Below are 273,164 nucleotides of genomic sequence, written 5' to 3'. Positions count from 1 at the left end.
TTCTCCCACCATCCCCACCTCTTTCAGGCGATGCTCCTTCTCCGTCACAATGTGCTGGATCATCATGGCCACTGAGTAGACCCAGGAGATCACCATGCACAGGGGCATCATGTGCTCAATGACGAAGAGGAAGCTGGTGGGGTAGAGGAAGAAAGGGGAGAGCTGGATGGTGGCACCATTGCAGAGACCCAGGCAGACCCTGGGGCACAGGGCAGTGGAGGCACTCTCCCACTGGCTGCGGACAACCAGCCCTCTGGTCCAGCAGCTCCTTAGTGCCCTGAAACAGCTTCTCCAATGAGCCCATAGGACAACATAGTGTCCTGGCAGGCAGGGAGGCAGCAGCTGTGGGCTTGGCCTGGTGCCCTGCCTACCCTGGTATGGCCAGGGCTCTATCCACCCTCCTGTCCTGGAGGGCTAGTGGCTCTGGGACTTCTGCAGGTACTTTCTCCAGTCCACTGTGTTCAATAACCACCAACAGACCAACGTGCCATCCATTTACCACACTCCTCTTGTTCTCCCCAAGTCTTTCAGCCTCCAAGACACCCCCACAGCTATGAGCTCCTCACTTCAGCTGCGAACTGGGCACAAAATCCTTCCCCTGCTTGCCTAGCCTGGTGGTCCAAGGAACAGGGCTTAACTGGTTGCTCACCACTCCCAAAGTCACCAACCTCTCTCAGACTCCCAAACTTATCCTCCTCTTAGCTCAAGTGTCCTGGCCTGGAAAGGGGAAGAGGAAAGGTCCTTCCCCTGCCCACTCTGTCCACCTGGGTTTTACTCACTCGTCCCTGGTATAACACGGGTACGGGAACATCTGCACATAGTTGCCAGGCTCCACCACGTCATGGCCAACAAACGTGTTAATGAGGGCGCGCTCCATCATGTCTGAGGAGGAGAGACAAAGCTGAGCGGGCAGTGTGGGCAGGGGCCAGGGATGTGGGCAGCTGTAGCAGGGAGCTGGCACTCACCCTGGATCCAGACAAAGCCGTAGAGGAAGTAGAAGCGGCCGCCAGTGTTGGGGCCGGGCCGCCAGTACGCCCGTCGGATCTCGTTGGTCTTCTCTGTGAAGCTGGAGTTCTGCCGGATCTTGTACATGACATGGGGGGGCAGTGAGCCATCTCTGTTGGTCTGGAAGATGACGCCTGCGGGCAGTGGGAGAGGCAGGGAGCCTGCTGGCACCACAGGAGATGGCCACACCAGCTGGCCCACAGTGACAGGCAGGGACATGGAGGTGTTCAGCATGTCCCAGCCAAGGGCACCACAAGGGCTGCCATGGATGAGGAGCGTGAGCATGGCCCTGGCACGGGATGCAAGGGCACGTGGACAGCAGGCGGCAGCAGTTGGAAAGCCAGGACAGCGGTGTGGCAGAGCTCGGCCAGGGGCAAAGGATGGGTACTGTGAGATGCTCGGTCCACTCATACACCCAAAGCATGCAATAAGGGATCCACATCCCAAAGCCAGCGATCCCAGCCCAGGGCACAGCTGGAGAAGGACATGGCTTCAGGGATCCCTGTGAAGGGGCTGACTCCCAGGGACATACTGGCAAAGACTGTGACATTGTCCTGGTAGGCCTGGTTAAGCGTGTAGTTGACGATGCTCTCCTCATCTGGGAAGCCTTTGAAGATGTCCACACTGACCTAGTGGGAGGGGAAGGTCGGTGAGACCTCACTTCCCCAGTGAGTCTAGCACGTGGGCCCTACACACAGTGCAGCATGTGACACCCACAGCCACCCCGCGAGCCACCAAACCCAACAGTGGATGAGCATCTCCACCACTGACATCTACCCCCAAGCTCCTGACACTGCAGAAGCCACTATCTCCCCCAGGGGTCCCATCCCGTGGCCTTAAGGAGGTCTGAGCGTGCCTGACCCCTCTTCAACCCCACAGAGCCCGCTGTGGGTGGTGGGTGCTGATCCAGCACCCATGTTCCCACAGGCAGGCACAACCTCACCTTGGCCATGAAGTGGACCCAGCCGCAGGCAGCATTGTCAATGGTGTCCAGCTGCTGGAGCAGGATGCTGGCATTGGGCAGGGAGAAGTTGCCATTGAGGAAATTGTGGAGAACATCGCTGTCAGAGACATTGAGGATCTCTGGGTGCTTGTGGAGGTCAGCGGTGAACTAGGGCAGAGAAGGAGACATGGGAGGGAGAAGTTGGGGTATGCCCTGCCTCTCATCCTCCTGTCCTCCCTAAGGACACAGACAGGACCCAACGTTCCTTCTGGGGACAGAGGGACAGCGTCCACCCTCCATCGGGAACCAGCCCGGTCATTGCAAGAGCAGGATGGGCACCCAGGAGCTTCACACAAAGAAGCTACAAGGTGCCTGGGGACAGGACACCCCCTCCACACCCCCGGGGCAGTAAAGCCCAGGCAGGCTTGGTCCCCTCCTTCCTATCCTACCTGCTGAAGCCAGCGGATGCGCCTCTGCAGCCTGCCCTCCTCCAGGTAGGCACGGATCTCGGGGGAGATGTTCAGCCACGCCTTGGCGTAGTGGGTGACGTTGCCCACAAAGGCAAAGGTCTCATTGGCCTGGAGGGGAGGAAGGTCTCAGTGGGAAGAGGCAGGGGTCCCCCTGCTGTCTGGGATGGCTAACAGCCATGGCAGTATCTGCCCACATCCCAGCAAGCATCCCTATCCCAGCAAGGGCCAGCGCAGCTGTCTGCTTCTGGCAGTGCTGGCTGGCAGCTGGCCCCTTCCTCCCCACTCAGCTCTGGCCCTGCCAAGCCCATCTGAGCAAGGAGATCACCGCAGAGTGGTCCTGGTGGGAGAGGAAAGACAAGAATCCTGACCTCTGCACACTCACCTTCAGAATGACCTTGTCCACTTCAGTGCCCACAGGGGCATACAGGATTTTGGGGTTGCTGGTCATCAGATGCACGAGGAGGCCGAGGTTTCGCTGCTCCTTGCTGGTGAAACCCAGTGAGCTCATGTTACCCTGCTTCAGCGCCTCGGGCTCGATTGTCCTGCAAAGGGGGCTCAGGCTGCCACCTCTGCTCCAGCCACAGCACTCCTCACTGCAGGCAGCCCACCCCTGCCCATGAGGGGATTTCACACCACCTCCCATGCCAGCGTGGTGCTGCCCAGCATGGGGAGCTTCCCCTGGATGTGGCACAAGGCTGCTGTGGTGCAGCATCCATTTCCCGCACGCTCATCAAGGGATAACCGGGGCCCTTGACCACTGGCAGAGGCAAGGTGGGTTCTCCTGCACCCCTGTCCCAACCAGAGAGCAGCTGGATCTGGCCCCCTCTATCGCCCAGGGCTCCTACCGGTTGTTGCCGCAGAGGATGGGCTGCAGCCCAGCCCAGAGCTGCACAAATGCCGAGAACTGCCCCTGGGGGTCGTCGCTGCCGGCCGGGCCCCTGCCGGTGCCCTCCTCCTCCGCCGTGGTGTTGCCAGCCGTGCCATTGGCACTGACCCAGCCAGTGCTGTTGGCAGTGGGTGGTGGGGCCTTGCTGGCGCAGGCTCCCCTGGGCAGCAGCTTGGCCAGTGCTGAGAGGATGTTCACATCACGGAGAACCTTCTCCATCTCCACCAGGTCCTCTAGGAAGGCGCGGAGGCGGTGCTGGGTGGCTGTGCTGTTCACCTCATCCAGCTTCAGCTGTGAGGAGGACCAGGCAAGAGGTTACACATGGCTGGGGCAACAGAGCCCTGCTCGCCACCAGGAGGGGACCAAGGGCGACCCCCAGCAGTGGCATGTCCACTTCATGGGTTAAAAGGTTGGAGCTGTGCCCAGCTGGGGCCCTAGATTCATTGATGTGCATCCCTGGCTATCAGGCAGTGGGAGTGCAAATACAGGCAGGGTCTTGCTGGGGCACACGAGGTGTCCCTCAGGCAGGAAGGTTGGTCCTCTGTGACCACAAGGGACACATCAGATGAGGAGGGGGACCTCAGAGCCAGCCTTGAGGAGCTGTGCCACCAGGGACATTGCCAGTCCTGGGGAGAGGAGCCTGTTGGGGACACCCAGCCCCATCCAATGGGAAGCGTCCGAGCAGGTGCCAGGAAGACGAATTATGTGGGGTCCCACCATAGGGCTGGGTGGGGGGTGCCCTTGTGGGATAAAGGGGTGATCAGGAGGGGCCGCACCATGTAACAGAGCCCCATCCCCACACATCCCTGGTAAGTAGGGAAACCCCACCCAGGACATGTCCCTGCCCCACAGCCCACCCCACAGCCAGTGGGAGGCACGTCCCGCAGCCCCGCATTCACCCTGCTGACAATCTTGCGGGTATCCAGCTGCTCCCGGAGCTCAGCGGCCAGCTGGGCGAAGTGCTCCCGGCGGGCAGCCTGGCTGCCATTGCAGGCCAGCACCCGGTATGCATGCAGCAGCGGCTGCTGCCCAGGGGCTACGTGCAGGAGGCGACGCAGCCCCCCTGGGCTCTGCTCACACGTCAGCTGCTCCAGCATCGGCGCAGTGAAGAGGATACCCTAGGGCAGGGAGCCGTGGGGGTGCAGCCCTGGGCACAGGGGCACTGTGATGGTGCCCACCCTGGCAGAGCTGCTGCCCACACACCCCAGTTCACCCTGCGAGGTGCTCACCTCCATCTCGGTGACGAAGGCTTGGGGGCTGTCTGAGGTGGTGGGTGCTGGGGCAGTACTGGCAAGGCCCAGGGCCTGGGAGAGCAGGCGGAGCAGCGCTGGCTGGCGCAGAGCTGCCACGGGGTCCCGAAGCGCCCTGTGGACCAGCCCTTCCTGCAGGCTCCTCCAGCCGCTGGGGAGGCTCTTCTGCAAGAGGACCAACGGGGGTGGCTGGTGGTGCAGGGGCTGCCCAGGGTCCCCCTTCGTGTGTCCCCCCAGGCACACATGAACGGCCCACACAGCACCCACATCCATGGTCTCCATGGGGAGGGGAAGAAAAGGGGATGTGCAGGTGGGAGGCACCATGGGTCCCCTGCACCCCAGCCACAGGAGGGAACTCCTCTGCTCCCTCCTCAGCCACCATCCAGGTGGTGTCAGCACCCGTGGCAATGGGAAACCAAGGCACAGGCATTGGTGTGCCTCAAAGCACTGGAGGAACTGGTGGCACCACTGGGACAGGACCCAGCTATCCCTGCTGCGGCTCTGGCCACCTGACAGCATCCTGTCACATCCCTCTGCTGGGACAGACACCCCCAGATCGCCCTGTGGTGGGACACGGAGGGGATGCAGAGGACGAGCTCTGCCCCACCATGTCCCCAGCATGCGGCACTGCTCCTCACCTCCAGCTGCATCATCTTCTCACCAGGGCCAAACCTATCCCACAGGTCACGCTCATGGGTCTCATCGGGTACCAAAGGAAAGGAACCAAAAAAAATGCGGTACACCTGCACCAGGGATGGGAGTGGGGCTGCTGAGCATGCCAGGCCCGGAGGGACCTGTTTGCCCAGCAATGCCCCAGCATGAGGGGGCAGGGCAGGATGTATCGCGGCCTGGTGCCTGCTGACTCCCACCCTGTGGGTCTAGCAGTCAGGGCTCAGTCTGGGTCAGTCGGACCCCTGCAAAGCCAGGCTCTGCAGCACTGTGTGGTCACCCACCTCCCGCAGGTCAACGCTGGAGCCCAGGAGCAGCTCAGCCGTGCTGTTGGGGAGGGACATGTTCTGTGTCAGGAAGCGGTACAGCTCGCCCCAGTCCTTGGCTGCCCACGCCAGCGTGAAGCCAGATCCTGGCAAGGAGCAAGGCAGGGGTGTCAGAGCAGCCCGCCAGTGCCAGGGACATTGCACAGCCCCACACGGGGACGTATCACAGCTGGCCCTGCCTGGAATGCAGCAATGTGGGACACTGGCAGGGCACTGCCACACACCATCGCATCGCTGGGTGCCTGGCAGATGGGCATCTGCACCCCTGCCTGCGCAGGCAGCAGCGCAGGCCCGCAGGGCACAGCCTACCTGCTCGATTGCTGAAGTGGGTCTCCATGGAGCTGGGTTCGCTGCTGCTGAGCGCCTCCAGGCGCCGGCGCAGCGACTCCAACTCCTCCTCCAGCCCTGGGTGCTGTGGGTCGAAGAGGCTGCTCTGCTCCACCACTTCACTGAGGTGCTCCAGGAGCTGCGTCACCCTGTGAGAGCCCAGCACCACCGTGGCTTCAGGGACAGGGACGGAGGGATAGGGACACCCTCCACAGAGCCCTGCAGGGGACGAGCCCCTCGTGTGCACGGGGCAGCAGCAATGCCTGCCATGGGGCACCACTGCCCCCAGAGCTGCCCTTGCCTGCACACCAAATCCACCATGCCAGGGGTGCAGAGGAGAGCCCCAGTGCCTCAATGTGTCCCCAAGGGCCACCTCTGTCCTCCTCCCAGCACTGGGCACCTGACAGCCCATGAAGGAACGGACTGAGATGTCCCCTGCACCCTAGGGAGACGGTGCTCTGCACCCAAGCACTTTGGGGGACAGGGGCTTGTGCTTGTTGCCAGGAGGGCAGTGCTTGCAGGAGAAGGGGCAGGCCATGAGCAGGAGTGTGCAGGAGCACGTGGGGTGGGAGAAGGAAGCGTGTGGTGAGGGCATGACTCACGTGGAGTTGGAGTACTGCAGAAAGCCAAACTCATCGCGCTGGCCATCAGGGCACAGGGACTGCATGACGGGCAGGATCCCAGCCGAGGTGAGTGGGGCCGCCGTGTAGAAAGCTGGAGCCAGCAAGAGAGCGCAGAAGAGGCCGCAGAAGGTGTGGGCAGGGAGGGAGGACAGGTGGGAGAAGGCAGGGGGGAGGCAGAGGGCCACCGGAGAGACACTCAGTTCAGAGAAGCACGTGCCGGGCCCTGCGAGCTCCGCGGGAGGTTGGCGGCCAAGGTCAGAAGTGTGCAGCTTTCCCACCACGGCTGTGCTGAGCTGGTGGTCACTTGGGGCTGTGGGCAACTCCTGCCACCCTGGCTCCTGCCCTCTTGCCCATGCCTGCTTCCCCCTGGGTGACAGGTCCCTTCTGCCCCAGTACAATACCAACTTTTACCACTTTCCCCCAGAATGGCTGCCAACCTCCCCCAGCCTCTTGGCCCCTCTTGTTAGTAACCTCAGAGGCACTGCCAGATCTCCAAAGGAAGAGGAGGAGAAGGAAGAATACGACAGGGAAACTAAAGTTGTCACCCACAGCTCCCCGAGCCCCTGGCCTCCCCCCTGCCCTGACGTGCGGCTGCTGGAGGTGGGTGGAAATGGAAACACAGTGTGGGGGAGACGGAAGAAATGAGCAGCAAGGGGACAGCAAACCTCCCCCCTTCCACTGGTACTGCGCCATCGTCCCTGCTGGGGTCCTTCCATGTCCTTCCCCAAGCCTGGAAGGGTCCTGCCCAAAGGGGACCGGAGGTTGTCACTCGGCAGTGCCAGGCAGGGACCCTGCACTTGCCACCCTGTCCAGGGGCCCCATGGTTAGAGGCAGGTCAGTGCTGTTAGCATGGCCACAACGGGCAGAGGCTGGTGAAGATGGGCTTCTGGCAGGGGCAAGGGGCAGCCAAGGGCAGGGTCAGGCCCTGCAGAGGACAGGCTAGCAGCCTGCTGGGGTGGTGGGACAAACCGTGCTGACCATGCCACGCTTTGGTGACAAAGCTATCGCATGGGTGTCACCTTGCTCATCTCCAGGCTCCTAGTACTGCCACATCCCAGCTTGTCCCAGCTGCAAGGGGCCAGGACAGGGACCCAGTGGTGGTGCAGGGGTGAGAGCATCTCCAGCCCCTTGGGGACCAACTGGGGGAGCACAGGCAAGAACGCAGGCCAGCACCCAGCCCCATCTGCCCCAGGAGGGAGGCAAGAAGGGGCAGGACAAGCCTCCCCCTGGCCTGGAGAGCCCTCTGCAGCCCAGGGGGCCGGGGACATCATCACCAGTGGCCCCAGCACCTGGGGAACCCGGCACCACTAACCCAGTGGGGACACCACCAGGAGCCAGTCCTGGCTGGGCAGCCCACCAGGGAGAAGCAGGCAGGGGCCACACTGTGCTGCCCAAGCTCATCTTCACCAGCTGCAGAGGAAGGCAACAGGGTTACAGAGGTGTGGATTAGGCCAGAGTGAGTTGATCCAAACCAGGCTCTTTCTCCCCAAAACATGTAGCTGGCATAGGTGGGGGAAGGGGGGGAGGCACCCACCCACCCCACCAACTTACAGACTGGCACATGCAGTAGAGGCATGGAGGGCAGGCGGACAAGGGAGATGGTGGGAAAGAAAAAGAAAACATGAGCAAAAAGAAAGAAAAATCAAACCAAAAAAACCACACAACACAGAGCGCACGTCAGCTCTGGGGTAGGAACCAGGGCAATGCCTGCAGGTGGACCCACACTCGTAGCTGGGCTCTCCCTTGCCCGGACATGCTGAAACACAGGCTTGGACAAGTTATGCCAGGTCGCTGCTGCCGCCAGCTCCCAGCATCTCCCCCTGGCCCCACTGTGCCACCCGTGCAAGGGCACCCGCCAGGGTGGGCATCCCACAGGGTGTACAGGTGCCACACAGAGCCCTGGCAAGCTGGCAAGTCTGCTCTGCCGCCTCCTCCCAGCAGCACAGCTTGCAGGCACTGGCGCCTGCAGCCCCGGCCAGAGCTCCGGCTGCACATCTCCAGGAGCCCCTAGCTCCAGTCCCATCAATTTGTCACCTTGCCAGGGCCCCAGAGCCCCACCATAGCCAGTCACGGGTCTCCATGCAGTGCATTTCCCCCCTCCAGCAGCACTTCAGCTGCTCCTTGACCACTCAGGGGGACTGTGGCTGTCCCAGCACCATCCAGCTCCATCTCCCCCTTCCTACCACAAAATGTCCTTGCTGATGGCAGCCACAGGCTGGCTGGCACTGTCACCCCCAGGGCAGGCCCCACTGGCTGGGACTGATTCTGGCTCTCCAACCCCACTGTGCCTGCCCTGCCAGCCCTCAGCTGCAGCCCCTGCCAAGTGCTATGCCCCCCAAAAGGTCCCTCTAGATCCCCACCAGCTGTCGCGGGGGGCCCCCCAGGCAGTCCCTAGCATGCTGGAGCAGCTCCCCAGAGCCTTGGGGTGGCCCCAAGTACCACCTCTCTGGCACTCACCTTCCTTCACAGGGATGGTTGGCTTCTTCTGCCGCAGCCCCAGGAGGATGAAGAAGAGCACTAAGGGGATGAAGATCTCAAAGGCCAGCACCCACTGAGGATGACACAAAGCAGAGGGATTGTGACGCTTGGGGACAGGACCTGGCTACCAAGGACAAGCATGGGCAGGGGTCCCTGGAGCACCAGTGCGGTGCAGCACTGTGCCCACATCTTGTGGGTGGTGACGTGACACCATTGCAGCTCAGCCAGAAGCAAACGGGTCCCTGAGCACCCGAGGATCTCCTGCTCGTCCCTGCCTGCACCCTGCCTACTCATCTTGCCTGGGGCACCTCAGGACAGGAGAGGGTACCACAGAGGGGATGGACCACTACTCCAGCAATGCAAACAGGGTGCTGGTGCTTTGAGCCCAGCCCTGATGGGCCACTGCAGCTGCAGCTGCCCAGGGGAGATGACCCCAAGTCCTTATGGCCAGCAAAGAGCCACAGGCCCCCATCCTGGCAATGCCCTCACAGCCGGCAGCCACCCGCACCACTGCTGGGTCCCACTCACGGGACCATGCAGGGGACAGACCCCAACACCATCGAGGCAAGGTTCGGTTCAGCCAGGCCCTGCCACCAGATCCAGGTGCAACTGGGCAGCAGCATGGGGGATCCTCGCACTGCCTCCATACCTTCCCAGGAAAGCCATGGCTGCACAGGATTTCCACCAGAGGCATGCAGTAAATCACAGCAAATCCCTAGGAATCCCTGACCCCAATTGCACAAGGCAGCCCAGGCTGGGCTCTGTGCCCAGAGGTCCTGGGGACAGGCATCAGCACCTTCAGCCACCAGCAGGAGTGGGCACCCGGCAGGCTGCCAGCACAGCTGCTGCCAGTTTGCTCTGGGAGTACCCAGGCCACATCATGGCCTCATTGCCCTTGCTGCCAAGTGAAGGGGAACTACTGTGGGTGGGGAAATTAAGGCATGGGGTGAGGTGAGCCAACCTGAGCTTGCTTCAGGGCCAGATCAGACCCTAGGCTGGCACTGAGACCCCAGAACCTGCTGCCACCTTGGGCAGGGCAGGCCCCAGCTCCGCTGCCGGGAAGGTGCTCGCTGCAGCACCGGCACCTCCTGCCACACTCCCGCACCAGCCCAGTCAACTGCAGTGACCAGGCACCAGAGGAGCACACCAGAAGCAGGGGAAGAGAAGGCTTCAACATGACAGGGCCTGCCTGGAAGGACACAGCTGGCAGCAGGTGACAGAGTCAGACCCTGTTCCCAACAGCGTCGCCTCCAAACTGGCCTCACCCAGGGGCTGCAAACCCTCTGCCAAAAAGTCACAGCAGCCCAGTGAACCGCAGTCAGCAGAGGGACTTCCACCTGTTGTGGCACTCCTGCAGGCGTCAGGGTCAGTAGGGCTGTAGGACAGGCATAGCTGGACACACGGGTGCCCCTCACTGCTGCCCTCCCCACACCCAGAGCTGCCGATTTTGGGGGAGGCAGAGACTGGAGGAAGAAGGGCTAAAGGGGAGGGTGGACACCCCAGGAATGGTGCCATGGCTAGGGGATCCCCATCTTGCCAGCACCACCAGTCCCAGGCATGGCCCTTGGCGTCACCATCCCTGTACGGGGGGGGGTGGGGGGATGGCAAGGGAGACCCTGACCCACTCTGCCCTCCCCGTGGCTCCTGCCCTGCTGCTCACTGCCTGCACCCACCCCCGCCTGTTTATCAGACACACAATCGGGCCTTTGTGCCCAGGCGCCTGTGGGACCATCCCCCCACACCCACACCAGGCTGTACCAGGCTCCCTTGGTGACTGTTGGGTCCTTGGTGGCAATGGGAGGGACCTGCCTGTTATTATTTTATGTTTTTTTAAAGTGGGTCATTGACCTTTTGCTCATCTCCTTCCCCAGATGTCCTCTGTTCCCAACCCCTCCTGCACCGCTGCATATGCCAGTGCCAGGACAGGCTGTTCCCCACCACTGGCACTTGGGGTAGCATGATGATGGGCAGACATGGTTGCAGAGCAGGGCTCACCAGCCAACACCTCTGGAACTGATCCTTCCCCTTTGGCATGTCCCCACAGGGGCTTCCCAGGCACAGAGGAGAGCCAGGGCTGCCCCACACCCATAGTGGGGCAGAGGCACTGGCAAGCAGGGGGAGGAATGCTGTCCCAAGGGAGCATCATGACCCCCGGTGGGAGACCCAGCAGGGGTACCCAATGTTAGCACAGCCTCGAGACAGCGGGGTTCCTGCCTGCAGGTGCAGGACACAGGGGGACACTTTGGGATTGTGTGAGGAAGCAAGGCCTGGATCTGGACAGCTGGGAAGGAAATGCTGGGAGAAGATAAGGGACAAGGAGAAAAGGACCAGTGACTGCTGGCAGCAGGTCTGGCCATGCCCTGCACAGTCTGTCCTGTCCTCTCACCCTTCCTCACTCCTTCCTCAGTGAGGGCTCTCACACGTACATCTGTGGGAGGGTGCTGGTGAGCACCCAGGGTGGGAACCTGGGTCCCAGGGGCCTTTGTGCCCAGGTGACAGTGGCTGAGGGCACTGGGGACAGCATGCCAGAGGGATCCACCACATACACATGTGTACATCCCCCTGCACATGCTCACCTTGACCTTCTGGAGAGGTGAGCAGGATGAGGCTATAGGCACTGTTTGGGCTAGCATGAGCACTGGATGTGTCTGCCCGCATCATCATGAGTGATGGGATCCCACGTTGAGCCCTGCCACCAGCTGGATGCAGGGACAGCCAGATCCTGCCTGACTCCCGCAGCAAGGGAGGCAGAGGTTGGCAGGTGCTGCCAGCAGGGCGCTGGCCCCAGGCAGGCAGTTCCCTGGCAGGGAAACACTCAGCTCCCCAGAGCACCAGGCCAGCAGCTTGACACTTGCTCCTGCCCTCTGCCACACAGCAGATGGGAATAGGGGGTGGCAAGGAGGATGAGGGCCAGGCACGGCCTAGCCTGCGCATGAGGCAGCAGCAGCACCAGCCAGGGACACGCAGCTCCCATGCTGCCAGGCCAAAAGCACCAACAAGCCCCACGGGACACAGCAAGAGCAAACAGCCTGGCCTGGCGCAGTCCCACCGTGCCCACCCTCTGGCCAGCACTGGGGGCAGCTGGGAGATGTGCTGAAGCCAGGGTTAGCACAGCCACAGGCACTGGGCCATGGACTTTGGCAGGACAACTCTGCTGGCATCCCCGGGTCACAGCAGTGTGCATGCTCTGATGGCCCAAGCTGTGCACTCCCTGCGGGGGCAGCCAGGCCAGGCGGAGGCAGCTCTCTACATCCATCACCACCACCCAAGAGCCTGGTCCATCCCTCCCTGTCTGCTCCCAGAAATGCCCTGAAGCCTGCAGCCATCACCTTCAGCCAGCATGGCCCTGCAGAGGGCCATGCGGGAGCTGGGAGCCCTGGCCCAGAGACACCCAAGCTGGCAACCCCAGTGATGCCCCCACAGCCCAAACCTGCCATGTCAGCTCCCCTCTCCCTGTGGCCTGGCACATGTGAGGGGATTTACCAGCCCTGAAGCCGCACTCTGTAGAGCTTGGGGAAAAAGCCCAGCTGCCAAACTCTCACCCTGCACCCACCAGAGGACAGGGCATGGTCTACCTGAGCTCCTCCCCGGGGAGGAAGGTGAGCTGCTGCCTGCTCCCTGTCAGCCTCTCCCGTCGGTCCCAGCACTGCCCACAGAACCGGCAGCAGCAGTGTCAGCCCACAGGAGCCCCAATGGATAGAGCTCAGCTCCTGGAGAATTAACACCCCAACTCTTCCAACGGTATTTTAAGGCTGGCAAAAATATCTTAAACTTTTTGATGTCTCCAGACTTTAATCATCATTAAATATCCACTTACTTGCCCACAGCTGGGAAGCACAAGCAGGTGAAGCCACAGTCACTGGGAAAGACGACCACTAGAGCTGGCAGATGAACAAGGCCCCATGGCCAGGCAGACCCATGAGGCCAAACCAAGCACCCACCACAGGCCAGTCCTGCCCCTCCCACCCCTCCCCACCACCACCCCAGACAGCCACTGATGGTCACCATCCAGCAGGGCACCGCCAGGGCTCCCCCGAGGTCACCTGCCTGTGCCCTCACCCATGGGCCAAAGGTGGGCCCAGGGGCTGCCGACTCCCCTGCCAATGCCTGGCTGTCACCACCCTTGTCTCTGGTCACACTTTTGCTCAGCGCAAGTTGTGCCCATCACTATCACTGCCCCCAGCAAGGGCACATCCCCACCCCTCACACGCTGCCCTGTAGCCCTGGCATGGCAGCCTGGGGACAAGCCTCAGGGACGCTGGAGTAGGAGGAATCTGCACTGGGGTTGGCCAATACCTCTCCTGAGCCCGGTCCTGCCATGCCAGAACTGGGAGTCCAGGGAGAGACAAGCATGGTTCTCCCCCATGCCAACCCCGCCGTGCTATGTCAGCTGGGCACCAGCGTGCCATGGCAAGGGGAATGCAGCAGCAGCCCCCTGTCGCCAGGGCCATGCAGCAGCGCTTCGCACCAGCACATGGCACTAGGAAGTGGCCAACCTCCTGCTGGCAAAAGGTGTCAAGCCTGACAGCAGGTGGGATTGCGCCAGCAGCCACGGTGTCGAGGAAGGCACTGGCTGCCCTGCAGCCTCTCCCTGCAGACAGGGAGTGAGGCAGAGTCCTGCAGGCTCAGTGGCTCATGGGCACCTGCCCTCTGGGCCACTGTGGCCACCAATCGCTTTGCAACAGGTGCCCCCATGGCCACCCTGCAAGCAGGGATTCACAGGGGTGCTGCCTGGCACTGCTAAACCAGCACCACCCTGCCAAGCCTGCACATCGTGTCATGTCCCACACCACCACCTCCCCCACACCAACTGCAAACAGCGAGGGGGCAAAGAGCACCCTGAGCCAGGGCAGTGCCAGCCCAATCAGTTCCTGCTGCAGGATCTGGCACCAGCCCCTACCCAGCACTGGCAGCAGGACCTGGCAGTGCCTCCGCAGGCATTGGGTGCTCTGTCCCCCAGGGACACTGCTCTCTGGCACAGGTGCTGCTGCAGCAGGGCCAGCCAGGTGAGCTCCCCCAACACCCCAAGATTTCAGCCTTATGTATTTTGGAGGCATCAAGATCCCCACAGCTCCACCCCCACCAGCCAGGGAGGAAGAGGCAGACCCACCAGGACAACTTCTTTGGGCAGTGGGAGCTTCCCAGCTCTTGGACAAGGAACTAAAGGCACAAACCCTGCACAGGGTAAAGCAGCCACACTGCTGCTGGCTCTCCCCTGACCCATGTGCATTATCCCCAACCCCAGGGCCCCACTGACATGCTATGACACTGAAGCAGCACCCAGAGCCTCAACTCCTGCTCCCTATTGCTCCAAAGAGCAGCTCTTCCCCATGGCCAAACAGAACCCAGCAGTGTGCTTCCATCACCAGCACTCCAGAGCAGGGAACTCCAGCTGCAGTCACCTTCCTGTCCCAAACATGTGGGCACATTTAGCCACAGGGAAGGTGGATGAAAACCTGAACCATGCCTGTGGTAACTTTTGAGAGATCACCTGTTAATTTTACATCCAACATGGGTTTAACCAGCTACCAAACCTCGTCGGGGAACTCACCCCTTACGATATACATAGATGAGCTCAGCTCTTGTCCCAGCAGAGCCAAGACAACGGTAGACAATGGCACAGCCTGTACTGCCCAGGGCTGCCATCAGCACCCCAGGGGACTGTCCATCCTCAGGCACCCACAGCCCTGGCTCCCTCCAGCAAAAGCCAGTGATGGCACCACAGTACAGTGCCCAGCCATCACCCTCACCAGGCTGCAGGTGAGCTCCTCTGGTGACAAAAGGGCATTACAGAAGTGGGTGACATGTGGCACTGTGGGTCAGGAGTACACTTCTCTTGAAGACCACCTGGTCACGCAGCCTTGCTGTACCCAGAACTGCTGCATCCTCAAGAGGACCAGCCAAGCCCTCACCAAGTGCCTGTGGACAAAGTCTGTCCCAAAAGCACTGCTGAACCTTGCTGCAATGCTGCTCCCCAAAGACACCCTGGTGCCATGGATCATGGGGACCCTGCCAGAACCAGCGGCATTCAGGGGCAGTGCAAGGCACTGGCCCCAGCTCTCAAGTCCCAGCCCAGCACCCTCAGCCAAGCACAAGGCGTCTGCTCCCCATCCCATCCCATAGCACCAGGGCCACTGCTCTGCATGTTGCTGGGAGGAAAGAGCACTGTAGTGAGGCACCCACCTCAGGGCAGCACCTCACGACATGAGGCTGTACCAGTGGGAGGCTGCTGGCAGGGCAAGGGCAGGGCATGCACCATGCTCCCTCTGTGAGGCTGGGAGAATCCCCGCAATCCCCAACTCTGATCCCGCCAGGGTGAAGCCTGAGCAGGGGAGGGGTCTCATGCTTACTCCCAGTCCCCTCAGCCTCACTTGGTGAAACATCCAGCTCTGAATGTGGCCAGGGTGTACCTGTCACAGAGAGCAAGGCATGGGCCAATGAGGCTGGGCTCCGGCACGGGGCCTGATTCTGCCCTGGCCAGCCAGCACCAGCAGCTCTGCTCCTGGGCTGCTGGGAAAGGGCAGCGTTCCCCCAGGATCGGGCAGGATAATGACCTCTGCACAAAAGTGGAGTACAAGGTGACCATGGCACTTACACACAGAATGAGAAAGTAGGTGACACATACAGGCCACACAGATCCTCAGGGCATGACTACCCCAAGGGCTGCACCAGATCTATCCACGACTACCTGCTCCACTGGGGACAGCTCTTGCCCCCAGCGCATGGCTAGTCCTCCACACACAGCGCTGCTGGGTGGGCAAGGAGGAGCTGGTCCTTCCCCTGCCACCCTGCCTGCAGCAAGCAGGCACTCCAGTGCCAGTCCCTGCCTGTGGGGGTGGCCAGGCCCAGGGCTCCTTGTCCTCCTCGTACAGCTGCAGCTTCCTGCACTGCAACCCCACACTGACCATCGGGCTGGGAAGGGTCAAGGAGAAACGGGTCCCCAGAAGATGTGTGCATCCTCAGTCTGTAACCCCACCAGCCATAGCAGCCAGGTCAGGGTCAGTGGATGCCAGGGCACAGCTATGCCAGCTGGCTTGCCCTCACAGGCAGGGGTCCATGGCACAGCAGCACCAGGCAGCCCCTTGCCGTGGCCATGCAGCTCTGCTCAGGGTAAGAAGCAGAGATGACTCAGCCGAAGAAGAGCATCCTCATCCCCCTCGCCCATCCCAGGGGCACAGGGGCTGCTGGCCTGCAACGCGGCCCTTGGCAGGGGAGGGCCTGGTGAGGGCTGGCCCTGCACCTGTCCCAGGCAGTCCCTGGTGTTATGGCCACCGGCACAGAGGCAGGGTCTGATGCTTGCAGGCTGCTGGCGAGGGAAAGCAGGCAGGATATTTGGGAGGGGGAATAGGAGAGAGCATTGCCAGCTCAGGAGCAGCAGTTCGCTACCCTCCCCCACCCTCTAAAAATAACCGTCTTCCTCGGTGCCCAACGCACCCATCCCCCTGCCTGCACCGCCGGGGATCCCTCCGGGCCGGGGTCCCTCCCCGGGGCTCCCTCCTGGACAACCTGCACAGGAGTAGTCAGGCATGAGAAGCCGGGGCAGGGTCACACCAGATTTGCGACCCCAGCAGGGAAGGTGCCATCCTGCCTCCTCTGCCACCCCCGGGAGGGGAGCAGCCCCCCAGGAACCCCGTTCCTCATCCTCACGCCCAGAAAGCGATAGCAGCTCCTCTCCAGCCCACGGAGGGGAAGCGGCTCTGACCCACATAAGATTGGGAAACCTATTTATAGCCTGCGGATACCGAGGGCTTGGGGAAAGCTCTCCCACCCCGCAGGGGGACAGGAGAGGGCTGGCGAGTACCCGGGGCACTTGGGAGACGAGAATATGCAGTGGAGGGGAGGGAGATGCTACACGGGGCAGAGGGTTGGGTGGAAGACAGCGCCCAGCCCACAGCCCCGGGTTCCTCCCGCGGCCACAGGGTGGGAGCGGGGCAGGAGAGACCCAGCTGTTGCTGCCCCACGAAGGGAACGGCAGGGCTGGACCCACGCCGGGGCAGGGGGCGACGCGCCGGCAGCCGGGGCCGGCGGGGCGTTCCTCGGCCGCTCCGTGAGTCCGTGCACAGCCGGCACCCACGCTCCGCGCCCCCTGCGGCTCCCAGCACCATCGGGCCTGCACCCGCCCCTCCACGCATCGCCCGTCCCCACGGCCCGACCGGCGGGCAGGGGGCAGTGGTGGGGAGGGCGGGGACCCGGGGAGACCCCGGCCCGTGGGGAGGGAGGGGGCTGGCTCCGCATCCCCCCCCCCCCCCCGCGGGCTCCCCTCCGGCCCACGCAGCCGCCCCGCGGAGCCTCCCCCGCTCGGGGGCCTCGCCCAGGGCCGCCGGGAAGCCGCAACCCCCCCGCCGGGCCCGCGCCCGCGCTCACCGGGCTGCGCCGCTTCAGCGTCACGTTCTTCCAGAGCAGGAGATGGAGCTGGTGCAGGAACCCCATGGCCGGGCCCAGCCTCGCCGCCGCAGCTCCCCGCACTCGGCTCCGCGGATCACCCGCCACCCACCGCCATAGCCCGCCGGGCCGCCGCCGCCTTCGTCCCCAGCAGCCTCGGAGGCCGCGGAGCAGGCCGGGCTCGGGCTCCGGCCCTAGCCCCGGCCCCGGCCCAGCCCGGCCCAGCTTTACTCAGCGCCGCCCCCAGCCTGGGGCCGCCTGCCCGCCCACCGCCCCTTAAAGGCCCCGCAGGGCCGCGGCCCCGCCCGTCCAGCCCGGCCCAGCCCGGGGCAGGGCCTCGGGGTGCCCCCGCAGCCCAGCCCGCCCCGCGGTCCAGGGCGGCCCGGAGTCCCGCCGCCTGGCCCCGGAGGGCACCGTTGTCCCGCGGGGGCCCCCGGGGACTTGCTGCCAGACGGGCACCTGCTGGTGGGTCCTGCTCCTCCCAGGGAAACCGCGGCACGGAGCCCCCGGGGCACGGCGCGGGGCGGCCGCTTCGGCACCCTCATCTCCCTGGGTGTGGCTGGTCCAGGAGCGGGGCTCCTGCTTCAGGAATGTGCCCAGTCACAGAACCCCTCAGTCCCCAGGAGCTACCCCAGGAGCTGCCCCTGCACCTCTCGAAGCCAGAGACACGGAGGGGTCACCCCCACCGAGCCTCTCCTCTGCCGTTGCCCCTCCAGGACAAACTTGCCTCAGGGGAGCCTGTTGCTGTGGAGGTCTGCATGCGATGGTGGCATTGCTGTCCTCGCATGCTGGCTGCTGCCTGCCCTGCTTAGGCCTGGCTGCCTGCAGCTGCTCTCCAACTGATCCCACAGACAGGTGGTGTCCATGTGTGTTCTTGGAAGGGTCCGACCTGCCTGCAACAAGCTGTCGCCCCAGCCCAGTTGTGACTGCAAGGCTGGGAAGGATGCCCTTGTGGGGCTGAGCTGCCTACTGGGGTTAGACCACAACAATCTACTTCTGACCTCTGGTTCTTCATACCCTCAACAGCAGTAAGCACTGAATCAGGCCAGCTCTCATCCTTCCATTCATCCTTCCTTCTATCCTTGCTTTCATCCATCCATACACCCATCCTTCTCTCCCTCCCTCCCTCCCTCTTCCCATTCCTCTGGTTCTTTTCATTTCATAACCCGTCCCTCCCTCATCCCCAGCTGTCTACAGCCACCTCTCTCCTTCGCCCTCTTTCCTCTCCTGCAGCTACATTTAACCACCTAGTCGCCATGCTGCTTTCAAAGCCAAGTGCAGCCAGGAGCTGTGAATAACTGGTTTGATTGCCCCAGCCCCAAGTGGGGTTGCTAAGGGTGACTGGTTTCAGGCAGGCTCTGCGACAGCTGCTGGGGCACTAACAAAAGCTCCCCTTGTCCTGCCACAAAGCACCGTTATTCAAAAAACTTCTGGGTGAAACATTGTGCCGAGGGATACCCAGGGAGACGTGGTGGAGAGGCAATGTCTTGCCCCAGCTCTGTGTCCTGGAGAGGGTGGCTGTTTTGAAAGGGCTACAGGGTGTGCGGGCAGACGTGCAGGTGGTGGAGCAGCCTGGCGTTTGAGAGGAGCTGGGCAGGGGGTGGCCAGGTCTGGCTCAGAACCTTTCCACCTACACCCCACTGGCACAAGTAACCTGGGGGCAGCTGCACCGGGATGACCCCGAGGTTTGCTGGCATTTCTGCAGCTTTGAAATACCAGAGAGATCTGGTGTCAAGGTAAGCCAGGCTGTGGGCATTCAGCCAACAGGCTGTCCAGCCCAGGACCTTGCTCCAGCCGTGTCTTTTACTTGGTCCCTGGGGAAGGAGGGATGCATGCACCCTTGGCTCCTCCCAAGGGATTACACATGGGTTGTCCCACGCTGACACTAGAAACACCTCAGAAAACCCTGCCCTGCAGCAGAGTGGGTCCCCAGCTGGGAGGGGTGCACCAGAGAGGGTCACGGGTGGGGCCATGGGTGACATGGGCTCAAAGGCCTTGGTGAGCTTCGCAGCTCCTCTTCCACTTGGTGTGACCATGAAACCCCATGAGGGGCCAGCAGCAGACTCAGCAGCATGCCATGGGGCAGCACAGCCCCGAGGACCTGGGGGCCCATCTCCTCCATGGACCTGTGATCCTCAAGCCCCAGGGACCCAGCGACCCATCTCCTCCATGGACCTGAGGCCCTGAGCACCTTTCAGGGGACTTCCTTGCTGGGTGGCCAAGCTTCTCTGTCTGTGTGGGGTCATCTGCAGAGGGCAGCACCCACCCACACAAAGCTTGCTGCCATGTGCTGGTGCTGTCTGGCATTACCGGCTGGACCCATGGCCTGGCCCCTGGCATTGGGGGCTTCTGCCCAGCGCACCCAGGCAGAGCTGACCCTGGCTCCCAGCCCAGCTTTGAGCCTCCAGCACTGCTCTGCCACATCCCTGGGCCGTGGGGGTCAGGGTGCCTGGGCCCATCGGTTGCAAGTATCCCCTGGGGCACCATTCCCTGTTGGCAGGGTGTCCTAGGGCAGGACCCTGGGGTGATGGCTACAAGTGCTGGTGAAAAGTGCCCTTCTGCTCCACCATCCATCCTGCACCCCAGTGGAAACATGACGGCTGCTGCCATCCCCGCTGTCCTCCATGGAGGGGAATGGCCCCATGTTCGTGGCCCCAGTCCCCAGGGCTGTGCACGGGGATGGGGACAGCAGCGGAGATGATGCTGGCAGCTCCAGCTAGCCAGGGAGTGCTGCCTGCAGCCAGCGGGTTTGGGGCAAGCCAGGCTGGGAATGGTACCCTGTGGGCTGTGCAGCGTCTGGTATCTGGGCTCTTATTCACACAGGGGAAGAAATGCAGAAAGGGGGTGAGAAAAGATAACAGGAAACAGGGGACATGGCTGGGGAGGAAAAAACACCCAGCCCCAGAGCAGCAGTTGGCCTCTGCAGTTGGCCTCCGAGGGCTCCCAGGGCGGCACTGTAACCACAGAGCTCTGCTACACCCTGGCATGGTGGCATGGTGCTGTGCCCAGCCGCTGCCAGCTCCTCACCTCTCTGCCAGCACTGGAGCCATCCTTGCTCCCAGGATCCTGGCAGCCAGTGGGAGCAAGGGTGCAGTGGGGAGTGCAGACCCCAGGGGTGCTTGAGCTATTTGAGGGCTCCCAGGGAGTGGTTTGGGGCCCCACTCCCAGCTCTGTGTGTGCCCCTGCCAGCTCCAGGGACAGTGGTGCATGCCTCAGGGCTACCCTCCCTACATCTGTCTCAGTTTCCCCATCTCATCCCCTGCCAGGGCTTTGGGCGATACTTGGTGCCCAGACAGCAATGCCAGTAAGAAAAGAACAAGGTTCAAGGGCAGGTCTGCAACCTGGGCACGAGAGGCAGCCCGCTGTGCAGATGCCACCGAGACACACAGATGCCTACTTCCCCTTTTGGCATCCTGGCCAGGGCAGGTGCCTGGGGTTTGGCAGCACCAAGGAGCTGCTGGTGCCACTGTAGCTGACGGTTTCAAGATGAGTCAGTGGGAGCCAAAGTCAGGCTGGCATCCTGTTTTCAACCAGGCTGCGGGTGGCAGATGGGAGGCACCTTGGCAAGGCTGACAGCAGGGCCCTGCCTGCATGCGTCCCAGCGCAGACAGGCATTCAAACCCCTGGCACATCAGCTGGGCAAGGCACTGGCTCCTTCCTAGCATCCGCCATGAGGGAGTCACCTGTGGCCCTGGGTAGCAGTGGCAGGCTGAGGCTCTGGGGCTGGTGCCCCACTCCATCCCCACCAGCTCTGCCATGGGTCTGGGTGATTTCAGAGGGAGTTGCATGAGCCAGGGACATGCAGCCGGACCCCACAATCCTGCTTTAGAGAATACTACTACTACTACTATTGCGACTACTACTACTAATGATAATAGTAATAATAATGTATTAGTGGTCTCAGCAAAAGATTGTGAGTTGTGGTTTGGCACAAAGCTGCCAGCTAGCAGAGCTGCCCCATGGGCTCAGCTTTACCCCCTGCACAGCTATGGCTCCGGCAGGCAAACTGGGCACAGGTACCTTGGAAAAGTGCAGCCCAGCCAGGGCATCAAGGCTCTGACTGGCAGCTGGGACAGGAAAGGCACTTGGCAGAAAGGAGCCATGATTTGGTCTTGGTTTCAAACCTGGCACCTGGGGAACTGAAGTCCCACATGGGGCCACACACACCTTCTCCAAGGAGCTGCAGACTGTCCGGAGGGTGGTGGGAGAAGCACAGGGGGACAGGACAGGGTGCACAGACAGAGCTGTGAGCAGCACCTGCACCTCCCCGGTGCACCATTCCCAGGGGTGCAGGGAACTGCCATGGGGCAGCACCTGCCATGGAGCGTGCACTGGGCAACAGTGTCCCACCCTGGCATGGGGCACACACCCAGCCATGTGCAGCACCCAGCCGTGGGGCAGTCACAGGGCATGCACAAGCCACGGGCACCTACCCAGCCATGAGGCACCCACACATCTATGGGGCACATACTCAACCATGTAGCACCCACCCAGCCATGGGACACTCACACAGCCATGGGACATCCACTCAGCCACAGGGCACCCACCTTGCTATGGGGCATGCACCTCGCGGTAGGGCACCCTCTCAGATGTGGGACATGCACAAGCCACAAGGCACCCACCCAGCCATCGGGTGCCCACTTAGCCAGAGGACACCCACCCAGCTGTGGAGCACCCATCTGGCCAAGGGCATGCACTGGCCCCGAGGCACGCACCCAGCCGTGGGTCATGTCGCTGCCCACACAGCACAGGGGAAGTGCTGGGAGCAGGCTGTGCCAGCCACTGCGTGCGGCAGGAAGGACCCGCTGTGGGGCCAGAACGAGGCAAAACCACAGAAAAGAGGAAGTCCTCAAGTGCCCCAGCCCAGCGCCAGCAGCTGCCCAGGCAGACACTCGCAGGCACCTCGCACGCTGTCACACCAGCTCTTCCCCGGTAAGTCTGAGCTCAGCACAGCTGGCTGCCACGGGGAGAGGGGCTGAGAAACGGGTAGGCTCCTGGCACTGCCAGAGCAGGGTGTCCCCTCCCAAAGCATCCTCAGAATGGGGGTAGCATCCCCACTGCAGGGGACTGGCGAGCAGAGGGACCTGAAGCACTGGTCTGTGGTGCAGAGAGCTGGGGAATCTTTCCCAACACTCCCCGCTTTGGATGCCAGGTTTTTCTGGAGCCTAAGCTTAGCTCATGTATTTTAGCAGGACAGATAGAGCATGCCAAGGTAGGGAAGGGATTTTTCACAGCAAAGCTGCAGCAGCTGGGGTTGGAAAGCAGGGCACTGCTTTCCAGGAGGCTCTAAAATTGTGGAGGAAGCGGCACAGCCCTGGCCAGCAGTGGGGCTCGGGCAGCCAAGGTGTTTTCAGAGGTTACCTCGAAAGGGAAACTGCCTTTGGTGCTGAACGCTCTGGGCAGCCTGCAGGTCTTGAGCCCTGCCCCTGGGTCTGGCAGCCTCCGGTGAGCTTGAGCTGGCAGCCGGTTCCCAGCCCAGCCGAGCATCCCCCTCGCCGCCCCTGCTACAGCTCTCCCTTCCCATCAGTGCCACTGGTTAAGGCACAGCACTGCCAGCGGAGGCCTGAAGCAGGCGGATGGGCACCGTGGTGGGGTGAGCATCTTGCAGCCAGGGTTCCCGTGCACCTGCGGACTCAGTTGCACCAGCAGCAGGCCGAAATGGCCCCCTGCGTGCACCGCCCTCCCTGCCCTGCCTGTGGGGCACTGGCAGTCTGTGACGCCCTAAAAATGAAATACGAGTGTTTGGGGCACCAAGGCTGCAAGCTCCTGGACTTCTGGGGCTCCGTCTGCCTTTGATGGCCGGGGAAGCACCCCAAGCCTGGGGAAAGCCCTGCCATTGCTACAGGAGGCTGCTGGGGTGAGGGGCATTTCTCAGGCAGGACACTCCAGTCTGTCCCTGAGCAGGATTTCAGACTTCCCAGTCACTCCCAGAGACACCCCAGTTCACAGCTGGGGCCTCACTGTGGGGTTATTCAGGCAGGACCCGGGGTATCCCCCTCGCCCTGTGGTGCATGGCCCCATCCTGCAAACCCCAGGCACCTTCCTCCCAAGCCTGGCTGTGGCAAGGCTGGCTGCATTTCAGGCTCAACCCGGCCAGGGGAAAGCAAGAAGGGTGGAGTGGAACCGTGGCTGTTTGTCAGGTGGGGAAACTGAAGCACGGAGCAAGTACCAAAGACCACATCCCTTGTGCATGTAATGGGGAGCGGTGTCAGGAAATTGGGGTGGGCGGGACAGGCGGCTGCTGCCCATCAGCTCTGTGCCCCCCTTTGGCAGCATCCCTGCTTGTCCTGGAGATGGGGCCACCAGGGACTGTGGGAGGGTGACACAAAAGCCACTGCAGGGTGACACCAGGTGCATGGGGGGCCCCGAGGGTGAGCTGGGGGCCAGCAGAGGGACCAGGGATGACACTGGAGCCCAGGTTTCATGGAGAAGCCCTTGCTCCATCCCCTCCAGCCCCAGCACCTCTCTACCACTCCTCACTCTTGGCAAGCCAAGCTGATGGTCCTTGGTGGCCTCTCCTCTCTCCCAGGTGTTGGCTCTGTCACCCAAGAAGGTGACAGCCAGCCCAGCAGCATGCTCCGGGCATTACTGCCGCCACGGCTGCTGTGGGGCATGAAGGCTGTGGTCACCACTGGGTTGTTTGTAACCACCCTCTGGAACCTGAGGTGCTTCCTCAATCCTCCTGAGCTCTCCGGAGAAGCCCCGAAGCACACTGAGCCACTAGTGGTCCTGGTGTGGGAATGGCCCTCAAAGCAGGTCCCCAACATCAGTGGGGACGTTTGCCATGAGCTGTACAGCATTGCAGGCTGCTGGCTCACCATGGATCGGCGGCTCCTGGGCCAGGCAGATGTGGTGGTGTTCCCCCACTCCAGGCTCCAGCCTGGCAGGGACCGGCTCCCCAAGGAGAGGCCACCAGGGCAGAACTGGGTGTGGGTCTCCCTGGAGTCCCCCTCCAACACTAAAGCTCTAGCAGCATGGAACCAGACCTTCAACTGGGTGATGACTTACAGACGGGACTCAGACATCTTCATCCCTTACGGCAAGCTTGTGCCCAACCAGTCGGCCACCGTGAACATCCCCACAAAGACCAACTTGGTCTCCTGGGTTATCAGCAACTACCACAGGACTCAGAAAAGAGCTGAAATCTACAAAAACCTCTCCAGGTACCTCCATGTGAACATATATGGGAAAGCAAACAAAAAGCCACTTTGCAAGGACTGCCTCTTGCCAACAACATCCAAGTCCAAGTTCTACCTGGCCTTTGAGAACTCCATCCACCGGGACTATATCACTGAGAAGCTCTGGAGGAACTCGCTGATGGCCGGCACCGTGCCTGTGGTTCTGGGGCCTCCCCGGGCCAACTATGAGCAGTTTGTTCCTGCAGACTCCTTCATTCATGTCGATGACTTTGGTTCCCTGAAAGAGCTGGCCACATTCCTGAAGACAATGAACTCCAGCCGCTACCGGCAGTTCTTCGCCTGGCAGAAGAGGTACAGTGTGAAGCTCTACACCGACTGGAGGGAGCGCATCTGCACCATATGCACTGCCTACCCCAGCCTGCCCCACGGCCGTGTCTATCCCAACCTGGAGAGCTGGTTCGACATCTAGTGCGGAGCTGTTGTCTGCTGGGACCATCGGAGAAGCACCTGGGCAGACAATACTGGGGTGGAGGGAGTGTGGGGCACCCTCCTACAGACAAGGACATGGGGCAGGGAGAGATGCAGGAGCCCTGAACTCTCCTCCCAGCCTGGCTGTTGCCACACTGGGACCTTGAGCAACTCCATGTGACTTCATTTCTTGCAAACTAGGACTAATTCCTCCCGCCCCAAACCCGACACTGATCTACCTCACCAGGGTGCTGGCAGGACAAGAGCGTGCACTGGAAATAAACGACGAAGTGCTGCAGCGGCTCTGCCTATGGCATGGGGGTGGGCAGGGCAGGGTGCTGATGGGGGCCTCAGAGGTCCCCAACCTTCCCCTGCAGTCATTCTGTGACCCCCCAGCACCTTCTGCTGAGTGGTGAAGCCCTGGTGGCAGAGGCCCCATGGTGACATTTCCGGCTGCTGTGGAGGAGGTGAGCCTGGGGCAGCCCGGAGGGGCCCAGCACACTGCAGCAGGGACAGAGAGCACAGCCTCTGCTTCACCACTTCCCAGCACAGCCCTGCAGCACCCATTTCCCCCGCCCCGCCACTCTCGAGTTGTGGGTGTCACTGTGCTGGTGACGACTGGCAGGACACTGCTCTCAAGAGCAATCTCAGCCTGCTCAGTGCGAGGCCGAGTCAGAGAGGGATGCTGTGGTTTCTCGTTCCCCTGCCGGCACGCCTGCCCTGCTGCAGGAGGAAGCCAGTGACGTGGTGGCATCCAGAGCCTCGTAGCGAGCCCAGAGCAAAGCCGGTCCAGTGGGCACCCTGCAGTACCATCAGCCTGCTCCGTGTGCCCTTGGCACTGCCAAGCCCCTGGGCACCCTGCACTGCACACGCACCATGCGCCCCAGGCCCCCGCACCCTGCAGTGCCACACACAGGCTGCGCTGTAGGCACCCTGCACACACCCTGCACCCCGCACCCTGGGGACCTTGCATGGAGAGCACCCACCCTGCTCCGTGGCCACCCTGCACCCTGGGCACAGGCAATGCCCAGGCACCCTGAGGAATCGGTGGCAGCTGCCGGGACCAGGGGGTGGGACACAACTGCTCCATCTGTGCCTTCCTCTGTGCCCCTCGGCTTGGTGCCATCAATGCCTGATACAAACACATTTTGTCACAGGTTTTCCCTGATTTCCCTCATTGCAGCCCCAAAGTAGCCCAACCCCACCCTTGCCAACCCACAAGCTGCTGGCTGCCCTCCGGGACCTGCTCCCTGTGTCCCAGGGTGCAGTGGGGCTCAGGCATGCGGTGACACCCTCAGCATAGGGGACATTCCTGCCTTGGGCTGGTGCATCACTGCGTCCCCAGCCGGTGGCCTCATCCAGCCTGGCCCAGCCTTGCCCAGGTTGCAGTTTGATGACAACACTGTGCTCTTCTGATTTCTGCAGCTTCTGTCTTCTGGGTCAACTGAAAACAGAGCGGGAGGGGCTCTGGGTGCCCATGGGGAGGGCACTGGGGCAGGATTTGGGGACCTCATGGGGTGGGTAGACTCCTGCTTGCCTGGCCTTTTACTAGAGCAGAAAATCGCATGGTGGAAATGTGGAGAGAAGCAAACCTCAGGGAGGTGACATCCTTCCCAGGCCTTCTGCTACCAACGCTGCTCTTCACCAGCCTCCAGCACCCTCACCTCACCTACCCCCAAAGTACCCGGCAGCCAAGGGCAGCAGTGGCAGAGGGGCAGTTTCCAGAGCATGCTGTGCCCCAACCCTGCGGGCGGGCAGGGACATGACCCTGCGTACCCAGACACTGGGGAGCAAGTGGCAACACAGGGCGAGCCAAGGGGATCCCACCCCGTGAGGCTGGCACACAGCCCAGTGCGCGCCCCAGCCCTCTGCAGGGTCCCGAGGAACCCCACGAGCAGCAGCCTGCAGTGACCCTGCTCCTGCCAGAAGCAAGGCTGTGGGCCAGCAAGCGCATTGCATACTGGCAGACGAGCTGAAAAAGGGGCTTTTCAGAAGTTTCCCTACAGGCTTGGTCATTCATTGCTTCTGCTCAGAGGGAAAGTCCCTCAGGAGGTGCAGGCTGGTGGCAAACCAAGCTGCCCATGGCAGTGAATGTGAAGTGTCATCTCCCAGACTCATTTCTCCTGGCTGGGCTGGCACCCCTGAGCCACACCAGCTCATCCCCTGGTGCCCACCTGGACCTGCTTGGATGGGGTGGTACCACCCAGTAGAGCCAGTACAGCCACCACCCAAGGCTGTCTTGGCTGGACCACACACACAGGAGCACCCCTCACCTGCTGGTGCCATGCTGGCAGCCCCACAGTGAGGACACCCCAGGCTTCCCATACCTCTCTGCTGCCCAACCCGAGGCTGGGAGCTCTGCAGCTCCTGCTATGTCCCTACCCAGTCCTTCCCTGTCCACAGCATCTGCTAGAGCAGCCTGCAAGTGAGATCCTGCTTCACTTCCACTCTTCCCACAAGCAGCTATGGAAAAACAGCAGCCCAAACCTAGTGGAAGGTGACTTCTGCTGCACGCCTGACCACCTCGGCTTTGGAGGGGGCACAGCATGGACAAGTGATGTCCCTCGAGGGCCAAGCTGCCACCAGTGCTGGTGGTGGGCCAGGCTGCAGGCAGCCAAGAGCTGGATGTTGCTGGCACAATGGGGACATGTCCATCCTATTTGAGTGCGCTGGTCCAGCTCCACTGTGCCCCCGCATGCTGCCAAACCCATGCCGCTGGGCTGCCGGGCACCATGCAGGAGCAGGGATGCAAAGGGAGGCAAGGAAAGGGTTAACTCACTCTCATGCCCCAAAGAACTGAGATTTATTTCATTGCCAGAGGGAATATGATTAAGAAAAAAATAAATCATCATCAACTACAGCAGGCTCAAAGGCACGGGGGTGGCTAGCAGCATGGACAGGACAGTGTCGGCTCCCCTGGGCTGGGACCCCCGGGGAAAGATGGTCCTTGGGCAGCTGGGCTGGGGCAGAGGGACAAGGGCTGGGGCAGAGAGTGGAGAGGGTGTGGGGGACATGGGGTGATGCTGGGCACAAGGGCCAGTGACAACCCGACCCCCCCCCTCCAAAACAAGCCCTGCCAGATTGCCCACAGATGGGTGAAGCTCTCCTGTGCCATGGGGCATGGGGCTGGAGGGTTCACCTCCTGCTCCACACTCCAGTCTTCAGCTTGCCCTGGCTGCCTGGTAGGGTGGGCAGAGCAGCCAGGGACCCCAGCCCTTGGCCCAGTGCCCCAGCCCTGCTCTACAGGACAGGGAGGGGGCACCTGGGAAACTAGTAATCACTACAAAGATTTTTGCTTTTCAAAAACTACAACCAAAAACCATTTAAAAAAATAAAACCACCCCCCTCCCCCCCCCCAAAAAAAAAAAAACAATCTAAAAAATACTTTTTTTCTGGGTCTTGCAGGAGAATGGCTCAGCTGGACTGGAGCTGAGTGCAGGCAGCTCCACTCAGTGCCCCGGGCATGCATGGCTTCTGTGGGGTGCAGTGGGGCAGGAGCAGCTGCCCCCCAGGAGAGGTCAGAGGGTGGTCGACGCTGCTGGGACCAGTAAACTCACATAACTGGGAAGGGCTGGGAGCAACCGCCTGCCCCTTCTGCCCCAAAAGCCCTAAGGCAGCCCAGCGAGTGCCGAGGCAGGGCCTGAGAGCAGGAGCAGGGCCATACCCGTGCCTTCTTAGGGTGAAGGGGGGGGAAGCTGCCCCCAGAGAGCCAACCCGGCCGCGGTGTTGGGGCGGCACCATCGCCAGCCCCCGCAGCTCCCGGTTCAGTGGCTGCTGTTGCTCATGGAAAGCCCAGGTTGCAGCGCTTGAGGGAACATCTCGGCTTTGTGGAAGGGCGGCATGTAGACAGGAGGGGAGGGGGCCAGGCTGTAGCCCTGGGATGTCACCGGGATGGGCAGGCTGGTGGGCACCAGGGACTGGTTCATGTCGTACATCACCCCCTCCGCCTCATTGCCAAAGGGCAGCAGCAGCCGTTTGCCTTTCTGACGCCGGTTGCAGAACCAGACACGGACCACCTGCGAGGGAGCATAGATAGGGAAGGGTGAGGGTGGTGAGCCCAGGCACTGTGTGGCTGACAAGGACTCAGTTCTGCTGGTGGCATCTCCACAGCACCCCAACCTGCCAGCACAGCACCCTCCTGCCACAGCTCCTCTTGGAGCTGGACCCAAACGGGCTGATGGTGGCTACCAGCCCCGGCCACTCTCCCACAGCTTCTAGTATTGAACTGGCCTGATGTGGGTACTCGGGAACTGCAGCTGTTTGAGCACCCACCCTGCAAACCCTTCCAACCTACATCTTTGTCCAGGTTGAGGTCCTCAGCGATCTGGGAGATCTCCTGGGGACTGGGCTTCACGCATTTGCGGAAGAAGCTCTCCAGCGTCCCCTTTACGTTGGTCTCGATGCTGGTCCTGCGTTTTCTCTTCCGGGCTTGGGCCAACACTTGCTCTGCATTGCACATCTGAAAATGAAAGTGAGGCTGCATGCTTGGTCACAGGGCTAGCAATGTCCCAACCAGGCTCTGGACACGTGTGCAGCTGGCTGCAGAGGTCTGGGAGGGATGGGGACAGGCATTGTCCCCGTGACTGTCCACTGAGTGTCACCCCACTGCAACTGGCACCATTTGCAGTGTTCCAGCACCACCTGTAGCTGGTGCAGGGGGAATAGACACATCTTCCTACTTCCCTCCAGGCTCCGCAGGGAGCAGCAAGCTGCACCTCCAGCCTATCCTAGATTCCAGCAGAAACCGACTGCTCTGAAACGGGAGCTACCAGTTGTCACAAGGTGCCTGTGGGGGGATTTGAGCTCACCCAGCCTGGCAGAAGGCGATACCCCGTGGTTCCCCCCACAGCCAGGCTGAAGTCACTGTAGTGAGGTGCTGCTATCGCATGGGATGCCTGCTGCTCCCCTCCTCTCTCCAACATGTATAAAAGGGAGGAGGCGCTGCAGCTTGGGGGCATGTTGGTGTGCGATACCCCCAGCTCCCAGCCCTGTACCTCTTGCATGTTGTCCGTGTTCTCCGCCTCATTGAGCCAACGCTGCAGCAGTGGCTTCAGCTTGCACATGTTCTTGAAGCTGAGCTGGAGCGCTTCAAAGCGGCAGATGGTTGTCTGGCTGAACATCTTCCCTGCATGGGCAGGCAGGGAGTCATGCACCGCTCCTGCCCCCATGCCGGCAGGTCTCCCTCCCTCCAGCAGCTGTCCCGAATCCCCTGTCCCTGGGGATGGGGTATCAGGAAAGGCATTCTCCCTGCTGCTTCAGCAGGGCTTTAAAGCACTGAAAGCACTTCAGTAAGCAGCTGTAGTTTTTTCAAACCAGTTCCTTGTTATCAAACTCTTCCAGCTTGAGGGAGTACTTAACCAGGTCTAGGGAACCCCAGGAGCCCTGAGGCTGGTGCTCACCACCTCCTTTGCAGGTTGATAAGGAGCAGAAACCTCCATTGCCCAGGTGCTCCATGCCCCTCCCAGGCCTCTCCCTTCCCTCCCCCCCGCCCCGGCGAGGACGATGGAGACAAGGACCTTTTACCAGACCCTTACCGTAGAGGGTGCCCAGAGCCAGCCCCACGTCAGCCTGGGTGAAACCCAGCATGATGCGCTTGTGCTTGAGGTCCTTGGCGAATTGCTCCAGCTCTTCTGAGGTCGGCGCATCCTGGCAGGGGCAGAGATAAACTGAGAGGGAACAACTCCTGCCCAAGGGGTGCTGAGAGCAGGGTCTGTCGGTGTGTCGGGGTCAGTGTGGGACAGGGATGGGGACAGGAGAGGGCTTGGCTGTGCCCTTGGCAGCGCCGACACCCACAAGCCGCTGCCACATCTGGGCGATGGGGTCCCTTGGGGCAATAGGGTGGGTTGCAGAAGGGTTTTCCAACCCCTGAACAAGGGGCTTTGCTCAGGGACATCAAAGTGCCTCCACCCCACCCTGCCCCAAGCAGGACCCCCCTGGCCACCCCCTGTCCACGGCGCACCACCCAGCTCACCACGCTGGCGTGGCAGAGGCCCAGGGTAGCACAAGGACCCAGGGACAGAAAGCAGGTCCCGGGACCACCCAGAGCTCCCGCTCTGCCCCAACGTGTCCTGGGAATGTCCCCTCTGTCCCCAGGCTCAGTCCCTCGTGGCCCGACCACAGGCAACACTGACGGGCACATTCGCTGATGGCCCCATTATTGCCCCACTCCATCCCACAACACGTCCCCACAGGTTCAGCTATCCCGGGGCGTGGGCACCCACCTCCCCACGGCCCTCGGGCATGGGGCAGCCCCTCGCTAGCCCCTCTCCCACCTGCGCCCCGGGCAGGTGAAACGGCTCAGGTGAAGCGAACTATGAAAGCGCCCGTGACTCGAGTGGGATTCAAACACCTCTTTGCTACAACCAGGCTCTTCCCTTCTGGAAAGCTGCTTACCCGGGTCCTTCCCTTCCTCCCTGCAGCGCAGCCCTCCACGCCTGCGAGGGCATTTTGCTGTCTTTTACCCGATTTCCACATCTGCTGCGCAATTTTGGATTTCACAGACGTTCCTCCTGTCACCAGGTCTCGGCATTTAATTCCCGGCGCGCATCGGCAGCCAGAAGTCCGGAACATCCCCACATCCCCGCCACGGGGCGATCCTCACCCTCCCACAGCCGGCGAAAACCATTCCTCGTCACCCCCCCAAGCGCGGCAGACTGCGCCCCGGGGGACACGCAACCCTCCACGCCCACTTCGTGGCGTGCGTGGGACGTCCCGCACCGTCGCAGCACGTACTCGGCAGCAGCTCCGCACAAACCCGACCAACACACCCGCAACAGCTCGTAGGAGCCTTGCAACAAACCCGGGCATCATCTGCCGCTGCTATACCCGGGGCGGCCCTGCCTGGGAGGGATGGGCTTATATTACTCCCGAGATTTAAAAAGTATGATAACCAAACCCAAAATACAGCTGTTAGTCATACTGGTAGCTAGGCTGCCGCCCCCCGACGGCCCCCCACCGCCCTGGCTCTGCCCGTGCCCCGGCAGCCGTCGGTGCCCGCGGAGGCCCGGGAGGAGCAGCCGGGGAAGCAGCCGCCGTGGGCTGTCAGGAGCCGGGCGGCGGAGGGGCAGAGCCCGTGGGGGGGCCGCGCTGCGCTGCCCCGTGTATCCCGCCTGAGCCGGGCTTCACCGTCGTGTGCTAGCACGTCCGTGTAGCGCCGCGGAGAAGGGGCGGTCAGCACGAGTGAAAGCTCCCCACTCCAAGTCCCCAAAACCACCTTTCTCCCCCTTAAAGCGGCCTCCCCGAGGCACTCCCCCCGCAGAGCGGCTGACCCAGCCGGGACGAGCCCAGCGTTGGGACACGTCGGGCCGTTTCAGGGCTTCTCCGGGGGGCACCCGGCGATGGGGACAGGCAAGACGGCGCCGGCGGCGGGCTTCCCGCTCGCCCTTGCCCAGGCCGGGCCGGCCATGCCCGGGCAGGTCCCCGCCTCACCACCCCCGAGGGGCGCCGGCGCACCCCGGTTGCCGGGCGGAGGGCAGCGGGGCAGGGCTCCCCCTCCAAGTCCCGTCGGGTCTCACCTCGTCGCCGCTGTCGCTGGAGTGTCCGCCCTCGCTGGCGGCGCCGCTGGAGCTGCCGCTGCTGCCCAGCCCCGACGGGCCACCGGCGCCCGGCTGCAGCGCGGCGGGGCAGAGCGGGGGGCCGGGGAAAGAGGCGGCGGGGCCGGGGAAGGGCGGGCCGGGCAGGGCGGCGTTGGCGGCGCCGGGGGGCGCAGGCCCGGCCCAGGGCGGGGCGGGCCAGGCCGGCCCGCAGCAGGCCGCGGCGCGGGGCTCGGGCGAGGGCTGGCGGCAGGGCCGGCCCGGGCGCGCCTCCGCCTTGGCGGGCGGCCCGGCGGGCGGGGGCAGCCAGGCGCGGGCCGGCGGCGGGTCGCGGGCAGCCTCGGGCTCGGCGGCGAAGGGGAAGAAGAGCGGCTGGGCGGCCGCCCCGTCGAAGCCGCCGCGGGGGAAGGGCGGGCCGGCGTCGGGGAGGAGGCCGAAGGGGGCGGCCGGCAGCCCCCCGTCCGGGCTGAACATGCTGCCCGCCGCCCTAGGGCTCCATGCGGGGGCTGCGGGGCTCGGCCCGGCCGCCCGCCGGCCGCTGCCTCCCTGCTGCGGCGCCGCCGGGGCCTCTGAGGGCGGCGGGGCCGGGCCGGGCCGGGCCGGGCCGGGCCGTATGGAAATGGGCCCCGGCCCTATTGGCCCCGCACCGGTGGGTCGGGCGTGAACTTGATCCCCCCGTGGCGGGCGAAGGCGGGGGTGGGGGCGCCCGGGGGGAAGGTGCGAGGAAAGGTGGGCTGCGGCCTGCCTGCACCCTTCCCCTCGGGTCTCGGGGAGGAGAGGGCCGGGGCCGGCCCAGGCGGGCGAGGGACCCCGCCGCGGTTCCTCCGGTGCCGTCCGGCCCGTGGGCGGTGAAGGGCAGAGCCCCCCGCACGGCTCGGGGGCTGCGCGGTGAGGCCCACGCCTCCAAATGTTGGGACAGGTTCAGCCCCAGGGTCCCTCCACCTGGGAAGTCCCCAGCGCCGTGGGGTCTGGGTGCAGGCAGGGAGCCAGGACTGCTTTGGGGAACGGGCAGCCGCCACGGCTGGGGGTGCAGGCGGGAATGGCAGCCTGCCTGTGGCCGCAGCAGCCCTTTTGGCTGTGGGTCGAGCCCCGGGAATGCTGGCACCATCGTGCAGCGGGAGGGTTGTAAGGGGCTTGGCCATCCCCTCTTGCCCAGAGCCTCGTGGCCCCGGGGGTTCCCTGTGGAGTGCTTCATGAATGAAGCTGCGGCTGCCTCATACTTCCACTGGCCCTCTCCTCTTCCTCACCCCACAGAGAAAGGCCTTGGGTTGGAAGGAGCGTGTCCTTCCTGGAGGCCTGTGCTGGCAGGGGCCCTGGTGCTCTGGGTGTGCCACTGGGGAGCTAATTGCAGCCCTGGCTATCAGGCCCATCTGCTCCACAATGGAGCGCACTTGATTTTTCTCTATCTGCCCTCTCACGCTGCCCTTCACAATGGCACTATCAGGGCCAGCTCCAGTCATTTCCCCCTTCCCTCCCTCCTGCCTTGGCACCAGGAGCTTTCCCCATCCTGACACTGCTGCCAGGTCAGGCTCTGCTGGGATCAGCCTGCCCAAAGCTGGCTCCTGGTTACGGGCAGCCACTGGCAGTGCGGGATCCCCCTGACCCCAGCCAGAGCAGGGTGAGGGGCGATGCTGCTGCTAGTCCTGCTCCCTGTTTATTAACCTGGATTACCGGGAGCCTGTGGCTATCGTCTCGCACTGGAGATATGCTGCAGAGATAGGCTGGAGAAGCCTCCCCTGCGGCAGTGGGATGGGGATGGGGCTGCTGGTGGGACTGGTAGAAGGTGCTTGATGCTGGTTATCAAGCACTTGCTTTGGCTCCCGAGAGGGCTGGCATCCAAGGACTGGCTTCCAGGGATTGGTGCTCAGCAGCTGGCACCCAGTGGCTGGTACCCAGGGACGGGTACCTGCAGCGCCAGCAGCAGCCCCTGGCCCAGCACATGGCACTGCCAAATGTGGGGAGTGGAACAGCCTCCCCTTCCTTGTAATGATACTGCCATAAGGAAAAAAAAAAGGTGACCAAGAGGATGAGCTGGAATTAAAGCCCCTTCCTGACCCCTGGCTGGGCATGTGCCGGGCTGCCCATCTCAGCTGCGTCAGGCGGCTCTGGGGAGTGAGGCAGCCCCAGGAAAATGACCCAAGGATGCAAAAAGCCCATCATCAGGGATGTGGGCAACCCCAAATGAGCCCCACAGCTGCAGGACCTGCCTGGAGGGGAACCACTGCCCAGACCTGGGGAGGCACCTTTCCCTGCAGGTGCTGGTTTCAACCATGCCGAGGGGAGAGCTGGGCGCTGGGCCATGCTGCCAGGGGTGCCGGCACCCAGGCGCCATGCAGGCAGGCCTGCCCCTCTGCCTCCCCTCTGCCAGCCGGCAGAGGAAGTCTCGCTGCGGGACTCCAATCGCAGCCATCAGCCCTGCTCCTCCCGGGCTCCTGCTGCGGCCCAGGGTTTCAGAAGATCCTTGGCCGGGCAGTAACTCCCCTTCCCTTTGATTTATTGTTCCTGGGCCGGACCCCCTCCTCCTGCCAACCTGCTCTTTCTCTCCATCCCCCCAGGAAGCCCCCCAGCCCCCCTAGCCCGCCAAGGCCTCAAACGCATTCCTGCTCTCTTTCATATACAGGCAGAGGGGAAGGGAGACGTTGACTTTGAACCGGCCCCTTTGTAGGAGCAGGGCCCATTGTGGCAGTGATGGTTTTAGCTGGGGGATGTGGAGGGAGTCAGTGGGGTTTCTCAGTGTGTGCCCCCTCCCTCTACATTTCAATGGGGTGATTTTGGGGGAGCAGTGTGAGGTGCCCAGTTATTGCGCGGGGTCATTGTGTGCTGATGGCCAGGGCTTGGCTGTCCATCTCCATTGGGGCAAATCCTCCTGCCTGCTCTGGGAGGAGGAAGGATGCATCCCTCCATCACCACTGTGGCTGGAGCCTGCTCATGCTCCAGACTTGGGCCCAGCTCTGTGGTCTGCAACCCAGTCAGGGATGGATGGGATCCTGCTAGGAAAAGATGTGCTGAAAGAAACGCTTCTGTCCTCCCCATCTCACTGAGACAGCAGCAGGCTGTGGGGAACAGAGATGCACATTTGCTTGTCCTCCCTTTGCTGAGTGTGCTGGTTTGGCATTGGTTTGGCTTGGAGGCAAGATTTTAAGAGAGTGTATGACCACAGATGATGGTCTATTCACTGTCAGCCGACCCTTTCTCCTGGGGCAGATGATGGAGAAGCTGTCAGGGCTGTGCTGGATCCCCATGAGTTTCATGCCTGAGGCAGTCACCTTGGTGGGCTGCAGCCCTGCACAAGGTGGGTCGGGACCCCATGATCAGGAGCTGGCCACAGTCTTCACTCCAGGTCTGTCTGAGGAGGGCTGGGCAGTGGGTTCAGCTTCAAAAGCCTCGTCCCTGGGAGGAACACCAAAGCTACTTCATGGCACAATATGCTTGGCTGCTGGCCTGGGTGGATGGAATAGAGGGTTGGTGCTTCCAAATGTGGCTGCGATGAGTGTCTGTCCTGGAGGATGGTTTGGTCCAGATCTGTCCCCTCATTAAAAAGGCCTCTGCGTTTCAGAGCCCAGGGTGTAATTTGGGTATTGCCCACATCACCGCAGTGCCTGAACACACCAGCCAGTCCTCCCTGCTGGGGAAACTGAAGCAGGGACAGGCTGGAGCTGAGCACAGACGCTGCACCCAGCCCTGGGCTGTGCTGGGATGTCTGCAGCACAGACCTGGTGTCCCAGGACAAATGACTCTCCAGTGCCCGGACATGCGGTGGGGACACAGCTTCCTAGGGGGGCCCTGACTGACGGAGTCTTCCCGGGAGGAGCAGCCGGGTTTTACTCAAAGCTAGAGCTTCCCAAAAAGCCTGCGTGTGCTCTGAGCGGGGCTGAGCAAAGCATCCCCGATGATGCCCAGGCGCTTTGGCGGTGAGTCAGCACCCACCCTCCAGGCTGCCGAAACCAGGAGGAGACGAGATTTTATCAGCCTGATGGGGGGGCTGGAGTGATCAAAGGGCCGGGAGAGGAGCTCAGGCTCCACACAATGGGGGAACATGATAGCCCTTATCTGTCGGCCCCGCCGAGGTGCGAAGGGCCCCGGCCCTGGGGGCAAGGGGTGATGGGGGCGGGTGGGCGCTGGGCGCTGCAGGGCTGGGTGCGGGCAGACACAGCCAGGGGCTCCCACCCAACCCATCGCTGGGGAAACCTCTCCTGGCAAACACTAAGAAGCAAGAAAATAAACCCTACGTTCTTGCGGGGTCTCAGAAAACCCGTGGGAAGGGTTTGGAGGCTACTCCAGTTGCAAGAACAGGACGGCTGCTCTCGCTATTCCCTGGGGAAGGTTTGGGGATGGTGGACCCGCAGCATCCTCCCTCCCTATCCCTCCCCATCCCGTCCCACCCTGCTCCTAAGAGGAGCACTCTGAGACGAGGGCCCCGCAGTGGGTAGCCTGGCCCCATACCACACACTCGCATGGGTCTCAAACATGGTCGTTTAATAAAATCTCATTTTAAAAGAACTACATACAACAACGAAGGGCACGGAGAGAAGGGCAGCAGCCCATGGGAAAGGGAGCAGGGTGCGGGGAAAGGATCTGTGCAGTGACAGTCTCTGCCAGCAGCCCCGCTGGGGATGTTCCCACACCACCACCGCTCAACAGCACAGGGCACTGCCGCTGCTGCCTGCCCTGCCCGTGCCTGCCTGCACGTGCAACGGCTTCTGAGCGTGCAACGGCTCCTGTGCATGCAACAGCTCCTGTGCATGCAGGAGGCCACCCATGTGCAAGAAGTCACCCCCATGGCTAGACACCACCTGCATGCAACAGGTTACCTGTGGCTGTGACAGTCCACGGCAGGGTCTGGACATGAAGCCACATCTGTGAAAAGCAACCCAAAACTTGTCCTGGGCCTTATGCAGGAGGGGTCACAGCCAATGCACCAGGGAGGCTTTGGGGAAGAGTGCTGGGCTCCGAGCAAGGACTTGTCGGTGGGGGCTGGTGAGCCCGGATGCAGATACGGGCAGTAGAGGGGTGCAGGGGGTCTCTGCAGCCCAGGGGATGCCTGGGATGGAGAGGCAGAGACTGTCCCCTGCCACAGAGGGATGCCTGGGGAGAGCGCCGGGCCAGGCTCCACAGGGATGCTGCAAAGGGCATGGACTCCATGGGGCAGAGAAGCAGCACAGCAAAGCCACCGTGCCTCGGCTACTCCACCCAGGCATCTGAGACCCCACTAGTCTTGCTCCTTCCTCCCCCTTGGCCACACAGGCTTAAGACCAAAACACTGAGCCTCTTCTGAGCATTCACCCCATGGAGGCCTGGGGTGAGAGCCCAGCCAGCACCCAGGGCTGCCACAAGGAAATCCTCTGCCTGCATAGTCCGGCATGGTGTCAGAGGCCACGGCTGCACCAGGACTGTCTGCGCCCCAGGGCCTCAGAGGACCAGCACCCTTAGAAGGGGATGGAGCCAGTGCAGGGGCCAGGGCAGAGCCTCTGGTTCCGGCTGGGCATGGCACAGAGCAGCATCTGAAGATGTATCCTGGGAGCGATGCCAGTGCCTGCCCAAGCCTGCTCCTGCTCTTGGTTCCTGGAGCAGGACCCTACTACCAGGGGCTGCCCAGGCTGGGGACGAGGGGACAGACCAGGCACCAGAGCCTTTAGCAATGCCACCCACTCTGTGTGAAGTCTCCATCCCTGGCAAAGGGGCTCTGGGCAGCCCTGATGCCTTTCCCTGCAGACATGAGCATGCTCGGACGCCCTGGCCCCTCTCCTGCTCTGCAACCCCCTCTTCAGTCCTTTCCCAGCTGCTGTTGCATCAGCCCAGCTACAGCCACGGCAGCAGCCCTCTTCTCAAAGCCAAATGCAAAGAGGCAGCGCTGCATTCCCCCCCTCCCCCAGCCCCGTTTCTGTGCCAAGGCAGTGGCCACCCGCCCCACAGGACTGCTGTGTCCCCGAGAGCAGTGAGCGAAGGGCAAGGCAGGGACGCGATCAGAGCAGCAAAGAGGACAAGAATGCTGGAAATGGGGCGATTCCCCCCTCCCGTAGCTGTTAGTGGGTGTTTATTGGGCAGGCATCAAACAGTCTGGCAGAGTGGGGTCCGCGCCCCTTTGCCCGGCTGCGGGTGCCCCTCCGGTGTGGCCACCCCGCCGGGTTTTGGCGTTGGGCATACAGTCCGTAGCGAGCTTGGGCAGAGGAGAGGAGGGGTGTTACTGGTGCGACTTGGGGTTCGAGGGGTGTAAGGAGGAGTCGTCAAACAGCGGGTTCCTCACTTCCATTTCTCCGGTCTGCAGTAGTGGAGGGAGCAGGATGGGGGGAAGGAAAAGGCAGGAGGTCAAAAACCGGCTGGGGGTTGAGCTGCCCTGAACCCCAGCACAGCAAGGAGGGTAGAGGATGGGGGACCTCGTGGGCTGGGCTGGGGTGACACACACCAGGTCTCCGCTGTCACCCCTAGAAAGGTGCTGCCTCCCCACCAGGAGCAGCCAGGGATGCTGGGAGGGGATGATGGCATATAAAACCCATGGTCCCAGATGGGATGGGACCCCACAGCCTGGCTGGGGACCCCAGGAGAGGACCCTCAGCCTGGCTGGCAGGAATGGGGTTCCTTGCCCAGACTGCCCGCCTGCCATGAAGTGCCCTTTAATGGGCCTGTAAAGACCTAATGATGACCCTTAATCTAGGCCCTGATGGTCAGGCTCCGCAACCATTACCATGTGAAAAGCTCTTTTTGGGTCTCTTTGTGCTCTTTGTACCCAGGACTGTTAGGAGCTGCCCTTCCCCAGGGTCCCCTGACAGCCAAGAAAGTGTCGTGTTGTGTGTCGTCCCCCCCGTCCCCGCCCCCCCCGGGTTTGAGGGGCCACAGGTCCCTGGCCCAGGTGCTGGGGAGGTACCAGGATGAGTTCCCCTGTCCTGGTGCCCAAAAGCCTAAGGTGGCCGTGTCCTTGGCACCACAGCGGTGGCCGGTTGGGTCTGCCAAGGGCCACTCCAGCTCTCCACTCCTGGGGCCATGGGGCAGTGCTCCCCAGCGAATGGCCCCATGCTGCAGCACCCATACCAGGGCACCCACTCCTGCGCAATGGACGGCTCCAGTGGGACCTGGCCAAGGCACATGGCGGTGGTCCAACCAAGCAGAGGGGTTGGCCTATCTCAGGGTTTGATGAAGGACGTGTTTAAAAGGCTCCTTGTGAGGAACTGCATATCCCAAGCATGTGTTGGATCCTACCCCGCACGCACAGGTTCCCTCCCAGATGCCCTGCACCCGCCGTACCGGAGCCAGCCCAGGGCACTCGTACACGGTGAAGTCTCCATCCTCGTTCTCCTCGTCAGATGACGCTGAGTCCGGCAGCTTGGGCTCCTCTTTATGCCTGGGGGGAGAGGATGCAGAGAGGGGATGAAGCCCAAAGGGATGACTAACAGCACCCCGGTTAATAGCAGGGCATCGATCAGAGACCAGGTCTGCTTACTTCTCCATGGAGAGCATCTGCTGCTTTTGGTGCTGGTAGTGGTACATCTGGGCACTCTGAGCCAGTGTCTTGTCCCCAGGCTGTGGAGAGAGCAAGGACAGGCATGGAGGCCGGGCTCCAGAGAGCACCCAGCCTGGCTGGTGGGTGTCCCCTACCATGTCAGAAGCCCCTCAAGCACAGCACCAGCACGACCCCTGCACCAAAAACCCTGCAAGGAGGGTTGAGGGCACCTTACCGAGATCTTGTCATAGGGTAAGGGGCTGGCTGCTCGCTGTGCCGCGTAGTCTGCTTTCTGTGCCAGCCTGACCTCCTTCTGCAGCCTGCCAGGGAAGAGAGCAGTCAGCAGGGGACACTGGACTGGATGACTCCATACGGGAGCCAGCGAACCCAGGGGAGCTCAGTGCTCCCACCCACATCCCTGTTCCCTGTGATGGCACCCGCGACGAGTGCCACCCCCACGTGCAGCCACCTCCATCCCATGAGGCCTGGGCATGAGGCACCGACATGCTGCGGCTGACAACACCCAGCACCACAGCAATGCCCAAACCAGGTGCCACCAGCTCTCAGGAGCCTGTGCCTGGCATGGGGATGTCCCACCACTGTCCTCCAGCCCTGACTGGCAGACACTACCTGCAGGTGGACTGGCAAGAACAGCTATTGCCTCTCCTCCAAACCCCCCACACGCCCAGGAAGCACAGGAACAAGCTCCTGTGGGCATGAGGACACTGAGGGGCTGGCTGGCCCCAGCAGCCCCCGTCTCACCTGCACCAGCAGACTGCAGCCACGATCAGTGCCGAGATCCCAGCCACTGTGCACACCACAATCAGCCCTGCAGAAGTGGAGCAGGACACAGAGGGACAGTGGGTGAGCGTGGCAGCATGGTGCCACCAGCTCACGCTTCCCCAGCAAGGACATGAAACCCCTTCCCGTGAGCTGCCTGTCCCCAGGGTCTCACCAAGCACCACATCGTCATTTGAAGGGATGGGGGATGCCTCCACCGGGTACTTCTGGACCGTGGAGGTAGTGGAGGTGGGGAGGGTGGCAGCTGCCTTGCTGCTGGCGGGACCCCGCTGCAGAAGCCCCTCTCTCAGCCCACTGGCCATGCGCTGTCTGCCACTGCCAGGGACCAGGGTGGCTGCGGGAGAAGGCATAGCCGTGAGCTGAGCTGCACCCGGGCAGCTCTGGAGGGCAAACCAGCCTGGGGTGCAGGGTCTGGCTGCCGCAGGGTCTGCAGCACTGCTGCAGAGAGTGGTGGAAGTGAGGGACAGACACTTACTCCTGGGCTTGCCATCCCGCAGCTGGTGGGGGTGAGGAGCCTCTTGCCTGGCCAGCACGTCTGCCAGAAAATCAATTTCTTCCTCCAAGCTGGGAACGGACGTCCGCCCTGCGCCGAGAGAGAGTGTGAGACAGGCACCTTGGGATGTGGCTGCATGCCCAGCCCCAGGGACGGACCCAGCATCCCCCTGAGAAGGGGCTCACGTCCCAGCACAAGCAAATGCGGGTGGTTTGGAGTCCAAGCCCACTTGGATGCAGCCTTCTGGCACACCGGTGGTCCCAAAGCTGAGACCTGGGATCCGCACCTGTCCTTGCTGCTTTTGGGATGTTTCTCACCCTGCAGATGTTGAAGGCTGCAGGAGCAGCAGTGGCTGCAGCTGCTCGCATGCCAGAACCAGTGGGTCCTGCAGAGCCCTGTAGGAGCAGGCAGGCTGCCAGCACCCGCTGCTCAGGACCTGCCCTGTGTCCCTGCACCCAGGGCCATACAATGGCCCTGAGCGAGGAGGGACACGAGCTGGACTAGGAGAGACACCCCACAGCTGCCCTGGTGCTGCGGGGTGTGAGGGGCAGCTCTGGCAGGGCAAATCACAGATCTGCTGCAGGCAGTGGGTCCATTTCAAGAGCAGGCAGGGGACACCTGAACACTGGTTTTTTCACCCCAAATTGCCCTGTATGCCCCAGGGGCTGGAGCCATCCCAGAGCAGGGCTCATCTGGGACTGTCCAGGAGTTGGTGGGAAACCTCGCTCCAGCTGAGGGGCCAGTTTCTGCCCAGCACTCGGCAGGATGTGGCCCCTTTGGGGAGGGGGTTGGAGTGCTCCATGCAGGGAGGACTATCATATATCCTCAAGGGCATTTCATGGCTGGCTGCCCCAGCCCATGTCCTCGTATGGTGTATGTCGGGGACCCACAAAAGACCATCTACCCTGTGATGTGGGGCACAAGCAGGACCCCCACCCCGGGCTTGGGGTACCCACCCAAGGGGTGAGAGTACAGAGCAGGAGTCGAGTTGCTGTCCTCAGGCTCACTGAGCAGAGTCAAGCTCTGATGCTTACCACTCTGCTTTTAACAGGATTAAACTCAACTTCAAAGGCAGGAGATGTCCCTGTCCCCATCCCTGCTCCCTCTGCCCCATCTCTGTCGTATTCAGGCTGTTCCCAGCAGGAAGCCCTGGAGGGTAAATCAAGACATACAAAGGCGAGGTGGTACCAGCAGCTTGGTTCCTGGATAATTCAAGTTTATAACAATTACAGCTCCTCTGGAATCTGTCCTCACTCCCAGTATTTGGAAATAAACCCCAGTTCCCTCCAGAGCTGGGCACAGAGGCCATTCAGCCGCTCTATGACTCAGAGCCACATGAGCCAAAAAACAGTTTAAAAGGGGGACACTCTTGCTTTAGGCAAGTGCATGAAGGGCCACTGCCCCCTGTGTCCCCTGGCTCCCCAAAGCACCCCTCAGCCTCTCATCCCTGGCAGGAGCCAGAGCTCCTTTGCACCCTGTTATTCCCATGCCCAAAGTGATTTGCAAAGCAGTGCTGTGGCCATGCAGTGCCAGGTTTGGGGCTGTGCCATCAGCCGTGGTGCCAAGGAGCCGTCATGGGTACAGGCTCTCCCAATGGGCAGGGGAGCTGGCATGGGACCAAGCATGACAGCCCTGTGCCCTGTGGGGACAGCCCTGTGGCCAGGAGGTGACAGCCTGGTGCCTCACGGGGACAGTCCTGTGCCTGGGATCGGGACAGCCTGGCTCTTGCTCCCCACTGCACTCAGGGAAAGGCTTGTCCCCATTCCCGGGGGACCTAGGGGACAATCCTGCCCATGGCCACGTGTGTCACCATCAGGCCTGGGGAAAATGGGCTGCATTGGTGCTGCCACCATTGGGGTGGCATGGTCCAGCCCTGCCCTGACGGTCCTTGGCCTTGCGTAGACACAGCTCCAACAGCTGACACTTCAGCAGTATGAACATGGCATGACTGGGGGAAAAAAAAAGCTGGAAAACCAGCAAAAGCAGTTCCCAGGTCACTCTGAGCCTCCTGCTGTGCGAAGCGGCACACGCAAAACCTAGGCAGCTGTGCCATTTGTGGTTTCTGGCATTGCCAGCTGTGCCTGGATCATGCCGCTCACCTGCATGAACCAGCTTTATCACCGCGTTCCCTTTTGGCAGCTCAAAATCCCCACACCCGTTTTGTTCGGCAGCTGAGATTTCCCTTGCCACCCCACAATGTTTGCAGGGCAGAAGCAGCCTGTCACTGGCGGGTGGTTCCTGCCAGGCACTGCAGGTGGGTGAGACGCTGCGGTGAAATGCTGGCCCAGGGCTGCTCCCCAGGGAACAGGGGGCCGGGGCTGACCCTGATTCCTGCCCAGCTGCCCAGGGGCTGCTTTTGCTGCAAGAGGAGGAGGGATGAGGGCCTTCCAGGGGCCTCCCCAGCCCTGCTGCAGCGAGTTAGGCATGCTGGGCAGGCACAGGGCGTACACAGGACGCGGAGGGTGCGCACAGGGTATGCACATGGCACGGAGGGTGAATGCAGGGTACGACCAGGGCACACGGGATGCACAGGCGGCGTGCAGGGCAACGCAAAGGACACACAGGGAGTACGCAGGGAGCACGGCGTGCTTGCGGAGGGAACGGGTGCCCTCTCATGGTAGGTGCCACCATCTGCCTGCAGCAGGAAGGGCACGGCCAGGCTGGCACACAGCATCCCACCCAGCTGCTCTCCCCGCCCTGCCCCTCCTTGGGACTTTTCTCTCCCCAGGGTCTCCAGGGCTCAACCGTGGAACACATACAGCGGTCTCACCAGTTACCATGAGGGGTTTGGGGACAGCAGGGATCAAGAAGGAACATGTGTGGCTTCTTCCCGGCCAGAAGAGATGTTGACAGTCTCCACAGGAGGGCACACAATTACTACAAATCCATTTATTTCTATAGTCCTGCATCAGGATGGCTGATACTTTCCTGGCTGCGGGCAGCAGAGCAAATGGGGAGGGGGAAACGCCCAGGTCCACAAACTGGGATCCCCTTTTCCCCATCTTCCCAAAGCGGGGCTCAGCCCCAGGTCTGTGCCAGTGGAGTTGAGCAGGGATGGGATCCACCAGCCCAAACCACATCATGCAAACTCATCACAGCACATTCAAATGGCATATAGTATGTGGTGCTGGCAGCATTTTGGGGGCTCGGACCCCTGTGCAGGCAGCACCAGTGACATACAGGCAGCTGGCTGCCCACCTGACTGAAGTAACTGCAGGATGCACTGCATCATGAGGTCCCACGCATCCCATCTCACCTCTGTGCTGGTGCTGTGTTGGGTATGCCAAGACATCCATGTACACCGTCACCAATGGCAGGAATATGCCACTCACGTGCATCACCCTCCCGAGACCCCAGAAAGCTGCTCTTGGTGCCTGCCTGTCTGCATGGGTACGCTGGAGGAGAGGAGCCCCAGCTGCTGCCCACGATTCTGCCAGGACCTGCAACCAACCATGGGGATGGCATGGTGGCGAATGCGGGGGCAGCTGGGATCCCGGGATCAGCTTCACCAGCAGTCACAAGCAGCTCAAGGATGCCTAACCCTTTAAAGGGGCTACCAAGCATCCTTGAGCCGTGGCAGTCCCCCCATTTGCACTGCATTCCCCCCCAGAATGCAGCTATCACACCTCCTCTGCATTCTCGCAGGCTCCCCCAGTTGCACTGGGCAGCTGGGTACTGTTGCCAGACCAAGGTACAGGCAGGATGCAAAAGCACCCATGGAAAAATATCAGGGCCTCTCTGACAAAAGGAGCTGGGCATCCTCAGGATGCTACTGCTCCCCTGCATGCTGAAATAGAGGATTTGGGAGGGGATCCCCCTTTTTCTTTTTTCCCCTGTACCCACACTTTTGCTGCCAGAAGGCTTGCTTGAGACAAGAGGACAGGGCTGGGAGAGACCCTGGCATGCTCTCCATTCTCCCAGCATCCTCCCAGAGGATGCTACAGAAGTTCCGCATCTCCCCGACAAAGCTGCGAGAGGACACTACCACAGTCCCAGAGAAGCCAGCAGAGGATGCTACAGCGGTCCCACACCTCTCTGCTGAAGCCAGGCAAGGATGCTACCGTGCCTGGGTCTCCCTGCAGAAGTCTGCAAGGAGCGGGGTTGCCATGGAGATGCCAGTGCATGTGCAGCCCTTCTGAAAGGGGAATTTACTCCCAAGACTTCACAGTAAAAAATAAACCACCAATAACTGTTAAAGCTGTTCAGTACCCATGGATGTGGTGCCTGTGGCAGGGGTCATCTGCACATTGGACCCCTGCTTGCTGCCAAGCACCAAGCCTGGACCCAATCCTGTGCCATCCCTGCTCTCGTCCCCCTCAGCCATCGCTCCCATTTCAGTGCAGCCTGGCCCCTCTGCCCGAGAGCCAAAGGCTTGCACAGATCCCGGGCCCTGCTTTGGGGATCTCTCCTCTGATTTAAGGGGTGATCCTCCTGCCAGGAGGCTGATGGCATGAAGGGCACGATGGGCTCTGCCATCCCCCATGTGCCCACCTGCTGCAAGTCGTGGGCTGACCCACAGAGAAAGGGCACTCCTGCGGCACCCCGGCAGGACCTCTGGTGTGCTCAAGACACAGGAATCAGAACGCAAAGCAAACCCCTCAAAAACCCAGAGGACCCCTCCATGCAGGCAGCAGCTTGGGTGCAGGGGGGAGCTGTCTCTCTGGGTCCTGCCACGGTCTAGTGAACTTGTCCTCCTGGCCCAGACCGCCCAGCGTGGGACGAGCCACTCTGCGTGTTTTCCAGAGCTCCCCAGGCCTTGGGGTGGGGGCAAAGGGCTGTGCCGGCGGGGGTGCTGCCTGGCGAGCACCAGCTCAGCCCCACACCAGGGCCAGGCAATGCTGCGGAGTGCCCACCGCAGGCAGGAGCTGGGCTCCAGGAGGGACCATGGGCTTTGCCCGCTGGAAAAAAACCAACCCCCCCTTTAGCAAGAGGATTTTGGGGGCAGTGGAAGTGAAAAGCAGGCAGAGAAGGGCAGGCTGGAGGAAGATGCTGGTTGATGGTCTTTGCAGCAGGCATGAAGGAGGTTCAGAGGTGCTTGGGAGCCCCCACCCAAGCAGTCCCCAGCGAAACCCACACGGGGGCAGTGTGTGAGGTCATGGCTGGGTCCCGGCTCCTTCCACACACAGAGACCACTCCACTTCAGTTAAAGGAAAAATAATTGGGTGGAGCCAAATTTTAGTCTTAATTCTTCTGCTCATTGAATCTGGAAGAAAAACCACAAGGTGGGGGGCACAGAAACAGCTCTGCCTGCAGCTTTCCAAGCTGCATGAAGAGTTGAGGGTCACCCTAAAAAATGCGCGTGCCCAGCTCCCAGAACCGTCTGTGTGGTCAAGCCAGGGTGCAGGTGCTGTGGCTGCACCTGGAGCACCCTCCATGCACTGCAGCAGTGGATGGGAGAGCCCTGTGCAGGCGTGGGTGACCATGGGCTGCTGCTCCCCAGGGATGCTCTGCCCATCTCTCTGTCCACTGGCACAGTGCAGCCACCCAGGCTGCCACAGCCCCACAGCTCCCTTGAGAAAGGAGTGAGGGAATAACACGCGGTGCAGCCCTTGGTGCCCTCATGCACAGCCAGGCAGGGGTCCTACTCGGCGCTGCTGAGTCCAGCCCTCCTGGCATGGATGCTGGCCATCACCAGAGGAGGAGATGGCAGCACCAAACCACAGCCCAACGTCTCAAACTAATGGGAACCAGGTATTGAAATCCCAAGTACTGGCATGGCTTAGCCCTGGGACAGGTGAGGCCACGGGCTCCCATTTGCCTCAGCCACGGGTCTGCCCAAGTCACAACCTGTGAAAGCAACTACCCTGCTCCTGCAAAGCCTGGGGCTCTGTGCAGCCACATCCCCTACTCCGGAAAGCCCCCACCCCAGAGCAGCCAGGCAGACCCTGGAGTGCCCTTGCAGCCATCCGGGCTGCCTTCTGCCCCTGGGCTCCTGGGTACCCCTGTGTGCTGGCAGGGCCCAGCGGCACACGTGGTCACTGGCACAGCTGCAGGAGGATGCACAAGGAAGAGGGGTTGGGTCAACATGCTCCCCACCAGCCCCGAAGCCGTGCCACAACTGCATCGAGACAGGGCGTGGGGAGAGAGGGAGCAGAGCTGCTGTCCTCAAAGGCATATGGCTGCCACAGAGAGAAGAAGCTAGAGGATGGGGAGCAGGGGTGCTGCTGGGGTGGGGGGCTGCCCTGAAGCATGGGTACCTCCTGGAGCTGCAGAAGTGCAGGGCAGGTTTGCAGGCAGGGCAGGGCAGGGGGTTGCAGAAGGGGCTGCTGCAGAGTGGGTGCACCTACCACTGGGTGAGAGCTGCTTCTGGATACATCGCCCACGGTCGTCCTCCTGGAAGGTGCGTAGGCAAGGGCCACAGGCGCCTGACCCTGGTGGGCAGAACTCCCGACGCTGCAGGGCACAGTCAAGGCTCCGGGGACAGGACGCTGCTGTGGGGATGGGAGAAAATAGGTCAGGAGAAGGAGACAGGTCCATGGCTGCTTGGCGTGGGATAAAGCCACCCTGGGCAGCTCCCCTGCAGCTCATGGGTACGGATGTGCTTCACTGGAGCCGCCCCTCAGCCCTTCTTTGCCTTCATAAAGTCATTATTGACTGCAAATGAGTATGGGTTCTAATGACCTGGAAGTTGGACTTGATGATCTTTATATGACCTTTCCAGCTCAAGATATTCTACAATTTTATGACCTGCACAAGGCTGTTTGCTGCCTGCAGGAAAAAGCAGGCAGTGCCCGTCCTCTCGCACAGGACCACAAGCCCCAGGGTACCACTGTTCCATGGGATGCCTATGTCCCAGGGTGCTGCAGGACACCCTGAGTCCTGCGGAGCTGGAGGCGATGAGGGTCTCCAGCGCCTGCATGCACCACACAGGCAGTGGCCGAGCAGGCTGGCAGCTGAAATCCAACCAAAACAAACTGATGCTCATGCGGTCAAACAAACAAAACCCCAAACCAATCCTCCCGTAAAGCCTCAGCACAGCTGCAACAGGCCATCAGAGGCAGCAGCAGCTTTGGTTTCCATCCCTTTGGTATTGTGACAGGGAGATACAGTGGCACCCAGCCCTCCCCTGGTGATGTACCATGCCCAAACCTCCCTTGTGGCTTTACGGGGCATCTCGTTTCCATGTCAGATCCAGGGACCTCTCTGGTACCTGGGAACAGGCACGAGCCCCCCACGCTCTGACCTCATCCAGGCCCAACACACTTGTGACATCATGGCAGCCTGCACGACCAGGAGCAGCCTTCCCCAGCCTGCCTCAAACCAGCGGGACCTCCTGGGCAGACACAAAGTCCCTGGGTCCTACACAAAGCCAAATCCTGAGACCGGGTGATGGTGGCAAACCACGTGTGGAGAGGGAGAGAGGAACAGCGACCAGCCGGACAGTGACACACAGGGCCAGCGCACAGGTCTCACTTTGCGGCGTGGAGCTGTTGGGACACTCTGGGGTCCTGGCTTTCAGTGACAGCAGGAGGAGATGCTGCCAAGGATGGTGACACTGCTGGCACTGCCATGGCATGAGCACAGATGTCCCTCCCTTAGGAGCTGGTGGCAGTGCAGAGCCTGGTACTGCTCAATGCGCCCACGTCCTGGGGTGGGCACAGCCAGATGGGGAGGGTGCACAGCTGAATGGGGGGCATGCACAGCTGGGTGGGGGTGCACACAGCTGCCCCAGCCCTGCTCTTCCCCTTGCCATGCGTGGCCATGCCCACACCTTTCCTGCAGGCAGCAGCACACGGGAGAGCACCACCACAGGTCTCTCACCGGGCGCAGAGCCAGGCCTGGCTGCCCCCAGCCTGGCGATGAGTCACAGCAGGCGCCAGCTCCCAGCACCATCCCACACTCCCACGCTGACACTGTGGGCAAAGTGCCTGTCATCTGCCCATCCCCACGCCCCGGGGGATGGCAGCACCGGGGACAGTCCCAGCACAGCATGGCACCAAGCACCCCATGAGAAGGGTACCCCAACTTTGGAGGCTTTCCCAAGCATCCCCAACCCTGCAGCACACCAGGAGTGAGGGGGGCAGTGCTGCCGTGCCTAAGCACAGCACAGGGGAGTGTCCCAGTGCAGGATGGAGCCACCAGGACATGAAGCTCCAGGGCCACTGTGGCAGCTCTGCTCCTCCAGCCAGGGCGCAGATGCCGAGCTGGATGTCACCCCAAAGCAACACATGTGGGATGCCACCCACAACAAATCCCCCTTTGCACAGCTCTATTTCACCATTAAAGTGCTCACCGGAGGGTGGAACCGCTACTAATGGCCCCCAGACTGCACCCAGACCTCTCCCCACTGCATCCCATGGGGCATCACATTCATCACCCTCCAGTTGACTGTGCCAAAGGGGAGAGCTGCCTTTCCTGCAGAGGTTTCTCTTGCCAGCGGGGTTTCCTCAGCAGCTGCAATTAGGGTTGGTGAACCCCACGCTGTGTACAACAGCCTGAAAGGGATTCACTTGGGGTGGAGGGCAGAGGGTTTGTTCCCTGGGGACAGTACAGGGCTCAGCCAGGTGGCTGGGGGACAGTTAATGCTTAATGGGAAACTAACTGGCCATTTAAGCACAGAAATTGGACTCGGCTGCCTGCTTCACCTGCCCTGGGCTGGCTCTCAAGGCCGCTTCTGTTTAAAATTCACAAAACAGCCAAAACACACAGCTGCTCAAGGGCAGGAGGAGGTTTTGGCACTGTGCAGCCCCAGGGGTGAGGACATGCCACATCCCTGTGGGGCACTGGGGGTCTCCAGACCCCCCACCTGTGCCATGGACCCAGGCAAACACATCTCCCCAAAACAGGTGCTGCCAGAAGCTCTTCGCTGGCAGGAGGAAGCCACCTCAGCGTAGGTCACCTGGCACTTGGAGCCGCCCAGCACCATGAGAATCCAGCGGGACCCTCGGAGCCACCATGGGGCAGTGAAAGGGGTGAGGTGGGGGCCAGCCCCGAGCCAGTGCCAAGCAACTGGTTAAATAAACCCCAGCCTGGAATATATAAAAGGTTGTTATCTCTGTTTGAGGAACGAGCTGTGCTTGCCCAGCTGTCACAGGCTATGAGTAGGAGTGAGACAGGCAGGCACTGATCTAATTAAGCTCCCCATGTGTAATCAATTGGTGGTTAGCGAGCAGATATCACTGCATGGGCACCCTGCAGAGTGAGGGGTTCTGTAGAGGCTTTGCTGCTCTCTGGTTGGGCTGATGAGAGCAGGTGCCTCCACATCAGGTGCCAGGGACTGGGTGCTCCCTGTGCCAGCACTCAGGAGCCATGGGGACATCTCCCACCAAGAGGACCACCCACCCGCCCTTGCTGGCCCTCCCTGCCCCAACCCTAAACACCTGCACATGTCCAGAGTGGCTGGTGCCACCCTGCCTAGTGTTCCAGCAGGCAGCCAGTAGGGTCCAGCTGCCATTTTGGGATGTACCTGACCCTCCCCATCACCCCTTGGCTTCCCCAGCCCTGGCACAGCAGCCTGGTCATGTGCCCCCTCCCAAGTACCCACACCAAGGTGAGTGCTGGTGCTGGCACAGCATGTGGGCCCTGTTCCCACCCATGGCCGTGCCGTGGCCATACTGCCCACCTGCACCAGTTCCAGCTTGCAGGCTGCAGCCCCCCAGTCTTGCCTCTGCTCTTGTGGAGCTGCTGTTGAGTCTGGGAGAATTTGGGATTCCCCCCGACCCCAACCATGCCCCCTACTTGGCATCAGTGCATGCCAGCATGGCCAGCCCCACTGGCTGCTGGGGAAGGAGGGATGGTCTGGCCGTGGGTAGGATGGGGAGGCTGGTCCCTGGGAACAGGGGCATGGCGGGGCAGCACAGACCTGCCTGTAAGGTGAAGCAAAAGGAGCATGCAATAACATGGAGTCTGAAGCCACTGCTGCCCAGATGTGCCATGGGTATGTGGAGGGGGTGGAATGCTCCATCCAACTGCTGTCACTGCAGCTCCCATGGCACAACCCTCCCATGCAGGTGGGCAGCAAGCCCAGCCCAGCACAACCAGGGGTATCCCATTAAACCAGGCTTTGGGCTGGGACAAGCTGCTTGTGCTGGAGGAGGCTCCCTGCGGGCAGAAATGCAGACAGGAGCTGAGCCCAAGGCCAGTGGGCGAGTGGCACCGTGCAGACAGCACACAAAGACAAATGGTGAGCATGAGCCTGGGATGTGCAGGAGCAGGAACAGCTGGCATGCAAGCTCTGAGGTGTGCACACACATGCACGTGCCCCAAGGCAGGTCATCCAGGGGTGGAAGCTCAGCACAACACCCCTGGCCCCAAGGACCCACCCTGGGGAGAACCATGCCAGGCACTCAGGGTGGGCCCCCAGGCGAGCAGAATGCCCGCAACAGGGGGTGCCTGCTGCACCCCTCCAAATGCCATAGGGTCTGTCAGCATCTTGCCATGGTAGGACATGGAGCTGCTGACAGTCATGGCCCTGGGTGAAGCGGTTCTTTTGACACTCGTGCTGAAACACACAGGTGAAAAGAACCCCAACAATAACACCAGGGAGGATTTCTGAGTAGTCAGGAAGGCAGGAACTGCCCCCGCTGTGTCACTGCCACAGATACGGAGATAAAAGTTAATGTAAGAGGATAATTAATTAGTGCTGAGCACTGGTCCAAGTGCTTATGCTCTGTGCGCCGGCACCACCAACGCCTGCCCTCCTGGCTGATGGAGCCCTGGTGCCAGTAGCATGAGCTGGCAGAGCCTGCTGGGCATCAGCCGCAGCGGATGAGCGGGCTCGGAGCTCGCGCCTGCCTGCTGGGAGCAGCCTGTCCCGGGGCTGCCGGTGTCTGGCTCTGCACAGCAGTAAAGGCACGGGGCCACACCAGGCATGGGGGGGTATCTGGGTGCCCAGGAAACAGGGGTGCAGGTCTCCGCTCCCATGTCGAGCCTCTGTAGGCTGGCACATGGCTGCAGCTGGAGGGGCGACTATAGCCGAAGGCATGGCAGTTTGCCAGCAGCGGCGGCATTCCAGGCCCCACAGCAGCGGGTGTGTGCCAGCTCCACTTCAAGGTCACTCCTCCTCCACCTCCTCCTCCGGCCAAGTGACGTGGGACCTGCTGTGGGACCTGCCTGCAAGCTGCCTGCCCTCCCAGTGCTTCCGCTGTGAGCTGGCACCATCTGGGGCTTTCCTCCTGGCTCTGCAAATTGCTCCTGGTTCTGAAGGGCTGGAGCCAGCCCTGGGTGGGCAGGCCGGCAGGCAGGCATGCTGCCCCGCACCACACCCCAGCCCTCACCCTCGCTTCCCTCAAGCCCGCAGCCATCCCCAGGGCAGGGGCAGATGCTTCTGCCCAGCAGCAGGCTGGAGGATGGGGGTGCTGACGCCCCCGAAAGCCCCAGCACCACTCCACATATGCCCAGGGACACTGGCCCCTGAGTCAGCTGGGTGGCCACAGCCTTGTCTGCCAGCAGCCACAATAATAGGGCAAGAGCCAGGCTGGATGCTTGGGGTTGCCCGGGCTGGTGCCCCAGCCCTGGCACTGCTCCCACTGCACACACTGACCATGGGTGACACACACTGACACCAGCACTGATGCCGTGCTGGCAGCCTTGAGTCCTGCCAGGCTCCCCAACCCGGCTGCATCACCCCTGCCCTGCAGCTTCTTGCACCTGAAAGCAGGGAGCCACGCTTCAGGCATGGCCGCACGCCCAGGAGTGATCCCCCCTCCCCGGGCACAGCTGCTGGCACCACGGCCCTGGCCATCCCAGCTCTGCCAGCGCGGCTCTGCCACCGCTCCAGCAGCCCCCGCGGGAGCCCTGCCATTGCCTGCAGCTGCTCACGTCACCGCCGTGCTCCTGCCCCCGAAAATGCAGCAGACGGAGACCCCTCCCGTGCTGGGGAGGCAGCAGAGAGGGGCTCTCTGCAAACACTGATCCCAGCAAACTGGGGGCAGGGGGGTGCTGGCCATGTCGTGCTGCTCCGGGGGACAGAGAACACGGCACATCCACGCAGCCGGGCCCCCCGCCACACCCTCCTGCGGCGGCACTGGCGTGTGTGTGCCAGCCCACCAGAGAGCACTCTGTGGCTCAAAGTGCTTGTTTGCTTTTTCCTTCGGCATGTTTGTCCAGGCAAAGGCCATGTGCCACCAGGCTTCCTGTCCCTGAGGCCACCTGGGACTCATGTCCCAGCTTCCAGATTTTCTGGTTCAGCCAGGCAGCCACCAAGTTCTGGCCCAGCTGATAAAGCATGCCAGCAGAGATGGTCCCAACACAGCTTACGTCATGGCCAAGGGACAGTGCCAGCAGCCCTGTGCCATAGGCTGGGTGACAGGCGTATCCCCTCAAGCTGGGGTCAGGGTGTCCCTGCAGGGACTCCCTGGCAGCATCCCCCCTGCCTGCCCTGCCTGTGCAGCAAATACCTCAGCTGCACCGCGTTCCCACTGAGGGGATGGTCTTGTTGGCTGCATCCCCACCCAGGAACGACGGAAAATGCCACCACAAGCAGTCACCCAGCTGGAATGCCACTGCTAGCTGCTTCTGAGCCACCAGCCCCTGCAGGCGCTGCGGGGAGGGCTGCCTGCACTGGACCCCAGTGTACAGGCGGTGCAGGAGCACAGTGTGCACCCAGTGCTGGGGAAGAGACAGAGGAAGCGCGGGGTGGGCAGGGGCCTGTGGAGGCAGTGGGGCTGCGTGGCAGAGTGGACGGGAGCCACGCGGAGGGCAGCTGACTGCTGCAGCCCTGAGGCCATCATGATGGGCTCCCAGACCCTTGTCCCCCTGCAGGTTCGATGCCAAGGGGGAAAGAGAGGGCCAGGAGGGGCTGAGCCAGGCTTCCCCAGAGGTATGGGGATACCAAACCCTTGGCAACCCCAAACACTTCACTCCCCCGCCCCATAACCACTGGGGGGTTACCACAGAGCCTGTCCCTGCTCTAAAGCAGACCTCATCTACAAGCACCCCAAAACCTCAAGCTGCTCCTCAACTCAGGGCTGGGGAAAGGGGAAGCCCCTGGCAGCCTCCCTCTGCCAGGCCGATGGAGCAGAATTTTGTGTCATTGCTACTCACACCCGTTAACTGGCCAGAAAAATCCCTGTTCCCCACCCTGGCAACCTGCGCGGCATGCCAGGGTAAGAGTTGCTGGAGCGATGGGTGGTGCGGGAAGGGGAAATGGCACCTGGATGGTTGGAAACGGCTCTGACAAACCACAGCTCCAGACTCCAACAGGGACCAGGCAGAGCCAGGAGGCAGCAGAGGATGCAGCCCCTTTGCCTGTGGAAGGTGAGGGGGGCACCAAGCCGAGCAAGACTCCCCCAGTTCCCCAGCCCAGCCATCCCTGGGTGCTGGCAGCTCTGGCCTCAGCACGCTGCCCCCTTCCACCTGCTCAGGGCAGCTCCAGCCCCACAGAGGCTGTGTTGCCTCTGGCAGGGTGATATGCTGCATCCCCCACTGTGCCAGGGTGATCCTGCAGCACCAGGGCTGTCTCCAGCCCCAAGTGCTTTGCCTCAGATATTCAGAAGAGAAGAATTAAAAAAAAAAAAAAAAAAAGAAAAAAGAAAAACCAGATCCCATATGCCATTTTCCTGGTTCTGCCTGCTCAGGACTGCTGCTGGCTCTGCATTGCTGGCCCTGGCTCGGTTGTGTGTGCGCCCACCCATACCAGGGACCCCAGGCTGCCCCCAGTGCCACCCTATGCCAAAAAGCACCTTGCTGTTCTTTGCAGCTTGAACCACCCACTTGCAGTCCTGTTTATCTGGTTTTGCCCAAGCAAATATCAGCTGGCTTTGTACCTGTCCACGGCTTGCCAGGACAGGTTTTTTTAAATTCCTCTTTTACTGGCTAGGCTCTGAGGTTTAGCACAATGTGACAGGTGAAATAGCCAGTGGTCAGGGCCAAGGCGTAGGGTGCCGTTGCAAGGGTGCTAGCGGGGCCGGCCCCATGCGAGCACGGTGTGCTAATGCCAGATGTGCAGCACAGTGGCCTCACCGGTGAGGGGGACCCCTCCTTGCTTCCCCATGGTGCTCTGGGATGCTCTGATGGGCAGCACAGCACAGTGCTGGACCCTTGCTGTGCTGGCATTGCAGGGGATGGGCAGCCCTGGCACCACCACCGTGCCTGCACCGGAGCAGGCTGTGCCCTGCAGGGCAGGGGGTTTTACAGCTCTGCTCCAAGCACGGACCCACCTGACGCCCTGAGCAGCCTCGAGGGAAGGTCTCGGGTCTAGCTCTCTCTTCCTGGCACTGGATGGGCACCAACCGATCAGCAGAGCAGCAGCCACAGAGCCCAGTCTGCCAGGGCATGCACCTGCCCAGTGAGCTGCTGCAGAGCCACAGCCATGGGCAAGCTCTCTCTGCAGACCCATCACTGCTGGCTGGGAGGTGAAAGACACGAGCTCACCTCTCCCAGCTGAGCACCCAAAGAGCTGCCAGGCCACGGGCCAGCATGGCTGTGCTGTCACAACTCAGTCATCTACGAGCAGCCGCACGCTCCCATTGCCGGGCTGGAAATAAAACCCCGGAGCAGCAGCTCTCCGATGAAGCACTGCTGCACCCACCAGGGCCAGCTGCTCTTTGGCAAAGCCAAAGCCCTCCCACACCTCACTGCCGTGAGACATTTTGCAGCCTTTGGTAAAGACGCGCTAGGATGATTTTGCTGATTAAACACCCTCGGGCAGCTCGGAGGCAGCGGCAGCAGCACAGGCAGCTTTGCTTGGGGTAGGGAGTCTGTCTGTCCTACCCTCACCATCTGACCTGTGCCCAACACTGGCCTCAGCGTTCCCACCAGCTGGTCGCCCTGAGATGGGGGGTTTGGGGACACAGTCACTAATCAGCAGGTCCCAGGGGCTATAAGGACTGACTCCTACAGCTTCCCAACAGCTTGTGAGTGGGGACCCCCAGGCGGGCAGTCTGCAGCCCGGTGGACATGCAAAGTGAGAGATAGGCAGAAAAGCAGGGGCCACATCACCCCACCCTCCCCAGCCTGCGCCCACACTGACTCAGACACCATCAGTGATAAAGACGTGCAGGACCTTGTGTCCTGCTGGGGCAGAGAGAGCCCGTTTTCTGTGCGCCCATGGGATGCACAGCTGCATCTCAGGAACACTTGTGAATGCAGCATCCCAGGGCTCCTGGAAAAGGGCTGCAGACAGTGCCAAAACAGCTGGACCTGGAGATTTATTTTGGGTTTTATCCCCTGTGGCTTGGGGAAACCCTTTCCTTTCCAGTCAGAAAGCCAAGAATTACAACTGCAGGATGGGTCATGTTACCGGCAGCTTACCGGGGCCACCCTCTCTCCTGGTTTAGCAGGCAGCTGGGAAATAATCCCCGACAGACGTGAGATGATGAGCTCCCGGAGGCAGAGCTGCTCCTCCCACATGCAAGAGCCACAGGCTCCCGAGGAATGTTCCTCTGCTGACCCCCAACTCAACCCAGGCAGCACCCATGGGTGCTACAGGTGCACATCGAGAGCAGCACCTTCCCCACCTTTTGCTCTCTACCTCTATCGCCACCTCCTTTGTATAGGAAGGGAACAGGGGCCAGGAACCTGGGGGACCCCTGTGCCACGACAAGCCAGGGTCCACATGAGCATGCCAGCTGACATGTCACCTCTCATGTCACCCACCTGAAGCAATGGGTCCCCCACACCACAGAGCAAGCCTCCCTCCCGCAAAGGCTTTGCCCCTATCTGTCTGTGCAGCAGAGACCTCAGCAACACACCACTGGGTGCACTGGTCAGGGCGGGCAGCTGCCAGACCATGGTCCTGCAGTGCTCTGGGACAGGAAGAGGCAGAGACGGGGACCTGCTCCGGCTGCTCTTCCTTCCTCCAATTCAAAGTGCTCTCCAGGCACTTAATGGCCAGTTTCTTCCCGTTGCAATTATTGTTAGCTCATGAAGCAGCTAATTACAGGCCTGCTACCGCCATTCGGTGCTCTGCTCACCCCTATGACAGCGGTGGTCGGTAAAACCCAGACATGGGAGGGAGATGCCCTGGCACTATAAGCAGTGCTGGGGCTGTGCCCTGGGGCTCTGGGGGGCAGCCTGCAAGGGGGACCCAGGAGACCAGGCTCAGAGCACCCTGTGGGGACAAAGCATGAGGGCATCATGTTTATGGGATTAACGCAGGGATGGGACTGATGGCAGCTCCTGTCCCCAGTGCCCAGGGACCCACTGCCTTGTGACTGGGGAGAGGCCACCCCTCCTGCCCCTGGCACCCCCATCACCCCATAACCCCTCCTACCCACAATATCCCCATCACCCCTTTTGTTGCCAGCACCTCCCATCACCCCTCCTGTCCCCAGCACACTGGCTACCCTGTGACCCCTCCTATCCCCATCACCCCTGACACACCGTTACCCCTCCTATCCCCAACATCCCCATTACCCCTCTAGTCCCCAGCATCGTCAAGCTCCCTGTCCCCTGTGCCCCTATCACACTGTCACCCCTCCTGTCCCCAGCATCCACATAACCCCTTCCGCCCCCAATGCCCCCCCGTATCGCACGCAGCAGAGCTAAACCGATTACCTCCCTTAATACCCCCGTGGCCCAGAAGAGCCTTTTCAGGCAAATGTCCTGGATTCATCTTCCCCTTCGTGCTGCAGGAAGGGCCCAGGCACCCCTGGGGAGCGAGAGGTCCCTAGGGAGGGGGGTGGCTCTGCGGGGCCATGGCAGCCCCAGGGAGCCCTCTCTAGGCAGCAGAGTCCCGGGGTTAGTCCAGGGTTCCACTCCAGACGCTCAAGACTGCCTGCGGAGCCCAAGTCTGCACCTGGGGCTGCCAGGGAAATTGTGGATCTCCCAGGCTCCAGGACCGTGATCTCCCCACCCTGAGCGCCAGGTCTCCGTGCACTGGCACCCACGGGGTGGGCACACATGGGTTTGTGGGTCCCCAAGCTGCAGTGAAAGGAGAGAAGGGACATTTACCATGTCTCTTCCATAAACCGTAAACTCTTCCTTGACAGTGACCACATTGGGAACTGGGATCACGGAGATCAGGGGCCTCTTTCCATCCATTACCCCTCCCCATGCCTGTGGAAGGAGCCCTGCCCAGGTCCCTGGCACAGGTACCAACACGCGGAGCCCCATGAGATGCCCATGCACCACATCCCCAGCTTCCTCCACTCCTCACCTACCCACGAGGGCTCATTTCTCATGGTGGGAGCCAGCTGAGCAAATGTAACCCCAGAGAACGTGGGGGGAACATTATCTCCAAGAATAAAGTCACACAAAAAATTAAACTTGGAAGCAATGTGCAGCTCCTGGGGGAGCAGCACCCCAGCTGCTACGTGGGAAACAGTCTGCACCGGCGTGGCAGAGGACATCCCGATGTGCAGCTGCGGGCAGGCTCGAAGGGATGTTCGAAGGGGGTTCGGCATGTCCCTGAGCGGGACCATTGCCCACCGCTACCATGGGGACACAGATGACCTTCTCTGCATCTCGAGCAAAAGCTGGGGCTGGAAATATCTGCTTTCTGCAGACTGACCTGTGCAATGTTGGGGGGCTCAGAGACCACCCCCTGCTTACCCACCGGGCAGAGCCCTGGGAGTCTTGGTAGGGCAGTCGGTCCCTTGCCAGTGCCACAGGCACAGCACCAGGCACTGCTGCGATGCTCCCAAGGGGGGCTTGGAGCTGCCCCAGCTTCAGCATTCAGGATGACATTCCTGGGGGGACACCCCCTGTGCCCCAACACCGCCATGGCTTCTACCCCAGCATGGTGATTGCAAAGCAGGCAAATTAAAATCCAAGAGATGGATAATCCCACCACAGGCTGAGCATGAGGACTTCATAGGGGATGGCTCCTGCCTTGCCGTCCCCAGCTCTGGACCTTGAGAAGTCCCTGTGCCACCACAAAGCTGGGGCAACCCCTATCAGCACTGCTGTGCTCTCACCCGCATCCCTGAGTGGCACGAGGAGCCAGCAGTTCACACGTGGCCAAATGGGTCACTTGAACTAGAAAAGGACCACTAGTTTTTTGCTGAACAGCTTCTCCAGGTGTTTCTGATGCAAAGCACACTGGCTGCAGCAGCAGGGCCAGGTTTTTCAGGGTTATTAAAAAAAGAGGTTCTTGCTTGTCATCCCATTTGGAAAATCTTTTTTTTTTGTTTATAATAATAGTAATAATAATAGATTAAATTTGGCAACTAATTACTCAAGAAGGGGTGAGAAGTCTGACTCTCACTAATGCTCCAGGAAATGCAGTTCAGTAAACAGGTGACGAAGAGTTTCTGCCTGAAACTGGGTGCACTGGATAGAGACACATGCGGAAAAAACTAAGGAGCACCAACCAAAACTAAAACACAGGCTGCACCCCCCTCCAAAGCCAGGGGCTGCCCTTCCTCCAGCTCGGATCTGTCCCTTGGCAGGGTAAGAATGTCACCGTGCCATGTGCCCCTGCATCCCAGAAGATGGCCATCTATTGCAGGGGCCTCTGTGTTGCAGCACTGGCAGATGAAGGCGGGGAGGAGGAGATGCCACTCCCTGTTTTACAAAGTTTTGCTGAAGCTGCAGAGGCAGGAGGACGTGGGTATGGAAGTCTGGGAACTTCTATCCCAACTCTCTCCTTGCCAGGAGCCAGCTTCACCAGCACACCCCGGAGCGGGAGCTGTCTCTGGCCCTGCTGCCTTCACTGTGCAGCTGTCCCCAGAGAAAGCCAAGCTCTGCCCCTTCTGCCCAGGAAGTGAAATTATAAAACAGAAAGAAACAGCCAACATTTCCCTTGCCCCGCCATGCTCAGGGAGGAAGGCTGTGAGGACAGGACAGCAACTCCTTTCCCTGCCCAGCCATCCTGTGGATGCTCCTCCAGGCACCCCAGCTATCCCAGCCATACCCAGGAGAAACCAACCCAGAGCTCCCCACTGCCACAGTCTTTTCGCTGCACAAACCCGACCTCCCGGCAGTGGGATGCTGCTGTCGGCATTTTCAGGCAGTACGACAACGTGATTGGAAGCATTGCAAAGAAACCTTCTCTTGGGGGGAAAGAGGTTGAGCCATCCATCCCGACCCCACTTGTGCTGAGAGTGCAATAACCCAGCTGCTGGGGTGGGCTGCTGCTGGTGAAGCAAGGCCCCTCGCACTTGCTCCATCTCTGGCAGCCCCCCAGGGCTGAGAAGGGAGGGGAAGGGAAGGGGAAACTCTGCTATCTCCCCCCCATGACAGCCCACAGACACAGCCACCCTGAGCAGCCCCTCGAGGGGTCCCTCCCTCCCTGGCCACTGCCAGGCCAGCTTATCCCACCCCAACCCCTTAAATCTGTAGGCAGCAGAGATTATGTTAGATCACTGGCGGCTGCATCAGAGCCACCTGGATCTCCTTCCTCCCACCACAGCTTGTGTCACCAGCACCCCTAGACGGGCCACCCTGGCCTCGACACAAGAGAAGAGGGAGAGCACAGGAGCATCCCCACCTCTGCATTCAGCCCCCCAGCATGGAAAGACCTGGATATTTTGAACTGCTGGGAGATTAAAAAAACCCTTCACCTCCTTGCCCTCCCATAGAGCAGGCAGGAGCATGGTGAGGCCGCACTGTCATAGAATCATAAAGGTTGGAAAGGACCTCTAGGATCAGCTGATGGCAGGTTGCCTGCCTGGTGTCCGCCCCTCTGGCGAGCCAGAGCAGGGAGAACAATATCAGATCCGCAAACAATGCTGGGATCAAGGAGGCACTCCCCAGCTCCTGCGGCCAGCGAGGCGGAAAGCACCTGCCCAGAGACATATCGTCCTGCAGGCAGGGACACTGCACCTCCCTGCAGGTAGGACCAACCGACGTGGGCAAAGGTGGGCAGCCCCCGGGTTTTGCTGCAGGCAACAACACTTGAGGCTGGTTGGGGTTTTTGGCAGGGTGGTGTTTATGCCCATTGCAGCCCCACACACCCCAGCAGTGGGCACAGAGCGAGTGAACACAGTGCACAACCAGGGCCAGACCTGCTGGGAAGGGAAATGCACTCACCTAGACCCCAAAACTAAAAAAAAAAACCCCAAACCAACCAAAACCAAACCCTAAACAACCCTTAAGAAAACAAAAAGAAGGCCAAAGGCAGTGCTGCTGGGAGGGAAATGAAAGCCATGCACTTTTTCTGCCCCGGGAGAGAGAAATGCACCTCCGTCATTGATTCAGCCCCTTGGCACACTGCTGCTGCTGCTCCCCTCGAGGGAGCAACTCTGGGCAGGTGAGCAAACGGGGTGCTCTGGGCCTGGCCCAGCCTCCCAGCAGCTCTGTAAGATGGCTCGGTCACCACAGCAGTCTTATTCGGGTTTTTTTTTTTGTTTGATTTGGATCTTGTTAGTTTGTGTGTTTGTTTTTGGTTTGGTTTTTGTTCTGTTTGGGTTTTTATTCAATTTATTATTTTATTTTATTCCCCCAATAAAGGCGCTTCATGAGGGCCACAGTGTAGGGCCGCTCCCACAAGTCCATGCTCTCTCCTCTCTCCCTGTCCAGCATCAGCCCCCGTATCTGTGGGTACCTGCTGCCACCCCAAGCCGCTGCCGGGGACCAGCCCTGCGCCCCGGGAGCGCCGCGGGCCTGGCTGGGAGCCGGCTGGGGTGGGGGAAACCCTGTGGGGCTGCGCTGGGGGAGCCCACGGGCCGTTTCCCACCTTGCTTTCAGGCCGCGGGGATGTGCGGACCGCGCTGCCCGCGGAAGGATGCTGCGCGGCCCCTAACCCACGGCAGCTCCCCGCACCCCCCCCAGACGCTGCGGGGGAGGGTGGCCGCGGGAGCCGCGGTGCGGGGAGGGACCCGCTGCCCTCTCCCAGGGGGCTGGGAGACTGAACACCCACGGATGCTGAGCCCTCGTGGGGGTGGGGATGGGTGCCAACCGCACCGGGTTCGCCGTGGGAGGGGCCACGCGGGTCCCTCGGGAAGGGGACGCGAGCATCCGCCTTGCTCCGTGGCGGAAGGAGGACACACAGACACGGGGGGATACACGGAGACGCACTCACCGGCACGGGCGAGGCGCGGGCGGCAGACCCCGAGGGCAGCGAGCAGCAGCAGCAGCGCTCCGCGGCGGGCGGCAGCGCCCCGGGCCGCCACCATCCTCCACCGACGCGGGCGGGCGTGGGGGCCGCGGCGGCTGCGGGCGGTGGCGGGAGCGCCGGGGCGGGGCCGGGGCGAGGGGTGGGGTCCGATGGCCCCGCCCCTCCGCCCCGCCCCGCCGAGCCCCGCCCCTCCTGCAGCATCCCTCAAACGGTCCCCCCATCATCTCAGCCCACCTCCCCACGCACGCCCCAGTGGGCTTGGCGGGGGGGGAAATCCCTTAGAAGGCACTGGTGGGTGATGTCCACGTCCCTGCTGAGGCCAGATTGCGGGGTGGGGGGCTGTGGTGCTGGGGCGCCGTGTCTCTTGGCAAGCATCAAGGCCAGCAGTAAGGCCACCTAAACCGGGCTTATCCTGCCCCCACAAGCCACCCTCCTTTAAGCGCGAGTGTTTTCCAAAACGTGAACATGGGATAGCCGCTCTGGGATTCATTCGCTTGGCAGTATCACTGTCTTGTGTGGTGATGTGTCTGCATGGCCAGGTGGGACAGATAACATTAATCTGGTAACCAGAAATGCAACCTGCATGTACAGAGGCGAGAAGCATGGGGCAGCAGAGATGCTGTTTCTGCCCAGCTCCAGGAAGAGAGGTCAGTGGAAGCTGGTGGATGTTGGGACCCGGTTGCTGCTCTAGTCTGCCTGGAGTGGCATGATCTGGGGACAAGGGGCTGGGAAATCCTGCATGGGGGTCAGGTTGCTGCTGGGGCGATGCTCAGGCTGATGGCAGGAGGTGTCAGGTCCCTGTCTGCCAGGCAGCTGTGGCACCGGACTGTGAGCGATGTGTTTGCCAGACCTCAGCTGCAGCCACCAGCCTTGGACAGAGCCACGCGCAGCCAAAGCACCCCCTCCCTTCCCAGTCACAGCTACATCCCCCAGGCCCAGCCGGGTGAGCTCCCTTCCGAACCCTCTTCACATACCCTGGGTTAGGCTCATGTCCGTAGGGTTTGTTTTCCAACCCTTGGGTCCTCCTCAAAGCACAGATGTCCCAGCTGGCTGCAGGACAGTGGGTGCTCGGTGGAGACATGCCTCCACACCCAGCTGTCCTGGGAATGCCCCAGGACACCCCAGTCATGCCAACTGCCGCATCTGGCAGGGGTCCCACGTTATTGTCCGCGGTGCCCCTGTGTGCTGCAGAGATGCTCAGGGTTGCATGAGGGTTTCCCCCACAGGTGCTGAGACAGGCAGCTTTGCAAAATCCAGGTATCTGATCTCAAGCCCAATGCTCTGGGCACAGACCCGAGACCTTGGCATGGACAAGAGGATGTGATGCTCCATGGGACCCACTGCTCGGGATCCTGCTGGCCAACGTGTGGTGCCATTTCTATCCCTAATTCTCAGTGGAAGGATTCCCACGGCCGGTGCCTCGCCACGTGGCTGGGCTCGGCCCCAGCCAACGGTGCTCATGGCAGGAGCCCTGTTAGAGCGTCAGCAGTGCCCTGGCAGGCTGTCAGCCTGCTCTGTGACTTTCCAAGATTTGCGAGCGGCTGGGGATGTGGCATGCTGGGGACACTGGGCTGGGGTTTGGCAGGGGCTGCTACCTGCCCATGCTTTCACTGTCACCAAGGCTGGGCAGGAAAGTGTAGGCAGAGGTAGGTGACAGCACGGTGTGGGGCTTGCCATGGGGACAATGTTCGTTGCAGCCTTGTTATCTGCCTCCAGCAGAATAGATATCTCTTACAGTTTTCTTTCTTCATTGATTTCCTTGGCCTTTTGCTCCTGCCAGCTGTACAGGCAAATCCAGGATTTTGCTTCCAGAGGAAAGACTCTGCATTTCCTTTGCTCTTGAATTTGCTGGAGCTCTGTACTCATTAACTGCTTCTCAGTTTTAACATGCACCTTTGGGACCAGCAAGCGTACTGGGAGAACTGAGGCAAGTGCCCATGCCTGGGCCAGTAACCACATCTTTAATCTGATGCTTTTTGACCTGCAGGAAGGTGGGGTTAGAGGGTTGCTGGGGCAGATACTGGGCCAAACCAAAGGGTTAGTGGGACAGACATCCCATTTATGCTGACAGGAATCCCTAATAAACTCAGTGATTTCAATACGCTCTGAAAAAGCTGAGCTCCTCTGTGTTGTCCCTGTCACAAGTGACAGAGAGACCAACCTCTTTGCCCACCAGCTGAGTGGGGGCTGCAGAGCGGGGAGCTGAGCTGGATCCTGCAGCACTGACCCATCGGGGGTGAGTGGGGCTGGTGGTGAGGTGCGACCTGCTCTCCTGGGGAAGGCAGAGAAGGACCTGCTGAAACCATGCCATTTCCACCCTTGTGGTTTACAAGACTCTGCTGGATGAGAGCCTGAGTAACCTGGGCCTTGCTGTGGCAAGGGGTTGGACTACAGACCTCCGAAAGGTCCCTTCCAGCCTGAGTTATCCTGGGATGCCCTGATAGCATTTCCCCCTCTCTGGAGGGAGCTTGCTGCTTGCCACAAGCCCAGACCCAGCTCCAAGGGTCTGGCCTGTTGCAGATGACTGCTGGTTCCCAGTCTCCCAAAATGCAGGCTGAGGCCACATCTGTTGCTAATGCTGAGTTTCAGATCTTACAATTTACTTTGAAGAAAATAAAAAAAGAAAAAAGTGGCTTTTCTGGACTTTATCTGGTGCTCAACCTCTCCCCAGAATGACACTTCAGGCTGGGGGTCACTTTTGGGCTGCTTTTGGGAAGTTGTACCAGGAGTCCCTGTGCCCAAGGCTCCAACTGGGATGGTGGGAAAATGCTGGGGGCTTGTCCCAGCCCCAGGATGGGAGAAACAGAGTTCTGGCTCACCTACTCCGAAGGCAGGGCACTCCTCTGCAAACACAATGAGGCATGAGGCTCACTTCCTGCACCAGAGAGGAGACCAATAAGTAAGGGGGCACTGGAGAAAGCTGCTCAGTGCCCACTCAGATGGATGGGCCAGCTAAAATCCCCCATGGAGCCCATTGGTAGCAGTGTTTCTGCCTCACACCCCATGCACTGCCTGCAAGGGCTGAGCCTGCCCCAGCTCAGTGCATCCCAGGGAACCTCCAGCCCAGATGTTGAGCCGTGCTCCCTGTCGTTCTCAGTGCAGCAGCCACAGGAAGGTGCCAAAATCACCCTCTACCTCTCACCACCTCTGCGCTCCATGAAAAAGCTGAGCACGGAGGACCTGGGGATGGGGGCTGCCAGTCGCTCTTATTGGCTTTGGGCAGCACAGTCATCTCCTCCTTGGGAAGTCCCATCTGGCTCATGATGTCTCTGAATTTCTCCAACACCTGTGGTTTCACTTCAGTGTCCCTACTTGCAGGGACAGAGATGTGGCTGCAGCCTGGCTGAATGTCCCCAGATCTCCTCCTCCTCCCAAGGGAGGAGCACCAGGAGCACTTTGGGGGTCCCATGAAGCCCTGCCAGCACCCCCAAAGCAGAGGACAACAAAGCTGGTGAAGGGTCTGGAGAGCAGGTCTTATGAGGAGAGGCTGAGGGAACTGGGGTTGTTTATTCCGGAGAAGAGGAGTCTGAGGAGAGACCGTATCACTCTCTACAACTACCTGAAAGGAGGTTGTAGTGAAGGGGGTGTTGGTCTCTTCTCCCAAGTCACTGGTGATAGGACAAGAGGAAATGGCCTCAAGCTACAGCAGAGAAAGTTTAGATTGGATATTAGGGAAAATTTCTTCACTGAAAGAGTGGTCAGGCCCTGGCACAGGCTGCCCAGAGAGGTGGTGGAGTCACCATCCCCGGGGGTGTTCAAAAACAGTGTAGATGTGGCACTTGGGGACATGGTTTAGGAGGCACAGTGGTCTTGGGGTGACGGTTGGACTTGATGATCCTAGAGGTCTTTTCCAACCTTAATGATCCTATGATTCTATGAGAAACTGTCCAGCAGCTCCCGTCTCACTAGCAAGGGCTTGCTGGAGGGTCAGCCCCCAACACCCCTCATCTCCCTGGGCTTTACTGCTCCTTTTTATGTTTCCTCTGACACTTACTGTACAGAAACAGCACTGAGATTGTCAGCCCCTGGTATTGCCAGTTGCCGAGGAGGATGGTGTAGCTGGCATAGTCTGTACTGACCAGGCCACTGCTGGTGAGATCTTTCCCTGCAGGAGAAAGTGGTGGGACATTTTACTTGTCATTTGTGGAGGGGATGAGCTCAGGGCATTACCTCCTGCCGGGATGCAGGCTGAGCCTCCCAGTTCCCGGAGCTCCTGGGGCTCCAGCAGCTCCTGGAGCAGCTGTGCACATCTTCTCACACATGTCCTGCCTGCCTGAGCCTTAGCCTGTACCCCTGCTCTGCAACCTCTACGTCTGAAGCCCTCTACCCTACACACTCTGCACCTCTCCTTTACAACCCCCACACCCAGCATCCCTGCCCTGCACACAACATCCCCTACACCCTTCCTCTACACCCCACATACACAGCACCCCTCCATGGCAACCCTTGCACACCCCTTACCCCTCTTCATCTCCCACTGTCCACCCTGCACCTCCTGTGCACCCAACTGAGTCCCTGAAGTCCCTCTCTCTGCCTACCCACTGGCCTCCAGATGGTGGCATCCCACCCATCCCCACCGCCTTCACCTTGGCATAGTGTGGGACCTCCTTGCATGCCAGCCTTGTTCCCAGGACCATCCGTGCCTCTCCCCCAGCTGTGGGACATGGTCACTTCCAGCCCTGGCTGGGATGTCTCCTTCTCAGGGTGATCCCATGGATCTGGGACCACCTGGGGCTACAGCCCTCTAAAAGCCATAGGTTCTTACCATTCCTGTGAGAAGCATCACTGCTTTCCTCCAACCATCATTAGGGCTCCTAAACCCTGAAGAGCCTAAAGAATGCCGTTTATTTAGTCTTGGGAACAAAGCATGCTATTAACAGCCCAAATCTACAAGCTTTATGATCTTACCCCTCCACAGGGGACTTGCTGGGACTCAATTGCACTAAGAGAGAGGTAGGGGTCTCCCAGCACTGCTTCACATGCTGGAGGCTGGGGGTCTTACTGAGGATGCTTCTGGACAACTTCTCCCTGAATAAACCCAGTAGTGACCAGCACTGATGACTGGTGTCGCCCCGTTGTGCCTCACAGCAAAGGGACCTTTCTGCCCCAGGTGGCATCACCCCCAAATCCCAACTCCAGCATGCTCCACAGAGAGAGCCGGAGAGTTGGGAGGGGGCGTGGGGCTGGGCTCTTGGACAGGCCTCCCTATGCCCAGGTGGAGACGTTAACGGGGCAGCACTGTTATCTGAAGGGTTTGGTATGGGGAGCCCAGGGAGCATGGCATGGAAATCCCTAGCTCCCCATGATACATTTTGTGGTAGTACATGAAACTCCCACCTACACAGTGGGGAATAGCTCACATGGTTCTGGTGCCATGGTTCTGGTGGGGGCTTAAGTTCTGTTGCTGGGTCAGGTCCCATCTCCTCCCTCATGCTCCCCTGGTACTTATGGGAGTTTGTGTATAGATCAGATTAATCAGGTTTTTTTAGGACCATCATCCTCTGCTCACATTCTGCAGTTCTGGAGAGCAAATAAAGACCACTGGACTCCAGCTGATGGTATGCAAAGCATTCCCAGTGGGCTTCCTCAAAAAGCAGCTCGAGAAGTCATTTTGTTGTTCCAGCCTAAGCAGCTTCTGGAGAGGTGTGAAGCTGCATCTGAGGCTTGAGCTCAGACAATTCCAATTAGAGACAAGGCATAATTAACAATGTCAGGGGAATGTTAAGATGTCCATCTCTCACCATCCTCTAACCAAGACTGGACACCTTTCTAGGAGAAACAGGGTTGTCACCAAATTAATTGGGATGAATGCAGAGGTAGGATCCTCTAGCCAGTGCTAGACAAAAGAAGAATCTAATTTTCAGATCAGGTCTTTAAAGCATGTGAAGCCACATCAGACATCTCTGCTGAGAAGAAGCTTGGTTGATTTTGGCCTCTCTTCTCAGATATGCTCCCAGAATGAGGACTGAAGACAATCCTGCACTGGTAAGGACAGTTTAAATACAAAGATGTAATTTCTGTGATTTAGTGATGCTTCTCTAGTCCCTGACACTGCCCACTCGAAGGTGCTTTACAAATACCTGGTAATGAAGTAATTCTCTGACTCAGCCTGGAACCTGAAGGAACAACCTCCCTCATGGGCTGGAGGCCTTCCTGGCATAGCCCCTTGCTCCAGTTTTGCCAAACTAGGCTGTACCTCAAGTCCGAACTGGAAGCAGGAGCAGCAGCTGGACATCTCCTGCCTGGGCGCAGAGCTCTGGCACAGCAGTCCCTCTGGTCTCACCTCCTGAAGTCTCCAGCCACATGGCAGGTGCTCCCAAGTCCACCGTATTTTTCTACAGCTGGTAGATCTTCATTCCAGGTTGGAGGCGAGAGACCAGCTCCTGACAACTGTGCTCTGTGCACACAATCAGCACACATGTGTCACCAGGATGGGAAGTAACAATGCCCCGGGACCCATGTAGTTCTTTCTACGTCTTACAAAGAACTCAAGAACCAACCGAGGTGAAGAGCAAGAAGGAGAGGAGACCTGGGTGATACCATAGTGAATGAGTAGATTTGCACTCACACTTACCCAGGAATTAAACGTTTGATGATCATTTCACCATCACTGTGAAATCTGGTGCTCACAGACATCTTCCTGTTTTTCTTGAGGTTTTTGATCGAGCTGGAGTGGGAAGCTATGGTGATGGTCCACCACTTCCCAGCAAGATAGAGAGAATTGCTCTGCACTGATTAATACAGAAAGCAATGAGAGATTCAGGGGTAGAGAAGGAACCCACCACTCCCTCCTCTGCCCAGGCTGTTGAGGGGGTGGACAGGCATCTCCTCCGCCAGGTACAACAGCGGTAAGCCGTAAAGAGCTAACGCAATGCAAGATCTGCTTGGCCAAACCCAGGTACTCTGTGACCCTGACCCTGACACTGGCTGCCCCACTAAGGCATTCAAGCACCCACATGTCATGTTGTTGAATGCTAGGAAACCTGAGGGGCTTTGATTTCCAGCAGGAACTGGGGTCCTTGCAAAAACAGGCAGGTGGGTTTTGTTTGATCTCTGCTCCCTTGGGGAGACCATGTCCAAGCAAGGCGTCTTCCCCATCCTCCACCATGGGAAAACTCCCTCCAGCAGCACTACCTTCTCTCCATCAAAATATTCTTTCAGAGGGATTTTTGCCTGGGCCTGAAGCATTGACAGAAGTATCAACTCCAGGAGCACAAAAATGACCTTCATCTTCAGCACAACTGTGAGAAAGACAAGCTGCGCAGGCAGCTCAGAGCACAGATCTCAGGGTCAAGGGATGCAGATCCCTGCTCAGCGCAGTAGGCGAATCCTCTCCCGGCTGACTTCGCCCCGCCAGGTGCCCTTACACAATAGTTACGAGGCTCTGGAACCTGAGGGCCAGGAGGATGAAGGTACAGTGATCCACCCAAGGGGTTGACTAGAGGGAACCAGTCAGCCCCACGCATTACAACGGTGTGCTGGTTTTGGCTGAGAAGGGGTCAATGCCCTTTCATGCACCAGCCTCTGGAAAAATCCAGCGGTACGATGGACTGTTAAAAACTACGCTGAGAGCAATGGGGGGGGTGGGACATTCAAGCTCTGGGATACACATTTAGCAAAGGCCACCTGGTTAGTCAACAGGAGGGGATCTGCCAGGTGAGCTGGCCCTGCCCAGTCAGAAATCCTACATACTGTGGAAGGGGACAGAGTCCCTGTAGTGCATGCAAAAAGTACGCTGGGCAACACAGTCTGGGTCCTTCCTGCCTCAGGCAAAGGCAAACCCATTCATGGGGTTGCTTTTGTTCGAGGACCTGGGTGCACTTGGTGGGTGATGCGGGAGGATGGAGAAATCTGATGTGTGCCTCAAGGGGGTTTGATTTTGGGCGAAAACAGCCAATGAACTGAATGGCACAATGCGAACTGCTATATAATATTGTGTGTCACCTCTGTGTTGTATCAATGATATCAGAGTACGAGCCTCCCAACCCATGGAAGATAAACTGTGAAACAAGTGAAGCGCAGCAGTGACGGAGCGATGACTGACTCGGTGCGCAGCAGCCCAACGCCACACACCCCACCTCTCCCACCCTGAGAGACTGATACGGCAGATGGAGCCCAGAGTCATGGACTGGGTGAACTCAATGGACATTTTACATGGAAGGTCCATGAACTAAGGGAATGACCCCGACTGGCCAGTGGCATGTTCATCCCATACCATGTGACGCCATGACCAGTATATTAAGGGGGGGCAGTTGCGGCCTGGGGAGGTGCGGTGTCGGGTCGGCGGGCGGTGAGCGGCTGCCTCGTGTGCGGTTTGTTTTGGCGGTTCACTCCCCCCCACCCCCGGGTTTCGCGCCTCTCATTGTTCTCCTTTCCACTGCATTTTTGTTGGTTTTTAAAATTTTAATTATTAAACTGTTCTTATCCCAACCCACGAGCATTACCCTTCTGATTCTCTCCCCCATCTACCAGTGGGGGAGTGAGCAAGCGGCTGCGTGGGGCTGAGCTGCCGGCTAAACCATGACAAATGGCCACTGGTAAGACAAAAAGAAGGGTAATTGTCGTAAGCGACTCCCTTCTGAGGGGAACAGAGGGTCTGATATGCTGACCAGACCCATCCCATAGGGAAGTCTGCTGCCTCCCTGGGGCAAGGGTAAGAGACATTACCAGAAAGCTCCCTAGGCTGGTAAAAGCATCCGATTATTATCTGCTAGTGGTTGTTCAGGTTGGCAGTGATGAGTTAGCTGAGAGGTGCAAAGACAATCAAAAGGGACTTTAGAGAATTGGGGTGATTACTTGAAGGATCAGGAGCGCAGGTAGTGTTTTCCTCCATCCCGTCGGTAGCCAGGAGGCATACGGAGAGGAGCAGGAAGTCCCACCTCAGTAACACGTGGCTCAGAGGCTGGTGCCAGCGGTGGAATTTTGGTTTTATTGATCATGGGGCAGTTTACATGGCCCCAGGCCTGCTGGAGACAGATGGGGTTCACCTGTCGCAGAGGGGGAAAGGGTGCTGGCTCAGGAGTTAGCAGGCCTCGTTGAGAGGGCTTTAAACTAGATGCAAAGGGGGAAGGGGATAAAACCAGGCTTGCTAGGAATGAGCCTAGGGGTGGCATGCCTGTGTTGGAGAAGACATCAATAGATCAACTGAAGTGCATTTACAGCAATGCACGCACCATGGGCAATAAATAGGAGGAGCTGGAAGCCATTGTGCGCCAGGGAAACTATGATGTGGTCGCCATCACGGAAACATGGTGGGATGTCTCGCACAACTGGAGCACTGCAGTGGATGGCTACAAGCTCTTCAGAAGGGACAGGCAAGGAAGGAGAGGTGGAGCGGTAGCCTTGTATGTTAGAGAGTGTTTTGACTGTCTAGGACTCAGTGACGGTAATGATAAGGTTGAGTGCTTATGGGTAAGGGTCAGAGGAAGGCTAATAAGGCAGATATCCTGGTGGGAGTCTGTTATAGACCACCCAACCAGGATGAGGAGACAGATGAAGTACTCTACAAGCATTTGGCTGAAGTCTTACAATCTCTAGCCCTTGTTCTTGTGGGAGACTTCAACTTACCAGATACCTGCTGGAAATCCAACACAGCAGAGAGAAAGCAGTCTCAGAGGTTCGTGGAGAGTGTGGGAGATAACTCCTGATGCAGCTGGTAAGCGAGCCAACCAGGGGAGGTGCCCTGCTGGACCTGCTCTTTATGAACAGAGAAGGCCAGGTGGGTGATGTGGTGGTCGGAGGCTGTCTTGGGCTCAGCGACCATGACATGACAGAGTTCTTGATTCTTGGAAAAGTAAGGAAGGGGGTCAGCAAAACCACGACCCTGAACTTTAGAAGGGCAGACTTTGTTAAGGAGTCTGGTTAACATTGTTAACATTGTTAAGGAGTCTGGTTAACAGAGTCCCTTGGGAGGCAGTCCTGAAGGGCAAAGGAGTCCCTTCAGGACTTCCCTTCAGGAAGGCTGGATGTTACTAAAGAAGGAAGTCTCAAAGGCGTGGGAGCAGGCTGTCCCCATGGGCTGTAAGTCGAGCAGGTGGGGGAGACGACCGGCTTGGCTGAATAGGGAGCTTTGGCTGGAACTCAAGAAAAAAAGGAGAGCTTACTGCCTTTGGAAGAAGGGGCAGGTGACTCAGGAGGACTACAAGGATGTTGTGAGGTTGAGCAGGGAAAAGATTAGAAAGGCAAAGGCCCAGCTGGGACTTAAACTGGCCACCACCATTAAAGATAACAAAAAATGTTTTTATAAATATATCGGTGACAAAAGAAGGGCCAGGGAGAACCTCCCTCCTTTGTTGGATGTGGAAGGTAACCTCGCCAGGAAAGATGAGAAGGCTGAGGTACTTAATGCTTTCTTTGCCTCAATCTTTAATAGTCAGACTGGTCATCCTCAGGGTGTCAGGCCCCTGTGCTGGGAGATGGAGATGGTCCACAGAATTCCTGGTTGTTGAAGAGGTGGCAGTCACCGACCTGCTCCTTCACCTGGATGTTCACAGGTCCATGGGGCCGGATGGGATCCACCCAAGGATGCTGAGGAAGCTGGCAGAGGAGCTTGCCAAGACACTCTCCACCATTTATCAGCAGTCCTGGTCAACTGGGGAGGACCCAGATGACTGGAAACTAGCAAATGTGACGCCCCTCTACAAGAAGGGTCGGAAGGAGGATCTGGGGAACTACAGGCCTGTCAGCCTGACCTCGGTGCCGGGAAAGATCATAGAGCAGATCATCCTGAATGCCATTACGCAGCACATGCGGGACACCCAGGGGATCGGGCTCAGCCAGCACGGGTTTATGAAAGGGAGGTCCTGCCTCACTAACCTGGTCTCCTTCTATGATAAGGTGACCTGCTTAGTGGATGAGGGAAGGCTGTGGACATTGTCTGCTTGGACTTTAGTAAGGCCTTTGACACTGTCTCCCACAGCATTCTCCTGGAGAAGCTGGCTGCTCACGGCTTGGACACGTGCACTCTGTGCTGGGTTAAAAGCTGGCTGGACGGCCGAGCCCAGAGAGTGGTGGTGAATGGAGTCACGTCCAGTTGGCGGCTGGTCACGAGTGGTGTTCCCCAGGGCTCAGTGCTGGGGCCGGTCCTGTTCAATATCTTCACTGATGATCTGGATGAGGGGGTTGAGTGCACCCTCAGCAAGTCTGCAGATGACACCAAGCTGGGTGGACGCATCATTCTGCTGGAGGGCAGGATGGCCCTACAGAGGGACCTGGGCAGGCTGGATCGATGGGCCAAGGCCAGCTGTGTGAGGTTTAACAAGGCCCAGTGCCGGGTCCTGCCCTTGGGTCACACCAACCCCAGGCAGCGCCCCAGGCCTGGGGCAGAGGGGCTGGGAAGTGCCCGGCGGAGAAGGCCCTGGGGGTGCTGGCTGACAGCCGGCTGGGCATGAGCCAGCAGTGCCCGGGTGGCCAAGGAGGCCACCAGCCCCCGGGCTTGTGTCAGCCCTGGTGTGGCCAGCAGGGGCCGGGCAGGGATGGGGCCCCTGTGCTCGGCCCTGGGGAGGCCCCACCTCGAATGCTGGGCTCAGGTTTGGGCCCCTCGGGACAAGAAGGGCCTGGAGGGGCTGGAGCGTGTCCAGAGAAGGGCAGCGGGGCTGGGGCAGGGTCTGGAGCACAAGTGTGCTGGGGGGCGGCTGAGGGGGCTGGGGGGGTTTAGCCTGGAGAAGGGGGGGCTGAGGGGAGCCCTTCTCGCTCTCTACAACTACCTGAAAGGAGGTTGTAGCGAGGTGGGGGTCGGTCTCTTCTCCCTAGTGACAAGCGATAGGACGAGAGGAAACGGCCTCAAGCTGCACCAGGGGAATTTAGGTTGGACATTAGAAAAAACTTCATCGAAAGGGTTGTCAGGCCCTGGCACAGGCTGCCCAGGGAGGTGGGGGAGTCTCCATCCCTGGAGGTATTTAAAAGAAGGGTAGACGTGGTGCTTGAGGATATGGTTTAGTGGTGGACTTGGCAGTGGTGGGTTGGAGGTTGGACTCGATGATCTTGGGGGTCTTTTCCAACCTTAACAATTCTATGATTCTATGATTCTATGAAAGCCTTCCCTCGTCCCCTGTCTGTGTGATGGCCAGTGTCAAGATAACATCATTAGCTGGGTTTCTCCCTGCCTGCAGCTGAACAGTATGTTCCTACTGAGGTCTGAGCCAGAGTGATTCCCTCAGATCCTCTGTGAGACAGCAGGGAGAAGGGGGCAAAAATTCTCTGCCCGCTTCAGCCCCACCAATGGTTTCTGTGGGGTCAAAGCAAGAGGCTCCAGAGCGACGGAGAGCTCCAAATGAGCTCCTTGGCACCCTGGGGTGCATCCCACCTGGTCCCAGGGGCTGCATATGTCCCATCTGCATAAGTGGTCCTTATTTCATCCCCACATCTTCCTTTGCTGGATATAAAGTTTCACTTCCCCAGACCCTTTTTTGCTTGGATGTGGTGGTGTAAAGCAGTACTCCCCAAACCTTTTTAATTGTGCACCCTTACTAATGAAAAACTTTTGAGCATCCACACCCAATATATGTATGTTTATTCATAAATTATACACAGGTACATTGTAAAACATACACAGTAATAGACACTTTTAAAAGGACAAGATAAAGATTAGATGAATACTAGTTTTAAAATATTATTTTATTTTACTTTATTTATTAATGGTACCAAAAATACTTCTTCCTGCACCCCAATGGATTGTCTTTTGTACCCCCGGGACGCATGCGCCCTGCTTTGGAGACCTCTGCTCTAGAGAAAGCAGGGATCTCCCTGACAGATAAGCTTGATATGAAGGATATATATTTCTTTTATCCCTAGTGATGCTGCTGGTCTTTATAGCAAGCTCCATTGGCCCGTATCATGGTGTGGTCTGGCCCATCAGTGACACAAGGTGATGAAGACAGAGCACTGAGCACACTCAGGACTTGTGGTGCCTGACCCTTCCCTGCCACAGGGGTCCTCCATCCTCTTTCCCTGCCTGTCACCTCCAGAGGTGCATACCCTGCCAAATATGAAAGTAGCTACATGTGGCAGGAGCAGAAATGAAATGACAGGTTTCCCTGTGGGGAGAGCAGAGGGGTGGCAGACAGCTCTGGCTCACGTGCCCTGGCCACTGTGGGTGGAAAGAGATGTGAAATTTCCTATTTTATTTCCAAAGGAGACGCTGATTTTGTAGATATCCTAAAAACTGGGTTCCCCCACTGGCCCTGCCTTGTCCATGTGCTCTGGGAGGCCGTGTGGCATCCTCACTCAAGCAGGATAAGGCACGTTGGGTTCCTACTGGGAAGTCCTTGGCTTCATCAGGGACGTGGGTGTTTCCAATCACAGGAAACCAGTTCCCATAATTTCTGCTAAGTCAGAGTCTTACTTGTAAAGAAATCCCAACCCAGCATTCGGCCAAGGTCCAGGGAGGATGTGTTTCACTGTGCCTGTAGGAGTATCTTCGTGCATACACTGAGCAGTGATCACAGAATCCTTTCATGTCCCTTTATTTATGACCACCAGGTAGCACCTTCCCAACTCCATGTGCTGCTGAGAGCCCCTGAACCTTTCCTGAAGGCACATCATGAACCAGGTTAATCTTCGCTCCCACCCATGCTCCTGCCTTCTCACCACCATTTTGCATGTGGAAGCAGCTCTCTCTTCCCGGGATTAACTTTGACTCCTGAAACTACAAAGATCAATCCCTTGACAATGGTTTTCCTCCTTATGCATATTTTATTGCATTAAGGGAAAGACATCCGGCTCTGCAGCGTCTGCAAGTCCAGCCCAGGCAAGATTATCCACCACTTAACAGGAGATACAAACAGCTGTGCATTACTGCTGAGCATTACTGAGTGTTTCACCTCAGAAAGGGCTCTGCTTAGGAATAAAAGCCCTTCCAGAAAGCCTGACAAAGCTCTGGTGTAGATAAATGATTAAAAAAAATAACGGTTACCGTGGGCACCGTCACATCAAAAGCAGTGTGTGGCAGCAAGTACAGCTTCTCTACCTGGGCAATATCTATTTCTTAGGAAAAAAGTTCCCAGAATTGCTTATTGGGAGAACTCCCATGGCCAAGCAGTTAGCAATTTTAAAAATCCCCTCCTAGTCTATTCAGGTCTCCAAAGGACGTGGTGTGCCATCTTTCTGCCATTGGTCCAAGAGAGTGAAGACCTCTGCAGTACTCCACACTGGGAGGACAGTACCTGGCCCCTGGGATGGGATGAGACACAGCTCACTGGCCTGGGGTCATACCTGCATGAGTTGGGCTTTCTGAAGCCGGCGCTGTGAGTTTCAGACACAAAGGGAGACAATTCTGTGAATTAGGTACCCAGCTCGCAGGTCCCCACTGGGCAATAATGGGTCTGAGCGTTGGATGCATTGGTGAGGCAGAGCAAGGAGCTGCTGGCTGTGTGTCCCCAGCACCACGTGGCACTGCCCAACTAGGAGCCCCAGACTCCTTCATGTGTGCTGGGTCACTGAGAGTCGTATCCCTGCTGTGGGGAGGGTCGGGGTTGCTCAGCAGTGATGCCTGCACCCTTGGTGGACATCTGTAACGCCCCCCTGTGCAGGGCTTTCCTGATGGCTCCTTTGACCTCACTGTTTCTCAAGCTGTAGATGATGGGGTTGAGCATGGGGGTCACAACGGCATACAGCAGGGTGAGGACCTCATCCATCTCCTTGGAGCTGCTGGAGTGAGGCACCAGGTATGCAATGGCCCCAGTGCCGAAGAACAGGGACACCACGGTCAGGTGGGAGGTGCAGGTAGCAAAGGCCCTCTGTGTTCCTGCTCCCTTCTGGAGGACAGCCCCAATGATATGAACGTACGACAAGAGAGTAAGGAGGAAAGAGCCCATTGCAACAGTCCCAGCCAAAGCATACAAGGTGGCCTTGTTGAGGGGAGCATTAGGGCTGCAGGATGCCTTCAGCAAGAAGGGCATCTCGCAGAACAAGTGGTCAATCATGTTGGACCCGCAGAAGGGCAAGCGGGCTGTGAGGAAGGCCTGGACCAGGGATGAGAAGGAGCCGCTCAGCCACGCAATGGCCACTAAGCAGTGGCACATCTTCTTGCTCATGAATGCCGGGTAGTGGAGGGGGTGGCAGATGGCCAGGTACCGATCATAGGCCATGGCAGCCAGGAGTATGCACTCGGAGCCCCCAAAGCAAAGGAAAAAGTAGATCTGTGTGATGCAGCCCACAAAGGAGATGGTCTTCTGCGGTGAGAAGGAGTCTCGAAGGATCTTAGGGAGAGTGACAGAGGAGTAGCAGATGTCCAGGAAGGCGAGGTGGCCCAGGAAGAAATACATGGGAGAGTGCAGGTGAGCATCCAGCCAGATAAGGGTCACGATGAGCAGGTTCCCCAGCACCGTCACCAGGTAAATGAGCAAGAAGCATAGGCAGAGCGTCACCTGTGCTCTGTAGGCACTTGAAAATCCCAAAAGAAGGAACACGGTGGGGCTGCTGAGGTTCCCCCACTGCAGGGATTTGGGGCTCATCTACAGGGAGAGCAGGAGGAGATAAGGAGAGGTAGAAAGGAGGTGAGTGCTCACCCCTGCCGTGGACATCACCAGCCCTCCACTCTGCTGTGCAGTGGGCTGAAGCCACGCCACTGCCCTGGCACTCCTCACACTTCGCTCCAGGGTCTTGGCAGGGGGGATACACCTGTGAGGGCCGGTGGCGAGTCACAGTCCATGGGTTTTCGATCCTCAAGGCGACCCCCAACTCTGTGTCACTTGAAGGACACCAGAGAGAACTGGGACCTCACCACTGCAATCATTAGGGGTCCCAGGGACTGTTAAATGAGAGTGGATGAGAGCAGCTCCTCTTGCCCCTCCAGGTTTCCTGGGCTGCAACTGGAGATTGGTCTAAAGATCCCACAAAATGTGACAGGTTGGACCCTGCCTGAACAGTTGATACCCTTCATGGGAGCAAATTGTGTTTACATCATTAGTGAAGGTATAGAGATCTCCTGCTTCCCCTCTCCATCACAGATCGTGGGAGCAGATCTCAAAAAAAAAAAAGAGAAATTTTTATACAATACGGACAAAGAAGGTGTCTGCTAGCAAATACTGCACTGTAGATGTTAGCCTCATGTTCACACCTAGTAAGTAATGCAAGGGAGGGACCTCTGAGAGCCTGAGAGATCATAGGAGGACCAAAAAGGCATCTGAAGATGACTGTGCAGTTCAAACAGGCTTGAGGGTGGCAAGGGAAAGCAGAGACACTAGGCTGCAGGAAAAGTGAAAGACTCTGAATCTAACGAGAAACTGGAGCTCAGGAATAACGAAGATGAGATACAGAAGACTTTGAGTGTGAACCTAAAACTACTGAATCCACAGGAAGAGTAGTAAGGAGATGATCAGAGATTCATGTAAGCCTGCAAGAAGCTGTTGGTACTAACAGAGCTGTCACCAGGTCCTTCCAGAGAGAAGTGGAGCATCTGCCAGGAGCAAAGAGGAGGTGGGTGCCAGGCTGAGAAGACTTGAGCACCCTCAAATGACATTGCAAACTCCCTCCAAGAGGGAACAAGGACAACCCCACCATGCTGGGGATGTGCTCCACAATGCAGAGATTGAGGGATGGGCTGTGGATTTGCCCTGGCACCCAGCAGTTGGGGTGCATGCGTGAGCAGAGATGGAGGGAGGAGCAGTCAGCCCAAGGCTGGGTGTCACAGGAAGGGCTGGGGTGCTTGAGCAGCTGGGATCCTCCACAGATACACTCCTCTTAATGCAAGGAGGCACACCAGCAGGATGGGAGAAGCCTTCAGGGATCTGATGTCACACTTTGAACCACGAAGGGAATGGAGGTTGAAGGAAAGGCAAGTACTCTTCATGCTGGAAGAGCGGGAGCTGGTGAACCAGGGCATAACCACAGAGGGAAGGGAAGCACCTGTAGGGATAAGAGCAGCTGGGAGGGCAATATGGGCAGCAAAAGGCTGGTGTCTCTGGCTTAGGAAGAGCAGATGGTCCATAGGAAATAACATAAATGGTTGTGACCTCAGGCAAAGCTGGTGTGGAGGACTCAAATTACTACATGGAGCTGCTCATGGCAGCAGATGTTCCCAGAGATCAGAAAAATAGCTGGTGTGATCAGAGCAGAGGCAATGGAGAACACAGGAGGAGAGGGTAAGAATGGGAGGTGAGGAGGAAGGGTAGCACAGCACAAGACATTGAAAGGCACCATCGAAAGATCTTCCTGGATCTAAATTGCCTTGGGAAGGAGGGAAGGAAGGTCTGCCTGGCTGATGCTGGGAGCCTGTCACAGATCCCTCAGGCAGACTGGGGCAAGGATACAGCCCCAGGAGAGAAATTCTTCCAGGAAGAGTAACTCATTGGAGGGGTGGTGATGTTATAAATCACAGCCTTGTCTGTAATGGTCATTCCAGATATGATATCACACACATCTCTTCACCAGGTCACAGCATGAAGTGAGCTGATGGGTTTTTTTTGTATCTGCTCCTGAAAAACAGGCTGTTTTTAGAAGAGCTGTCTGAGGAAATAACTTCAGCTAGAGTAGGCATGAGTCAATGCCATTTTGCGTAAATGGGAAGATCAATAGGAGCAGATTGGTGGCTGTGGCTGTGAACAAGCACAAATCAGGGCAAGCAAGGAGAGCTGGTTACTGCAGCTGGGCAGATTTGGGAAGTCAAGCATGCAAATAGAAAAGAGCTGGGATTTCATGAAAGCAAAGGTACAAAACCCAGCTAAAAACTCCCTCTCAATCACAAGGGAGAGGCTCATGGAGCAGGGCTTCTCCCCTAGCAAATGAACAATGTATATACACTGAGGAGGGTATTTGGAAAGAGTGGAAAGTCTGCAAGGAAAGAAAAGAGCCTGAAAAGCAGTAAGCACAGACTGCACTGAAAGGTGAAGGAGTGCAGGGAGACTGTGAAAATTGCTTGTAGTGTTATGAGATTAATATATGCCCTTCAGCCACGTAGTTGAAGGACAGGCAGCCCTGCAGAGCGTCTCAGTTCAGTGCCCTGGAAGTCAGACATCACCCACTCCCTGTTTTCCAGGAGGACAATGACAATTTATGGCAAAGGGAGAGTGGCCAGTGACAACATGAGGGCACAGGGACAACATCAAGGAGGGAGGATAGTCTTCAGAGGTTTGCTGCATGTCATCACGGCTGCAGGCGGGGAGCGTGCCTGCACCTGAATTCAGGAAGAATGAATGCTCTGTCTCCTGCAGCAAGGGTACAAAGTGTCTTTGTGGTGGGGCTATGTCCACTGGGAGAAGAGGAATCTGGCACCAGGCATTTGCAAGGCTTTAGGGGAAAGAAAAAGAAGGAAAACTAGGTAGGCACAGGAGCTCTGGGACTACAGAGCAGTCTTCCTTGGCTGGAGACCCAGTGGTCTGGTCAGTGCAGGGCAGTCATGAGTGTGGCACAGGATGCCAAACTGGCCATGGGGACAGCGGAAAGGTTTCCAGTCCATGTGGGAAATGCTGATGCCGTGGTGTGTTAGGGACACCTTGTCAGGTGGTGTACAGGGAGCAGGGAGCCCTTTCTAGGATGAGGAAGATAAGCCAGGCTGCCAGGATGCCTGGAGAGGGGAGAGTCCATTGGAGAGGACACAGTGTGACATGGTCAGCCTGGAGAAGCAAAGCCAAGCAGGGAGATGGTTGCATCATCAGGGAGCAGAACCCTTCACTAGAGCATGCTGCTGTGGGTAACCCTGGCACAGGCAAGCCTGCAAGAGCTGGCAGCTTAAACCCAATTTCAAAAATGACTTTGACCCAGGAATTGTCTTCTTGATCTAATGTACCAGGGTTTGGACAAAGACCCGAGGTCTCACATGGTGCCTTCTCAGGAGGTTTTGGGCCCAAAGCGCTCACATCATGGGGCAAAGGCAGGAGGGATTTTGGTTCCTGTATCTCTTTGTCACCACTGAAAACTTTCTCTTTACCTAAAATAAACCTGGTTTAAGTATAAGTAGATGTCCACAGAGCCTTTGCATTGCTTTAATGAAGCAGAGGTGGAAAACCACATGCCTGGTTCACCTGGAAGATGGCACACAGACAGACATGGCACAAGACCCCTTGGGGCGGGCACCCACACCCAGCTCCCTCCCTATGCCCAATGGCCTACCCAGAAATGGGGCCATACCAAGGATCTGGTGTCCCCAGAGCACACCACCAGAGTCTGGGCTACCAGAAAACCAGCTTGGCTTCTCTGGCACCAGTTGCCTTATGGGGAGGTGGAGGACACAGGAGGGATGAGGCACCGCAGACCGTGTGTGTGTCCCAGCAGTGCCCTCTAGCCCATGAATCAGGGAGGGAGGAAGTGTCAAAGGCATTGTGCAACCAGGATGCAAGTGGCATCTTCATTTCATTTTCCGATAACTGTAGGGGTTTGCAATTACATCTGCCAATCTGATAGTCATTAGCTGGATGATCAGCCAGTCGTTGGAAGTGTCTGTTTGCCTTTCTGCTAACTAAATTGCATTTGATTTGCAATCAAATCTAATATGGGACAAGTGAGCTCGAGGTAGACTTGGGAGCTGATAGGCACTACTCTGCGTGAAGCACAGGCCAACACCATGGTCTCACTGGGTTTGTAGAGCTGCATCCGAGGTGGACTGGGAACACTGACGGGAAACAGGCTGTGGCACAGGTGAACAAGGGACACGTCTGCAGCCGGGCAGCGCCGTGTTTGCAGTAGGGGCAGGGCTCCTGCCATGCTGCGAGCAAGTGAGCTGCAGTGCTGTGAACTTTGAGACATGTACCAGGCACCCAGGTACTCATCTGGCTGCCAGGCCGTGAGAAGGACAGCAAGGACACCCATGTCTGCTGGTCGTGGAAGAAGGGCACGGAGCAGGGCAGGGCAGAACTGGCCTAACAGGACTTCAGCATAGGGCTGGCTCCTTCCCTCCTCTGTCCTATAGCTGTTCTGCCCTCAAGCACTCACCCCACACAGATGTCAGGGAAATCAGTGACCCAGTGCCTGCACAGCTTACCTTGAGAAGATGCTTTCTCTCTTCACACCAGATGTGTCTGGCAGCACCAGCGGTTTGGGACACCAGGGTGATTTCAATATACCTGGGAGGCACCTGGGAAAAGATCCCCTGTTACAGCAGAGTCCATAATTGCTCTGCACAGCCCCTCGGGCACAGTGCTTTGGGATGCTGAGGGAGCAGGGAAGCACACCGTGAGGGAAAACAGTGTGCTGTGTCCTGTGCTCAATGCACAAGTTACTAGTGATAGGACAAGGAGAAATGGCCTCAAGCTGCATCAAGGGAGGTTTAGATTAGATATTAGGAAAAATTTCTTCACTGAAAGAGTGGTCAGACATTGGAACAGAGCGCCCAGAGAGGTGGTGGAGTCACCATTCCTGGAGATGTTCAAAAACCATGTAGATGTGGCACTTGGTAGATGGGACATGGTTTAGGAGACATGGTGGTGTTGGGTTGATGGTTGGACTTGACGATCTTAGAGTTTTTTCCCAACCTTAATGATTCTGTCATTCTATCATTCTATGATTCTATGCCCGACTGTGGACAGCCCCCGAGGGGTCCTCCAGCAGCATTCCCACAAAGATGGCACTAAACCTCCAGGGGCCAGGACTGGGGGGCAGGTCTGGACTTGTCTTTGAACTTCTTAGCAGCTAGAGACACCCAGAGGGGTGGTCCGGTGGTGGAGCTGGAGTAGCACAGCAGGCTCTGCAGCCAAAGTGGCTCAGAGTCAGCCTTAAGCAAAAGCCTGAGTCCAGGAATATGTGAAAGTCTGGCTCTTCAGCTTTCATGCTTTCCTTTTCTAGGTTGTTTTCCTCACTTTTGCAACAAAGAATGTACTTCCTGGCTTTGCTGGAAAACTTTGGTTTCTTCTAGACAAGCTCATCTAGATTTAAGAGTGACTTAAGGGACTCTAGCAAGTGTAAGGTGTGTTGCTTCCCTGAACTGCTACTCAGAGACCTTCCACCTCTGTGAAATTTGGGAATCTGGAAATGAAGATTACCACCAGATGCACCAATCTGCAAAGGTCAGGGTGGGGGCCTAAAAGCATCCACATCTTTTGGGAGGGGAAAGTGATGGAGACACTGGCCAGAAACAGGACCACCTGTCCCTGATGTGGCACTTTTCCCTGTCCCTCCGGCTCAACCCCTCTTCCCACTTTCAGCACACACAGGTGAATTTTGGAGCTTAAAATCTCCCTCCTTCTATTTCACCATAGCAGCCTCAGCCTTTAGCTGCTCTGCCCACAGATGTCTGGCAGCAGCAGGCAGCTGGCAACAGCCAGCAGCGCAGGGGATGGCCACAGGGGCAGGGGAGGGAGGGCTGAGAGCTCACGAGAATACGTGTTAGCAGTGGGCATCTTCCCTGGTATTGGCCACAATTATAATTGATTTACGGGTGGTCAATAATGAATAAATAATTTCTATGAGTGTTTGATGCTCAGCTGGCCATGTTCTGGTGGGTTCCTTGTTATCAGTCTTGTTTGCATAGCTCAATGGCCTGGAGAACCACAGGAGGATTTTGGTTGGAAGGCACACCAGGGTTCTCTGGTCCTGCCCCTGCTCAGAGCAGCGCCAGCTCTAAAGTTAGATCAGGCTGCTCAGGGACTTGTCCACTTCAGTGTAGATACCTCCAAGGATGGGGAAGTACTCAGCCACATTTCTGGATGTGCTATGGTGCAGGACCACCTTCACGATGAAGAACTTTCTCCTTTTGTCCTACTGGAATTTGCTGTGTTGCAGCTCATGCATGTTGTCCTTCATCCTACCACTGAGCACTCCAGCATGAGTCTGGCTGCATCTTCTCCAGATCCTCTCCTAAGGCAGCCGGAGACCACAGCCAGATATCTCCTTCACCTTCTCTTCTGAAGGCTGGACCAGCCTGCCTCTCTGTCTCCTCTCATATGTGCTGTGTTCCAGGCTCTGACCAGCTTCGTATCCTCCACTGGGTTCACTGTGGTTTGTCTGTGGTTTGTCAGGACCTTTCTTGTACTGGGAAGCCCTAAACTGAACCCATCTCTCCCAGTGTGGTCTCACAAGTCCTCCCTCGAGCCGATGGCTGCCCTTCGCTAACCCACACCAGGATGCATCTGGCCGCCTTTGCTGCAAAGGCACTCTTCTGACTGATATTCAGCTTATTGCCCACTGGACATGCAGGGCTTTTCCTGCAATGCTGCCATCTCCTTGCAGGCCCAGTTTGCCCAGCTGCACAGGGTTAGACCAGGCCAGTGGCAGGACCTTGCATCTGCTTTGGCTGACTGTCAGGAGCTCTGTGCTACCCCATTCTGGGGACTGCTGTGGCCTTTCTGAATGGCAGCTCCAGCATAACAACCTGTCCCTGAAGCTCTGCTGTCCCCAAAGTTTGGACATTGTCCCTGATATTGGGCATTGCTGGGACTGATGCATCTTCACGCATTTCGGGAGATGCTGACCCTGGTAGCTTCAGACGTTCCCAACCACATTGCTTCCCACCTTCAGGCCACCAAACACTTCCCATCAGCTGTGCTGGGTCAGCCAGTTATTGAGCCAGAGTATAAAATCACCTCCTGAGGTGATCCAAGTTGAAAATAGCCACACACTTTCAACAGCTGTCAACACTTGGAGGAAGCAGGAATGTGTGAAGCTAGTTGCATTTTGGGTGCCGGTGCCTCGTCAAGCTGTGGCCTGAAAGCACACCTGGCTGCCCCAGCAGCACTGAAGTTTTTCCCTCACTTTTAATGGGTCTCAGTTGTGTCATTAAAAGTTTCTGAACTTCTGCAGTCTTTATTTCTGAAAAGGCTCTAGGGGGGCTTGTTGTGCCACTGCAATACCTGGGGACAGGCACTATATTTGCCCCTTCCCAAACCAGGGAGTAAACCAGGGTTTATTCCTCTGTGGAGCTCAGACCAGCACAGAGGTGTCTACATGCAGTAATTGGCAATTTAGAGGTGACTCACTCCCAACCCATGAGAGTTCATATCCTTTATGCCTGTGATGCCCATCATCCAGAGCCCAGTGCAGGTTGGACGGTGGGGAAAGGGCTCAGCTGGGCTGACACCCACCAGGTCCCACATCCAGTGGCACTTGGGGAACCCCATGGTCTCACTCTATACCATCCAAGACAGATGGACAAGACCTGGTGACTGTATGTCATTGGAGTGGCTCCTGCTGTGGTGATGGTGGTGCTGGCACCAGTCACATGCAACAGCCAGGACATCCAGGAGGCTCTAATGCATGGTTGCTCCTGGCATGGATGGGCACCCATGGGCTCCAGTTTCTGGAATGGCCAAGAGCTCACAGGTCCTTAAGCAGCAAGCAGGACCTGGCTCATGGGCTGAAATCAAAACACCATTCTTGTGACAGCCAGTACTATGCTTAGAATCAGAGACACTCTGATACAGTTGCATTTTATTTTTAAAAGGGGAAAAAAGTGGAAAGGCAAGAGGATTAAATACTACATATGGCACAGAGATTGTCTGGAAAGACCAGCTTAGCTTCACTCTGAGCACTTAAGCTGATAGTAGCAAATACAAACGCTAAACCATGTTATAAAGGGAAAGCCCAAAGGGAAGTCGGTGTGATTAAATCAATTTAAAGAAGCTGATCAGAAGATGAATGTTCTCAAATTTGCTGAAGCTGCATCCACATGAAGGCAGTAAAATGACCCCTGGTAAGTTAACTGGCAACAACATAAGACAACAAAGATGACAAATTTGTCCCCTTGCCTCCCTACTCTGAGGAATGACATCTGCACTTATATATATTCCTTTCTTCAAAGGCCCTGGGATAATTTAACACTAGAAAATATTTGGCCGGTAGCCAGTCAAATTCAGAGTATTCAAAGAAAATAAGCTGGTAGAAAAGTGAAGAAACTCCATATCTGCCTTGGCTGAGGAGTTTGGTGGATCCCCAGGCTAGATCTCTGCTAACATGTGAAAGGATCTATCCTACCAATACAGAAGTACGCGAGTAGTAAGACAGAGGAGAAGACATTTCCAGTCAAAGTAAATCAGGTATGAAACTCAAACTTTTCACTGCAGCATGTTATCTGCTGTTTGGACTCACCTTTGCTTCTCCTAGTTTTCACCAGAAGACAAGAAGAAGAAAACATGCTGGCTTTTAAAGAGGTGGTTAGAGGTAAAGAGACTGCAGACAAATAGATCTACTATGCAGTGTGAGCAGATACTTACAAAAGCTGTAATAAATGGCAGACCTGGTTGATGTATGGACAAATTATGTCACAGGGGAGACTGAATCCAACTTTTGCACAGGAAAATCACACCTCAGAAATACAGTTTCTGGAGGAATCAACAAGGTATTGGTGCTGAACATCCCCTGGTCATCTGAAAAGGGTCTTCATGAAAGCTTGCAGGGGACAAGCTGCCATAGGCTAGGGAGAAATATCCTTTCTTGGATAAATGAGTGGCTGGGAGAGAATAAAAGGGTGGAAGATCACGGAGGAAGCTCACTGTGCCAACAGACGTCTTGTAAAACACCTTGTCCACATGCAGCAGGTGACAATGGTGGCAGCTGCAACATGAGGAGACATTAGGACAAGATGGGGGAACAGGACAAGACGCCCTGTAAATCTAAGCTGTACCCACACCTCAGCTGGGCGGATGACCAGGTCTGGTCAGCCAACTCCAGCAGGGACATGGCCTAAGCGGGGGGGGAGGGAGGGAGAAGGATGAGAGGCACAGATGGGAGAGCAAGGAGACTTGTAAAAAAATTAAGATCTGGAACAGCATGAAGAGGATTAATAGAGAAGACAGTCTTCATCACCAGAAAGCACTGCAGCCATCAACTGTGAGCCTCCAAATTGCTCCTCGCACACAAAAGCCTGGTCCAGCACCTCCTTTGGCCCAACACCCCTCTGCTCTCTCCAGCAGCCAGCTGGGTGCCTGGACTGATGCTGCACCCACCCGGTCCCCACCAGCCCATCTCACCAGCATGTTCCCACAACACCCGGCCAAGGAACTGCAAGTGAAACCACCACAACAAGCAAAGGGGTGTGCAGAGATGGGTGGTGAAGCTCCTCGCTGCAGGATGCCACCAGTGCCAAGAAGGTGCTTCACCCCAGGAAGGCCTTGGAAACAATCAGGGAAGAAAAGTCCCATGGCATTAAATATACAATGACATCTGGCCAGGTTTGCTGGGGGGATAAAAGAGGGGCAGTTACAACCTTCTTTTACTCTGTCCCTGCATGCTTCTCCTTGCCCCTGTACCTGCCTGTTGTTGAAAGCAGGGTGCTGGTCTGATGAGCGTTGGCTGAGCAGCGGGTACAGGGACAGGCTTGATGAGAAGGCTGCGGGATCATGAGGGGTTGCGGTGGGGACACCCCACCTGCTCTGCCCAGAGGGGACTCACACCCAGAAAAGAGCTGAAATTGCTGCCTGCGTGCATCCTGCTCCAGGGCACAGGAAGAAAACAGACGGACAAAAGGAGGGGGTGGAAAATGCCGGAGGCAAAGAGAAATTATTTCATCACTGTCTGGCAGTGTGATGCCTGCACATGGCAGGAGGGAAATATTTGGCTGGAACATGATGTGGAGGCACCGGGACTCTCCATCACACAAAGCCCTTGGCGAAGGGTGTTGCTGGCAGCAGGATGTTTTCATCTACATCAAAACATATACTGAAAACAAGCCTCGAGGCAAAGCTGCGTGTGGTCCTGTTGCTCTTGGGACCATAGCAAATGGTGAATTGTTCCGGTCCAAACTTCCATGGCGAATTCTTGCTGGAAACATTGGGCTTTTTCCAAAGAGGGTGGAGATGATGCTGGGTTGGGAAGTCCCAGTGAGGTTCCTTGCCCTGCTGCTGCTGGGACATGTCCAGCTCTCATGATCCTCAAGATCAGGAGAGGCAGTTTCCCAAATATAGTTTCCTAGTCCAGGGGAGGAGGAAGGAGCCCCTGGGAGCATCCCGAAGTGCTCAGCTGCTAGGACACCACCTTCTGTGGTACCTGCTATGGTTACGCAGCAGCAAGGCAGATCCCAGGCTGAAACGAACACCCAGATGACCAGCCAGGCTGTCTGGGGATGGGCAGGATGAAAGGCCAGCAGAGAGGATTTTGAACGAAGTACTTTTTCCCAGAGAGGTGGAAGCTGCTTCATATGCTGCCAGACCTCAGTGCCTGTGAACACTGCCTGAGCCCTGGAGATGAGCATGCCTGAGGTGGCAGGGCTTCGCTGTGGACATGGGTTACCCTGGGTGGGTTGTGGTTTCTTCTGGGTGGATTTTAGGAGCTGAATAGAGCAGGAAGGGAAGGATGGAGTGGGATCTCAGAAATATAAATTCAAAGGAACACAGTCTCTGGAGACAGATGCCCACCACCACCAGATAATCTGGCTCCAGTGGGGCTTTCTGTGCGTAGTGCCCAGGGGCAGAGACCACATGCAGCCCCGCACCTGCTCTCTGGGTTTGGGTCTGGAGGATTCAGGCACCCATCTTCCACCTTCCACCAGCCCTGCAGCACTGCAGTGCTGAGAGGTCCCAAAGCTGAGTCTTGCCCCAGCCTGAGCTGGTGTATGAGTGGGGGTCCAGGGGAGCAGAGGGCTGCATTCGCAGCAAGGCAAGTGGAGGGAAGGTGAGTTGGATGGTGGTGGTAGTTGCAGCCCTCTACCTCAGTCTCCGTGGTCAAGTCCCCATGGCCTTTCTCCACTCACCCCCTCATGCCCATGGGATTTCCAGCCTCACTGTGCTCCTTGCCCCACCTCTGTCTGGCCACGGTCCTGCCCAATGGGAGGCACCCAGGATGGAAAATCATGGTGGGCTCTGAAACTGCTCTCACTTGGGTGAGCTCAGCCCAGGATTGCCCCTGGCTGCTCACCAGCCACAGATCCTGGGAGGACAACAGAAGGGACCACATGACCCAGTGCCCCAGTGCCCCAGGTTCTCCCCAGACAGCTACACCAAGGTCTGGGGTAAGTTTCTGTTTATTTGGCAAAAAGGAGGGACCGGGTGCTGGAGGAGCAGGAAACGTGTCAGAGCCTTGACCATTGAGCTCAAAAGAGGGGTGGCAGAGCAGCAGCCTGGAGCTTCAAAGCGTGGGTCTTGCATTGCTCAGCCAGAGCATCCACAAGCCAGTCCACACTTCCTAGGAGACAGCCGGGAGAGGTGGGCTAATAAGTATTTGAGCTGAGGAGGCTAATGGAGAGGGGCAAGCAGGGCTTTCCATCAGGATCAGTGTGTCCTCCTCCAACTAGCCCCAGCTCTGTAGGGGGAGCCATCTCCAGCACTAGATTTCTAACCTGTACACCTGAATGTGTACCAATGTGGTGGGCAATCACCTGCCAGAATGGGCCAAAAACAACCACATTTTGCATGGTGAGACACCAACCCAACCTCTGGCCAGTTTTGCCAGTCCACAACCCCAAGGTCCCTTTGGCAAGAGCCGGTATCCCAGCTCTCACTGTTAGATGAGCTCTGCAGCTGTTTCTCCACCGAACTGGTGGTTTTGGTTCAAGTGCCCTTGCTCACTGCTGGGCATTTGCACCCTGGGGGTCCTGCTTCAGAGCAGCTCCAAGGGCAATGGTCCTACCTGGGTGCAAGCTCCAGTGCAGGTTCAAACAACTCGGCCCCCAGAGTAATTAGAGGAGTTCATGGTGGCCTTTGCTAGGGCACCAAGGGGGGGGGGGGGGGGGGGGGGGGGGGCAATTTCCAGCTGAGGACATTGCAAACTCCATGTTGCACTGCAGCAACTCACCTATGCTTCATCAAGGCTGCATTCCTCTGAAAATAAAGAGAAAGGCTGAGTTCAGGGCTGTGGTCTGGCTAGTCCCATTTAGTACCCAAAATAGACAACCCAGGAATGAACTTGAACAAGGTGAAAGCCAGGACATGCCAAGCCAGAACACCTCTTGCTGCCAGCACTTTCTTCTGCCAGCTCAGACCACAAAGTGGTGGCAGTGATGGGCTGAGCTAGTCCATGCCAAGTGTGTCCCACCTCCCCATATTGACTGAGCCAGCCAACATGGTTCTGGGTAGTGCTCACCCTGGCTGGGCAGCATCCTGATCATCTCATCAGTGAAGCTCTTTTCCTTCACAAGCTTCTTGAACAGTGCTGTGATTTTGGGGCTCACCTCCCGGGTCCTGCCTAAAGGCAAAGACATGAGTTAGCTCCAGGCTATGGCTTGCCCCTGCTTCTCGTGGTTAGGTGGTGAGTGCACCCAGGTGAGGACAGGATGGATGACAGTCCCTGGGAGAAGGCTGGATGCAGTGGTGGAGGTCCTGGAGAGCAGTGGTGGCCAGGCACATGAGACACCCCTCCCAGGGGACAAGACAAAGTGGATGTCCTGGCACCAGCATAGTGCCTCCTCTCTTGGTTCCCATCCCTACCGTTTCTGCCCCACCTTGTACCAGGACCCCCACTCTTTGCCCCATTTCACCAAGCGACTTACCCAAGGCCATGGACTGCCAGCACAGCACAAAAGCCTGAGCCCCAGCCGCCCCTGAAAGTCCCAAGTCACTGCCCCTTCCCCTGCCATGCAGGGGACATGCAGCAGCCCCAGCCCTGCTCCCGCACCCCAACCAGGGCAGGAGGGCAGTGGAGAGGAGGGGGTATCTCCTGTGGAATCCTGCCTCCTGGCCTCTCAGGACACTGTGAAGCACCCTGTCAGAGGTGTTCACCCTGGTCAGACCACCACTGGTTACGCACTGTAGAGCCTCAGCATGTGCAAGGTCCTCCCATCCTTCACTCTGGAGGCAAAGATAACTGCATATGTCTTGCCATCGGTATCCACCACCTGCACTGTTTTATTGCCTCTTTCTGCAAATAGAAAGGGAGGAAAGCAAAAAATTAATTACTTCCTCCTGAGAATTCCCACACTGCAAAAGGGCTGTAAGAGTGTGAAGCCCCATACAGGATGCCAAGGGCCAGGTCCACCCAGCCTGTCTTTCTCCTGGGTCTCCCCCTCCTGGTTTTTCTTCTTGCTAAGTCTCCTCTGAAAGCCTGGGGGAGCCCACAGATCACAGCAGAGTGGAGGAACGGGAGATGAACACAGGAGGGTCTGGGGATAGTCACTGCAGACAGCAAAGTAGTTTGGCCAGTGTCATCTAATATGTGGGCTGGGTAAGGTAGGAAATACACTTGCGAACATCCTTGTGAACATCCATTCACAGCCCCATGGCAAAACAAACCTGCTCTGCCCCAGGGTTTAAGCTTGGTCTGAATGTGTCCATCTTATCCCATAGCAGCTTCCCAGAGGGAGGGAGTGGGGGGGTCCACCATGCTGATGGTCACTAGCTCTGGCACGGACCAGCCCTGAGGTGCAGCTGGCAACTGGCCACAGAGGGATGTCCTACCCCAGGACCTCAGGAGAGGCAGACAGGCACCCCTGAGGGCCAGGTGCTCTGGGACAACCAGCCGCTTCAGACAGGGATGGTGGGAAGTGCCTCCACCCTGTCCTGGGGGCTGGGATCCCTCCACTCACCAGAGCTGTAATATTCACCCGGGATGCCTGTTGCTTGTAGAATCATCTCCGATTTCTTACATCCCTCTGGGCTGCAAAACAGTGAAGGATGCTCTGGCTGGGGTGAATTGACCCCCCCTTTCCCCTCCCCTGGGGACACTGGCTCCAGGGTCGCTACCCCAAATGTGGGACTTGCTGTTCAGGGTTGAGGTGGTATGGCCAGAGGTAGGGGACAGCCGGCACCCTTGGAGCAACGGGTGCCTGGGTTGGCAGAGCACAATGCTGGCACCTGAGGATTGCCCCATGACGTGCTGAGCTGGTGGGATGAGGCTGGTCCTGCTGGGAAAGCTTTAATCGTAGGGTCTCTTATTCTGCTGCATCCCTGCCGGGAGCACCAGGGTGCCTCAGCCTCTGTGGTGTGACTGCTCCTGGCTGGTGCTGCCCTGAGTCTGCCTGGCCTGTCCTGAAGAAGGTGTCCCCACAATGCAGCAGTCCCAAGCCCCTGTTTCACACTGCGGGGCTGGTGGCCCTGCCCAGGTCTTTGGTGGGTGCTGGGTAGAGGAACCTAGGTGGAGACTCACTGGTAAAGGTCCAAGGACGAGGTCAGTCAGTGAAGCCCATGGAGAAAAGTGCTTGGAACTTACCTGGGAATGGCAAAGGAGACCTTCAGGTTGCCCTCCCCCAAGTCTGCAATGGTGGCCATTGCCATCTTCAGCTCATCCTTCTTTTGGAGGTAGCTCTCGGAGTCGGAGGCCAGAGCAATAATGTGCCATTTCCCTGCAATCTGGCAGTGAAGGTGAGCTGTGAGTCCAGAGGAACAGGCAGGGGCTGTCCCCCTTCAGGGACTGAGCCAGGACACCCTTGGGCCATGGGACACCCACATCCCCTCCAGGCAGCGAAATCCTTGCTGGGGGACCTATGCTGGAGCTGGGTGACTGCCCTCACCTGGGTGTGACAGCAGAGCCAGCGGTGGCTGTGGGGTCCCCAGCTGTTCCCAGTACCAAAACACCTCTCCAGTCTCCACCCTGGTGACTGGAGGCCATGCTCCCACCTTCCCTTCCCCAGGATGCTACACACTACCTTGCTTCTGTCCAGCCCCGCAGCCCCAAGGACCTCAGCCTCCACGCGCAGCAAGCAGAGCAGGGCCAGGCTCAGGCTCAGCCCCGTGGTCCTCATCTCGCTGCAGCCTGCTCCGGCTTCACCAGCAGGATGGAGAATGGTGTTGGGGCTGCCGGTTTTATAGCGCTGTGCTCCCCCACTCCGCCCACCCCCGTGCTGCTGCGTGCTGAGATGCATGGGTAATGCTGCCCGTGTTGGCTTGGGCAAGGTGGTTTCAAAAGGCTGAAGTCACCTCAGGGTAAACAGCCTCCTGTCTTGCGGAAGAAGGGAAGTGCCTGCAAGCCCCAGAAAGGGGCTGAGAAGCGGGGTTGCAGGAGCTGTTGCGCTAGCACTGAAATTTAGGATTTTCCTTGTTTCTTAGTTGCTTGTGAAAGAACAAAGAGAGCATTTGTTTCCCAGCTGGTTGATGGATGGCTGCCGGGAGGAGCAGGGAGGTCCTTCCCAGCATTGGCCACGGCAGCACCATCACCCAGTGACCCATCACAAAGAGGCTCAGTGACCTGCCCCGAGGCTGCTGCCAGGATCATGCCGCCAGCATGACCCGACCCGTGGTGCCTGCACAGGCTCACCCACCTGCTCTGGGGCACTCAGGGTTCACAAAGCAGGATGCACCCAGAGCCAGGCAAGCAGAGAATGGAGTTCATGTTACTGTGGGACTGTGCCCTCCTTCCCAGGGTGTGTTGTCCCGTCCCCTGTGCACCGGCTCTGACAGGCTCTTGAGGTCACAGTCCCAAAAGGGTCCATGCTGTTTCCTGCAGCCCGTACCTGGCTGGGCACTGAGGGACCCTTGGTCTGGGGCAGGAGAGCAGTGGCGGGGAGGGTCGGGGAGCAGCGAATGACTCCAGTCTGCAGGAGGTGGAGGGAGATGGAGGAAGGGCGCTGGCTGCCCTTGGGGCTCATTGCAGCATGGTCCTACCTTGGTCAGTGGGCAGATGGGGGCACCAAGGGGGCCAAGAGACAGGTGTGGGGGTCCCAGTTCTGCCATGCATTTACCCTGGGCAGCCACAGTGCAGCCCCACTCCTGCCGATGTGGCCCTGGGAGTGGGGGCTGAGCAGGGAAAGAGGTGTCTTGGGGATGAGCTGCCTGCTGGGAGCCAGAGCCAATGCAGGCAGGGCTGGGCAGCCTGCCTGCTTAATGCTGCCTGCCCAGACCTGCTGCCCACCCATCTGAGCTTCGTGAGCCAGACCCTGTTCATCCCAGCTTGATTCTCCCCTGCTCACACCCCTGGCAGCTGCCCCACTACACTTTTCCCATCCTCTGCTCCCTATCCTCCCTATGCTGGGTGCAGCAAACAACACAGCAAAGGAGCCCCCAACACCCCTGGGGTGCTGAGAGGAAGGGTCAGATCCAGGACCACTGGGCTCAGGGTGTCAGGGACCCTGGAAGGACCCCTGCTCCTGCCAACAATAGCACTGAGTTCTGGGGCAGCTTCTGCACCGATTTATTTAGGAGGGTGAGGTGAGATTCTAGCACGGGCAGCAGGTCCAACAGAGCCCAGCTGGGGAGGGTGGGAAGGAGCACCACAGAGGAGGGAGGAGAGCCTGGTTTCCACCAGGTCTGGAGGACACATGGCCCTGGCATTGGCCCCTTCAGCTGCAGGGAGGCAGGGCAGACGGACAAGCCATTAGAGCAGGGGAAAGCCAATGTGACGCAGAGACCTGAGGCAGGCGGAGGGCTCCCGGGGAGACTGCGAGTCCCTGCTCAGCCCAGGCCATGCCAGGAGGGAGACCCAGCTTCCCCTGGCCACACTCACCTGATGCACTGATCTGTTGAAAAGCAAAGAGAGGAGTGAGCATGCCACAGGCCGTGCCCTGAGCCCCTACACAGCATCCCCAAGTAGAGGGGCTGTGCACGACACCCCGTGCCTTCCTGGCACTCACCTGACTTGGGCAGAACAGTCAGAGTGTCATTGGTCAAGCCCACGGTGGGGATGAGCTTGTTGAAATTCTCCAGGACCTGGGGGCTCACATCCTGCTCCCTTGCTGCAGCCAGACATCAAAAATGGGGGCTGGTGGGTGTGGGGGAACCCAGCAGTGAGCCCCATTCTGGGGGTCTGGCTCCTGCAGGGCAGTGATGGGACCCCAGGGAAGGGCAAAGGTTAAGCCATGGCGGTGCAGGGTGGACCCTGGGCACCCAGCAGCTGCCCTGGCCTGGCAGCAAAGAGGCACAAGCTCCTTGGAGTGGGTGACCGACCTGCCTGGGGCAGTATGGGGCAGCTGGTGGGGTTGGGGGGCCACAGCTGGACTGGCACACTGCAGGGGGGCTTTGGATCAAACCTTAATAAACTGCGGATACTTTTGGTGCAAAGTTTCATTCACCCCAAAATGAATTCCCTAGGTGTGCCTGGGTGCCAGCATGTTGGGTACCAACGTAGTGGCCTGCAGCAGTGGTGGGGAGCCCGTCTCCTGCCCCAGGGAACCATGGGCGCCCGTCCCCACTCCCAGTACCCACTGAGGAGCTGCAGTGTGGTGCTGGGCACCTGCCCACTCTGCTGGAGTTCACGCACAATGGCATAGTGGCTGTAGTCTGTCTCCATCACACGCAGGTCCTTCTTGTCTTGAGCTGCTAAAGAACCCCAGATGGTGCCTGGGTGGGCGACATGGCACAGCCCAGACACCTCCGTGACCCCCACCAGGGTTCATGGCTCAGGGCTTGAGCCCCAGATTTGTCTGAGCGGGGTATGAGAAGGGTACTCCTTCGCAATCCAGAGGAGACAGGCACCCACCCACAGCACGACCTCTCGCTGAGCAATGGAGGCAGAGGGACCAAACCCACCTCCCGCTGCTCCCTGGGCACAGGGAACTGGTGATGCCCACCCTCCATTCCAGGGTGTCCGTGGCTCCAATACCCCCTGGCCACACATACCCATGTAGTGCCCTGCCTGCATGCTTTGCTGGAAGAGCAGCTCAATCTTTTGGCATCTGTCCAGCCTGGAAAGGAAAAATGGAAATGGCAAACATGGCTGGACACCACGTGGGGAGGACAGCAGGGTGGCGGGGCAGGGGAGTGCCCTGCCAGGAAGCAGGCAGGGCCGGATGCATGGGGCAGTGGGTCGGGGGGAGGATGCTCCTCACCCAGCCACCTTGGTGGGGAGGGGAGGCCCCTGGCCCAAGAGGGACGTGGCGAGCAGGACAGGCACTCACAGGGGCCAGAGAAGCTTCAGAGCCAGGTCCCCCTCCGGTGTGAAGCTGATGGTGGCGATGGACAACTTCAACCCGTCCTTCATCTTCAGGAACATGGAACAGTTGGAAACAACAGCTGCAACATGCCACTTCCCTGCAAACTGTAGCAGGACATCACCAGTGGGGTCTCGGAAAGCCATGGGGACCTGCCACCTGCCTGTGTGCAGAACAACCTGCCCTGCCCTGTGCCAGGAGGGTGGGCACAGTGCCTGGCCCAGGTTCCCTGGGGAAGCACCACAAACTCAGGGGCATCATGTCCCCGGGTGTTCGTTTCCCTGCAGCGGGTCTGGCCACAGCAGGCAGGAGCTGGCTGGGACTAATCCAATTTTGCACAGGCATCCACACGGCCAGGCAGCTGCCCTGGTGCTGGGACTGGGGACTGCCTGAGGGTGCCTGCCTGTGCCTGGGGATACAGCATGGGCACCCTGCCCCAGGCAGCCCAACCAGCCCAGGCAGGACCGGCCTCGTGGGCACCCTGTGCCCTTACCTTCTTGGCATTGAAGCCTGGCTGTACGGGGACATCAGCCCCTGCCTGGAGCATGCAGAGCAGGGCCAGCACCATGCTGGGCAGCAACACTGTCATCCTTGTCCAGAGGCTCAATGTGGGCAGGAGAGGCTGCATGGACCTGCCTCTTCCCACACCCACCTTTATAGCCCCCACCACTGGCAGCACCCACTGCCCGCCTCCACTTTATGCAACAGGTTACAAAAGAGCAGGGATAACTTTTACTCGTGTTAGGTGACAGCGTTGGCCCCTTCGCCCTCTAATTGCCCAGTCCTGGATGAACGCAGCCTTGTGTGAGACCCAGCCTGGAGCACGCTGGGAGCTGGGTGATGCCCCACGCCTGGTGCTGTGTCTAGGGAGGGGGATGAGAGTGCCCCCAGTCCCCCACTCTTGGCTGTTGCCCACTGGCCCTAGGGTCTGGCAGTGCCGGGATGGATCCTGCCTCAAGAAGGAGGATGGTTGGGCTAGTATTTAGCCTGGGGTTGAGCCTCAGCCCTGTGCCCCCCTAGAAGGGGTTGCGGCTTCACAGGCTGCTGGCAGTGGGCACAGACCCCGCTCCTGGAGAAGGTCCAGGCTCATGGCATGGAGAGCAGGCAGGCAGCCAGGGCTAAGCCACATCCAGACCTCACAGTTGTTGCTCTGGTTCATGTCCATCCTGCCCCCACATTTTTGGAGAGAACTCCCCTGTGATTGCCCATTGCCCCATCCCCATGCTGCCAGCCTGCTGTCTGACAGGGGAACTGAGGCAGGGAGGCAGGAGTTGCCCAGGGTGCCCGAGGGGGCAGACAGGAGTGGATCCCAGTCCTGGGTGCTCCTTTTCTCTGGATGGGGCAAGTCTGGTGGCCAGGCAGAACCATGGCGCAGGGTTGCAAGTCCACATGGGGTCCCACCCTTGGCAGCCCCACAGCCAGGAACTGGGATCAGCCCTGACCCCCAGCACCAGCCCCAGCCCAGCCCACCAGCACCAGCTGTGCTTCCCCCTCCCCATTGCCCCATTAGGGCTTCCTCTGCAATGACCCAGTAGGCAAGGGCAGGGGTCTGGTTTTATACAGGCTTTAATAGTGATGGGGGAACAGGTGTGGGATGTGAAGCCAGGGAGCGAAGGCTGCTGTGGTGCTGGGGGTGTGGTGGGGGCGAGACAGGGTAGGACAGGGTGCTCGCCAGCTCATGGTGCTCTTGGGACTCTGGCCAGCAGCAACTGGTACATCTGCCTGGAAGAGATGGGGGGCAGGGGGTAGCGCAGCTGAGCTGGGGGAATCAGGGGGACACATGAGGGGACATCGGCCCTGCCAGCTCAGCACCAAGTGGGTGGGCATCCACCACCCAGGGCCTGGGGCAACAAAAGAACCACCCCATGGGATGGGTTGGGGTGGGGGATCCCCAGCAGTGGAAAGGGGGACCCCAGCAAGAGGAGCAGCCTCGGGGGCCCAGGAAAGGAATGGGTACTCTGTGGGGTGGAGCAGCTCTGAGCAACCCCTGTACCCTCCCACATGGTTGGTCTGAGCCCCAGTGAAGGCAGGACTCACCTAGGCAGCATCTGCCATGCATTTGTCTGCAGGAGGAAGAAAAGCAGAGATCAGCTCCTCCAGGGGCTGGGGGATCATTGACCCCTGCTGAGGGACCCTGCATGGAGCTCTGCCTAGCAGCACCCCATGGTTGGCCCCATGCTGGCCCCACAGGGAGGCAAGGAGAAGGCAGGAGGGTGTTCTCTCAGCCCCGCCTGGGGTACCTCACCCCCTGCTCCCCAACACTCTCCTGCCCCTCCAGCCTCTCCCACTGGTGTTCTCACCTGTCTGGGGCAGGATGAGGATGTCTTCATCCATCAGGCCCTGCTCCCTGGAGAACTGGGTGAACCTCTCGAGGCGCTCAGGACTGAGCTCCTTCGTCCGGCCTGCAGCCGAAAACAGGGTGAGAGGCAGCCCCCCCACCCCGCACCCTCTAGTGAGGGGTCACACTGCCCCAGGGCATGGGCAGCCCAGCAACGGACAGTGTCCCCACAAAGGAGGGTCCAACCCAACTGCCTCATGGGTCATCCCAGCTTGGGAGGTAATGCTGCCCTTCTCCCATGGGAGATATCCCCCACTGAGGACATCCCGGGGGGTCCTGGGGGGTGGGTGGCATGGAGGTCCCAGGGCAGACATACTGTAGAGCAGAACCATGGTGGAGGAGCCGGTGCTCTTGGAGATCTGGGTGGCCACCAAGGCATACTCCTCATAGTTGGTCTCCACCACACGGATGTCGTGCTTGCTGCCCCAGCCTGCGGGGACACAGAGGGTACGGCTCAGCTCTGGGCATGGAGCCAGCCCCAAAGTGCTCCGGCAAGGGCAGGAGCAGGGACAGGAGACAGCAGGGCTGGGCTGGGAGCTGGGGGCACGTCAGGGTCTACCCTGCAGGAGGATGGGCTGGGAGCTGGGCACTCACGTGGGCTGGTGTAGCTGAACCGCCCCAGCTGCTCCGTCTTGGTGTAAAGGCTGTTCCTCTTCTCGCACTGGTCACCCCTGGGGAGCACAGCATGAGGATGTCAGAGGGGCCAAGGGGGATGCTCCAGCCCACGCACAGCCCCAGGCACCAGTGCCCACCACCCCAGCTGGGATGCGGGAGCACCCCCTGCTCACTCACCCCCTCCCCATGCTCATACTTGGGGTAGGTGGAGGTGACTTCCAGGTTCCCATCTGCGGTGCTGGAGATGACCGTGGTGCACATCTTCATCAGGTGCTTCTTCTCCTTGAACCAGTTGGAGTTGGAGGCCAGGCCAATGCTGTACCATCTCCCCGTGAGCTGCACACGACCTCCACTCAGTTGCCAGCTTGGCACAGACCCCATCTCACCCCTCAGCTGCCTGCCAGCCCCAGCCCAGGCCTCCTTCCCCTCCCCTGCCAGCCTGCACCCAGCGACAGGACAGCATCCTGGGGATCATCCTTCTCCCCCAGGGAGCTGCTACAGCTCTTGGCATCCATAAAACCCAGCAGCCAGGAGAGTGCTGATTTACCACATGCTCTTCACTGCCTGGTACTTGGGGTGATTCCTTCCTCTTCACCCCAAGCCTGGGAGGGGGTGACAGGACTGCCTGGCCCTGAGATGCCATTTGTATCCGTCTAGGGGCATGTCAGCACCCCCGGGCCAGCACGGCTCATCCTAGCCTGGTTGCTCCACTCAGAGGGGAGCCTTGGAGATGGGCTGCGCAGGGACCACCCTGGCAGGACATCCCTGCAGGATGTGCCTCCATCCTCATCACGTCCCTGGGGTAGCTGTGTCCCCCAGGACCCCTCCAGGGGCTCTCTGGAGGAGTAGGCAGCATGGCCCCTGCCCTGGCTCAGTAGAACCCCAGGGCTGTGGGGCTGGGACCCCAGCATGTAGCTGGGCTGGGGCTGTCCTGCACTGGGGGTAGGAAGGGGGGGTGCAAGCACCCGAGTACTCCAGCACCCCAGGGCTGGGAGAGCAGAAGGGTGCCCTGGATCCCCCAGCACAGGACCCTTGGTTTTTTGGGACCCTGAGTTGTGGGTGAATGGGGTCTGTGTCGGAGGGGTCCATAGCCCAGCTCCGTGCTGCCTGTGAAACTGAGCTTGCTTTTCTCAGTCCCTTCTGTAAAATCCCTGTGCATCTACACCCACCCCAGAGCACAGGAGGTGGCCTGGTCCCACACCTACTCAGTTCTGCCCCACAGGCTGGAGCCTGGATCCTGCATCCGCTCTGGACCCACTGAGCCCAGGCCCTGGAAGCTCCCCAAGGACAGGGGCTGCTGGGGCACAGGCTGCCCTGCCCCTCCCAGTGCCAGGGCTAGCCTGGCCCCAAATCCATCTGCAACACCATCTCCGCACATTTTCAGGGCGAGGATCCCCCAAAACACCCCAAACCCCCATGCAGGTGATGCCGGGCGGCTGGGTCACCTTGTCCTGCTGGAAGTTGGTTTGCACGGGAATGCTGTCCTGTGCGTGCAGTGCCCCGAGCAGGGCCAGTCCCAGGAAGCCAAGCAGCGCGGGGTGCATGTCTGCTGCCGAGCCGAGCTGAGCGGAGCAAGAGGAGGCTTGTGGAGTGCTGCAGTGCTGGAGAATCAGGCAAGCCCCTATTTATGGGCGGGCTGTGCAGTGGCCCCAGGAGGGCCAGCCCTGCCTCCCCCCCAGTGCCGTTATGCAAGCAGGAGCAGGGGCAAGCGCTGAAGCCAAAGGGCAGTTGGGGAACCTGCAAATGTTTCCCTCCTGTCGATATGACATGTTTGCTTCGGGGTGCCAAACTACTCCGCAGCAAAAATACAGCTTGCAGCCAGCACGGCAGCTGTCCCTGCCCCCAGCGCTGCATAGCCAGGGGCCGGAGCGGGCAGCTGGGGCTACCCACAGGCACAGGCAGGAGGCCAGGACCGGGCTCCAGGGCTTGCTGGCTGCCCCGTCCTTGCACGATGGTCTCACTCAGACTCAGAGAGGGGCCTAAGCGAGGTGGAGGGAATGTCAAGTGCCTGCTAGGCCCTGATCCAACCCATGGGACTTGTGGGCACCTTTGGGTGCTCCTGTGGGATGCCCTGCCTTGCCCTAAGCCAAGTCCCTGCATTACCCAAGGAAGTATCTTGGCTGGCCCCGCCACCTGTCAGGGCATGTCCCACCAAGGTGCAGCTCTGGTGCACCCCGATAGTGAGCTGGGGGTGTTGGAGGGGAGCCATACCCCAGCCTCAGGCAGCCCCGATGCCCAACTCCCTGGGGACCAGCACGCAGCCAGATGGACCCCCAGTGCTTCACCCCCCCATTGCCATGTCGTCCTGCACCCTTTGCCAAGAGGGGCTGGGAGATGTCCTCCCCCTTGTTTGGGGTCACCAGCAGGAGCTGAGCTGCCCCCCCCCTTAATTTGGGGACACCCTGAGCACCCGCAGGGTGAGGGCTGGTGATGCACACTGGGTGCCAGCAGCACCCATGGGTCTGGCACAGTTTGGGCAGGGCTGGCCATGCCATGCAGAGCATCAGCTCTGGCAGCTCTCCCTGCGGCATGGTGCTGCCAAGGTGCTTTATGTAAGGACCATGTTTTCACAACAGCTGTTTTTTTTCTCTGGCAGCCCACCCTGTCCATCCTCCCCAGCACATTCCCTTCCCTGCACCCAGCTGCGAGCCTGGCCCGTCCCTGCACACCACACGCCAGGGGCTGGGCTGGCCCCAGCTCCGCTGATTTATTAAAACAAAAGCTGAGCCAGGCAGGACCAAGCATCACAACAGCCTGTCTGGGGCTCCCCTAAACACTGGGCTGGGGGCTAAGCCCATCTGAGCCCACCCTCAGTGTGCAGCATGCTGGGAGGAGCTCTCTCTATCGGGCATCAGAGGCATGGAGCACCCATGGGTGCCACTGTAGTTATGTGCTGGAGCAGGGACACAGAGCCCCCCACTGCCTGGGTGTCCCCGGCTCTCTGCCCTGCCGAGGTGGCCAGTGGGGGTGCCCAGGAGGTGCCTGCTCTGCCAGCTCTCCTGGGGGTGGCAAAGCTGGGTGCAACCTCAGGAGCATGGGGGCAAACAGGGGCACAAGTGACAGCATGGGGCAGGCTGACCCTGCTGCCAGGGCTGGGGGCGCACAGGCAGGATGGGGGTACCCGGGCTGTGGATCACTGCGGTGCCTGGACACAGACCCTTAGGCACAACCGGGGCATTTGCACCCCAGAAATGGGTTCATGCCAGATAAATGGGGGCTGGACTGAACCGGGGTGCACAGTGCAGGGGGGGTTCTTGGGGGACAGCCCAGCTCCCCAGGGTGGGAGGGGAGGGCTCTCCCCTCACCTCCCATTGCCCTGCCACAGCTCTACCACAGTGCAGCCACTTCTGGGGTGCAGGTGGGTGCAGGGCAGAAAGTGAGCTGGATCCATAACACCCCAACTCTGCCAGGCTCAGCCAGGCAGCCTGGGGGGTCTGCAAGCATGGCCGGACACGGCTGCCCTGCTCGTGGGCAGCGGGGACAGGGGCTGCTTCGCGCAAGTCACGTGGTGGGCCATTACATAAGTCCCTGATAAACAACATGTGTTACCAGTTTCCGCAAAGATTGCAAAATGCTGGTGCTGGGGCAGAGGGCTGCTCTCCACCCCGGGGGCTGCAGGGTGGCCGGGGCAGCACACCAGCCTGCAGCTGGGGGCTGCTCCCTATCCCCCTCCATAGCCCAGCCTGCACCACAAAATTGGGACCGCTTGCCCAAAACACCCTGGCCCCAGCGTGTTGGCAGGTCAGCCCTGGCCGGGCTGGATGTGCAGGGGAGAGGGGTCCTGCAGTGTTAAATCTGGGGCTGCAGCCACTCTACCCTGGTTGCACCCCTAGTCCAAGCCTCTGTACCACCTGCAGCGTGCTCAGAGCATGCAAAGGATGTCCCCTGCCTGGCTCTGCAGTGGGGTGCTGACTGTGCAGGCAGGCTTTGGGAGGCCCTCGCAGGCAGGAGTCTGGCCTGGGCAGCAGCCCCTTGGGGAATGCAGTCCGCAGGGCTGGACCAGCAGAACGAAGTATTTCACTGCCTCAGAGGCCCTGGGGACCAGCAGGACTACTGCGGGGCCAAGGTTTCCTCCTCTGGGTTCCCTGAGGGATCTCCTGGCTTAAGTGCCAGGCAAAGGGCTAATCCTGCGCCAGTCCCCAGCACCCCCAAGCCCACGAGGCCCTGGCCCCGTGGCACCAGGCACGGTGCTTTTCCCCGCACTCTGCTGGGCGCTCAGGGCTTTCCCTCGCTCACCAGCCAGACTCTTGTGCACTACAGCACCCCAGAGTAAACTGGGAACTGCCACAATTCCTGCCTCGGTGTCCCATGGTTGGGCAGAGGACAATGGTGCTGCACGGAGGGGGCTGCAGGCTGCATGGGCCCGCTGCACCCCCCGGCGTCCCCCAGGCCAGAAGCACCAGCAGACCAGGGGTGGAGGCAGCGCTGGCCTTGCTGGAGCACATTGAGGGGTGACTTGCCTCGACACAGACTCTTCTCTGAGGCATTTATTGGGGTGTCACAGGCTGCTGCAGGGCACCGGTGTGCAGAGCAGAGGGGCAACACAAAGCTGTGGGGGGACAGAACAGGGACAGGCACAGCTGCCAGTGCAGCTGGAGGAGCTGGGGAACCCAGGGTTAGCTGCAGCAGTGTCTGACCAAACCCAGGCTAGGTCTTCCATGGCTGTAGGTGGCTGGATAAGGCGAGGACTGAGCTCTGGGGACCTCCTGGCAATGCCATATGCATCTATGGCTTTGTTTCTGGAAGGGAAAGAAAAGTGCCGAGGGCCTGGGGAGGTGTCAGAGCCCAACACCAGGGTTGGAGACCCACCTCTGCCTCCTCAAGCACCACCAACAAGGGATGGAGCTGTCCCCAGGGACCCCAGCCGTCACCCCGCTGTGTCCCTGTCCCAGGATATTGCATCCCAGACCAGACCCCACCCCAGGAAACACCAATATAGACCACACTAACCCCAGCCTAACCCATGTAGGGGGCAAATGGGGCTTTGCTTTGCCAGGGTGCATCTGATGCCCATATTGGGTGATGGTCTGCCACCTTCTTGCCCCACACAAGGGCATGGAGGGACCTTGTCCTGGAGGATGGTCTGGCATGGACCCCCCATGCTAGACCAACCTCTCTGTGCTCCTGGGGCAGGACCACACAGCTGTGGTGCAGTGTGGATCCAGCCTGGTGTGCCCAGCCCACAGCCAGGGCAGGGACAACCCATATAGTGCCCAACGTGGGACCAAGCCTGGCACATGGGGTGGCCCAGTGCATCGCCTGAGATCTGCAACTCACCATCGAGGATGTGAAACTCATCTGCAGAGTCACAAAACCCTGCAAGAGAGAGAGCCCTGGTTTGTCACCCTGCTTGGGCACCCGGGACCTCCTGGTCCTGCACCCCAGGGACACTGTGCAGCACAGCCCAGTACTTGCACCCTGCACCCTTGTCCCTGGGGTGACCACAGCATGAAGACAGACCCCACACGTGGCCCTACTGTGGGTGACACAGGGTCACAAGCTGCTCAAACCTATTTGAATATGCCTCCCGCTCCCCATGCTGGAGAGGACAGACCCCAGACCCACTGCCGGGCCCCTCCTGGGCACAGCCCTCGCCATGGATGCCCCCTGCTCCCAGGGGACTGTGTGCCACCTACCGTATGTGGGGAAGTAGTAGATCACGTCTTCACTCAGGCCCATAGCCTTGACACGCTGCTCAAACTTGTCCACAACAGCATTGCTGACCTGGCTGCTCCGTCCTGCGTGGGGAGAGAGGTGCTGTTAGCAGCCACAAGCTCTGCCCCAAAGCCCCCCATGCCCCCATGGCAAAGGTCAGGGCCAAGGGGACTTTCAGCTCAGAGGTGCTGGTTACTGGCTTCCCCCGCCACAGCATTCGGGGACAAAACTCTCCATCTGGGGACCAGGATCCTCAGGGAGACCCCATCTCTGCCTCTGGGTCCTCCAGGGCTCTGGCGGGCATCCCCTGAGCCCAGCATGGGTTTCTCATCCCTCTGCCACCCTGTCTTTCATCCACCACAAGACCCCAAGCACCGACTCACCGTAGAGCTTGATGGAGATGCTCCGACCTGTCTGGTAATAGAGGATGGCGTAGTGGCTGTGGTCTGTCTCGCCCACCACAACATCTACCCTGTTACCATAGCCACGGCCTAGGAAAGACAATGGCAGCCCTGGTTAGTCCTGGTTAGGCACCATCCAGGGGCCTTGTTTTTCCATGAGTGGGGTGTACAAGGGGTGAAAATCAGGTCCAGAGTGGATGCAGCCCCACAGGGTGCCATTCCCCACCAGTGGGCACCAGGCCATGGCACTGCCCATAATGGCATCTGGCACTGGGGTACTTGGAGACCCCAGAGGTGGAATACTGGGAGGGAGGACACTGGTACCAAAGCCCTGCCAAGAGCAGGAGTGGGGGGCTGCAGCTCTGCAGTCGCTGCAGCCTGGCCTCCCTCACCCTTCAGGAGGAAGCATCCATGGGCCTGGGCAGGGAGGTAGCGCTGCCTGATTTCCCAGCACATCCCGTCTCTGTATGGGAAGAAGAGGAAGAGATTGTCAGGACAGGCTGGAGAGGATCCAGTCCAGATCCCTGCCTGCCCCACTTGCCAGGGCACACACAGGACCTGTTTTCCTGGGACTTTGTTTTCTCCTCAGGGGGGTGCTGCAGAAGGATGTCCCAGAGCCTCACAGAGACATAGGAAGCGACAAAGAGCCTGAAAACCTGCTGAACCCAAGGGGTCCCTGCCCCCTCCCTGCAGCTCTGAGACTGGTTTAGCCCCTCAGACCCCCTGGGGACGGGGGGAAGCACCCACAGATGTGCTGAGGACCCCCCTCCTCAGCCATGCTGCTGCTGGGGTGGGCCTGAGAACAGGCCCCTGGCTGGGCAGCCATGGAGCAACCACGTGCCTGATCAGTACCTCAGTTTCCCCAGTGTGGCTGCCCCCCACCTTGCCCAGCCTGGGCAGCCCAAGCCCACCCTGGGCTGGTGGCTGTCCGGGTGGCAGGGTACCAGCCCTGCCATGGCTTCTACCACAAAACATCCCAGAGGAGATCCACACTTTGCTCCGGGGCAGGTCCCTCCTTAGAGCCTGTGGCCAGGGCTCTGGTCCTGCTCTGACCTGCCTGCAGCGTCCCCATCCCATCCAGCGTCCCCATCCCAGGGCTCTGGTCCTGCTCTGACCTGCCTGCAGCGTCCCCATCCCATCCAGCGTCCCCATCCCAGGGCTCTGGCCCTGCTCTGACCTGCCTGCAGCGTCCCCATCCCATCCAGCATCCCCATCCCAGGGCTCTGGTCCTGCTCTGACCTGCCTGCAGCGTCCTCATCCTATCCAGCGTCCCCATCCCAGGGCTCTGGCCCTGCTCTGACCTGCCTGCAGCGTCCCTGTCCCTGCCTGTGGCCTCAGTGGCTGGTGTCACTCACAGCTTCCTGAAGGTGCTGATGGCCAGGCTCTGCCCATCCAGGACCGTCACCATCACTGCAGTGGCCTCCAGCTGGTGGCTGTGCTCTGCCAGGTAGCTGCAGCGGGAGGCCACACCGACCAGGAACCACCTCCCTGCGAGCTGCAAACATGGGGGTAGCACCATCTGCCAGGCCACCACCCTGGGGTGCCACCACCCCGCTGCCCTGAGCACCCACCACCCCGAGCACCCTTCTTCGGTGCTGTCTCTGCTCACTTGGCACCTCCGCCCGCAGCCTGGCCCTCTTGGCGTGCCCATGGGGCACAACTGCCCTTGTTTGGGAGCTGGCAGGTGGGACAGCCAGGCATGGGGACAGGCTGGAGCAGGGGGGCTGCGGGGTGGGCTTGTCCAAGGCATTCCTCCATGCCTCATACTGCCAGGGAGGCTGTGAGCACCCCAGTGCAGCCCTGAGCGTGTGGTGGGCAGGCACCCCACTCCCCTGCCCGACCCTGCCCTGGATCCCCCCCCCAGCAGAGCCCTGAGCTGGAGGCCATGCCCAGCGCCGCGGGGGGAAGCGAGAGCCAAAGCCAAACCCGAGAACGGCCGTACTAGCCACAGGGCTGGGGATGGAGGCGGCCGTGGAGCCGGGGGTCTGGCCGGGTGGCCACCGGCCAGGACGGGGATCCCTGGCGAGGCTTCGGCCCCTGCACCTGCCTCACGGGGCAGCTCTGCGGGCAGCGCCTGGGGGCTGAGCTGGGCTCAGGCTCCTGTGCCCCCCCTGCTGCGGTGTGGGGTCGCGCCACGGGGCTGGGGCTGCAGGGGCAGGTCTGGAAGGGGGGCTGCTGTGGGCCCGGGGGACACTGCAGGGCCAGCCCTGGAGGGGGACGCACAGGGGACGGGCTGCACCCCAGCCTCCTGCCCAGCCCGGCCCCGACCCCTCACCTCAGGGAGGCTGAGCCCCTCCTGAGCCGCCACCTCCTCCAGCGGCCTCTGGGGAGGGGGCGGCCGCCGCCGCCGCCCCGGTCCCTGCCCCAGCCCCGGCGCGGCCGTGAGGAGCAGGCCGAGGAGCAGGAGGGTGCCCAGGGCAGCCATGGTGCCGGTCCGGCGGGGGCCGCTCTGCCGGGAAGCGGCGGGGGCGGGAGGGCGACGGGGTCAGGCGGGCACCATGGCTGGAGCCGGGCCCGGCAGGGGCCTGCAGGAGCGGCAGGCCAGGGTCAGGGTCGGGACCGGCGGGGGGTCGCCCTGAGCGGGGCGGGCAGGGCCGCCGGGGGTGCGGCGGGGCCCGATCCCGGGCGGGGATGTGCGGGGGTCCTGGGGGTCTCGGACAGTCCCGCCCCCGCAGGCGATGGGGCGTGGCCTGCTCGGATGGGGCGGTGTCTACTGGGGAGGGCGGGGCGGGGGCTGATCCGGAGGGGCGTGGTCTGATCAGGCTGGGCGGGGCGATTGAGAGCGAGCGTTCCGCGCTCGGCTAGCTACACCTAGCGCCTTATTGGGCGCTCTGGGCTCATGCTCTCTGGCCTGCGGCAGAAAGCGGCGCGGTGATTGGAAGGGGGGGGAACCACTGAGAGGGGCGGCCGGAGCGGCCCCACGACAGCCGGAGCGGAAGTGCGGGGTGGAGAAGTCGGAAACGGTGCTGAGGGAGGCGGGGGCAGCGGGGCCGCCGAGGTGTCGTGAGGGAGCGGCGGCGGCGGCCGCCCGGGCGGTCTGGTGGGGCCGCGGACGGACGGCGTGGGGGGCGGAGGCGGGGCGGACGCCGGCCCGGGGCTGCGGACGCCGGGCCTCACCCCTGTTTGCTTCCAGGCGCGGCGGCAGAATGACACGATGGACGCGGGCGGCGGCCCCCTCCTCCCCGACAGCGTCCTCTACGAGATCTTCCTCTACCTGGACCACGTAGACGTGCTCTCGGTGGGGCTGGTGTGCCAGCAGTGGCGCGCCGTGGCCCGCGACGAGTTCCTCTGGAAGGAGCTCTTCTACCGCTACTACCGTGTCTCCCGGGAGGTGCCCCGGCACCCAGGTGCGCTGCGCGGCGGGAAGGCGCTGGCGGGGCTGCCGCGGGGCTGGCTGCCGCCCCGCACCCGCCGAGCAGGCACGGCAGGCGCGCCGGGCCGGGAGGCTGCGCGCCCGAGGCCTACGGCGGCCCCGGGAGACTCTTCCCCGGGTGGCGGCACCAGAGTCCCCCTGCTGTGAGCCCAGCAGGGGGAAGTACCCTCCCCTGCTGCTGCTGTGTCCTGTGGCGTCGAGGGTGATGGAGCCGCTGAACTGTATCACGTTAGTCTGCAGGCGTGGGTGGCGATGTGCATGTGGAACTGCCCAAGCCCTTCAGAAAGGGGCATCAGATGGTTGAAAATGCTCTGACTTTCTTTCACAGAAAGGTGGTTTCTGAGCTCTCTGTAGGCAGGTGCTCTCTGGTAGCTACTGTACAGCTTGTCTGGGTGCTGCTGTTGCTGAGGGAGATGCCAAGGAGATGCAGTGAGTCACTGTGCGCTGCTACATCACAGCCCAGTTGGATTCCATGATAATGACAGCTGGCTTTTCCTGATCAGGACCTCACAGCAAGCCTCTGCTTCAGGCTCTGTCCCTTTATCATCTGGACTAGGAAGAGCTGCAAGTACACATTAGCTGATCAGACTATTTCCATAAGACATAGGCAGCAGCTGCAGCCTGGCTGTGGAGAGAGAATGTGTGTGCCTGCTGCCTGGAGAGGGAGGTGGGTGTGCAGCGATTTAACTGTACAGTGGGTAAACACTAAGGCAGTTGCTGACCCGCTTTGTGAGGGCTGGTCAGACTTGATTTTTGGCCTCGAATTGCAGTAGGAAAATGACCCATTAATAGTCCGCATCAACGGAGCCTGGCAGGGCATTCCCTGGGCAGAGCTGTCAGCAGTTGTATGATCACAGCTCTGTTCCCTGCTGGAACCAGGTGCATCTGGAAGGTTAATCAAGTGCTGTTGTACCAGCTGAGATCAGCCTCAGGGACCTGCTGCCATGGTGGGTCTCTCTTGGGAGTCTGAAAAGCCCATTCCCGGTGTGCTGCAGAGGTCTGGGGGTGCCATGCTCCATCCTCTGTCCTGAGGATGTGGTGGGTGCTCCCAGCTGTGGCCACAGCAGAGGGAATTGGCTTCTTGATCTTAAGTTGCAGTTGCTGCAGAAGGACAGGAAGAAACACCAAAGATCAAGCAGTGGGAGCCCATCTCCCTGCAATGAGAAACACCAGTGCAAAAGGCTCCTGAGGATAGGTGGGATGTGGATGGGATGACTCAGGCCGCATGATTCCTCTTGCACAGAACCTGGGAGCTGCATGGGGTTGGGGAAGTTATCTTTAGGTTTTATCTGAGGCTCTTTGACCAGGCTCCTTCAATTCCAGCCTCCTACAATTAGTAAGCTGCCAGCCCTGTTCTTTAGCACTAATGGGGATTGAGTAGTTGGTGTAACTCAGTAATGTATTCCAGCGCCTCCCAGGCTGTGCTTCTGGAGCTGTGAGGCAGCTCCATGAGGCAGTGGGGGCAGGTGGTGGCTGGCAGGCTCAGGAAGGGGCTGAGGAAGGAGTTTGGGGAATCCCCTGCCAGCTGGCCTGCCCTGGACCCCTCTGTGATTTAGGGAATGGTATCCAGTGGGTCTTATGAGAGGAAATGTTGGGATTGCTTGGTCAGATAGGATCTGTCCAGGCTTCTTCCCAGCCAAATGGGCCAGAACAGGGAGCTTCAGAGGGGGATGAAGGTGAGGAGTGGTGGGATGTCCGGGTGGGAAGCTGCTCCCTGCCTGCAGGAGCAGGTGCCTTCTGGGCTGCAGCAAGTTGCAAAAAAACCTTCAGTCCTGTTCAGTGTAACTGGGAAAATTGGCCCTTATCCATATATATGTCTAATCCTCTTTGCTTCCTCAGGACTTGCTGCTGCAAGAAGTCTGTAGGCTGCCTTACCGGCCACTTTGTTGAAAATCCTCTTTATTTGTCTCTTAACTGGCCATCAGTGTGACTTCTGTGAGTGTGCTCCAATCTCCTCTTCTGCAGGGCTCCTCTTCAGCCCTGGCACACTGCATCCAGCTCCTGTTCTTCTGTCTTGTTTTCTCTAGTCTCTTATCTCACAGAGATGTGTTTTTCCTGGTCTCGTACCCATTCTGGACCTTCTTAATTCTGTGTTAGACAAGATAAAGCTAATCAGAGCAGAGCCCAATACCCTGAGGAGCAGCTTCTCTCTCATCACATGATAGATTTGTTTGCATTGTGCTGGAGCACGTCTACAGTTCTGACGGCTGTTTTGTCCTGAGCAAGGCTTTTTTGTTAGATAGCTAACAGCTACGCCCTGGATGTTTCTTGCAGTGGCTGTACTTGTTTAGAAAGTAGTGGTACGGTGTGGAGTTGGGTGCTTACTGGAAGAAAAGCAAGTTGTGTGTGGGAGTGGGGAAGCTACTGAGAAAATGTTAAGCCCTGCTAACTTGCCTGAAGCTGCAGGGATGGTGGCCCCAGCGGAGCTCCTGGCATTGCTAGCAGCAGTCATGTCTGCACTTTATTAAAGCCTGACTCTGCGGCTGCCATGTTTAGCTCAGGTCTGTCCCTTCCCTCCACTTATATTCCTGTCCTGTGTCCCTGCTCGTGTGTTACAGCCGCTGTCTCCTGGTATGACGAGTTCCAGAGGCTCTATGACACCATCCCTTGTGTGGAAGTGCAGGCCCTGAAGGAGCACAATGACCAGGTTTTGCACCTCAGCTTCTCCCACTCTGGCTGTTTGTTTGCATCATGCTCCAAGGACTGTACTGTCAAGGTAAAGTGGCAGACTGCCCTGCACAGCCCTTCCAGTGCCGTTGTAGTGGGGCTTAGCTGTGAGAGCAGCCTTTAGGAAGTCTGGGGAGAGGAGGTTTGACCAGGTGTGCCTGGGCTTAGGCTGGTTCCTGCAGATGCCGAGTTGTTCTCAAAGACTCAGAACTAATGACTCTTGCAAATGTAGCCCTGAGGGCTGTGGATTCCAGGTCCAGCCTGTGTGAAGGTGCCTTCCTCACTTTAGCTGCTTTCTGGCTGCAAATCAGTCCTGTTGTGCTGTGGGTCTAATGAAGGCTGTGGAGATAATTGTCCACTGCAGAAGTTGTCTTGTGTGAGAGGTTGCCTTGGGAGAGATCTCTTTGAACTGTACCATTCACTGAACACCTTCTCCACTGGCTGATGGAGAAGCAGTCCTACATTTAGCCACTCTCCAAAGCTGTTGGTTATTTTCTGTCAGGGGAATTGACAGGGAAATCAGGAATGGATGCAGTTAAATAGGGTCTTCGATTAATTTTTTTTTTTTCTTGCCTTGGTGTGTTCTGGCAGAACAGATAAAGTGGAACCACTCTCAGGCTTCTCAACAGCTTCCTGACTGTTTATCTCTCTGTCTGTAGATCTGGAGCAATGAGTTGGACATCTCCCTGCAGCACAGCTCCAACATGAGGCCATACAACTGGAGCTACACACAGTTCTCCCAGTTCAATTCTGATGACTCCCTCCTTCTGGTGTCAGGTGTCTTTGTGGGGCCTCACAACTCCTCGTCAGGAGAGATTGCTGTAATCAGCATGGGTAAATACCACCCTCACCTTCAGTGGGGCTTCCTGGGAGGTGTGAAATGGTGGGTGCTGGGGTTCTGTTCCCCTTTGGGTGCATGGTGGCCTTGACCTCTGCTTGTCCTGCCTCCCACCATCTGTGCAAAGGGATCCCAATTGCAGTTTGTCATGGTTCAGACCCAGTCGGCAACTAAACACCACGCAGCTACTTGTTTACTCCCCCCCCACCGCTGTGGGACGGGGGAGAGAATTGGAAGAGCAAAAGCAAAAAAAAACCAACAACTTGTGGGTTGAGATAAGAATAGTTTAATAATTAAAATAATGATAATATTGATTATGATTATAATAACAATGATAATATAATAAAAAGGAAAAGGGGAAAAGGAAAAAAAACCCAAACCACAAATGATCCAACTGCTCACCACCTGCTGACTGATGCTGCTGGTCCCCAGGCTGCGATTGCTGCCTCCCTCTCCCAGCCAGCTCCTCCCAGGTAACATACTGGGCATGACATTACATGATATAGAAGATCCCTTTGGCCAGTTTGAATCCGCTCTCTTAGATGTGCCCCCTCCCCTCCTGCCTTCTGGTACCCCCAGCAGAGCATGGGAAGCTGGAAAAGCCCTTGACTAGTACAAGCACTACCCAGCAACAACCAAAACATCAGTGTGTTATCAGCATTGTTTTCATACGAAGTCCAAAGCACAGCACTGTGCCAGCTGCAGGGAAGAAAACTAACTCTATCCCAGCTAAAACAATGACAGTATCCACCCCTTATTTCGTACCATTTACGTCATGCTCAGGTCCCATACTATCCAATACAATTTCAACCCATACCTGCCTTCTCATACAGATTTCACTTATCATTCCCCTAGTCTATGGACCACCCCCATAAAATGTCTATGAAATGTCCATTGTACCGTTCGATTTTTCCCGGAGGCTGGTGCGTGACAGGGGGTGTGATACACCCATTCATTACCGCGCTCTTTGGCCCAGGTGTCTATGAGGTTGTTTCGGAAATGAGTCCCGTTGTCTGACTCGATTCTCTCTGGGGTGCCGTGTCGCCACAGGACTTGTTTTTCCAGACCCAGGAGAGCGTTCTGGGCAGTGGCGTGGGGGACAGGAGATGTTTCCAGCCAGCCAGTGGTTGCTTTCACCATTGTAAGCACATGGCACTTGCCTTGGCGGGTCTGTGGGAGTGTGGTATAGTCAATGTGCCAGGCCTCCCCATATTTATATTTCAGCCATCGTCCCCACACCACAGAGGCTTTACCCGCTTCGCTTGCTTGATTACAGCGCACATGTCACATTTGTGGATAACCTGTGCAATAATATCCACGGTCAAGTCCACCCCTCTCGATCACGCACCCACTGTATGTTGCATCTCTCCCTTGATGGCCTGAGGTGTCATGGGCCCACCGAGCTAGAAATAGTTCACCTTTTGCTGCCAGTCCAGACCCACCTCAGCCACTTCAATCTTGGCAGCCTGATCTACCTGCTGGTTGTTTTGATGTTCTTCAGTGGCCCGACTCCTGGGGACATGAGCATCCACATGCCGTACCTTAACAACCAGGTTCTCTACCCGGGCAGCAATATCTTGCCCCAGTGCGGCAGCCCAGATGGGTTTGCCTCTGCACTGCCAGTTGCTTTGCTTCCATTGCTGCAGCCAGCCCCACAAGGCATTTGCCACCATCCAGGAGTCAGTATAGAGCTAGAGCACTGGCCACTTTTCCCGTTCAGCGATGTCTAAGGCCAGCTGGATGGCCTTTACCTCTGCCAACTGGCTCGGTTCACCTTCTCCTTCAGCAGTTTCTGCTACTTGTCATGTAGGACTCCATACAGCAGCCTTCCATCTCCGGTGCTTCCCCACAAGGTGACAGGACCCATCAGTGAACAGGGCGTATTGCTTCTCAATTTCTGGCAGTTTGTTATACAGTGGAGCTTCTTCAGCACGTGTCACCTCCTCCTCTGGTGATATTCCAAAGTCTTTGCCTTCTGGCCAGTCCAAGATTCCCAGGCGACTGGGGTTTCCTACTCGAGCCCGCTGGGTGATCAGTGCAACCCATTTACTCCACGTAGCATCAGTTGCATGGTGTGTAGAGGGGATGTTTCCTTTGAACATCCAGCCCAGCACTGGCAGTCGGGGTGCCAGGAGCAGCTGTGCCTCAGTACCAACCACTTCTGAAGCAGCTCGAACCCCTTCATATGCTGCCAATATCTCTTTTTCAGTTGGAGTATAGCGGGCTTCGGACCCTCTGTATCCCCGACTCCAAAACCCTAGGGGTTGATCTCGGGTCTCCCCAGGCACTTTCTGCCAGAGGCTCCAGGTAGGGTCGTTCTCCCCGGCTGCAGTGTAGAGCGCATTCTTTACATGTCCTGCCCAGACTGGCCCAAGGGCTACTGCATGAACTATCTCCTGTTTAATCTGTTGAAAGGCTTGTCGTTGCTCAGGGCCCCATTTGAAATCATTCTCCTTCCGGGTCACTTGATAGAGAGGGCTTACGATCATAATGTAATTTGGAATATGCATTCTCCAAAAACCCACAATACCCAAGAAAGCTTGTGTTTCTTTTTTGCTAGTTGGTGGAGACATGGCTGCTATTTTGTTGATCACATCCATTGGGATCTGACGACAACCTTCTTGCCATTTGATTCCTAAGAACTGGATCTCTTGTGTGGGTCCCTTAACTTTGTTTTATGGCAAAACCAGCTTTCAGAAGGATTTGGACTATTTTCTTCCCTTTCTCAAAAACTTCTTCTGCTGTATTGCCCCACACAATGATGTCATCAATGAATTGTAGGTGTTCAGGAGCTCCACCTTGTTCCAAAGCATTATGGATCGGTCCATGGCAAATGGTAGGACTGTGTTTCCACCCCCGGGGCAGTCTATTCCAGGTGTACTGGACACCCCTCCAAGTGAAAGCACACTGTGGCCTGCACTCTGCTGCCAGAGGGATTGAGAAGAATGCATTAGCAATATCAATTGTGGCATAGCACTTGGCCGCCTTTGACTCCAGTTCGTATTGAAGTTCTAGCATGTCTGGCACAGCAGCACTCAATGATGGAGTGACTTCGTTCAGGCCACGATAAGTCTACTGTTAGTTTCCACTCTCCATTAGACTTCCACACTGGCCATATGGGACTGTTAAAGGGGGAGTGGGTCTTACTGATGACTCCTTGGCTCCTCAGTTGGTGAATGAGATCATGGATGAGAGAGTCTTGGTTGGTGCGACATTGCTGCTGGTGCACTGTTGTGGTGGCAATGGGCACCTGTTGTTCTTTGACCTTCAGCAACCCCACAACAGAAGGGTCATTTGAGAGGCCAGGCATGGGAGACAGCTGTTTAATTCTCTCCATCTCCAAGGCAGCTACTCCAAAAGCCCACTTGTAACCTTTTGGGTCCTTGAAATACCCTCTCCTGAGGCAGTCTATCCCAAGGATGGAAGGAGCCTCTGGGCCAGTCACCATGGGGTGCTTTTGCCACTCATTCCTGGTTAGGCTCACTTTGGCCTCCAATACAGTTAGCTCTTGGGATCCCCCTGTCACTCCAGCAATGCTGATGGGCTCTGCCCCTATAGAGTTTGCTGGCATTAAGGTGCACTGTGCGCCGGTGTCCACTAAAGCTTTATACTCCCGTGGGTCGGATGTGCCAGGCATCGGATCCACACAGTCCCGTAAGCCCGGTTATCCCTTTCCTCCACCCGGCTGGAGGCAGGGCCCCTCTAGTCCTGATCATAGTATTCGTCACTCACTTCTTGTAAATACGAATCACAGTGTCTCTATTAGGATCAGAAATAAAATCAGCGCTTCTGCTCCTCTGTCTGTGGAATTGCTCGCTGGAACCTGGAACAGCAGCTTTCCTGGAAGAACCCCCCTGAGTGACTGTTTTCCCTTGCAGCTCATGTACCCGTGCCTCTAGGGTCAAGGTAGGTTTTTCCATCCCACTTCTTCATGTCCTCTCCGTGGTCACGCAGGTAAAACCATAGGGTGCCTCATGGTGCGTATCCTCTCTCTGGAGCAGAGGGACGCTTACTCCTAATGGCTGAGATACTGGTCCGTACCGCTGGGGAGTAGGACATACCTTCTTTGAGTTCCAGGACCTCCCGGGACAGTTTCTCCACAGCTGAGATGAGGGAGGAAGAGAGAGTTGCTTTGTAATCCCAGAGTCTGTCAATCACCTCTGCCACTGTTGGTGCCTTGTCATCTTTCCAGGACATCACTGCCAATGAGTTCCTATGCGTCGATGGTGCGCGCTATACAAACTTCTGACACATGGGTCATGTGCAATGGGCTTCGTCTGGATCTTTGGATGACTGTTGATCATCCAGGTCACTATAAATCACCTCAAGCACAATTAGTTCCCTCAGATACTGGATACCTTTCTCCATGGTCATCCATTTTCCTAGGCAAAATACAATATCTTCCTTGAAGGGATACCTTTCTCTCACACCGGACAGGAGTCGCCTCCAGAGGCTGAGGACTTGTGTTCCTTTTCCAATTGCTTTGTCAATGCCCACTTCCCTAGAAAGAGAACCCAGTTGTTTGGCTTCCTTCCCCTCTAATTCCAGACTGCTGGCACCACTATCCCAGCATCGGAGCAGCCAGGTGACAATGTGCTCACCTGAACGATGGCCGAAATCTTTTTGCATATCCTGCAACTCACTCAAGGACAGGGATTGGGTAGTTTCTGTTTCTTGTACAAGTTCTTCCTCTTCCTCCTCCTCTCCTCATGATGGCCTTGCTTCTTCATCATCTCTTTCCAAATGAGTTGACTTTCTCTTCCAGGATTTCTTCTTGTGTATGGGGGCAACTGATACTGGCATGGGTTGATTCTCTGCAACGCTTGTCATCGGGGTTGGAGTAGCCACAGCATCTGTCATGGGGGGTTGAGTGGCCGCAGTGCTTGTTGCTTTCCTTGTCTTTCTCTTTTTAGATACAGAGGCCTTCTCTTCCCCTTGGGGGTACTGAGCAGTGTTAAACAGGGCTCGATAGGCATGGGCCAGGCCCCAGCCCATTGCAGTGATTTGTATCTCTCTGGGATGGCCAGGGTGACAACACACTTCCTCCAAATATTCTAATTTTTCAGGATTCTGCACTTGTTCAGGAGTGAAGTCCCACGTCACGGGGGGTGCCCACCGTCTTAGGCATTTGCCCACACTATCCCACATACCCTGCCACGCATAGCTATCGAGCCTTGGGGCAGATCTCTGAATGATATTCTTAAATTGCTTATTAACCTTAGACAGAGCTGAAACCGTCTGCCAAAGCAATACCAACAGGTGTATCTTAACTCTCCAAGGATATTCAAGATACTGAAAAGTTGTTGTAATAAAGGAGGAGGCATTATATACGATGGCAGCTAAGGTGCCGTTCTGTATTTCCTCCATAAAAAACCTCTCAGAGGAGGAGGTATAATTGCTAATTGTATCCATGAGGTGGTACCCGCCGTACAGTAACGGCTTCAATATAAACTTCAAATACCAAATAAAACTGAAGGCCAATGTTTTAAGAACAGCTCTCCCAGGCAGAACATCACTAATGACTGCAGAGCAAAGCAGACCACAAAAACCAACACCAATCTTTAACAGACACAGCAAATACAAGAGCAGGGTGCAGATTGGATAAACTAATATTGAGAACAGAGTCTATGCTGTGACCAGCAACTGTTATTACCTCAACCCTTTGAGCCCCATGTTGGGCGCCAAAAAGGACTGTCGTGGTTCAGCCCCAGTCGGCACCTAAACACCGCGCAGCCGCTCGCTCACTCCCCCCACCCCTGTGGGACGGGGGAGAGAATTGGAAGAGCAAAAGCAAAAAAAACCCCCAACTTGTGGGTTGAGATAAGAACAGTTTAATAATTAAAATAATGATAATATTGATTATGATTATAATAACAATGATAATATAATAAAAAGGAAAAGGGGAAAAGGAAAAAAACCCAAACCACAAATGATCCAATCGCTCACCACCTGCTGACTGATGCTGCTGGTCCCCAGGCTGCGATTGCTGCCTCCCTCTCCCAGCCAGCTCCTCCCAGGTAACATACTGGGCGTGACATTACATGATATAGAAGATCCCTTTGGCCAGTTTGAATCCGCTCTCTTAGCTGTGCCCCTCCCCTCCCGCCTTCTGGTGCACCCAGCAGAGCATGGGAAGCTGGAAAAGCCCTTGACTAGTACAAGCACTACCCAGCAACAACTAAAACATCGGTGTGTTATCAGCATTGTTTTCATACGAAGTCCAAAGCACAGCACTGTGCCAGCTGCAGGGAAGAAAATTAACTCTATCCCAGCTAAAACCATGATACAGTTTCATAGGGTAAACCTTCCAGATAGCCTTAACTCTGCTCAGGTCACCACATCATCACCTGAAGGCAGTGTGGCATATATTTATTCTCACTTAACTTCTATGCTAAGTGACAGTCTGGATGAGGCAAGAGTTATCCACATTACCTCTTGTCTTGAAGCCACCATCTCTGACTCAAGTGGTGCTAGTCCCACCCTGAGGTCTCATGTGGCTTTCTGAGGCTCATTCATCTGGGTCTGCATCACCTCTTCTGCTTCAGTTCTGTGAAACTTGGTAATCCCAACTGTGTTCTCTCTCAGCGAAATGCTGAGATGTAGACAGAGATGTGCTATAGTCCCACTGTGCCAAAATTCAAGGAGTGCTGCTAAATGCACAGCTGTCTTGCTCAGAAAGGCCGAGCCCCAGGGGCAGGAGTGAAGAAGTTCTGTACGTGTTTGACTTGTTGTCCTTGGGGTGTCTGCTTTGGGCCACGCTCAGAGAAAGGCTGTGAGGTTAGATTGCTCTCTGGTCTGCCTCCATCTGGCTGCCCTTTTATTTAGATTTCCCATGGGTGTACTCTCCCCACACATCTCTCTAAAAGAGACAAAAATAATCCATCTCCATAGTGGTGGCTGGAAGCTGGAAGGTCGTTGGGCAGTGTCCACTCAGCTTGCAGCAGAGGTGCTGCATCAGTGCCTCTCCTGCAGAGACATGAGTCCACTTTCCACGTCTTCTGCCATGGCTCCTCCAGAGCCCTTGCTGGGAGCTGTTGCCTCACGTTCGTGTTTCCCCTCCCTTCCAGAGAACTTCACGCTGCTTTCCAGGGTGAGGAATAAACCCTATGATGTGTTTGGCTGCTGGCTGAATGAAACCAACTTGATATCTGGCAATCTGCATCGGATTGGGCGTATAACCTCCTGTTCTGTGCTGTGGCTGAACAATGCTTTCCAGGTGAGGTGCCTTTGTTCTGGCTCCACAGGCAGTGCAGCTTCCTGCTGGCTCCTGGGGGAGGAAAAGCTGCGGAGGAGGTGTGAGCAGGAAAGAACAGCCCAGTCCTCCCATGCTCCCTGTTTGTCTCCTCTGACTTGCCCTCAGGTTCTTGAGCTTGAGGCAACCCTTGTGTGAGGTTTCTCAATGCTTGGTGTTGTGGTACCCATTGCAATATGCCAACTCTACCCTCAGCTTCCATTAACTTTTGCCCCACTAATTGGGATGAGGACTTGACTACAGTGCCCTAGAGCATGCATTGCTCAACAAGGAGAGTGGCTGAACTGCAGCAGGGTTGCTGAGGTCCTCGATAGTATGAAGCTGGGCCTGGGATGGCTGTAGTCTGGCATGTATCTGAGCAACGGCCATTTTCCCACTTGGCAGCTCAGCATGTTGTTCCCAGGAGCCAGAGGCAGCTGGGAGGCTGAGCTCAGCCTTGCCTGTCCTTGCTGACATTTCTGTGGGGCAGGTGCTGTCTCTTATGCTGTGATCAGACCTGGAGATCAGTGTGTGCTGGCCTTAGGCTGCTCATTTGCTGTTTGTTCGTTCTCTGGCACTTGTTCTGCTCAGACATGTTCCTCTCCCATATTTTGCCTCTGTCTTGGTGTCACAGCTGCACATCTTGGCGTTTTGTGTTTTTTAACATGAATGATTGATGCTGGCCCTGGGTGAAATCTTCTGGTAGCAGAGACCCTTCCTTTAACCACATCTCTGTGCTGTGCTGACACTACATCATTAACTTTTCCCTCTCCAAGAGGTGAGGAAGGACCTTGCACGCTTTGACAGGGGCTGCTGAAGTGCAGCTGCAGACTGCCAGAGCAGATAGGCAGGAAGAGACCTGCTGCTTGTGTTTGTGAGCAGATAACCAGGCTGGTCCTGCTGAGGGGTACAGGCGAACTCCAGGAGCATGGAGTTCAAACTCCAGAGCTGCTTGTAGGCCAGGGGGATGGCGCTTCATGCTGCAGCTGTTTATCGCAGAGGCCTGTTCCTGAAGGTTGTGTAAAGCGCTGAGCAGCACCAGCGAATGACCTCAGGCAGGGGCGGTGGCAGCAAGGCTGCCCAGCCTCTGTGTTCCCCAGCTCTGCTGTTGGCTGCCTGCAGGAGCTATTTCTCTCGGTGTGCCCACCCCCAAGGTAAGAAGGAGTGCAATGAAGCTGGCCAGCCTCTTGGGCTGGTTCTCATGGTCAGTGCTCCATACAGCAGTGCGAAGAGAGGTTGGTGTGTGGCTGGTGTCTGCTGTGCTGGCTCAAGGTCTGGGCAGGTGGCTCTTGGTTTGAGCTTGCAGGAGTGACGTGAGGTGGTTCCTGCTTACTTCTCCTTTCTACTTGCAGGGCATAGAGTCTGAGAATGTGAATGTAGTGAAGAGGCTGTTCAAAATCCAGAACCTGAATGCCAGCACTATCCGGACCGTGATGGTGGCTGACTGCAGCCGATATGATTCCCCGGACCTGCTCCTGGACTATGAGGAGCAGCTAGCTGCTTCCTCCACCTGCCCAGTCTTTGATCTTGGCAGTGACAGTGAGGAAGAGGAAGCCAAGCCCAAGCAAATTCCCGAGCCAGCAGTACAGGAACTTCCAGATGAAAGGGGTGTGACAGCAGAGGATGGGCTGCAGCAGTTCTTTGATGATATCATGGAGGGCCGTGTGAGGCCTGCCATGACCGAGACAGAGTTGGAGACGAAGGTGGCTGAGCTGTTCGTACGCAACAGAACTAAACCGCCTGAGCTGAACCTGCTTTCCACAGACAGCAACAGCAAGACAAAATACTTAATCTTCACCACAGGATGCCTCACCTACTCCCCACACCAGATAGGTAAGGCTGTGGTCTGAGCCCAGGGCATGCCATCCTCCCGGGGGTTGTGGGCTGCAGCTACGCTCCGAATTTGAGTCTGGAAAAGACCTGTTTTATTTGCTGCCTGTTTGTGGTGAGTTGCAGTTTTGCGAGGGCCTACTGGATTTTCGACACAGGAGGCTTTTGAGATGCCTGTGGTCACTGAAGGGGGTTGCACCCTGCAAGCACTTGCCTGAGGGTTGTTTGGTGGCTACCAGGCTTGACACATGGCCAAACAAGAATGTCGTGGCAAGGGCTGAGCAGAAGATCAAGAAGGAACTCCTGAGTTAAGGACATCAGCCATGAGTCGCAGACAAGTGGGTGGATGTGAAGGGCAGTGATTGCCCTGACAGGAGTGTGTGGAAGGGCCTCGGTCCTGTTGTCTTGTGGGGGTGGAGAGGGCATCAGGGCAAGACTAATTTGAGCAGCTTGGAGTTCACGTGTGTTGCTTGTGCAGTGCACCTCAGCTCTGGACTACCCCACTGCCCAGCATGTGATCACCCTGTATCATAATGCCTTTTGGCCTCAGCAAGACACTGGGACACCTCTGTTTTGGTACTGAAGAGGCTTCACGGTGGATTATTAGCTGCCCCAGCAGGTGTTTCCATGGCAAGCTGATCCAAGGCAGCTTGCTGGCACTCGGCCTCCTTGCTCAGTGGGGTACAGTGGGCTGTAGTTGCAGCACAAGCCAGGCAATGGTGCTGCTGGTGACCTTTTTCTGGGTTAGGACTTCCCTTGCTCATCCAGGGCTCTCTTGTTGAGGCACGGGGACTAGCAGAGTCTGAATTTATAGGAAATTGGTGCAGTGATGAGCAGAAGCAGCTAGTCTGGCTGCTTCTCCAAAAGCCCCTAAAGGTAGCGGAGAAGTTCAGTGGAAAGGACAAGACAGATTAGTAGAAATGTGGGGAGGGAAGGAGAGCTGCTTCCAGGCAAGAAGACTTCTGTAAAGCTATACAGTTTCAGTTCCTTTTGCAGCTTGCACAATTACAGCCTCGCTTTCCTGCTGCAGGCTCTCTAACCTTTCTGTTACTTGGTCCTGCACCAGTACAGCCCAGTAAGGCAGTTCCAAAGCTGTAGGAAATGCAGAGAAGTCACTTGGTCTTTGCCCACCTAAGTTAGGAATGTGACCTGGACTGAGTGTAGCTCTGCTCTGTGCTCCTGTCCGTGGCTGGACCTGCAGACAGATGTGGTGGACCTTGGCCTGCCTCAGGACGCGTGGTGGGTGGTCTGCCCTGACTCAGCCCTGTAAGCAGCGCGGCATCTTCATCTGCCGGGCTGAGCAAACACCACCTCACAGGCTGGGGCCTGCAGCGAGCAAAGGCAAAGCATGGCGCAGAGGCAGCGTCTGCCTTTGGACTCTGCTGACTTCCAGCGCAGCCTCCCAGGGCCATGGGTTTTGGTGCCTTTGAACTCCAGTGACTCCCTGGCTGGCAGCCAGTGCCTGTGGCACAGACTGGCTGTTTGGAGGGACTCGGCTCTTCTCCCAGCCATGAGTCACTGCACAATGTTATTTTTGCCCATCGGTTGATGTGTCGAACTGGCCTTTGTACATCTGCTGTCCGCCCTCAGGGAGCTGGTACTTGAAAGAGCTTTCTGTTGTGCTTTTCTCTTGCTAGGCTGCTGGGCTGGAGCTGCTGATGGGAGCTGTGCTCCAGCTGCTGGACATCGGCACTATCCTGCCTGATCTGTGGCACACCAGCACTTCCACAGGAGTGTCCTTTGAACTCCTGTCTCCCTTGTGCTGGTGGCAGGCTTGAGTCATGGGCAAAGCCATCTGTTCTGCTTGTGTGCATGGGCCATGTAGCTGAGTTTGGAACTGGGGGTGTAGTGCTGTGGAAAAGAGGATGAAGGTGTCGGTGAGCAATGCCAGTTAGGTGGAAGAGTGAAGGTCCTGTCCTGAAGGCCCTGAGCTGCCCAGGTTCAGATGCAGTGATGTGAAGGGTCTTGGACTTGAGGTGCAGTGCAGTGCCACCCCTACCTTGTAGGTCTGTGGGAGAGGACTAAAATCAAGGGTGTTGGGCTGTGGTTCCCTTGGAGGGGCAATGGGATGGGACATCCTCTTGGACCCACTGAGGATTAAGACTATGTGTGGCCAAGAGCTGCTGAGGCTCACAGGAGTCCTCTAGGAAGCCGTTGTGGGTGGCTTGTGTTTGGGACCTCTGTCTACAGCTGGAAGGGGAGAGGGCTTGATCCATAGTATGTGTCTCCCTTAGTCAGGAAGTTCAAAACCCCTCTCCTTGGAGCTTTCTGGGGCTGACCCCCGTCTACGCTTGACAGTGGTGGGGGAAAGCCCTGCCACAGCCAGCATGTCCTGCTGTGCCTTCTCCAGGCTGGATTTTGCAGGAAATGGGCCCAGCCCAAGGATTCATTTAGGAGAAGAACTTTTCTGCAACTAGTGTCTCGCAGGCCAGCGCGGCTTCCTTGTGCTTCAGGGTGCGCCGCAGTCTGGGCTTGGTGCAAGGTGTGGCTGCACCAGCGGGGTTGGCAGCTGGGCACTGAGCACCTCCCTGGCTGGGGCTGAACATGCCAGTGCGTCACTATGGGCAGCGTCCTGGCAAAAAGCACCACTTGAGAGAGCTTGAAGGAGCCTGGCAGGGGCAGCAGCCCTGTCCCAGTCCTCAGCCAGTGAGCCAGTTCTCCTTTCTTAGCAGCACTAAGGGAAGCCCCTTCTTGAGGCCTGGGGACTTCCACCAGCCCCGCTGTCTGCTGGCAGCAGCCTGCAGAACCACCTGATTCTGCTTTCTGTCCCCAAGGGATTAAAAGAATCCTGCCCCATCAGATGACGACTGCTGGGCCGGTGCTTGGGGAGGAGAGGCGCTCTGATGAGTTCTTTGACTCACTGGATCACGTCATTGACATCCATGGGCACATCATTGGCATGGGCCTCTCCCCGGACCACAGGTGAGTGTGGCAAGGTGGCAGTGCTGGCGTCAGACACTGCAGGGCGTGGGCTTCGGCTGCTTGGGGGCTTTGTGGGGTGAACAGGAGAAGAAATGACTGTAGCAGGTGGAGCAGAGTGCCTGCATAGGCCGCTCTGCTCTTTCACATCCCATGTGTGTCCTTGTGCTAACGACACGTGTCACGGCCTCAGCCCCAGATCTCAGCAGGAATGCTTTCCTTCCTCTGTGCTGCTGAGCTTGGTTCAGGATAGCGTCAGGCAAGGAGCATTTTAAGAGTGAAGGAGCCGCCCACACCAACATGTCGTTTTCCCAAGGCAGATCAATAACACTGCCATCCTTAAAGTTGGTTTTAGTGGGATTAAAGAGGCTTGACCTAACCCCTAGGACTCACCTTCCCAATTGTGGTAGCCCTTTCCTTTCCAAATGGTGCAGAAGGTGGTTCAGCAACATGTTCCTCTGTGTTAGCCTGGATTTTAGTGAGCAGAACTGCAGGCTTGCTAAGGACCAGAGAAACTGCTCGGTCCCTGCCCTCCCTGACCGCGCTGCACATTTACTGCTGGGGCTTCGTGACCTTTGCCACCTGTGGTGAGGTGCAGGGTAACCCCTCTGCTCCCCTCCCCAAGGTACCTGTATGTGAACAGCCGTGCCTGGCCTCGGGACTGCGTCATCTCTGACCCGATGCAGCCGCCTCCCATCGCCGAGGAGATCGATCTGCACGTGTTCGATCTGAAGACAATGAAGGAGGTGAAAAGAGCCCTCCGCGCGCATCGGGCCTACACGCCCAACGAGGAGTGCTTCTTCATCTTCCTGGATGTCAGCAGGGACTTCGTAGCAAGGTGTGTGGTGATGGGGGTGGGCAGGATGCTGACTCTGCATCCAGGAGGACTTTGGGGCTGTCACTGCAGGATGGCTTGTGCAAGCTGGGCTGGTCCACATGCTGGAAACTCCTGTGTGTTGTGAGCAGAGCAGGAGGAGGTTAATAAAGCGCAGAAGGACTGAACCAGAGGGTGCTGGTAAAGGCTGTCTGCTCTGGTCCTGTTGTGAAATCAGTGAGGAACAGGGAAATTTTGGGCTGTGGCATGTTTGGCAGCAGGTGGCTGCAGGCAGTAGGTGCGGTGGGGCGAGTTGAAGGGGCACTTCAAACAGCCTCTGGATCCCAGAGGGAGCTGGCCTGCTCGGATTGAAGCTCATGGGTGACAGGGCTGCAGATGGAGGCTGGGGCCTCTGGCCAGGCTGGGGTATCCTCCACCTCCGTCTGTGCGGAAGGAAGGGGGGTTGGGAGCAGCAGGTTATCAGGGCTGCTGGGGTGAGGTCCTTTTACCAGTGTCTTGTCCACCACAGTGGGGCAGAGGATCGCCACGGCTACATCTGGGACCGGCACTATAACATCTGTCTAGCCAAGCTGCAGCATGACAACGTGGTCAACTCGGTGGCGTTCAGCCCAGTGGAGCAGGAGCTGCTCCTGACAGCCAGCGATGACACCACCATCAAGGTGTGGCGCTCCCCTCGCGTGGTGCGCGTCCAGCAGGCCAGGAAGCCTGGGCCTAGGAAACTGCTGTTCTCCTGGCTCATGAACCAGAAAAGCTGAACCCAGGTACACCTGCTCCTGCAGCTTCCTCACTGCAGCCACCTCTGGAGCTTGCAGAGCTTTGAGGCCTGCACAACAGAGACAAGCTCTGGGCACATGAATCCCATTTGCCAAGTTAGGAGGGACCCCTGTAGTGGGAATTGCTTCCTCCTCAGAGCATCTGCTTCAAAGACAGAATGTATGGAGCTGAGGGCCCGTTCCTGGGCCTGGCAGGCAGCAGCCCGAGCTGGTCACTGCAGGTTAGGCTCCCCACAGCTTCTCATGAACGCTGCTACTTGGTCACACAGCTCTCTCTAGGTGAGCTTTGGTCTCTGAGAACAGACTGAGGCACGTCTCCAATGTTTGTACTGTGCAAGTGTGGGATGTGGCTGACCTTGCTGAGAGCTACTGGCTGCAGAGCACTTGGCAGAAGCCGTGGTACACTGCTGTGCTGCCTTACTGCAGGACTCGTAATATAGTAGTTTTATTAATGTTTGTTTGTCCCAAAACTCATCTGGCTGCTGGGTGGTGTGAGTGCCTCCTCCTACATGGCATCTTTACCCCAAAGGGCAGCAGGGACGAGAGGGCAGTGGGGGAGGCAGGGCTGGAGGGGCTTGGCTGGGGTCTCGTGCAGCCCCTGGGCATGCAGCCCGTGCCCCATCGATGCCTTCTGTTAGCAACTGCCTGTTGGTATTGCCAGTTTCCACACTTGAGAGTGGGGGGGGGGCTGGTGGCAACATGGTGCTGGCTTTGCCTCTGTCTTCCTCTGCTAAGTAAGTAGCACTTAAATAAGCTAAGGCATTGGTAATGTATTTATTCTAGGGGATCTGCCATCCCTTCCCAAGGGGGCAGCCATGAGGATGGCTGGTGGGTCTTGCGGTCACTTCCCTCCCACGCTACTGAAGTTGTGGCACTTTAGGTTCTCTTGGTATGTTCTCCGTGAATAGGTGTAGGCACCCATGGGTGGTTGCAGGTATTCACCCACAGATGACCGGAGCCCTCCTCTGCCTGAAGTGACAGTTGAATAAGCTTCCTTCCGCCTGGGCTGACAGGCTGTGCGTTCTGTGGTCAGCTCCTCCCAGGGACCCCTCTGAGTGTGGAGCTGGCTCACTTGAAGGGATTACAAACTCGGTAGTGTTTACTCTGTCTGTCCCTGAAGCTCTTCTCCCTCCAGCAGGTACCCAAATATAAGAGTCTTAAAATTAGGCCAAGTCAAGATATGGAACATAGATGGCTGGGGGCCAGTGGTGACTCTGGGAGCTGCAGTCGCTCCTGGGAGCTGGGTTCTGGGCTGTATCTGGAAAGGAGCCATGTTGCAGCCAGGGGCTGGGGGAGGCATTTCAGGACTCGCCTGGGAACGCTCAAGGCAGTTGTCTGTGCCACTCACAGCCTTGGGTTGCAAATAGACTTAACAGAGGCAGCAGATACTGTCTTGATATGCACTGATGGCTTTAACAGCTCCTGCGGCCCTTGGCAGGAGGGTTTGTACCCTCGTTCTGCTGTGCCCCAGTGGGTGCCCATGGCTGTATCCAAAACCTCTGAACTCAGGTTTTCTGTCATCGTAGGACTTCCAGAAACAAGGGAGTCCTTTGTGTGTGTGTGCACACAGGATCCACATCCAGCTCTGTCCAGTCACACAGCAAAGGAACAGCCTCTACCTTCCTCCCTCCTCCCCCACAATTGTGAAATCTCTCGTCCCTCAGCTCGGTGTAGCTGTAAGCAAGGCACTGAAGGTTTATGTTTGTACTGAGTTTTGCTCTTCACTATGGCACTGAATAAATACTCTGCTAAAGCATCTCTGCAGTGTGCATTTGTTTTCCTAAGTGCTGTTCTACTAAAACAGAACCGAGGCCAGAAGCGTCATGCCGCTGCGCCTGCATCTGCTGGGGCACTGCAGAAGTAGCTGACCAACGTGAAGGTAACCTGCCCTGGGCTGTGGGGTGTGAGCAGAACGCTGTGAAACAACAGGAGAGAGAGGCAGAGAATTGCCCAAATCTTTGCCCTCAGGGAAGAGGATGGGACAGCCCTGGGGAAGTGGAGTAGCAGTTCATGGCAGCCTTGGGAAAGCTCTTCTCTGCCAAGGCTGATCGCTGCAGGCTCCAGGACAGTCTGGGGGCTGGAGCATCCTGGCTTCCTTGGTTTCTTGTTTTTCCAAGCACTCACAGACACTGACAAGGTAAGGCAGGGAGCAAGCACTGGGGCTAGCCCTGTGCTGCTGGCAGGAATTCCTGAGCTGCAGCAGCACCATGAGCTGCAGTGCCAACATCCCTGTAACAGGCTTTTCCCATGGTCCTTGGTGTACTGTGCAGCAGCGGCACCTGTAAGGACTGGGTCTGGCTGGAGCCAGGCCCCTGAATTTGTCTGTTGTACAGCCGTGCCTGCAGAGGTGGCTGTGTTGCTGCTCCCTAGCACGGGTTTAGTCCTTCAGCCCTGGAGGGGCAGGACAGGGCCTACTGCAAGGACAGGGGGAGCAGCACAGGTACTTGGCTCCTAACAATGGCTGAGAAAAACCAGCCTGTCTTAGAGCGACTCAGTGGATAGCACCCAGGACCGTGAGTGTAATGTGTTGCATTTACCTTTCCAGTTGTTCTGCTGCTGCTGGTGAAGCTGGCCCAGCACTGCTGCACCTGCTCCCTCCAGCCCTGTGGTCCCTGCGTGTCTGACGCTCCAGCAGCTGGGCTGGGGCCACGTCTCATACCCCTCTCTCCGAGGAGTCCCTTCCCTGCCTGCTCTGGCACCCTGTGTTTGGAAGCTGCAGTGCTGGTGCGTGGCAAACCCTGCCAGGCTGCGCCATTACCACAGGGAACCAGTGGTGGCGGGAAGGTCCCAGCACGGCAATAACCCCCCCACCCTGAGGTAATCCTGCCACTGCTCCTCTTCCAGCCTGCGCAGTGCTGGAGCCCCACGATCCCATGGATTATACAACAGTGCCCTTCCAATGGCTTTTATTAGTGGTTTTGCCCATACTCCATCCTCAAAGAAAATAAACCAAAATAAAACCCAAACAACTTACTTCACAGTGCCAGGCTGAGATGGGTGTTCTCTGATAGCTGTGGTCAAATCGGAAAAAAAGAAGAAAGGGGGGGAAGGAAGAAAAACCCAAACCAACACAGAAATTCCAGTGGTGGCTTGTGCCAAGTGTCTGTGTGCCAGACAGGCTGGCAGAGCTGTGCCCAGGAAGGTACCATACCCCTGCCTGAAATGCATGGGACACACTACAATTACCACTGCACGCTCCAGAGCGGCTAAAAAAAATGAAAAAGGGCCAGCCAGCATTGTCAGCACCAGGTCTGCCGCTCCTCAGCCACACCACGAGGGAAGGGAAAACCAGCAGTGAGTACAATCTCCTGTCACAGGGGCTCACCTGCTGTGCCAGACCCCTGCCACGACCCTCCCCAACACCAGCACAGCCCCGCTGTCCCCTCTGCAGGATCAACGGGGAGAGCCTGGTCTCTGCTTGAAGCACAGACCTTCCAGATGCCTGCTGGGGCAGGAGGACCACGACCCACCCCCTGAAACAGCCCAGACCGACCCCCCCCCCCCCCAGCTGAGCCAGTGTCTCCACAGGCACCCCCGGGACCACTTGGCTAGAGCCACCCGGCCCTGCTGCAGGCCATTGGGGGGGTGTCCAGCACCACAAGAGCAAAGACATTCACATCAACTCAGACCACACTCCACACCTCCCCCTGCCCCAGGCCAATACACTTAATTCCCAACTGCTAAATGAGCAGAGCTGATTTTCCTCCCCCTTTCCAGGCCCTTCCCAGCCTCTGCAGGGCTGGGAGCCTCCCTTGGGCCTGGCTGTGGAGAGCTGCTGCAGGTGGGAGCAGCGCTGGGCTTTGCTAAGCCTTTTTTTTTTTTTCTCCTAAGGTAACAGGTGGACAGTGGCAGCACAGGGCTTGCTCCATTCCTCAGGACAGGCTGGAAAGTGGCTTGTGCAAAGGAAGGGTCCTGCCACTCGTCACTGCTGAGAAGAGCTGAGGGCCCCAGGGGAGGCAGCAGCAAGGCAGGGCACAGGCAGTGGTTCAGCCCTGCTCTGCAAAGAGCAGTTCCAGGCGGACACACACCCACCGACCAACTGCCCTTGGGAAGAAACAGGCAGGCCCTGCCTGTACAGGGCCCCTCACCTTTTCATAGCAGCCATGCCCAGAGGTTTCTCAGCCCACCCTGCTGCAGCCACCCCACCTGATGGGCACCCCCAGCTCGCCCAGAGCTGCTGTGCTGGCACAGCCTCCCCCCACTTCTGCTGAAACAGCAGAGTCCACCCCCAGCCCCAGCCTTTGCACACAACAGGTATGGAAAGATCCACATGGAGAATTCAAAGAGGGGCTCAAAGGTTGTCCCAGCACCCGCTCCCAGGCAGGAAGAGCCCCCAGCCAGCACAGCACCCTTGGGTCAGGGTCTGGCTCAGCTGCCCACCAGCCAGGAGAAGGCCATCAGGCACCCCGAGTCCCCCCAAGCAGCAGCAGGGACACGCCAAATCACCCCAGGTGCCAGCCGTCAGGGCAGTGGCACCACCACACAGGGTGTGGGGGGCCAGCCAGCCCTGGCAGGGCTCCCCAAGCCCTGCCTGGGTCACAGCTCATTCCCCTGGCCCTGCCGGGGTGGCTGTGCAGCTGTGCCAGAGCAGAGGTGGAAGCAGACCACGAGCAGGGTGGGCTCCACATCCATGGGCCAGGGCTGGGTGCCAGGCAAGGCCCTGCCAGCAGCGGGGCTTCGTGCCCACACCATAGCCTTGTGTCCCCCGGGGAGCTGCTGCTGCTCCCAGCCGAGGGCGACACACCGCGGCCACAAGCAAGAGGAGGGTGCCCACCCTCCAGCCCCGCTGGCCCCCCTCCCAGCCAGAGGAGCAGCACAGGAGCTGGACGGGGCCCTGGACTATTATTGCAAGGTGGGGTCAGTAGCCAGCTGTCACCAATGACCCATCTCCTGCAGCGCATTCGGTCACAGTAAGGGAAGCACAGACAGAGAAGGCAGCAAAGCCTCAAGAGTCCAGCCAGGCTAACTGCCAGTCTGGAGTTACTCATGGCCACAACAAAACAACTCCAGAGGGTCCAGCCAGCCATGATGGAGACATGGCAGCAGTTTCTTCACAAATACAGAGACCTTCTTGTGGGTGCTGAGCACTTGCTGCCCAGAAGGGAGCAGTGCAAGGAGCTCAGAGACAAAAAAGGAACAGCAAGCTTCATTTGAGGACTTCTCCAGCCACCCCACATCCTACTCGGGTGGCTGCAGGCTCAATGAGGGGCCAAGCAGACAGAGCACTCCAGCGTGCAATGACTGGAAAGCAGCAGGCACGGTGCTCCCAGAGCTGAGGGAAGGACAGGGGAAAGCTGCTGCTTGTGGGTGAGGCAGGCATGTGGAGAGGGCAGGGGCTGGCCAGCAACTGCCCACCACACAGGTGGACAAGAGACAGGCCGTGTCCATCAGCACTGCAGCTGCGGAGGTGAGAGTGCCTGTGCAGATGGACAGCGGCAGCGCAGGCGCAGGCAGCAGCGGAGCTGTGGCCGTAATGTGCCCAGTAGCTGGAGAGGGCCCTGGGAAGGCTGGCACATCTGTGCTGCTGCAGTTGCCCCGGGATGGGGCTGAAAGTCAGCTCAGAAGCATCTGTGCGTGTGTAAAGACAGCTTCCAGCACTGCCACCATCCTGCCCACTGCTGCTCAGGTGCAGGCAGGCAGAGAACGATGGGGTCTGGCTAAAAACCCACCTGGGGCTCCCAGGGTTCAGGGGCTGAAGTCCTGCACTGAGCCCTGCGTCACCCTCCTCTCCTGGGACAGGACGGGCAGTCTCCAGGGGAGATTCTCTTCCCTCTCACTACAGGCATCCCCAGTGTTGCCCCACACTCCCTCCCAGGCAATGGGCACTGCCTGACCCATCCCATACTCCCAGCACACCGCTCAAAGCACAAACCACCCATCAAACACACAGCGAGGGCCAGACACAGGGTACTGCTCCCCTGCCTGCTGCACAACTTGGTTCAGCAGCCCTCTCTGCAGGCACCGATGGCACCAAAACAGCGGCAAACCAGTTGGCACCTCTCTCGCCCCACTTGCACCGAGCCTGCCACACACCCTTCCTGTCCACCAAGGTGCAGACCAGCCAGCAGCGCAGAGCAATGGCACCCCTGCAGCACACAACACTTCCAGGAACATGGAGATCTCTGAAGAAAATCCTGGATGGCTGAGCCAAACATCCACACGAGGTGGTGCTCAGGCAGGCCAAACCCTTGTTTTACTAGGGAGCACTGAGGCTGTGCACTAAACTGGTAAAGCAAGAGCTGCATTGGTTTCCACTGGAAGCCTAGACAGCGGCAGTTCAGACACCCAAGTCCCTGCAGGAAATCATCTTGTACCCTGCAGACTGTGAACGTCCACCCAAACCTCTTCTCAGGGAAGGTCTGTCTGACACCAGGGAAGAAGGTTCCCATCAGACACCTTGTTTCCGCTCAGAGCGAAGGTCCCTTTTTGGGAAGGGCTTCTCCCCTTCTGCTTTTTGCCCCCTCCTTGCTCCGAGACCTGCCTGAAGGGCAGCACAAGAGGGGAATGCCCCACGTGGGGCTGGCTCTGTGTTCACTGCTCCTGGAGGTGAGGAGGGTTAGAGGCCTGTGAGATCAACGATGGCTTTAATAAAGATGGCATCATCACGCACGTAGGAGTTCTTGGATTCCATCACAGAGACAGGGCAGAACAGTGGGCAGCCGCTGGCAATGTTCATTTCCGTGATGGGTCGCTGGAAGGAGGAGGATGTCACGTCGGGTCGGAAGGCATCGATGATGTGCTCCCGGTTGTTCTGGTCCAGGAGCATCAGGGTTACCTGCAGGGAAATGTGAAAATATACAAGAGTGGATGAATAAAAAGCACATGCAAACCCAGGCCAGTGGCCTGCTCACTTGAAGCCTGTGAAACGTGCGAGAACCAACGCAACCATAGTCACATCATGCACCTACAAATCTGAGAAATGCCTGTAAGTAGGGTCAGCAGAGAACGTCATCTCCGTGACATTCTGCAGAAACCTTCCCACATCCTGCCCCGTCACTGGAAACTTCTGTGTGGCAGCACAGGGCTGTCACACCAACTCTGAAAACCTAACACTGGCCAGCATGGCAACCACCCCCAACACCAATACCCCACGCAGGTATTTCATTAAGTCGCAGGGTTGCTGTCCTTTTGCAAAAGGCGGCAGTCCCACTCTCTCCATCAGTACTTCGCCCGCTCAGTCTTGAAGTGTTTCACAGAAGTGCAATGTCTAGGAACTGCAATCTGAGCTTCTGACATCAAGTGAGCATCCATTTCACCCCAAGCACCGAGGCCACAACAACCTCCCCTCGCCCCAAATTCATGCTGCTGCTCCACTTACTTTCCAAACATGCTGCCACTCTCCTGCTGCAGCCTCTGCCGTTTCATGCCCCTGCCCTGTAGCACGCTTGGTGCTTTCAGCACAACTGGGGAATCCCCAGAGTGGCCGACATATCAAAGTCCTTCCTTCTTCTGCTTGCTAAGTAGGCCAGACTGATGGTGTCTAGAAGCTCAAGTGGGTGCAAAACTAGAGAGGCATGTTGCTGGGCATAGCGGCTTTGTCCCACACCTACCTTCTGGTTGAAGGGCCACCGCAGAAGCGCATCATTGGGTCCTTTCATCACCACAAAAAACAGGGACAAATGGGTCCCACGCCCAGTGCCATCCCCGTTCAGGTAAATGCGCAGACACATCTTGTAGCCGTACTTGCTCGTGTAGAATGCTATCAAAGAGTTGAAAAACAGACACAGTGAGTGTCAAGCCCAGCAAAGCCTGGCACCAACAGGTTCCTTTGAACTGAGGACTCTGAAGCTTGGATCCTGGAAGAAACCAGGTCTAAGTCTTAAAATACATGGACCACAGAGGTGGTCCATAAAGGGACCAGGTACAAACAAACAGCCCAAGGTCAGGTAGTCACAAGCCCCTGGTCTAGTTGAGATGCTGAGTGCTGTGGCACAGAGCAGGGCGCCCGCCAGCCTCCCAAGCTCTCCCCACCTACCACCGCAGGCACAAGTACCCCAGGCAGAGCCCAAACCTGGAGCTCTGCCCGGGAGCTGGGTGCTTCCCACCGCATCCCATAACAGAGTCGCCAGTTGCGCAGCATGTGACTGCTGAAGGAGCTGCAGTTCATGGCAGTAACACTGATGAGTGGGAACACAACCACCCCAAAAACAACCCGACATGAAGCAGACCATCCTTAGTACTCACTGCACCCTCTTTGTAAGCTGGCCACCTCTAATGGGGGCAGAGGCTCAAGTGAGCTTTGGTGTCCCATTAGGATCCCAGCGGCTCATGCTGTGCTGTATGGGCACAGCAGGGTATGGGCTCTGGGACCTCGGGCTCTTTCCTTCTCTCAGTTCTGGGAATGCCCATGTTGTGATACCAGACCTGTGCAGGGCCACAGAAATAGGTCTTGGAGGGCGACCCGCTGCAAACCACCCTCTCCCAGTGGCACAGAGCTACGTGCTTCAGGTCTGGTGATGCTCAGCAGCCCCATGGCACAGGGCAGGAGATAAGAGATGGTATTTTACTGCAGGAGTCCATGCATTCTTATGAACAGGCAGACCAGCACTAGCAGACATACTGTGAACTTCCACAGGACAAGGTGCAAGAGATCAGGGTTTTGTCACCCAAGTCCCTCCTGGCACTCCCCAGATTGTTTCCTCTAGTCCTTCCTCTCTGCCTGCTTCACTCAAAGGCTTTCAGGGCAGATGCCACCCTCTGCTAGTCCAAGCAGCCCATGCTCACAGCCTACCTGGTGCTTCTCAGCACTCTTGTAACACTGTGAATGTAAAAACCAGGCAGGGAACTGGAGGAAGGATGGCCCCAGAGCGGTTGGAGTGCCCAGGAAAAGGCACCAGGTAGCCAGAGTGCTAAGCACCTTGTGCACCATGCCATCAGCTCAGCACAGGCATCCTGCTTCCCACCGGCCTGAGCAAAGGCAAAGCGCATCAGAAGCAAAGCAAGAGCCGAGCAAGCTGCCCCGCTGGCATCCGATGGCCAGCGGCGGGTGGCTTTCCAACAGGAGCTTCACTTTGAACTGTCCCGGTTCATGACCCCAATGAGCCCTTCTTGTGCGGATTTGCCTTTTGGAACTCTTCTCATTTTACCCTTTGCAAAACCCTGCGGCAGTCACCGTGTCCTCACAACGCAAGTGAGCGGCAACTCTACTTCCTTCTCTTTAACACTGATTTCATTTGGTATTTCCTCGCCTTTACATTTAAATACAAACCATACAATTCTACTAATTTCCCTTTTTTCATCCTATTCGCAACCCAGACCTCTCCTCCCAGCTCTTCCCTTCCCAGACTGAACAGCACTAGTCTATTTACTTCACTTTCTAAGATAAAAAAGCCCACCTCCACAAGAAACATTTGCTTCTCAGCCTAATTTCCTCAGCTAAAGCTGCACTAGGAAAGAGGAGCTTTCATCTACGGAACACAATCTACTACTGCAGGAAACAAACCCTGGTACTCTGCACTTTGAAGATAAAACAAAAAGTCCTGCCTTTTCCAGAGGCAGTCCCAGCATTAGGCAGAGGCAACCCTCAGCTTCCAATCCCTCCAGCCACGTACAAGATTTTGATCAGCAGATAGCAGAGACCAACCAGCAACACAAGACACAGTCTGGTGGCCTGCAAAGTAGTTTCTCCTTTGATGAAACAGTTTACAAAAGCCCTGAGCCCTGCCTTTGCTGCCCTGCCACCGCTGGCAGGCACAGGATGGAGACTGGCCAGCATGCAGCATGGAGGAGGCACCAGCAACCATGAGCTGCAGTTCTAGGAGGAACTGTGCATTCAGAGCACAGCCGAACAAATGTCTGGACAGACGAAGCCTCTTGCATTCAGAGAGGTTTCACCCCTTTCCCTCCCTTGTCCTGACTCTGACGCTTACATCCCTCCACCAGCTGACTTGATTCTCCAACCTAGACAAAACAAATCCCACCCCACTGTGAGGATCCCAGCTGGCATCAGCTTGTGGAGGGGCCGGAGGAGCCCCCAGGCTGGGGCACAGCGAGACAGAATGCCCACGGCCAGAGGGCAAGAGCCAGCACTGTCCAGCATCTACCTCAAAACCACAAGCCTCTGGAGACATTCAGGTCAAGCAGCTCTTGAGCACAGTGCAGGAGATAAACAGGGTGCAAGAGTTAAGGTCGTCTAAGTCAAATGAAATAGATTTGAAGCAGATTTGTTCACTTTGGGAAAAGGAAGGAAGTTCTGCCCTTCCCGAAGGGGACAGACAGCAGGGGTTTTCCACGGCTGCTGCTGACTTTTAAAAGGAAATGCTAATTGCATGTGCACAGTTTCAGGAGCAGTTTAGTTCCCCTCAAGAAGGGGAATCATTTTTTCTTTCAGTTTTTCAAGAGAAAAAGGACTCTGAACAGCCTTCATCCAGAAAAAAAAAAGATTTTAAAATAGTTTTTAAAAATTCAATTGCTTTTATCTTGTGGCCCAGCCACAGTTTGCTTTTTCACAGCACCAGGAAGCAGGCGTAAGGTACGTGCTCTAGGCTTGCAAGCAGCTCTGGGCATTTTGAAAAAGCTCTCCAGCACGCTTAGATCTAAGCAATTCCTGCTCAGGCAAACACAAATTCGTCTCTTCAACCATTACGTTGTGAAGTGAGCTCCCCACTGAGCAATGAAATTGTGTGAAGAGATGGTTTCATCTTACAGCTCCAAGCCTGGTAAATGCTTTCGTAAGCAAAGAAGCCAGATCACAACCTACTGCTCGCTGTCTGAGGTTTTCTTTTTTTAAAGAACAGGAAGAACAGTGCAGAGCTGGGGCAGTTTGGCAAGGAGAGCCCCTTCCACTAGCAGATATTCAAGCACTTCCCCTAGGTGTGGTTTGGGCTTTATTTAGACATTGTCTCCTGCGCTGTCATGCTTTAGGCACTGAAATATATTTCTGGGTCTCTAATATATATTTCCTCCCTTCCTTAACCATTTCATTGCTAGTTTTATAATCTGAGTACTTTAATTCTAACTAAAGGGTTATGCAGGGCTATTCCAGAGCCGAGAGGGTTCCATTCTCTATTCCAAGCCATTAAAAACGTTTTCTGCAATCAAAAAAGCACCTCTTCCAGCAGAGCAGTTTCATTCAGGCCAATGTTAAAAAAAAAAAAAGTTCCAGGCTCCACAGGGAAAGAGGGACAGAAGAGAAGTACATCTGAATGGCCAGCATCTCCCCTGCTAAGGACACCACTGCAAACCCCACACCCAGCTGAGATGCAAAAGTTTTTCATCTTTGTGGGCAATAACCTGGAGAGAAGATCGCAGGAGAGCGGCCTGTTATCGCCTCCTGACGCTTCCTGGCAAATTCCGTTATCTTCCAGATGAAAACACCGTCGTAGGTGGAAGCTTCCATGTTGCGGATCTTTTCCTCCATCTCAGCCATGGCCAGGTCTTTGAGCCCAATGCTCCTTTCCAGCTGCCGGACCTGCTCAGTGGGATACACGGTGCAGCCTGGTTAGAAATACGTACTGCTGTGAGACCCAAGAAAGCCAGCAGACACCAGCATCCCCTTCAGGACAACTCTTCAGTGAGAGACATCCTCCAGAACTGACAGGGGTCTCGGGAGGGAGAAATTTAGCATCATAAGCCAACTCACTGAAGCTTCCTTTTGAACCCTGTCATTATATATCAATACAACTCAGTGCTTGAGCTGGAAACTTCCCCACAGCAAACAGAAAAATCCTCCCAATGAGCAGCTCAAAAAGTGAGGATGGGGGAAAAAACCTCTCAGCACTGTGACAAAACTAGATTGAGAAAGATAGGAACCTACACCCAGCCAGCAAGGTCTCCACAGGGTTAATCACTGCTAGCTGACAGAGCCACACCGGTTTTGGCAGCTCCCTTGCCAAGAGCAGAGATAAGCTGCAAATTGCACAGCTCCCAGCTGCCAAGACCCCCTGGCAGCGCTCAGAAGGGACTGTGCTGCAGCACACTGGTGAAGTTGCCCAGCTTCTTCACAACTCCAGATTGTGCTTGGCACAACGCTGCAGCATAGGATCAATGATTACACTCCTTTTGAAAGGTCTGGAAGGTAAGCAGCCCCACAGATTCAGGGAGATCCAGTGAAATGCTCAGTGCCCTGTCTCTCATCGGAAAACTTCACCTAGGAACGACATCTTGGTGTCTGCATAACTTGATTACCAACAGAGATCTGCATGCTTTATGCATGTCAGTTTAATGCCCATCTTTTCCAGAAGGCTTTTGAGGGTTGGGCACAGGCACAAATGATATTTTAGTTCTGCCTTCAGATTTGTGGAGATTCAGGGCTAGGCGGTGAAGCTTTGCTATTAACACAGAAAGGAAACTGAAAAAAGTCTCTGAGCAGAGTGCTGGAAAGCCCAAGCTAGTGGTTACACACCTTGTTACTCAGTGTTTCAATTTTCTCCTGGTCTAGTTGATGCTGCCGGCTGTAGGCTTCGGCTGTTAGAGACATTCTTTCCACCTCCCGATTGAGCACGCAGACAATGTTCTCAAAGGTTGCCGTTTTCCTCTCAAGGGCCTCACATCTTCCCAAGAGCTCCAGGGACTTGGAGAGCTTCGACTCCAAGCCCAGAGAGTTTGCTGCCAGTTGTGGGGAGTTGTTTTGTGATGAGGAAATGGCAGGAAGGGGCTTTAGGTCTCCAGACCCAGCCTTGAGGCTTAGCACAAAACTCAGCAGCATGTAGAGATGCTCCGCCAAACACTTGCTTTCGTGTTCTGGTAGCTTTTCATTTTCCACCTACATGAAAAGAAATACATCCCCCATTCAGCAAGCTCAGTCTACACTGTCACCATCCACAGAACAAATTCCTCCTCTCGAGATCACAGCATTAGCTTTAAATTATAAAAAGGAAAAAACCAAAGAAAGATAGTTAAAAAACCTGGTTTGGGGTGGGGGCGGGTTTCTTTGTTTCGGTTTAGAAATGCTGCAGATCACATACAATGACGGATGTTTAACGTTTCCCCAGCTGTACACACTGTTCTACTCTCTTCCTCCATTACTTCCCAAAAGGGCTCTGTCAGATGTACTTAACAGCACAAAAGGACTAAGCAAATATCCTGTAATCCCCCCCAAGGAGGGATTTATATGAACATCACCAGTAGGAGCTGGGAAAACTAAGTCACATGGAGAAATATGGCCTGGCCCCAGTTCTGTGCTTACAGCTGAAAGAAGCATAAACACCAGTCTCAAAACACTCAGGGTGTTCCTCAAGGAGGAGGTTTCCTTCCACGTTAATTTCATTCTCTGGATACCCAAACTCTGGACAGCAGATGATGTTAAGCTCCATTTGAACAGGGTTTGAAGCACCACTTTGTTCGAATATCTGAACGCAAACATCTGTAACAGTTTGAGCGACAGCAGTTTGCAGGTTAACTCTAACAATGGAACTGAAAACAAGTCCCAGGATAAACATCAACAGATGAGCCCTTACCACCTCAGCACATCCGACAACCTCAAATCTGCAAGGCACTTTAGATCCGCCACAAGTCTTCACATGGTCCCGAAACTAGAAACAAAGGAAAGCAACATTAGATTTTATGTATCCCCACTAGCTCCCTTTCCATCTTGCTGATGTCTAGGAAACTGAAGACGATCTCAAGAATGCCAAGCCATTGCTAATCACTAGCTGCCAAAGTGAGTGGTTAAACCTGGACACTGCCTACCCTTAGGTATGACTTCCACTGTCATATATAAATATAGCACTGACACCTGGGAGGAAAGTTTATTTCTCTTTCTCTTGACGGCCACGGGGTCTCAGGTCTCACCTGCACATGCAGGAAAGAAGCAGCAACCAGCACAGGTACATGTTACGGATGCTGAGCAACAAGCATGAGGCATGAGGGCATGAGGAACAACCCTGTGAAACAGACAGCCATTTAATTTTGTGCACTTCATGTAACCCTGGTTGGGGTGTGCCACAGCTTGGTATTTTTACTTCCAGCTAAGCATTACAAATCTGAGGACAGAAAGCTTCCCGGTGGTCCTGCCTGAGTATGTTCGACAATTACTGCAAGTCCACCTCTGCTGGATCCAGCATCCCCTCACTGGGGTGCCAAAGGCGGCCACACCTCAGCCACCACATGGCAGCTGCCATGAAGAACTGAGGCCAGCAGTGGATATTTCTACAGAGAAGTACCACTAACGCCCCCGCAGCCACCAAGATGACTTGTCTGGGTTCCCACACAATGCATGATTAATGCTAACAAGCACTGGCACATTACCATCTTGTTTTTGATATACCTGTCATCATCAGATAGATATCAGTGGTCTGTTCCAAACAACCACAATACTCCACATTTAACACCTACATCTGCTACAACAGATGTCAATAAAAACTGTTTTTAAAAGCTTCTAGATCCATCTGGCTTGCTTAACAAGCCAGGTTACTCGGAGTTACAATGGCTGCAGCTAATCAAGTTTGGAGAGAGATAAGAAGAGGGAGCTAATATTTAAACAAAGGATAGATCACCTATAGGAATCCTACAAGCCTCATTTCTGCCGGGCTCCACCTTCAGCCTGCAGACAACGGATCTGTATCCCAAGACCCCAGTGAAGTCCTTCATTATGCTGCACATTTAGAAGAACTCTTTGCTCATCTTTTTGATGCTTCTGTCCCCGCTACCCTGCTACAAGGGCCTTTTGCAACAGTGCTACTAAATATTTGCCCGTAGCAGGCAGGACAGTTTCAGATGAACGTGCTTTTTGAAGATATTTCCCAAAATTTTGATTTTCAGACTTTTGAGCGTTGCCCCAGGAGCCAGCAGCATGAAGACCCTATAGATGTGGATTCCATTACATGATTGATTACAAATAAACTAATTTAGCTGGAGATGGGCTCCCTTTCCATAACTGTGGTTGATATAGTTGCTTTACATATGACATAAGTACCCTTTAAACCCAGAAACGCGTTTTTCCCATGGAGACTCTACACCCAAACATGGCAAACACACCACTCAAAGGGAGGTGGCATCGGCAGCACTAACACAAAACTACAAGTGCCAATGAGTCATGTTCACCGGCACCCAACCAGTATTTTGAGCCCTATGGAAAGGTCACATCTGTACTAACAGCTGCCCCTTAATTGGTTTTCCCCCCACTTTCTAATGGTCTCTGTTTCCCCCCCCACTCCAAGAACACCGGTGTCAGCCCATCAGAACGCCAAACGCCACCATGGCACACACTTCACTGGCAGTCAGATGGATACCTTCTCCCTTGGAATCTTCTTCCCACAGCCTTCACAAGTCAGTGGAAATTCAGGGCAAACTTCACCATGAGCCTGTAAAGGAATAAACAGCAGAATATTTGATCCTCTAAATAAAAGCTCCAATGAGGTTCTATGATGAGTACAATTCAACGGGAGTAGTTCTATACCTTATTACAGTAAAGCATTGTATTCTACCAACCTATACTGAAATCTTGGTCACGCTGATATTTTGCATACTGACTCATTTGTGTGATCTCCAGGCTACCAGAATTTTGGGTGCCTATGTAGCCTCAGCCTCAACTTAAAAAGCTGCTATAATTTAGAAAAAAACAAATCAAATTACTACTTTGATGGACAAGATAATCAACAGGAAGCTCCATTTATGGCTCTGCTGGGAAAATACACATTCAGGCAGGTTGAGTGAAGTAAGCCACTATCTCAGCAAGATAGTTTGTTTAGTTTTTCCACTGTAATTGTTATCGGTCAGCTGAAGTACGAAACCATGACCTATTCATCACACACTGGGCTGAGCTGCCTAAAAGTATCTTCACATTCAAATCAAAAAACCATTTTTCAACCCGAAAGAAAAAAATTTTACCTCTGTCTCATTCAACGCCCCCTGCCCACAAACACCCACCCCTGCAGCAAGAGAACCCACAGTCTATTTTGGCAGCCAGCGGAGCTGAAGATATGACCAGGGCAATGGGATACTCTGTCCTCAGCAGATACTAGGGCCAGCAATACCGGCTAAATTGGGAAAGCTGGAATGTGCCTCTGCTTTCTGTGTCATTTCCACACTGCTTAAACCTTCTCCTTATACACCAATCAGCTGAAACAAGGTATTGTAAGTGTCATGAATATGCAGTTCAAAATTCAGATTAAAAGATAAGTGCGCTGAAGTATCTTGCCATGGTAGTAACAGGAAAAAAAAACCCAGAAGAATTTATGAAGTAGTAATCTGAAACCAGATGCTTCAAAACCTTTTATTTCAAAAATATTTATTCTTCAGTAAAACAGGTTACTATCTGGGAGGGGAAACATGTACAAACTTAAACGCTGTTACCACATCAGAAACTGGAAAGTGAAACCCATTAGTGGCTCAGCTTCAGCTTCTTAGTTACTCTCTCTTTTTTATACTTCAGATGAGTAATCAGACTCCAAGCCTCACTGCACTGTCCCTGGAAGAGTGACCGGCCAGCCTGCATGGCTCATCCAGGCAGTGCTGCCTGCACAGACAGCGCTGCCTGCGGAGGCAGAAGCAGATGCGGCAAAGCACCTCCTCCATCCCACTCAGAGGGGATGAAACCTTTCTTCTCCCCACCTACTACTCTCATGTTCTAGAAACACCAGATAGCATCTTACCCACGACCCACAAAACGCTGGCATAAGAACAGACAGTCTGGCTGAAGGAAGGAAACTTCACCGTAGAGGCAACTATTTAAAAAGGGAGTATTTAAAGCTTATGTTCTCCCGTGCCAATTTGCTAGGTGTGAAACTACCACCCCCTCTGTACTCCCCACCTCCCAGCATTTATCTTCCATCCCAACTTCACGCTGCACTGTGATATAACACCCAACACGCAGGCAGCCCTGCAGAGTGGGCCCAGCTTGCAACGCAAGAAGGAAAACCATCCCGCATGGCTAAGCTGAAAGTGCAACTGGTCCATATGTAAATTGTTTAAGACACCCAGAAGCATTAGCTTTAACCAGCACAGATCCAAACCTCTAGACAAACATTTTTGTATACACAGTTTCGGCCTCTTTGGAATCCCCTGTTCCTCCCCCTCTACATGGGTGTCTAAACAGAGATGGATGGTATCGCTGCTGGAAGATCCACCCCACCCAGGAGCCAAGAGCAGGGGTTGGCATTCCAGCCAGATCTGCCACAACTTACTCCCCCAGGAATGGGGCAATCCTCCTGTTTACACTTTTCCCAAACCCACAGCCATGAGCTTCTGCAGCAGTGATGAGCATCTCTGCCACTCAGGCATTTGCTGTGAACATTTCAGGCAGCTTTGGAAAGCCATCAGTGTGAATGGGGCTGGGTGAGAGCAGAGTCACTCTCCCAAAGTGAACCTGTCATGGAAATCAAGTCAGATGGGGATTGAAGAGAGGGGATTGCAATAGAAGAATTAAAGTAGAGCTGGAAGACAACAGTCTGGCTCAGACCTTCATGGCTACTCTCCAGTTACCTCAGCATTGACTTCTCACCCACCAGCTGTAAACTGAGGCACAGACCAGCCTTCAGCATCCCACAGCAGGGGTAGGAAAAAATCAAACTGGGCAGACTTAACTGCCTGCACAACACCTCGCTCTTCCCACTCAATTAAAATAAAAACCAGTGATTGATCCACACATCAATTTTGCTCCCTAAAAATAAGCATTGAGACAACCCAGGGGCAGCCTGTACCTCACATGCTGTCATCAGAACAGGCGATTCTCTGGGAGCCCACCTGAGAGACTAGAAAATCAGATACCACTGCCGCCTTTGGAAGGACCAGGGCAGCCTATGAGCACTTGCCCAGGGCACAGGCGTTCGCGGGCTACCGCTGCGGCCGCTCAGTCCTCCAGCACCTACACGTGCTCCTCTCTGGAGCAGCACCAACAGGCTGCAATGGAGGTGTTCACCCCCCTCCCCTGTAGGCCTGCTGGCAAACGGAGCTGCCTGGGCGCATGCTGCAACTCTCCTACCTCAGTATCAGGGAAGCAGAAAAGCGATTCGCAGTATTTGGAGTTGAGGTTTTTCTTGGGGCCTTCCCATTCAGCAGGATCTTCCCCCTACACCCCCAGCACTCAACCAGCAGGAACGGGCAGTTCCCCTCATGGCAGCTCTGCAACAGCAAGGGCAGCACATTTCAATGCAGCCATGCAGAAAAGTGCAGACACACAGAGGGGAAAAAGCTGGTTTTAATAACAGCAGCTGATCCCTAGAGGATGCAATGTTCATTTCCTAATGAATGCCAGGATGAGCTGCTCTGCTGTGCCTCCAGAAGTTTTCCCAAAAGGGAAAACTGTAGTTTCCCGTTGCCGTTTCGCCTCTCAGTGCTTTGTTAAACTTGACTTGAACTATGGAAGAGGCTACTGCTGAAAATTATTACCCCTGTATCGTGGTGGCAGAGCAGGAGTTGCACCTGCTCCCTAGCTGCCCCACTCATAACCTGCCATATTAATGCAAGTCCGTTTTTATGGAGGCCTTGCAACTGTGTTGGGAAATCCATCAGCATGACACAATGCTCCCCCTTCAGCTAAGAGGCAAGGCAGGTGGCTGAGAAAAGCAACCTTTGAAACAGCTGCTGTAGGATGCCTCTTCCAGAGCCCTGCAGGAAGGTTATCGCAAAGGGCAGGGCTAGCAGAGAGATGAGGTGCAGCAGAACAGGCTTGGTGCGAGGTGCACACTGCAGCGCTTCTGCGAACGGTCTCCTGCAGGTTGATCTTTCAAAGTTAGTCCACTAGTCCTCTCTGAGCATGGCAACAGCATCCGTAAGCACAGACAAAGCTGAAGGGCCTGGCAGCAGGAAGGGAGCACCAAAAAGGAAAAAAAAATTAACAGGATGGCAAAGGAAAGCCAGCTGAAGTGACACAGGGTTCACTGGAGTGGACTTCGGCAGTCCCCAGCCCCAGCATCGCTATGTCCAGCACACAGCTCCTTTGGCATCTTAGCCTGGCTACAAGAAAAAGGGTGGGCCCACAGAGCCATAGAGAAAACACTTAAAATGGGTCGTCAATGTAAAAGAGACACCTGCCTAGCTTTCAAGGGAACCTGAATTCCTTGTACCAAGAAGTATGAGTTGTTTTGTGCACCTCTGCCAGGTCCCCAGTGGCTCCAGAGCCTCCAAGAGGGGAATGTGCCACTGAACAGAGGTACTCCTCTGAAGTCAACATGCCCTTCTATGCTGTGTCCCCTCCTCAGCAGGGAAGTCCTAAGGCTGGTTTAAAGCCAGGCCTGCTCAAAGCTTTCCCCACACAGGTGGGCTGGGCTGCACATGGTCCTTGCTCTACTGCACAGAGCCTAGCAACACAGGGCTGGAAAGCAGGAACCCAATCTGTAATTCACAGTGCCAACTGGGAACAGGAGCTTCCCAAGACCATCGCATCAGCTGCTGCCAGACACAAACTGCTCCCCTTTGCTGGGACACACTGGTAACAGAGATCTGAGCAAGTCCACTTAGCATCACAGAAAATTAAACCTCAAAGAAAGTGTCAAAAACAAAGACTAAGTTCTTATCAGTAACTGCTTGTGGCTTTAGTGGGTGTGCGTATGGCAGTGATGGCACGGGAAACCAGCATCACCTTCACTCTGCTGTCCAACGCCATGGCATCCACCCAAGTTGAGGAGAAAAACTGGCATAAGAGGTGTCAGGGGTTCCCAGGGGCCTCGCTCATACCTCTTTTCAGAGCCAGCACAAGAACTTTTGCTTTCAGGGTTCAATGCTTTTGTTCATGGGCTTTTAGGACTGATTAGACAGACATTTGATTTGGGGTTTATTGGTAGAGGAACATCAAGGCAGTGTTTCTTCCATTGAAGACAGATGTGAAAGCAAGAGCATGTTTTGAAGAAGGTTGAAGGTGTAAGAAACACCTGAAAGCAGCAGTGAGTTTTCCAGCATTTCCTAAAACAGACTCTGCCTTTCCCTGTTTGCTTTGAGCTACATGAGCACAAGGCAGTGGGATGCTCCAGAACACTTTTCCAAATCCCTCTGTCAACCCAGAGGATCAGTTTTCCTAGGGAGACTCTAGTCTGAAATGGAGCTGTGCAGGACCCCCAGAGCATTTTAGATGAGCCTGACTCTGAACCTCACCTGGCACCACAGCCAGCTGGAGCCTGTGCACCACTGTCCTTCATCTCAGACACGGCTAGCTGCATTGCAAAATGAAAAGACTACATCCACTTGCCAAGGAAATTAAAAGTTACAGCATTGGACTACACCAAGTCTCCATAAACAGCTGGTTGACACGTAAGGGAGGTTCAAAGCAATCAGGATCATCTCACAGAGATGAATCCACCGGTCTTCTAGGTTACAATTAACAGTTACAATCATGGTCACATGAAAAATGCCCAAGATGTGCTGTTCACATCTAATGAGGCCACTGCTTGAGAACAACCTGTCCCCAGGGAGCAAACACCAATCATACCATCACACTGATGATGCCAGGTGCTGGCATGTTTGTAGCACTGATCTGAATCCAACACCAATAGTTACTTCTAACAGCCGACCACTGGCATTAGCTGCAGGAGATGCTGCAGTGCCAACGGCTGTGCTCTAAGCAGACTGAAAGCACTGCCTGTACCAACCAGGTCCCAGGACAACACCCCTGGAGAGATCTCTGTCCTTTCCAGCAGTACCTTCACCAGCACACAGAGCTTCACCTTAATAGCTCAAATCAAAAGGGACAGCCTCAGGATGAAGCTTCTCAGTGGTCTGCCTGACCTTCACATTAGAAAGGGTGGTGTTGCTGGCGGCCAAACTCTGCAAGCTACAAATGGTGGGCAGTGGCAAGATCGACTCCTTTGCCTCGCAGCCAGCAGAGAGGTGCAGGCTGTGAACAGAAGGGCAGTTACAGCACAAGGCTGAGACCACTGGCACCCAGAAAAGGGGAAATCAGACAAGTATTACAACTGTGATGGGTGTCTTTCACGTGCTGTAGAAGTCAAGCCTGTGGTGAGTGGCCTGATTTCAAACCCAATTTCTCTAGGCTGTCTGAAGAGTTGGAAGTGCCCAAGGACGTGTGTGTGATTGTGGCTCTGGCTCCTGTCAGACACCCAGAGCCCCAGGAACATCACCCTGGGCATGAAGTGCTGCTCCACAACTCCCAAAGTTGCATTCATGCAACTTTGAAAAGGGGTTTCATCATGGCTTAGAAGGGACACATAGCACTCACCTCAACTTCTAAGTTCACAACTTACAGCTTTTTGTTTTCCATGGGGCAGATGCCAAAACTGGTAATTCAATGGGCCACCACAAGAAGGCTGAGCTGGTTTTCGAAGCTAAGAGCAGACCCTCTACAGCTGGGGCTTTCCAACTCCCTCCCACGCACACTCTCTGGCACTCCCCGTGGCTTACCTCCCACCACGAGATTGGATGGGAAACTGTCTCGTGTCTGGGCAGCCAGCTACATAAACTTGACTTCAGGGATTGTAAGGGAGAGGGAGGTCAGGTTTTGTTTGGGGACCTCAGCTCCAGTTCTGGAAAGTAAAGGTGCGTCAGAACCCTTTTTCTGAAGCAGGAGGTCCTTTTGGTCACCTGCACATACAAGTCAGGATTCCTCCCACAAGAAAGTGATCTGGTCCTGGGCAAACTGCTGATCAGGCTGGAGCTGGCTGCAAACTGCACTTCGACACCACACTGTAACGTGAAGCCAAAACCTTCGGAAAAAAGCCAATAAAAGCTGGACCTGATTTTAAAAGGAAGGCTGGTCGTCCTGCTGCAGCATTGTCAAGCGTGCTTACCACAGCCCTTAAAATGCTGTATCCCATGCAGACAACACCACCATAAAACACTCAGAAGTACACTTTGGAGGCAACAGGAGCCAGGTGAAGTAGCTTCAAAGACCAGCATCTCTGCTCTTAAGCAATGTGCAAAAGCCTGAAGCTGAAGATTTCAGCATAACCTGAAAATCACCACGAAAAACTATCAGGGTATGCCTAGGATGCAGCTGGAAAGGCAAGGCATGAAATGGTGAAGCATCACAAAGCAGGAGACACCCCTGGCTCAGGGACACCAGCAGCCTTTTTGAAGAGGGACAGTTTTCTCTACAGAAGGTGCAGCAGGGCTTCTCCAGCATCTCTCAGTAGGAACACTGGGCAAGAAGGGCTTGCCCAGCTACCTTGCCCTCTGGGCCCCAGGAAACCACATAGACCAGAAGGGGCTGCAGACATACTCTCCAACACCACGGGCTGTGGAGTAACATCGCTTAAATTCTGAGTTTTGCATCTTCTAGAGCCTTCCAGGCTTCAGTTAAAGTGAACCCTTTAAAACCAAGGTGACAACTGACCACAAGGAAAACACATCCCCTCCATTTTGGATCAGGATAGGTTTTCACCACAGATGACAGTCACCTATCCTCATTAGCTGAGCTCATCTGTTCTCCTAGCAATGCCCCCTCCCCCACCAACTTATTTTCAACACTGCTGTCAGGATTAAGCTTAAAACTTAGTTCTCCTTCCAAAACTTAGACAATTACATTTTCTTGTGTCTCAGATAAATCTGTATCTCTTGAGATGAACAGGGCATCGTTAAAACCTCTGTCTGGGGTAACAAATGCAAATGCCAAGGCTGACCATGCGAACACCCCCCTGCAGCCCCCTCCTCCCATCCCAGTCCTGGTGGGGGGTAAAGAAAGGAAGCTGGCAGTATGAAAAGCAGAAATAAAAGGTATATGAGAACTGAAGATATGTTGATAAAACAGAAGAGAGGTGTAGGCAATTGGAGGTACTGCAAGGCAAGAAAAGAAGCGCTGCAATGCTGAGAAACCACAAACTCCCTCTACCTGGATATCACAGGACGTGTTTTCTTGGCCTTTCCTTTTGCTCTAACGGGCTAGTAGTTTTAGTTTCAGCAACCCTCCTCAGACTTTCCATCTAAATCTAAAGGCTCCTGCCCACAGCCTACTTTTCTGTATGTACATTCTGGCAGACTCATCAGGAAACTTATACATGAAAAGAGGTTACTGATTAAAAGGAAAACCCCTGCAGCCCCACCACAAACTGCTTTATCCAAATGCCACTAAATATTTACAAAGTCTGAAAAATGCATTTATAAACCCAGACATGTGCTGAGCACTTAAATATTTCACATGCTTCACACAGCTTTAAGCAGTAGTGCAAGTCATGTCCAAGCACATTGCACTCTTTCAGTTTTGTATGCCCCTTTGAGATCTGAACTTTGGGCTGCCTGAACAGAAAGCAAAACTGAAATCAGTTTTATTAGAAGTCCTAGAGCTTTTCAGCTGAACACTTTTTTCCTTGTTCATGCCCTAGTAAGATTACCAAACCAAAAGTGACAGTATCTCGATTCGTACATGGATAGCAGCCGATTAAGTCTCTCTCAGTACAACTGCATGATTTTTAAATTAGCAAACAATGAATTTGCTCTTAGGGACTTTCCATGTCCTGTCGGAAATAGCACAGCAAGGGACTTTCCATAGCGGGAGCACTGAGCTGCTGCAGGACGTTACACACATTGTGGGCTACAGATGCAATGGTACTACATGAGGCAAACACTACTTTGTGGTACTAAACTAACAAGCCCACCCATAAGGCAGGGTTTAATACTAGCCCATGGTACCAAGAGAGACTCTAGGCTAACATGGTTGGTTGATGCCTCCTTTCATCGGCCCTCCTCAGGCACACATACCATCTCCTACGATCTGACTTCACAAATACAGCCAGGCCTGATTAAACGCCACAGCTCTTTGGCAGGCAGCTGGGACAGATAACATAAGCCAGACCTTGCCTCCTCCCACCAATTCCCAGGAAAGAATTAGTTTTTCCCTGAGAAGGCACAAAATAACCTTACCCCCATTAGACTGAATGCCACCTGTGGTAGGCAGGCAAGGCAAGCTCAGTCCCCACACAAACCAACTAGCACTGCTCCAAATCCCTGCTCCCCTTTCATCACACAAGACTGTCCCAAGACTAACAAAACCCCTAACAGTCAAGATCAGTGCTGCAGACCTGCAGCCCAAGTGCTCCAGAGCCCCACCTCTACAAAACATACTCTGTTTTAGCAAAGCACCTAACAGGACCTTTTGAAGATTAGGTGGAGAGCAAAAAAGAGGCACAGCCTTATCAGTTCAGATGCTCTTAATCAGTTGTGCACAAGATCCCAGAGCATCACATACATACAACCTTGCAAGAAGACGGACATCTCACCACAGCTTGTTGCCTTTATAAACTTCTAGTGCAAGTCCTGGCTGGACTCAAGCCTACGTTCAAACACTTGTAAGACCACACAGGGAGGACCTTTGGCAGCTGATGATTTTTGCTGAGCACTGCAGGAACTCTTAAGATTTTTTTTTTTTAAACCCAGGAGAAAAAGTTTAGAAGAGCTCATCAGTCACAGCACAATCAATAGCATTGGAAGCTGCAGACAAATATTACTTGTTTTAGTCTAGTGGAGATGAGCTCACTACTACAATCACCATTTTGAACAATGCAGTGGGCACCAGGCTTCTAGTTACTGGTCACCAGCAGAAATTAAAGCACGGGTCAAACAATCCGCAGGCACCAACAGCACAGCTTGAACTGGAACATCAGTAAAACACACTGTACCCTGAAATGCAACTCCCAAACACTCTGCTGCATCAGTGTGAAGCTTTTAATTTGACATTTATTCAGCCATACATCCATACCACGAGCCACTTACAAATCTATGAACGAAGATTCCAGGGCAGGAGGACCATTTAGCACCCTACATCCCCTCATCTTCTGGACTGAACTTTTAGCATAAAGAAGCAGAAGGTTCTAGACAGTGGCACAAGGAAGGAGAGGTGCAGAAGCACCTCTCAACAGGCTCAACAAGCTAGGCAGAAAACTCAGGCGTAATCCACAGCTCTTGTTTCTTCCTGCCATCTTGCAGGGGCATTGCAAAGAGAACCCAAACATTAGCCTAGACAGACCGAGGTTAAACCTTTTCCCAACACACATCTCGGTCACTACCAAAGCTCCACGAACCACAGGGTTACAAACTTTACCTACGGCAAGTGTTAGAGGGAAATGAAATTTATTCCTCTTATCTCAGGCCACCCATGTGATGGCTCTTCCATTCCAGGAGGGACAACAGAACTGTCCTTCAGGAGCCCCAAAGCTTCACAGGTGAACATACATTCGTTCCTAACTGCCAATGCATTTTAACGATGCAAACTGCCACAGCAGAGCTGACTTGTTGGAAAGCACAGGGTCCGCTGCCATCCTCAGCAAGAACACGCTTCTCGTGAGGTATGTTAGCCATAGGCACGCTAAGGACCAAATGCCCAGGGCCACAAAAAGAGGCCTGGATTAAAGAGCTGATGGGCTCCTCAAGAAGAGCAGGCTCGCGGGCCCAGAGCAGCTTGGAGTGAACAGGTGGCCAGTCTCACTGCCCTGATAGCTACAGGGGCAGCTAGCTCAAAACAGGATTGTGGCCAGACCACTTTCCCCAAGCTCACAGGTCTGAAGTAGGTTTTAGGTTCGCATAACACAGAGAACTCCACAACAATTTCATGGCACAGCAGTTTCTTGCCAGTTCACTTGGCTTTTATAGCAGAAAGGAGCTGAAGACAGAGCAGGGGCTTCCCACCACAGAAATAACGTGCTTGGTGCCTGTGATCACAAGCAAATCTGAAATTGTTTCAGTTCTGCCTATGCCTCAGCAGGGCACACAGACCTAGCTCAGTCAAGAAATAGCTCCAGCTTACAGTGAAGTCCAGGGAGTTGACAGCTCCCTCCACTGCCACCAGTGTCAGTGGACAAGCAAAACCACCTGAGTCTTCCCCAAACACAGAGGAAATAAAAAGGACGTAGACACCGGAAGCCTTGCTTTGATCTTTACCTCATATTCTTTAATAGTCCCCTTCCAAGTGCAGCCACTGTTAATACAGACAGCAGGCAGACTTTCCACCTCCCGACGAGCCGCGTTGTCTGGGAAAGCCTAAAATGGGAAAAACCAAGCAAATCACAAAAATTACTGAGGGGTTGCAGTTTTGGTTGGGTCTATTCATTCTTTATTAAGACTGTACTAAGACTCCTCCCAGGCCAGTTGCTATACGACATCCTCAAAGGTGTGCTAATGGCAAACAAATTGTAAATACAGCTTTTAAGTAGGCCACTGCTATATTAATATGACCTGGACTTCAGAAGCTGGGAGTCCATCAGATTAATCATAACTCTCACTACTGAAGAAAACGTTTCCCAGGAATAAGGGATTCTCAGAACCTGTATTTTAAACAAAAATCGCAAGTGGTATTAATGACATCAGCGAGCTTCTTTATTTTTTAAAATGCATTTTTGCTTACCGAGCTTTTTTCCAAAATAGAAATTCCTTCTTCATATATTCCTTCCTGAATACAGGTGGCACACTTTTGAGGTCCAGCACTAGCAGGCAGAAAAAAACACAACAAAAAGAGACCGATTAATGGTTTAACAGTAAAACGATTTCTGGTAGCTTTATAAAATTAAAGCATTTTCTTATTTCTAAAACAGCACATTGGGCCTTTGCTCATGTGTATTTTTGACACCCATTTCTGATTCTCTTTTTTTTTTTTCTTCTCCTGATTAACCACTCTGTTCAGCTCCTTTCACTTAAAGACAAGAGTAAGACAGAACACTACGAAACTTTTTCTGGAAGTCAGTGTGTGTTTAAATTTCTCACATTTTGGCACGACAACTGTATGATGACTTTTAGGAGCACGTTCCTGCAGTAGCTGTGAGAAAGACTGAAGGAGACGGGTGATCCACCTGGATCTCCACCTGAACAGCAAAAACAATCTGGGAGATTCAGGAAAAGGGAACTCTGAAGCAACCCCCAGAACAATAAAAGCAAGTCAGAGATTACAAATTCCCTACAGAACACCTGATACTGAAGCTCAACAATTAAACACAGCTCCCTCACTGAGAAGGCCCTAAAAATGAGACTTATCTCTCCTTTTCTGCTTGAAAATGCCTTTTCAAGCACTTTGCCTTCAGACTGAAGGCATAAAAGTTACCTTATAATTTTCTTCAGACAATAGGAACAGTAGCGATGTCCACACTGAGCTTGAAACGGCCTCCTCAATATATTCTTGCAATCAGAGCAGAGGTATTTGACCTCCAGTTTAGTTCCCAGTATCTCCTTTGCAAATCCAGGCTGGTTTAAATCCAAAGAGCCAGGTGGAGTAGAGTTTGCTGCTGCCATGTGAACAAAAAATTCTGGCTGTCTCTCCAGAGCCTGAAAATATAAATATTTTCCCTGTTCAGTTATAACTGGATGGTGGTAATTCTTCACATAAACAATGTTACTCACAGCATATTACACTGGCACCCAAAACCCAACAGCACATGTAAATACACCGATGTAAACCACAAGTCCGCCTCCACCTAGTTAAAAATATGGAAGGAAACTTTACAGTTAATTTTAGAATTAAACCCAGAACAAAAAGACAGAGTGGACAGACCTCACTAAAATTCCTGTCCAAGTTTGTTGAAATGCAGCCTATCCAGAGAAATCAAGGTTTCTGACCCCAAAACAAGGTAAAAAAACATCCTAAAGCTGATCAAGAATACAAATAAGTCACCTCAGTCCACCAAAAACCTGCAAGCACCGAGTGAGGCAACCACAGGTTACCACCACTTGTTTTCACATCTGTCAGAAAGAACCATAACTGCCCAGAGCCAGCAGTTCCTGGGGCCACAGGGGGATGCTGTGCACACAGCAGAGCCCGGACTTACTGACAATGCCCAGGTGGGCATACAGGGCTCTCCAGAGGGCTGGAAAACAAAGATTTGAGAGGCACAGGCAAATCAGAAAGGAGAAAAATAATTAAATGCATCTGCTTTGATCACTTTGATGATCTAAAGATGCATCTCCTGCCTTCACGCCCTGCAACTACATCCCACAGCCACTGAAAACACATCACGGTGAACATCCAGGTATTTCCTTCAAGCCAGCGCAGCGGAGGGAGCAGCGAGGCAGGTAACGTCCAGCTTCTGCCTGTACCGGGGTTTGTTGAAGCCGATAAAGCGAGCCCAGAACGCAGACGGCGAGGACAGCCGCGGGGAAGATCCCCTTCCACAACCGATTCCCGCCGGCAGCGGGAGCCGCGCCGGCCGGCTGCGGCCTGCAGCCCGTGCTGCGTGTATGTAACCAGGTCTTCAATGCAAACGCAGTTTTTCAGCTGCGCCAAGGCTGGCGGTTCCCCGCCAAGTTGTCTTTACGGCCGCAGACACCCGCGCTTCCCGGGAGGCCCGGGGACCACAACGGGGAACGTGAAGCGGGCGGGAGGCCCGGGCGCCGCCTGCCCCCGCGGGCCGGGCCGGGCCTCGGGGCTCCGGGAGCCCCCGTCACCGCCGGCCCCGCTGCAGCCCCAACCCTCGCGGGGCGGAACCGCCCCCAGGCTGCCAAGCGGCGGCAGCGCCTCCCGGCACCACCGTGACCGGGGAGAGACCGAGTCGGCCCCGCCCCGCTCCCCCCCGAGCGCCTCGGCCCGCCCGCCGCGAGGAGGGGCCGCGCCCGGTCCGGGCTCAAGGCGGAGCGAGGCCCGGGTCGCCGCCGCACGGGGAAAGGCCCGTCCACCAGCCACCGGCTCGGCTCGGCCCACCGGCGGCCCCCGGCCCCGCCGACCCCCGTGACCCGGTACCGGGGGACAACACAGCGCTCACCGGCCGCCTCCGTCCGCGCCCCGCACCGGAAGCGCCACCAGGCCCCACCCACCGGACACGTGTGGCACGCCCCGCCGGGCCACGCCCCCCGGCCGCGTCGGTGCCTAGCAACGGTCCCGCCTCGCGACGGGCCGGCCTGGGGCGGGGCCAGCGGCGTCTGCGTCACGGCCAAGCCCCACCCTCCGACACCCCACAGCATCACCTACCCCTGTCACCGCCCCGACACCCCCAGAGCGTCACCTACCCGTCACCCCCAGGCACCCCCACACCGGCACCTACCCGTCACCCCCAGGCACCCCCACACCAGCACCTACTCCTGACACCACCACACCGGCACCTACCCGTCACCCCCCAGGCACCCCCACACCGGCACCCACTCCTGACACCCCCCAGGCACCCCCACACCGGCACCCACTCCTGACACCCCACCAGACACCACCACACCGGCACCTACCCGTCACCCCCAGGCACCCCCACACCGGCACCCACTCCTGACGCCCCCCAGGCACCCCCACACCGCCACCCACTCCTGACACCCCACCAGACACCACCACACCGGCACCTACCCGTCACCCCACAGGCACCCCCACACCGGCACCTACTCCTGACACCACCACACCGGCACCTACCCGTCACCCCCCAGGCACCCCCACACCGGCACCTACTCCTGACACCACCACACTGGCACCTACCCGTCACCCCCCAGGCACCCCCACACCGGCACCCACTCCTGACACCCCCCAGGCACCCCCACACCGGCACCCACTCCTGACGCCCCCCAGGCACCCCCACACCGCCACCCACTCCTGACACCCCCCAGGCACCCCCACACCAGCACCCACTCCTGACACCCCACCAGACACCACCACACCGGCACCTACCCGTCACCCCACAGGCACCCCCACACCGGCACCTACTCCTGACACCCCCACACTGGCACCTACCCGTCACCCCACAGGCACCCCCACACCGGCACCTACTCCTGACACCCCCACACCGGCACCTACTCCTGACGCCCCCCAGGCACCCCCACACCGGCACCCACTCCTGACACCCCACCAGACACCACCACACCGGCACCTACCCGTCACCCCACAGGCACCCCCACACCGGCACCTACTCCTGACACCACCACACTGGCACCTACCCGTCACCCCCCAGGCACCCCCACACCGGCACCCACTCCTGACACCCCCCAGGCACCCCCACACCGGCACCCACTCCTGACACCCCCCAGGCACCCCCACACCGGCACCCACTCCTGACACCCCCCAGGCACCCCCACACCGGCACCCACTCCTGACACCCCACCAGACACCACCACACCGGCACCTACCCGTCACCCCCCAGGCACCCCCACACCGGCACCCACTCCTGACGCCCCCCAGGCACCCCCACACCGGCACCCACTCCTGACACCCCACCAGACACCACCACACCGGCACCTACTCCAGACACCACCACACCGGCACCTACCCGTCACCCCCCAGGCACCCCCACACCGCCACCCACTCCTGACACCCCACCAGACACCACCACACCGGCACCTACCCGTCACCCCACAGGCACCCCCACACCGGCACCTACCCATCACCGCCAGACGCCCCATTACGACTCCAGTCACCCCCACAGTCACCTCTCCCGCAGTGACTTCCTCAGGCCCCCTCCAGCGTCACCTCTCCTCAGCACTCCCAGTCACCCACACACACAGCATTGCCTCTCCCATGTCACCCCCTCACACAGTCACCTCCCATCACCCCGACATACCACTTATCCCCCAACATCACCCCCCTGCTGCCCCCCCATTGCCCCCACCATATCCCTGCCTCAGGCCCCCCCTGCTGGGAAGGGGCCCAGCCCCCTGGGACCCCTTCATCCCCGCTGTGCCTGCGCTGGGGGAGGCAGAGGGACAGTGGTGCACCCTGGGCACCCTCACTGAGGGAACCCTGACTCCCCACCCCAGGGTCTCACCCTGCGGGGATGGCCACCCTCCTGCCATTACCCCCCTCACCCACCAGAGCCGGGTCAGGCTGTGGCGAGAAGCCCCTGGCCCACGGGGATCAGCCTGGCGTGAGCCCCCGGCCCCAGAGGGGTGATTTAAGATGCCTTTGGCCATTTTGGGTGGCACTGGGCGCTTGCTTACCTGCGTGCAGAGCGCCATGGCCACCCCACGTCCCGCGGCACCCGCTCAGAGGGAAAGTGGACGCCGGAGGCGCCGGGAAGGACGGGTGGTGGCAGGCGGGTTTCGGTTTAATTGTTAAAAAAAAAAAAAAATTACTGGGGAACCACAGCTACTTGCCACGCGGCGGTGAGGTCAGCGCGAGGTGCTTTTCGCAGGGGAACTCGCTCAGCAAAAGGTCACAGTGGCAGGTTTTTTCGCTCAGGCTCCACAGCCTGCGTGTCCCCCCAGCTCAGCTCACACGCTGGGGGCTGCCGGTGCCCTCCCTGCGCTCACGACGAGGCGGCGCGGAGGCTTCGGGGCTTTACCGCCTCCTGCGCCGGTGGGGTAGGGAAGGTCTCGCTCTCACCGCACAGGGAATTCACCCAGCGCCGGGGAAATCCTCCCCGGTCAGAAGCAGGCACGACCAGTCAGGTGCAACCCCTGGTGCAGTGGCTGGCCCAGGTGTCTCTCCCGGTGACCCCGGCTGCAAGGACAGCACAGGAGCAGAGTGGGCCAGAGGAGGGAGGCGAGCGCGGGCAGCTCGCTGTGGCCTGGTGCTGCCGGTGAGCCCGGGGAGGCACCGAGCCCTTTGTGCGGGGCCCATGTGCTGCTCAGGCACCAACTGAGGTGAAGCGCTCCCCGCAGGGCCAGGGCGAGTGATTCCAGGGACTCCCCCGGGGGCCGGGGCGCTGGGGACAAGGCGCATCCCCGAGCACATGTCGGCGCTGGGAACGCCGCAATTCAGCCCTCTCTGGGATGAGCCACGCTGTGTGTCCACATTGGAACTGCTTCGCTCACTCCGCTGCGGCCTCCCTTTCCCTGGCACAGCTGCACTTGTCTGCGAAAGCGGGTACGCAAACCTCTACATTGCTGAAGTTCTTGGCTGGATTATGTAATTCGGCAAAGAAAAGCCCCTTCTCCGTTTCCTGAATGAACTGTGGCCCTGGCAGCAGCGCCAAGGGCAGGGCGTGCTGTTCCCACAGAGGCAGGGAACCGCCAGCGTCTCACCTGAAGCGCCAGCGGCAGGTCGGGAACCGCGCGGGGCTGCTCCGACTGAACCTGCTGTTGCAACCCTCCAGCTGCCGTCGCAGGGCTGGAGGAGCGAGTCTTGCAACGCAGAGTAACGCACCTCATTAACGTTCCGCTTCAAGCCCCAGCACTAGCCTCTCCCAAGTGTCCTGGGCAGCCGGCGCCGAGCACGTGGCGGGGACGGAGGCCAGGGCCTGCCGGGGCGGAGGGGAATCCCCCGTGCTCTCTGGGCGCCCGATTTCCGAGCAACGCGCGCTGGAACCCGGCCGCTCCCCTGCCCTCTGCTACGAGGAGCAAAAGCAGTGCCAAGGATTTGTACCTCCCGCCGGGCCGCCCCGCGCCCGTATTTCAGAAATGACGGGGGCGAGAGGTTCGGGTTTTCCTGCCTTTACTGCGGAACTTCTCGGGCGACTCAGGCGCAGAGCGGAGGGGTTTTGTTGTCTCCCGGATGCCCCCCAGAGGCACACCCCTCCTCTCACCCGCGGCCTTACGCGGGTTTTCTACAAACACGGACGCGAACCGCGGAATTTTTCCGCCAAGCGGCCGAAGCGCCGCGACCTGCGCCGCGGGGGCGGGGTAGGAGGCGGGGCGCGGCTCCCGCTCCGCCCTGCGAGAGGCCCAAGGGAAGCCCCGTGCGCAGGCGCGGCGTGGCGGCTCCACCGGTGGCGGAAGGGACCGCGCCGCCCGCCCCCGCGGGTCCTCAGCGTCCTGCCGCAGCCTCCCGGTGGCCGCCAGCAACCAGAGCGTGCCATCCGGCCCCGCCGCGAACCACCGCCACGGCGCATGCCCGGCTCTGCCCAGGCGGGTACGACTATTGGTCAGCGATTCTGACAGCACCGCGGACTAAGCCAATCCGTTCTGGGCACTAGGTTATTGGCAGTGACCGCACCCTCTCGGAGTGCATAGGCGCGTGCCTGCCCGCCTCCAGCCTCCTGTGTACACCAGCCAATTGAATAGCGAGCAGCCTGATTGCTAGGTTTCTGTGCCTATTACGAGCAACTGCGTCACGCCTGGAGCGCCATTATCCCGAAGTCTATTGAGGCGCCCCGAGGCCCCGCCCGCTGCCATCGTGCCTCTCCAAGCTAATGAGAGGTCGTCTTTTCTGAAGGGCGTGCGTGCTGCCCTATCGACGGGCTAGGAGGCGGGCTCCGCCTTCCAGGGGGCGGGCGTTGGGCTGCGCCCCCGAGGCGGCGGGTGCGTCCCTGGGGCGGCGGCGGGCGGGGTCGGTGTCGGTGCCATGGCGGAGAGTGACTGGGACACCGTCACTGTGCTGCGCAAGAAGGGCCCGAGCGCGGCCCAGGCCAAGTCCAAGCAGGTCAGCGGGAGGGAAACGGCGGGGCCCGGGCCGTGTGCGGGGCCCGGGCCGTGTGCGGGGCCCGGGCCGTGTGCGGGGGCGGCGGGGCCGGCGGAGCGCTCATCGCGGCACCTTTGCTCTCCCCAGGCGATCTTGGCGGCGCAGCGGCGCGGAGAGGACGTGGAGACCTCCAAGAAGTGTGGGTATCCCGCGGCCGTGCGGTGGCTGGGCCCCCCGCCGCCCCCGGAGCGGCGCCGGGAGGGGGCCGAAGGCAGCACCCCTGCTAAGCCAAGGGCCGTCCTGACCGGTGCCACAGAGACCTGGGAAAAGTGGGGCGCGCTGGGGAGGGCGGGCAGCGCCCCGGGGACGCGGGGGGCCCTCCCCTGTAGCCGCCTTCGAGCTTCTGGTTGCCCAGAGCGGAGCGCTGGCCGGTGTCTGGCATCAGAGCGAATATAAATAAAAATGTCAACAGGAACGTTAGTATCTTGAGGCTGCAAAGCTCTTGGAAGAGCCTTTGTGACCATGAAACTTAAACTGCCAATTTTTTCAGCTTGTTTTTCTTGTTGATAACATATTCCTAAGGGTTTCAATGTCTGCTTATCTTCCTGTGGTGTTGCTCTTTTAAAATTCCCTGTTTCCTGTCCCATGTAAATTCTCAGGTTCTCTCACTGTAGGGATGAGATTATGATAGCTGGAAGTAAATAAATAGGTGGTCCTTGAACGAGGTTTAGTCAGCTTTATCAAGAGACTGAATGTCAGAGACTAATTTGAGAGAAAGCATTCAAACTGTGACTTAAAGTTTAAAAACTTACAGTTCACTGTAACTAAAGTGAGGCAAAACAAGTAGCATGTGTCTGAGTCTCAGGCTTTCAGGAAAGCTAAGTAGGGTTACAGTTTACATGTGAAAGGCATCAGAAAATTGATTAAAAGCCACTTATTCATGCTGCCTCATACCTGAGCAAACAATGTGCAAGTTCAAATATTAACCTCTCCACGCTGTAGCATAAACGTGTGCCTGGGGTAAAGTCTGAATATTAAATCCCTGAGCAATAGCAAAATTTAGCCTATCTGGCGTGAAGTTCAGATGTGAAGTCAAGAAAGGGGAGAGCTCTGCATGGCTGTGTTTAGACACCAGCATTAACAGGATTAAGATAACATGTCCTCTGACCTGTAGTGGGCAGGATCTGGTTGAGATCAGTGCTGATGTTGGTATATTGAAGTCTTGAAAGCTCCGTGGGATCCTGGGCAGCCGAGCGCTTAGGAAAAGCACTTTGATACTTTTTGGCGCAGCTCTGAGCCTTGGGGTTTTTTCTGTCCTTTGTTTATTTTGGGTTTGTTGGGGTTTTTTTTTTGTCCTTGCTTTGAATGATAGGGGCAGCAGGCCAAAACAAACAACACTTTATTACAAAGAACACGGCCAAGCTCGACCGAGAAACAGAAGAGCTGCACCATGACAGAGTTCCCCTGGAGGTGGGCAAAGTGATCCAGCAGGGCCGACAGAGCAAGGGCATGACACAGAAGGACTTGGCCACCGTGAGTATGGCCTGGGGCCCGCTGGCCTCTGCTCCCGCTCTCCTGAGGCAGATTTAGGCACCTTGAGGCGAAGGTGGACACTTTTCCTGTCCCCTTGTGGGCAGGTGGGGTGGGATGATATCATGAGCAGGAAGTTTGGTGAACACAACATCTCCAATATCTGGTCTCCAGGCAATATTAGTTATGTAGGAAATGTTTTGGGGGTTTCTGTGCAGCCTTTGAACACTTGCTTGGAGATGGAGCATTGCTGCGGCTGGTGAGCTGGTAGGAGGCTTTTTTTATTTTTCCTCCCATCAACTCAGTACTGACATGAGGCTTTTTTGTACCATCTGGGTCTGACACAGTGTTCAGAAGCTCACTGCTGTCTTAAGGAACAGCAATACGTAGTGTTACTGCTGTTCCTGGGAGGCTGAGGGAAATAGAAGTCTGTCCAGGATGGGTGTCACCATTGCTGTGACACTCAAATAGTGGAGGGAGGCAGTAACAGTGATGAAGTAAGCTTGGAAGTAGCACTTTGTCTTCTGATCTGGCATAATTAGAGGCTGTTACTTACCTGTGTGAGCGCTGGGGGGTTGGTGCTGATTGTTTGCTGTGTATGGAGCCAGTGTTTGAGACTACTTTTTTCTTTTTAGAAAATCAATGAAAAACCACAGGTTATTGCTGACTACGAATCAGGAAGAGCAATCCCCAATAACCAGGTTATGGGCAAGATTGAAAGAGCCATTGGTGAGTTAAGAAAGGAGACTTCAAAAATAGTGATAATGTTTTCAGTGCCTGGGAGGGATGTTTTGGTTTCCGTTACTCACAGTTTCCTCATCAGGATCAGTTGCTGGCTGTAGGTTATTGTGGGTGGGGAGTCATTAATCCGTGTTCTGATAAAACTTGGATCTGCTGACTGAAATCAGAACTCAAAGCTCATGTTCTTTGTTCTTCATGAGTGGGGCTATGTCCTGGTGACAGGCCCTGCATGCTGTCCCTCCAAAATCAACAACGAACTGAGACTCATGAAGGCCTGGTTATACTTGGGAAAGTGTCTTGCAGCCACCAGTGTCGATGCTACTCTCCTAGGCCAGTTCAGATACCATTTTCTAGGAAGATAGTTGGTGCACAGGCAAGAATTGGAGCTTTGTCTGAAACTAGTCTGGTGCTCCTAGAAACTACAGTAGGATTCTCCCTGACTCTGGTTCCCTGCCCTCATTTTTGGATGTTCTCTTCCTTATAGCGAAACTTGATTTCCTCAGATCTATTCGGTAAATGATCAAGTGCTGATGGCAGCTGATGGTGGTTGTCTCCTTTGTCTTACTCCAGGCCTTAAACTGCGTGGGAAGGATATTGGAAAACCGCTGGAAACTGGCCCCAAAGGGAAATGACAACAAAGCCTCGAAATCAGTTTGTTCAGACTGATCTTGTCTGGCTGGTTCTCCTTAGCCACCAGAATCTCTCTTCGTTTTGCCAAGCTGGACAAGAGGGTTTCAGACTTGCTTTGGGGGGAAATCTGCCGAATCTGTACCTGCTGTAAAAAGGCGCGATTTTCCTGATTTTGTTTTTCCTTCCTCCTTTCCAGAGATTGAGGAACTAAACCAAAAAAAAATACTGCATCTGATTTGCCAGAAAACTTGTGCGTCTTGGTGTTTAGAAGCAGCTAATGTTAAGACACTTGGGATGGTCTGAAATGTGATCCTTTAATTGGAACAATTTGGGGAATGGGTGGGATATATTATATATAAATAATTAGGGAGAGTTGGGGGTTGATCAGTGTCTGCATTTGAAATGACTCAGTCACTGCATCACAATGGCAAAAATATTTGTTCCTTCCAGCCTGTTTTAAAGAGATCTATAATAAAGTTTGATACCCTTCAGTTGCACAGGGTAGTTTCTGCATGTTTGCCAGCTGGTAGTAAATTTTTGTAGTTGGGTGTGACTGGAGCTGCAGCACGCTCGCTCTTCTGGGAGTGCAGTTAGTGGGACTACCTGGAGTGTCTGGGGTAACGGCTGGTGCTGTCCCAGCCTTCCCAGCTGCTCCACTCCTTTGCCTGTTGGTGAGGGCTGCAGCTTTGGCTTGCAGCCCGGCGATGAAATCAATGATGTAGTTTTATCTTGTGTGGAGGTGAGTGGAGTCTCTTGAGCTCCACAGAGCAAGGCAGATGGGGAGGCGTTCTGTGAAGCCAGAGCACTCCTTACCTCTCACCTCTGCCATTACCCAGCTTGCATGAGCACAGCTTTGCTGGGGGTTCATTCCTGCAGGGCACTGCCAGGACAGTGCAGTGGTGGAGCTGTAGGGATGGTGCTCGATGTGACTGTGGTGTAATCTAAGTGGGACAGAATTGAAGGGAGAGTTGTCTGTGGCAGGGCAAGAGGAAAAACAGGCTTTGGTCGACAAGCAGGATGCCCTGAGCCCCTCCGGATGAGCTCCGGGGGTTTGAGGAGAGCAGGATGCTTGTGCGGCGGATCACCTGCACAGGGGCTGAACCAGTCCGTCTGCTGTTGTACTTGGGTGGCCGCTTTGGCCATGGGCTGCTTAGGGGTTGCACAGTATTAAATTAAGTTTTGAAAGCTATGGGGGAAGAAAGGGGTCCTGAGCTTAGGGTGGCCTTGGGTGCAGGTGTGGGCACCCTGGCCCTGAGCCCAGCCTGTACCTTGGGAACATTTTTCTTTTCCCAATGACATTTAAATGCAAATTATCAAGAGCTATTGAAAAGCATATGGGCAGTCCTGCGGTAGGCGGGCACCCATACAGTGGGGCCAGGACTGTTCTCTGCCTGGAAGCATGCTGGATGGTGCCCCTCCTCTACCCCCTGCCCTCCCAGCCCCCCCGGCTTCCTCATGGTGGCTCTGTGCCCTGGGAGTTCTTGTGCTTAATCATGGGTGTGGGAAGGGGCTCCTGCTCCAGGTAGCACCTGCTGATCTGCCCAGCCCTGGGGTGGCCAGGACTGTGCACTTTGCCCCCTTCCACAGCCAGGACCCTGCTCGGGTGAGGACAGCTGCTGCGAGAAACTCCTGCTGACAGCGCCTGTCAAAGCATGGGCACATCACTACATCTTGGTGCAGAAAGTCTGTGTTACAAAAGACAACAACGCTTTTCCGAGTGCTTGGAGGCAGTGGAGACAGAGGCATGTCCCTCTGTGGGGCTGGCACCTTGGGGTGAGTGCCCGTGGCAGCTCCCCACTGCCTGATGTCACACGCTGAGAGGCGGCCGCTGGAGTGTGAGGCTTTGCTGGATGGATGCTCAGCCCTGTGTACACCTCACAGCTGTGAGGAGGCAATTACTGCTGCTGGCTTATTTCAATCCTCATCCCCCTCTGTTGGCACTGGAGATATAATGACCTTGTCCTGTAAAGGAGGGAGAACAGGAATTGGTTACAGTTAAGTGTAGGCTGTGTCTAATTTGAAATACAAGGACTTCTTCCAGGCTGCAGAGGGGAGAACCCGTGTGCTGGCCCACCACGACCCCAGCAGAGGAACCAAACCCCTCAGCATGGCTGGGGGGGGGCTCCACATCCTCATTTGGGGTTGGTCCTAGGGCTTGTGGCTCTTCTGGGGACCACGTGACACCAAACCCATCAAAGGAAACTGTAGCTTAAACTGCCTCTCATGGTTTTAAGTTGCGGGCTTGAAGAGGATGAGCAGTGTTTGCATGACCTGCTCCCTGCAGGGCTCTGGGGAGGAGGATCACAGCCTCAGCTCTTTCTGGAGCAACTCCCTGATGGCAGCAGCAGCAGTTCTAGGTCAGTCCTACAGCTTGGGGGTCGCTTGTTTGCTCACAACCAGATAAGAAGCAGAGCCCTTTGCACCTCCTTGAGTGTTGACAGAGTGCAGGCTCTGCTGGGATTTGCTGAGCTTTTAGGAAAATGTTTTGGCGCAGTTAGGGGCAAGCGGGAGGGTCCTTCACCCCTGGCCTTACATCTCGAAAAGTGATGTTGTCAAAGCCCTGGGGAGCACTGGTCTCTGCCGGTGTCCCACTCGCCAGCCCTCGCCGCTTCAGCCAGTACCAGCCTCCAGCAGCCACCAGCACCAGAATGATAATGGCCAGGAGAAGACTGAGCACTACCTCTGCCACAAAGCTGCCGGAGGATTTCTCTGCAGGGAGAGGAGATGCTGCCAGGCTTGACTCACCACCCAGGAGAGCTGGCTCCAGCCCCAGCCTCAAGTGCCAGCACCCCAAGTGGCACCGGGTTGACCTTTCACAGCCAGAACTGGTCCTGCACCTTCCACAGACACCTCCAGACTGGAACGGCAGCCCCCCGTGGCACTGTACACAATGTCGTCCAGCGCAACCGTCCCCTCCGTCGGCCACCTCTGTGTGGTGATCTCAAAGATGATCTGCAGGGGAAGGTGCGGTGTGGGGGAGTGATGTACGGGGAGGGGACCCCACACCTCCGTAGGGCATCCTCTTCTCCAGGGCCATCTCACTCACCTGGAACTCGCTGGGGCTCTGCACAGGCACCACACTGCCCTGCCAGCCCCAGCTCTGGTGCCCCACCACGCTCCACACCGTGTGCTGCCCCGATGCACTGCGCAGCATCACCCGCAGCTCCCCACTGGCTGCAACATGGAGGGGGACAGGCACGCCAGCATCAGTGGCCACACAGAGCCCCTTGAGAGCCACAGGCCCTCCTGGCCATGCCATCCTCTGCTGGGATGGCAGTACATGGTGGGAATGGGCCATCCCCACTGCCCGGCTGGAGCCAAACCAGAGTGTCCATGGTCCCGTGTGTGGGGAGGGGGTTTGCAGCCCCTACTGAGCCCCCCGGCTCCCATCGTGGGCTCATGACACTCTGCCCAGGGACAGCGCCGCCTCCCTGCCCCTGCAGTGCTTACAGAGGTGCTCCGGGATGTCCAAGTGGTACCAGAATTGCAGGCAGGCGTCAGCAGCAGGCGGCAGATGCTGGCTCTCCAGCTGGGCAGTGGTGCCCCTCAGGCCCAGCACGCTGGTGTCAAAGTGCACATAGTGACCTGGATGGGCAGGGACAGAGCGCAGGGTGTCCCCCCAGTTCTGCAGCCCAACATGTGTCTTGTTCCCTCCCAAAATGCCCAGAGCAGGGCCCGGAGGACTGCACCTCCCTACCCCAGCCCCACTCCTGACTGATAGCCTTTGGGACCGAGCCGTCCCTCTCGGGCAAGGAGGGGATGGCAATGCTGTGGAGCCAGCCCCCTGGGATGCACTGTGGGGGGGATATTCATTGGTGACCTCATCCATTCCCAGCTCCTTTTCCTCCCTCCAGCAATGCCAGGGTGCCCTGGGAGGGATGGGTGTCTCCTACCATGCCTTGTGCCCAGGGTGTGATCCTGCTCGGGGCCAGGGTACTTGGCAAGGGGTACCCCGCTCTTCCAGCCCCAGGCAAAGCTGTGCAGGTGTGGGTCTGAGGGGCTGCTCCAGCCACACGTGTCCAACTCGAAGTCACAGGACGCTGGGAGGAAAGGAGGGCTGTGATGCACCCAGCACTGCAGGCACCTACTGCCCTGCACTGCCCAGTGGGAGATGGGGCATCTGGATCGGGGGGCAGCCCCCAGCCCACTCCCCACTGTCCTCAGCTTTGGGCCAGGCCAAGCTCAGGGCAGGAGCAGGGTGCCCAGCAGTCACAGCAGAGCTATGATGGATGGGACGGGCTGTCCCCATCCCTATGGCTGTGGGCTCCCATGGGGTGCCCATCTCCCCCGGCCAGTCCACAGTGTCCCCACAGCATGGGGCTCTCACCTGGCTTGGGGCAGGCTCCACCTGATACGTGCAGATCATCCAATGCGATGTACCCGTGGTCACCCCCAGCTCCCACCACCTCAAATATCACCTGCCGGAGGGGTGGACAGGGCAGCATTCTGAGGCTGGTAGCCACTGTGCATCCCTTGTCGTCCCCTGTCTGTCCCCCTCCCCACCATGCGGTCCCTGGCACCCTGCCCCGTCTCACCTGCCAGACCCCATCTGGCTGGAGGGTCACGTGGCCGCGATGCCAGGCATCCCCCTCCATGGTGCTCACACTCATCACCTTCCTCCGCACACCACTCTGCTCCACAAAGACACCGAGGGAGCCTGCCCAGGGCCCCCGCCATGGAGGAGGGGTCCAGGGCTGTGCCATGTCAGAACCCCTACCCACCCAGAGGTGCCCCCGGGGACTTCTTTGGGTTCCTGGCACTCACCTGGGGTCCCGGCGCTCAGCTGGTACCAGAATGCCAGGCACTGGGTGGGTGTGGAGGGCTTGTAGGGCTGGGAGGTGAGGGCAGCTGCATGGCCTGCAGGCAGGGAGCCCCTGCCCGTGCTCACTACCATATAATGGCCTGGGGGGAGAGAAGCCCCTGTGCCATGATCCCCACCTGGCCCTTCTCAGAGGGGCTCCAGGGGACTGCAGGGGCTGGGGAGCCCCCTCCCCCCAGACTGGGGATTCCCCCCAGGATGGGGAGCCCCCCCAGTTTGGGGAGCCCCAGGGTTAGAGGGCAGGCAGGGCAGGCAGCAGGGCTCCACCAGAGGCCAGGGAAGCTGTGGCCCAAATACCTGCGGCAGTGCCGGTGGTGTGGTCAGCCAGGGGGCCAGCAGTGGTGCCGGTGCTGTTGTTCTGCCGCAGCCAGGTGTGCTGCCCACTGGCTGCCAGCCCACAGGTGTCTGCCTCGAAGGAGCAGGAGAGCTCTGCCCCGCAGGGCCCTGCTGTCAGTGTCAAGTCGTCCAGCGCCATGTCCCCCAGGAACCTGTCCCGCAGGGCCTCGAAGACCACCTGCCACCGAGGCAGCAGTGTCGGATGGCTCTGCATCCTGCTGGTGCTTGGTGGCACAGGGGGCACCTGGCCCTTACCCGGTACTGCTGCTGGCCCGTGGCCGGCAGCGTTGCCCATCCCTGGTGCCAGATGCTGCCTTGGGTCCCCTGCCGGGTCCACAGCACTCTCTCCTCTGCTCCCTCCAGCTGCATCTTGACGTTCAGGGTGCCTGGGCAGAGGGGAGTGTTGGCCAGCTGTCCTGCACCCACTGGGGACCCCGCTATCGCCAGGGGAGTGGAGCCCATCTGAGGCATCCCCGGGAGGCTGCGTACCGATCTGCGGGCCAGCCAGGCGGTACCAGAAGGCGAGGCAGCGTGGGGTGGCAGCAGGCTCCTGGCGATAGGTGATGAGCTGTGCCCGCTGCCCATGGCTCCACGGTGCAGAGGGGTCCGCAGCCAAGAAGTAGCCTGAGTGTGAGGGACAGCCAGAGTGGAGGGGACATGGACGTGGATTTTCCAAGCTGCGCCCACATCACCCACACCCCAGTCCTGGATCTGGTGTCCCTGGGCTACTGTGGCTGAGCTCGCCCCACAGGCATGGGGCTGCTTGGAGTGCAGAGGTCATGTCCTGGCCCTGGGCACAGGAGGCTGTGGGGTCCCCTGGGCTGCCTGGGGTCCCTGGGAGAGGAGCCAGGCCCTTACCTGAGCCAGTGGTGTGGTCAAAGCCCTGCCCCTGCCCTGTGCCACAGACCCATTTGAAGTCACTGGACTGATCCTGGTACCAGCCGCACATGCCCCTCTCGAAGTTGCAGGACAGCTCTGGCCGGAGAGAGGCAACCATGGCAAGGGAGGGGGGATAAGGCACCCCAAAAACAAACAGGTCCCCAAAATGTCCCTTTCCCTCTGCTCCCCCACCCCACTCCCCAAGTCCAACCCATGCAGATGCCCAGGGACAGGATGCATACTCAGCACTGGCCCCATGGCTTCTGCACCATGGTAGGTCCTGTCCCTGGGCTGGGGACAAGGTGACGGTCACCAAGCAGCCCCTGCGGAGCAGCATCCATATCTGCAGGTGGGGGGCCAGGGTCCCCTCCTGCCCATGGGCACCCTCCCTGCCTGCAGACCCCTGGCCATACCTGTGGCCTCCAGTGGCACCACATCAGGGTGGCACTGCACTAACGTCACGTTGTCAATGGCGGCGCTCACCGGGTCCTGCAGATCCAGATCCACCAGCCCCTGCAGCTCAACCTGGGGGTGGCGTGGCAGCAGTGAGCCCCGGGGTGCCTCGTGGCACTGGCACTGCCCTGCCAGCACCCACCCGGGCTGGCCCCTGTGCCACCAGGCGCACCTGGAAGGGCCTTGGCCTCTCCCCCAGCGGGATGCGGATGTGTCCCCCTGCTGCGCTGCCGTGCCCTGGCATGTGCCAGGCCAGGTGGGTGGTGCCAGTGCTGTGATCCACGATGCTGACAGCCAGGAAGCCTGGGTACAAGAGGTGGTGAGGAGGCTGCAGGGGTCAGCAGCCCCCAGCCGCATCCTGGGAGCCCCCCAGGGCCCTGGCAGCCACCCAGCCCACAGCCACAGGGGACAGGGACAGGGACATCCCAGCTCCAGGATGGTGTGATGGGGCAGAGCAGAGCTGAGAGAGGCAGCAAAAGCAGGCAGGGAGCAGGCAAGACACCCCAGGTTTGGGCAGGAAAGCAGGCAGAGCACCCCAGGGCACTGGGGTTACCTTGGGGGCTGCTGTGGATGCGGTAGCTCATCTCCATGGCGCAGGCAGGGCCAGAGGGGCCCAACATAGGTGTGTGTGCCTTTGCAGCAGCCACCATTTGTCCTTCTCCTGCCTGGAGGGCCAGGAAATTCCCTGGGCAAGGAAACACCTTGAGAATTCAGGGCAGGGTCGCTGCATCACTGGCAGCACACCCAGCCCAGCACCCTGCCTGGGCATCACCCCGACCCTTCCCCTGGCGGCACCCACCCACCCTGGTCGGGAGGGAGCGGGGAGTCCCTGCACCCTGGGAGTCCCCACAGTTCTGGGGACCAAAAAGCATCATCTCAGTAGTGGGAACAGCCTCACCTGTGAGGAAGGTGTCAGCAGGTTTGGTGGCCTTCTGCACGCCCCAGCGCAGCCGCCCCACACTAACATCGTGCCAGCCCCCAGCCCCCGTCTCAAAGGTGGTTGATCCTGCAAAAGCCCAGGCTCAGCCCCGCCAGGCCACCACGCTTCCCAGCAGCCACACGGGCACCCATGTACCCCAGCTGTGCCAGCCAAGGGGTGCCCGGGTCACCCTGCCCTGGTCCCCTCTGCCGCTTGGCTACTGGGAAGCCAGCTGCCTGCCCATGGCTCTCACCACAGTGCTTCTCATCAGAGCTGTCCTTGCATGTCTTGGCAAAGTCGCAGACCAGCTCCGCACTGATACATCTCCCGCTGTCGCAGGTCACCTCCTCAGCTGGGCAGGGGCTGGCACCCGCATGACTCAGCAGTGTAATTGTAGGCTTCTCTGACGGTGAAACACCCCAGGATGGAGAGCAGTCGTGAGAGGGCCTGGTAGCATCATCTGCATCACCCCTTCAAACCACAGTCCCCTGTCCCTGCCCATCTCCCTAGCTCTCTGTTTCCCCCAGCCCTATCCCTGTCCTGCCCACTGCCACCAAAGGGGACAGAGGGGGTTGATGATACTGCCTGTGTGACAGGGCTCGGGCAGGAGGTTTTGGCACAGGGGCTGGAGTGTCACAGCTGCAAGACGAGGAGCCCACGCAACCCAAGCTGTGAGCCCCAGCAAGGGAGCCTCAGCTTCCCATGCTACGCCCAGGATGGTCACCGTGAGGACCAGAGGGACAGACAGACCCTGCGGTGGGTCCTTTATGGATGGGGCCATGGGCACAAGACACGTGGAGACCACTGGCCACACCAGAGCGGGGGGGGAAAAGCCACCCACTGGCTCACCCTGCTCCTGCATGCAGCCCGGAGACAGGATCAGGTCATCGATGGCCACGGTCCCAGTGCCGCTGGCCACCCCCTCGATCAGCACCTGCAGGGAAGCGCCACACCAGCATCATCAACACAGGGTCTTGCACAGCATGGAGGGGATGGGTGATGCAGCGGGGCAGGGGGGACACTGAGGAGCCATGAGATGGGACAGCTGAGGGTCAGTTCCTGTGATCGGCCAACACGTGCTTCCCCCAGGAAGGGGCTCAGTGGGAGCCGGGGTGATGCTGTGGCTGGAAGTGGGGTGTGGGGTGGGGCGGGCAGGGCCATGTGGGTTTGGGGTGATGGTGCTGCCCCTGCACACAGCCATGGCCTGTGGCTGCCCAGGGGTGCTCTCTGGGTGCCCTCAGGAGGCCACTGGGATGCCCTTCAGGGCCAGCTCAGAAGGGGTCAAGTTGTATGGGTGGCTGTGGGGGACAGCAAACAGGACAGTGGGAAGGTATGGGGTGACATGGGATGGATGAAGACACCTTCCCCCTCCCCCTTCCAGTGGGATGGTCCATGGGCTGGGGGCACTAGTAGTGGGATTTGGAGGTGTGGGCACAGGGACACATGCCAGCACCAGGAGACTCAGCTCTGGTGTCCGATTCCCATTTCGACTCCTACCCTGGTCCCATGGGTGCATACTGGGGGTGGCCCTGTGCCCTCTCTGGGGCAGCCCTGTGCCCCTCACCCCAGGCAGCCCAGCTTGCCCCAGCACAGCGCCAACTGACCTTGAAGCTCTCCGTCACATTGAAGTGCACTCTCTCCCGGACCCAGCAGCTGCCCAGGTCGCCCATCCTCTCTCTCACCAGGTGCTTGCTTGATTTGGTCACATAGGAGATGCTGAGGCTGCTGGTGGCAGAGCCATGGAGGTAGCAGTACAGCACGAGCTGGGGATGGGGAGGGGGGTGCGCAAGCACCAAAGCCTCAGGGCAGGGGCACGGAGGCCCCTGCACCCCATGGCACAGCTGCCACCCCACAGGATGCTCGCAAAGGTGGGGCTGGAGCAGCTCAGAGCTCCCAAGGGGCACTGGAGATGCCACCAAACCACCCCCCAAAATCCACTGCCCATTTCCAGCAAAGGGCCAGTCACAGCCCCAGCCCCATGTGGGGCCATGCCCATGCAGGCTGTGACACGGGGTCCCAGCCGTGACTCACGGAGCAGGAGTTGGTGGCCTGGAAAGTGGGACTGCTCAGCTGTGCCGTACCACTGGCCCCCGTGGCTGAGGCACTGCCCACGTGGAGGAAAAAACCTGCGGGAGACACCGGGAAGGGGCTGAGTGGTGCCAAGCAGGCATGTGGGTGCAAGATGCTGTTTTTCCAGCACAGCCTTAGGCCGAGCCCACATGTGGGTTACTTGAGGGGCTGGAGGGCACGTCCACCCCAGGGCCAGTGATGCCCCAAGGACCCACAGTGGGGCTCCCTTGGGGTGACAGTGCCCAGCCATGTACCTGCCCTGCTGTTATTGCTGTGGTCCCGGGTGGGGATGCTGTACGCGGTCCCCAGGTTCAGGCTCGTGTTCCTTTCCCACGCTGGCTGCCCAACCTCTGCCTTCCAGATGCCAAGACCTTCCTCAAAGGAGCAGTGGATGAAGGGCTCTGCAGAGAGGGAAGGAGAGCAGAGTGACCCAGGGAGATCCCTGTGACGGGCTGACCCTGCCACAAAACCCTCAGGGTGATTTTACCCCTGCAGCTGCACAGCCATGGGCACAGCTGGGGTGAACCCTGCCGGCCCCACAGCCTTGCTTTGCCCTGCCAAGGGCAGATCCTCAGCCCCTCTGTATGGTCGGGGGGCCAGGGGGCAGGACCCCCTCCCCGGGGACAGGAATGCTCACTGCACTGTGTTACATCCTCGTCTGAACCATCCCCGCAGTCATCAGTGCCGTCGCAGAAGCGGTGCTGTGCCAGGCAGGACCCCCGGCGGCAGTTGTTCTCTCCCACCCTGCAGACCTCTTGCCTGGGTTCTGAGGCGGTGGGACATGCGATCAGCACAGGGCTGGCCCTGCAGGGACCTCAGCATGTGCTGGGCTCCCCCCACATCCTTCCTTGGGCTGCTTGAGGGACAGGCTTTTGCTACCTGCTCCATGCCCTGGCCAGGGAAAGGTGTCCCCAAGACACAGCAGGCAGCAGTGTGCAAAGCCCAAACCAAGTTCCCTGGGGATCCCATCTCATCCCAGTGGATGAGGGACTCACCCTGCAAGCCACAGTTCCTGAAGATGATGTCATCGAGTGCCAGCTCTGCCCTGCATGTGGGTGGTTTTGTCAGGGAGAAGATGAGCTGCCGATGAGAACAGGGATAGCCTGAGCTTCCCGGGCATCCTTGGCTCATGGTGCATCACCTGGAACTGCTCCTTTGACCCCTGTTCATGGGGTTGGTGCCCAGGTATTGACATGGCCTTGTCTCACCTGGAACTGCTCGTTGATCCGGCCTGTGTAGGCAACCAGCTGGTGCCAGCCCTCGCCTCTGTGCTCAGGGCTCTGCCACAGCCCCACCACCTCGTCCCTGTACACCATGGCCAGGCGCAGCACCGGCTGCTCTGTCTGGTTGAGCCCTGTGGGGAGCCCCAAAATGCAGCCCTCGGCACTGAGCATCCCAGGGTACCCATGGGGATGAACCGAGCCCTACCAGCGCTGGGGACTGGAGATGAGACCCCTGGGTTGTACCAGATCTGCTTGTGGAGCATGGAAGAGGCAAGCAGGGTGGCAAGGAGCCATCCTGAGGTGCCAGTGGCTCTGCCCCTGCCATAGGGGCAGGTAGTCCCATCCCTCCCCATTGCCCCTCACTGTTGCTTCCCTGTGCCCGGTACCCCAAGGCTCATCTGTGCCCATCATGGGCACCCTCACCGCTTCCTGAGAGGTGGTACCAGGCCCTGATCTCACACGTGGCAGCTGCTTCCCGCATCACCGGTGACCTGAGCCAGGCCGTGGCTGTGGCCTTTGCCGGGGGGAACACGGTCACCATGAACCACCCTGGGGAGGGCAGAGAGCAGAGTGGGGGCTGCAGCCCCATGGGATGGCACTGGTGCTGCAGCCAGCTCTGCTCCTGCTCCAGCATGGGTCTGCTCTGTCTCCTGCACCCTACAAGAACGGGTGTCCTGGCACCCTGGCTTCAGGGCACCCATGGCCCAGAGGTGCAGTGCCGTGGGTGCCCAGAGCTTGATCAGCGGCCAAGAAGCTCCCGCTTACCCAGGTCGGTGCCCATGGTGTGGTCTGAGTGGAGCCCCATGCCCCTCATGGCCGGGCTGGCCTGGCCCCGCACCCATCTGTAAGCCGAGGTGCTCACGTCCTGCCAGCCACAGTCGCCTTCCTCAAAATCACAGGTGAAGGGGGTGCCCAGTGCGGCTGAGCCCCGCAAGTACCCTGAGAGCAGGTAGATGGGGTGTCAGGGCAGGGCTGGGTCCACCCTGGGGACCTGCGCCCAGCCGGGGGACCTACACTCATGCTGGGGTCCTACACCCACCCCAGGGACCTCTGCCCACCTGGGTAGGTGTGTACATACCCTGGGGTCCTGCACCCAGCCGGGGGACCTCCACTCATCCAGGTGACCTGTGTCCAGCCTGGGGATCTCCACCCACTCCGGTGACCTGTGCCTACCTGGGGGACCTTCACCGATGATGGGGTCCTGCACCTACCCTTGGCACCAGCACCCACCACAGCACCCTGCACCCACCCTAGGGACCTGCACCCATGGTGCCCCCAGCTCCATTGCCTGCTCCCACCCAGGAGCAGGGACTGGGAGTGGGGCTGGGGATTGGGGGGGCTGGGCACCCACCACACTTGTTCTCATCAGAGCAGGCGCTGCAGTCGCAGATGAAGTCGCAGAGCCACTCAGCTGCGCTGCTGCAGCTGTTGATGACCGTGGACCCACCAGGGAGGATGGTCCCAGCTATGGGAGAGATAACTTGGCTAAAAACCCGGCGAGTTTCTGGGCACGGTGCCCATGGCAGGTGACAGAGGGCACACGTGGTCTGCCGGTGACATTTATCTGCCCTCCCCAGTTTGGGACCGTGCTGGGGGGAGCGCTGAGCTCCCAGCAGCATCGTCCCTTGGACAGGACTTGCCGCCACTGCCCCAGAACCCCCCACTTCCCACATCTCCTGCTTTGCCATCTCCCACCACCAGCCCCACTCCCGCTCACACTCAGGATGCCAGAGCCCGCCAGGGCTGGGGCACTGACCCTCCAGACTAGTATTTCACACCCCTGCTCCAAGTCTCAGCCCCCATTTTGGGGGAAACAGGAGAATTTGGGCATTTCCCTCCCTATGCTGAGCAAAGCCATTGGCAATACCCAGCCCAGTGCTGGTGCCTCCGGCACGCACTTCCCTGTGGAATCCCAGGCTGACCTTTGATGCCGGAGCCCAGAGGAGGGTTTTCCTGGGTTGTATCTGTTCCAGCACCCCCAGAGTAGCACAGCCCTGCCAAAGCTGGCGGGTGCAGCAATCCCCATCGGACCCCATGCTGGGGACTGAAGCAGGCAGCACCACGGCCCCTTCCCTCTCTGCAGCACGACCCCCATGTTGGCAGAGAGCTCACCTGGCAGCAGCAGGAAGGCGAGCACCACCAGCCTGGCCATCTCAACCTCCGGGCCAAAGCAAGGGTGAAACAGAGTCAGCAGAGGCACAGGGCTGACGAGGGAGGCCACGCTGCACGCCCAGGGCTGGAATCTGCTCCCCAGGACCTGCCCTGTGCTGGACTTCAGCCCCGCCGTTATCAGCTTCCCAGCCTCAGCAGCGGGGTTTATGGTGAGGTGGTTTGCTGGGCTGGGACAGGTCACCACGGTCCTGGCATCTGGCACTGCTGTGCGTCCCCAGGAGACTTTCGGCTGCTTTTCCCCACCAAACCCCTCTTCTTCAGTCCCCATTCTCCAACCGTGCCGAGATGCTGGGTGCCACTCTGACCAGGACACAGCCCACTCGCAGAGTCTGGTGGCACACACTGGCTCAGCAAGGGAAAAGGCCACTTCTTCCTGGCAAGACTGTGATGCTGCCAGACTTGGAGAAGCTGGCACCTCTGCCAGGGCCATGGGGGCTGTGGTGTGCCAGCCGCCGGAGCTGTATCATGCATAACCACAGGGAGAAACAGTCCCTGAGCATAAGCAGTAGGAGAGCCTTTGGGTGCAGGGTACAGGCTGGCAGCATGTTGCACCCCAGCTAGGGAGGGCAGCTGTGTTGGGGGGCAGTGGAAATGGAGTGCAAGGAGCAACCCCCAAGGCAGGAAAGGTAAAAATGGGTCATGATGCAACGGTGAACTGCAGCAGGCATGGATCCATAGGACTGGGGGGAGCACTTAGCCATGAAGATGTTGGGGCTTTGAATTCAGAACAAAACTTTGGCTGTCTGGAGACTTCAAGGAGCAGCCTGTCCCAGCACCCAGCTCAGCTGGCTTTGCCAAAAGCTGGGGCTCCAGTACAGCCCAGCCCCAGGGACCCACTGGGGCAGTCCCCAGAAACATGCCGATGGCCGGTCGGAGGGTGGTCTCAGCCTGCCCAGTCCAGGCAGAGCAGCCCGGCAGCCCCACACTCCCGCTGCCATGTGTGGTCTGTGCAGCAGCCACTTTGGGAGGGTGCCCAGGGCAAAGCCTGGCAGGCTGCCTGCAGCACTCCTCCAGGCTCACAGCTGCCTCTCCCCAGCCAGTACCCTGTTCCTCAGCCCCAGCAGGCAGCCCCTGGCCCTGGGGCCCCAGAGGTACCATCAGCAGGAGACAGCCTCCACCCCTGCCTGCACCGCTCTGCCTGGCAGAAGCATCTCAGCACCCAGCTCAAGACTGCCACAGGGCAAAGGGGCATGGCTCTAGGGTCACAACCAGCTCACTCTTAGGGGAGAACAACCCTGGCAGAGCCCTAGGGACAGTCCATTCAGCCTGGAAGGAGCATGGCTCAGCAGCCATGACACCACCAGAGCTGCCTGATAACGGCAACTACTGCCCTGCCTCTGTTTCCCCACTTGGCCAGGGGGAGCTGCTGCCAGGGCTTGTGGGTGTTGGCACTGTCCCAGGGAGCTCTCCTGCCTCCGCTGCCAGCAGCCCCTGTGCCTGGAGGGGGGCCCCCATTGCTGAAGGCTGAGTGCGGAGGTTTCTCCCCTCCTAGCCGACGGCCTTGGACAGCAGATTGCAGCATGATTGCATCAGATGCAGTAAATCGCAGGGTTCAGCTCCTTCCCCCAGCATAAGCAAGGGCAGCCAGAGGCCAGCAACCCTGCGCCCTCCCAGGGTACCCTGCAGCCAGCACTGCCTGCAGGCAGGAGCCCTGCCCTTCCCCTACTGTCTGGAAACCCAGCAGGCACCAAACTGACCACGAGACAGCATCGTGGCCTACAGCCAAGCACCCACCAACCTCCTGGGCGCCATAGGCAGGGCATCTCCAGCAGGTCTGATCCCTCCCCTCTGCACTGGGGAAACACAGGGGCATACTGGGCGCTGGTATAAGAGATATGGGGGCATACTGGAGCAGATCCAGTTGGGGGTTGTGATGATGAAGGGACTGGACTTCCCGCAAGGAGAAGCTGAGAGAGCTGGAGCTGCTGAGTCTGGAGAAGAGAAGGTGCAGGGGAACATCACCCGTGTGTATAAAGGCCTGATGGGAAGGAGCCAGCCTCTTCTGAGCAGCAAGTGCCCCATTAAGGGACAAGAGACAACAGAACAAAGCAAGAACATGAAAAACCACTTAAGAAAAACCTTCCTTCCTGTGAGAATCATGAAAACCAGAGCAGGTTGCCCAGGCTGCTGTGAGGTGTCCATCTGTGGAGATGCCCCAAACCCACCTAGGCTCAGCCCTGAGCAACCTGCTGGGCCTGGCCCTGCTGGGGCAGGCGGCCGGACTAGACCACCTCCAAGGTGCCTCCAAGCTCTGAGTTGGTGACTCAAAGGGAAGCTGTGCTTCCCTTCGCACAATGCAAGGCACTCAGCCCCCACATGTCCAGGCTCAACATTTAACAGCTCTCATGGTAGGGAATTAGACCCCACGCATGCATGACTGTTGGGTGACATTCACCCCTGGCATGGGGGAGACTGTCAACACCTTGCAGGAAGTAAGATCTAGGCACAGCAGAGCTATTCTTCTAGAGGCCCAGTGTAACCTCATGCATGCCTCGGGTACCTGGGCTTAGCCCCCAGCTTGCCTCCCCCTCCACCAGCTTGCAAGGCTGGCGGTGGCTTTAGGCATCATCCTCCGCAGGAGACAGAGCTCCAGCCCCGAGCCACCAGCTGGGCAGCAGGCCCTGCACCCCAGCCTGGCCCATGAAGCTCATCCCCATCCATCATGATCTCCCTTTTGAGTCTGGGGCAGGACACAGGCACAGGGGCTGAGCTTTAGCAGGTTGTGCTAACCCTGCACTGCTCTAGGCACAGAGGAACCATCACCTGAAAGGGTAAGGCAGGGAGGCGGCAGCAGCAGGCAAAGCGGCTGGGCAGGAGCTGGGCGCACACAGGATCATGGCTCGACAAGTGAAACAGGGCTGGGACAAGGGGAGGTGAGGGTCCTTCAGCCCCAACCTTGTATGGGACAGAGATTGAGCAACCCACCTGGCCAACCTGACCTGCATGTCTCCCTTAAGATCTCCTCCCACCAGCAGCTTTTTCCAGTCTCCCCACCCTGCTCCTCATGGAAGTGCAAGAGTGTCTCCCAGTGAAATACTGAGGGGCGGGAGCCAGTCCTGGCCATCCAGAGGGCTCAACTCAAGGATGGTCTTCCTCAAGGTGTGACCACCTGCTGGGGTGAGAATAGGCGTATTCTTCCAAACCACGCTCCCAGGCAGCTCGGCTTCCCCCCAGCAGGAGATGAGGATGCTCCTTCCCACAGGACCACCCTGCCCTTCCCTCCACCAGGCAGGTGGACCCATCACTTTCTCCTCACCTGCCATGAATGTGTGACCACACAAGCAGCTGCACTCCCCAACGTGTTTAATTCTCACATAACACACGTGGGACAAACCCCCCTCACCACCAGAAGGGCTGGGGCAGAGCACCCACCAGCTTCGCCAAGGCTTTGCTGTGCTGTGCTGGGGAGATGGGGAACACCCACAGTGCGTGGGAAGTATGGCGAGGCTGGAGAATGGACGAGTTCAACACAAAGTAAAAGCAGGAGAGCCCAGAGCGCTGCCGAGCATGGGGAGCCTGCTGCCACCACCCCAACGCCAGATGTGGCCACACCAGCTCCAGGCTGGTGCCGATGCTGATGCCCAGCCAGAGCAAGTCAGTAGCCTTCATCTGCCCAGGTGATCTCGTAGTCCGGATACTGTGCCTTCAGCTTCTCTGTAGTCACGGAGTGGTCTGCTCGCCCAAAGCCCTGGTAGAGGAATGAGGGTCCTGAAGTAGAGCTGAGGTGGTTACCATGCATGGGAGAGCTCAGTAAACCCCTGGGGTGGCTCACTGCAATCAGAGGCTCTGGCAGCAGCCCCAAGCAGTGGAAGACACCACTGAGCCCATGTCTATGAAAGACTGATCAGCTCCAATCCCCCTGTGGCAGCGGCTCATACCATGAGCAGCTCAGCCTGGCTCCAGCTGCCAGACAGCAACGGCACCCAGGCAGGGAGACACTGCCACCCAGAGCTGGGAAAACTGGCACCGGTATCACAGATACCCTCCTTGGGGCACACAGAAGAGCACCAAGGGGACACAGGCATCCCTCTGCCACCCTCCGGCTTGGCCCTTCTGCTCCCGAGGGGATGCAGTGCCTGTTCAGCCACGAGCAGCAGGACTGGCACAGGCACTTGTACTGCCATTGGGAGGGAGAAGCCACGTCCACGGGTGGGTCCCCCCGACCCCGCCACCCCCGTGGCACCTCGCTTACCACCGAGTACCCGTAGACATGGATCTTCCTCTCCTCGGGGCGGTGGGAGAGGCGGCCGCCCCCCAGGCACTCGCAGCCCAGGCCTTGCTGCGCCAGCTCCTGCGCCGTCCGCTCGTAGAGGTCGGCTGCGGGGGGAGGGAGCCGTGGGGCGGGGGGAGAACGGAAGGGGCCTGGGTGGGCGCGGGGACCCCCCCGTGGGAGCCACGGCCCAGGGTCGGGCCTCAGCCCGGGTCAGCCCCATGCCAGCTGCCGGGCCCGGCCGCGGCCCGTGGAGGGGGCAGTGGCGTGGGGCGGCCTCGGCCGCTTCCCTCGTTACCCCCGGGCCCCGGGCGTGGCGGGGTGGAGCTCCAGGCGCAACCCTGCCGGGGATCCCGACCCTCCACAAGACCCCCCCACCCGGAGACTACCCCGGGGACCCCGAGTCCGGCCGGCGGTGCCGGTGCCCCGCGCCTCTCACCGTGGTACTCGGCCCAGCCATGGCCACGCACGACGTCCTTCCCGGGCCCGCCAGCCGCGCGCACGCGCACCAGCACGTACTTGAAGACGCCGCCGTCGTCGATCTCCACGTCCGCGACCCGCGAAAGCGCCTCCGCCGCCGCCGCCGCCATCGAGCCCGCCCCGCCGCCGCGCCCCGCCCCTTCCGCTCCAGCGACCAACCAGCGCCCTCTCCGCCCCGAGGCACCGCCCCCAAGCGGTGGGCGGAGCCCTGCCCGGAGCCCGCGCGGTGGGCGGGGCCCGGGGCGGGGCTGCGGGGGGGCGCGGTGGGGTCAGTCGCGGCGCGGCCGTGTCCCGCCGCCTGGCAGCGGGGTGCCGAGGTCCGCCGGCGGCGGAAGCGGCGGAGGGGAGAGAGGCCTGGCTGCGGCGGGGGGCCGCGGGCACCCCGCCGGCAGGGCACGGGCAGGGCGGCCCGAGCCGCGTGAGCCGGGGCGGGGCAGGGCCGCGAGGCAGCCCCGGGGCAGCAGGGGGTTGGCGCGGAACCGGCGCGGTGCACTCTTTGCCTTTGCGTTTTTTGCCTTTGCCCCGGCTCTGCCCACCGCCCCCCCCGGTCCCTGCCGCCCCCTCGGGCAGCCCCAAAGCCCGGGCCCGCTGCGGGCGCTCCCTGGCACGCAGCGCCCCTCACCGCCAGCCTGGCGGGACCCCCCGTGCCCCTCTGCCGCGGTTATACCCCCCGCACCTGCTCCCCCCCGCCGCGCACGGCTACCCGCGCCGCGCCGCGCGGATCCGTCACCCCGAGCCCAGGGAAATGCGGACGGGCTCCCCAGCAGCACCATGGCCGCCCACCACCCTCCCGCTGCATACCTGGGCCAGGCCCGGCTCCGCACCCGGGCCGCATGGCTCTGTGCCAGCGTCAACATCTAGGGACCCCCTGCAGCCCCCACCCCACGTGCAGGGACCCTGCACCCAGAGACCTTACAGGGTCCCAGGGGTCACCCAAGGGTGCCTTGTAGACACCCTCATAGAGTCCTCACTGCCCCTGAAGATCATACAGTGGCATGCTCAGGACACAGAGACGCTATAGGAACAGAGGCCTTGTGCAACCCAGCTCCCACCCACGAACCACATAGGGCCACTGCCGCAGACCCTACAGGGCTGCCAGCAGCACCCATGAACTCGGTACGGCCTCCCCGGTGCCGTGGTGCTCCACAGGACCCCGGGTGCTGGGGGCACAGCTGGGAGCGCTGGGCAGGGCCCCGGGTGCAGGCAGGGTGTGTGGGTAGGCGTGGGGGGTTCTGGGTGTGCTGGAAGCTGGGCCGGCTGCTGGGCAGAGGCCGGGGTGTGCCTGGGGTGCTCCTGCCCTGGCCAAGCACTGCTCACCCTGAGGGGGCTCTGCAGAGTCTTGTCAGGACACTGGCTGGAACCTGTGTCCCACAGCAAACCTTGGCCCGTGCTCCCGTCACCCCGTGGCCTCCCACAGCCCAGGCCCCCCGCTGCTCTGGCTGTGGTTCCCCCCCAGCCAATGCTGGCTGCCCGCAGCCCATCGTAGCCTCCTCCCCTTGGTGCTGCATCCAAGCTGGGGGTCCCCCATCCCACCACACCAATGGGGCAACACCTATCTACAAAGGGGGGGTGACCCAGGGATGCTGGGGGGTCCCCACCCCACGTTCACATGATGTCATCCAAGAGGTTGGGGCTGGCCACCCAGTCAAGAGTGCGGGGCTCGGAGGCTGCCATGATCATGCACATGAACTGTTTGCCCGTCCTCTTGTCGATGGGGTAGATGGTGGTGGGGGTGAAGCGCTTGTTGCTCTCCACGAAGTCGCAGAGCTTCTCATAGACAGCAGGGAACTCGTGCCGCAGGAAGACACCGCGGATGCGCAGCTCCCGCTGGATGTTGATGAAGCACACCTCTCGCGCCTTGCGGCCCTCCTCCCCTTCCTTGTCGATGTCTGCTGTGCCGGGCGGGGGCGTCAGGATCAACGTCTCCATGTCCCGCTCCTTCTTCAGGATCTTCTTCTCGGGGCTGGAGGAGGCTAAGGCCACCTTGGCATATTTCCTGACCGTCGGCACCTGCATCTTCGGCGATGGCCTCTCCGGCACTTTTTGGGTGACGGCCACGGTTACATTCAGGAGGAAACATTCATCAGGGTCATACTGATTGCCAGTCTCCCTCAGCTCCCGGGCATACTCCCCCAGGTTGTCCGAGTAGCTCTCCAGCTCCCGCAGGGACAGGTAGGTGGGGGACATCAGCAGGCTCTCTAGCCCAAACTGGAGGAAGTTCTCAGCCGAGCCAGCATTGGGGAAGCCCAGGAAGAGGACGCCGCGGCCACGGGAGAGGTAGCCCACCTTGGCGATGCGCGAGAAGGCCTTGTGTACCTCGGCATTCTCCCGGCAGAACTGCAGGACGTGGCGGCAGACACTGCCCACGCGCCCATAGACACAGCTCTCCTTGTGCGTGTCCCAGTCCTCACGGCGGCAGTGCCGGGAGCAGTAGTAGGTGTAGCAGCTGTGGCACGACTTGAAGTAGAGGCAAGCGTTGAACATGGTCTCCGTCCGCCGGCACTTGGCGTTGGAGCACATCATCATGTCGTCCTCCTCTGCGCTCAGGTCGGGCGAGCAGTTCTCTGGCGACTTCTCAAAGGGGCCGACAGACAGCGGGGCAGGTGGGGGGCGTGGGGCGCTGGCACGGGAGCTAGGACCTGGCTGCTCCTTCGTGGGTCGGGGTCCCTCGGGCACGCTGGGAGGGACCCTCCTGCCCTCACCCCGCTGGGGTGGCCCTGGGGCACTGCTGCTCAGGAGCTGCTTGAGCTGCTCAGCGAGGCTGTCCCTGTCCCCGGCGCGGTGGCCTGGCGCTGGCTTGTAGTCAATGACGAGGTCAGTGATGAGTTCATCCAGCTGCTCCAGACTGCGCTGGCGCCCTGAGCTGCTCTCCCTGGGGACGGGCTGTGGGGTGCAGGGCACAGCGTAGGGACCGCGCTCCCGCCCCGCGTCCAGCACGTCCCAGCTGGCCGAGCGCTTCTCGCTCCTGCCCAGCCCGTCGGCACGGATGTCGTTGTCAGTGATGGTGATCTCCGGCGTGACATACCAGGAGCGGCCTGGGGGACCGCGGCCACCATCGGTGTGCACCCTCTCCAGAATGGAGCTCTCCGAGAGGGACAGAGCAGCATAGCGCTTGGGTGAGCTTGACAGGTTGATCACCACTGGCTGCCGGCGCTCCTCGGGGGATAAGGCACGGTGCTGCTCCTGGGCGAGCAGGTTCTCATAGCTGCGTCCGCGCTGCAGGACCTCCTCCCTGCGCGCCGCTGGTGCCAGGATGTTATCCCAGGATTTGGAGTAGTGCTGGCTCTCCCGGCCCAGCCGCGGCGGGGTTATGCCATAGCTGGCATGCCAGGAGGAGAGCATGGCCTCGCGCCCGGCCGGCTGCGGGGTGAAGCGGGACACCTGCAAGGTCTGGTAGGGCAGCGCACCCCGCTCGGGGCAGTACCAGTCGCTGAAGTGCAAGGGCTGGGCACTGCGGGGCGGGGGGCACGTCCGCGACAGCACCTCCCGCTCCCGGTACTTCCCGTAGTCCTCAGCATAGAAGACCCGGGCAGAGGAGCCAAGGGCTGGGTAAGTCCGGGCGTCCTCAGTGTACAGAGTTTTGACAGGGGTGCTGCGGGGGGCATAAAAGCGGGGCTCGTCCCCGTAGAAGGCGCGGGCAGGCGCCTCCTGCACCGGGTAGCCCCGTGCCTCCTCCACGTACAACGTCCGGGGTGGCACTGTGTGGATGGCGGCTTTGGCTGGGTCCTCGGCGTAAAAGTGCTGGGGGATGCTGTGGCGGCCGGGGTAGGGGTAGCTGGCATAGCCAGAGCTCCGGAGGGGCATGGCGGGGCTGGGGCACCGTGCTGGCTCCTCAGCGTAGAAGAACTTGGCAGGGACACCGGGGGCCGAGAAGGTCATGCAGCCCCTCTCAGGGTACTCCCTGTAGTCCCGCGAGGCCGGCACCGGCACTGTCTGGTACGCCAATGCCCGCGGGTCTGCCTCATAGTACTCGCCAGGGTAGGGCAGGAGCGGGGGATCCCCGCTGTAGGAGTCGCTGGGGGTGGGCGTGCGGGACGCAGACGCCTGCCTGCTCCCCGGCACTGCCAGGCTGCGGGCAGCCCCGGGCGCGCGGGGCCAGCGCGGCAGTTCCTGCCGGTTCTGAGCTGCCCGCAGGCTGCGCGCCGCGTGCACCAGCACCGCCTCGTCTGGCTTGATGTCCACCCGGCACCTGACATGGGGGCTGGCACCCGCCTTGGCGCCCGGCCCCTCCTCGAAGCAGTTGCTGCCGAGGCAGAGTGGGGAGATGCGGCTGACGCTGCTGCGCTGCGGCTGCAGCTTGATGGGGTGCACCTCGTTAGCCAGTGCCCGCAGGGGAACCTGGCTTTCGCGGCGTGGCGAGGGCTCGGGACGGGAGGGCTCCCGTGCCACCCGCAGCACCTCCCGCCCGCGCCGGGCTGGTGGTGGTGATGCCGAGACGGCAATGGGCACCGGGGTGAAGGTGGACTTCACCCGTGGTGCACTCTTTGAGCGGGCGCGTCGCTTTGGCTCACTCCTTGGTGGAGGGGCTCTGCTGGCGTAAGGGTCCGGCTTTGGTGGTGCCCGCCTGCCTGGCAGCCCTGGTGCAGGCTCGGGGGTGCCAGGACATGGGCAGGGGTTCTCCATGGCTGGGGGGGTGCCCAGCTGCTCGTCCAGCGACTCAAGGAAGTCAAAGCTCCTGCAATGGCGCTTGTTGAAGGGCTGCGGCTCGTGGGGCAGGGACGAGGACATGGAGGCATCACATTGTGCTAGGGGCTGGCAGACAATCGAATCCCCGGGGGCTGCAGTGGCCACCTTTATGTCTTGATATACCGTAGACACCAGGATGTCAGGTGGGTCCGTTCGTGTCATCTTAAAAGCAACTCTTCTCCTGCCAGCTCCCCTTCAGACAGCCTCAGAGGAAGGCAGCCAGCCCTGCAAGAGAACAGATGAGGCGCCTAAATCCTGGCGGGGACCTCAGGGAGCCACAGTGGCACTGGATAAATCCACATAGCTCCTGCTCGGGGTGGGATTTCACCACCTCTTCAGAAATGGGGGTTCAGGGGTGTCCCAGCCTCCGCTGCTGCTGTTAGTAGTCGGGTTGCAGCTGGGGGAAGAAGCTGGAAAAGGGCTCCAAATCCAGAATGCAATGAAAAGAGCAGATGGCAGGGCACCTAGAGGTGCACCAGGCACCACAGGGCAGCCAGGGAGGGGTGCCAGTCACCACGAGGAGAGGTGGCCACCGACTGCCATGCCCCAGTTCCTGGGGTACAGGACATGGGGGACCCTCTTGCAGCATCATGGGAAATGGCAGCTCTGAACAAGGCTGGGGAGACTCAACACCAGGGTTTTCTGTAGTGGAAGGGAAATGCATGCCCAGCCCTGCACTGCGAGCATCCGAGTGGCTGCGGGGTCTCCTGGGACCATGCTTGCCCGTGTCCTAGCACACGCTGCACCCAGTGCCAGTGTTGCGGGCAGCGCAGGCAGGAGCGTCACCCAGGGATGGGTACCACAAGCACCCGCTGTGGCACCTGGGAAGCCTACGCAGCTCTGGGGCTCTGGGGGAGAAGGAGCCATAACCCCTCCCCACAGTGGCTGTACTGTGGCCCACAAACACCTCTGTAGGGTAGCAGCAGTCCCAGCTGCTTGCAGCCACATCACTCCCTGGGTCTCCTCTGGACCAGCACAGGCTGCGCTGGGGGCTGGCCGAGGGGTGCCATGGCCAGTGCCCCAACCCCCTGTGACACAAGTGGCTCCTCCATTGCTTCCTGCGGCTCCGAGCAGGACAGGACAGGGACCTTCCACCATAACCCTGCACTGGAGGGGCTGTAGCGGCTCAGCACCTGCTACCTTTGTCCTCTCCTGTGTCTTGCAGCCAGAACACATCTTCTGCCCAGTCCACAGGCTGGAGAGCCAACAGGATTATGGCTGCGATGCCCATGGGACATGGGGTCTGGCACCCACTGTGCACCAGTGCCGTGCATCCCACCCACTCTGGGATGATGCTGCACAGGTGACTGGGGGATGGCAGAGCCCCGACCGTGCGGCTCCCCGGCCACATGCATGACACAGCTGTGTGTCAAGGGGGGGCACAAGCACGAGCCCCCCAGAGTGACCTGGGGAGCAGATGAGGCAGTTTGCCCGCAGGCCCTGGTGTGTTGTGGCACTGATCTTCACTCTCAGCCCATCGAGAGCCAGCTGCAGGCTGCCATCAGCACCAAGTGGACGTACAACCAGCTTTGCCCACAGCAGGTATACCTGGCTGGCTTTAATGCTCATCACATTCTATGAAGGTTTGTTTTTTTGGCCACCTGGCCAAGGGGCCTGGCAGTATAGGTGGGTGTCAGCTGCTCCATGAAACCGTAAAGGTATGTGGCAAAGGCCAGTAAAAGGAATTTGGCTTTAAACAGCAGCAGAGGACCACAGGGAATGTGTTGCTGGGAGAAAAGGAACAGACTTTATTTGGCAAGAAGCAGTATCGGCTACGCGGAGATGGGGAGTGGGTGCTTAGGCTCCCTCTCATAACCTGGGTAAAACCCTGTCTCGCCGTGAAGCTGCGGGGGGGGGACGGACGCCAGAGCTGGGGTGAAGCTGGAAGGCTGGGGTGTGTCTCTCCCCAGGGGGGGCTGTGGAGCCCAATGGCTGTGGAGAGCTTGATGCCAGGAGGACATGGGGATCCCAGTCCTCCAGGGCTCAGCATCAGCCCCGCTGCATTACACTTGGGAGCTGGGCCAGATCCAGGGCAGCACCCCACACCGCGGCAGTGCCGACAGTGGCATTCAGAAGCCCATCCCTGTGGTTTCGGGGCGGCTGGCAGGCAGGGAACCACAGCCCAGGGTCCTACCTGGTCCAGCGGCAGCAGGGATGTGGTGGGTGGACTGGGCTGGCCGAGGGCTCCGCCACGGCTCCATCCCAACACTGCAAAATAACAGAGACACATGAGGGTCCCAGGAAACCCCTGGCCATGGTGGCAGGGCAGCTGCTGGGACCACGGAGCACCCTGGGGGGACATCAAGCACCCTGAGAGACCCCCTGCAGCTGTAGTCCTGATGAGCCAAACTGAACTGTAGCCCAGCAAGGCCACTGTGTGCACCCCTATGCCCTGTGGACATGGGCACTGCATCCCACGGGCACTGGCACATCCCCTCACCCACCCCGGCAGCACCTCGCTGCCTGCGGAGCCACACGAGGCCATGGCGGCAGGGGAACCCGGGGACAGCATGGTGCTGACATCCCCAGCGCTGCCCAGGGTTGCCATGGTTTCTCCAAATTATTCCTCCTCTGCGAGGACATTGTGGGTGTGTGGGGAGGCTGCTGGGGAGGCGGTGCTGCAGGGGGTCGGTGGGGAGCTGGGACTTTGCGGCACCGCAGGGAGAGCAGAGCACCCACAAAGCCGCGGGCATCCTCTGCCCATCAGGAGGGCAGAGCCGGGACAGCCCCGCCAACACTGCCAATGCTGCCGTGCTCCCACACCCCATGTGTCCCCAACATTGAGTCCCCTCTCGAATACCCTCTGCTATCTTACCCCCTGGTAGGCACACACCGGCTGCCCTGCCTCACCCCCAGCCCTGCCCATTCTCAGTGGGCAGCGGTCTACCTGCCCAGGGTCTCCACTCTGTCACCCTGGGGATGCTGACACTAGCTGGCAGCGCGTTCAGGGCTGCTGATGCCCACGGAGCTCTCTGCATGGGAGCCACCCCCCAGGGGCACATGGCCCCCGGGGACACAGCCAGCCCTGTGCCCACATCCCCACCCCAGGAAGAACCCAGGCAGTTTGTTGCAGAGCTCCCCATGCCCCCGTTGCTGAGCAGGACACACGGACACCTCTGCTCAGCACGTCCCCGGCACAGCAGCTCCCCTCCAGCACACCTACGGTGTTGCTGAGGGGCACCCAGCGGGACACCCTGTGCCAGCCCACAGGACCACGCCATGGCTCAACCTGGCACCACTGCAGAGCTGGTGCCACCCACATGCCTCCGCCCCACTCAGCACCCAGCCATGCACCCACCACTGCCCATGGGGCTCTGCCTGCAGCCAGGGGCTGCCCTCACTCCCAGGCCAGCCCCCACACCGCCTGCATGCTGCTCTGGACGTGCCACACGTGAGAACCCAGCTTCTGGCAGCTCCAGCCTGCAGGAGCAGCGCAAGGGTGCTGGGAGCCAGGAGTGACCCTGGGCTGTTGGGGGGGCCCACGGGAGGCTGCCAGGAACTGAGTCACTGCCTACATGTGGCATGTGCAGTCTGTCCAGTGGGGCTGTGCAGTGCCCTGCCAGCGCACACTGTGCTGCCTGGGCACTGCAGCACCCTGCCTGTGTGCTGCCCACCCACTGCCTGCCCCATGCCCACAGTGAGGGTGCTGCCTGCCTGCTCTGCACTGAACACTCTGCCAGGACACTCCCTGCAGCCTACCCCCACGCTGCCTGCGTGCTGCCAGTGTGCCGTACGCTGCCAGCATGCTTCCCTCACACTGCCTGTGCACTGCCCGCAGCACACTGCCAGGGCACTGCCCCACACACCGGCAGCCTGCTGTCCCCACGCTGCCTGTGCAGTGCCCCAAGCTGCCTGCACACACCGCCCTGCCAGTGCGCCACAGCCTGCACATGCTGCAGGCAGCGCTGCCCGGGCACTGCCAGCTTGCTGCCTGCCCCATGCACACAGCAAGGGCACTGCCTGCATGCAGCACTGAGCGTGCTACCAGGGCACTGCTCCACGCATGCTGCCCACACACTGCTGCACACCCTGCTCGCACGCTGCCTGCACAGGTCCCGCTGACCAGACAGGCAGTGCGCTGCCTGCCTGCATGCTGCATGGGCGCACTGCACCGGGTACGCTGCCAGCACACTGCCTACACACGCAGTTGAGCATGTTGCCAGTGCACCACCCCGCAGGCAGCCCAAGCGCGCTGCCAGCACACGCAGCGCTGCACTGAGCTCACTGCCAGCACCCTGGCAGCACCCACGCTGCCCTGAGCACGCCAGCGGTGCCTGCGTCTGGAAACGCGGCCAGGGCAGCATCTCACGTGCACTGTGACCGCTCTGCTCATGCAGATGACGCTGGAGGTACCACCGGCGCACTGCCACGGGTGCGGTGCCCATGCAGGCTGTGCTGCCGTGGGCATTGCCAGCCCACAGCCCCACTGCGCACAGGCCTGTGGCTCCGTGTGCCAGCCGGGAGGGTGCCGATGGCCGACACCGCCCGGGCACTGCCCGCACAGAGAGCTGGCACGTGGCGCTGCCCGCAGTGAAGGAACCCGCTGCCCCCGGCCCCAGCCCCGTGTATGTGGCAAATAGACACTTCCCGCCTCTGCGCCACCCCCAGGGCACCCCCCAACACACAGCGCCCTGAGCCCCTGTGGCATTGTTCCTCCACACATACCCTGTGGCCCCCCAGCACTGACTCCCACAGCCCTGTGCCCCTTCCCGTGCCTCCCAGCCTGTGTGCCCCTGGCAACCCCCTCATGCCCCCAGCCCCTGCCCTGAAACCCCCCAGGCTTCCTGCACGCACGGCTGCATGGCCACAGCCACCCTGGGTACCCCAACACCCCCTGCCCTTCCTGCACCCCTGGAGGGGCTCATCCTGCCAGGGAGAGCCGCACCCGCAGCCCAGGAGGGTACCCCCGGTGCTGGCATCCAGAGGAGGGGTGAGCAGCACCCCAGGGACTGCAAGGGATGCTCCGACCCCAGCCAGCCCCCGGTGCCCCCCGTTCCCCTCTCCGCCGGCCAGGCCCCGGCACCCCACCCTGGAGGGGCATCCGCAAACGGGCAGGGCCGGAAGGCTGGGGGCACCCCCGGGCCCGGGGGACCCCGGGTGGGTTTGCAATGCCCGGGCCCGAGATGGGGGTGCGCGGGGCGGCCCCCGGGAAGGCAGCTGGGGGCAGCGGGGCTGTCCCGTGCGCTGCTGCCGCCGCGCCCCGCAGATCCCAGGGCGGTGGCTCCGGCCATCCCCGCGCTGCGCACCGGCACCGGGCGGCACCGGGTGACAGCGGGCGGCACCGGGCCCGCTGGGCCGCGCAGGGCGCTGAGCCCGCCCAGGGGCCAGCATCGCCGGGAACCGGCCCGGGCACTGCGGCGGGATAGGGTGGGAAAGAGACGGGATGGGGCTGAGGATGAGGATGGGGCTGAGGATGGGGGACACGGGGGGATGGAGTGAGATGGGTTGGGATGACTCGGCCCGGGGGCGCGGGATGGGGATAGCCCCGGGGGGCCTGGAGGGAGGGGATGGGGAGGCCACGGGGGTGTGGGTGGGATGGGGAGGGGGATATGGGGATGGGGGAATGAGATGGGGGGGGGATGGGGGAGCATGGGGGCATGGGATGGCCCGGACGGGGTCCTCCGGGGGGATGGGTATGTGGAGCACGGGGGGATGAGGTGGGGTTCGGGGGGGGGGGGGGCATAGGGGGATGGGATGGGATGCGATGGTGAGGGAGGTCGGGGGGGGGATGGCCCGGTCGGAGTCGCCCGGGAGTACGACAGGCCCCAGCCCCCTGCCCGGGCCCCCCTTACCTGCTCCGCGCCCGCCGCCCCGGCGGCCCCCCCGCCGCATCCCCGCCGTCGCCGCCGCGCTAGGCTCGGGCTGCCGCCGCCCCTGTGGCCGTGGCCATGGCCCGGTTCGGCTTGGCCCGACGCTCCGCCACGGCCGCCCGGCTCCGCCGCCGCTTGTTTTCCCATAAATACGGCAGGCGGAGTTACCGGCCGGGGCCGGCACCGGGAGCCACCCACCGGCGCCGCCCCCGGCTCCGGTCCCTGTGACCGGTCCCCATCACCGGTCACCGGTCCAGCTCTTCTCGGCTCCGTCCCCACTCCCCGGCAGCATCCCCCCCCCACTGCGGGACCCCCGGGCAGGGTCCGGGGAACCTCCGGCGCCCCCGTGCTCCTCTCCCGGTGCCACCCCTCGCGGGGTGTCCCCCCGCACCCCGGGTGTGGGCAACCGCGGGATCCCCAGTGCCCCCGATGAGGCACCAGCGTCTCCCAGAGAGGTGCTGGGGGGTTCAGCCCCATGTCATGCGCCATGAACCCACCGCCCCTGCAGGGAGTCGTGCCCCCGCAGGTACCTGCCCTCATGCAGGCAGCCCCCCAGTGCCGGCAGCCCCCCCCAGTGCCGGCAGCCCCCTGGGCCCACCCCTGCCAGCGCCACGTCCCGCCTGACCTTGGCACATCACTGTGGCCCTGCCTGGCTGTGGCCAACTGGGCAGCGAAATCCCCTGTTAAGCTCCTCCATGAGTGGCCTGGTTTCCCCAAGGCTGGGGCTGTCTCTGCCTGTGGTGGCCGGAGCCCCGCAGGGGGGATGCAGTGATGCATTGGGCGATGTGCCAAGATGGGCAAAGGCAGCATTCGCCACCTCTCAGCACACAATGGCCCCAACGCTGGAGCTCTGCCTCAGTTTCCCCATCTCCCACCTGCTTGAGCCAGCCTCCGCTGCCCACGGCCCTGGCACCCCTGGTGCAGCCAAGGGTCCCGGCACCTGTGGGTGCCCTGGCAAGGGGCCTTGGCACCAGGGTCCTGCCAGAAGCTCACGCCACTCCAGGCCCAGAGCTGAGGTCTGCCGCCCCCCATGTGTCTCTGCACAGTAGGTGCATACTGGGATTTGCTTGATTTCAAAATCTTCCATAGCCAAGACCCTCCCCTCCCTCCACTGTGGTGCTGGGAGCATCCTCCTGCAGACTTCTGTGTCTGCACCGGGCAGAGGAGCGCTGGGGTGAGCTGGTCTGCAGCACACTGGTGTTGCCATGACTCCTGAGGGAACGCAGCCCGGGCTGATGCATTTTGCCCTGTGCTCCCAGGGATGCTGTGGGCACGGCTGAGCCCACTGAGGCCAGCAGCACGCGCCCTGCCTGGGACTGGGCTGAGCCCCAGGAACTTATTGACAGCTAAGCAGGGTAAAACAGCTGGGCGGGGGGAGCTGGGTCAGCTCATCCCTGCTGCACAGACAGGGCCAAGTGGCCCCCTGGGGCCCTGAAGCCACGCTCAGCCAGGCCACACCATCTCCCCCAGTACTTCCATTTTCCTCTCTGCAGGATGCAGTGCTCCGGCTGCCGGTTCAGCCGCTCCCGCTGCCCCTGGCTTCCTGCCCCCGCGGCCCCCACCGTGCCGCTCCATCTGCTCCCCACCTCCTGCTGGTCTTATGCCAGCCAGCCCTGTGCCGGAGCTGAGCACTGGCAAGGCTTGTGACGTGGTCGCTGATGCACGTGGGAGCACGGTTCAGGCCAGCTCGCTGCCCAGGGAGTGCCAGGGTTTAGCATCATCCATGGGTGCCGTCACCAAAATGATGTAGGAGCCCAAATCCTATGGGAATGCATACAGTCCCAGCATGGAGGATGCTGCTGCCAGGCTGGCACAGAGATGCCTGCCCTGAGGGCTTCTCCCACTGTGCCACCCTCTGTCCATGCAGCTGTGGCCCTGGGTGACACCTGCATAGATCGAGGTCACCTCTCCAGAGCTCTGTGCTTTGCAACAAGACACGGGGCCTCGGCTGCCTGAGGGCAGGGGATCAGCGGGCTGGAGCATGTCCCCCAAAGCCTGTGGCAAGGGGTGGTAGGACCATCTGCTCCCCACTGTGTGGCTTCTATTTTAGGCTAGAAAGTGCCGAGGGATCCAGCCGGACCATAGGCACGTCTCTGTGCCACTGGAGATGGCAGCACCATGGCATGTGCTGAGGTCACTGGGGCTGTGGACACCTCCTCCTCCTCCTCCTCCTTGAGCCAGGGATAGAGGAAGATCCCACAGGAGGAGGGAACTGAAGGCTGTGGCCATGTTGGCTGTTCAAGGCTCACTGGGAGGTGGGCAGAGGGGCTCTGGCAGTGGCTGATGCCTTCCCCTGAGCACCGGGACATGCTGCTGCTTTGAGCTGTGACACCTCTGGCCACCCGCTCTGGGGCGTCTGGTGCGGGGGTTCCCCTGCAGTCCCATGGGTACCAAGAAGTCCTGGGGTGGCCTTCAGCCAGGGGTGGGGGGCTGCCCCCTGGCCTTGTGCCTGCTGCCCTCAGGGGTGGCAGCCCCTCAGATGGAGGAGACCCCTTTGGCGCAGCCCCCAGCAACAGCCCCACGTGTACAGCAGGGCTCTGCGGGGAGGGATGGGACTGTCCCCTACCCCTGCGCAGAGGACGGTGGTGTTGGGTCCTCGCCATGGCTGTGCAGGTCCAGGCTTGTCCCTAGCCGAGCTGCCAGGAGCCCCTGCCCTGCTTCTGGGGACATGTGAGCAGCCAGAGGGATGACACGAGCCGGTGCTTGTTCCCCCAGCCCTGCAACAAAAAGGCCAGCCTGGCACCTGTCTGCAGGCAGGAGTGGCTTCTGTCCCCATGTCTGGGGTGCGTGGCCCACCTGCCCTGCCATGGCTCCCCACCAGGGCCAGGAGCAGCCAGGCTGGGCTCGTGCGGGGGCAAACCCCTTCTTCTGTCAGGCTGGGCTGGTGCTGGGTCCTCCCCCAAGCCCAGCAGGGAGCAGAGCCAAGATGTGCGCTGCATCCCCATGGCTCAGTATCACCACCAGCAGCACGCTCCTGTGCTCCTGCCCTGGTCTGTGCTGATAGCAGCTGGGAGAGGCCCCCGCCCCCTGCCACACAGGTCACGGTAGCTATAGCTGTTCACACTAGTCATCCGCTGACTGCCAGCACCCGTGGTGCTGCAGCGTGCCCTGGCTCTGCCAGGGAGGACGGGGTGGGCAGCACAGGCTGGAGCTGAGGGCTTGGTTTGTGCATCTCCCTGTCACCATGTGCAGCGTGTCCCCGATCACTGTGTCTGTGTGTAACAGGCTCAGCTCTGCCATGCCCCGGCCAAGGGGGGAACTGAGGCACAGATGGACAATGTGCCCACAGGTTACACTGGGGATCCGTGGTGATGCTGGGCACTTGGCCAGCACCAAAGCAGGAGAGACCTCGGCCTGGGGAGGACATGGGGGCTCACATCACTGGTCCTCCCTGAGGACCAGTCCTCCAAGGCCACACAGAGCTGGGAATGCAGGGCCAGAGGATGATGCAGACAGGCAGCGCCTGTGGGCCACCCACCACCCCTGTCCTGAAAGGCCACTTGTCATGCCATGGCTGCAGTGGAGCTGGACACCTCCTTGATGCTGCCCTGCCGGTCCAGGTGCCAAGGTCATCAAGAGCCCAGCTCTGTCCCCAGCCCTCCTGCGCATCATCACCCGTGCTTCCCTCTGACCAGCACGCTCCTGCAGGGGCCAGGGAGTTGCTGCGGGATGAGCTGGCAGAGCCAGCCTCGGTGCTGAATGGCAGGAAAATGGGAAAAAAACCAAAGGTTTTGGGGCTTGCTGGGTTCACTAGCTGCCTGCCCAGCCTGAAGCCTTGCTCTCTCCCCACTTACTCGTGAGATTCAATACCCACCTGGCTCAGGTTATCGAATCTCCTGAGCATCAGCCCCCTGAGCCCCTTGGTGCAGCTCACAGCAGGAAGGGGCCACCAAAGCAGGGTCCCCACACGTGACCCCTGGGAACGCTGACCCGCTTGCTCATCCTGATGGACTGGGCAGCCAGGCCAGTGCTGGTCACATGCCTGACGTGCTCAGTGGGACATGAGCGTCTGGCAGATGCCAAGCAGCCAGCAGGTCCTGAAAATGCCCAGCTTTGGGAGAGGGGGGCCAAGCTGTCCTCCCACCGGGTGCCCTTGCCAGTCCAGGTCACAGGGCAGGCTAATCCCACCCCGTGGGTGCTTGAGGCTGTCCAGGGCAGTGGGTGTGCGATGTGGCAGATCCCTGCCAGCAGCCTGGGATGTGCTGCTGCCTGGCACAGAGATTTCCATGTCAGTTTTGTCGGTGAAGGGCTAGGTAGCCCCAACAGCACTGCACAGAGCTGAGAGGGAGGCGAGCAGCACCTGCGCAGGCTGGGCAGCTCAGCATGGCGACTGTGATGGGAAGCGACAGCATGGCACAGGCAGCCACCAACCTGTCCTCAGGGCCCCCTGTGAGATAGAGCCCAGCGTCAGGGCGATTGCACCCGTGGGGTGATGGCTCGGCAAGAAACGGGGCCGGGGCATGACTCAAGTCGAGTGTGAGCAGCTCCGGTGAGGCAGGCTAGGAGATGGCTTCTGGGTCTCACTTGGCTTCCCGAACACAGCAGAAACATCCGCACAAACCCAGGGTGCAGGCTAAGGGAGCGGGCTGGCGTTCTGTACTGAGCATTGAGAGGCGATGCAGGATCCGGGGTGTGGCACCTGTGGCCCGTGATGCTGTGGGAGGGGAGACGGGCAGGGGCCGACCAGGCTGGGTGGGCAGGGGTTGGCTGCCAGCCCCTGGGCTCAGCGTGTTGCTGGGTCACTCCCCATGAGTGCTGCAGCCACCGATGCAGTGTTTAACTAGGGTGAGGGCTCCAGCACTGGGGGAATGGTGTGGGGCACCCCAAAATGGTATGAGGGGCTGTGGCACCCACCTATGGCCACCCTATGGGAAATGGGGGTGATGAGCACCCAGTGCCTCATAGTGCCCCCAGGGGCCCTGGGAAAGCCCACCTGGGGACCTACGTGCAACATGGATGTCACTGGGAAGGTGTTGGGGATGTTGCGCAATGCCCCACTCCTTCCCACGCTGCTGAATCTACAGCAGGGATTAATATTTGATACTTTCCCTTCACCCTGGGCTCACCATTCCCTGGTTGCCATCCTCACTGCATGGGCAGCCAAGGCGCGTGGTGCACTGCAGCCCGTTGGGGAACAGAGCATCCACTGCAGGGGCGGCCGAGTGGCCCTGGGGTGGCCGGAGCCGGGGGCTGACAGCCCTCACCCCCCTGCCCTGCCTGCAGGAAAGGGATGAGGTGGGGAGCAGCGCAGGCAGGCCTGAGGGCACAGGGCAGGACAGAGCAGGTAGGGCAGGACAGAGCAGGTAGGGGGCAGGACAGTGTCTGGCATGGGCAAGGGGAAGGCCTCCCCCGCCCCCGACCCTAATGCAGGCAGCACCATGGCAAGCTGATGCGAATTCCCCCGTTTCCAAGGCAACATGGGGATCCCACAGCTGGGAGCGAGGCAGAAAGCCGGGATGAGATGGGATGCTGGCTGCTACCCTGCCTGCCTGCTCGCTCGCTCACCCCTCACACCTGCCTACTGGGCACCCCCCGGCTCCCATCTGGGGGTGATGCTCTCATTTTCCCTGAGCAAGGAGCAGCTGAGCTGGCTGGCATCAGTGTGATGCCCAGGCTGAGTGCAGGGGGCTCTCCCCTCCTTCCAGCTTCTCTCTTCCCCTTTCCCTTGCATCACCGCCCTTCCCCCAGCTCTGAAACAAGGGAGAAGCCAGGCCCTGCTGCCTGCTTCAGGAGCTCAGGAGGGAGCTGGAGCCTGCCCCGCAGCCCCCAACAGCTTTGGTGGCAGAAAGGGGCGAGCATGAAGTCTGTAAGGCAGCTGCTGGCTTTAGGGTCCCTGCCTATAAAGAGGGTTGTAAACCCCACATTCCTGCCCACCTCCTTGGGAAAGATGGGTCGGTCCCCAAAGGCCGGCGGGCAACGAGTCTTGAGCTCGAGCACAAGGCATCCACCTGCTGACCCACAGCAGTGCTACAGGCAAGAAGATGCCCCGCTTGGGGTGCCCTGCCAGCCATGGTGCCCGCGAGGAAGGATCTCAGCGTTGCCCTGCCAGCGGGATGCAGCACCAGCATGTGGTGGGAGCTGTGCCTTGGCAGCCCAGGGAGAGCGGGCAGCACCAGCGCTGGGCAGGGCTGCCGGGCAGCACTCCAGCCTGCCCAAGCAATGCCACATGGCAGCATCATTCACTCATGATCCCCTGAAGCCGTCAGCCCCTGCACTGACACACAAACTGACCTCCTCGGTGCCAGGCTGACGACTCCAACACCAGGCAGTGTTGGAGGCAGAGAGCCAGGGCGGGAGCCCACCACCTCGTACCCTTCCATGGAGCCATTTCCTGCCAATGGCACAAGAAGGGGTGTTTCTCCTAACAGCTCTGGGGAAAAGTCTGCTCTTTCCCAGCCTGCTGGCTCCTTCCTGCAGCCAGCCTGCAGACGCCAGCACGGTCTGTGTCTGCAGCTGCCACCAAGGCCAAGCCTCAGGCACAGGCAGAGCTCCCCCATGCCGACACACGCTGTCCTGGAGCAGGGAGAAGCAGAGGGAAGAGGGGAGACCGGCACCTCTCACGTGTCCCATGCCACTGGGGGACACAGCACCCTCCTCCTCCCCTCATCTCATCTCTGCGGTGACAGCAAACTATACCACTGCTTCCCCTGCTTGCTCCCGCTGTAAGGCAGAGCCTGCCAACAATTTGGCCATAACTAGGATTTTTATGGGTTCACAGGCTGGCTTGCTGCCCCACAGCAATATCCCACATACATCTCCGAGCAGAGTGTATGTGCATACAGGGAACACCTCCTGCTTTAACCTGGTTTCCTGCAGGCTGCCCCACATCTGAACCTGCAGCTTTAGCTGACTACGCCACATCTCGCCTGGCCAAGGTCTGCCTGAGCCTGCGGGACCCACAGGGTTCAGCCACAACAGCTCTCTGAAGGTGCCAGGGGATTATTTCCCTTTGCTCAGCAACTTCCCCGTGAAGTGGTTGGAAGATGAAGACTGGCTACTCACCATGAGCTGCTCTAGGGCCAGGAACATGTGTGACACATCTGAGATGCTGAGGGCTTGTTTTGGAAGCAAACCCACAAGTTAAAAAGGCTCAACCACTTGCCCTGGTGTCTTTAAGCAGCAGACTGAGCCAACGCTGGACTAATTATATGATGCCATGATTGAGACTATTGCTAGATTACAGAACCGGTGCTTAAGTCCATCCTACTGAGGGACTTCCCCAGAATCACTCATTGGTGAGCACAGGGGCATCCCAGAAGGACAAGCAAGCACTACGGTCTCTCCAAGATACAGGACCTTTGACTGCAGGGAAGTTGCAGGCAGCACACCCATCTTGTCCCCAGCCCAGCCACCTGCCTGCCTGCTGCCCTCCCTTCAGCTCTGCCTGCCTGTCCTGTGCTGGGGCCTGTCGCAGCTCAGGTGTTTGGCTCCGCAGCACCTCCAGCAGCCGCCTCCTCCAAGAGCACCTGCAAGCTCCCACATTCACTTTGTGTTCTGCTAAAACCTGAGTTTCAATAACCTTTTCATGTTCGCTGCTAGAAGGAAGGAAGCAAATTTCCCACCCTGGGCCTCAGCAAGCCAGGGAAAAACTTGTTATGATGTTATGGGAGCAACAGAAACAGGGTGAAGCTGAATCCCTTGTGCTCCTTGCATGTGGCCCTTGTCATAAATCATGGGGAATGATGAAGACCTGGTGCACCGGTGAGCCAGCTGCTAGCTGCAAGTCCTCAGCAGGATACAGCTGTGAAAAAGGCCAGCCCCACCACAGCGTGCAGCAGGAGATGTATTGCACGGGAATCATTAAGTACCAGCCCTGGCATGACCTCATCTGGACTGGCACGGCCTCAGGAAGATGAACTCAAAGGGGAGCTGGTGCCAGTGACGGCTGCTAGCAACAGCCAGGGGACAACCTGTTCAGCAGAACAAAAGCAGAGCAGGGATATGAGCCCCGTCCACACAGGGCTAGGAGCAGGGAGTAGTATTTAAACAACAGTGCTGGCAAAGGAACAAATAAGCATAAGCTGGCCAGGAATAAATCTGGGTGGCAATTATCAGACAGCTCACGAGCCTCAAGGCAGAAAACTGATGCACAGCTTCCCTCAGGGATCCTGGGAACTGAGCTGATTTAGGGGTGGTGGGAGCCACAAGGACCCATCAGTCTGTCCTTGTGCTGTTTTGACAAGGGGTGGGGGAAGCCATAGGTTAGGTATTAAGAGACATGGTCCTTTTAGCACTAGCCGTGCCATGCAGGGCTGGGGTACACGGCTCAGCAGCAGCGCTAAGCAGCTTGATTCTCTTGCAGGGATGAGTTTTGTGACATCCACCACAGATTAACGTGAGCGAGAGCTTTAAAAAGCAGGGACAGCCACCTGTGCTAAGGAGACCTGGGCCATCAGGAGAAAGATGCTGTGAACATGTTGCCTTTGCACAGGAGGAATCCTCGGGGAGAGGATGTACAAGCACGGAGGAGTCAGACAGCTCCAGGCCACGCAGATGCAGGTGAGCTGGAAGGTCTTGCTAAAATCATCTCCCAGCCGGGAGCCACAGGGATGCCAGCACACACTGTGAAGCCTGCAGAGATCAAAACATCAGTCTGCTCTCAGAGTATGACTTCACCCATGTCTTGTTGCAGCAGCTGCATCAAGTCACACACCAGGACCTGCCAAGAGCGACAGAAGCTGCTAACCGTCACGCTGGATTGTCCCACTCCAGGGACGGGTACAGCGAGGAACACTCCCCAAAATAAACGCTGGGCGCACAGCTCTCATTCACGTCTTGGGTTAGCAGCACAGCCCCGGCTATCCCAGCCAGGATACTACACGTGCTGCCCACAAAGCAGGCACACGGACTCCTGCAGACTAGTCTCCTCCCCTCCTGGAGGGCTGCCAGACCAGCCTGATGCTCAAGCACACAGAGGCTGCTGTGGGGCAGCTCTTGTACCACACCCCACAGAGGCTTGGTCAGCAGCTGAGCGATCATGGCTGGCAAGACACAGCAGGTGGGAACAGGGGACCTTAGAGTTACCTGTCACGACTTATCACGAACGCTGTGGCTTCAAGCTGGCGCAGTGGAAGCCAAGATGCAATCCTGTGGATCTCAACCAGCCGGCAGTGCGGAGGCAGGGGAGTGGGCAGTATGGCTTTCAGGTGTGTGCCTCCAGCAGCAGCCCCTGAGGACCGGGCTCCCCTTGCTGTGCTTGCGAACCAGGCCCAGCTGGCAGGCTACAAACGCAGTGATAAATTTGCACTTTTCCCTCCTGCCGCTCTAAACTGAGACCTTGTACAGCATGCAGCTCTGGTCAGCCTTAACTGCAAGAAACTGCAGCTCCTCAGCCTCAAGCTCTTCTTTTTTTTTTTTTGGATGACTGATAAACTCAAAAGCAAATATGCTGGTACCTCTAGAGATGCTCACAGGAACTATTTATATCTATGTGATCCTGTAGAAGCTTCCCCATAACAACAAGCACATACACAGATTTTTTATATTTAGCTTATTTGAAAGACTAGGCATGGGAGAGCCCAGCTCAGACAAGGCCTGTTTTTCTCCCCTCACTCAGGCTTGCTGGCACTGGATTACACCTCATGCTGTAGCTCTAACCAGGTCACCATTTCCTGAAAAAGGGAGAAGTCTTAAGTCTAAAAAACACCTTTTTGCTGCTATTCCCCTTCCATACTCCCGTTTCGCCCACAGGGTGGGATTTCTCTGGCCTTGCTGCCAAAGCCAAAACATGCCACGCACCCTCCTGGGGCTCTGGTGTAAATAAAGAGAGCTCCCGCATCTGCTTTTCTCTTTTACAATAGTATTTTGGAACACAACGACTCATCTTTGCTTGGTTTTGCCTCCGGTCCTCGTGCTGACAAGGAACACGAGCCACAGGGAGCGTAAAGGCTCCTACAGTGGTCAAATCTAGCCCAGGGGAAAGAAACTAATGCCAACATCAGTGTTTCCAGGGGACTAGGCACCCGTACGGCCTAGTCTGCTAACCAAGAGCTGCATTTGCAAGGAAGCAGAGCTGAACAAAACACCGTCTCCCCTACGCTGCGTGAAACAGCAGCTCTCTCGGGACAGACTTTAGTTTTGTAGAAAGAACTCATCGTTTTTATGTTCAACCTTTTTTTTTTTTTGAATGATTTTTAATTTAGTGCTCTGTTCCACGTAAGAATGCAACAGCATAAGGAAGGGGCAGCGGGATGCCCTTCTGTGACACAGTCCTGGAGGGACACGCAACTCCCGAGCCCAGGCAGCCATGCTTGTGGTGAAGAAGAAGATGTGCAGAGGCAGTTGTACAACAGAGCTTTATAATCAAGAATGGATTGTACCAGTTTTTTTTAATGCAAAATGGAACATGACCCAGAAATCTTCACGGAACAGAAGTGCTTTCAGGAACGCAGCCAGCTGAAGCTCGAACGCCTGCCTGCTTTTTCGCAAGAGAGGCCACAAACCAGTCATGGCCCAAACCACTTCTTCCTCCCCAGACATGCAAAGTTTGAACTGTCCCATGCAATTTCCCTACAGTGTCACATGAAATGTAGTTATGCTCAGAAATGTAGGCAAATGCGAAGGGCAAACAGACCTGAGCAATATACTGCTCATGCAGCAAAAAACCCCAGTTTGTTTTATAGGGAAACAGTTACAAGTGCATTTTGGGGGCTGGAGAAAAGAAAAAGAAAAATGGGGCAGATAACTGCCTGCTGGTCAAGACAACTCTGGAGTGGATAACAGATCAAAAGAACACCTTGCTTTGCAGTGATGTAGAAGGAAACCCCAGTTTGGACTTCATGGTTGACATTTTACAACAAGGGGAGAGGGAGAACAAAACCAAACCTCAAATCAACCTGCAAGCAACAGGGAAATATAATGCACAGAACCTGGAGGGAGCTTCACCATCTGAGCTGCAAAAGGGGTGCCAGAAGCAAAACAAAACGGGGTATGGAGAACTAACAAGCTCCATCAAACACGGGTTGCTCACTGAGACACAGGCAAGTGCAAAGGGCTGGCCTGTAGTGCCCAACCGATAGCAACCGATGCTGCTGAGCAGCCACCAATCCGTGGGTTTAAGTTCAAAGCAAAAATTAAAAGGCTTTCCAAACTCATGGGATAGGAGGAGGCTCTACACTTGGGGCAGGAAAAGGCAGCGCGTTGGCTGCTGGGAGGCTCGGCCCAGTAAACACGGCTGCAGTATCGACAGAAGTTGGACCAGGAAGGATGCTGTCTGAGCTACAGTGGGTGTCCCTCTCAGTGTAGAGGCAGCCAGCGTTTTACAGTGTGACTGTAATATGCCTGAGAAGCAAATGCCTTGCCATGTTAACACTTCCCTGTAGACAGTTCTGAAGCTCTGGATATCTTCATTTCTGCATGAGAGTCATGTCCCTGAGAGGTACCGAAGGGAGGGGATTCTAGTATATGCAAATTCAAGGGTGGGAAATGCAGAAAAGCACTGATTTTCCTCTCTCTTTTTCAGGTTAGCTTTGCACTTTGCATTGTTTTCCCAAACTGCATAGCAGCTTACATGTAGTGTCTGAGACACTGGGGCCATGGAAATCAATGGGGCTTCATGAATTCCAACAGCAGCACCAGTGAGTGCTAATTAAGCTGCTGTGCAGAAAGGTCCTGTTCAAAGGACTCCAAAATCACACACGCTCTCTCTCACTCTGGCCCTGCGACTGCTGTTTTAGAGAGCTGTACCATAGCATGATCTGTTCGATTTAAAGCTCATCAACTGCTGGGTGGAGCAACGGCCAATATCACTCTTCTCATTAAAAAGTAGGAAGGATAAAAAGTTAAAGACTTGAGACAGGTGAGCACGATGCATTCATGCGGCATGTTTTGTTGCACTCCTCTTAACAAGACAGGAATTTCAGGTGTGCAGGAGTGGAATATAGCAGGGGCGGAGCAGGAGGCAGGTCCCCTTTGCCTCCCACACTCCGCCAGCTACCTAATGGGGCATCTCTGGAAGGAGAAAAAACAGCCTGGAAGCGGGCCTGGGAACTGTGCCTTGAACCTTCCCCTTACTCAAGTACATCTCAGCTGTATAACAAATGTACCAGAACAGCACACACAGATGCAAAGCTTTCGTTTTGCCAGCTCTGTTTGGAGAGAATATACGGCAAACAGCCAAAGCTTTACACATCTGCACCTGTCTTGGTGTGACTTGTAAGAAAAGATGGAGACAGCCACGATAGGAGAGTCCGCTGTGTGTACATGCGGCCAACCTACAGCTCCTCATAGTCCCCACCTCCTCGTGGCTTGCTCATGCTGGCTCCTCCTCCTCCAAGAAAAGCCTCAAGTTCATCTATTTCATTGTTTTTCTCCTTGCTCCTCTTCTTCTTCTTCTTTTTCTCTTTCTCCTCTTTGCTCTCTTCCTTCTCTTTGCTCTTCTTGTGTTTGCTCTTCTTTTTCAGAGACTTCTCCTCTTCCTGCAAAGTGAGAAAATTTTTATTAGTAAATTCTCTGAGCATGCCAGTAACCCAGCATATATTGCCCTGAAACTTGGCTCTGACAGCAGCCTTACTTAGGGTGAAGCATCTACTACCAAGGCTGGCTTTGAGTTAATTCCACAAGACCCTTCTGCCTGTTTGGACAGAAGAGAGGAAAGACCATCTGGTTTATATGTAGTAGTGGTCTGTCAGGCAGTTTGTGCCCAACAATACCACAGTATTGGACAGGCAGAAATGTCAAAGACAAAGCCTCCTGCAGACTTCCCTCGCCGCCTCTGAGATTAGATCTGTCGGGGACACCCCTCTGCTTGGAAAAAGTCATGGTGTTATCAACAGACTCAGCCCAGCAGTGACGCACTGCTCTCTTTAGTCCTGCATTTTACAGACTCACACACTGCCTTTTCAAAATTCAACTGTTCTAAAAACTTGGTTTTAAGCTGCAAAGTAGTTAATGGCCTGCAGGGCCTGGGAGGCACAGATCTGGCTGTAGGATGGGAGAATGGAAGGAGGTCAGCCTGGTACACAGAGTACACCGCAGAAGGCCACCCCTCTCCTTAGCTGGTAGATAATATGGCAGATCAGCTCTGAGAAATTAAATAGTACCTCTTTGCTTTTCTTTTTCTTCTTCTTTTTCTCCTTAGAAGGTTGTTTATCTGCTCAAACAAAAAAAAAAAGAACACCATTGGTTTTAATCAATTTAAACTGTAAGTGATGCAATTCTGCCCTGCCCTGATTTCTGAGAACAAAATGCTCCATCCTGGAGCCATGTGCAAAGGCAATCCCGACTCCTCAGGACAAACTGTGCCCTTTAGAAACCAACATGAGCCCCAGCAGTTACACCCTAACTGAACCATATACATCCAGTTTACTTATGGGCATTACATTGTCTATATTATTCTGCATTGTGAACACTGACCTGGGCGTTCACTGTATCACAGCTACTAAGAAACAAATACATAGACCAGCTCTACAAACTGGTCCAAAGGTGAAATTCAGGACCAGATTATTATTTCCAGAACTGAAGAAGAGCTCCTGGGAACAATTTCCCTCTGACCACTAAATATTCAAAGGCAGATCGAAATTCCACCAGACACAGCCTGTGCTCCTGGGAGTCAAGCTAGTAATGGAAGGACCATTCAGGACGGTGTCAGCAGATAGGAGCAGCCTAACAGACCCGCACTCGCTGTTGTTCAAACTGTGTATGGAAACTGTATCACCACAAGGCAAAGCATCAGTGCTGCAGCCCTGCTCCATGGGGTAGCTACTTTCACGGTATTAAATGAGTCCCAGAGTCCACCACTGTCAAATAATTTGTCCCAGGTTATTGTGGTTGATAACTTGGCTGCTAATTAGACTGCTGAACATCCATTGCCTTGGAACAATAACTCCTTGAACGGGAGAGTATCTACTTGGCTGTTTCAAAGAAGGGTTTATAACTGCACCACATTTCACACGTGGTATTTGATTGCCATCCTACCTACACATTCTTTTCCTTGGTTGATCTGTAAATACAAGACAGCCACAGAGAAGTCTAATTGCTGGTCAAGCTCCAGCTGACTGACTACTGAGACATGTTTATATATTTATCCCAGAAAGAAGAGATAGGAGGAACCCACGCTGAATTATTAAAGATGATAAACTGAAGTTAAATTATTGACCTGGGCCTCTGCAGATGCACTTCTAGCTATTTCAAGCTGTGCTGTTCAGCAACTCAAAGGAAGAAGCCGATGAAGCCATCACAGCCTGTGACACCTTGCTTACACTTTTGGAATAGCTATTCAAAGAAATCTCTCTCTGGTGCTGCTTACAGCTTTTTCTCCCCTTAAGTCTTTAACTTCTCATCTTTCATGGTGACATCGGGGGCAGATCTATATGAAGTTGGTTTGCAGAAATGCCAAGACAGCAGAAATTATTTGTGCGAGTAAGATTTGTTCCCTCAGGAGATGGAGGGGGGGAGGGAAAGCCTGAGGAATGCTTAGGTTGTGGTCAGAACCCCACCCCACCTTTTCCAAAAACAGAAGAGCAAATTGGCAGTGTATGTCAGAGCATTGTGCTCAGGTTGATCCAAATTCTTGAGGGGGTGGACACTGCAATGCTGTGCACCACTTCCCAGGCATGCAAGGCTAAGCAGAAAGCCTTATACAGAAGCAGCTTGTGAAAGATGTGCTCCTGCTTCCAGCTGGGACAGAAATGGCTGATGCCACGGATGAGCCCAGTTCCCTCCCTCCCCATGGGGGAAAACTTAAAGAAAGTTATTTATGCTGTGTTAAACCATATTAAAGACTCACACAGGGCACTGCATGAAGTTACAGGGTATTTTATTTAGTGCAAATTGGTTTGCTTACACCCTGGAACCATTATGGAAAATACAGATGTCTGACAAACAAAATCAGCAGGAGTGGAAATAAGGTGTAACCTTTACCTTCCTCACTGCTCTCCTTGGGACCAGTTTCTTCCAAACCCAAACCGAAGAGATCTGAGTCATTTTTCAGTTTAAAGGAGTGGACTGTTGATTTCACAGGCTGGGGTCGCTTTGCCAACGAGGTATCGTCGTCAGATATTTCAGAGAGATCTTCCCGGACTGGGAATTCATCCTAGAGACAATAAAAGGCAAACAACACAGACAAATCTTTCAACCAAAATCTCTAAGCATTTTGTACACAAAGACGTCAGATGTCAGCAGGTGGGGAGGAGGGAAGGCAGTGGTAGCTGAACTGAACTGCTATTGCCTGGAAATCAATGCCCTTTATCTTACAAGCTTTCTATTTCTTGCCTTGTTAAAATGTCTTGGTAGCATTGGTACTGGAAAGTGTGCTCCGATAACTTAACATTTGTGCTACCAAAATTAAATTTCTCACGTAAAGAGACTAAATGAGACCTTCAACTGTGTTAGCTCAACAGCATCAGCTTCTAACTGGCCTAGAGAGGCACCTCTGTTTTCCAACAGGCTGAAAACTCACCTCCAGACCTGACAGACAAAACCTTTTTCCTGTATAGCCCTGTGAGGTCTCACGTACCAGAGGCAACATGCAGCAGGGCCACAGAAGTGGTCTGTGTTTGCAGAATAACTCCCTTCATTGAGTCAAAAGGGAATGTGCTCCTAGGGCAAATTTCAATGCCCTTCAACGTGGGCTAAAAAACAGGATGGTGCAGAGACTAGATATCACCCCTAATCCTCTGTCTCTGTATGATGGGAACGGAAATGAAGTTTAATGATCTGCTACATGCTGACTGATCCTCTTCAGAATTCATTAACTGACCTTTCTTTATATCCTACATACTGACAAAACATGGCCTCGCTCTGCTCTGACCTAGGCAGTGCCCTCTCCTCCTTGCCAATGGTGGTGTTTTTACTGCTTTGCCTGACTGGTAAACCTTGAACTTGAACTCGAAAAGCATTCACAAGTTGCAGGGTATCTCCCTGGCACTGTCACAACGGCAAGCTCCCTCACCAATCCCACATCATTGCACCTCATCATTGCATGCTATGAGATGTAAACTTGCTGCAAATGCTTTAGCTTTCATATTAAAGTGCCAGGAAAAGCAGGTACTGAAACTCCTAAATGAATGGGAAATTCCTTAACAAACAGCATGACATGTAGGCAAGGTCAAAGAAACCGGGACAACTGTCCTTTCTGCAGGATTCTGGAATGATGCAAACACAAACACCACCCTTGAATACCAGCTAACCCAGACACCAGGAGTACCCCTGAACGGCAATTGCCCATCCCAAATCACGGTTAGCAGTTTCTAGAGATTGGTCTGCTGGCTGCGAGTGCAGATCACTGAAATGAGGGATACCTAGAGCCACAGCAGCAAGCTCCTACCAGCCCAGAGAAGATGCTTGTGTTTTCTCCATCTTTAACACCTGACAGGTGCAGAGGGGACTCCTGCTGCACCCTCTGTTTGAGCAGACACCTGCAGGCAGTACTGAGCAGCTGCCCACGTGTTCAGCATCACAGGGATATTACAGCTAACCTGGCTGTACTGGAAAGTCCTGCTCCGGCTGATTTTCCCACTTCAGTAAGGAGCTTTGCCAAACAAATTTTCTTATGGCCTTTTGATTGCTGGATTGGCTGAAGGGAGCTCACTTGTTCTCTCTCTCTGGGATGCACACAATTCTACATATTAAACTTCAGGTGAAAACCCATTAGATTTGTATTTCATACCTTCCACACTGCTGGACTGACCATGCTCTGGATTTGCTGAGAATAAACGGCACATCAAAACCCATAAGCACAAATCTTGTTGCCATGTGGCTTCAACAATCAGAGCACTAGTGGGTTTGTGCTTATATCAATCCCTTCAGGTTGCTTAGCACCTGGCTTGCTGTGACTGCCACTGAGAGATGGGAGAGCAGATGAAAGCTCTGCTCAGCGAGATGCCTCAACACTTCAAGCTCAGCTTCACAGCAGCACACAGCAATTCATGCATCTTATTTACCATTTTCTTCTTCTGGCTGTCAGAATCCTCGCTTTCAAAGTCTGGGTCATCCATAACAAATGAGAGCATCTGAGTAGCTATTGGTCCCTCTTGATCACTGTCAGACTCCTCTAGCTTTTCCTCTTTGACGACTTTCTGCTTGAGAGCATGTCCTTTGCTTTGGGAAGTGGTCTTTGGGGCCTGGACTGCTGCTGGGGTGGCAGCAGCAGCAGCAGCAGCTGGCAGGCTAGTGTTGAGCTTGCTGCTGGTGGTTCTTTCGGATGCAGAATGTGGAGGTAAATTGTCAGGAGGCTTCAGGTCAGTTGCTTTGGTCAAAATTGCTTCACTCTGTGGTTTCAGAGAATTTCTGGAAGACCTGAGAAGAAACAAACAAATTGTCAGAGCCTGCCTGTACACACTCCCACTCTGTAAAGCAAAGCACAAACACCAATTAATAGCTGAGCCTGCCTCAAGGGCTGCAATGTGCATCTCAACAGGAGAGTCAGTTCATCCGAGGGGGGTGTGTGTTCAAACACGTATCACTCAGAGGCTGAAGATGGTCCTCACTCACCCCTGAGGATGCTCATGCAATGCACAGGTGCCTGCGCCATTGGGCCACGCCTGAATACCACCAACAAGATGTGGTATATGGAGAACATTGTCCAGTTCATTGTTCTCCAGCACAGGGTGTGGTGAACGACATCCACTCCCCTCAGCACAAGACTTGATTCCTCTGTCCTCCTCACACTGCTATGAACAGACATTCAGGCGCTCAGTTACAGTCTCTTGTTCAAACTTGAGACAAAGGCTGGGCCATTCCCATGCAGAAATGTACCGGCAACCACAGGAGCACAGTGCTCAAAGGCATGCTGCCTAGGTGCGGTGCAGAAAACACTGCATAAAGCAGTTGCACCTGAAGTAAACAGAGCCCCTGCTTACAGCTGAAGGAACAGGCTGATAGAGACAGCATGGCTTCCCAGAGGCCTCACCAAAGCCAGTGGCAGGACGGAGATGAGGCCCAAGTTTGCCAGCACAACCCCACACTTCAGGCTGTGCTTCGTACCTTTTTTTTTCCTGCTCTGTGCCAATATCTTCATCAGGTATGAGTACAACCTTAGAGTCCTTCACCTCTTCCTCTTCCTCCTCCTCGCTAGAGAGAGTGACGTTCTTGCTGGGCACCCGTTCTGCTGCCAGCATTGGTCTATTGGGGATTTTGTCATCCAGATCCAGATCATCTTGGAAACCTGCCACCATGGGGTTCCCCCCGGGTGCCTCTCCATCACTGCAAAATAGACAATGATCAGACACAGCACCCCTAGGGTGTCCTAGGACAGACATGCCTCCCCTCAAAAGCAGACTCTCGCTTGCCTGGCTTTTCCAGCCAACTTCATGGTCAACATCCCTCTGTGCAGAGCAGCTGCACTGCCAGCCCTCCCCCTACACATTGCCCAGCCGCTGCCCCGTTCAGGCCGGACCTGCACCCTGTGGGCTGCAGAGATGGCACATGCCCTGTACAAAATGGGCCACAGAAGGATGTGTCACACAGTGGCTGCTACTGCTCAAGCCGAAAATAACTGGCTGGAAAAGGTGAGCCTCAGTGCTACAAAACAGCCTGTTGCTTCAGCTCTATCAGAACATCTCTGGTCCAACATGCAAGGACCAGCCAATTAAACCTGGGAACTGCCTGCCTTAATCACCACATCCTGTAATTAAACCTGATCATGTACTGCTGCTACCATGGGACTTCACTTGCAGCTATTAGCTTCCTGGAATTATTTCTATTTCTCTGGTGCTCCCTGAAGCAGGCAGCTACCCAGACACCATAACCATGCTTTAACATTCCCCAAATTAAATTAACCTAAGGACACACTTCTAGATCTAGGAGTCTGTCAGACTCCCTGGATGTAATACAGTTATGTGTTCAGAGGCATCTTGATAGAGAGCTTCGCAGCTGAAATTACCAGCTGAGGCTTCCTGTCTAAATATTCCCAGGACTCAACAATTTTAATACTTTCTGAAGGATTTGCTCATGTCAGGAGTACAGATAACTTCCCCAGCCTCGGCTGATGAGCCTGTGTATCACCTTTCCTCAACCTATTTGCTTTATCTGCAACAGGTACCCAGCTCCTTCCTGATAACCTACCATGCACAATAGTCACTGTCCTTTTAATGACTCGATATGGATTGTACAAACACAGCCTTCGTTTTTATGCAAAGGCAAAAAAAAAAATAAGATGAGATATGGATATGATAGATTTCAGATGCACAAAAGGAACCACAAAACCCTAAAATCCTTAATCTGGAAGAAGGTGGCATTCCCAGTCACCAGGAAATGGCCAGCACTGGAAGAGACAATGGAAGATGGTGTGCTGATGGGCTGGGAAATGCCCAGGCCCTAACGGAGTCTGGCTGATGGTACTACTCATTCTGGCTCTTCTTATGGCTAGGTACTGGTTTACAAGTTAGTTTTAAAGAATTAATACATCTGCCAACAGATAATGGAGTTATTTGTCACATATGGGACACCATACTTACAACAACTGGTGTGGCACATTGAGAGTGATTACAACCAATGCTTGTCTGGGTTAGAGGGCTAAGATCAGGGCTAACACCCACTCCCTCCTTCTGCTTTTGGTGTGGCTCCCTCTGTTCTCCGGACTCACAGCGCAGCTCCCAGCTAAGCAGAGACAGGCTGCTGAAGAGCCCCTTCATCATTAACACTGCTGCTCTCATACCGAGCCAGAAAGGAGGCACACAGCCCATCCCACTCAAAGGAGAAGAAAACTGGTGCCCAAAACAGCCTCCAAGGCTGGAGGAATCACAAGTGAGTGATTTTTGAGGTCTGTGAAGCACTGGCAGGGTTTCCTCTTGAAATGCACTGAAAAGAAAATGGAGTTGCATTCTAAAAATGACAGGATATTATTCTGAATTAGTGACACTGCATTTCTTTAATACGTCACAGCTCTATTAAGCACAGGGACTCCTCAGAGATTGCTGCCACTGCTCTTGTACTGCACACCGTACGAGACTTGCAGCCTTTAAAGCATTCCCAGCCCGAGCAGAACATCCATGTGTGTACACACACCCACACTAAGTGGGTCATCTCCCTTTGCAGTCAATACACTGCCTCCATCTATAACTTCCACACAAATAGTTGAGTGACCGGTTAAGAGCAAAGCATTGGAGTGAATATACGTCAGGAGAATCACTGTATAAACAAGGTCTGACAATGCAAAATTAGTATCAGCTTGTGGTCCTGAGGTTCCAGCTGGAAGGAATTCAGAGCATGCAGAAACAAGCACATTGCACCACTCTCTCCAGCACTTGACGCGCTGCCAAGACTGCGCTAGTGTTGAGCCAACGTGTTTGCAAGCAGAGGTACCCACCAAAAATGACTATGCTTGCCGAGGTCTGCATCTGAGCTACTGATCAAAGAGCACATTGGGTTTTCCTCAGTGAGTCCTCTGTTGCGTACACAGAATGGCTGCTGGTGATCAAACAAATCCTGCTGCAACCTGAGTACATGGTGGTCTCAAACTCGGCTTGACCGTGTTCCACCAGCCCCACTGTGGGGCCAGCGAAGCCAGCCCTGCGGGCAGCCAGCAGGATCCTCTCGCCACATCAGTTTTTGGGGCTAGAGAAAGAGGAAAACCCCAAACTTTAATAAAGCAGATAAACTGAAGGTAAGACACGCTGCAGGATGATCCTGCATGACTATATTCTAGGAGATGGACATCTTCTAGTGTGAACTGAACAGTGTCCTCAGCTTCTGTCACTTGGTCTAGCGCAGCAGATGTCATAAAAGCAAAGAACCATTTCAAAGCCCTTCAGATATAAGGAAAAGGAAATCTAACCAATGTTTAAGACACATGTCTAGTGATGCTGAGAAGACTCAACAGGAATACTGTTAGGTTAGGAGCATAAACTTGGTTTCAGACACCTACAGCCCACCCATGGACCTTGGCCAGCCTGGACCAGCAGGAAGGAAGAGGGGAGCCTATTTGGAGCCAGATTAGCTCCTCTGGTACACACTGGCTCAGGGGCATCAGGCTAGTGAGCAGCAAATTAAGTGCTGAAATGGCAAATTGGGAGATTGAACTTCCTTCCTAATTAACCGGTAAAGAAACTGATTTTGGGAGTTCTTTTTATTGGAAGCTAGAGAAACATAACATGCCAGTAAAGAAAACCCAGGACTCCATTATCTCTGTAGATTTGTGCTGTGATTTAGCTATAGCAACACCAAGAGATGTCAGTAGGTGCTGAAAGTCTCGGCAGCTGTCTGATCTTTGGGCAAGAGCAGCCCTGTTCCACAGGCACCAGCTCACCCCTCACTGCTGGCAAGCTTCAGAAAAAAAAAGTGGTTTTTTTCTAACATTACTGCTCCATGTCAACTCTTGCTCCGTTGTTTAGAGACATTGTGGAGCAGGGAATGGGAGAAGTTCACATGACATCATTGCAAAAAAATCAAGAATTCCCTACATCACCAAAATGGGTGAGAAATACCAGACTTTACAGCCTGTTTCTGAAGCTCAGAAGTAAAAAGCAAAAGAATTCTTACAAATGGAAGCAAAGACAGTCCTGAGTTCAGGAAGTAGTTTGGCTACACAGCATAACATCTTCCTTCCAACAAGGAGAACAAGACCATCCCCTCTTCCCCAAGGAGTTGCCCTCTATGTGAGCAAGCAGCTGTAGTGTATGGAGCTCTGCCTGGGGACGGGTGAGGAGCCAGCTGAGAGTTTATGGGTGAGGATTCAAGAGAGGACATGTAGAGGTGACACTATAGTGGGTGCCTGCTACAGGCTGACTAGAAGGAACAGGTGTGACAGGCCCTCTACAAAAAGACAGGAGCAGCCTCATGTTTGCAGGCCCTGGTCCTCATGGACTTCCACCATGCCTGTTTGTGCTGGAGGGACAAGACAGCAGAACATAAGCAATCCAGGAGGTTCCTGGAGTGCATTGATGATCTCTTCCTCCACTGAGTGACAGAGGAGCCAATGAGGAGAGGTGCTCTTCTGGACCGCCTACCCACAAAACATGAGGGGCTGGTTGAGAAGGTGACAGTTCAAAGGCAGCCTTTGTGGAGTTCAGGATCCCAGGGGCAGGGAGGCGGGTAAAAAGCAAGCTGGACTTCAGGAGAGCAGACTTTGGCCCCTTCAAAGATTTGCTTGGAAGAATCCTATGAGATAAGGCCCTGGATGGAAGGGCTCAAGAAAGCTGGTTAATATTCAAGGCTCCTCCAAGCTCAACAGCGGTCCATCCCAGCGTATGAGGAGTCAGGCAAAAATGCTACAAGGCCTGTGTTGATGAACAAGAAGCTCCTGGACAAACTCAAACACAAAATGGAAGCATACAGAGGGTGGAAGGAAGAACAGGTAGCCTGGAAGAAATACAGAGACATTGTCCAAGTATCCAGAGATGAAATCAGGAAAACTAAACCCCTAGAGGAATTGAATCTGGCCAGGGATTTCAAAGACAACAAGAAGGACTTCTGTAAGTACCTGGGAGGCAAAAGGAAGACTATGGAAAGTGTGGGCGCATTCCTCAGTGAGACAGGGAACTTGGTTACACAGGACATGGAAAAGGCTGAAGTACTGAATGCCTTCTTTGCCTCAGTCTTTACTAGCTTTCAGGAATCCCAGGCCCCAGAGACCAGGGAGATAAAGTGGAGCAAGGAAGATGTATTGTTGGTGGAAGAGGATCAGCTCAGGGATCCTGGCCAAAGCAAAACTGGACATCCATGGGCCTGGATGGGATGTAGCCACAAGTGCTGAGGGAGCTGGCAGATGTCACTGCAAAGCCACTCTTGATAATCTTTGATCAGTCATGGCAACTGGGAGAAGTGCTTGAAGACCTTCCTGAAGAGGAAAGCACAATGTCACTCCAGTCTTCAAGAAGGACAGAAGAAGGACCCAGAGAACTACAGCCCAGCCAACCTCACCTTGTTCCCTGGTAAAGTGATGGAGCAGTTAATCCTGCAAACTATTTCCAGGCACATGAATGATAAGAAAATCATCAGGAGTAGTCTGCATGGATTTACCAAGAGTAAGTCATGCTTGACCGACTTGATAAAAGTCTATGATGCAGTAACTGGCCTGGTAGATGAGGGGAGAGCAGTGGATACCCAGACTTAGTAAGGCCTTTGACACTGTCTCCCATAGGGAGATCCTCATAGGGAAGCTGCTGACATACTGGCTGGATGAGCAGACACTGAGGCGGACTGAAAACTGGCTGAATGGCTAGGCCCAGAGGGTGGTGATCGGTAGCACAAATCTAGTTGGAGGCCAATAACTAGCAGTGTGCCCCAGGAATCAATACGGGGCCCAGCCCTGTTTATCATCTTCATTAATGACCTGGATGATCGGGCTGTGTACGCTCAGCAAGTTTGCAGATGACACCAAACTGGGAGGGGTGGCTGATGTGCCAGAGGGCTGTGCTGCCACCCAGAGGGACCTCATCAGGTTGGAGAAATGAGCGGACAGGAACCTCCTGAAGTTCAACATGGGGAAGTCCGAAGTGGGGAGGAACAACCCCATGCATCAATACACGCTGGGGGGCACCCAGCTAGAAAGCAGCTTGGCAGAAGACGGCATGCGGGTCCTGGTGGACACTAAATTGAACACAGAGTCAGTAATGTGCCCCTGCCACAAAGAAGGCTGATGGTATCATGGGCTGCATTAGGCAAAGTACTGCCAGCAGGCTGAGGGAGGCAGTGCTCAGCACTGGTGAGGCCACACCTGGAGTGCTGTGTCCAGTTCTGGGTGCTCCTCAGTACTAGAGAGACATAGATATACTGAGATAGTCCAATGAAGGGCAACAAAGATGATTAAGTGACTGGAACATCTCTCACATGAGGAACGGCTCTCAGGCATGATAAGGGGGACTGCTTAGCCTAGAGAAGAGAAGGCTTGGGGGGACCTTATCAATTTATTTGAATACCCGAAGGAGGGTGCAAAGAAGACGGAGCCAGGCTCTTTTCAGTGGCGCCCAATGACAGGACAAGACGTAAGGGGCACAAACTGAAACACAGGAGGTTCCCTGTGAACATCAGGAAATGCCTTTTGCACTGTGAGGGTGAGCGAGCACTGGCACAGGTTGCCAAAGAGGTTGTGGAGTCTCCATCCATGGAGATATTCAAAAGCCACCTGGACATGGCCCTGGGCAACTGGCTCTAGCTGAGTGGCCCTGGTTGAGCAGGGAAGTTGAACCAGATGACCTCCAGAGGTGCCTTCCAACCTCAGCCATTCTGTGATTCTGTGAACATAACTATCTCTGCTTCAGACATGAAATGCACTGTGCACTAAGGTGTTCTCTCATGAGCTAACTGCAAGACTCCTGCCTATGGACGGCAAGGCAATTCCTCTTATTTGGGTAACAGAAGTCACTTTAGAAATTCTGAACACACAGCCCACTCTTCTGCCACATCTTCAGTGGCTCTTCAGTTTCAGAGCTTACACTTGGTTACAGCACACCTAGAAGAAATGCTGGCAAGCTGCATAAGCTTAACATTCAGATACCTGTTTAAAAACATTCAGGAGACCTGAATGCCTCTCTCTAGTATGTTCTCAGGCTTTGTTCCTCACTCAGATACAAGGGGAAAACAGCCTCCAGTATTTCATTTTTTAAAACAAAAAACACCTCCATTAGGTCTGAGTGGTTTCACAGAACTTTTGTGTTCTTTAGGTCAGAGATAAATTTCTGCAGCAGTAGATTTTGTTGCAACTACAACAGCCTACTCACTGCAGTAGAAGCTGATTATTAGGGATGGTGCTTACAGAACTCTTACGTTGCTCCTGGGCATCATGGGGTTGTAATTGGCATCCTGAAAGAAATCAATTATTGCAGGTGATGGTCAGAACCACATCTACATCTCTGAATTTCAGCACATCTGGCTTATTGTGGTAGGCCCTTTTTGGCAAAAAACCAGAAGGTAAAACTGCCAGACCACTGAGAAAACTGTAACTACATAAGAAACCAGAGCAAGACATGGATGCCAAGCTGCAGAGAAATAATGAGCATTTGAATTTTCAAGGATGTGCTGCAGGGTCTTCTCCTAGGGAAACAGAGCTGTTATAACTGTAGATCACAGGATGAAGCTGTGAACAAGTGTCCTCTCTTTGCTCTGTGAAAGCCCAATGGTGTCTCCCTTTCTGCCCCCATCAGCCCACATGCACTGGAAGGCTACCAAGACTGGGGACACAGCACAGGAAGGCATCACAGCAGCCAAGAACATGACAGCTCTACAACCAAGGAGCAGGGCTTTTCACCACCGAGATGCTCGAATTTTGTAGAGTTAAACACCTGTTTGCTTCCATTCTGGAGAAGACTTTGTTAAAGATTCAGCCTCCTACCCACAGCAAGAACTGGAGCTAAAGAGCTCAAAGGGCACGACAGGACCTAGTTTTTCAGCAAACCCCAGGAAGGTCATGTTTGGCTCTCCTGATATTTCCTTGTTAAACACACAAAAAAATCCCTGCTCAGCCACAGCTGCAAGCAAGATGCTTTGTAGGCCAGCATGCTTCTAGCAACCACCAGTTTTTTCTTTCCTTTTTTTATTTTTAAAATAAAACATCCACGTGTTCTACCATCACAAGGGATGATGATTCAGACTGACCTGCATTAGACAGGCATCGAGCCCCACACAGGGGATTGATTTCAAGTTGTTGTGGTTGAACTAGAGAACACTGAATCACAACAAAGGTGTCAAAAGATGCAGAATCCACCACATTCATAGATGAGCTGTATCAGCATTCAGTTACTCTCCTGGTTAATCCAGTGTTGATGACGAGGCAGCAAGCAAAGACTATTCTAAGCAGAGGGATGCAGAGCCGGTGAATATGCTTAGGTCACCTCTTAAGTGACAGTCTGCTTTCAGACAGCTTGCTGCACATCCTTTTGTCTGAGCAGCTCAGTGTACACAATCCCTTTTTTCTTTTTTTGGTTCAAAAACATCAAAGCCAGGAAAAGAAAAAAACGAAAAAAAAAAAAAAAAAGAAAAGAAAATCTAGCCTACAGCATAAGCACAGCTCTCTGCCATTTGGAGGACAGAATTATAGAATCACGGAATGGTTTGGGTTGGGAGGGACCTTTAGAGGCCGTCTAGTCCAACCCCCCTGCAGTGAGCAGGGACATCTTCAACTAGATCAGGTTGCTCAGAGCCCCGTCCAACCTGGCCTTGAATGCTTCCAAGGATGGGGCATCCCCAACCTCTCTGGGCAACCTGGGCCAGGGTTTCACCACCCTCACTGTAAAAATGTTCTTCCTTATATCCAGTCTGAATCTACCCTCTCTTAATTTAAAACCATTACAACTACTGCAACAGGCCCTACTGCAAAGTCTGTCCCCATCTTTCTTAGCTCCCTTTAAGTACTGAAAGGCCACAATAAGGTCTCCCTGAAGCCTTCACTCCTCCAGGCTGAACAACCCCAACTCTCTCAACCTGTCCTCGTAGCAGAAGTGCTCCAGACCTTGGGTCATTTTTGTGGCCTCCTCTGGACCCGCTCCAACATGTCCATGTCTTTCCTGTGCTGAGGAGCCCAGAGCTGGACGTGGTGCTGCAGGGGGGTCTCACCAGAGCGGAGCAGAGGGGCAGGATCACTGCCCTTGCCCTGCTGCCCATGCTGCTCGGATGCAGCCCAGGAGACAGTTGGCTTTCTGGGCTCCCAGCACACATTGTCAGTTCATGTCCATTCTTTTCACCCACCAGTGCCCCAAAGTCCTTCTCCACAGGGCTGCTCCCCATCCCTCCATCCCCCAGCCTGTGTTGGTGTTGGGGGTTGCCCCGACCCAGGTGCAGGACCTTGCACTTGGCCTTATTGAACCTCATGAGGTTCTCACAGGCCCACCTCTTCAGCTTGTCCAGGTCTCTTTGGATGGCACCCCGTCCCTCAGGCATGTCAACCTCACCACCCAGCTTGGTGTCTGCAAATTTGCTGAGGGTGCACTGTCTATGTCATTGATGAAGATATTAAACAGTGCTGGTCCCAGTATGGACCCGAGGGACACCGCTTGCTACTGATCCCCATCTGGACATTGAGGTCCAGATGTGACCATGCAACCAATTCCTCATCCACTGAACAGTCCATCCATCAAATCCATATTTCTCCAATTTAGAGAGAAAATGCTGGGAAGGAACATTAGAAATGGACAGAGAAAAAGAAAGGCACCGCCTAAGACTTCTCTGGAATCTTCAGGCAAGCATGCAGTGACACTCCCAAGGGTGTCACTGGACACCCAATGACCCTCTCCATCCTTCCTTCCAGAATCCCACTGAGCCACACAGTGCCCCAAGGTGTCCTCCAACAGACACAAACCCCTTTATAACGCCTCATGAATGGCAGTACCAGGCCATGAAGGGGGCTGGCCATGCTTTATGTCTCTACAGTGGGGAAGTATTCGTTAGACAAAACATAATATCCCTGCAAAGTGCACTGTGTTCCAAAAGGAAAGTATCTCAAATGTTTCAGCACATTTGGCCAGAAGAGAAATCCCTTCCTGACCCAAAGCAACCCAGCTGTTTAACACTGAGCATGAAGGCAAGACAGCAAAACTAGGAAGGTGATAACCAGGTTTTACTGCTGTTCCTCGTTCCCAGGAAGCAGTATGTATCATTACATGGGAGACAGTGAACATTACAACTGGCCGTACCACAGCCAGAAAGGCTTTGGGGCAGCTAGCTGCTCTGCAAATGCTTTCTGAACAGTTGCAACATGTTAGCCAGGGCTGAGCCATCATTCAGACTGCACATCCAGGTATATCCCTGTCTAACCCTCCCTCCATCCTCCTTTCCTTACCTTTCGCTATCGACATGGTGCTTACTCTGCAGTTTCCCTTTGTCCTTCTGTGGGGCTGGGTCTTCTAGAAAGCTGTGGTCCAGGCTGTCATCGGGAACAAAGTCCTCCACGCTCTGTACTTTTGCAGGGGCTTCAGGGTGGGGAGGAGTGGCAGCAGCAGGATCTGCATTAGCAACCATAGTTGTGAAACACAGAGTTTACCGTAACAAGCAAGACAGAAATTTGCTTTTTACAGATCTATCCTGCCCAAGCCCCTCTCTCCGGGGCTTGGAGGGTTCGAGATAATGACAGATTTGGTTGGAATGTGCTAGATGGAATTTATAGCTGTTATTGCTGTTTAGCTATTAATGGACAGGCTCCTGTGCTTGCCATGTGGCATGCCTGCCTTACTGTATGTTAGAGTCTAGTGCTTGTTAGTGGCTGCTTTTTGCTTTCACTGCTTGCTGTACTACCATGCTGCTGATCACCTTACTCTGCTGTGCCTGGGAACATTGTGATAACAGCAATGGCCGGGCACCTGGGCTGGCAGATGGCCAGGGCATCACTGCTGGTTCTGTGCTGCTGCACTGGGCAGGCTGGAACTCCAGTGTGAACTTGAGTCAAAGGGACTGTGTCCTGTGGATGAGTCCATGTGGGAGCAGGACACCCCGAAGCATCTGTGGCTGTGGATAAGCCCGTGCCAGAGCAGGTACATTTTAAAGCGTCTGTGGCTGCGGTTATGTCTGTGCCACAGCAGGTATGCCTCTGAAGGGACTGCGTCCCAGGGATAAGTCCACACTGGAGAAGGTACACCTTGAAGCAGCTATGGCTGTGGACAAGTCCATGCAGCAGCAGGTACACCCTGAGGCATCAGTGGCTGTGCAGGAGGTCATGCTGGAGCACATCAAAGCGTGTGGCCATGGATAAGCCCATGACAGAGAAGGCACGCCCCTGGAGGAACCACAGCCATGGGCAAGGCCAGGTTGGAGCAGGTTTACTTCTGAAGGGACTGTGGCTGTGGGTAAGGCCACGATGGAGCAGGTACATCTCTGAAGGCATTGTGGCCCATGCAGAAGGCCACACTGGAACAGGCGCACCTCAAAGCAACTGTGGCTGTGGATAAGTCTATGCCACGGCAGGTGTGCCCCTGGAGAGACTGTGGCTTATAGATAAGGCTCCACTTGGAGCAGGTACACCCCTAAGGGCCTGCAGTCGGTGGATAAGTCCAAGCCAGGGCAGGGGCAAGGGGAGGAGTTCATTGCAATGTTAAATCCAATGGTCTGATCCAAAGGGACCAGGGTGGAGATTGTAATGGAAATACCTTTAAATTGTTGCAACCTGGGTTTGAGTTGCATGTAATGGGAATTACTATAGCAGGAGCCGCTTGTTGCTAGCCAGGCTAGGAGCAAGGAGAAGAGTGGGAGGAGTTCATTGCAATTTTAAACCCTATAACTTGGCCCAAAGGGACCAGGGGTGGAGACTGTAATGGTGCTACCTTTAAATTGTTGTAAACTATGGTTTGAGTAGCATTTTATAGGAATTACTATAGCAGGAACCACCCGAACCAATGGAGGACAAGCCTTACAAGAAGCAGTGTGAGTGCAGCAATGACCTGACCTGAGCTGGCTTTGGTGCCCAGGAACTCCACACAACACCCCACCTCTCCTGCCCTGAGTGACCCCCATAAGAGATGGAACCCAAAGTCACGGACTGAATAAACTCAGTGGACATTTTGTGGACATTTGTGGGCATTTAAAGATACTTTACAGGGGTGGTCCATAGACTAAGGGAATGATATCTGGGTATTGTATTACATTATATCAACGAATGGGAAGGGGGGGTGGTTAATGAGGTTGTACTGGATAGTGTTGGACCTGAGCATGATGTAAATGGTATGGACTAAGGGATGGATACTGTCCTGGTTTCAGCTGGGACAGAGTTAATTTTCTTCATAGTACCTAGTATGGGGCTATGCTTTGGATTTGTGCTAAAAAGTGTTGATAATGTGGAGATGTTTTAGTTGTTGCCAAGTAGTGCTTCCACTAGCCAAGGACTTTTTCAGCTTCCCATGCTCAGCCAGGTGCACAAGAAGCTGGGAGGAGACACAGCCGGGCCAGCTGAGCCCAACTGACCAAAGGGATATCAAAGGGATATTCCACATGATGTCATGCTCAGTATATAAACCTGAGGGAGGAAGAAGGAAGGGGGAGATGTTCAGAGTGATGGTGTTTGTCTTCCCAAGTAACTGTTACGTGTGATGGAGCCCTCTTTTCCTGGAGATGGCTGAGTACCTGCTTGCCCATGGGAAGGAGTGAATGAATTCCTCGGTTTGCTTTACTTGCTTGCTTGTCTTTATGTCAACCTGTGAGTTTTCTCACTTTTACTCTTCCAGTTCTCTCCCCCATCCTGCCTAAGCAAGCAAGCCGCTGCATGGGGCTGAGTTGCCAACTGGGGCTAAACCACAACACACTGTTACCTATCTTCAAGGTATCAGGATGAAATCTCATGAAATTAGCATAACCAAGAAGCCTAAAGTGATTTCAGAATTTGCAATATACAACCTTTTTCTTCTGCCCAGACTGCACTTCATATCTAGGCTTTTTCGGGTGAACAAGATTTGTATATTTTTTCTAGATTTTGCTCTACTAGTGCAGCTTTCAGATCACTTTTGCATAGAAATAACACTATTACTAATGCCACTGAGCAGTGTTGGTGTAAGAAAAAACACAGCCAAAAGAATTATTACTGCAAGACTTCAGGGGAAAGCTTAAATAACAGCTGACTGATTTTTCAACTGCTTTCCAATTATCTAGTCCCTAGGTATGTTCCAGTAGAGGTGCAGACCCTTGGCATGCTACCTAAACCTAGTAACAGTGACATATCAGCTTTTCCTAGCTGCCTTTTGCAACCCTCCTAAAAAGCACCCTTGAGATACCAAGACTGCAGACCATAAGCCTAGAACAGCTCTCAAGCTAAGTGATAGATTTAGGAAGAAAAAAAAATAGAAGCGAACAAACCCCGATGATTGTAACACTGGTAGCAGACCACTTGTCTTTTTTCTACATATCAATATGACAAAGGTTTTTTTTTTTTATTGACAAGGGATTCCTAACATTTGCTCCTCCTTGTTTGTTTCTGGGTAGAAGAGACATAAACAAACTGAAATGAGTGTACTGTGTCATACCTGGTAACAGACTCAGGAGGCAGAACATTGTGTGCAGATCAAAACCCAAAAGATTCCAACATCTGAAACTGCAAACCATGTTCCCAGCACCTCCTCCTTTCTTTCTGTGGGTGTCTTGAGAGTACTGTGAGCTCTAGGGATTGACAGTTTGAGAGGGAAGGTATTTCCAAAGGGTGATTCAAACCACGTCATGCTAATGATTTTTAGGCAGTGCCAGCTCTGCAGCTCCAGTTAGCTTCACAAAGAAAGCAAATGTGACAGGCAAATTAAGGTCCAGATCGGTAAAAGTACATGCAACAAAACCCTTGATGCTTCTGCCCTGCAACTTCATTTGGCAGGGGTTTGGACCGAATGCTGTGCTACTCTGCTCCATTGTGTACTAGCACTAAGGAAGCCGCCAAGGCGGGCTGCCCTTCTCAGACCATCTCTGAAGGAGCATATTTCCCTGGAGGGGAATCCGCTGCAGAGCCTGGACTTACATGATCATTTCTGGCTGAATAACCTTTAAAACCAGCACTCAGCTGTTCTCTGTTAACACACGGGAGCTCCTTTGAGCTGCGAGACTTTTGTGAAGACAGTGCTTCACATAGCTTCTCTAACAATTTCCTTGTTATTCAAGAGGCATATGTGCTCCTGGATAAGAAGGTGACAGTTATTTTATTAGTGTTCCCTGCGTGTTCAGTACCTTCCCCCAGAAGCATGCTACAGCCATCACCCAGGTGGCTCGACACAGTCCCCACCCAAGCCCAGCACAGAGACAAGCCAAAATGCCAATCAGGAGAAATAATAGAGAGTGGCAGCGCAGCTCTCCTTGGACACATGCTGCACACACACTTGGGGCCTGTGGCCTTCAGACACCAGTCTGCTTAGCCTCTCACAAGGAAAAAATGAAAGGGAAATAGAGAAATGCCCACAGGTGACATCCTGCCTAGACACTGCAGTCCAGCCCTTACCTGGCTGGGGAGGAGAGGGGTCTGACGCAGGAGACATCCCAAACAGACGTGAAATAATGCTGCGCTTTGGTGGTGGGACTGCAGCCGGAGGTGCCGGGGAGGCTGTAGCTGGCGGAGGCGCGTGCGGCTGCTGGGTCTCAGGTGCAGGCACTGGTGAAGAAGATGCGGGGGGCTCAGGAGAGATGGTGGAGCTTGTGGAAAGCGGCTGCGGTGGCTGTGGGGTGCCAGGGCTGGAGCTGCCCGTTGATGTGGAGCTCGGAGGTACTATGGGTGACTGGGAGCCAGAGGAAGGGCTTTGCCCATTAGTTGTTAGTGGAGACGTGTGCCCTCGACTTCGGGCTTCCATCATTTCAAGGAAGCTGCAGGGAAGGTAAATTGCAAATATAAGGAATGGAGGAAACATGCTCAACAGAGCACGAAGCATGATGCTGGGCTGCATTGGCTATGTGCTGAGCTGGGAGGGTATAGATCTGCTTTTGGTGGTGCTGTGACTCCCTGGACCACAATAAATTTGCTTCACCCACGTGAGCTAAACTCACCTGATCTGCACTGAGGTGTGGAGAATCCCAACCTGCTCTGTGCTGCAGGATAAACCCACACATGCAATGCTGCTGGGAACTTCCTGGATAGACAGACTATAACAACATGCCAGGGCTTGAAACACAACCTAAAGTCAGTTCTTGGACATGTGTCTCTAAGGGAGTACGTGCTACAGGAATGGCACATTTTTAGATTCAGCAGAAGGGATCAGAGCATTCAAAAAACTCACATGCTACAAAACCCTCTTCTTTCAGCCAAGAACGGATTTGAGAGGAGAATCCTTGAATGTCAAAAGAAAAGAGCTACCCAGAGGGCTCACAGAGGACTGACTGCAATTATCCTTCTTGCAATGTGCAGATATACAGGCAGGCTCTCCCCCTGCACACACTCCTCCTCTGTGTGGGAGGAAGTGAAGCCAAGCAGCAGAAGCTCCGAAGCAAGTTGTGGTCCTGGCTGGATTCCTGACTAGAAGAGCAATAAAGCCTGTACTGCTAGAGAGGGTGAAATGCTCTATCCTTTTCAAAAAGTAAACCAAGCCTGATGCTGCTGCAGCCTCCTTCAGCAGCCCGTTTGGTTAGCAATCTTTTCACAAGCTGTCTGCAAAGAAACACTAAGAGAAAGCCAGGCTTTTACTATGAAATGGTCTCAAAGTAAGACCTGCTACATGCTGCACATCTAAGAGGTATAAAGAGGACACCCAAAGTGAAGTATCATGTATAAAATCTAGCATACCATGGTCTTGCTTCTTATTTCATTAAGCCTAATGAACTTGTGCACAGAGGCTGTAGCTTCAACTACTTCTGCAAGAGAGGCTCCTCTCCCATACAGAGCACAACCTCGTCCTTCAGGGACTTGAGCCAGACACCTTCACTGGGATGACTGCTAAGCAGAAAGCAAACAGCAGGGGCTAAAAGACTCTAAACCCACTTGAGATATAATTTCCTATCCTAAGGAGCAACCTGATATACATTTAAGGAACAAACTAATACACTTTGTGACCAGCTGTGTCCGGAGCCCTAGAGAACAACATCCACAGAAAGCTGTTACTTGAATTGGAAAACCAGGAGTCCTTCCTAACTAAGGAACTGGCTAAAGCAGAGAAAAAGGGTAGCACTAAAAAGCAGTATTAGCTAGGAGAGAAACCCTTGGTAGAGTTCCTCACGGATTAGCACTGAGCTATATTTCAGCATTTCAATGAAGTGGCACAGAGACCAAGGAAATGCTCATGAGGTTGCAAGTTGTGAGGCAGCATCAATAGAAAGGAGGATAGGGGCAAGATACAGAAAGAATTGGACAATCCTGAATAACAGAAATGGGAAGAAATTCAACAGTACAAAGGAAATAGTCATCAGCTCAAGGGCTAGGAAACAAGTGTTCTTGCTGCAAGTTCACCAAACAAGAATGGCTAGGGAAGACTTGCCTCAGTCATTCCAGAAGAATGGGCTAAAGGCTGCAAGCGCAATGCTGCCTAGGAAGAGCAGAAAAGGAGCCCGGCTGTCACAGGCCATCTACTGCCTGTCCCCTGAGACCACTGTCAAGGCACCTAAATTAGTCTACCACAGTGTGGTAAATTCACTGATGCTTCCACCAGGATCTGGGGCAAGGCTTATGTGCTTATTCGCAGGGGACTAGTAGCTGGGGTGAGCTCTGTGACAACACGTTCCACTGAAAATGATGCATGGATTTGTCATGCATCAATAAGAAAATATAAAGGAGTTTAACTCTTGCACTGAGCTCTGTGGAGGCCGCACCAGGCTTGTTTGGAAGGCGCACAACACACTACACATACTGCAAGAATAGAACAGTGTATTTTCAGTGCGTCTCTGTCACTGTGCTGCAGGGCCAAGCAATGGTACATTACTCCTTTATTGCAGAGGGGGTCACCATACATGCAATTCAGCATCCTTCTAGGCAGACTATGCAAGGCATCTGTGGCGAGGGAAAGATAAACCAAGGGTACCTGCAATTCAGCCCTTATCCAACAAAGTGAATGCTCTGAATCCACAAAGCTGTGTGAATTGCTATGGCCTGAAAAACCATCCCTGAGATTTGCCTGCACAAGATGGGCGGCTCTGCAGATCCATGCCAGAAGCACTGAATGCTCCATTCTGTCATCCCTCCCCTCTGAGCTTTGATTCAGGGCTCCTGGCAAGCTGAAGGCAGGATAGCTGCGTAGCTTTGCTTTGTGGTACTCATTCCTCCTCCTCCCAAGCCCTACTCAGGGTTAAAGACTCCTGCCTTCCAACTGTGACGAGAGATAAATCCCAGCTGATCCACATGCACCCCTGTTCCTGTTTATAGCAACAGCGATCCTGGCTGGAAGGCCTGCAAGCTCGGGCACTGCTGCATCCAGCATCCAAATACTGATGCCAGCACTGCTCACGCTCCTGGCTGAGCTAAGCTCTCTGACTGCCTATGTGAGCACCTAAATCACCAACGCTACACGAAAACACAACTAAACCACCTTTGAGCCTCTGATCAGAATGCTGGGTCCCACCATCGAGGCAACTGGGTGACTCAGGTTGGGTAAGACCATTTTACACCGAAGACCAAGGAACAAGGATTCTGTACGAAGTATATACAAAGTACATATACAGTAATTATAGGATACAGAAAATGAAGCTCAAAGAGTACTTAAAGCTGGACCCAACAAAGCTCAGGACACTCTTTACAATATGAGGGTATTTGAAGATATACTGTACTTTGTACTACCAAAGCTGCCCATTTTGGAAACAACCTGCTTTGTTCTGGGCCAGTAGCCAGCTCCAGAGGGAGGGAGGGCTGTGACTACCACCTGTTTCTCCTGCAGAAACACATGATTTTTAAGAGCTGGAGGGAAAAATGCTACATAACCGAAGTATAAAGAGTGCCATCCTTCCCTCCTGCTCAGCTAGTCTGGAGAATGCACACATGCAGGCTTCTTCTGCACCTGTGCTCCTATGCCTTCCTCACCTACATTATGTAAAGGGCATAAGAACAAGAGACAGCAAGATATTTTTAGTAGAAAGATACAATGGTTATTTGGGGACAGCACAACACAGGCTCTTACCCCAGCACAGCACCAAGGAGAGCTGTGGCACGTGTGCTTTGTGTCACCCTCCCCGTCTCCAACCAGACAAGTGGGCCAGGCTCTGTGCTGTGTGCCATGACACCAGGGAAATAAGGATGGTCTGATACTGGTTTTATATGGGCTGCATAAACCAGCTCTGCTGAGCTCTCATATTCATATCTTCTTCCGTGAAAGAGGTGGGTGGAAAAACAGCATACATGAAAACGCTGCCAGCAAGCTCTCAGTAATTTCCAGGGTGGAGGTGTCTAAGCATCCTCCACACTTCAAAAATACTACATAATGCATGAATGCTTTCTCTGGCTTTACACACACTCTTCAGAGGCACAAGCGTGGCTGTTTTGGGAACACACCAGACCAAACCTGCCACGTGTCTGTTTATCATATTCTATACAATCTGGCCACTGCATTCCTTGTTCTATGCTTTCTGTCAGTCCTTTGCAAAAGGACTCACTCAAAATCTTACTGTGAAACAAGCAGCCTCATGTCCACATTATGTGGAGTAAACGAGGTTCTATTAAAGCACAGGATGAACTCACGCTGTGACCTGAATACACTTGTTCAGTTGGGACACAGAGACAGCAAACATGACACCCAAGTCCAGATGGGTTATCTGTCCTTACCCACCCAGGCTCCTTGTTTGCCTTTCAATCCTTCCATTCCAGACTGAGTAACAGTCCACGTCCTGGCCCAAACTCCCTGAAAAATTCACTGTTGGACCTGCTCTCAAGAGGAGAGTTTTATGCAATTTTAAAGACGAACATGCTCTACAGGAACAAAAATTCATCAGGGCCTGAGTTACTGTTGCTCCACTCCCAGAGGAAACAAACAAACAAAAAAAAGCACAAAAGGGTTTGTTAGCCTCACAGTTCCTGAAATTGCCACCGCTCAGGTTCATTTACTACTGAAGACGGGAGCAGCCTGAAGCTTTTTGGCTCCTGGTTCTGTGATCAATTTTTCAAATTTATTTCACGTGGCGATATATGTTTCGCGTTATTTTACTAATTGTGAAAATGAAGATTAATAGGCCACGTGACATCAACTTAACTGGGGTTACTGAGGGTTAGATTTCCACATGTTTATTTTGGGCTCATTAAAAGTACTGAACCTGATTCCCATCTAAGCCCAGGTCCCTGAGTGGGAAATCAATTGCCAAGCAAGGCTGAATCCTTCTGCCCAGGCCTTGGAGAGTACAGCCCTTCCCAAAAAGCTCCTCAGGTCTTCCACTTGACGCAAAAGGGATGCAGCAGCATAATGCCCTGTCCACAACATACGGGACACACTCCATGTTCCCCGCTTCTCTAGCAAGATTGATAATGACAGGGTTAATTTTCAGTGCAGCACCCCTCAAAAAACATGACCCAAAGTCCCATCTAGTACACGCTGGCTCCCGACCTGTCTGATGGCAACAGTGATTCCCTGCAAGCAGAAATGATAAAGGTGGGGCAAGGGGAAGAGGAAGCAAAAGTGGTTTTACTTTTCTAACTGGTAGTTCAGCCTTTAGCTGGTGCGATTCAGACCTGTACTTCAATACAGCTGAAGACACTGGAGAACAGCTCGAGCAGCAGGTCCTCCTGCCAGACAGTGCTGGGGTTACTCAGTACCACAGTCTTTGCAAAATTACAAGCTGTGCTCGTTGCAGACAAAGCAAACAAGCAAATAAAACCCCTAAACCCAATCAATGACTCTGTAGTGAATAAAGCTGTTTAAAGCAGGGAATGTGTCTCTCAAAAGAAGTCTCCTCATCAGGAGAGCGCAAATGCTTTTCTGCAGTCAGTGGTCCCCCATCTTCCCTACCTGGCCAGCAGCACCTGGCTATCCAGGATCCCCTGACAGTGCAGACACCAGCTGTATGGCACTGCTGGGGAAGGACCCAGGAGGACTTCCCTGGGAAACCTGGGACAGGTCCTGCTGCTGCAGAAGTTGTAGCTTGGATCATCCAGTATCTCAGATAATCTGAAGTTCAACTGCTTTGAATATATTTTCACAAAGTCTGACTAACAGTTTGCATAAGAGTTCTTAAACTCAAGGATTAAATGATCTGAAAATTCATTTCTTATTACAGATAATTCCTGTGAAGGAGTTGGACTTCAAGCGCTTAAAAATCAAACAATCACACAGTGATTGATAGATGACAATTTCCTGAAGCTTCTCAAAACTAAGAGTAAAAGATGGGGTATCTCACAAAGAATAACTTAAGTATTCCTTTTGACTGACTTACATCAATCCCTAGGGGGCAAAAAAAAAGTAAATTCAAAGAGAGTTAATTACTTAACACTTGAAATTAAATTTAGTCATTTGATATTAAAGAGTAATTCTAGAAAAAAATGCAGCCAAAATAAAAGCTCATGAAAACCATACATTAAATCTGCTTCTTTTTAACTTTTGCAAATGTTTCCACCACCAGCTTATTCCTGAAAAAAAATTAATATGCAGGAAGAGCTTCCACAATTTCCCAAAAGCTTGCTCCATGTGCACTGTTCAGTGAGGGAACAGGCACGCTGAACATCAAAAGTTTTCCTTGTGGCAGAAGCTAAGATGGGTACAATTAAAGATGGAAAAATTGAGCAAATTAAGTACAAATTCAGAACAGAGTAAAAAAGTCATTGCTGTTTGTTTAATAAGAATTCAGGAACTCAAAAAGGGCTGAAATATGTTTTTAGCAGCATTGAAAACAAAATCTGAGAAACCACAGGGAAAGTACCAGAGCAAGAGGTGTGGCAGGCAGAGAGGAGAGTAAGCACAGGGAAAGAGCTGGAAGCATATAAATGTGTCTTACACAGGCAAAGCCCCGCCAGTGGCTGCCCAGGGATGCCTTACGTAAGGCAGATGAGGCAGCGTTGTGTGCCACCTCGTGTTTTCTCCGGGATCCACATTTTAGAGTAATGACACTTTGTCCTTGGGTACCCGCTGGAAGGAGGAGGAAGAGTTCTTGTTCTCTGATCCAAATTTAGCATGGTCATTGTGACAGAGCAGCTACTAGACATGCACGGGGGTGAATGAAATAACTGAGATGTCTGGCACTGTCACCTCACCTTGCTCCATGGCCTGATTTTATGGCAGGAGAGCAGGAATTGCCTTGGAGGAGGTGCTGCAGCAGCCCCACCGTGGCCTGCAGCCCCAAGTGCCTGCGGACACCCCCCCTTGCTGGGCAGTTTGTGCTGACCGACAGCAGAACTTCCAAAACTGTCTAAATCGAAGCAGCTTCACCTCTGCCAAGGGTCAACAAGCCACACTGCACCAACACACATGCTGTATGTAACCGGGTGAGTATCAGAGGACAATGCACCAGGTGCTCATTTTGACATCCACCGCAGTAGCGTGTTAAACATGATAATCCTAAAATGATGGGCATCTGAAACGTCGATGCAAGGACCTCCCTAAGCCCTAATAACGAGCACTGCAGACCTGCCTCACAACTGCAAGCTGTAATTTCCACCATGTGCTGTCGTTGTGTCTGCAGATACTCTGTTCACCAGCCTAAGCTGTTTACTAAGAGTCAGAACTTTACCCAAAACCTAGTTCCTTGCCATAAGAGTGTGGTTTTTTCTTTAAATTGGGACTTTGGCTAAAGGACTTGAGCCTGATGAGCTCCTGCATGGATAAAAAAACCGAATGTAGGAAGAGTATACTTTTCAACTCTGGGGTTGAAGTAACCCCTCAGCAGCTCACCTGTTTCAGAGGGGTGCCACTGAAATGAACACTTTTCGTTTCTACCTGAGGCGCAGAGGAAAAAACTCAAAAATCCTAAAATAGCACTCTATTTTAGTCAGTGTGATCAAAATACTCGGACATGACATGGCCCGGTGCTTTTCCTTTGGGATCAGTGGCTCAAGGCAGGAAGCATCCAGGGATATTATAAAGACCTTTCTATAAAGTAGTGTTATTTTCTGAAAGCAAAGAACATTGGTCTCAGTACACAGACATAAATGTGCAGTAGCTGAAGTGAAAACAGAAGTTGGCCAGCTGCATAGAAACGTCAGTTTATTTGCTAAACCAGAATCCTAGGAAAATGTCTTGCTTTTAACATTTTAGCAACTCCTCTTCTGTCAGGTACCCTGTCTAAGTATTTCTTATGCCATGTTAAGCCAATTATGTAGCCTAATAGTGCAATTAGCCACCTGCAGTGCAAGCCCTCCCCAGCAGCCGAGCAGCAGTGCTTTGCTACAGCAGGCTGTCCTGCAGGACAGAAGGACAGCTACCCTGCCCATCTCCTGTTCTTCCTGAGCTCATGAACTAGTTTGGAAAATAACAGGGCACTGACACATGGGCCAAAAGTTTATCTGGCTTTGGAGTTTCTGCAGATGACTTGGGCTCCTACTGAGGTGATGCTCGCCACCACCAACTGCACCAAAAGCTCCTCTGAGCTTGCCAAAGGCAAGAACATACCTTTTGACTTGTCAGTGCTCAATGCCTAGAGCAATGTGGCCAGCCTGGCCCTAGGATTCTGGAGTCCACCGCATTGCAAATGATGCTCACTAGTCATCACAGTACTTCTGCAGGAGCACGTACCCAGAAAGGGCACTCTCTGGCACTGGAAGCACACCAATATTATAAAATGGTATAAGTTGGCGTGGTTACACTGGATGGGATGATCGAGTCTAATATCCATTGCTGGAACCAGGAGGTCTTGCCATCCCCACCTCTGCCTGCACCATACTGCTGCTGCTGCTTCCTTTAAATTCTGGTGTTAAGCAGGTGCTTCTCAGAGCCAGCCTAACTCAGATTAACCCAGAAGCAGATATGGCAGGAGACAGTTTTCTGCTGGATTTGTGAGCTGAATAGGCACATATTAAGGTCCAGCAAATGCCAATGCTGGTGTAAGGGTGAGAGGTGACTAAGTAGCAAGATCTTCTGGTGTAGTTTGGAACGGCTCTGCCAACTCTTGACTCTTAAGTACCTTCCCATTACTGATGCAGTATAAACCAAAATACTGGAAAAAAAAATCTGACAGCACAGCCCACGCAACCCAGTCCTTTGAGTAGGGATGTCAAGGGAATTGCTGAAGGCATGAGAAGACTAACCAGTCCCTAAGGAAAGGCATGTGGTGAACATTCTAGAAACAGTGCAGCTTTGTTGCATATGGGGTATTTCAGTGCTCTCAAAGGAAGACACACTGACCAAGGTTACAGAACTTGAAACTTGGTCTGAAAAATGCTTGTCAAAATGGCTGTGCATGAATATTTCATAATCATTGATTCCAGCTTCCAAATAAAGCTTCCTGTAAAGAATCTTTTTTCCAATTCATTCTGGGGTTGATTTTTCTGGCTTGCACATTACTGCAATAAAGACGTTGCAATGGGAATTCACAGAACACATTTGTCAACAATATACAAATTGGAAGAGATTCCTGTTCACTCTGCTACAGAGGTACTGTACTGGCTTTGCAGGGCTAAATCCAGCAAAAGCTCATTTCAAGCAGCAAGCAAACAGACAAGGCACTGAACAAACACAAGGCAGCAGGAACTAGCCACTATTTCAAATCAGAAATGCACTCAGGAGTGTAGAAGCATTCAAAGGCAACAAAAGCCAACAATGTTATTGCTATTACTTTCTGCCTGTAGTAAGACACAAAATACACAGGAATGCAATAGCCAGAAGAGGAGGAATCGACTTGTGTTCTGAGCAGTAGAGATGGAAAACATCCCCTTTCAGCATCAGAGGCTGCAACACCCTTATCAACAATGCCTTCCGCATGTGCTTGCCACCAGGGGTGCTGCTTAGCTCCACCTCCGCTGCCCTCCCACAGATCATGTGCCTGTAGGAACCAGAGCTTTTCACAGGGATCCCCAGGGGCAAGCTTTATTTCAGGTGATGCCACTTAAAAGTGATGTTTTACAAGATCCAAAGAAACCCTAAATGCCACCAGCTGGACCCTTCAGTCTAGCCAAGCGCCAGAGCTGGGGCTGCCCAACATTCATGTGACACCTAGACTGCAACAAAACAGTTAGAAAAGATGGCTCAGTAACATACAGTTCGTAGTTTTGATCTTCTGTCTCTTGCTGCACTGACAGCTCCTCCAAAGTTGCATCAATATCCAGCTGATTCGTCTCCAGCTGCCGTAGCAACGTCTCCCTCTGAAGAAAGGAAAATAAGCTGGGTCTGAGCAGGAAGGGTCATTGTAACAGATCTCTGCATTCACAGGGTGCAGCAAGATCTTGTGTCACCACTCTACCCACAGCAATGAATTAAACAGGAGCTTTGGTCCCCCTCACAGCGTTCAGTTTAAATACAGAAGTACAAAGGGAAGCTGAAGCAGTAGCAAAAGTATGTTAATCCAGAAAGTCTGTGTGTAAGAAAGTAACTTGTTCTGCAAGCTATACTCAACCGTAAATCCATGTGTGATTTTCATACACAGCATTGCCAGTTGCATTTGGAGAACAGTATCAAATCCTGCAGAGAACAGCTGTGCAACCCATTCATTCTGATCTTTTATTTTTTCCCCTGTGCTAAAGAAGTCCCCCCATAAGTAGGACCCAGCTGATGCAAAACCTCACAGTAATTTTCTTCTTACTGTCAGGGTAGATGAGGGAGCACAACCTGTCAGCTCAGTGAAATTTTAGAAGTCACTGCTTCTCTGCCTTCAGTTGCTGCCCCACATATGGGGGACAGACACTCTGGTCCATTTCAAGCGTGCAATAAAGTGAGTTGGCTTCACTAATATAACACAGAGTAGCTTAACTCAGTCCTTCCCTTTCCATATTTCCAACAGAATCCAAGCAAAAACCTCAGCTGAAGGGAAGTGCTGACTTAAAAGGCTAAAAATCAATTGTAAATGGTCATGGGACGCTCCTGATAGCCCAGATGGCAACAAGAAGAGATCAATACTACATGCACTACGCTGAGCCTGCTGGGGCATGGCCAGCTCCAAAGGCTCACCCACAGCAGATCCAGCGCCAGCCTCCTCACCTGCCTGCCCAACAGACCCAGCTAACACAGCATCCATTTCTGCAGAGACGTGATTCAGGATCCCCCGGCCAAGGCTAGAGCTGTCTGTGGCCACCGCCCCACTCCACAGTACAAATCCCTGCACCAGAGCCCCTTCCCCTCTGCTTAGATGCAGCCTGCTGTCACACACCTGGGCACCGGCAATGGCCAGGCTCCCACCACTGGCACCCCGCTTGCCTCCTGGGAAGGCTCCGAGCAAGGGGCACGCAAGTCAGTTTACACACTGAATTCTGGAGCCAAAAGCCACAACATTCAGTGCCTGAAAGCATCAACCCTCCCTCTAGCACTGCCTACGTACTAGATGGCATGGGAAGCACGGACGGCTCGTGCTGAGACACATCCAGTGACTCGCGGCACTGCACAGTGCCCACTGAGGTGGGGTCCACCGCTCCACAGGCTGCCAAGCTGCACCAGCGCCCCATCAGGAGGAGACAGAAGAGAAACCCCAGGTTTCCTCCAGACTGCAAAGGTTTTTGCTTTTATAAGTGCCTTATCCTCAACGTATATTTAAGCCTCCTACTATGACAATATTTTTGAAGTTTAGCATTGATAACCGTGGTGAATTTTTAATTCCATGTTTGACAACACATACACTCACTGCAGAAAGATCCCACTGGAGTAAAAAGCACAAAAGGAAATCTACACTTACAGAATGAAATCCCTACGGGAAGACAAACATTTGTATAAAGCAACGGCAGTCTCAACTGACAATATAGTTTCATAGACGCGACAACTTTGGAGCCACCAGTAAAGTGCACAAATTTAAAGAGCAAGTAATTTGTCTGCCTTTTGTAAAACACACCACGCTGCTCTGTGCCGGGGAGTAGTCAGGGCACAGACTGGGCCCTACATGGAGCAGGCTGATTTATACCAAGTTCTACCATGACTTAAATAAGCAAGCAAGGCTTAAGTAATTTTTATTTTGTACTACAAGACCAGGTGATTCATAGCGGTTGATAACATTTAAACATGCTAATTAACTGGAAGGTACAGCCTTTCTTGAAATTTAAGCACTTCTATGATCATTTAAGCTAATTTACTGCTTCAAAGGCATTTAGAGTCTTCATTTTTACCTTTATTATGAAGAGCTTGCAGTGATCCATATTTCCTTTGCTAGGTAATTTTTATTCATCATATTCATAAGCTCTATGCAGATGGAAACTTGACTTCAATTAACATGTATACAAAGAATTATGAAGTCATTAGTTAACTCAAATTCCCTTTATGGCTGTATACAGACAAGAAAGTTTCAGCAAAACATGCTACACAAAATTGCTACACAGGAGACATACCAATCAAGATTTTAAAAGTAATTCTAGATTTTAGAATTTAAGATAGGAGAAATTCAAAGTTTTAGAAGTAATAGATTTAACCCTTTTATGTTATTCATATGGTGTAAGCAAAAAATGAGACAAAAAAGAGCAAGTTTTCTGCTGCTTTGTGCTCAGTTTCCTAACATGAGTGAAATAAAAGCTGAGCAAATTAGCTGAGTAAACAGAGAGAGAAGGGACACTGCTCTTCAATAATTACCTTGGGCACTTAGATAATGTCTTTTGTTAAACAAGTGGTTAGCCTTTCCTCATACTTCGGCAGTAAGACATGTACCAGAGTTGTATTTATTTCAGTTTGCACAATTACAGTAAATTAGGAACTTAGATTTAATTAAGAGATGGTTGCATTTAATTTTGTAAAAATTCACTACTAATAATGCACTTCCAAATACTTCAAAAATAAATTCTATTTTACTATGTTGGTATTAAAACATTAAAGAAACGACTTATTTTTAGCTATGACCCAGAAGGGAATAAATCATGTGCTACAGACCAATGCTTTGGCTGAATGCCACTTTCAAGCGCTTCCTGGGAAAAGGCAATTTCTACTGTCCGCAGAATTTTGTCTCCTCCCAGTGCAGCATCCGAAGGCCAGTTGCCCTGATCACATCTGCACATTATGTGGGCCACCAGCAATACCTACAGCTAAACTGCATTCTCAGGTTTGACAATCCTTCCCTGGAAAGGAACTGATAAATAACTGAAGAGCCCAGGCTGCTAGAGGGGCCGTGGTCTGCACAGGGGGTGTGAATTTCAGCTACCACTTTCTTCATGAAAGATGCATGACTGTAAGCTGAACACAAATGTGCAACTTAAAACCAATGCACCGAACACGAACTCCACTGAAGGACAGCGTGGAATCTTGCATACAGCTGAACAACTCTTCCCCCTGAGAGCTGCGGGAGGCTAGGCTGAGGAACACAGAGAAACCTCAGAGGTCAACTGAGACTGATTAAATTATATGTGCATTTAATACCTGGTAGCATTCCTCTCCTTTAACCCTGCTTTGCATCGAAGTACCACGGAAATCACTCCTTTCTGGAGCCTGTTACTGGCAAGTCTCTCTGAAGGTATAAGCAGACCCTGTAGGAATTAAGTCTAGCTGTGATTTTCCTACAAATTTTAACATCAGGCTGCACTGGTTGTTAATCAGGCCCAGCGGGACCAGCCCTGGCTCCCCATGCACTCAAAGGCAAGACTCCCAGCGGGTCTCTGGGAGCTGCAAAATGCCCACAGCCACCCAGCAGCAGCTGTGGTGGAGCAGCATGAAGCTCTTCTAACAAACCTGTGGCACAAATGCAAGTGGCACTGGGAAAACTAAATGCAGCACACCTTGGCTTAAGTTTGACATCAAGGAAAGCCCCAAAGCCTGGGGGATGCAACCAAAAGCCTGTGAATTCACAGTGTCACCTGCCTCGGCACAGAATGGCAAGGCCATGGATCTCCTGCACGTCCGGGGGAAGTGAAACACGTAATCTCCACGCTGGATCCCGTGCTGTGATTTTTTTTCAGAATGCACAGAAAAGCACCCATCTGCAATACCTGTATGAGCACAGAACTGCAGGAATTAGTTTTGGCACTTGCTGTTTTAAAGAAAAAGCCAGGCAGCTATGGTCTGATCACTGTCTCTTTGAATGACAGGCATAGGACAACCTCCTCAACTGCCACCTTCTGGGTCAAGGTACAAAGAACAGAGCAAACATACTTACAAGCACGGCTTACACGTGTCCACCCAAATCTACCCTTGCACATTTTGGGAACTAAACTGTAAAGAGAAGTCTTTTGACGTTTGTTTCTGCAGTGTTGAATTATTTAATTACATTACATGAAAAACACAGGATTTGGGAGTCTCATTATGTATGTGGCACCTGCACATTTTGGGCTGCCCCCAGTGCTACCCTGAGCCCACTAAACAGGACAGTAGATGTGGGCTTGTCATCCCATCTCCCTCACCTCTCCTAAGCAACTGTCACCAGACTCACCAAACAACTAAAGGTTATAATAAATTTATTTTTTCTATTTCCCGGAAGACCAAGACTGGTCCAAGAAGTTCTCTGGCTTCAGGGCCAATTACCTTATCTAAGTGTCCTAATTGCTTTCAGTCTCAAATTAATAGATCACATTTACTTATACATAGCACATTTAAATGAAAGATCCCCTAAGACCTGCAGCCTAAAGCTGCTTCCAAGCAAACCTGATACTATGAATGCTTTGATATTTCCTGCTTACAACTATGGCTAGGAAAAACATTGCATATACTGATTGTTAACAGTATCATTATTAGCAGCTTTTAGAATGAAATCTAGCAGGAAGGCTGTGCTAATGTCTTTGTCTCTTATCAACATCTACTTGAGAAACAAAGGAGAGATCTACAAAACTGACAAAAGTAACCTGGGAACTAATTATTCTGCATGGTTTCCACAAAGACATCACTTTACCATAGGAGCTAAGGTTAAAAACCAAACATTTAACCAACCATTTAACCAGGCTGGTAGATTTCGGTCTCCTCCACTGAGCAGCAAGTTGGGTTTATATCTCAGTTTTCTAAAACTTCCTCCTGAAAAATTTATTGTTTGACTTGTTTCACTGGGTTTTTATACATTCGTTTTTCTTATCCTGGATCTTTCTGCTCTGCAGCTTGAGGATGTGGTTAACATCTGCTGATATATCCAAGCTTCTTCTGAACTAGCATTTCAGCGGGGATTATTTGTACAAAAACACACACAGACATTTCAAGTACTGGTGAAAGATAATCAAGATCAACTGCCCTTTTTTTTCTGTCCAAAAGAGGACGATACAACATCATATGTACCCCCAAGAAGTGTATGACATTGACCCCAAAGTACGCCTTTACGATCACACCAAAAGGTCCTCTTCTAAAAGACCACAGCTGAGAATTCCACCCTTCTGAGACCATTCAGCCTTTGCCTTTCCTCACTCAGTCCACCCAAGAAGCCTCAATTATGAAGGAAATACGAGAATTGCATCTGATCTGCTTGGATCCCCTGCACGTAGTTTCCATTAAGGTAAAGATCTTCAGCAACAGTTGTACCTGAACTGTTCAGTTCATCACCAAATCTCTTCTGAGTTTTAACTGAACAGAATTTAAATACAAAGTTTAACAAACATGAATAGGTAACATTTTTAACTTGGTAACTATGCCACTGGATGCACTTTTCTTAACAGTGGTTGCCATCACTTTGGAGACCTTCCCCAGAGGTAAGCATTTGTGAACACAGGAGAGAAGCATCCTCTTGCAAGCAGAGACACATTTAAGGCACAGGCACCAACGTACTAACATAATTTTGTTAACAACTCTTATGAAAACAAATCTACTCAGGAACCTTCAACAACAGAAGAAACCCCAAATACCAAATTCCTGCCTTAGAGACAGAGAAAATTAAATCTGTCCCACCCACCCAGCACATCAGGGAAATGCCCTCTGTCTTACCTGCAGCTGCAAGAAGGGGATGTTGAAGAACTTGTGCAGATACTTGAGGCCAAAGCTGTTCTTCATGGAAGACTCAGCATAGCGAAAATATGAGGAGCCGGGAGGCCTGTCTCAACCAGATAAATAGAGAGGAGAAAACTTGTACAAAGGACAAGGACTGCACAGACACAGAAGAGGCACTTGCTGAACTACATACCGTGAACAATCCTTTACAAGCCAACCCCTCAATCCCCAAATGTAGGCTAGCAGGTCATTCTGCTAGGGACTTGTTATTTTGTTTACAGACAAAATTCACACTTTATTCCTCCTGAAAGGTGGCAGAGCCCGGCTGTTGTTGTGTTGCAGTATCACGGGGCTGCCAGGCTAAGAAATACTACGTCACGACACTGAGCCGTTGGTTTACTAAACTGGGGGTTTCACAGCTGTACAAGCTGTTCATTTCTCAGTTAACATTATGTTTTAAAACCACAGACACACCTACATTAAGTCACAAGCATCAGCAGTGGGCATTAAACTCAGCTAAGTCACATAAACTTGTAAGCTAAGTCACAGAAACATTAAACTTATTTACAAGTTATGACATTACAGAATCAAGCCTTAGAATGGATACCATTTCTGTGTGCCTGACACGGGCACAAACAGATAAGACACCAGGAAAATGAAAAAATGCCTTAAAGACATAAAACCACACAAAAAGGTATAATGTATCGAATCCTGAACAACAAATAATATTTTATACTAAATAACAGAGAGCCTCAGATCTCTGCATAAGGGAAAATCTTGCCTGGCTGGCAAAGGAGGCGTGTGACTTAGCTGTGCCCAGTAAATGCTGTGTGGGGATGCTCTCAGAGGAAGAGCAAGGAAGACAGCTGCAGTAGCTGGCTCTCTCGTAGCAGAATTATTTGGAGTATAGAACAGTTGTGCTGCCGGGAAAGGATTCTTTCACAAGACGAGGACTATCCAAGAAAGATGACGACTTCTCGGGAAAAGTACTTCTGAAAGGCACGTGCTGGCAGGCACTTACTGTTTCCAGGAATATAGCTAACAGTCTGCCCAGTACAGGCTCCTAGATCAAAGTAAAAAGAGCCCATCGTGTAAACTGAAGCTGCTGTATGAACTACTCGGGGCTATGAAAGCCCAGAAGCTAGGCAAAGGGTCCGAGGGTGAATGTGATGTACATCTTAAACACGGCAGCAATACAATTATCCACGGCTGATGACGGAGAGTAGCTGAGGTCTGCTCCCGGCTGGTGACCGTGGTGCCATCTTACCTGTTCAGATTGTCAATGAGGTCCCGCACATCGCCAGGCAGGATGACCCGGTGCTCCCCCATGTCTCGGTAATTCCCAAGCACACACACTGGAACGTGGGTCGGTACTTTAGGAAGCTCCCTCAGAATATAGTTAAATGTCCTTCACCATAGGAGAAAAAGATACAGGCGGATGAGTGGGAAACACGATTCTGTGAGCAGCTTCAGGCAAAAATCACAGAAAAAAAACAGTAAGAATTTTTTTCCGAAATTATTCCAAGACTGTGGCTTCTTTGCCCCTCTCAGAGAAATATATTAACCATAAATATGTTTGTATAATTCTTTATTTAAAAGCAACTTGACAAGTTCAATAATCCACTTCCACCAGCAACCTCACATCTCCTACAGCAGAATTTCTCTCAGTCCTACAAAACTGTGTGAGGTCAGCAGAAGAAAAGGATTCCCTCTCTTCAGCTGTCAATAGCTCACTGACCCGTACCAAACCAGTAGAACGCAAGCTTAAATATAAAGCAGGAACTCTTACCACCTCCTCTTTCCTCTCTGGCTTCCATGTCTCTCACTCTTCTCAGCAGAAGTACAAAATGAACAGTTCATTATTTCTGTACATTAATGCAGCCTAGGGCTTCTAATTAATCCTTACTAATACCAGTCTTCCTGGGAATTTCTCACTAGCATTCTCCTTTCCCTTGTGCTCCATAGAGCATGGGTTTGTAATATGCCCAGCATACTTTGCACCTGGGATCGCGCTAATTACCAAGCCTCAGACAGCAGTATATCAGAAACTGCAGCACACAAGCGCACAAGGAGGTGGCTTGTTTGAAACAAGCCCAAAAGAGGAGTATATTAAAAGATGTGTCATAAGATAAAGCTATAATTTTAAGAGATACAAGCTTCCTTCAACTCATTAGGCTGGTTATCAGCTCCAGAGTCCATCTGGGAATGAGGAGGTTTAGAAGTCATTTGTTTTCACTAAACAAGTGAGAATCATGTGGCGCATGCTGCTGAAGATGTCTTACCACTGTTTGGTGATGTCAAACATCATCACTACGCCATTGCAGTTTTTATAGACATCCAGGAACTCTGCATCCAGAGCCATTTCTGACTCTGCCTGAGGAAATAAAGCCAAAAGAAGCAGTAAATAACTTGATTCAACTTCAGGCTTGTACAGAACACAGCCGATACAGTGCCGAACAGGCAAACTTTGTAAAGTGACAGCCACTGTAAGAAGTATCTGTGGATTTCACATCATCACCATTTAAGCAAGACATAGCTTCCATTGCCCACAGGAGCAGGATGTGAAGCACCTGACAGTCTCTGAAAAAAACATGTCTGACAGCAAATGCTAAAACCCACCCCCTCCTCTTTCCTCTGCACCCTCAAATCCTGCCTTGACAAGATAACCCCACATGAGCTACAGGGTGGAGGACAGAGTACACAGCTCTCATTTAATCTCTTTGCTGACCCAATTATTGACTGCATGTCTAACGCTTCCGGTGCATAAAGCCAGGATGTAGTTTCTACTGAGTTTCTCGCATGCAGGAATGAAAGTATTTATTAGTACCTGATTTTTCATCATTTGGACTTGTCATGCTGCAAAGTACAGTACTGGTCACAATTCAACCTCCAAGGCTCCTGTTGTAATTTGGTGCCTATGGAACAATTCTCACTCATTTCCCAGGAGTGGAAAACCCATGTTTGCAAAGGAAGAAGCAGCTGTGGTATCTGTTCTCACAGAGGCTTTTTCCCTTAGGAAAATAGTTTTAAAGAAAATTCCCCTGATTTGACCACACAGATTGAGTGGGACTGGCACCCTGGTGAAACAGGTAGCTCTTCACTGCCCTGACTCATCCCCGGAACCAAGTGCCCAGCTCTCTGCACATCAGCGGCACTGCCTTTCCCATCAATTTCAACAAAGCGGTTATTGAGCAAGTACCAGAACACAACCCGTGGACTGAGCCCTGAAGGGCACTGACACATGAACAGGAGCAATAAAGCTCTTTAAGAGCTGCAGCAGAGATCATGGGATCAAGGGCCTTTGAAGTTATTTTTTTTCCCCGAGGATTAAATCATACATCTTTTTCAAAAGATGCCATAGAAGTCTACCCGCAGCCCAAATGTGGTTTGGGGAATGTGGTAGTATGGTCTCCCATACAGCACTTTGCCCTACAGCAGAAGATCCAAAGGAGACACATTTGTTCAAGAGCCTTGAGGAAGCCACTCTGTTTACTTTTACATGTTAGGTAGCACTTCTACTGCCCCTTCCTCCTCTATATTTCAAAGGTTGTTAAAGGGTAGTTGTTCGCCCAGTTTTAAGGAGCAGCCAGAGAGCATGAAATCAAGTGACTTCTTCAGGTCTCACAAGGAGTCCATTAAAAAAGGACCTCCTGCCACTGATGATGTGAAGACAGGTACAAAGCTACTGAGTAAAGATCTAGGGCGCAGTCATTCCTGAGAGACAGAACGCGAAACAGCAGGAAAGTTGTGGTGAGGGCACGAATGAGGATAAAATGCACAGGCAAAACAGTGAAGAGCATCAGGGATCACATTGCCCCTCATCCGCTTGGCAGGTCAGCTTAAAGCAGAAACAAATATAGAACTTACTCTCGATGGACCAAAGGTGGACTAGAGGCCTCCTGCTAAGAGGCAGACATCTGCACTCAAGGTGACTCACCTCCTGAGGGTCATTTTCCAGTTTCAAACCATCTCCTCGTTTTTTGCATTTTCCTTAAAAAGAATTGTTAAAAAAAAAAAAAGCATTATATTGGGCAGAGAACTCCAGGATAGGTCTGGGCAGGACCATAGCATTTCAAACAGGACCTTAAAGCAGATCCAACTTCTACTATTAGCATGGGGAACGAGGAGGGATGGGACAGCCATACCTTGCTGAAGAACACCAGCTACCCTGTTAAAGAATACGAGCTAGTCTAATTCAAAGATGAATAGAAGGAAAGTCTGGGGTAGCTTAAACCATAGTCTTCACAGCATAAAGTCACAATGCCTGAGTAATACAGGGTTCGGTGCACTCCCTGACCACAAAGGGAAGCTGCTTTGTTGCACTTTTTGTTGCATTGGTGTTGAAGAAGCAAAAGATTGTGGGGCTGAACAGCACAACTACATATGCAGCCTTCCTGAGAGATGCTATGATGTCGCTGTGCTATGTCATTCACCTGAAGGAAGCAGTGTTGTAAATTAATGTGATAGAGCCCATTGAGTGCTTTGGGCTGACTTGTGACCAAAAAAAGAGCGTGGCAGGAGACTATGAGAATTTACCAGCCAAAAGACAGACAGAACTTATACAAGGGGAAATCCAAGCAAAATCAAATAAACTCTGGCAAGCGGGCTGTGGAAAAGTAGAGGGGAGACAGCCTACACGTGCATGAAAGGCCAGAGCCAGAGGGTCGGGTCTGGTCATCACCAGCAAAAGCGCAGAAATTAAATCCTCTGGAGGCACAATTCAAAGCCACATGCTCTAAAGACACACACACACACACACACACACACACACAAATAAGCTAGAGCACAGAGCTCTGATTAAGCGCACAGGAAAGTGCAAGAGGCAGCGAGCTAAATACTTGGAGAAGGCACTAGAAAACCACTATAGAGACCAGCCCTGCAGTCCCACAGCCACAATCCTATCTGGAGGAATCTACAGGTTTCTCTCCAATGCACCTGATTCCTCTGAGGCACGTGCTAAAATACTGCCCTTACTCTTAAAGGCCAGACCCCCGAGACTTCTCCCTTTTATTAAAGCTGCAATAAACACTGGGTAAGTTCTGACTAATATTTTAAAGTCACCACCGGCATTTGGTTCAACATCCCCAGAAAAGGAGTTGGTATTTTTAAACCTCAGGCTCCCTGAAAATTTTGTGTTACCTCAGTTACACTGTAATGACATTTCCAAATCCTAACGCCTGCAACCACAGCAGAGAGACCACCCCACGTATCTGTATCTATGACTAGCAGAGTGGCAATCAGCTAAGACGATTTTCTGGTGCAGACGCTCAGCACTAAGGACTGCCTAGAGTCTCAATATGTAAGAGCGAGGACATCTTTCACCTACCGCCAAAGAAGTTTAGTGTGGACATACCATGAAAAAGTCTGTCCTCACCCCCCCAGGTATTGTTTAAACTGTATCTATGTACAGCAGTTCCCACAGTTTTATGAAATGATGAGCACTGCACAATAAGTAACCCTGCAAGATCTGGAGTTGTTTTCAAGATACCAAATATCTTTCAGATGTTACTGACAGCAATTAAGAACTGTCCTTCTGAATTAACTTTGTTCTGTATTTTCCTAGTCTAAATAATGACGACTTAACTACATTATAATGGCAGGGACTTGGAATTCCTTCTGATAATATCTAGAAATTCTCTGCGTCACTGACAACAGAATATTTTGGCAGCTTGGATGCACTCGCAAAAAAACCTCCTACTGGCTCCTTAAAAGACTCTGCAGCACTGGGGACCAAAATAGCTTCCACCAACTATTCAACTCCGCTGATTAACATGGAGCGACTACTTATAAAATTCACAGTTTCGCCAGATGCTGCACGTGAAACAAAGCGTTTTATTCTTTTTGCACGCAGGTCAAGGAGAAATAGTTACTAAATACAGAGTTATTCATGGAAGTTTTAATGCTGCAGGATACAGCAGGAGATTCCAGTCCCTACACTCTGACAGTGTCTGGCGGGTGCTTCTGTGCATCACAGAAAAATCTTTGTCCCCCTTGTGTCATCTCATTGTTGATGTCTGAAAGTAGCAGAAATATTAATCCTGATCCTTACCCACTCAAGAAATGTGTTTCCCTGGAGGATCCAAGTATGGGCTCTGATTTTTCCCAGCACAACTGAAGGTGTGGGATATCTATAGGATGTGCTTACCTTTTCCCACTTCAATTACATTCATTTCAAGTCAGTGGCATTTGTGTGGCTTCTCTGAACATCAAAACATCACTATTTCTGCAGTTACTGCTGTATTATGCTTGGCATGACCTAAATTTCTAGGTACTGAAACAGAAGCCCAAGCAACCACAAATACTCTTCACAGGTCCTCTCATCCCGAGCAATCAAGGTGTCTTTCTAACCTGGATACTTTTACAACCAATGCTTTGAAACTGAATATAAGACTCACACGCCTCCCTCTGCCTACAGCTTTATGTGTGTATCAAGAGGAATGAGTAATATTCTTACATGATGCTCATCATGGCTGTAAAGGAGGTCATCTATAAGGAGTAACGGAGCTGAGATGCGCACGCCTGTACATACTCATGCACAGTATCTATTTTTGGAATCAAAACTGCAGGATGAGCTGGATAAAGACAAGATGTATGTAGCGAAAAGATCCATTTCAGCCTGTAAAGGCAAGTGCACAATGAAGACTGTGTTATATGAACCAGGTCCTGTGTTTTAAGGTTGCACTGATGTGTAGAAGCCTCAATTAGAAACCAAGGGTCGTCTTGTTGCACTGCTCAGCTTCTCAACCTAGAACAATGACTGCTCCTTATTTACAGGCATAATAGCAACACTGAAACAAACCAACCTTGCAGCAGTACCCCAAAGTCTAAAGAACAGTTCTCACTGCACACCAGAAAACCAGGTTCATGGCTAGCACCTGAGAGCATCTGCACCAATATGTACCACTAGTTTTGTTGCAGGACAGCAAGGATTCTGTACAGCTTGCCAACAAATACTATTCACATTGCGACGGAGATGCTTCTGTTCACCATTCAAAAATACACGTCTAGAATATTTGCATCCCCAGTGCTAACTTATGACATCTAACAGAAATATTAATTCTGACCCTTCCTCCTTCTTGCAGTGCACCTCTGGGAGAGAGAGGGGTGAAGGGGCAGGGAGATGAAAGGAATCTCCAATCTGAAGGAAAGAGTTTATACTATTTTGGGGCAACAGAAAAAAAATATTATTTGATCTCTTCAGTTAGTGTATGAGAAAAGATGCAGGAACCAGACTAGCAGAAGTTACAAGATGGGAGATCAGAACTGTTCTTGAATCACCTGCATTCAAGCAGCTTCTTTGCAGTCAGGATCTGTTATGGTTTTATGACCCGCAGTAGTTACACAACTTGCTGCAAAGCCAGAAAGATGAGTCAGGACTGTGACTTTTGCTGAGAGAGATCTTTCCTATGTCCTATTAGTTCCAAGGGCAGCAAGAGAGACAGTATTTACTACGCACACCGCACACAATTCAGTACAATACATAGCTGGGGGAAAGCTATACTTGTTAAGGTTTTCACAAATGTCATCATTACACAAATGAGCCCCGTTCTTTAAGGAGAACACAGCAGGCTGAGGGATGTCTATACTCCAGTGAGTCTACACATTAAAAAAAAGAAATCCCAAGGAGTCAAGAAAAAGGTAAGAGGAGCGGTACAGTATAGGGGCTGCCATTTCCCCCTGCTTCAGCACACTAACCAACCTCACAGGTTTTAAGTTTTCACAACAGATTTCCCCACACTTCCAAATTAACAGCTATATCCTAAACAAATGACACCAAGGCACCAGCCAGGCAGGGCCAACAGAGCTGCTTCCTGCATTCCTCAGAGAGTCCAGAGGGAAAAATCAAAGCACACTGCTGAACTAACAAGGACGGGGAGGCACGCTGCTGGTGAGCGCGAGGGGAAACACCACTTAGTGAAACCACATTTAACTTCAGTGCAAAAATGTACGTGAAGTTTTTCAGGGTGCAACTTATTATGTTTCTCCAAATCCTCTGTTGCACGTTCACGCCGAGACATGAAGAATGGCAGCACTGCATGGCAGAGAAGAGGCTGAAGCTGCTTTACAAGACTGAAGTTGAAAACTGCAGTTTATGGATACATCTTTTAGACAGTCTAGCTACATCCCCACATCAGGTTTTCAATACATTTTCAAACATCTCAATTTAAGCAGAGGTCTCTTAATTTTCTCTGACAAGGAGCAAGTCTTCCAAAATAGGGAAACATTGGCAAAAAAAATTATCCTGGAAAAGAACGTATATTGAAATGCATATTCAGAACATGCACTTTTTGGCAGTTCCAAATTCAGCCTGATAAATGCAGCATTCTGCACAACTCTGTGCACATTAGCCAGGATATCTAGTAGGCAAGGAAAAAAAAAAGGAGGATCAGGTCTTGTCAGCACTATGCTGCAGCAGCACTGGATACTTCACTACTAAAAGTCTACAGTCTAGAGTAGTGTCACCCTCACCAAAAGCATCACGCAGGAGGATTTTTTGTCCTAAGCACACAGAAGGAAGAACAAAAATGTCATGAGATATTAAAGTTAGATATGAGCACACTCTTAATGGTTAATTTGCACATTTTCCTAGAGTTGTACTTATCAAGAATCCGCAACGCCATGGCAATAGGACAGGAATTGATTTTGTCACAGCATGATGATCTGAATTGTTACACTGCATTGATTAAATACACTTGATTACATAAAAATACGTATCTGTGGTCTGTAAGTAGGGAACCCAACAGAATGAGTTTTATTTCAAAATAATACAGAGTGAACAGAGTCCCTTGAGATTTCTAACACATGCTCCACTGTCAGAAATGAAAGCAGTATCAGAAGAGCCGTTATCAACATCTGCACTTATCAAATCCAATCTGTTTTGCCAAAAAAAATGACAAGTCTCTAGTTGAGAGGCTGACTGTGCTCAGAGAAGCTATTCACAGAAATAAATGCTGGAACCACATGATTCCCAAATTAACCGTCTGGCTATTCATACCGAAGTTGCAAGGCAGCGAGAAAACAGATGTTTTGCTCAGATTCCAGCCCTGCACGTGTTATCCCAGGACCTGAAAGCCAAACTGTAATCAGACTGACTTCAGCAATAACTCTGACCTAAGTAAGGTTTTGTCTACACTGTGAAAGTTTAAAAGTTTAAAGGAGTTTAAAAGAATAAAAAGATCAAGCACCCAGGATTTTAATTTAAAGTTACTGGCTCAAGTTTAACCTAAAGGCTCCATTATGCATCTGAAGTAGAGCTGCTATCTTTAATTACCTTTTCTTTTTAACTATTTTAAATACAATTTAGCCAACATGCAAATAAAATTTCTCCCTTTCCCACTCCCTATTGTACTTGTCTTCTTATTTTTTGGTGTTAACGCATGTGTAAGTTGCAACAGGTGGTACAGCAGAGGTAGTGCCTCAGACACGGTGCTGCTGAGGAGTGTGTGCCAGCACAGATCCTAGCTAGGGCTGCAAGAAAGGCAACAGCAGCCAAACCATAAAAGTTTAAGTTACAATGACTGCGGGTCAACAGATTTGACCAAGAGAAACACATGAACAAGGAGCACAGCCCACAGAGCAAGAGATGCTCATGTGCAGTGCTGCTTTCCTGACCATACTCATACTTCAAACCAGCAGCCTGGCTGGTACAAAATGCCTCTTAGAAGTCAAACAATATCTGAATTTGGGGCTACAGAATGGGCTGTTAAGATCTACGTCTGAACTCCAAGCCCCTCTAGCAACAGGTTCCACTGCATCCAGATGTGCGCTGCACCCAGATTGTGTCTTCACATGTTTTTTGGGTTTCTATTTTTTATAAAATAGAACTTCATACTTTGACAAAAATTGAAAACTAATGGCAAACATATTTATACATCATAATACTTTCCTTGGCTAAGCATTTAGAAAATATTTTGGATTAAATATACTGCCTTTTCTGTCCTAAGTGAACTTAAGTAATTGGCTTCTCTTTTATCCTTCTCTCCTGCCTACATTATTCACTGCAGATAACTTTTTATCAATTTAACAATAGCATTCCTTTAGAAAAACAGCTCAGCAAGGCCTTTTATAAACAGAACAAAGAACTCAGTAGCTGTCTAAGCATATATAAAACTATATGGGGGAGAAGATGACATTTATTGTAAAGTTCAGAGAATCTGAATATACTAAGCAGCTGGCTATTTCATCTGTCACGGAGCATATGAAACAACTGCTTCTGAATATTGGGCTTGATCTGAAGTTCAGATTCCAAATAATGGGCTCTAACATAGGAGACTCTGCTCTCCCTTACGTATTTTTTCAGGAAGTATTTGGTTTTGGCTGGGAGAGAGTTAATTTTCTTCCCAGTAGCTGGTATAGCGCTGTGTTTTGGATTTAGCATGAGAATACTGTTGATAACACACTGACGATATAGTTGTTGCTAAGCTGTGTTTATACTAAGTCAAGGACTTTTCAGCCTCCTGTGCTCTGCCAGAGAGGAGGTGCACAAGACACTGGGAGAAGACATGGGCAGGACAGCTGACCTGAACTGGCCAAAGGGCTGTTCCATACCACACGATGGCACGCTCAGTATATAAACCAGCGGTAGTTGACTGGAGGGCAGTGATCGCTGCTTAGGGATGGGCTGGGCATCAGTCAGCGGTGGTGAACGGTGGCATCACTTGTTTTTCTTGAGTTTTATTTATCTCTCTTTTTGTTATTTTCCTTTACATTACAATTTTTTATTATTATACTTCAATTAGTAAACTGTTATTTCAACCCATAAGTGTTCTCACTTTTACTCTTCCAATTCTCTCCCCCATCCCACTGCAGGGTGGGACTGAGCGAGCAGCTGTGTGGGGCTTAGTTGCTGGCTGGGGTTAAACCATGACAAATAACATCCATGCACTTGAAAAAGTAAGGACAGACACGTTTGTCTAAAGTAGAATTAAGCAAGTATTTCTGAATTCCATATAATTTTTTAATTAAAACTGAGAAGGAACAATGAATCGCCATTAGAAAGGAAGTTATAAATCTTACCTTTGTCAACTACATCCCAGACTTCAACTTTAACGATATCGTCAGTGGCTAAAAGCACAATAAGAACACAAAGTATTAGAAGAGGGTTTCAGTAAAATGACCAATATTCATCGCTCACTACAGAGAGCCTAACCCAAAGCCAACGCTGTCAAACTCAGAGACTAATATCAAAATGAAAGTAATTCTTGAGTGAGTTAAAAGAAAATCCAGATGTAACAAGAAGAGGGCCCTCTGTGGAAGGTCCGAGCTGTACACCAAAACTGTGCTATCTAAAGAACTTCTGAAAGACTTAGTCACATAAGTGATAGCTAGATTTCCTTTATGTTTTACGTCAGATTCGAAGCATGTTATAAATATTTTGTGTAGATTGTTTTCATAACATACAGAAGTTGCCATATTCTTTCAAAAAAGATACAAATTTCATCTGGAGAATAAAGTCTGGTCTATAAGCAAGGCATACGACTAAAAAAAAGGAATATACACATTTAAGAAAGATGAACCTTACTAATAGCATCTTCATATAAATGTGACAAACTGCAGACAGTCCTGCAGCTACAGAAATCCATTCTTTCTGAGATTTTAAGTTGCATTTTGTCAAAAATAAGATATTACTAGCAATTTTGCATCTTAACAAGTTGCAGCATCAGTAAATTATAAGCAGCAACAAATACTTGAGCTGCTAAAATCTGAAGCAAGACAACCAAAATCCTGACTCCAGAGACACCATGGTGGTACTGGCAGCCAGCAGCTTAACTTTCAGATGGCAGCTTTGGTTACATGTTTTTATCGAATCCAAATACGCAGTCCAACCTTCACGAAGTTGTTCCATGAAACAGTTGCTTTTTGGAAATCCTACAGACTACAAAGTAAAATCTTGTACTTGGAGCAGCTCTGAACATAAAGCAATGGAATAGGAGGATAATGTCTCAGAGCAGAAAAATAAGCTGATAGTAGAAAATAAGCTGATAGGATGGCATGAGAATTTAGCTAAGCGTCATTGTCAAGACAGGAAACATTTCCTCTACAGAATTCACTGTTGGCTTAACTTAAATGTTTCAAAATATTGTAAAGACATATTATGAATAAAGGAAAACTTTGACCCTCTGCTTCTGGAGAAAGATCCTTTACATTCTGCATGAAGCAAAATCAGCCTCTGTTTTTCCTCATAGCAACTCCTGTTTAGCTTCCACTTTGCCAGCAGGGCAGTGGGTCATAGGACTAACGGGAGACCGGCCCAGCGTATCACAGGCTCAGATGGGACTGAAAACACAACAGACATACAGCACCCTGCAGTCCTAAAACCTCTGCTCTATACTCCCCAAATTAATTCTGTCCCTGAATATTTCTACAGACCATCAAATCAGGTATGGCTAAAATCCAGCCACTCCCCATTACTCACTTGCCTGGCACCCAGCTGTACGGCTGGCTACTCACACCCAGGCACTGGCATGGCAGGGTGGTCTCCCTGGGACGTGGGGTGCTCAAGTCCGCGGTCTGTTCAGGGTGCGCCAAGACCCTGCAGGTACTGGAATACAGATCAGCAGTAGAGGTCTGCCGCCAAACTCATACCCTGCAGCTGGGACTGGCAGTACTGCTGCTGTCCCTCAGGACAAGGGGACGGCCAGACCAGCAAAGTCAGCCCTGGCACCTCTCAACAGTCAAGACTGTCTGCAGAACAGTCCTAGGAGGTGGCCCAGTACCTAGCACTGGGACTTTCCTCCTGAGCTCCTGAGACCTCCACCTCCTTACCCTAGCACCATATGCACCCTTAGTTAAGATTTGTGCTGACATCCTGCTGAACAGCAGTGCTCCCAGACAGCTGAGGAGTTGAACTGTTTGAACCAGACAGACCGGCTCTATGCTTTTTTATCTGAAGGGGGAAACAGAATTTCACAAAGAAACTGACTGCATGAGATCCAAGAAAACCATTTTTCCACAGGTTTTTTTCCTGTAGCTCCTGCTCGCTGATAGCCAGTAAGTTCTTCCTGTTCATCACCAGCTTCATTCCTGATTATCCTGAACACGCAAGAGGATAATTACTTTAGTGCTGCTGTGTTGGCTGTGGTATGACTCATACAGAGCAGCATTTCACCTTAATGGCTTTGGAAGGCGTGTTGCAGCAAAAAAGAGTGCAGATTCATCCTTCTAACTCGGCTTAGCATAACCCATGGATCAAACCACTCAAAAAAAAAAAATCTCTACTCAGCTGCTATTTGGCTAAGTACTTTGTAGCCAGTGGCACACCAAGACATTGCTTTCCCAGAAAACAGTGGAGAGGTGTGAGAAGACGCCAGCTGCAAGAGAGCTCATCTGAAGATAAGAATAATTGCTTTCACCAGGAATTCATAGGCAGTCAGACATATTTTCTCTCATGCAATTACATGATTCACTTCATATGCTTTGGATCACAAATCCTACAGGACAGAGCAGCTCTGCCATTCCTCACACCCAGCTATAAACCATTCAAAGTATCTGAACAACAGCATTTGCCAATTTTTATGCCAGACCCCCTTTCTAGACTACCAAACAGAGAATAAAATTGGTGACTAGCATAATCTAAAAAAGCATATATTAGGGTCAGGAACAGTAACTACTTACTTGGACACAAAAATTACAAATATCCATTACAGAGACAATTGGCACAGAAAAGTAATTCTGTTAACTGTGAGTAGGAAGAAATAACTCATTCTTCTACATTTATTAATACCTCCAGTATAGAATTTCTGAAGATATGACAAGGTGGTTAAATTCCACATCTAAAATGTAAATCATCTAATATTAGGTAATGTAAGGATCCTTCAATATTTGACAGTGATTTAATTAACATCCATAAATGCTTGCTGCCAGCTACCTCATAATGTTTATTCAAGGTAGCTTGAGAGCATGATCACAAGAAAAACAAACTTCAATTTTCCTCTACAGATTAACTCAGCCATCAGGGTGGTAATTATATCTGCACCAATTTCTCATAGTGCCCACATCACCCATCTTGGATGGAAAGTTTTCACAGCAGGAAACATACCTTAATATGTTTTTTAAACATTGGGGGTTATTTTTTAAAACAAGTTTTAAGAAGGTCAGTGGGGGATTTCCTATACTGCTGGAAATCATTACTGAGGAAACAATACAGTGTTTTACAAAGTAAAAGAAATAAAAATAGAAGGCACAATTTCATGTATAGCCTTCCAGATAGAGTAGCTCAGCAACACTTCACCTTGAGAAAAGTCCATCACACATTGCTGTCAACTCTAACCAGCAAGCTCTACAGAAACTTATCACATAAATGTTAGAACTAAGCACTAGAAATAACAAACACACCTGTGGTTACCAACATACAGCAAAAGCTGGCCTCACATGTAGCTGTTTTCTACTCCAGGATTGCATCCATACTGAAAATGCCAGTGCCTAAGCTTCAGCTCAGTAAAAGAACATATAGTCCCTAAAATATGCAGAAACACTTGAGATGACTAGATCTTTCTACATATGGAACAGTCTCCAAACACCTTTTTGCATGTGTACAAAAGCCTATATACCTACATTTTGTATACCTCTTCATATATACAAAAACGATTAGGTATGGATAAGCCTCTTAGAAATCAAATGCCAGACTCCCAGGCTGTATTTACAAACAGCACTTTTATTATCTACACAGATTAGAGAGGAAACTGAATTCTGAAGCTTTTACCCATGATATTGCAGAAATGCACAATTAACATTTCGTGCACTCTTTAGACTTGGGTATCTAAGAAAGAGGTATTTAATTTCCTACTCTGATGTAAGTCTGCTTCAGCTGAAGCACTCCAGTCTGATTTCTGAGATAGTTTCCATCATCCGAACAACCTGTATGCTCTATATTCACACGTCAATAACTGATGGGCTGATGTTCTGAGAGAGAGGATGAGGAGCCTGGGGGAAGGATGCCACAGCTAAAATAGAACATGCGAGAGGTTTTGCTGCAGATGGGGAACACCACCACATGAACACTGCAAATCTGTCAACGCCTTGGGCCAGTTGATAGGCAGAACATCAGGAAGACGGTACCCAAAATAAAGATACTTTATGAAGAGACATAGAAGCTAACAGGCACACTTTTGTATCACGGTCACCTGGAGAGCCCCCATCAAAGAATCTGAAAACCTGTGACATCAGGCTTAGCTCAACATCAGATCCTGAGTGAAAGAAAACCGCTAGTTGCACTGAGGAAGGATGACCTGTTGCTCTCCCACATCCAAGGCAAGTCAACCATCCATTCTTACAAACCTTTTCAACCTTTGTCAAGAGAGCACTGACTCATGTGGAAGCCCGTCTTCATAAGGGCACAAGACTCTCCAGAACTCTGGTTACCTGTGAATATACAACAGCAGTACCTGCTCGCTCTCCTTGTGTTGAACCCTATGAAGGCAACAGAGGTTGCGAGAGCACTGTCCCAAGGCTGACTGCTAGTGAACACACCCTGTGGCTCCATGATCATTATCACAAGACGTGGGCATCATGGCATTATCCAGCAATACAAATTTGATTGGTGAATTAGAATTGGTGTTTAACCAAACTACATGGTTTTTTTTTCCCCCGCAGCTGTGAGGAGACAGAGAGTACCTTGTTCAAGAAAATGCCAGAGTAGTGCAGATGGACAAGGTCTGATAACAACAAACTAACTGCTGACCTTTTTTTTTTTAAAGCAAAATCAGTCTTACAGAGCAAGTTCATATTGAGTCAGTAGTTCCCTCCACAAGGCTGTGACATTTTTGATCAGGAACCTGAAAGCCAGACTTAATGCACTGTTGAACTGTCGCCTTATGCAATTTCAATGCCTGCAGCATCTTCTCCAGGCAAGATCCAGGGCTTTCATAGCCACTTTATACTGTTAGAGCAGATGGGAAAATAAAAAGAATTCACACTTCATCTCTCAGACTCAAAAAAGCACTTAAAGCTACTGATAAGATAGTTCTGTGCTTCAGTAAGTCAGCCTACAGTTATTAGTACTACAACTGTGTTTAAAACTACACCTTCACCAGTTAGAGGATGCTCTTTAAATTTTAATCACTAAAAAACTAGTTTGCACCATGCTATTCACTTCTACGCAACACAGTAACACTAAAAGCAGGGTTACCTCAGAGACAGATTTCCATAACAGACCTGTTTTCATTAAGTCAAATGTATCACAAATATTTCCAATCTTTTGGAACACCTGTTAAACACTTTCCTTGAATTGTGGCTTCCAAAGACCTATCCTTTCGCATTTACAACATATAGTTCCTGAGTAAAGTTATTAAAAACATGACTGAGAAACTGTGAATAATAAATTAAAACAACAAGAGTAACGAGAGACCATTTTATCTCCCAAGCAGACACAGAAGAAAGAAGCAAACAAAGCTGCGGTGGAATTTCTACCCCGAAGGCACTGCCCCATGACTGTCACTCCCTCCACCCTCTTCTGTCTTACTTTTATAATTCCAGTGGATGCTGGTGACTTGGATCTCCTGAGTTGGAATATATTCCTCAATAAATTTCTTTCCCTGCAGTCGGTGCCAGAGTGTGGTTTTCCCAGTGTTCCTGTCCCCTCGGATGACAATTTTCACTGGGGAAGAGAGCAAGAAGACAAATAAAGTTGATTAAAAACAAATCAGAGAATGCTGTGAAAAGGATGTTAACTTTTTGCAAGCATTATTCAGATGTAAATAGTTCTCCCATATTATATAGGCATGATGCGGTTTGTTAAAAAACCATGAGCCTCAGTCATTAAAATTAGTGTTTATTCAGCCACTCACTAGCTCAGCAGAAAGAACTAACTTCAAGATTGAATCTTCAATATCTGCACAACTTCAGCCAGCTAAGTCTTTGCTCCTTCCATCCTCCCGCCTTTCCTACTTCTACCTAGCCCCTACTCCTCCCACTCTGCCATACCTTATTCCTTTGCTGTTCTTTTTTGCCAGGCTCGTCCTTCAATTACCTCCTCTATCATTCCCATTTCTCCTTAAACATCTCTCATTCCTTGAGAAAACAGAATCATAGAATTGTTTAGGTTGGAAAGGACCTTTAAGGTCAAGTCCATCTGTTAACCCAGCACTACCAAGTCCACCACTAAACCATATCCCTAAGCACCACCTCTACATGACTTTTAAATACCAATGGGGATGGTGACTCAACCACTCCCCTGGGCAGCCTGTTCCAATGCTTGACTACCCTTTTGATGAAGAAATTTTTCCTAATATCCAATCTAAACCTCCTGTGGGGCACCTTGAGGCCATTTCTTCTTGTCCTATCACTTGTTACTTGGGAGAAGAGACCAACCCCCACCTCGCTACAACCTCCTTTCAGGTAGTTGTAGAGAGCGATATAGTGTCCCCTCAGCCTCCTACTCTCTTCCTAGACCCAGCTGCCCACTGAAAGCTCAAGGACCAGTCTTCAGCTGAGCCGATCAGGCAGGGTCTTGTGTTCAGAAGTGCTGCTCCCTACATCCCAAAGGTGTGTGACTCTGACCCCTGCCACTGGTGAAACTGTTCTTCTGGGATGGTGTTGGAAGAGCTGAGAAGCAGCTTCTGGTGAACATCAGTACAGAGTTAAGCTGACGTCACTCTCAGATATCCCCAGATTTCTTGTGCTGGGGCAGCATCCCCTTTTTCAGGGGAAGCAGAACAAGACTGTATATTGCTATTCAGCTGCTACAGCTCACAGCCCAGGTAGTCTCAATGCCAGGCAATCCCTGGCAAGGACAAGGGGCAAGGTAGTTTACATTCACAGGGGTCTATCTTAAACTGCCCCCAATAAATTCACCAAACTGTCTCTGTTGATGGTCACAGTTTGACTAAAACTAAATCAAAATCAGTCTATCTTTCCTGCATTAGAAACAAGCTAAACTGAACCAAAACAAGCATGCTCCTTTGGGGACATACGCTCACTTAAATAACAGTGAAATAAAACCAAGAGAAACTGAATCTCTGTGGGTCCTCCGTGTGTCAGAGGGACAGTCTCCAACACCAGAGCCATCTCTTAGCTGGTTTTAGGTGTGGGTGTACTGATGACACTCGGCAAAGGCATCCTCAGAACCTGCAGCCTCAGGCAAAGGCACACCAGCTCTGCTACCACCAGCTGCTGAGACCACTCAGCTGACCTACCCCACAGGCCTGTGCTTGTATCTGCAGCGAGGAAAGTCAGTGGAGAAATTCACTCAAACCCTCCCAAGGAAGTGTCCAAAATGTCATAAACTGTACACAACCCAGGAAAGTAACTTCTGTAGCAATTAATGAACTTTCCAGCCCCTACCCTAACGTTACTTTGTTCTTTCTGAAAACAGTATGTTTTCAGAAAGTTCTAAATCTTCTGTTACATTATAGGATTGGTTTTTTTAAATACCATCCTTGTTTTAAGTGGCAATCACAAGGCTATTGGGAAAGGTAGCTTGACTTGAACAGAATGTTTATGCTTGTGTTTTGAATAGAAGCTTTTACCCCTTAGAAAATGGGCCACTCAGAGACATCTAATGGCAGATTCAGGTGATTAACATTACATTGTGCATCATCATTTGGGCAAGGAAATCTCAGTCTGAAGGCTGCCTTCTACTGTGACTCAGGAGTAATTGCTGACGTTTCAGGAAAAAAGTTTCAGAGATAAACCTTAAGGTAAAACAAACAACATATGCAAAGTCTATGGAAGAGTTTTGCCTGGTGAAATTTTGTGCTGCAGTTCCACTATCCTTTTGTTGTTGTACACTGAGAGGCACTGCTGTTTATTCTTTTTAAAAGTTACTTATTAAAAGAGCAAAAGGATAATAAGGGCAAAAATCACTTCACTTACAGGTCCCAGAGCACCTCTGCAGAGACAACAAACCATTTCCTGTCACCCTCTGTGTGATTCTGTTTCCTGCTCACAGATGGTGAAACAATCAATGGAGGATTCCTTTCATTTTTCTTAATCTATGCAGCAAGTCCATGGCATAGGCAGAATGATATTCCATTTGCCCCTTTAAAACCCAAGCGTTTCTAAATGCTCTCACTGCCTACCTTAGACATTTTAAAATTTATACTCCCCCATGAAGTGTGGCATGAGATACCTTCAAAGTGAGTTCTAAGGGACAAATAGACCATTCCTTAAAGAGTGAGGCTGCTCAAGATGCACTTTCAGGATCACTCCCAGGTGACTTGACTGTGAGCCCTCCCCAGAAGGCAATCTTACCTCCCCTGGGACCTTCCTAGTGCCAACAGCATTATTTATGCAGCTACACACTGAGCTGGATCAAGGAACTGAACTGGCTGAAAACTAACCCCAAAATTATTCCTCTACAGTTTTCTTCACTAGCTCAAGTGCCCAGCTGCATGAGCAGTAGGAGCAGCACATGGGAGGCACAGCTGGAGTGGCAAGGACATCACCCCTACCCCTCAGCAGCTCACATTTAGATCAACGGAGGGTGCTTGTGGCACCACATGCTTAGTTTGAACAGGTTCAAAGGCCCTTTCCAGCTTCAGCACACTCCATGCTAGGATCTCTTTCCTCCTGCATAGTGCATGAGTTCTCACTGACTTCTCTTCCTGAAGAAAGAAAAAGTCTTTAAAAACAGAACAGGAAGAAGGCAGGTGACATAAATAATTTTTAGCAAAACAAGATCTCTATTTGGGACTTTGTCTAGGGCAGGTGTACTCAGCAACAGGCATCTGCAAGACAGGAAGAGCTGAGTGAGCTTCAGGGCACAGCCAGGCAGGTACATCGCAGGCCTGGCTGTGTCTGAACACAGGAGGAGGACCAGTAATTATGGGTGAGGTTAGTACTGTCACCTATGGGACAATAACAATTGATGCCTTATTTTGATTTTAAGTTAAATCAGTACTTACTGCAAACAGCCATAGGTTTGTAGCAAAACAGGAGAATTATCTGTGGGAAGAAGGGTAGGGATGGGGAAGAGATCAAGATGTGAGGAAAAAGCTAAACAAATCACTTTATTCATATTGTCACTGCATCAGGCGAAACAGAAGGATCTCCATTTTCCAGATAGGGAAATGGAAGCAGAGCAGTGAAGATGCAGGCCCAGAGAGCAAGGTCTCAGACCAACCCAGAACTGGAAATCAGGAGCTCCCACCACTGCCCACATTGCCCCAGGACGGTGCAGCAAGTAAGGATCTCAGACCCTGCAGCAAAGACCCCTGAACTTCTCTGCTAATAATTCCCATATGGAGGGTCATAACCTTGCCCTCATTAAGGTCTTTGGGACTGTGGCTACAAGGCTGCAATTCCAATGCTTTAAGCTGGTTCTGCTGCCAAAAGAAGCACACCTGATCTGCAGACGCCCCAAGCACGCTTCCCAGTGGGAACAGGCCAAACAGCAGTCAAAGCAGGTTTTCCACAAGTTGCACAAACACCTGTGTCAGCAGTAGCAGAAAACATAAGATGGGAGGCAGGAGGAAGAGGGGAAGCCTTTCTTTTGGGAGTAGTGCTGAACAAAAATACTTGAAACTACAGAGTCTGGGAACTACTACTCTAAAACAACACAAAAGAAGTAAGGACTATAATGATTACCAAAAGAATACACAGTATTAATTAAGTTTTGTCTTTTAAAGCACATTTTAGGCAGAAAAGGCATAAGGGGAGGGACTGGGGGGAATTCCTGGAGCTACTGACTTTGGTATCCCAGCACTGGTGACTGTTCCAGGGAGGCCTGCAGCTCACCAGGAGGGCAGCCCATGCTCCAGGCACACACAGTGGTGGGGTTAGTCAGGTGGTGCACACTGGATGCAGTGTTAAGAATAAATCGCAGAGCAGAAGGCGTACCATGTTCTGGGCAACAGGACAGATGGATCTGAACCTGTAACACTTCCATGTCTTTTGCTCCTGTCACTGACCAACCACCAATGGGTAACTCCCAGGGAATCCTCTTGTCAGTGTAACCCAGCCAGAACCATTCATTTCACCCTTGTTTGCCCATCACTGCCTTACAGAAACTTTCACATTTGAGTAGCCTGGTGCTGGTACTTCATTCTGTAATTTGCCTTGTAATTTCTTTAAACAAGCACCACAGCCAAAGGAACGAGACCCACCTTGCTCACTCTCCACTGAGCCTACTCGCTCTGGCCTGTGCTACCCTCCCTGGGCCAGCACAGTCATCCTAACAGTGATGCAGCAGACCTGGTCCAAGTTCAGGCTATTCCAAGCAGGAAAAAAAGAGCAAATTTTTACAAAGATTGTTTCCCCGTACTTGGAACTGTGACCTCCCATAAACACCTGAGCCATTACATACATGGCACAGTCCCACATAATTTTTGTCTTGGTACCCTCCATAGTGGTCAGGGAACTCTATTGTTACTAGGGCCACAGTATGTAAAATGCAGAGGGTCCATGGAGATGATAAAGAAAGCAAATAAAGAGCGTGTGTGCTGGGAATGCAGTATGAAAATGCTTTTGTTTCGGAATAGGATGTCCCATGCAGAGGAAGTAGCTGCTGCTGAGGACCAATACTGGCCTTTGCTCTTGTAATTTCATTAGAAATCTAAACCTACCCATCCTACAACACTCTTCCTTTTGAAAACTTAACTGAGAGACACCATCAAAACAAATCTTTTCAGTTTAACATACTATCCAGTGCTTATAATCCTCAGTGCCATGAAAACGCCACACAATCTTCAGTATCAACTCAAATGGTGGGGCCGTCTGGTTACAAAATGTACTTAACAGCTGTGAAGGCTGTCACAGCACGGCCTGTTCTGAGCCACACAGCAAGGCACCAAGAGCCAGGTGATAAGGCCCATGTCCCAGCCGTTTGCTGCCCACTTTATCAGCAGCAACTCAAGGCATTCTCAGCACACTAAATATATTTCTGGGAAGGAAACAGGCTTCGGTTCACCATCAGTAACGGTCTGTGCAAGCAAGGAAACATTTTTGTAAAACCAGTCATCACAGCTTGTTTTGGTTTAGGTCCAGGCAACTCCAGGGGAACAGAGGAGTCTTAAAGATCCGTGTGTGTTAATGGTGGCTACAAAAACACGTTTTGCACCCCCCTGCTTCATGTCACGTATTGGCTAGGAAAGGATCATTGGCAATGCGTAAGATTTGCAGCTCTGCCCCTCCTGAGCAACGGCCCTTGTAATGACAGCCCACCACAGCCCACCTTCAACTTAGACGGTAACCACACTGTGCTGGAACCTTCCCCATCTACCCAGTGCCGTGGCTATGTAGGGTACTTTGAAGACCTTTCATAAGCCTGCCTGTATCTTCTACAAATATTATATAACAGCAACCCTAGGAAGAGTTACTATGGAGATTGGAAATCTTCCCTTAAGGTAGTGACAGAAAGCTGCAGTTTTATTCCAGATAAGAAAGCAGTAACTACAACACAAATCCTGATAAAACAAGGCACAAACCAAAGAGCTTCCCGAGGCTTTCAGTAACAAGACAAAAAGCATCAAAGCTGCAGTTGGTAGCTCAGCCATTGGCATTTTTGGCCTTGCTGTATTAATGGCAAGCAGGTACACATCCATGCAGGTTCACTGACAATGCAGTTAGTGAACATGTAACAGAGTTGTCCCCACCGACTGCTGTGCCAGCAGGATGCAGCTGATCCGTACTACCTGCAGCACAAACGTTCACTCTCTGAAAAGTGAACTGCTTTCTCGTACTTAATTCACAAGCTAGTATTAGCTACCTGATCTCAAACATGGACTAGCGAAGCACGTGGATGTGTTCTGGTCTGTGGGCTGCACAAAGCCTCTGCACAAATCAATAGTTTTTAACTAGCAGATCTCCAGGTACGTGTTTAATGATGCAATGCTGAATTCCACAGCACATCCTCACCCCATCTTTCACTGGAGATCATGTCTCTTAACAGCACCACTGTGCTTCTGTTCACATTCATGACTGCTTGCTAAGGCACTAATTTTCTAAAGTAAGCACTACTGGCATATCTAATAGATGTGCTATGGATAAAGGCACCCAATGCTCTCCCTAGTAAAGCAGAGAGCTTCAAAACATATGAGTTCAAAAGCACATTCAATAGTGATAATACTAAACAAAGCAAAAAAAAGCCCCAAACCCCAAAGTGCTAACCTCTCCCTTCATGTTCTGTTTCAGATTAAGATCCAACATAAGCTCTATTGCTCCAGCACGTGTGCCTTTACGGAAATTATTCAGTGCCACATTTACAAATCAGTCTCCTTCTCAACTGCCGATCTCTCAGCCTTCTGCAATCTGACTTCACTGCCTGTCTGGATCCAGACAGATGAGCTGATACTCGCAACACTCTCTGGTACCATCTATTTTCAGCAAGGATGACATAACTACCATCCCCATCTCACAATTGTTACTTTGGGATGTATTTCGCATACTTGCAATGCCCTCCTGAAACATTACATTAGAAGTAACCTTTACTGAGCTTCAAGGGAAAAATGCAACCCTAAGCTCAACACTGAAAGGAAAAGAAGTTCTGAAAACATTCCCTGAGAAAACAGCAAATGTATCAGTTGCAGAAAAGACGGTCGGAATGAAATTATGTACCAAAGGCACATAAAGGCATACATCACTTACCTTTTATTAAAACCTGTCAGGGCAGAGCTTTTCAATAGACCCTTATCATATAACCACTAGAGCATAATTACAAATACCATTATCCTGGGCTGCAGGGAAGGTCACCCACACACTCAGGGGAGTTACTCTCTTGATACTTTAACTGACAAAAATTGATTTACAAGGAGCCCTCTCTTGTGCCACAGTCAGTGGAAAGCAGGCAGGTGTTCAGGACATCTGCTGACTGGGGACACTGCTGCACTACAGGTTCCCAAGTCCCGCACAGGAAGATGAAAGTTTCCCATCCCTTACTCCTCCCACACGCTCTAACATTTAACTGCAAACTTGGCTTTGGGCAAACACTGGCAAAAGCACCACCACGCACAATGAAAGCATATGCACTTCACAGTCCCACCGAGGTCCCTGGGCACGCTCTGGGGCATCAGATGGCATGGACCGATGCGGCTTGCCTCCCACCCGGGGCTGGCTGTGCCCCCCGACAGACCCCCCGAGGCAGGGCTCCGACTCACTGTTATACTGGACTCCCTTGGCAAACCTCCTCTGCAGAGCCTGGTTCATTGACTGCAGCCCCGCGGGGATATTCTTGTCTCTGACCGGAGTCTGGTCCGAGCCCACCAGCTTCTTCAGGGCTGAGAACATTTTTCTGGTCCCGCACCTGCGCCACCACCTCCAGGAAAAGGGCTGCGGCTCAGGGGCAGGGCGGCCTCGGGGGGGGCATAGGGGAGGTCACGGCTCGGAGGGCGCGGGTGAACCAGGACCGGGGCAGGGCTGGACCGGCCATGAGGGGCGTCCCGGGCTCGGCAGGGAGGAGGTGTGCGGGTCCGGCCCGGCCCGGCCCGGCGCGACGCGGCAGAGAGACAAGGGGAGCGGAGGGGGCTCAGCCGGGTCCCCGCCGTGTGACGGGGAAGGGGCGCTAGCCGGGCATGGCCCGGGGTCGGGGCGGCGCGGGGGAAGGGGTCCGTGGGGCCGGGGCGGCGGCTTAGCCCCGCCGGGCGCCGCCGCTGAGGGCCAGGCGCCAGGAGCGGAGGCTGCACGGGGCTCCCGCCGCCGCCGCCATCTTGCCTCTTCCGCCTCGCCGCCGGGGAACGGGGCGCGCGCGGCGCCGGGTACGGCGGCTGGCAGGGGCCAGCAGGGCGCGGAGCGCGGCCGGCGGCCGGGGCACAAGCGGGTCTTGGTACGCCGTGGACGCGACCCCCCAGGACCCCCTCTGACCCCCCCAAGGCCGACTGTAACCTTACCCTTGCCAGACCCCCGCAGTCCCCTTATGCGACCTCCATAAGCCCTGTCATCCCCTCCTGGGACCCTCATAGCCCCCCAAGACCCTCACAGTCCCCTCCTCTGAGCTTCATAGTTCCCCCTCATGTGACCCCCAGAAACCCTGTAACCCCCTCCTGGGACCTCCATAGTTGCCCCGTGACCCCCATAACTACTATAATCCCCTCCTGGGGCCACCCCAGCATCCCTGGGACGCCCCCCCCCCCCCCCCCCCGACATTTCTAACCCCCTCCTGGGACCCCTATAGCCTCCTGTAATCTCCATAAACCTTGTAATCCCCTCCTGTGACAACCCCAGTTGTCCCCTGTGACCCTCATAGCCCCATAATTCCTTCCTGTGACCCCTCAGGGTCCCCTCTGACACCCAATATGCCTTGCTGTAAACCCCACGTAACCCACCCATGATCCCTATCCTGGCCCATGACTGCGCCTTCCCAGTCCCACCATGACTGCCATGCAGCAGCAATTGTTCATCTTTAGGGAGGAGCAGGCACCTGTTCCCCACCTTGCTGATCTCTTCCCAGCTGCCCATCACCATCCCTTGGGAAATGGGGGGCCGAACCCCACCCAGTGGGACGCCCTGACACCCTTGGTGCCCTGGTGGGCCACCAGGCACCATGTGGGCAGAAGGATGAGGAAGGGTGAGAGACTCCGTGGGGAGCACCCAGCAGCCCCGCAGAGTGGGGGACATCCTACTGGGGAGGCCAGTGATCCCCTGCCTCTCCCTGACTCCCCACCCTGCTCCCCACCAGCTTGAGGATGGACACTGGACTCATTGGTTACATTAGAGACATTTACTGCTGGAGGCACCTCCTGTGCTGCCAGCAGCTCCTGGCACCCTCCTGTGGAGCCCCAGTGCTGGGTGCTGGCAGCTCATCCTCCACCGGTGTCAGTTTGACAGATGCAGAAACTCCTCGTCCTCTGCAAGCGGAGACATGCACAGGGTGACGGGCAGACCTACAGACCCCCTCCGCGCCCCACAGACAGACAGCTGTGGTTGCTGCTTCCCACTTTGTCCCTGCTGTCAGTGATGGGGCAAGCAGTCTAGATCCTCCATGCACCCCTGTGCTGTCCTGCAATGTCACTTTGTGTCCCACCACCCACCATGGTGGCATTACTGCACTTTATATTGGTGATAGGGATAATAAAAGATGGACTTTGCCCTAAGACAAGTTACTCTGGCCCCATCTCCCATCTGTGGGGACACAGTAAGCCCCTAGCTGCTGCCCCACTGGGAGCAGGCTCTTTCAGGGCTGGCTGTGGTTGAAGACCCCTGAGCTCACCCCTCTCTGCGGGAAGACTTCCCCTGCCATGCTCCTGAGAACCTGTTTTCCGTTCACCCGAGGGCTGAGCAGTGTCCATTGTGTTTCCCAAGGAGGTTCAGTACGGAAACCCCTGTGCTGACTAGAGCTTGAGGGTCTAGCAGGCATCACGTGGAGAGTACACCCCTGGCGGGGACCCCGGTTTGGTCCTTATTTGGTGTCAGGGTCCCTACACCCTCCCAAATCTTTCAGCCACTCTTCCCTCACTGGCATCCCCTGCCTGGGGGCTGTCGCCTCCACTGCTCCCCACTGCACCCCAGCCTGCTTGGGGCCATTCCCACTTGTACGGAGACTGTTTTGAAGTTCAGTCACAGCCTCAGTATGTCTGCAGCCTATTTGTACCCTGCTGTGCAATACTGTCTGTAGATTAATGATGATGTTCCTCAGTCCATCAGAGTCCCTGACCCAGGACAGGCTCTTCCCAGGCACAGCACAAAACCATCCCAGACTCACCCCAGATGCATCCTGGACCCATGAAAAACCCATCCCAGGCTTATCCCAGACTCAGGATAGACCCATCCTGAACCCATCCAGAACCAGGACAGACCCATCCCAAGACCCATCCCAGATCCAGGACTGCCCTGTCCCAACCCCAGGTGCAGGCTACTGCCCCAGCTCCCCGGCACAGCGCAGTGTGGTGTGGGCAGAGTGTGGGCAGGGTGGGGGTACCTGCCAGCAGAGGAGCCCCGCAGTACTCCTTGCACTCCTTCTCTGAGTAGAACTGGTTCCCGTTGCCCTTGCAGCCTCCATAGCTGAATGTGACGCACTTGCCTTGAGCTGCGTCGAAGGCCCAGCGCATCACCGGCTTCTGGCAGGGACCCTGGACGATGGGCAACCTGCAGGCAGCTGTGGGGACAGGGGGCTGCTCTCAGGGCAGGAGGTTCAGGCCCCCCCCCCCCATGGATGCTGGACATGTGGGGTTTGAGGTCACTCTCAGATCCCCTCTGATGCCTCAGCAAAGGCACCTCCCATGCCCTTGCCCCACTGGGATGTCTCCTGGTTGCCCTGCTCACCCTCCGTCCGGCACGCCTGCAGGCACTCCTTCTCTGAGTAGAAGTTGTTGCCGTTGCCCAGACAGCCACCATAGAGGAAGGTTTCACAGGCCATGGAGGAGGAGTTGTAGAAGAAGCGGGAGAGCATCCCGCTGCAGGGCCCAGGGTCCTGGCTCAGCCGGCATGAGTCTGTGGATGAGCACATCATGGGCTCTCACAGGCGAACAGGGTTGCAGGGCAGAGCGATGCCCAGTGCAGCCCCCCTGCCCTAGGACGTACCTTCCTTATTGCCGACGTAAGGGAGCAGGGGTCCTGCGGCCGAGCCCTCCTCAGCAGGCAGGACCGCTCTCCGCACCCTCTGCACAGGGAAGGAAGCACAGAGCTGCTGTCAGCCCCTCCCTGTGGGATCTGCCACCCACCCCATCACCCCCAGACCCCCGATGCCCCCAGGATGGGCTATGTTAGGGGCTGCTCTGCTGTGTGCTGCAGGCCATGCAGGTTCCAACCCTCTTCAGTGCTCCCAGCACATGTCCAGTCATCGATCTTGGGTCAAGAGGCCATGGTCCCTCCACACCTCACAGACTTCCCAGCCCTGTGCTCATCCCAGCTGGATGGCAGGGTTGTATATTTTGGATAAAGACACACAAAGTGTCCCAGTCATGCCCTGTGCTGGGCTGGGGACATGTGTCTCCTCTCACTGACGCAGGATGGTGTGTCCTCCAGATGTGTTACCTGCTCTCAAGTCAGCTGGGCTTTCTCCTACGAAAGTCCCATTCCCTCCTGAAAATACTTCTAAACTCAACTGTGCAAGATCAGGAGGTGCTGCGTAACTGTAGCCAAAGGATCAGTGAGGCACTGAGCTGCCTCTCCATCCCTGGAGGGGGAGCCCATAGCCTGGCTGAGGCACCCACAGCCAGGCAAGGAGCAAGGAGACACCAGACTCCACATGCGACAACTTTCACCCCATGAAAAAATCAGAGTAGGAAAGGGCTGTTGTCTTCCACTTGGGAACAAGCCCCAGTGCCCACCTGGTCCCTGGGGCCCTCACCCTGCAGACTGCGCCTGTCTGTGCCCTCGTTCTCACAGGCAAAGCCCCTCAGTGGAGATGAAAGAGCATGTCCCAGGGCAGTCAGTGGAGCTGCTGCCCAAACAACATATCCTGCCCACGGAGCCTGGACCCTGGACACCGGACACCAGGTCTCCAGTAGGTTTGGCTTGGAGGGGATGTCCCAGCCTTGATCCATCTCAGGAGGTCCTGGATGGACCACTCACCTCGGGGGGAGTTGCAGTCTCCTGGGGGATGCATTCACCTGGCCCAGATGACAGAGGAGAAGATCAGCAGCATGTGAGAGGGATGGTGTCCTGACAAACTCATCTCACCGTGGTCCTGTACCATGCACACACAGGACCCTGGGGGAGGGGATGCCCTCCCAGTTTCACCCCAGCATTCTTCCCCTCTTGCTGCTTTCCACCTTCCACTCGCAGGAGCATCACACTACCATCCTCACACTCACCTGCATCATGCTAGCACTTTCTGGCCCTAGGCAGAGCTGGGAGCTCTTCAGGTCCTGGGAGCACCCAGCCATGGGGAGCAGTCATGAGTGCCCCTGCACCCTTGTCCCAGCACAGCGTTGTGGGGTGCATTGATCTGACATCCCAGCAAGGACCCCACCGACTGGAAGATGACGGAAGCTTGGCTGATACATGGCCTGTCTCCTTCCCGACCCATCCTACCGAAGCCTTCACCTCTCCTCCCTCCACCCTGACCATCCGCCCATCGTGCCATCCTCACACACTAATCAGCCCCAGTGCACTGACATGCTGGGGGGACAGGCAGTGGGAGAGGTGCTTCCTCGTGCTAGGTTACCTCTGTTGGCCAGGATGAAGATGGAGTCTGCGGGGATGCCCATCTCCAGAGCCAGCTGCTGGAAAGACTCAATGAGATCCTGCCGCAGTTCTGGGCTCCTCCCTGGGCAAGGGAACAGGCTGTGAGTGGGGTTGGTGTGGGAGGAGGTCTGCATGCAGCCCACCAAACACTCACCAACCCACAATGCTCAGGCAGCTGCAGGCAGGCCCGGTACCAGCCTCCTGGTCCCACCCAACCTCTCCTCCATTATTCTTGACCAGCCTTGACCAAGGCCTTGGACAAAGTGGTTTTAATGTCTCTCGATCATGAAAGACAGCATCTCCCACTGCTTCAGGGCCTGGGTTTCTTCCAAGCAGATATTGCCACCTTCATCCCAAACAACAGACTGGTTTGGATGTTCATTGTGTGATGTGGCTCTAAGCTGAGCCTTAAGATTCAGCCTCTGCGGTGCCAAAGACGAGCTGGTTCAAGGCACCACTTCCAAAGCCATGGCCAGGTCCCTCAAGGCAAAGAGACCCTTAGGTGGTGTTTCTGAGCTGCATGGGCCCACCTCAGAGCCTGTTTGCCCCTAAGAGCTGTAGCCAGACATACCGTACAGCTTCAGGGTGGTGCTTGGGCCAAAACTACTTTTCTTCTTCAACAGAATGACAGCGTATTCTTCGTAGTTGGTGCGGAGTACGTAGGACCGGATAGACACATCCCATTCTGGGTGAGACAGAGACACAGGGGACATCATTTCTGCCCCTCAGGGAGAAATGGGGCAGTGTAAGACAGCCCCAGAGCTGAGGGCTGAAATCAGGCAGCTGATTCAAGAAAATAGTTGATTTTTGGGAAGCAGAGTCTGATACAACCCTGGATTTAGGCTCACCAGCCTCTTCTTAGTCGAGGGAATTGGAAACCAAGGGTGGCAGACAACTGACATAAAACCAATGCTCCTGAAAGGTGGCTGGTGGGAGCTTCCCTCAGCTTGGGACCATGGGGCCAGAGGGATCTGACTGAACATCTCATAGTCCCATGCCTATGCAGGGACAGTACTGAAACAGCCCCTTTCCCCAACTTCACTCCGTACTTTGGCTGGAAATGGCCCAAACTCTAGAGTGGCTTCTAGGCCCTGCTCTCTTGAACCCTTTCCCAGCCAGATCTGCCCGGTGCTGGGTCCCATTGCCCAGCCACGCTGTAGCTCTTGGGGCCAAGCAGGTGGGCAGTGTGTCCAACTTACTGGGGTTATAGTAGGTGTATTTGCCGGGTGTGCTGGTTTTCTGGTACTCTCCAGAGATGAGAGTGCAGTCACCTTGCCTGGAGGGAGGAGGAAGACAATCAACTGCTTGTTTTTGCTGGTTATTGCACAAAAATCTTGTCTGGGGCACAAAGGCCATGGCACGGGACCCCTGAAATCCCCCTGCCCAAGGCATTGGGTATGTGAACCCAATCCATCCCCTCCTCAGGGCTCTGATGTCAGCCAGAGCAAGCAACCCCCATGTCTTGTTCCAGCCCCTGGGAGACACAGCACCCACATCAGCACCCCATACCGCAGCCTGGTGCTGGCAGTGCTGATCTGGTCGGTGCTGGGGCCAGGGCCCAGCACCAGCGTGCCCATGCTGAATTTCTCCTTGTAGTTCTTCATCCATTTGCAGGTTGTGCCGATGGCGATGTCATACCACTTCCCGTACATCTGCCGGGAGAAGAAAGGGACATCTCCACCATGAGCCCTCTCCACCGAGGTGGGGCATCTCCTGGTTTTCTGCAGAGCTGAAATATTCAAGGCCAAGAGAGCAACGGGGCGTTTCATGGTGCACCCCCTATGGTGCAGGGCGCCAGGGCCAGAGCTGCTGCAGGATTTGGGAAGTGGATCAGCACCGAGCAGGATTTTCCTGAGTCCCCAGACCACCAGGCAGGGCTGGAGGCATCAGGCTGGCATCCCACCATGTGTCCCAAGAAAGCCTAGACCTAGGCACATGTGTGGGGCTGTGCAGATCCTGGCAGGGGATGGGGCTGGCTGCAGATCTGCACTCTACATCCCACACGACTCCTGCACACTGGGGCTGCCTGCGGGCTCTGCCCACACCTCTTGGGCTGGGCAGATCATAGAATCATAGAATTATTACACTTGGAAAAGACCTCTAGGATAATCAAGTCCAACCTTCAACCCGACAACACTGTGCCTCCTAAACCATGTCCCCAAACACTATGCCTACACATTTTTTTAACACCTCCAGGGATGGTGACTCCACCACCGCTCTGGGCAGACTGTTCCAATGCCTGACCGCTCTTTCAGTAATTTTTCCTAATATCCAATCTAAATTTCCCCTGAAGTAGCTTGAGGCCATTTCCTCTCGTCCTATCACCAGTGATTTGGGAGAAGAGACCAACCCCCACCTCACTACAACCTCCTTTCAGGTAGTTGTAGAGAGCAATAAGGTCTCAGATCAACAGACGTCTCACGGGCTTCATCTGCCCTGGCCATTTGGGCTCCAGCCACCCTGCTGAGGTGCCTGCTGGGGTGAGTCTGGGGGGCACTCTCTGACCAGCATCCTGGGAGGGCCACACTGCCAATGCCTGTCCCACACAGCCTGACGTGGGCATAGGTAACATCTCCCTCCTTTCTGGAGGAAAATTAAATAAAGATTTCAGCCATCCCTTCTGCCCCCAGAATTAAGGGACCACAAGCCGCCATTACCTGCTCAGACTCAAAATTCTCCTGCACTTGGATATCCTCATCCTGGTCCCTGACAGGCGTCCCACTGGCCACGGTAAAGAGGAGGAGGGAAAGAAGACCCCAAAACATGGTGGCTGGTAGCTTCAGAGTGCTGCTGAGCCCCAGCACACCTGCAGGATGCCGGACTCTGTGCTGTCCCCACTGCGCAGCAGTGTGACCTTCAGACCACAGCCAGCGGGGCCGGCCAGCCTGGCTGGGGGGGCCTGCCAGGGGGGCATGGGGCGGCTGATGGCCCTGCACCGCCCCAGCCATGTGGCCCCGGGGGTCAGTGCTGCCCTTGGCAGTGGTGGGGATTTGCAGAGAGCTGGTGTGGGGGGCAGGAGGGTAGACGAGAATCCTGCTGCCATGCTGGGCTAAGCTCCTCACCCGTGCCTGTTCCTGCACCACTGCTTAGCCCAGACGTGGGGACAGGACCTGCCTGACAACTTTATTCTACTTTGGGACTCATGTTCCTGCCCTGGTGTCCTGCAAAGAACCCTGATGGTGCCCCCTGCCCTGGCAGACCACCCTGACCCTGCAGAGAGGAGAGGACTGAGGGGGTCCCCAGTGCTCACCCCACACTGTAACTCTGACCAGTGTCCATAGGGAGCAGACCCTGGGATGCCTGCCCCCCTTCTGGACCCCCTCCCATGGGGTCCTAAGCCAGTGGCCAATACCCAGGAGCCGGCTGGGTGTCACCCACCCCACGGCTGAGGGATCCCAGGCCCAGCAGGCGTGGGAGGCATGGGGCATGCCGTCTGTTTGTCTTTGCAGGATGATTAACTGAAACCAAACAGCCCAAGGGAAACAGCAAACAGAGCAAAGGGCAGGAGCACCTCTCTGGGCCAGCCCCCAGCTCAATATTTACAGAGAAGGGCCAGAGTTGGAGATGTGCTTGCAGGAGCTGGCCAGACTTTCACCCCTCCTCTGCACCGCGGGCCACCCATGGGCCCTTTGCATGGGACTGATGGATGTGCTGCCCGGCCTCCACGGGCTGCCCGGGTGGCAATGGTCTGGGCTGGGACAGCCTGAGCAACTCATCACGCACGTCCTTGTGGCACACCTGGGGTGTCCTCGGGAGCAAGGGAGACCTTCAGAGGTGGGGCAGAGGCATCTCTAATGATCCCACCTCATCAACCTGCCCAGTGCTTCTCTCACGCTCTGGAGGAGCCCACCTCCGTCCAGAAGCAGCCCTGGGCTCCAGCCCCCCGAGGCTGGCCTGGGGGACGCTCCCCGCGCAGGGGCCGCCGCTGCCCCCCGGCGCCCCCGGCCCCTCCAGCGCTAGGTGGCAGCCGGCGGTAAGGAATGGCAGCCCGGCCCCGCTCCCGGCCCCCGGCCCCGCTCCCGGCCCCCGCCGGGCTGCAGCCCTCGGCGGGCGGGGGCACCGCGCTGCGCCCCCGGGGCGGCGCCGGGCGGGGGGACCGGTCCCGGGAGCGCTGCAGGGGAGGGATGGCCGTTGAGCGCTCACAGCGGGGCCGGAGCCCCTGCTGCCCTGGGGGGCTTGGCGGGCAACGGTCAGTGCGGGAGGGCTGGCTGCCCACGCACCGCCCGTGCGGGGACCGGGCCTCCCCATGGCATTCGTGCACAGAAATGCCCCTCGGGACAAACGTGCCCAAACAGCGACGGACCCAGGTGTGAACAATGCAGGACACGCTCCTAAATAGCCTCTTTGGGGACCACACTTGGAGCACGCGTGCCCCATGCTGGGACCTGGCCAGGGAGGGAGGAGGATGCACGACCCTCGCACCGGTTGTCCTCCTTGCTGCTGCTGCTTGGCTCCTGCCCTGCTGCTGGGGCGCCCGGGGAGCGGAGGGAGCTGTTCCCTTCCAAAGGACAGCGGCTGGGGAAGCTGCAGGCCTGGGGCACATTCAGCCCGGTCCTCCCCTCTTCTGTGCACACTAACACTGTGTGTGGTGTGACTGTGACCATGGGCCTGTGGGCACCATCTTTGCTGGAAAAGCTGGGGAGCAGCTGTACTGGCTGCAAAACTCAGCTCATGCATGTTGCCTGTCCTGAGAAAGGCCGGGGAAAATGGTACACAGCCCCATCCCCTTGTTCACTTCCAAAAACATGCTCACTGTCCCCATCCCCATCCCTGAGGTGGCAGCTGCATTCGTGCCAGGATCACTTAATGGCTGCTTTGGCAGGGACAGGGATGGAGAAATGCCCCATGCTGCCAGAGCACAGGGCTGCGATGGAGACTTTGCAGGGTATGGCTCTCTAGGGAGTGGGGCTGCTGGGGTCCCTTGCCTGGCAACCCCAGGGATCAGCAGCTGGGACAGGCAGCTCTGGGTTCCTGTGGATGGCTCCGGCAGGGAGATGGGGCAGCAGCAGTCCTGCGGGAGCTGCAGGGCACAAGGAGCTGCCAATTTGCAGGAAGTTTAGAAAACACTTTGGTTCCAGACCAGTTGGGACAGAAAAGAAATGTGGGGAGAAACCACCAGAAAATTCCCACAGACCAAATTCCCCTGGCCCCACCAGTGCTGAGAGGCCCCCAGCAGCCCTGCAGGGCCAGGCGTCACTGTGGGGGCACGGTGGGGCTGGCGTGAGGGCAGGAGGCACGGCAGAGCCTGTGGTGACACCAGGAACTGCGAGCAGTGCCCCAAGGCCCCATGCCTTGACCTGGTGGTTGGTGGCACATCAGGCAGACCCCTGCAGAGGTGAGGGCCACCAGGACTCAGTGTCCAACAGCAGATAAAGAAGGTGCTATTTATTTGTGCAGGTCTGACTCCCCTCCTCTCCCACCCCCCACCAGCTGTATTATGGGTTAGAGGAGACACTCCTGCCTAGTCCCTTCAGCGTCCCTTTATGGACCTGTTGTCCATGAGCTCATCCAGTCCCTTTCTGAACCTGCCAGTGTTGTCTGGCTCCTTCCCCTCCTGCAGCAGCAAGCTCTAGAAGTTCAAACCCTGCCATGTGAAGAAGTTTTACCTTTTCTGTTTTAAACTCATCACCTGCTAGTGCTCCTTACTCCAAGGACTGCTGCAGTTTCATACTTGGCTTGTCCACCACCTTCATGATTTTGCAGGCCTCAGTCATATCTGCCCTTGTCCTTCCCCTTTCCAGATAGGGGAGTCTCAGCCTTTCCCGTCCCCTCGCATACAATGGGTCTAGAGAAAGTCAACTCCTATATCTCCTATCTCCTTCTTGAGCTATGGAAACCGGAGCTTAAGCACACAGCACTCAAGATGAGGGCTCGCCAAGGTTTTGTACAGTGTCAAAACACTTTCCATCTTGATCCCAACATGCTTCTCAATCATACAACATTTTGATGATTTTTTTTTGGCTGCTGCTACCCATTAATCATTCTCTGAAATTACCAGGTCAGTGACGGCTCCCAGCTCTCCTGAGTTTAACCACCTGTCCTGAGCTCCATGCCAATGCCCCACTCTGATCACTTCTCCCTTGAAGCATCACCTTCACTACTCTACACCAAAGCTCTCCTCCTACCTCTATGCCCCTCGGCTTTGTGAGGTCCTTCTGAAAACCCTTGCCATCAACACAGCCTTTGGCCATCCTGAAAAGCTCAGTGTCATCCATGAACTTGAAGATTTCCCTGTTGACTCCCTTCTCATGGGGATGGATGAAGACGTCCAACATAAAACTGGTCCAAGGGCTGGTCACTCAGGGACCCTACTGCTCACTGTCCTCCATCCTAAAGAGTGACCGTGCAGCCCTATATGTTGCTTCTGATCCTTCAACCACCTGTCAGTTCATGGAAGAGCCTTTCTTCTGCTCCCACAGAAAATTTGTTTCCTTAATAACCTTTGGCATGGTGCCTCATCAGAAGCTTTCTGATGATCCAGACAGATGATGTCCTCTGGATCTTCTGTATTTGACATAGGGTCACCCCTTTGCAGGAGCCCTGGCAGCTTCTCCCCATACTCAGCAATCCCACCCTTCCATACAGGTTCTGCTGTCTCACCACTGCTACAGCAATGAGAATCTCCTTTTTTTTTTAGCTCCCAGCACCCCAGTTCCATAGCTGAAAGTTTCAATTTCCACCAGCCCACTGCCTGCTTATAAGGAGAGGTACCACACTGCAGCCAGCACCTCTGTGCTTTCACATGTAAGTTCTTCCCAGACAAGAGCAAACACCGTCTGTCCTCGGGACACGCTGATGGTCAGCTTGTCCCATCAGTCTGGGGCTTCCTCTAGATTTTACTTCAGATTGGTCTGGCTCCTCTGAGCAACCTGCTGCAGCACGTGTGGCAGGCCTGGGGATCTCCCCACCACTGTTGGTCAGCAGGGGAAAACACTGAGCTTCTTCGTGGGGCCTCATCATCCCGAAGGTCCCATTACCCTCTGGACATCCCCGTAGCTGGCTTTCCACCTTTGATAGTTTAAGGGCATGTTCTTCAACAAACTGTAGCAACTTTTTCAGGGTCCTCTGCATATCCATTTTTAGCTTTTTAGTCTCCTGTTTCCAGCAGACCTGGCACGTTTTCTGGGCTTTCCTGTTCTCTCCTAGACAAGATTTCTGTTTCTGAAACATCAGCGTTTTCCATAGTACCTCCATTTAACTCTCCCGTCAAACCAGGAAGGGGACTATTGAACCACTTGATTTCCTTTTTGAATTGTGGCACACATTTTACCCAAGCTTTTCACACCCCTTTTAACACCCTCCAGGCTGTATTTAGGATCTTAGGGTCTGGGAGGTTTTTTTGGGATAGTGTGTCCCATTTCTACATATTTCCCTTTCCTGAACTTGTTACGGGATATACTTGTCCTTCTCTGTCCCACTGCACTGTTAGACCCAGTAGTGTGGTGATTTTTAGTATGGAGCAGTTCCCCCAGTACCTTTTCAGCCCAGTTCCAAGCACTCAAGATCCAGCCCAGAAGAGCATCTTTGCTTGTGGGTTATAGATCTCTGCTCCGAGAGGCTTCATTTGCTGCACCCACAAATTGTATCTCTACATCTTGTCTTGATGACGCCAGTCTGTATCGGGGGGGAGCAATCTCCCACCTCCACCGTCTGAGTTTGCACATTCTCTAGTCTCACTTAATATTTCTAGATTACTTACTGTTCTTATCACGTGCAGTCTGAATGTTACATTTTCATTATTAGAGCCTGGGATTTTCACCTGCAAAGATTTCTTCGCGCACTTTTTCCTACACTACTTCATTCTACACAGTCCCCCTCCTAACCATACCCATCCTCTCCCACTCCTACGAAGCTGGTAGCCAGGGCATCGCTGTACCTCGGTGGTTACCCTCTTTGTCCTGGTGCATGGTGCCATTGCATGCTGCCAAGTGTTCCATTTCCCCTT

The 273,164-nt window shown here is 55.4% G+C and overlaps 17 protein-coding genes across 41 annotated transcripts in view; 3 read left to right on the top strand and 14 right to left on the bottom strand.

Annotated features, from left to right (window-relative positions):
• The window catches only part of ABCA2 (ATP binding cassette subfamily A member 2), a 35,801-nt gene extending 18,198 nt beyond the window's left edge, over positions 1–17,603 (bottom strand). For 3 of the 7 annotated variants that reach the window (XM_064469036.1, XM_064469035.1, XM_064469037.1), the window contains exons 1-16: positions 17,342–17,602; positions 8,957–9,050; positions 6,479–6,590; positions 5,859–6,025; positions 5,508–5,635; positions 5,193–5,297; positions 4,534–4,719; positions 4,204–4,422; positions 3,264–3,595; positions 2,801–2,960; positions 2,398–2,526; positions 1,949–2,116; positions 1,538–1,634; positions 966–1,139; positions 780–882; positions 19–133 (exon numbers count right to left, since the gene is read on the bottom strand). In XM_064469036.1, coding sequence (XP_064325106.1) covers positions 19–133; positions 780–882; positions 966–1,139; positions 1,538–1,634; positions 1,949–2,116; positions 2,398–2,526; positions 2,801–2,960; positions 3,264–3,595; positions 4,204–4,422; positions 4,534–4,719; positions 5,193–5,297; positions 5,508–5,635; positions 5,859–6,025; positions 6,479–6,590; positions 8,957–9,050; positions 17,342–17,407 — 2,355 coding nt within the window. In that variant the 5' untranslated portion in view covers positions 17,408–17,602. Of the gene's footprint in view, positions 1–18; positions 134–779; positions 883–965; positions 1,140–1,537; positions 1,635–1,948; positions 2,117–2,397; positions 2,527–2,800; positions 2,961–3,263; positions 3,596–4,203; positions 4,423–4,533; positions 4,720–5,192; positions 5,298–5,507; positions 5,636–5,858; positions 6,026–6,478; positions 6,591–8,956; positions 9,051–17,341 lie in introns of all 7 variants that reach the window. The other 4 variants (XM_064469034.1, XM_064469038.1, XM_064469039.1 and 1 more) reach the window with 3 other exon arrangements.
• Positions 17,604–22,236: 4,633 nt separating this feature from the next.
• On the top strand, positions 22,237–25,247 carry FUT7 (fucosyltransferase 7). The gene is made up of 2 exons (XM_009505320.2): positions 22,237–22,291; positions 23,889–25,247. The coding sequence occupies exon 2, from the start codon at positions 23,933–23,935 to the stop codon at positions 24,965–24,967; it is 1,035 nt and encodes a 344-aa protein (XP_009503615.2). The 5' UTR covers positions 22,237–22,291; positions 23,889–23,932; the 3' UTR covers positions 24,968–25,247.
• A 2,503-nt stretch (positions 25,248–27,750) lies between these two features.
• On the bottom strand, positions 27,751–33,077 carry LOC104039584 (POU domain, class 5, transcription factor 3). The gene is made up of 5 exons (XM_064468774.1): positions 32,481–33,077; positions 30,501–30,612; positions 29,961–30,091; positions 29,261–29,425; positions 27,751–28,982 (listed from the first exon to the last, which is right to left on the bottom strand). Exons 1-5 carry the CDS (start codon positions 32,970–32,972, stop codon positions 28,731–28,733), a joined length of 1,152 nt encoding a protein of 383 aa, XP_064324844.1. The 5' UTR covers positions 32,973–33,077; the 3' UTR covers positions 27,751–28,730.
• Positions 33,078–36,957: 3,880 nt separating this feature from the next.
• NPDC1 (neural proliferation, differentiation and control 1) lies at positions 36,958–62,234 on the bottom strand. The gene is made up of 9 exons (XM_064468634.1): positions 62,073–62,234; positions 47,515–47,658; positions 41,210–41,317; positions 40,889–41,068; positions 40,696–40,762; positions 40,169–40,253; positions 39,934–40,013; positions 39,738–39,834; positions 36,958–38,757 (listed from the first exon to the last, which is right to left on the bottom strand). The coding sequence occupies exons 1-9, from the start codon at positions 62,164–62,166 to the stop codon at positions 38,680–38,682; spliced, it is 933 nt and encodes a 310-aa protein (XP_064324704.1). The 5' UTR covers positions 62,167–62,234; the 3' UTR covers positions 36,958–38,679.
• A 14,306-nt stretch (positions 62,235–76,540) lies between these two features.
• On the bottom strand, positions 76,541–79,444 carry LOC104050098 (olfactory receptor 1E16). The gene is made up of 2 exons (XM_064469081.1): positions 79,424–79,444; positions 76,541–77,539 (listed from the first exon to the last, which is right to left on the bottom strand). Exons 1-2 carry the CDS (start codon positions 79,442–79,444, stop codon positions 76,541–76,543), a joined length of 1,020 nt encoding a protein of 339 aa, XP_064325151.1.
• Positions 79,445–88,919: 9,475 nt separating this feature from the next.
• On the bottom strand, positions 88,920–92,627 carry LCNL1 (lipocalin like 1). Of its 2 annotated transcripts, none has more exons than XM_064468609.1 (7): positions 92,485–92,627; positions 92,049–92,188; positions 91,426–91,496; positions 90,651–90,761; positions 89,988–90,089; positions 89,700–89,725; positions 88,920–89,090 (listed from the first exon to the last, which is right to left on the bottom strand). In XM_064468609.1, exons 1-6 carry the CDS (start codon positions 92,578–92,580, stop codon positions 89,700–89,702), a joined length of 546 nt encoding a protein of 181 aa, XP_064324679.1. In that variant the 5' UTR covers positions 92,581–92,627; the 3' UTR covers positions 88,920–89,090. The 2 variants fall into 2 exon arrangements, with proteins under 2 accessions (XP_064324679.1, XP_064324681.1); XM_064468611.1 differs by having other exon boundaries at positions 92,518–92,627.
• A 1,259-nt stretch (positions 92,628–93,886) lies between these two features.
• LOC104047087 (lipocalin-15-like) lies at positions 93,887–96,289 on the bottom strand. The gene is made up of 7 exons (XM_064469080.1): positions 96,194–96,289; positions 95,668–95,807; positions 95,390–95,454; positions 94,976–95,089; positions 94,390–94,506; positions 94,278–94,290; positions 93,887–94,022 (listed from the first exon to the last, which is right to left on the bottom strand). The coding sequence occupies exons 1-7, from the start codon at positions 96,287–96,289 to the stop codon at positions 93,887–93,889; spliced, it is 681 nt and encodes a 226-aa protein (XP_064325150.1).
• Positions 96,290–97,248: 959 nt separating this feature from the next.
• On the bottom strand, positions 97,249–100,267 carry PTGDS (prostaglandin D2 synthase). Its single transcript, XM_064468660.1, has 7 exons — positions 100,099–100,267; positions 98,850–98,989; positions 98,633–98,709; positions 98,355–98,468; positions 98,001–98,102; positions 97,738–97,763; positions 97,249–97,422 (listed from the first exon to the last, which is right to left on the bottom strand). Exons 1-6 carry the CDS (start codon positions 100,195–100,197, stop codon positions 97,738–97,740), a joined length of 558 nt encoding a protein of 185 aa, XP_064324730.1. The 5' UTR covers positions 100,198–100,267; the 3' UTR covers positions 97,249–97,422.
• Positions 100,268–103,125: 2,858 nt separating this feature from the next.
• On the bottom strand, positions 103,126–108,009 carry C8G (complement C8 gamma chain). 4 transcript variants are annotated; one of them, XM_064468470.1, is made up of 8 exons: positions 107,924–108,009; positions 106,065–106,204; positions 105,268–105,327; positions 105,102–105,172; positions 104,692–104,799; positions 104,290–104,391; positions 103,931–103,969; positions 103,126–103,392 (listed from the first exon to the last, which is right to left on the bottom strand). In XM_064468470.1, exons 2-8 carry the CDS (start codon positions 106,115–106,117, stop codon positions 103,379–103,381), a joined length of 447 nt encoding a protein of 148 aa, XP_064324540.1. In that variant the 5' UTR covers positions 106,118–106,204; positions 107,924–108,009; the 3' UTR covers positions 103,126–103,378. The 4 variants fall into 4 exon arrangements, with proteins under 4 accessions (XP_064324540.1, XP_064324537.1, XP_064324538.1 ...); XM_064468467.1 differs by lacking the exon at positions 107,924–108,009 and adding an exon at positions 106,985–107,396; XM_064468468.1 differs by lacking the exons at positions 103,931–103,969; positions 107,924–108,009 and adding an exon at positions 106,985–107,397.
• Positions 107,636–126,931, top strand: FBXW5 (F-box and WD repeat domain containing 5). Of its 4 annotated transcripts, none has more exons than XM_064468459.1 (9): positions 107,636–107,654; positions 107,843–108,056; positions 110,641–110,798; positions 111,409–111,583; positions 118,655–118,803; positions 120,171–120,651; positions 123,423–123,570; positions 124,193–124,405; positions 124,911–126,931. In XM_064468459.1, the coding sequence occupies exons 2-9, from the start codon at positions 107,864–107,866 to the stop codon at positions 125,155–125,157; spliced, it is 1,764 nt and encodes a 587-aa protein (XP_064324529.1). In that variant the 5' UTR covers positions 107,636–107,654; positions 107,843–107,863; the 3' UTR covers positions 125,158–126,931. The 4 variants fall into 4 exon arrangements, with proteins under 4 accessions (XP_064324529.1, XP_064324527.1, XP_064324530.1 ...); XM_064468457.1 differs by lacking the exon at positions 107,636–107,654 and adding an exon at positions 107,666–107,707; XM_064468460.1 differs by lacking the exon at positions 107,636–107,654 and having other exon boundaries at positions 107,714–108,056; positions 124,911–125,163; positions 126,702–126,931.
• Positions 126,932–128,064: 1,133 nt separating this feature from the next.
• Positions 128,065–157,653, bottom strand: TRAF2 (TNF receptor associated factor 2). Of its 7 annotated transcripts, none has more exons than XM_064468461.1 (11): positions 156,847–157,646; positions 152,027–152,247; positions 151,337–151,415; positions 150,874–150,972; positions 140,346–140,417; positions 138,573–138,647; positions 138,302–138,478; positions 137,519–137,878; positions 136,408–136,585; positions 132,726–132,874; positions 128,065–131,950 (listed from the first exon to the last, which is right to left on the bottom strand). In XM_064468461.1, the coding sequence occupies exons 1-11, from the start codon at positions 156,970–156,972 to the stop codon at positions 131,732–131,734; spliced, it is 1,755 nt and encodes a 584-aa protein (XP_064324531.1). In that variant the 5' UTR covers positions 156,973–157,646; the 3' UTR covers positions 128,065–131,731. The 7 variants fall into 7 exon arrangements, 6 of the variants coding, with proteins under 6 accessions (XP_064324531.1, XP_064324532.1, XP_064324534.1 ...); XM_064468462.1 differs by lacking the exon at positions 156,847–157,646 and adding an exon at positions 155,821–156,818; XM_064468464.1 differs by lacking the exon at positions 156,847–157,646 and adding an exon at positions 153,678–153,726.
• A 368-nt stretch (positions 157,654–158,021) lies between these two features.
• Positions 158,022–161,559, top strand: EDF1 (endothelial differentiation related factor 1). Its single transcript, XM_064468471.1, has 5 exons — positions 158,022–158,182; positions 158,309–158,360; positions 159,534–159,694; positions 160,327–160,420; positions 161,003–161,559. Exons 1-5 carry the CDS (start codon positions 158,105–158,107, stop codon positions 161,062–161,064), a joined length of 447 nt encoding a protein of 148 aa, XP_064324541.1. The 5' UTR covers positions 158,022–158,104; the 3' UTR covers positions 161,065–161,559.
• A 1,174-nt stretch (positions 161,560–162,733) lies between these two features.
• MAMDC4 (MAM domain containing 4) lies at positions 162,734–174,216 on the bottom strand. 2 transcript variants are annotated; one of them, XM_064468455.1, is made up of 29 exons: positions 173,874–174,216; positions 173,113–173,226; positions 172,527–172,700; positions 172,185–172,310; positions 171,747–171,892; positions 171,534–171,618; positions 171,176–171,304; positions 170,793–170,939; positions 170,500–170,594; positions 170,073–170,231; positions 169,318–169,402; positions 168,722–168,871; positions 168,448–168,555; positions 168,103–168,234; positions 167,722–167,852; positions 167,510–167,621; positions 167,076–167,192; positions 166,707–166,841; positions 166,473–166,603; positions 166,179–166,395; positions 165,827–165,964; positions 165,598–165,719; positions 165,390–165,480; positions 164,956–165,102; positions 164,513–164,647; positions 164,109–164,236; positions 163,900–164,014; positions 163,596–163,771; positions 162,734–163,024 (listed from the first exon to the last, which is right to left on the bottom strand). In XM_064468455.1, exons 1-29 carry the CDS (start codon positions 174,199–174,201, stop codon positions 162,977–162,979), a joined length of 3,921 nt encoding a protein of 1,306 aa, XP_064324525.1. In that variant the 5' UTR covers positions 174,202–174,216; the 3' UTR covers positions 162,734–162,976. The 2 variants fall into 2 exon arrangements, with proteins under 2 accessions (XP_064324525.1, XP_064324526.1); XM_064468456.1 differs by lacking the exon at positions 165,827–165,964.
• A 3,003-nt stretch (positions 174,217–177,219) lies between these two features.
• Positions 177,220–178,766, bottom strand: PHPT1 (phosphohistidine phosphatase 1). Of its 2 annotated transcripts, none has more exons than XM_064468724.1 (3): positions 178,663–178,766; positions 178,126–178,250; positions 177,220–177,621 (listed from the first exon to the last, which is right to left on the bottom strand). In XM_064468724.1, the coding sequence occupies exons 1-3, from the start codon at positions 178,731–178,733 to the stop codon at positions 177,539–177,541; spliced, it is 279 nt and encodes a 92-aa protein (XP_064324794.1). In that variant the 5' UTR covers positions 178,734–178,766; the 3' UTR covers positions 177,220–177,538. The 2 variants fall into 2 exon arrangements, with proteins under 2 accessions (XP_064324794.1, XP_064324793.1); XM_064468723.1 differs by having other exon boundaries at positions 178,583–178,761.
• Positions 178,767–179,339: 573 nt separating this feature from the next.
• AJM1 (apical junction component 1 homolog) lies at positions 179,340–189,258 on the bottom strand. Its single transcript, XM_064468798.1, has 3 exons — positions 189,102–189,258; positions 185,444–185,517; positions 179,340–183,534 (listed from the first exon to the last, which is right to left on the bottom strand). Exon 3 carries the CDS (start codon positions 183,469–183,471, stop codon positions 180,229–180,231), a length of 3,243 nt encoding a protein of 1,080 aa, XP_064324868.1. The 5' UTR covers positions 183,472–183,534; positions 185,444–185,517; positions 189,102–189,258; the 3' UTR covers positions 179,340–180,228.
• A 10,170-nt stretch (positions 189,259–199,428) lies between these two features.
• Positions 199,429–260,929, bottom strand: RABL6 (RAB, member RAS oncogene family like 6). Of its 2 annotated transcripts, none has more exons than XM_064468626.1 (15): positions 260,254–260,929; positions 252,684–252,818; positions 247,241–247,288; positions 240,162–240,214; positions 238,507–238,598; positions 237,492–237,632; positions 236,222–236,327; positions 230,465–230,568; positions 220,885–221,243; positions 216,769–216,931; positions 207,042–207,260; positions 206,000–206,354; positions 203,979–204,150; positions 202,160–202,209; positions 199,429–201,535 (listed from the first exon to the last, which is right to left on the bottom strand). In XM_064468626.1, the coding sequence occupies exons 1-15, from the start codon at positions 260,381–260,383 to the stop codon at positions 201,332–201,334; spliced, it is 2,331 nt and encodes a 776-aa protein (XP_064324696.1). In that variant the 5' UTR covers positions 260,384–260,929; the 3' UTR covers positions 199,429–201,331. The 2 variants fall into 2 exon arrangements, with proteins under 2 accessions (XP_064324696.1, XP_064324698.1); XM_064468628.1 differs by lacking the exon at positions 260,254–260,929 and adding an exon at positions 256,066–256,105.
• An 868-nt stretch (positions 260,930–261,797) lies between these two features.
• On the bottom strand, positions 261,798–268,087 carry AMBP (alpha-1-microglobulin/bikunin precursor). 3 transcript variants are annotated; one of them, XM_064468630.1, is made up of 10 exons: positions 267,877–268,087; positions 266,729–266,871; positions 266,419–266,495; positions 265,791–265,904; positions 265,200–265,301; positions 264,605–264,642; positions 263,612–263,690; positions 263,354–263,521; positions 263,010–263,186; positions 261,798–261,986 (listed from the first exon to the last, which is right to left on the bottom strand). In XM_064468630.1, exons 1-10 carry the CDS (start codon positions 267,982–267,984, stop codon positions 261,976–261,978), a joined length of 1,017 nt encoding a protein of 338 aa, XP_064324700.1. In that variant the 5' UTR covers positions 267,985–268,087; the 3' UTR covers positions 261,798–261,975. The 3 variants fall into 3 exon arrangements, with proteins under 3 accessions (XP_064324700.1, XP_064324701.1, XP_064324699.1); XM_064468631.1 differs by having other exon boundaries at positions 261,798–261,939; positions 263,112–263,186; XM_064468629.1 differs by having other exon boundaries at positions 261,798–261,939; positions 267,877–268,086.
• Positions 268,088–273,164: the final 5,077 nt, after the last annotated feature.

This window comes from Phalacrocorax carbo, chromosome 18 (assembly GCF_963921805.1).
Source record: "Phalacrocorax carbo chromosome 18, bPhaCar2.1, whole genome shotgun sequence".
Lineage (NCBI taxonomy): Eukaryota > Metazoa > Chordata > Aves > Suliformes > Phalacrocoracidae > Phalacrocorax > Phalacrocorax carbo.
This window is presented reverse-complemented; position numbering and strand designations above follow the sequence as displayed.

Bases quoted from the DNA above. Each gene is read 5' to 3' on its own strand.
- MAMDC4 (XM_064468455.1), bottom strand. From the start codon at position 174,201: ATGGGGACTGAAGAAGAGGGGTTTGGTGGGGAAAAGCAGCCGAAAGTC. The intron at 165,720-165,826 runs GTGAGTGCCAGG...GGCCCTGGGCAG, and splicing joins GCTGAGCGCCGGGACCCCAG to GCTCCCTCGGTGTCTTTGTG. The intron at 164,237-164,512 runs GTAAGCACTGCA...TCCATGTTGCAG, and splicing joins GGACATCCCGGAGCACCTCT to CCAGTGGGGAGCTGCGGGTG.
- FUT7 (XM_009505320.2), top strand. From the start codon at position 23,933: ATGCTCCGGGCATTACTGCCGCCACGGCTGCTGTGGGGCATGAAGGCT.
- AJM1 (XM_064468798.1), bottom strand. From the start codon at position 183,471: ATGACACGAACGGACCCACCTGACATCCTGGTGTCTACGGTATATCAA.
- LOC104047087 (XM_064469080.1), bottom strand. From the start codon at position 96,289: ATGACAGTGTTGCTGCCCAGCATGGTGCTGGCCCTGCTCTGCATGCTC. The intron at 95,808-96,193 runs GTAAGGGCACAG...GTCCTGCTACAG, and splicing joins CAGGCTTCAATGCCAAGAAG to TTTGCAGGGAAGTGGCATGT. The intron at 95,455-95,667 runs GTGAGTGCCTGT...TTTCCTTTCCAG, and splicing joins CTGAAGCTTCTCTGGCCCCT to GCTGGACAGATGCCAAAAGA.
- PTGDS (XM_064468660.1), bottom strand. From the start codon at position 100,197: ATGCACCCCGCGCTGCTTGGCTTCCTGGGACTGGCCCTGCTCGGGGCA. The intron at 98,990-100,098 runs GTGACCCAGCCG...GGTCGTGTGCAG, and splicing joins CCAACTTCCAGCAGGACAAG to CTCACGGGGAGATGGTACAG. The intron at 98,710-98,849 runs GTATGAGCATGG...TGTGCTCCCCAG, and splicing joins GTCACCTCCACCTACCCCAA to GGGTGACCAGTGCGAGAAGA.
- AMBP (XM_064468629.1), bottom strand. From the start codon at position 267,984: ATGTTTTGGGGTCTTCTTTCCCTCCTCCTCTTTACCGTGGCCAGTGGG. The intron at 263,187-263,353 runs GTGAGCAGGGCA...CTGTCCCCACAG, and splicing joins GCAGGCGTGCCGGACGGAGG to CTGCCTGCAGGTTGCCCATC. The intron at 261,940-263,009 runs GTACCCCCACCC...CTCCGCTTGCAG, and splicing joins CGGGGCTCCTCTGCTGGCAG to AGGACGAGGAGTTTCTGCAT.
- EDF1 (XM_064468471.1), top strand. From the start codon at position 158,105: ATGGCGGAGAGTGACTGGGACACCGTCACTGTGCTGCGCAAGAAGGGC. The intron at 158,183-158,308 runs GTCAGCGGGAGG...TGCTCTCCCCAG, and splicing joins CCCAGGCCAAGTCCAAGCAG to GCGATCTTGGCGGCGCAGCG. The intron at 159,695-160,326 runs GTGAGTATGGCC...TTTTCTTTTTAG, and splicing joins CACAGAAGGACTTGGCCACC to AAAATCAATGAAAAACCACA.
- LOC104039584 (XM_064468774.1), bottom strand. From the start codon at position 32,972: ATGTTCAGCCCGGACGGGGGGCTGCCGGCCGCCCCCTTCGGCCTCCTC. The intron at 30,613-32,480 runs GTGAGACCCGAC...TGCCCCTGCCAG, and splicing joins CCAGCGACAGCGGCGACGAG to GATGCGCCGACCTCAGAAGA. The intron at 29,426-29,960 runs GTACAGGGCTGG...TTTCATTTTCAG, and splicing joins ACACGGACAACATGCAAGAG to ATGTGCAATGCAGAGCAAGT.
- LCNL1 (XM_064468609.1), bottom strand. From the start codon at position 92,580: ATGAGGACCACGGGGCTGAGCCTGAGCCTGGCCCTGCTCTGCTTGCTG. The intron at 90,090-90,650 runs GTGCGTAACCAG...CTTTGCCTTTAG, and splicing joins GCACATGCTGAGGCTCTACA to GCAGGACCCGGGAGGTGAGC. The intron at 89,726-89,987 runs GTGAGCACTACC...CTTTATTTTCAG, and splicing joins CAGGATGCTGCCCAGCCAGG to AGGAATGCAGCCTTGATGAA.
- C8G (XM_064468467.1), bottom strand. From the start codon at position 107,134: ATGGCTGCCCTGGGCACCCTCCTGCTCCTCGGCCTGCTCCTCACGGCC. The intron at 105,328-106,064 runs GTGAGTGACACC...TGTCTCTGTGAG, and splicing joins ATCAGCACCTTCAGGAAGCT to GCTCTGGGACATCCTTCTGC. The intron at 104,392-104,691 runs GTGAGTCGGTGC...CTCCCCACGCAG, and splicing joins CATCTCCATCAAGCTCTACG to GACGGAGCAGCCAGGTCAGC.
- RABL6 (XM_064468626.1), bottom strand. From the start codon at position 260,383: ATGTTCTCAGCCCTGAAGAAGCTGGTGGGCTCGGACCAGACTCCGGTC. The intron at 247,289-252,683 runs GTAAGACAGAAG...TTGTGCTTTTAG, and splicing joins CATCCACTGGAATTATAAAA to CCACTGACGATATCGTTAAA. The intron at 238,599-240,161 runs GTGAGTCACCTT...TTATTTCCTCAG, and splicing joins TGGAAAATGACCCTCAGGAG to GCAGAGTCAGAAATGGCTCT.
- LOC104050098 (XM_064469081.1), bottom strand. From the start codon at position 79,444: ATGACCATTACAGACAAGGCT. The intron at 77,540-79,423 runs GTGATTTATAAC...AAATCCCTGCAG, and splicing joins TGACCATTACAGACAAGGCT to TGGGGGAACCTCAGCAGCCC.
- NPDC1 (XM_064468634.1), bottom strand. From the start codon at position 62,166: ATGGTGGCGGCCCGGGGCGCTGCCGCCCGCCGCGGAGCGCTGCTGCTG. The intron at 41,318-47,514 runs GTAGGTGCACCC...CTCTCGGCGCAG, and splicing joins GAAGCAGCTCTCACCCAGTG to GGCGGACGTCCGTTCCCAGC. The intron at 40,014-40,168 runs GTAAGGTGCCCT...CTCTCTCCACAG, and splicing joins TACCCTATGACAAGATCTCG to CCTGGGGACAAGACACTGGC.
- PHPT1 (XM_064468723.1), bottom strand. From the start codon at position 178,733: ATGGCGGCGGCGGCGGCGGAGGCGCTTTCGCGGGTCGCGGACGTGGAG. The intron at 178,251-178,582 runs GTGAGAGGCGCG...CTCCCCCCGCAG, and splicing joins TGGCTGGGCCGAGTACCACG to CCGACCTCTACGAGCGGACG. The intron at 177,622-178,125 runs GTAAGCGAGGTG...TTCCTCTACCAG, and splicing joins ATGTCTACGGGTACTCGGTG to GGCTTTGGGCGAGCAGACCA.
- FBXW5 (XM_064468459.1), top strand. From the start codon at position 107,864: ATGGACGCGGGCGGCGGCCCCCTCCTCCCCGACAGCGTCCTCTACGAG. The intron at 108,057-110,640 runs GTGCGCTGCGCG...CGTGTGTTACAG, and splicing joins GGAGGTGCCCCGGCACCCAG to CCGCTGTCTCCTGGTATGAC. The intron at 110,799-111,408 runs GTAAAGTGGCAG...CTCTGTCTGTAG, and splicing joins CCAAGGACTGTACTGTCAAG to ATCTGGAGCAATGAGTTGGA.
- TRAF2 (XM_064468461.1), bottom strand. From the start codon at position 156,972: ATGAGGTGCGTTACTCTGCGTTGCAAGACTCGCTCCTCCAGCCCTGCG. The intron at 138,648-140,345 runs GTATCCATCTGA...CTTTGTTTCTAG, and splicing joins AGAAGATTCCAAGGGAGAAG to TTTCGGGACCATGTGAAGAC. The intron at 132,875-136,407 runs GTTATTGCCCAC...ACTCTTTGATAG, and splicing joins TCCTGCGATCTTCTCTCCAG to CATTCTACACGAGCAAGTAC.